Below are 288,358 nucleotides of genomic sequence, written 5' to 3' on the forward strand. Positions count from 1 at the left end.
AGAATAATTTATAAAAAAAGAGCGCCCAATTTAAAAACAAGTCTGGTCAGGAGTTACTATAAGAATGATAGAAAAGGAGGAGAAACTTGGTTGAAAGAAATGAAGTCTGGGTTCTATAGATGCAACAATTGCATAGTATGCAAAAAAACCAAAAGGATTACGATAAAATGTGTGGATAAATATAAATCAAAGAGTACAGGAAAAGAATACACTATAAGAGATAAAATTACATGTAATTCAAAAGGTGTAATCTATCTGGTGACATGTGCCTGTGGGTTACAGTATATAGGGAAGACTTATCGCAATTTATGTACTAGGATAAATGAGCATCTTAACAACATTAGGACCAATAAAGACAACCACAGTATTCCGAAACATTCCACTAAAATGCATAATAGTGACCCTACAGGATTAGAATTCATTGGAATTAAATTAGTACAAAAATCATGGAGAGGAGGGGATTGGGATAATGCACTTTTGAGAGAAGAAGCTAGAACGATTTTTGAGTTGGAAACTCTGATGCCCAAGGGCCTCAATATAGAATGGGACCTTTTCCCCTTCCTAAAAGAATGAACTAGACCCTATGGGACTAATTTTGTGAGAACTAGGGAGATATTAGTTATTATTTTTAGGAGAAAGAGGCACTGTTTTATGTGTTTGTTATATGTTGTCCCTTTGTCTGTATTTTATTATTATTTTTTTATTCCTGTTTCATAATTATGTGGAATTTCTGGAGGATATCTTTCCAGAATTTCCCCTCTAGTCAGTCATGAGGGGTTATATTAAAATTCCATTCCCTGTAAAACTAAGAGAGAAGGGACACAATGGATATGGAAGAATAAATAGTAATAACAGGATTATTTTAATAGGCATGAGAAAACGCTACATTATAAATGACTAATGAGGATTATATCTGGGGTGGATGAAAAGGGCCATCCTACTATGTAAAAAGTAGGATGAACACATATGGAGGAGAGGAGAAAAAGTACTATGCATCACAAGCGACCTATTGACGGTTACCATGATAACAGAGCCGACACATGGGAGACGTGGACGGAGGTCCGGTTACCATGGAGACCAATGGGACAGAGCGGCATACGTCATTACGTCCAGTCACCAGGACTACCTATACGACAGACTGAAGATGTGGACGGAGGTTTGGTCGTCATGGTAACGAACGCATATAAAGCGCGGAAGGAGATCTGGTTACCATGACGACTGTCACGTCAGTCAGGTATAAAGAACGGGGCATCGATTCAGCTCGGCCATCCTGAGGAAGCCTGCGGTGCCAGGCGAAACTAGTTGATTGCGGAGCTATCACACATTGTCTGCCGGCAGACACCCGTTCTACAACTTCCTGTGACTTTGAAGTAAGTGCCTTCAGCATTATGGACATATAGATTTAGGATCTGACTATCCCTGCTTAAGTGATTTGCAGATTCCTACCTTGGAAGGACTACATGCTTCTTGGCTGGTATTAACCAGAATATTTGTTGGGCTAATTCCCTGCATGATAGGTGACTACGTTATAGTACCTATTCCCACATGCTTAAATCCACCTATACTTACCTGAGGATTACAAGTACTCACCAAGTGAATAATTCGCGACTTAGCGTATCACTGGCCTTATATGTTTATTGTTGTATGTGATTGTTTTGTTTGTATTTAGTATACCGGTATTAGGATCACCAAAGTATTTTATATTTGATCTTTTGATATCAGTGAGGATCTCTCTACTAGGGTCCACTATATAAAAAAATTTTATTCTGTGCCAGATTAATAAAATATTTTTATTTTGAAATTACATTGGTGTTAGAGTGATTTTAATTTTCACGAGTAGATACTGCCATTTACCATTAAGTATACACCTGATAACGTTAGCGCTGGGAGACATCCTTTTTCTCTTTGCACTTTTGTGAGGATAGTGGAAATCCTCATCCCTACTCCATAGCAGCTTAAGTTGATCAGGTGAGGTATAACAGCGCAGTCCTCCACTCCTTGCTTTGACAAAGGACTTTGTACCCGTACGTTGCGCATGCGCATTGCGGTGTATACTTATGCGCAGAAATGCCAATTTTTTTCTGCCTGATCGCTGCGCTGCGAACGGCAGCTAGTGATCAACTCAGAATGACCCCATATGTTGTATTGTGTTCTCTGTTTTATTGTTTGTGCCCATTTTATATGGACTCTATTTCTCTGTGAAGTTCTCCAATAAAATAGGTTTAAAAAAAAAATATGACGACTTAAAACAGGAAGGAAAACAAGTCATTTTAAACATCATATAAAATTTAATAGCGTAGACAGGCATGACCACAAAGTGCATCAAACCTCTTTCATACAACTTGCAATAAACATTATTTTTCAGTATCACAATTTAACAGTTGGACAAATGCACATAATTGATTTATTAAAACACAAGAAAGCACATAACACAATCATCCAACGTTAGAGACTGACTAGCAAGTGTATACAGAATATATATATATATATATATATTTATTTCAACAAATGCATCAATTGACACACTTCCATCAGGCTATGTACAAGTTGTCCACTGCATATGGAAACTGCAAACAAATGAGGACTTCCTGAATTGATGGCTCTATAACAAGAGATAAAATACAGCCTTACAGCTGAAGGAAAACAATGGGCGTTTGCAGTTGGAATGCCAAAGAACTGGCCACAATTAACGCCAGCAGTAACCCTGTGAGCAACTCTTGAGCCACAAAATTTTGTTTCGGTATAAAAAGGTATGTTCATTTTCAGGCACAATATTAATTAATTAGTGGTCATTACATAATAAGTCCTTGAGTACAGTATACACATACTTATGTCTACTAAATAATTCAAACACTGAACATCTTTATAGGACCAAAGAGAGACTCATCCATTACAATTTTTATGCAGCAGTATGTGCACACGGATCAAGGCAGCGCGTTACATAATCCAGACTTCTGCATGTGGACAAAAACATATATTGCAGGAACTGATGGGTTATAACAGGATAGAAGCAACTAAGGGGTCAAGCCACTGCTATAAGCAAATATTTTTCTGTAGAATGGTTTAGAAGAACAATGTGCTTTAGGTAACCTAATGTACTAAAGCGATGGCGCGTTTTACAGTTTATAATTCAGATTTTTATATGGGAAATCTCAATGTTCACACAATTTTGTGATATAACGTAGCCACAATGTTTCAATTATTGGTCAAGGATAAATGTACTAATGGACTTTTCAAAAGCAGGAGAATGGTGTGTTATAAGGTACAGATGTAGCGACGGCCATCGTGGCTACATCTAGGTTCATTCGAGCCTGGTTTGCAGCGACTGGGTGCCCATCTATGAATGGGGGCAGCAATAGACGCAGATGGAGTTCCCGTAAATGGCAGATGTAGCCACAATGAGTGTGGCTACATCTGTATACTTAAAAAGGTTACAAGAAATAATATATATATACCAATGTCCTACAAAATATTTGGAATTAACCCTTCAATTCAAATTAATAAAAAAAAAATAAAAAAAAAATTGGACTTTAACATACCATTGATTAATGCAAGCACATATGGTTTCTTTTAACTGGTTCAATAGCATTTAAACATAGGGCCTAAATCAGACCTGGTCACACGCAGGCTATTTTTTGCACTGCTGCGACCAGGTAATCGCCGCCCACAGGGGAGGGGGGAATCGCTATGCAGGGCTGCAAACGCTTGTGCAGAGAGCTGCACAAACAAACTGTTTGTGGAGTCTCTGCACAGCTCAGGACTTACTCACCCGCTCCGATGATCCTTGCTGGAGCCGACGTCAGGATCCCTTACTGGAATTGGCCGGGCACTCCTGCGTTTTCCTCGACACTCCCAGAAAACGGCGAGTTGACATCCCCGGACGGCCTCTTCCTGTCAATCTTGTGTTCGCCGCTGCAAATGCTTTCTTTGTTGTCTTCGTCACTACCCGGCGCCGGCCAGCGATGCGCCTGCGCATTGCGGCCCTCACGCATGAGCTGTTCAGACCTGATCGCACGGCTGCAAAAAACTGCAGCGTGCGATCAGGTCTGGATGACCCCCATAGTTCCTACCCCAGATATAGTTAATAGCAAATTAAGACTGAATAGACCGTAATGGGCCCAGATACACTGTGTGCCCCTAACTCCCTCCTACTCCAACAAATGTGAACTGAGCACATGGGCATGCAGCAGCTAGTATGGAGGCCTACTCGAAGATACAAAATGGGCAAAAGTGCATATAAATCACAGTACTCTATAAAACAAATCTGGTTCCAAATTAATGTGCAGGGAGAATGCTTCTGCAACTTTATTGCTGTATAACTAGATGTTGCAGATCTGAGACCAGTCTACAGCCCATCCATCCTTACTACAACCCACCACTGCAGATAAAATAAGAATTTACTTACCGATAATTCTATTTCTCGTAGTCCGTAGTGGATGCTGGGGACTCCGTCAGGACCATGGGGAATAGCGGGCTCCGCAGGAGACAGGGCACATCTAAAAAGCTTTTTAGGTCACATGGTGTGTACTGGCTCCTCCCCCTATGACCCTCCTCCAAGCCTCAGTTAGGTACTGTGCCCGGACGAGCGTACACAATAAGGAAGGATCTTGAATCCCGGGTAAGACTCATACCAGCCACACCAATCACACCGTACAACTTGTGATCTGAACCCAGTTAACAGTATGATAACAAAACGAAGTAGCCTCCGAAAAGATGGCTCACAACAATAGTAATAACCCGATTTTTTGTAACAATAACTATGTACAAGCATTGCAGACAATCCGCACTTGGGATGGGCGCCCAGCATCCACTACGGACTACGAGAAATAGAATTATCGGTAAGTAAATTCTTATTTTCTCTAACGTCCTAGTGGATGCTGGGGACTCCGTCAGGACCATGGGGATTATACCAAAGCTCCCAAACGGGCGGGAGAGTGCGGATGACTCTGCAGCACCGAATGAGAGAACTCCAGGTCCTCCTTAGCCAGAGTATCAAAATTTGTAAAATTTTACAAACGTGTTCTCCCCTGACCACGTAGCTGCTCGGCAAAGTTGTAATGCCGAGACTCCTCGGGCAGCCGCCCAGGATGAGCCCACCTTCCTTGTGGAATGGGCATCTACATATTTCGTCTGTGGCAGGCCTGCCACAGAATGTGCAAGCTGAATTGTACTACAAATCCAGCGTGCAATAGACTGCTTAGAAGCATGAGCACCCAGCTTGTTGGGTGTATACAGTATAAACAGCAAGTCAGACTTTCTGACTCCAGCCGTCCTAACTATATATATATATATATATATATATATATATTTTTAGGGCCCTGACCACGTCTAGTAACTTGGAGTCCTCCAAGTCCCTAGTAGCCGCAGGCACCACAAGAGGTTGTTTCAGGTGAAAACGCTGACACCCCTTTATGAAGAAACTGGAGACGAGTCCCAGTTCTGTCCTGTTCAAATGGAAAATTTTAATATGGGCTTTTGTAAGACAAAGCCGCCCATTCTGACAATCGCCTGGCCGAGGCCAGGGCTAACAACATGGTCACTTCCCATGTGAGATATTTGTCAACAGCATGGTCACTTTCCATGTGAGATATTTCAAATGCACAGATTTGAGCGGTTCAAACCAATATGATTTTAAGAAATCCCAACACTATGTTGAGAACTCACGGTGCCCCTAGGGGCACAAAAAAGCTGTATATGCAATACATCCTTTACAATCTGGACTTCAGGAACTGAAGTCAATTCTTTCTGGAAGAAAATCTACAGGGCCGAAATTTAAATGTTAATGAACCCCAATTTGAGGTCCAAAACACTCCTGTTTTCAGGAAGTGTAGAAATCGACCTAGTTGAATTTCCGTCGTGGAGCCTTCCTGGCCTCACCCACGCAACATATTTTCACCACATGTGGTGATGACGTTGTGCGGTCACCTCCTTCCTGGCTTTGACCAGGGTAGGTATGACCTCTTATGGAATGCCTTTTCCCCTCAGGATCCGGCATTCAACCGCCATGCCGTCAAACGCAGCCGCGGTAAGTCTTGGAATAGACATGGTACCTGCTGAATCAAGTCCCTTCTTAGCTCCCCAGGCCCTTAGTCCTCTGTGAGCATTTCTTGAAGTTCCGGGTACCAAGTCCCTCTTGGCCAATCCGGAGCCACTAGTATAGTTCATACTCCTCTATGTCTTATAATTCTCAATACCCTGGTTATGAGAAACAGAGGAGGGAACACATACACAAACTGGTACACCCACGGTGTTACCAGAACATCCACAGCTATCGCCTGAAGGTCTCATGACCTGGCGGAATACCTGTCCCGTTTTTTGTTCGGGCGGGACGCCATCATGTCCACCTTTGGTCTTTGCCAACGGTCCACAATCATGTTGAAAAACTTCCCTATGAAGTTTCCACTCTCCCGGGTGGAGGTCATGCCTGCTGAGGAAGTCTGCTTCCCAGTCGTCCACTCCCGGAAAGAACACTGCTGACAGTGCTATCACATGATTTTCCGCCTAGCGAAAAATCCTTGCAGTTTTCACTGCCCTCCTGCTTCTTGTGCCGCCCTTCTGTTTACGTGGGCGACTGCCGTGATGTTATCCCACTGGATCAATACCGGCCGACCTTGAAGCAGAGGTCTAGCTAAGTTTAGAGCATTATAAATTTGCTCTAAGCTTATTTATGCGGAGAGAATTCTCCAGACTTAATCACACTTCCCTGGAAATTTTTTTTTTTTTTTTTTTTTTTTCCTGTGTGACTGTTCCCCAGCCTCTCAGGCTAGCCTCCGTGGTCACCGGCATCCAATCCTGAATGCCGAATCTGCGGCCCTCTAGAAGATGAGCACTCTGTAATCACCACAGGAGAGACACCCTTTTCCTTGGATATAGGGTTATCCGCTGATGCATCTGAGGATGCGATCCGGACCATTTGTCCAGCAGATCCCACTGAAGAGTTCTTGCGGGAAATCTGCCGAATGGAATTGCTTCGTAATAAGCCACCATTTTTACCAGGACTCTTGTGCAATGATGCACTGACACTTTTCCTGGTTTTAGGAGGATCCCGATTAGCTCGGATAACTCCCTGGTTTTCTCCACTGGGAGAAACACGTTTTTCTGGACTGTGTCCAGAATCTTCCCTAGGAACAGTAGACGTGTCGTCGGAAAAAGCTGCGATTTTGGAATATTTAGAATCCACTCGTGCTGTCGTAGAACTACTTAAGATAGTGCTACTCCGACCTCCAACTGTTCTCTGGACCTTGCCCTTATCAGGAAAGCGTCCATGTTTCTTTTAAGAAAAATCATCATTCCGGCCATTACCTTGGTAAAGACCCGGGGCGCCGTGGACAATCCAAACGGCAGCGTCTGAACTGATAGTGACAGTTCTGTACCAGGAACCTGAAGTACCCTTGGTGAGAAGGGCAAATTTGGACCTGTAGGTAAACGTCCCTGATATCCAGTGACATCATATCGTCCCCTTCTTCCTGGTTCGCTATCACTGCTCCGAGTGACTCCATCTTGATTTGAACGCTTGTATGTAAGTGTTCAAATATTTCAGATCTCACCGAGCCGGTTGGCTTCAGTACCACAATATAGTGTGGAATACTACCCCCTTCCTTGTTGTAAGAAGGGTACTTTGATTATCACCTGCTGGGAATACAGCCTGTGAATTGTGTGAGGGGGAGACGTCTCGAATTTCCAATGTACACCTGGGATATTACATGTAGGATCCCAGAGTTCCCTTGCGAGTGTTGCTGAAACTCTTGAGATGACCCCCTACCGCACCTGAGTCCGCTTGTACGGCCCCAGCGTTATGCTGCGGACTTGGCAGAAGCCGTGAGGAGCTTCTGTTCCTGGGAATGAGCTGCTTGCTGCAGTCTTCTTCCCTTTCCTCTCCCCCTGGGCAGATATGACTGGCCTTCGCCCGCCTGCCCGTATGGGGACGAAAGGACTGAGACTGAAAAGACTGTCCTTTTCTGCCAATATGTGACTCGGGGTAACAAAAGGTGGATTTTTCAGCTGTTGCCATGGCCACCAGGTCCAATGGACCGCCCCTTTATACGGCAATACTTCCATATGCCGTCTGGAATCTGCCTCACCTGACCACTGTCGTGTCTTCGTCTGGCAGATATGTACATCACATTTACTCTTGATGCCAGAATGCAAATATGCCTCTGCGCATCACACATATATAGAAATGCATCCTTAAAATGCTCTATAGACAATAAAATCCTGTCCCTGTCAAGGGTATCAAAATTTTCAGTCAGGAAATCCGACCAAGCCCCCTCAGCGCTGCACATCCAGGCTGAGGCGATTGCTGGTCGTAGTATAACACCAGTATGTGTGTATATACTGTTATGATATTTTCCAGCTTCCTATCAGCTGGCTCCTTGAGGGCGGCCGTATCTGGAAACGGTAACGCCATGTTTTTTATAAGCGTGTGAGCGCCTTGTCCACCCTAAGGTGTGTTTTCCAACTCGCCCTTACTACTGGCGGGAAAAAAGGGTATACCGCCCATAACTTTCTGTCGGAGGAACCCCACGTATCATCACACACTTCATTTAATTTATCTGATTCAGGCAAAACTACAAGTAGTTTATTCCCACCCTACAAAATACCCTTATTTGTGGTACTTGTGGTATCAGAAATACGTAACACCTCCTTCATTGCCCTTAACATGTAACTTGTGGCCCTAAAGGAAAAATACGTTTGTTTCTTCACCGTCGACACTGGGGTCAGTGTCCGTGTCAGTGTCTGTCGACCGACTGAGGTAATTGGGCGTTTTTACAAGCCCCTGACGGTGTCTGAGACGCCTGGACCGATACTAATTTGTCCGCCGGCTGTCTCATGTCGTCAACCGGCTTGCAGCGTGTTGACATTATCACGTAATTCCATAAGTAAGCCATCCATTCTGGTGTCGACTCCCTAGAGAGTGACATCACCATTACAGGCAATTTTCTCCGTCTCCTCACCAACATTTTCCTCATACATGTCGACACACACGTACCGACCTACAGCACACACATACAGGGAATGCTCTGATAGAGGACAGGACCCACTAGCCCTTTGGGGAGACAGAGGGAGAGTTTGCCAGCACACACCAAAAGCGCCATAATGTATATAACAACCCTAGAAGGTGTTGTTTCTATATATGGGCTCTTAATATATAATTATATCGCCAATTTATGCCCCCCTTCTCTTTAACCCTGTTTCTGTAGTGCAGGGGAGAGTGGGAGCCTTCCTCACCAGCGGAGCTGGTCAGGAAAATGGCGCTGAGTGCTGAGGAGAATAAGCTCCGCCCCTTTCACGGCGGGCTTTTCTCCCGGTTATTAGGAAAACTGGCCTGGGTTAAATACATACATATAGCCTTAATGGCTATATGTGATGTATTTATTTGCCAAATAGGTATTTATATTGCTGCCCAGGGCGCCCCCAGCAGCGCCCTGCACCCTCCGTGACCGTGTCAGTGAGCCGTGTAGCAACAATGGCGCACAGCTGCAGTGCTGTGCGCTACCTCTCTGAAGACTGTGAAGTCTTCTGCCGCCTGTTTCCGGACCTCCGTTCCGCCGTCTTTCTTCAGCGTCTGTAAGGGGGATCGGCGGCGCGGCTCCGGGACGAACCCCAGGCTGACCTGTGTTCCGACTCCCTCTGGAGCTCAGTGTCCAGTAGCCTAAAACTTCAATCCTCCTGCACGCAGGTGAGTTGCAAGTCTCTCCCCTAAGTCCCTCGTTGCAGTGATCCTGTCGCCAGCAGGAATCACTGATTAGAAACCTAAAAAAAACTTTACTAAACAGCTCCTTAAGAGAGCCATCCAGTTTGCACCCTTCTCGGACGGGCACAAAAACCTAACTGAGGCTTGGAGGAGGGTCATAGGGGGAGGAGCCAGTACACACCATGTGACCTAAAAAGCTTTTTAGATGTGCCCTGTCTCCTGCGGAGCCCGCTATTCCCCATGGTCCTGACGGAGTCCCCAGCATCCACTAGGACGTTAGAGAAAGCAGAATTGTGGTAAAAAAAAAAAAAAAAAGGTTCCCAAACAGCAGGCTCATCCCACAGATGAAAATCATTTGAATTTTACAGTGGCTCACTCAACCTCTCCAACCATGCAGCACATGGGGGTGATTCAGTAGAAGTTGCTAACTGTTAAAACAATAAAAAAAATGCCTATTTTTTTAAAAAACAAATAGATTTTTAAAAACGTTTAATCAGAATCAGCTACTTGAAAGTGAAAACAATAGTAAAATAATCTTCAAATGAAAATTGTATAGGAAAATAAAAATAAGAATTTACTTACCGATAATTCTATTTCTCGGAGTCCGTAGTGGATGCTGGGGTTCCTGAAAGGACCATGGGGAATAGCGGCTCCGCAGGAGACAGGGCACAAAAAGTAAAGCTTTAGGATCAGGTGGTGTGCACTGGCTCCTCCCCCTATGACCCTCCTCCAAGCCAGTTAGGTACTGTGCCCGGACGAGCGTACACAATAAGGGAGGAATTTTGAATCCCGGGTAAGACTCATACCAGCCACACCAATCACACCGTACAACTTGTGATCTAAACCCAGTTAACAGTATGATAACAGCGGAGCCTCTGAAAAGATGGCTCACAACAATAATAACCCGATTTTTGTAACTATGTACAAGTATTGCAGATAATCCGCACTTGGGATGGGCGCCCAGCATCCACTACGGACTCCGAGAAATAGAATTATCGGTAAGTAAATTCTTATTTTCTCTATCGTCCTAGTGGATGCTGGGGTTCCTGAAAGGGCCATGGGGATTATACCAAAGCTCCCAAACGGGCGGGAGAGTGCGGATGACTCTGCAGCACCGAATGAGAGAACTCCAGGTCCTCTTTTGCCAGGATATCAAATTTGTAGAATTTTACAAACGTGTTCTCCCCTGACCACGTAGCTGCTCGGCAGAGTTGTAATGCCGAGACCTCTCGGGCAGCCGCCCAAGATGAGCCCACCTTCCTTGTGGAATGGGCCTTAACCGATTTAGACTATGGCAGGCCTGCCTCAGAATGTGCAAGTTGAATTGTGTTACAAATCCAACGAGCAATCGACTGCTTAGAAGCAGGCGCACCCAACTTGTTGGGTGCATACAGTATAAACAGCGAGTCAGATTTTCTGACTCCAGCTGTCCTGGAACATATTTTCAGGGCCCTGACAACTTCTAGCAACTTGGAGTCCTCCAAGTCCCTAGTAGGTGCAAGGCACCACAATAAGCTGGTTCAGGTGAAACACTGACACCACCTTAGGGAGAGAACTGGGGATGAGTCCGCAGCTCTGCCCTGTCCGAATGGACAAACAGATATGGGCTTTTTTGAGAAAAAACCACCAATTTGACACTCGCCTGGTCCAGGCCAGGGCCAAGAGCATGGTCACTTTTTATGTGAGATGCTTCAAATCCACATATTTGACTGGTTTTAAACCAATGTGATTTGAGGAATCCCAGAACTACGTTGAGATCCCACAGTGCCACTGGAGGCACAAAAAAGGGGTTTGTATATGCAATACTCCCTTGACAAACTTCTGGACTTCAGGAACTGAAGCCAATTCTTTCTGGAAGAAAATTTACAGGGCCGAATTTGAACCTTAATGGACCCCAATTTGAGGCCCATAGACACTCCTGTTTGCAGGAAATGCAGGAAACGACCGAGTTGAAATTTCTTTGTGGGGCCTTCCTGGCCTCACACCACGCAACATATTTTCGCCACACGTGGTGATAATGTTGTGCGGTCACCTCCTTTCTGGCTTTGACCAGGGTAGGAATGACCTCTTCCGGAATGCCTTTTTTCCCTTAGGATCCGGCTTTCCATCGCCATGCCGACAAACGCAGCTGCGGTAAGTCTTGGAACAGACATGGTACTTGCTGAAGCAAGTCCCTTCTTAGCGGCAGAGGCCATAAGACCTCTGTAAGCATCTCTTGAAGTTCCGGGTACCAAGTCCTTCTTGGCCAATCCGGAGCCATGAGTATAGTTCTTACTCCTCTACGTCTTATAATTCTCAGCACCTTAGGTATGAGAAGCAGAGGAGGGAACACATACACCGACTGGTACACCCACGGTGTTACCAGAACGTCCACATCTATTGCCTGAGGGTCTCTTGACCTGGCGCAATACCTGTCCCGTTTTTTGTTCAGACGGGACGCCATCATGTCCACCTTTGGTATTTCCCAACGGTTTACAATCATGTGGAAAAAACTTCTCAATGAAGTTTCCACTCTCCCGGGTGGAGGTCGTGCTGAGGAAGTCTGCTTCCCAGTTTCCATTCCCGGGATGAAAAACTGCTGACAGTGTTATCACATGATTTTCCGCCCAGCGAAAAATCCTTGCAGTTTCTGCCATTGCCCTCCTGCTTCTTGTGTCGCCCTGTCTGTTTACTTGGGCGACTGCCGTGATGTTTTTCCCACTGGATCAATACCGGCTGACCTTGAAGCAGAGGTCTTGCTAAGCTTAGAGCATTTAAATTTACCCTTAGCTCCAGTATATTTATGTGGAGAAAAGTCTCCATACTTGATCACACTCCCTGGAAATTTTTCCCTTGTGTGACTGCTCCCCAGCCTCTCAGGCTGGGCTCCGTGGTTACCAGCATCCAATCCTGAATGCCGAATCTGCGGCCCTCTAGAAGATGAGCACTCTATAACCACCACAGGAGAGACACCCTTGTCCTTGGATATTGGGTTATCCGCTGATGCATCTGAAGATGCGATCCGGACCATTTGTCCAGCAGATCCCACTGAAAAGTTCTTACGTGAAATCTGCCGAATGGAATTGCTTCGTAGGAAGCCACCATTTTTACCAGGACCCTTGTGCAATGATGCACTGTTTTTAGGAGGTTCCTGACTTGCTCGGATAACTCCCTGGCTTTCTCTTCCGGGAGAAACACCTTTTTCTGGACTGTGTCCAGAATCATCCCTAGGCCAGCAGACGTGTCGTCGGGATCAGCTGCGATTTTGGAATATTTAGAATCCACCCGTGCTGATTGTAGCAGTATCCGAGATAGTGCTACTCCGACCTCCAACTGTTCCCTGGACTATGCCCCTATCAGGAGATCGTCCAAGTAAGGGATAATTAAGACGCCTTTTCTTCGAAGAAGAATCATCAATTCGGCCATTACCTTGGTAAAGACCCCGGGGTGCCGTGGACAATCCAAACGGCAGCGTCTGAAACTGATAGTGACAGTTCTGCACCACGAACCTGAGGTACCCTTAGTGAGAAGGGCAAATTTGGGACATAGAGGTAAGCATCCCTGATGTCCCGGGACACTATATAGTCCCCTTCTTCCTGGTTCGTTATCACTGCTCTGAGTGACTTCATCTTAATTTGAACCTTTGTAAGTGTTCAAAAAATTTTTTTTAGAATAAGTCTCACTTAGCCTTCTGGCTTCAGTACCACAATATAGTGTGGAATAATACCCCTTTTCTGTAGTAGGAGGGGTAATTTAATTATCACCTGCTGGGAATACAGCTTGTGAATTTTTTCCCATACTACCTCCTTGTCGGAGGGAGACTTGGTAAAGCAGACTTCAGGAGCCTGCGAAGGGGAAACGTCTCGACATTCCCATCTGTACCCCCGGGATACTACTTGTAGGATCCAGGGGTCCTGTACGGTCTCAGCGCCATGCTGAGAACTTGTCAGACGCGGTGGAACGCTTCTGTTCCTGGGAATGGGCTGCCTGCTGCAGTCTTCTTCCCTTTCCTCTATCCCTGGGCAGATATGATCTTATAGGGACGAGAGGACTGAGGCTGAAAAGACGGTGTCTTTTTCTGCAGAGATGTGACTTAGGGTAAAAAACGGTGGATTTTCCAGCAGTTGCCGTGACCACCAGGTCCGATGGACCGACCCCAAACAAGTCCTCTTCCTTTATACGGCCATACTGTGCCGTTTGGAATCTGCATCACCTGACCACTGTCGTGTCCATAACATCTTCTGGCAGTTATGGACATCGCGTTTATTCATGATGCCAGAGTGCAAATATCCCTCTGTGCATCTCGCATATATAGAAATGCTCTATAGTCAATAAAATACTGTCCCTGTCAAGGGTATCAATATTTTTAGTCAGGGAATCCGACCAAGTCACCCTAGCTCTGCACATCCAGGCTGAGGCGATCGCTGGCCGCAGTATAACACCAGTATGTGTGTATATACTTTTTATTATATTTTCCAGCCTTGTCAGCTGGTCCTTGAGGACGGCCCTATCTATAGACGGTACCGCCACTTGTTTTGATAAGCGTGTGAGCGCCTTATCCACCTTAAGGGGTGTTTCCCAACGCGCCCTAACTTCTGGCGGGAAAGGGTATACCGCCCATAATTTTCTATCTGGGGGAACCCACGCATCATCACACACTTTATTTAATTTATCTGATTCAGGAAAAACTATGGTAGTTTTTTCACATCCCACATAATACCCTCTTTTGTGGTACTTGTAGTATCAGAAATACGTAACACCTCCTTCATTGCCTTTAACGTGTGGCCCTAATAAGGAATACGTTTGTTTATTCACCGTCGACACTGGATTCAGTGTCCCTGTCTGTGTCTGTGTCGACCGACTAAAGTAAACGGGCGTTTTAAAACCCTTGACGGTGTTTTTGAGACGTCTGGACCGTACTAATTGTTTGTCGGCCGTCTCATGTCGTCAACCGACTTTGCAGCGTGTTGACATTATCACGTAATTTCCTAAATAAGCCATCCATTCCGGTGTCGACTCCCTAGAGAGTGACATCACCATTACAGGCAATTGCTCCGCCTCCTCACCAACATCGTCCTCCTACCTGTCGACACACACGTACCGACACACAGCACACACACAGGGAATGCTCTGATAGAGGACAGGACCCACTAGCCCTTTGGAGAGACAGAGGGAGAGTTTGCCAGCACACACCAAAAACGCTATAATTATATAGGGACAACCTTATATAAGTGTTTTCCCTTATAGCATCTTAATATATATATATAAGCATATCGCCAAATTAGTGCCCCCCCTCTCTGTTTTAACCCTGTTTCTGTAGTGCAGTGCAGGGGAGAGCCTGGGAGCCTTCCCTCCAGCCTTTCTGTGAGGGAAAATGGCGCTGTGTGCTGAGGAGATAGGCCCCGCCCCTTTTTCGGCGGCCTCGTCTCCCGCTCTTAACGGATTCTGGCAGGGGTTAAATATCTCCATATAGCCTCCGGAGGCTATATGTGAGGTATTTTTAGCCAAAATAGGTATTCATTTGCCTCCCAGGGCGCCCCCCTCCCAGCGCCCTGCACCCTCAGTGACTGCCGTGTGAAGTGTGCTGAGAGGAAAATGGCGCACAGCTGCAGTGCTGTGCGCTACCTTTAGAAGACTGAGGAGTCTTCTGCCGCCGATTCTGGACCTCTTCTTACTTCAGCATCTGCAAGGGGGCCGGCGGCAAGGCTCCGGTGACCATCCAGGCTGTACCTGTGATCGTCCCTCTGGAGCTGATGTCCAGTAGCCAAGAAGCCAATCCATCCTGCACGCAGGTGAGTTCACTTCTTCTCCCCTAAGTCCCTCGTTGCAGTGATCCTGTTGCCAGCAGGACTCACTGTAAAATAAAAAACCTAAGCTAAACTTTCCTAAGCAGCTCTTTAGGAGAGCCACCTAGATTGCACCCTTCTCGGCCGGGCACAAAAATCTAACTGGCTTGGAGGAGGGTCATAGGGGGAGGAGCCAGTGCACACCACCTGATCCTAAAGCTTTACTTTTTGTGCCCTGTCTCCTGCGGAGCCGCTATTCCCCATGGTCCTTTCAGGAACCCCAGCATCCACTAGGACGATAGAGAAAGTAGATTTTCCAGGGCCAAATTTTTGCTGCCACGTAAGATTATCCTGGTATTTAGTACATATTGGCCAAAGCTTCGTTCCGATAAAATTACCCATTTTTTCCTCTGTACAAGTTGCAATTTTAATGACTATATTACAAAGCAATGTAAATAAATACTGGGCTAGTACAAAAGTCTCTTATTTACAGTTTTACAAATAAACTGTATTCAGTGTAAATGTTGTGTCTCAAAATACACATTTTAGTAATGCTGTTTTTTTTTTCTTTTTTACACAGGAATTTAGCTGGATGTTCTAATTTTATTAAAAACAAAAGAAAAAAAGAAACATAACAAGATTTAAATTTCAAGTTAACGCAATACATTTCTTTGTGTATAATTAAATATTGACAAACCCATTTAGTATCAAGAATGGCGTCTGTTAAAGTGCTGATAAACAATATTTTGTGAATGTTCAGGAAGTATACTAAACATTTCTTTAAAGCTTTAGTCTCTGGAAACGTTACAATGTATTCACATTGCTTCGTAAAAGTCTGTCTCTCCTGCGGCCACCACAGAGATGTGTTTTGCACATGAAAGGTTGTGTCATCCAGTTCTTGATTATCCATCTGTTGCGGAGTCAGGCCTCACTATTTGATAGGTTATTAAATATTCTGGGTAGGCCTACAAGAAAGATTATTAAGCACAATTGAAAATGTAACAGCTTATTCAAAGTATTATAAACGTTCACATCTCCAGAGTTTAAAATATTTAACTTTTTTTGAGTTTGCACTTCCTAGCATCAAATATCAGAGATAAGAGATCATGATACGGCAGTGTTTAAAAAAGGTGTTTTACATTGTAAAAACATAAAACAATCACATAGCCCTGATACATGTTGCTAACCACAGCCTGCCGGGTAAATGATAAAAATAACTGACTATATTATGCAAGATAAACTCTATGCAAATACACGTATCATATTTTGCACCTGTATGGAGATTTTTTTCCTAATCCCAGCACTATCACATTACATCTCTTAAGGGTCACGCTTGATGGCAATAAATTACCTGCTCCCCGCGGTATATCACGTACTCCGCCAGGGCAAGCCCATTTACACTTGGCCGTCCTGTGACTGAATGATGACCAGGAGGAGAATGCGCCATCTTCATTGCACTAAACTGCAGGAAAGATTTTCCCAGTGTCACTCGACAAAACAGAAGCTGTCTGTATATAGGGAAATACAGATGGCTGATTATTTCTGGTACAATCAAGAACATTTCATTCAATGTTTCAAGTCTTATTTTTATATTATCAGTTAATAAAGTTGTGAGTATACAAACAGATGCCAAAAGCATAAACACAGTATGAATGTGTAGGCTTTACATTCTCTCACTGACACAGAGCGGCTTCATATACTTCTAACAAACAATAACAGGTAAAACTAACTCTCCTGTCGCAGTATTTAGCTTCTACAAAAGTGTTGCCATGCCTACTAATGCACCTGCTTACAATGACTAATTACAATTTATAAATCTCACTGAAACGATCATACTAAACCAAAATGAAGGGGAAAAAAATGAATCCATTAATTTGATGGCACAAAGTTACACATACAGAGAACAAAACAAACTGCATAATAATAACGCAAATGCTTCTCTCCGATTGTCTAATATGTGAAGATAAGTGATGGGGAGAGGAAAAAAACGACTGCTGCAGCAGATGTTATTGCCAACAGCAGTTTATTTGCTGATTACAGTCAGTTACAAAGATTACGTGAAAGACTTTCACAGAAATACTGCAGCGAACAATAAGAAATTTCTGGAAGTTTAGTGTTATTTCCACTCCTCTACAAAATGGAAGACAATGTTCTTCTTCCTTCACAACCAAATATATTTTGGGGATTTCATTTCAAATTAATGCAGCATTCTTTAAAAAGTATAGTATTTTGTTGCTGCATTTTAGAGTTTGAATTGAAGCAAAAGTCAAACACATAATTTGTAAACAGCGCCATCTGGTGGTGAGAGTCATTGTTTAGATCTATGCAGTCTTACTGATTGCTTGCTTTCTTTTCCTTTCCTCTTTCACTATTTGGGACGGGCATTAAAGAGCAAGGTAAACACAGTATTTGACATTAATATACAATCATTTTTGTAGGGTTTCTGTAGTATATCCAAATAACGTTTTTTCAGCACGCTGAAATGGCTTCCAAAATGCCTGAAAGGCAGAGGAACGATAAGAAGCTATAAACTGGGGAAGAGGGGATAAAATTAAACAAAACTTTCAAGTGAAGCAGCAGGAACCCACAAGGCAACACTGGCGTACTGTTAAATAACCCGAGTATGAAACAAAGCTATTAATGGTCTTTCTATTAAATGAAAAGTTGAATAAAATGCAGTCTTGGGGAAAAAAACATGTTAAGTAAAAATTATTTCTCCTAATCAGAGCAGGCATATCCAAATGTAAGTATTATAATGTAGCAAACACTTCGGTAATACACAAGTACACACTAATGGATAGTTTTTGGATTCCTGGATTTTACACGTTATCATTTCAATAGTCCTATTTCCCTCATTCTGCACCACATTATAGCAACTTTCCAAGACAGTGTATGCAGGGGTACACTCAACATGTGACAATTCAGCTGCTGTGGAACTACACATCCCGGCATGCCCTGCCACAATTTTAGCATTCCCTAATAGCAAAACTGGAGCAAGGAATGCTGGGATATGTAGTTCCACAGCAGCTGGAGGGATATCGGACTGTTAAAATGATAAAGTGTAAAATCCATGAATCCAAAAACTGTGCATATTGCAGAGCTGAATGTTACATCTGATATAACCCGTAATGACACATACCTATGGCAAACATAACAAGAACGGTCTTTGTGAACCGGGCACCCAGTGCCTCCTCCAATGCCATAAACATACTGGTTGCTTTTTGAAGAGTTTTCGGCAAAATATATGCCAGCGCCAAACATACCCCCGATGTAAGCATGCCTTTCATCAAAGCCCTTGTGGATAATTGCATTTACAAATGGAGAACCTGTGAATGAATCCAAGGAAAAAAAATGCAATGACTGTATAAGGACATGGCACAATCTTGGAGAAACATGGTTATTCAAAGTGTGGAACTGGTTTAGCAATCACCTTTGTTCAGAACATAACACAGAGTAATAGGAGTCACTCCAAGATTCAGGTTTAGGCCCTCATTCCGAGTTGTTCGCTCGCTAGCTGCTTTTAGCAGCATTGCACACGTTAAGCCGCCGCCTACTGGGAGTGAATCTTAGCTTTACAGAATTGCGAATAGAAATTTCTTTGCAGTTTCTGAGTAGCTCGGGACTTACTCTGCCACTGCGATCAGTTCAGTCAGTTTCGTTCCTGGATTGACGTCACAAACGCACCCAGCGTTTGCCCAACCACTCCCCCGTTTCTCCAGCCACTCTCGCGTTTTTCCCAGAAACGGCAGCATTTTTCCGCACACTCCCATAAAACGGCCAGTTTCCGCCCAGAAACTCCCACTTCCTGTCAATCACACTCCGATCACCAGAACGAAGAAAAAATAAGATTTTACTCACCGGTAAATCTATTTCTCGTAGTCCGTAGTGGATGCTGGGGACTCCGTAAGGACCATGGGGAATAGACGGCTCCGCAGGAGACTGGGCACATCTAAAGAAAGCTTTAGGACTATCTGGTGTGCACTGGCTCTTCCCCCTATGACCCTCCTCCAAGCCTCAGTTAGGACACTGTGCCCGGAAGAGCTGACACAATAAGGAAGGATTTTGAATCCCGGGTAAGACTCATACCAGCCACACCAATCACACCGTATAACTCGTGATAGGAACCCCGGTTAACAGTATGATAATGGAACCTCTGAATAGATGGTTCGCAATAACAACCCGATTTGTGTAACAATAACTATTTACAAGTATTGCAGACAATCCGCACTTGGGATGGGCGCCCAGCATCCACTACGGACTACGAGAAATAGATTTACCGGTGAGTAAAATCTTTTCTCTATCGTCCTAAGTGGATGCTGGGGTTCCTGAAAGGACCATGGGGAATAGCGGCTCCGCAGGAGACAGGGCACAAAAAAGTAAAGCTTTACTAGGTCAGGTGGTGTGCACTGGCTCCTCCCCCTATGACCCTCCTCCAGACTCCAGTTAGATTTTGTGCCCGAACGAGAAGGGTGCAATCTAGGTGGCTCTCCTAAAGAGCTGCTTAGAGAAAGTTTAGTTTAGGTTTTTTTCTTTACAGTGAGTCCTGCTGGCAACAGGATCACTGCAACGTGGGACTTAGGGGGAAAGTAGTAAACTCACCTGCATGCAGAGTGGATTTGCTGCTTGGCTACTGGACACCATTAGCTCCAGAGGGATCGAACACAGGCCCAGCCGTGGAGTCCGGTCCCGGAGCCGCGCCGCCGACCCCCTTGCAGATGCTGAAGCGTGAAGAGGTCCGGAAACCGGCGGCTGAAGACTCCTCAGTCTTCATAAGGTAGCGCACAGCACTGCAGCTGTGCGCCATTTTCCTCTCAGCACACTTCACTGGGCAGTCACTGAGGGTGCAGAGCGCTGGGGGGGGGCGCTCTGAGAGGCAAATATAAACCTTATACAAGGCTAAAAATACCTCACATATAGCCCATAGGGGCTATATGGAGATATTTAACCCCTGCCTGACTGGAAAAATAGCGGGAGAAGAACCCGCCGAAAAAGGGGCGGGGCCTATCTCCTCAGCACACGGCGCCATTTTCTGTCACAGCTCCGCTGGTCAGAACGGCTCCCAGGTCTCTCCCCTGCACTGCACTACAGAAACAGGGTAAAACAGAGAGGGGGGGCACATTAATGGCTATATATATATATATTAAAGCAGCTATAAGGGAGCACTTAATATAAGGATATCCCTTGTATATATAGCGCTTTGTGGTGTGTGCTGGCAGACTCTCCCTCTGTCTCCCCAAAAGGGCTAGTGGGTCCTGTCTTCATTAGAGCATTCCCTGTGAGTTTGCGGTGTGTGTCGGTACGTGGTGTCGACATGTATGAGGACGATATTGGTGTGGAGGCGGAGCAATTGCCAAATATGCAGATGTCACCCCCCAGGGGGTCGACACCAGAATGGATGCCTTTATTTGTGGAATTACGTGATGGTTTATCTTCCCTTAAACAGTCAGTTGAGGACATGAGGCGGCCGGACAATCAATTAATGCCTGTCCAGGCGCCTCAAACACCGTCAGGGGCTGTAAAACGCCCTTTGCCTCAGTCGGTCGACACAGACCCAGACACGGGCACTGATTCCAGTGACGACGGTAGAAATTCAAACGTATTTTCCAGTAGGGCCACACGTTATATGATTTTGGCAATGAAGGAGACGTTACATTTAGCTGATACTACAGATACCGTAAAACAGGGTATTATGTATGGTGTGAAAAAACTACAAACAGTTTTTCCTGAATCAGAAGAATTAAATGACGTGTGTGATGAAGCGTGGGTTGCTCCTGATAAAAAGTTGATAATTTCAAAAAAGTTATTGGCATTATACCCTTTCCCGCCAGAGGTTAGGGCGCGCTGGGAAACACCCCCTAAGGTGGACAAGGCGCTCACACGCTTATCCAAACAAGTGGCGTTACCCTCTCCTGAGACGGCCGCACTTAAGGATCCATCAGATAGAAAGATGGAAGTTATTCAAAAGAATATATACACACATGCAGGTGTTATACTACGACCAGCTATAGCAACTGCCTGGATGTGCAGTGCTGGAGTAGTTTGGTCAGAATCCCTGATTGAAAATATTGATACCCTAGATAGGGACAATGTTTTACTGTCGTTAGAACAAATAAAGGATGCATTTATCTATATGCGTGATGCACAGAGGGATATTTGCACACTGGCATCTCGGGTGAGTGCTATGTCCATTTCAGCCAGAAGAGCCTTATGGACACGACAGTGGACAGGCGATGCGGATTCAAAACGTCACATGGAGGTTTTGCCGTATAAAGGGGAGGAGTTATTTGGAGTTGGTCTATCAGACTTGGTGGCCACGGCTACTGCCGGGAAATCCACTTTTTTACCTCAAGTCACTCCCCAACAGAGAAAGGCACCGACCTTTCAACCGCAGCCTTTTCGCTCCTACAAAAATAAGAGAGCAAAGGGCTTGTCGTACCTGCCACGAGGCAGAGGAAGAGGGAAGAGACACCAACAGGCAGCTCCTTCCCAGGAACAGAAGCCCTCCCCGGCTCCTGCAAAAACCTCAGCATGACGCTGGGGCCTCTCAAGCGGACTCGGGGACAGTGGGGGGCCGTCTCAAAAATTACAGCGCGCAGTGGGCTCACTCGCAGGTAGACCCCTGGATCCTGCAGATAATATCTCAGGGGTACAGGTTGGAATTAGAGACGGATCCTCCTCATCGTTTCCTGAAGTCTGCCTTACCAACCGTCTCTTCCGAAAGGGAGAGGGTGTTGGAAGCCATTCACAAGCTGTACGCTCAGCAGGTGATAGTCAAAGTACCCCTATTACAACAAGGAAAGGGGTATTATTCCACTCTATTTGTGGTACCGAAGCCGGATGGCTCGGTAAGGCCTATTCTAAATCTGAAGTCCTTGAACCTCTACATAAAAAAGTTCAAGTTCAAGATGGAGTCACTCAGAGCAGTGATAGCGAACCTGGAAGAAGGGGACTTTATGGTATCCTTGGACATCAAGGATGCGTATCTACACGTTCCGATTTACCCCGCACACCAGGGGTACCTCAGGTTCATTGTTCAAAACTGTCACTATCAGTTTCAGACGCTGCCGTTCGGATTGTCCACGGCGCCTCGGGTCTTTACCAAGGTAATGGCCGAGATGATGATTCTTCTTCGAAGAAAAGGCGTATTAGTTATCCCATACTTGGACGATCTCCTAATAAGGGCAAGGTCCAGAGAACAGCTGGAGACAGCTTTAGCACTATCTCAAGAGGTGCTAAGACAACACGGGTGGATTCTGAATATTCCAAAATCCCATTTAATCCCGACAACTCGTCTGCTGTTCCTAGGAATGATTCTGGACACGGTTCAGAAAAAGGTTTTCCTTCCAGAGGAAAAAGCCAAGGAGTTATCCGATCTGGTCAGGAACCTCCTAAAACCAGGGAAAGTGTCAGTACATCAATGCACAAGAGTCCTGGGAAAAATGGTGGCTTCTTACGAAGCAATTCCATTCGGCAGATTCCATGCAAGAATATTCCAAAGGGATCTGTTGGACAAATGGTCAGGGTCGCATCTGCAGATGCACCTGCGAATAACCCTGTCACCAAAGACAAGGGTGTCACTTCTGTGGTGGTTGCAGAAGGCTCACCTATTAGAAGGCCGCAGATTCGGCATTCAGGATTGGATCCTGGTGACCACGGACGCCAGCCTGAGAGGCTGGGGAGCAGTCACACAAGGAAGAAACTTCCAGGGAGTATGGACGAGTCTGGAAAAGTCTCTTCACATAAACATTCTGGAACTAAGAGCAATCTACAATGCTCTAAGCCAGGCGGAACTTCTCCTGCAAGGAAAGCCGGTGTTGATTCAGTCGGACAACATCACGGCGGTCGCCCATGTAAACAGGCAGGGCGGCACAAGAAGCAGGAGTGCAATGGCAGAAGCTGCCAAGATTCTTCGCTGGGCGGAGAATCACGTGATAGCACTGTCAGCAGTGTTCATCCCGGGCGTGGACAACTGGGAAGCAGACTTCCTCAGCAGACACGATCTTCATCCGGGAGAGTGGGGTCTACATCCAGAAGTCTTCAACATGTTAATAGACCGTTGGGAAAGACCAATTGTAGACATGATGGCGTCTCGCCTCAACAAGAAACTGGACAAATATTGCGCCAGGTCAAGAGATCCACAGGCAATAGCTGTGGACGCACTGGTAACTCCTTGGGTGTACCAGTCAGTGTATGTGTTTCCTCCTCTGCCGCTCATACCAAAGGTATTGAAGATCATACGGCAAAGAAGAGTAAGAACAATACTAGTGGTTCCGGATTGGCCGAGAAGGACTTGGTATCCGGAACTTCAAGAGATGCTCACGGACGAACCGTGGCCTCTACCTCTGAGAAGGGACCTGCTACAGCAGGGTCCCTGTCTTTTTCAAGACTTACCGCGGCTGCGTTTGACGGCATGGCGGTTGAACGCCAGATCCTAAAAGGGAAAGGCATTCCAGAAGAAGTCATTCCTACCTTGATTAAGGCACGGAAGGAAGTCACCGTGAAACATTATCACCGCATTTGGCGAAAATATGTAGCGTGGTGCGAGGATCGGAGGGTTCCGACGGAGGAATTCCAACTGGGTCGTTTCCTACATTTCCTGCAATCAGGATTATCTATGGGTCTCAAATTGGGATCCATTAAGGTTCAAATTTCGGCCCTGTCAATATTCTTCCAAAAAGAATTGGCCTCTGTCCCTGAGGTCCAGACTTTTGTCAAGGGAGTACTGCATATACAGCCTCCTGTGGTGCCTCCGGTGGCACCGTGGGATCTAAATGTAGTTTTAGATTTCCTCAAATCCCATTGGTTTGAACCATTGAAAAAGGTGGATTTGAAATATCTCACATTGAAAGTGACTATGTTACTAGCCCTGGCCTCTGCCAGGAGAGTATCTGAATTGGCGGCTTTATCTTATAAAAGTCCTTATCTAATCTTCCATTCGGATAGGGCAGAACTGCGGACTCGTCCGCATTTTCTCCCTAAAGTGGTATCAGCATTTCATCTGAACCAACCTATTGTGGTGCCTGCGGCCACTAGCGACTTGGAGGACTCCAAGTTGTTGGACGTTGTCAGAGCCTTAAAAATATACATTGCAAGGACGGCTGGAGTCAGAAAATCTGACTCGCTGTTTATATTGTATGCACCCAACAAGTTGGGCGCACCTGCTTCTAAGCAGTCGATTGCTCGTTGGATTTGTAACACAATTCAACTTGCACATTCTGTGGCAGGCCTGCCACAGCCTAAAACTGTAAAAGCCCACTCCACAAGGAAGGTGGGCTCATCTTGGGCGGCTGCCCGAGGGGTCTCGGCATTACAACTCTGCCGAGCAGCTACGTGGTCGGGGGAGAACACGTTTGTAAAATTTTACAAATTTGATACCCTGGCAAAGGAGGACCTGGAGTTCTCTCATTCGGTGCTGCAGAGTCATCCGCACTCTCCCGCCCGTTTGGGAGCTTTGGTATAATCCCCATGGTCCTTTCAGGAACCCCAGCATCCACTTAGGACGATAGAGAAAATAAGAATTTACTTACCGATAATTCTATTTCTCGGAGTCCGTAGTGGATGCTGGGCGCCCATCCCAAGTGCGGATTATCTGCAATACTTGTACATAGTTATTGTTAACTAATTCGGGTTATTGTTAAGGAGCCATCTTTAAGAGGCCCTTTCTGTTGTCATACTGTTAACTGGGTTTAGATCACAAGTTGTACGGTGTGATTGGTGTGGCTGGTATGAGTCTTACCCGGGATTCAAAATGCCTCCCTTATTGTGTATGCTCGTCCGGGCACAGTACCTAACTGGAGTCTGGAGGAGGGTCATAGGGGGAGGAGCCAGTGCACACCACCTGACCTAGTAAAGCTTTACTTTTTTGTGCCCTGTCTCCTGCGGAGCCGCTATTCCCCATGGTCCTTTCAGGAACCCCAGCATCCACTACGGACTCCGAGAAATAGAATTATCGGTAAGTAAATTCTTATTATTTTCTCTGACCTAGTGGATGCTGGGGACTCCGTAAGGACCATGGGGATTATACCAAAGCTCCCAAACGGGCGGGAGAGTGCGGATGACTCTGCAGCACCGAATGAGAGAACTCCAGGTCCTCCTCAGCCAGGGTATAAAATTTATAAAATTTTGCAAACGTGTTTGCCCCTGACCAAGTAGCAGCTCGGCCAAGTTGTAAAGCCGAGACCCCTCGGGCAGCCGCCCAAGATGAGCCCACCTTCCTTGTGGAATGGGCTTTTAGAGATTTAGGCTGCGGTAGTCCCACCGCAGAATGCGCAAGCTGAATAGTGCTACAAATCCAGCGTGCTATAGTCTGCTTAGAAGCAGGAGCACCTAGCTTGTTGGGTGCATCTAGGATAAACAGCTAGTCAGTTTTCCTGACTCCAGCCGTCCTGGAAATATAATTTTTCAGGGCCCTGACTACGTCCAGTAACTTGGAATCCTCCAGGTCCCTAGTAGCCGCAGGCACCACAATAGGTTGGTACAAGTGAAAACCTGATACCACCTTCGGGAGAAAGTGAGGACGAGTCCTCAACTCTGCCCTATCCATATGGAAAGTCAGGTAAGGGCTTTTTTATGACAAAGCCGCCAATTCTGACACATGCCTGGCCGAAGCCAGAGCCAACACATGACCACTTTTCATGTGAGATATTTCAAATCCACGGTTTTAAGTGGCTCAAACCAATGTGATTCCAGGAACTCCAAAACCACATTGAGATCCCAAGGTGCCACTGGGGCACAAAGAAGGGGCTGAATATGCAGCACTCCCTTACAACGTCTGAACTTCAGGCTGACATCCTTCCTGGCTTTGATCAGGATAAGAATGACTTCCTCCGGAATGCCTTTTTCACTCAGGATCCGGTGTTCAACCGCCATGCCGTCAATGCAGCCGCGGTAAGTCTTTGAACAGACAGGGCCCCTGCTGCAGCAGATCCTGTCTGAGTGACAGAGGCCATGGGTCCTCTGAGATCATCTCCTGAAGTTCCAGGTACCAAGCCCTTCTTGGCCAATCTGGAACAATGAGTATAGTTCTTACTCCTCTTTTTCTTATTATCCTCAGTACCTTGGGTATGAGAGGGAGAGGAGGGAACACATAAACCGACTGGTACACCCGCGGTGTCACTAGAGCGTCCACAGCGATCGCCTGAGGTTCCCTTGACCTGGCGCAATATATTGAGGCGGGACGCCATCATGTCCACCTGTGGTCTTTCCCAACGGTTTACCAGCATTTGGAAGACTTCTGGATGAAGTCCCTATTCTCCCGGGTGGAGTCTGCTGCGGAAGTCTGCTTCCCAGTTGTCCACTCCCGGAATGAACACTGCTGCCAGTGCTACCACATGATTTTCCGCCCAACGGGGAATCCCTGTGGCTTCTGCCATCGCCCTCCTGCTTCTTGTGCCGCCCTGCCTGTTTACATGGGCGAGCGCCGTGATGTTGTCTGATTGGATCAGTACGGCTGGTGAAGCAGGGGCCTTGTTTTGCTTAGGGCCTTGTAAATGGCTCTTATCTCCAGAAAATTTATGTTAAGTGAAAAACTCCTGTTTGGACATAGTCCTTGGAATTTTATTCCCTGTGTGACTGCACCCCAGCCCCGAAGGCTGGCATCCGTGGTCACCAGGACCCAGTCCTGTATTCCGAATCTGCGGCCCTCTAGTAGATGAGCCCTCTGCAGCCACCACCGCAGCGACACCCTGGTTCTTGCCGACCGGGTTATCCGCTGCTGTATCTGGAGATGGGACCCGGACCATTTGTCCAACAGGTTCCACTGGAAAATCCTTGCGTGGAACTTTCCGAATGGAATTTCTTCGTACGAAGCTACCATTTTTCCCAGAACTCGTGTGCATTGATGTACGGACACCTGTCCCGGTCTTAGGAGGTTTCTGACTAGAGATGACAACTCCTCGGCTTTTTCCATTGGAAGAAACACTTTCTTCTGGTCTGTTTCCAGAATCATTCCCAGGAACAGAAGACGTGTCGTCGGCACCAGCTGTGACTTTGGAATTGAGAATCCAGTCCTGCTGTTGCAGCACTTCCCGAGAAAGTGCTACCCCCTTACCAACTGTTCCTTGGACCTCGCCTTTATCAGGAGATCGTCCAAGTACGGGATAATTAAAACTCCCTTCTTGCGAAGGAGTATCATCATTTCGGTCATTACCCATGGTAAAGACCCTCGGTGCCGTGGATAATCCAAACGGCAGCGTCTGGAACTGATAGTGACAGTCCTGTACCACAATCTTGAGGTACTCCTGGTGAGGAGGGTAAATGGGGACTTGCAGGTAAGTATCCTTGATGTCCAGAGAGACCCTGTAATCCCCCTCGTCCAGGATCGCAATAATCGCCCTGAGCGATTCCATCTTGAACTTGAATCTTTTGTTATATGTGTTCAAGGATTTTAAATTTAAGATGGGTCTCACCGAACCGTTCGGTTTCGGTACCACAAACATTGTGGAAAAGTAACCCTTTTCCTGTTGAAGGAGGGGTACCTTGATAATCACTTGCTGTGAATACAGTTTTTTGGATAGCCACCAACACTGCCTCCCTGGCAGAGGGAGTTGCCGGTAAGGCAGATTTTAGGAAACGGCGGGGGGGAGACGTCTCAAATTCCAGCCTGTACCTCTGAGATACTGTTTGAAGAACCCAGGGATCCACCTGTGAGAGAGCCCACTGTGCGCTGAAATTTCTGAGACGGGCCCCCACCGTACCCGGGTCCGCCTGAGCAGCCCCAGCGTCATGCTGTGGACTTAGCGGACGCAGGGGAGGACTTCTGCTCCTGGGAACTAGCTGTGTGCTGCAGCTTTTTCCCTCTACCTTTTCCTCTTGGCAGAAAAGATGAGCCTCTAGCCCTCTACTTTTCTGGGGCCGAAGGGACTGTACCTGATAATACAGTGCTTACTTTTGCTGTGGGGTAGCTTGTGGCAAAAGTTTTGATTTCCCAGCCGTAGCTGTGGAAACGAGGTCTGAAAGACCATCCCCAAACAGTTCCACCCCCTTCTAGGGCAAACTTCCATGTGCTGTTTTGAACCGGCATCGCCCGACCATTGCAGAGTCCATAACCCCCGTCTGGCGGCAATGGTTTTACATAGCGCTTATTAGTGATGCCAGTCGGCAAATATCCCTCTGTGCATCACGCATGTATAAGACAGCGTCTTTTATATGCTCTATTTTCAGCAAAATATTGTCCCTATCTATAGTATAAATATTATCCGACAGGGAATCTGACCACGCAGCTGCCGCACTGCACATCCATGCCGAGGCAACAGCAGGTCTCAATATAATGCCCGTGTGTGTGTATATAGCTTTAAGGGTAGTTTTCTGCTTTCTATCAGCAGGTCCTTCAGGGCGGCCATATCCGTGACGGTAGTGCCACCTTTTTTAATAAGCGTGTAACCGCTTTATCTACCCTAGGGGTTATTTCCCAACGTGACCTATCCTCTGGCGGAAAAGGGTACGCTGCTTAGAAATGATCAATTTCTTAATCGGGGGAAGTCCACACTTCCTCACACACCTCGTATCAATTTCTCAGATGCAGGAAAACTACTGGTAGTTTTCTGTCACCAAACATAATACCCTTTTTTGTGGTATCTGGGGTATTATCAGAAATGTGTAATACATTTTTCATTGCCTCAATCATGTAACGGGTGGCCCTATTGGAAGGTACACTAGTCTCATCGTCGTCGACACAGGAGTCGGTATCCGTGTCAACATCTGTGTCTGCCATCTGAGGTAGCGGGCGTTTTAGAGCCCCTGATGACATGTGAGACGCTTGGACAGGCACAAGCTGAGCAGCCGGCTGTCCTATGTCGTCAAACCTTTTATGTAAGGAGTTGACACTGTCACGTAATTCCTTCCATAAGTCTATCCACACCGGTGTCGACCCCGCAGGGGGTGACATCCCATTCACAGGCATTTGCTCCGCCTCCACATCATTATCCTCATCATACATGTCGACACAGCAGTACCGACACACAGCACACACACAGGGAATGCTCTGACAGAGGACAGGACCCCACAAAGCCCTTTGGGGAGACAGAGGGAGAGTATGCCAGCACACACCAGAGTGCTATATATCACAGGGATATCACCTATAGAGTGTTTTCCCTTATAGCTGCATAATATATAAATATTGCGCATAATTTGTGCCCCCCCTCTCTTTTTAACCCTTTTCTGTAGTGCAGGACTGCAGGGGAGAGCCAGGGAGCGATCCCTCCAGCAGAGCTGTGAGGGAAAATGGCGCCAGTGTGCTGAGGGAGATGGCTCCGCCCCTTTTTCGGCGGGCTTTCTCCCGCTATTGTAAAAGTTCTGGCAGGGGTTAATAAGCACCTATATAGCCCCTGGGGCTATATATGGTGCCAGTTCGCCAGCCAAGGTGTTAATATTGCTGCTCAGGGCGCCCCCCCCCAGCGCCCTGCACCCATCAGTGACCGCAGTGTGTGGTGTGCATGAGGAGCAATGGCGCACAGCTGCAGTGCTGTGCGCTACCTTGGAGAAGACAGAAGTCTTCAGCCGACGATTTTCCGGACCACCTTCTTGCTTCTGGCTCTGTAAGGGGGACGGCGGCGCGGCTCCGGGAACGGACGACGAGGTCGGGTCCTGTGTTCGATCCCTCTGGAGCTAATGGTGTCCAGTAGCCTAAGAAGCCCAAGCTACCACCACTTAGGTAGGTTCGCTTCTTCTCCCCTTAGTCCCTCGGTGCAGTGAGCCTGTTGCCAGCAGGTCTCACTGAAAATAAAAAACCTAACATATACTTTCTTCCTAGGAGCTCAGGAGAGCCCCTAGTGTGCATCCAGCTCAGCCGGGCACAGAAATCTAACTGAGGCTTGGAGGAGGGTCATAGGGGGAGGAGCCAGTGCACACCAGATAGTCCTAAAGCTTTCTTTAGATGTGCCCAGTCTCCTGCGGAGCCGTCTATTCCCCATGGTCCTTACGGAGTCCCCAGCATCCACTAGGACGTCAGAGAAATCCTCGTTATGCCGTGAGTAAAATACCTAACTTTTGAGTAAAATTACTAACCGCATGCGCAGTAAGCGACTAATCGCAATAAGCTTCACCCTAAGCATAAAACTTGGAACTTCGGTCAATGAGGAAAGTCACCTATTCAGAAAACCGTCATGTGCTTTAAGTATTTAACGATGGCCTTAGGAGGCCTGTAATACAGCAATAACACTAAGGATAAGATTGATACACTGCATGCCAGTGCACTATAGCCAATGGGGATAATGCTCAATTATCACCGGGCAAATAGATCAATGTTTAATGCTGTATGAAAGGAAGAGATCACAGTAACTTTCATGTGAAAGTGAAAAGATTTACAAAGCTACAAGCCACATGTAATGTAAGCATAGTTCTAGAAAACAAATGGATATGTGCCTTTTGTTAGTTGTTACACAGCACTCAAAGCGTGGCATAATTTCCATGTGCATTGTGGATCCTGGTGAGCACTTTGTATCTTTGTTGTGACTTTCATTTTCTACATAGGACAGATGATGCTTACCGTGAAAGAGCATCCTTTCATTAGCGTGATTATGATTTTCCTCTGTAACCTCTTTTCTTTGGTGAGTATATCTCTCCCAGAGCTTTTTATTGCATACCTTCTGAATCTAGAACATTACAGGAATGACATTAATATTGCACTGACGCATAAAGCACATTCAAATTTCTCATAGCTGATCAATGTACCTTTAATATGTTATATCTGTTGAAGACTCCACCTGCGTGTCCCCCATCTCTATGTTCTCGGACGGTGCTCTGCATCTAAAATGATAGGGAAAGGGAAAAGAGCACTCATTGAACTTTTCACAACAGGGATTGTTCAATACTGCTGGGACATAAAAGAGAATTGGGGGACCCTCTTCAACATAACTGCTTTTTTACCTCCTCATCCACTGATATAAATTCTTTGTCATCTGTAGCAAGGTCAATTAAAATAGTCCCACTGTTGGAGTTATTCAGTGTTAAGTATGGATTCAAACCTAGAAGACAAGAACACAGATATAGCTCCATACAATAAATACGTCCACCCATAAATAGTACGGAGAAAATAAGAATTTACTTACCGATAATTCTATTTCTCGGAGTCCGTAGTGGATGCTGGGGTTCCTGAAAGGACCATGGGGAATAGCGGCTCCGCAGGAGACAGGGCACAAAAAAGTAAAGCTTTACTAGGTCAGGTGGTGTGCACTGGCTCCTCCCCCTATGACCCTCCTCCAGACTCCAGTTAGGTACTGTGCCCGGACGAGCATACACAATAAGGGAGGCATTTTGAATCCCGGGTAAGACTCATACCAGCCACACCAATCACACCGTACAACTTGTGATCTAAACCCAGTTAACAGTATGACAACAGAAAGGGCCTCTTAAAGATGGCTCCTTAACAATAACCCGAATTAGTTAACAATAACTATGTACAAGTATTGCAGATAATCCGCACTTGGGATGGGCGCCCAGCATCCACTACGGACTCCGAGAAATAGAATTATCGGTAAGTAAATTCTTATTTTCTCTATCGTCCTAAGTGGATGCTGGGGTTCCTGAAAGGACCATGGGGATTATACCAAAGCTCCCAAACGGGCGGGAGAGTGCGGATGACTCTGCAGCACCGAATGAGAGAACTCCAGGTCCTCCTTTGCCAGGGTATCAAATTTGTAAAATTTTACAAACGTGTTCTCCCCCGACCACGTAGCTGCTCGGCAGAGTTGTAATGCCGAGACCCCTCGGGCAGCCGCCCAAGATGAGCCCACCTTCCTTGTGGAGTGGGCTTTTACAGTTTTAGGCTGTGGCAGGCCTGCCACAGAATGTGCAAGTTGAATTGTGTTACAAATCCAACGAGCAATCGACTGCTTAGAAGCAGGTGCGCCCAACTTGTTGGGTGCATACAATATAAACAGCGAGTCAGATTTTCTGACTCCAGCCGTCCTTGCAATGTATATTTTTAAGGCTCTGACAACGTCCAACAACTTGGAGTCCTCCAAGTCGCTAGTGGCCGCAGGCACCACAATAGGTTGGTTCAGATGAAATGCTGATACCACTTTAGGGAGAAAATGCGGACGAGTCCGCAGTTCTGCCCTATCCGAATGGAAGATTAGATAAGGACTTTTATAAGATAAAGCCGCCAATTCAGATACTCTCCTGGCAGAGGCCAGGGCTAGTAACATAGTCACTTTCAATGTGAGATATTTCAAATCCACCTTTTTCAATGGTTCAAACCAATGGGATTTGAGGAAATCTAAAACTACATTTAGATCCCACGGTGCCACCGGAGGCACCACAGGAGGCTGTATATGCAGTACTCCCTTGACAAAAGTCTGGACCTCAGGGACAGAGGCCAATTCTTTTTGGAAGAATATTGACAGGGCCGAAATTTGAACCTTAATGGATCCCAATTTGAGACCCATAGATAATCCTGATTGCAGGAAATGTAGGAAACGACCCAGTTGGAATTCCTCCGTCGGAACCCTCCGATCCTCGCACCACGCTACATATTTTCGCCAAATGCGGTGATAATGTTTCACGGTGACTTCCTTCCGTGCCTTAATCAAGGTAGGAATGACTTCTTCTGGAATGCCTTTCCCTTTTAGGATCTGGCGTTCAACCGCCATGCCGTCAAACGCAGCCGCGGTAAGTCTTGAAAAAGACAGGGACCCTGCTGTAGCAGGTCCCTTCTCAGAGGTAGAGGCCACGGTTCGTCCGTGAGCATCTCTTGAAGTTCCGGATACCAAGTCCTTCTCGGCCAATCCGGAACCACTAGTATTGTTCTTACTCTTCTTTGCCGTATGATCTTCAATACCTTTGGTATGAGCGGCAGAGGAGGAAACACATACACTGACTGGTACACCCAAGGAGTTACCAGTGCGTCCACAGCTATTGCCTGTGGATCTCTTGACCTGGCGCAATATTTGTCCAGTTTCTTGTTGAGGCGAGACGCCATCATGTCTACAATTGGTCTTTCCCAACGGTCTATTAACATGTTGAAGACTTCTGGATGTAGACCCCACTCTCCCGGATGAAGATCGTGTCTGCTGAGGAAGTCTGCTTCCCAGTTGTCCACGCCCGGGATGAACACTGCTGACAGTGCTATCACGTGATTCTCCGCCCAGCGAAGAATCTTGGCAGCTTCTGCCATTGCACTCCTGCTTCTTGTGCCGCCCTGCCTGTTTACATGGGCGACCGCCGTGATGTTGTCCGACTGAATCAACACCGGCTTTCCTTGCAGGAGAAGTTCCGCCTGGCTTAGAGCATTGTAGATTGCTCTTAGTTCCAGAATGTTTATGTGAAGAGACTTTTCCAGACTCGTCCATACTCCCTGGAAGTTTCTTCCTTGTGTGACTGCTCCCCAGCCTCTCAGGCTGGCGTCCGTGGTCACCAGGATCCAATCCTGAATGCCGAATCTGCGGCCTACTAATAGGTGAGCCTTCTGCAACCACCACAGAAGTGACACCCTTGTCTTTGGTGACAGGGTTATTCGCAGGTGCATCTGCAGATGCGACCCTGACCATTTGTCCAACAGATCCCTTTGGAATATTCTTGCATGGAATCTGCCGAATGGAATTGCTTCGTAAGAAGCCACCATTTTTCCCAGGACTCTTGTGCATTGATGTACTGACACTTTTCCTGGTTTTAGGAGGTTCCTGACCAGATCGGATAACTCCTTGGCTTTTTCCTCTGGAAGGAAAACCTTTTTCTGAACCGTGTCCAGAATCATTCCTAGGAACAGCAGACGAGTTGTCGGGATTAAATGGGATTTTGGAATATTCAGAATCCACCCGTGTTGTCTTAGCACCTCTTGAGATAGTGCTAAAGCTGTCTCCAGCTGTTCTCTGGACCTTGCCCTTATTAGGAGATCGTCCAAGTATGGGATAACTAATACGCCTTTTCTTCGAAGAAGAATCATCATCTCGGCCATTACCTTGGTAAAGACCCGAGGCGCCGTGGACAATCCGAACGGCAGCGTCTGAAACTGATAGTGACAGTTTTGAACAATGAACCTGAGGTACCCCTGGTGTGCGGGGTAAATCGGAACGTGTAGATACGCATCCTTGATGTCCAAGGATACCATAAAGTCCCCTTCTTCCAGGTTCGCTATCACTGCTCTGAGTGACTCCATCTTGAACTTGAACTTTTTTATGTAGAGGTTCAAGGACTTCAGATTTAGAATAGGCCTTACCGAGCCATCCGGCTTCGGTACCACAAATAGAGTGGAATAATACCCCTTTCCTTGTTGTAATAGGGGTACTTTGACTATCACCTGCTGAGCGTACAGCTTGTGAATGGCTTCCAACACCCTCTCCCTTTCGGAAGAGACGGTTGGTAAGGCAGACTTCAGGAAACGATGAGGAGGATCCGTCTCTAATTCCAACCTGTACCCCTGAGATATTATCTGCAGGATCCAGGGGTCTACCTGCGAGTGAGCCCACTGCGCGCTGTAATTTTTGAGACGGCCCCCCACTGTCCCCGAGTCCGCTTGAGAGGCCCCAGCGTCATGCTGAGGTTTTTGCAGGAGCCGGGGAGGGCTTCTGTTCCTGGGAAGGAGCTGCCTGTTGGTGTCTCTTCCCTCTTCCTCTGCCTCGTGGCAGGTACGACAAGCCCTTTGCTCTCTTATTTTTGTAGGAGCGAAAAGGCTGCGGTTGAAAGGTCGGTGCCTTTCTCTGTTGGGGAGTGACTTGAGGTAAAAAAGTGGATTTCCCGGCAGTAGCCGTGGCCACCAAGTCTGATAGACCAACTCCAAATAACTCCTCCCCTTTATACGGCAAAACCTCCATGTGACGTTTTGAATCCGCATCGCCTGTCCACTGTCGTGTCCATAAGGCTCTTCTGGCTGAAATGGACATAGCACTCACCCGAGATGCCAGTGTGCAAATATCCCTCTGTGCATCACGCATATAGATAAATGCATCCTTTATTTGTTCTAACGACAGTAAAACATTGTCCCTATCTAGGGTATCAATATTTTCAATCAGGGATTCTGACCAAACTACTCCAGCACTGCACATCCAGGCAGTTGCTATAGCTGGTCGTAGTATAACACCTGCATGTGTGTATATATTCTTTTGAATAACTTCCATCTTTCTATCTGATGGATCCTTAAGTGCGGCCGTCTCAGGAGAGGGTAACGCCACTTGTTTGGATAAGCGTGTGAGCGCCTTGTCCACCTTAGGGGGTGTTTCCCAGCGCGCCCTAACCTCTGGCGGGAAAGGGTATAATGCCAATAACTTTTTTGAAATTATCAACTTTTTATCAGGAGCAACCCACGCTTCATCACACACGTCATTTAATTCTTCTGATTCAGGAAAAACTGTTTGTAGTTTTTTCACACCATACATAATACCCTGTTTTACGGTATCTGTAGTATCAGCTAAATGTAACGTCTCCTTCATTGCCAAAATCATATAACGTGTGGCCCTACTGGAAAATACGTTTGAATTTCTACCGTCGTCACTGGAATCAGTGCCCGTGTCTGGGTCTGTGTCGACCGACTGAGGCAAAGGGCGTTTTACAGCCCCTGACGGTGTTTGAGGCGCCTGGACAGGCATTAATTGATTGTCCGGCCGCCTCATGTCCTCAACTGACTGTTTAAGGGAAGATAAACCATCACGTAATTCCACAAATAAAGGCATCCATTCTGGTGTCGACCCCCTGGGGGGTGACATCTGCATATTTGGCAATTGCTCCGCCTCCACACCAATATCGTCCTCATACATGTCGACACCACGTACCGACACACACCGCAAACTCACAGGGAATGCTCTAATGAAGACAGGACCCACTAGCCCTTTTGGGGAGACAGAGGGAGAGTCTGCCAGCACACACCACAAAGCGCTATATATACAAGGGATATCCTTATATTAAGTGCTCCCTTATAGCTGCTTTAATATATATATATATATAGCCATTAATGTGCCCCCCCTCTCTGTTTTACCCTGTTTCTGTAGTGCAGTGCAGGGGAGAGACCTGGGAGCCGTTCTGACCAGCGGAGCTGTGACAGAAAATGGCGCCGTGTGCTGAGGAGATAGGCCCCGCCCCTTTTTCGGCGGGTTCTTCTCCCGCTATTTTTCCAGTCAGGCAGGGGTTAAATATCTCCATATAGCCCCTATGGGCTATATGTGAGGTATTTTTAGCCTTGTATAAGGTTTATATTTGCCTCTCAGAGCGCCCCCCCCCAGCGCTCTGCACCCTCAGTGACTGCCCAGTGAAGTGTGCTGAGAGGAAAATGGCGCACAGCTGCAGTGCTGTGCGCTACCTTATGAAGACTGAGGAGTCTTCAGCCGCCGGTTTCCGGACCTCTTCACGCTTCAGCATCTGCAAGGGGGTCGGCGGCGCGGCTCCGGGACCGGACTCCACGGCTGGGCCTGTGTTCGATCCCTCTGGAGCTAATGGTGTCCAGTAGCCAAGCAGCAAATCCACTCTGCATGCAGGTGAGTTTACTACTTTCCCCCTAAGTCCCACGTTGCAGTGATCCTGTTGCCAGCAGGACTCACTGTAAAGAAAAAAACCTAAACTAAACTTTCTCTAAGCAGCTCTTTAGGAGAGCCACCTAGATTGCACCCTTCTCGTTCGGGCACAAAATCTAACTGGAGTCTGGAGGAGGGTCATAGGGGGAGGAGCCAGTGCACACCACCTGACCTAGTAAAGCTTTACTTTTTTGTGCCCTGTCTCCTGCGGAGCCGCTATTCCCCATGGTCCTTTCAGGAACCCCAGCATCCACTTAGGACGATAGAGAAAAGAAAATCTTACAATTTTATAGTAAAAAAATAATAGGACCAATACATGCTGTGATTTTTATGGCCTTTTAAGCATTTTTAGACTAAACTGTCTCAAGATCACTGCATCTCGTGATTGAGATTAAATGTGACAAAAATAGGATTTTGGTACTTACCGGGTAAATCCTTTTCTTTGAATCCATAGGGGGCACTGGAGTACTCTTGGGATATGGATGGTGCGTAGCAGGGAAGGCACATTTAAATATTTAAATGTGTAACCCTTCTCTTCCCTCCTCCATACTCCCAGGATCCTCAGTGTTTTTTACTGAGCCAAATAGGAGCGACAGAGAGGTGAACAATGGAGAATTACATATAACATTATAAACGGACAACAATAAAGTTGACACCTAACATAACGGACAACTAGAAAGTTGTCACTATCATAGATAATCACTATAACATCAGAATTAGTTGGTGATAACGTGTCACCATAAGGTTTCTTGACCTTACTACAAGCTAGTGAAAAACTGCTCTGGGTGGGCGTCCAGTGCCCCCTATGGATTCAAAGAAAAGGATTTACCTGGTAAGTACCAAAATCCTATTTTCTTTTTCATCCACTAGGGGTCACTGGAGTTCTCTTGGGACGTACCAAAGTTTCCCCCCGTGGGCGGGAGAGCTGTTTGGCACTTGTAACACTAGACGGCCAAAGCTAGATGCTGATGCCGTAAACATATCAACTTGTAAAAGCGCACAATCGTGTGCACTGATGACCATGTAGCCTCACTGCAAAGTTGTGTCGTAGAAACTCCACGACCTGCTGCCCATGACGTTCCCACAGAACGTGTGGAATGAGCCGTAACGGACGTAGGAGGTTGTAGCTTAGCACAAAAGGAAAACCTGACGTATGGTCGGTGTAATCCACCTGGCTAAAAATAAGATTTTACTCACCGGTAAATCTATTTCTCGTAGTCCGTAAGGACCATGGGGACTAGCGGCTCCGCAGGAGACTGGGCACAACTAAAGAAAGCTTTAGGACTACCTGGTGTGCACTGGCTCCTCCCACTAAGACCCTCCTCCAGACCTCAGTTAGGATACTGTGCCCGGAAGAGCTGACACAATAAGGAAGGATTTTGAATCCCGGGTAAGACTCATACCAGCCACACCAATCACACCGTATAACTCGTGATACTATACCCAGTTAACAGTATGATAACAACTGAGCCTCTCAACAGATGGCTCAACAATAACCCTTTAGTTAGGCAATAACTATATACAAGTATTGCAGACAATCCGCACTTGGGATGGGCGCCCAGCATCCACTACGGACTACGAGAAATAGATTTACCGGTGAGTAAAATCTTATTTTCTCTAACGTCCTAAGTGGATGCTGGGGACTCCGTAAGGACCATGGGGATTATACCAAAGCTCCCAAACGGGCGGGAGAGTGCGGGTGACTCTGCAGCACCGAATGAGCAAACTCAAGGTCCTCCTCAGCCAGGGTATCAAACTTGTAGACTCTTGCAAGAGTGTTTTAACCCGACCAAGTAACAGCTCGGCAAATTTGTAAAGCCGAGACCCCTCGGGCAGCCGCCCAAGAAAAGCCTACTTTCCTCGTGGAATGGGCTTTCACAGATTTAGGGTGCGGCAGTCCAGCCGCAGAATGTGCAAGTTGAATCGTGCTACAGATCCAGCGAGCCATAGTCTGCTTAGAAGCAGGAGCACCCAGCTTGTTGGGTGCATACAGGATAAATAGCGAGTCAGTTTTCCTGACTCCAGCCGTCCTGGAAACATATACTTTTCAGGGCCCTGACTACGTCCAGAAACTTGGAGTCCTCCAAGTCCCAAGTAGCCGCAGGCACCACAATAGGTTGGTTCACATGAAAAACTGCTACCACCTTAGGAAGGAATTGGGAACGAGTCCTCAATTCCGCCTTATCCATATAAAATACAGATAAGGGCTTTTGACAAAGCCGCCAATTCTGATACACGCCTGGCCGACGCAAAGGCCCACAGCATGACCACTTTCCACGTGAGGTATTGTAGCTCCACGGATTTAAGTGGCTCAACTCAATGCGACTTCAGGAAATCCAACACTACGTTGAGATCCCATGGTGCCACTGGAGGCACAAACGGGGGCTGACTATGCAGCACTCCCTTAACAAAAGTCTGAACTTCAGGCAGTGAAGCCAGTTCTATTTTGGAAGAAAATCGATAGAGCCGAAATCTGGGCCTTAATGGAACCCAATTTTAGGCCCATAGTCACCTCTGACTTGTAGGAAGTGCAGAAAGCGACCTAGCTGAAATTCCTCCTTTGGGGCCTTACTGGCCTCACAGCACGCAACCGATTTCCGCCATATGCGGTGATAATGGTTTGCGTTCACTTCTTTCCTAGCTTTAAATAGCGTAGGGATAACTTCCTCCGGACTGCCCTTTTCCTTCAGGATCCGGCGTTCAACCGCCATGCCGTCAAACGCAGCCGCGGTACGTCTTGGAACAGACAGGCCCCCTGCTGCAGCAGGTCCCGTCTGAGCGGCAGAGGCCATGGGTCCTCTGAGATAATTTCTTGGAGTTCTGGGTACCAAGCTCTTCTTGGCCACCCGGAACTTCTTACTCCTCTCCTTCTTATTATTCTCATTACCCTGGGTATGAGAGGCAGAGAAGGGAACGCATACACCGACTGGTACACCAACGGTGTTACCAGAGCGTCCACAGCTATCGCCTGAGGGTCCCTTGACCTGGCGCAATATCTTTGTAGCTTTTTGTTGAGGCGGGACGCCATCCTGTCCACCTGTGGCCTTTCCCCACGGTGTACAATCATTTGGAAGACTTCTGGATGAAGTCCCCACACTCTCGGGTGGAGGTCGTGTCTGCTGAGAAAGTCTGCTTCTCAGTTGTCCACTCCGGGAATGAACACTGCTGACAGTGCTAACACATGATTTTCCACCCATCGGAGAATCCTTGTGGCTTCTGCCATCACCATCCTGCTTCTTGTGCCGCCCTGTCGGTTTACATGAGCGACCGCCGTGATGTTGTCTGACTGGATCAGCACCGGCCGGTGTTGAAGCAGGGGTCTAGCCTGACTTAGGGCATTGTAAATGGCCCATAGTTCCAGAACATTTATGTGTAGGGAAGTCTCCTGACTTTTCCATAGGCCTTGGAAGTTTCTTCCCTGTGTGACTGCCCCCCAGCCTTGAAGGCTGGCATCTGTGGTCACCAGGACCCAGTCCAGTATACCGAATCTGCGGCCCCCTAGAAGATGAGCACTCTGCAGTCACCACCACAGCGACACCCTGGCCCTTGGAGACAGGGTTATCCGCCGATGCATCTGAGGATGCGACCCGGACCACTTGTCCAACAGATCCCACTGGAAGATCCTTGCATGGGACTTGGCGAATGGAAATTTCTTCGTAAGAAGCTACCATCTTTCCCAAGGCTCGCGTGCATAGATGCACCGATACACCGGTATTTGTATTAGGAGGTCTCAGTCTAGAGACGCCAACTCCTTGGACTTCTCCTCCGGGAGAAACCCTTTTTATCCTGTTCTGTGTCCAGAACCATACCCAGGAACAGTAGACGCGTCGTAGGAACCAGCCGCGACTTTGGAATATTCAGAATCCAGCCGTGCTGTTGTATCACTTCTCGAGACTCCGACGAACAACTGCTCCCTGGACCTCGCCTTTATAAGGAGATCGTCCAAGTACGGGATAAGTACTTCGGCCATTACCTTGGTAAATACCCTCGGTGCCGGGGACAGACTCACGGCAACGTCTGGAATTGGTAATGACAATCCTGTACCACAATTTTGAGGTACACCTGGTGACGAGGGTAAATAGGGACATGCAGGTAAGTATCCTTGATACCCTGAAATTTTCCAGGCTTGCAATAATCGCCCTGAGCGATTCCATTTTGAACTTGAACCTTCGTATGTAAGTGTTCAAGGATTTCAATTTTAGAATGGGTCTCACCGAACCGTCTGGTTTCAGTACCACAACATTTTGGAATAGTAACCCCGGCCTTGTTGAAGGAGGGGTACCTTGATTTCACCTGCTGGAAGTACAGCTTGTGAATTTCCGCCAGTACTACCTTTCTCCGAGGGCAGCAGGCAAGGCTGATGTGAGGCAACGGCGAGGGGGAGTCGTCTCGAACTCCAGCCTGTATCCCTGTGATACTACTTGCAGAACCTAGGGATCCACCTGTGGGCAAGCCCACTGATCCCTGCAGTTCCGGAGACGCGCCCCCACCGCACCTGTCTCCACCTGTGGAGCCCCAGCGTCATGCGGTGGACTCAGAGGAAGCGAGGGAAGATATTTGATCCTGGAACTGGCTGACTGGTGCAGCTTTTTCCTTCTTCCCTTGTCTCTGTGCAGAAAGAAAGCGCCTTTGACCCGCTTGCTTTTCTGAAGCCGAAAGGACTGTACCTGAAAATACGGTGCTTTCTTTAGGCTTTTGTGAGGAAACCTGAGGTAAAAAATTTTCTTCCCAGCTGTTGCTGTGGATACGAGGTCCCAGAGACCATCCCCAAACAATTCCTTACACTTATAAGGCAGAATCTCCATGTGCCTTTTAAATGCAGTATCACCTGTCCACTGCCGGGTTTCTACTACCCTCCTGGCAGAATGGACATTGCATTAATTCTGGATGCCAGCCGGCAAATATCCCTCTGTGCATCCTTTATATATAAGACAACGTCTTAAATATGCTCAATGTTAGCAAAATATTATCCCTGTCTTAGCGTATTAATATTATCTGACAGGGTGTCAGACCACGCTGCAGCAGCACTATTTATGCTGAGGCAATTGCAGGTTTCAGTATATAACCTGAGTGTGTAAATACAGACTTCAGGATCACCTCCTGCTTTTTATCAGCAGGTTCCTTCAAGGTGGCCGTATCCTAAGACGGCAGTGCCACCTTTTGACAAACGTGTGAGCGCCTTATCCACCCTAAGGGATATCTCCCAACGTGACCTATCCTCTGGCGGGAAAGGGCACGCCATCAGTCACTTTTTAGAAATTACCAGTTTCTTATCGGGGGAAACCACGCTTCTTTACACACTTCATTCATTCATCTGATGGGGTAACAAAACACTGGCTGTTTTTTCTCCCCAAAAATAAAACCCCTTTTATGTGGTACTTGGGTTCATGTCAGAAAATGCGTAACACATTTTTTCATTGCCGAGATCATGTAACGGAGGTTCCTAGTGGATTGTGTATATGTCTCAACCTCGTCGACACTGGAGTCAGACTCTGTGTCGACATCTGTGTCTGCCATCTGAGGTAACGGGCGTTGTTTGAGCCCCTGATGGCCTTTGAGACGCCTGGGCAGACGCGGGCTGAGAAGCCGGCTGTCCCACAGCTGTTACGTCATCCAGCCTTTTATGTAAGGAGTTGACACTGTCGGTTAATACCTTCCACCTATCCATCCACTCTGGTGTCGGCCCCACAGGGGGCGACATCCCATTTATCGGCCTCTGCTCCGCCTCCACGTAACCTTCCTCATCCAACATGTCGACACAGCCGTACCGACACACCGCACACACAGGGAATGCTCTGACTGAGGACAGGACCCCACAAAGTCCTTTGGGGAGACCGAGAGAGAGTATGCCAGCACACACCAGAGCGCTATATAATGCAGGGATTAACACTATAACTGAGTGATTTTTCCCCAAATAGCTGCTTGCATACATATATTGCGCCTAAATTTAGTGCCCCCCCCTCTCTTTTTAACCCTTTGAGCCTGAAAACTACAGGGGAGAGTCTGGGGAGCTGTCTTCCAGCTGCACTGTGAAGAGAAAATGGCGCCAGTGTGCTGAGGGAGAAGCCCCGCCCCCTTTTCGGCGGACTTTCTCCCGCTTTTTCTGTGATACTGGCAGGGGTAATTTTACATCTATATAGCCTCTGGGACTATATATGATGTATATTTTGCCATCCAAGGTGTTATTTATTGCCCTCAGGGCGGCCCCCCCCAGCGCCCTGCACCCATCAGTGACCGAAGTGTGAGGTGTACATGAGGAGCAATGGCGCACAGCTGCAGTGCTGTGCGCTACCTTGGTGAAGACCGAAGTCTTCTTCCGCCGATTTTCCGGACCTTCTTCGTGCTTCTGGCTCTGTAAGAGGGACGGCGGCGCGGCTCCGGGAACGAACACCAAGGTCGGGTCCTGCGGTCGATCCCTCTGGAGCTAATGGTGTCCAGTAGCCTAAGAAGCCCAAACTACCACCTGTTAGGTAGGTTCGCTTCTTCTCCCCTTAGTCCCTCGCTGCAGTGAGTCTGTTGCCAGCAGATCTCACTGAAAATAAAAAACCTAAATATACTTTCTTTCTAGGTGCTCAGGAGAGCCCCTAGTGTGCATCCAGCTCGGCCGGGCACAAGAATCTAACTGAGGTCTGGAGGAGGGTCTTAGTGGGAGGAGCCAGTGCACACCAGGTAGTCCTAAAGCTTTCTTTAGTTGTGCCCAGTCTCCTACGGAGCCGCTAGTCCCCATGGTCCTTACGGAGTCCCCAGCATCCACTTAGGACGTTAGAGAAATGTGTTTGGAAGCTGGGGAACCCAACCTGACTAGATTTTAGCGAACAATAATGTATCCGTTTTACGTACTGCTGATGTTCGGGCTACCTAAGCGCGTAGTACAGGCCAAGTAGCTGTTCCTGCAGTTCCTTATAATACTGGAACTATGATTGGTTGATTCAAGTGAAAAGGTGATACTACCCTTGATAGAAAAAACGGAATTCGTCAGAAATTCCGCACTCACTCATGAAACATTAAAACGATGGCAGGCACCCAATTGCGAAATACGCCTTGCTAAGGCTAGGAAAAACCTTGTTTCCCAAGTTAGAACTTAACCTCCACTTGTTACCAGGATTCAATGAAATCGAAAACATATTGAAGTTTCATGGCGCCATAGGCGGTATAAAAGGCGGAAGGACCTTGCAGGAAAGAGTAACCTGTTGGGCAAAAGCCAAACGCCTTGAAGGTAAATAGACAAGGCAGCAACCTGCACTTTTAGAGTCGATAAACGTAGTCCTCCATCAAACAGAGTCTATAATCATAGCAAAAAACGAGAACCCTGAAAGAAAACAGCCACTTGTGAACTTCACACCACACTATATAAGCTCGCCAATTACTAATAATGAGCTGCTGTAACTGGCTTCCTAGCAGGTAATCTGGTTGGTATAACAGATATTGGAAAGCCCTATTGTCTTAAGAGTGCGGTGTCAACCACGACCCTGTCAACTCTGCCGCGCTAAATTTGGCAAAGGGAACGGTGTTGCATTAGGTGTATATGCAGCAGCCGCGTCCACAGATATGGTCTGTTGTTTGATCAGCCTCAGCCACCCAAAATCGCTATTGTGAGCCCTCACTGCCACTGCCTTTGTTGTTTTGAACACATATTGGGTACTTAACGATGATGGCGAGAAGCCATTAGATTCAGCTGTGGGTAACTGCACCTCTGGACTAACATTTGTAACACCTGTTAATTATTTTTTTTTCGCATTACGGTGAATGAAAATGCTGAAGGTTGAGATAAACCGCTTTTGAGTAGTCGGGTTTCGGAACGAACACTGCCGACAATATTACTTGGTGATGCTCGGCACCATTTGGGATTACAGCAACTTGTCGCTTAGCCCTGCGACGTCAAGTCCCTCTTTGTTTGGTGATTTTCTTAGATATAAGCGCATTATCTGATGAATGTCTGACCACTGTGCGATTCAGTTAAAGAGAACATGAGTGCAACTTCCGAAAAAAAATGCTTATAAAACTCACATATGTTTTCTTACAGTCGCAAGCACAAGTGCACCGAGACTTTCTGTGGATCAAGCACAAATTGTATTACCGAACGAATACCTTGTGCATTCTGTGTCTTAGGCATGAAATTCCTTGACACGAAACCTGGCTTGATTTGCAGAAGTTGACCATCCAATCGTGCTGAAATAGCACATTGTACGTTAGTAAAGTAGTTTGAAGGAGTATTTGTTGAGACGGAGCTTTGATGAGAAGGTTGTCTAAGCACAGCATTATCACTACCCGGAATCTGAGAGTAGCTATTATCACAGAGAGCACCCTTGTGACTACCCGAGGCACTGACGAGAGGCCAAATAGTAGTGTCTGAAATGATAATGGTTTTGTTGTACTGCAAACCTTGAAGTATGCCTGATATGACAAAAATTGAAAACGTAACTACGCGTCCCTGAGCTTTAGTGACAGGACGATTTCTATAGTAACACGCAATCCCTGACCACAGGAATTTTATTTAAAAAATATGTAGTTAGTCACGTACTGATTGAGCCTTTTTAGGATCGATATGGTTATCATGGAGCAGTCCACTGTGGTACTACAGAAAAGAAATTGTAGTAATAACACTGAATGTACAAGAGACTGAATTGCGGTCTACAGGACTGCCTCTGTGCGTTCTGACACAGGCAAGCTTGGTTTGGATGTTGCCTTGGGAAAAGAACCCAGCGTGGTAAACATAGAACTTTATTGTAAATACTAAATTGTGGATCCATAGATCTGTAGATTTCCGCCATCACAACCAATGGAACATCTGAAGATATGTTCCACAAAGGTTAATTAAAAGCACACCAAGCCACTGGCTTGGCAGACCGAACGACGTCAGCGGTTCAGTTGAAGACCAGCTCCTGTAGAAGAGCCTCGGAAAGGCTGATGTCTAAAATATTTGAACGCTGGTGTAGCGTGATTCCATTAGGAACTTGTAAATGGTCGTAAACAGACTTTCACGCCGTAGGCAGAGATTAATTTCCCTAATTTTGGTGTCAACCCTGATGCTGAAATCATACTAACCTGGCTGAGATCCATAGCAGCCAAGCTTAAATACTCCACCGTGATTAGCAAGAAGTAGAAAACCCTTTCCAGACAACACTCGGCTACCAACTATGTTGCCAATGCAACTATAATGCCGTCAATCCAAACCCCAACTGCATCAGGTATATGGCCTTTGCCATAGCGTGAAAATAGGATTTTGGTACTTACCAGGTAAATCCTTTTCTTTGAATCCATAGGGGGCACTGGAGTACTCTTGGGATATGGACGGCTTCCGTAGGAAACAGCACTGAATATTTAAATTTAGAACACTCCACCCCTCCATATCCCCGAGTACCTCAGTGTTTTTTACTGAGCCGAACAGGAACTATAGAGAGGTTGACAATGGAGTATTAAATATAACATAAGACAATAACGAAGTTGACAAATAACGTTACTGACAACTAAACAGTTGACACCATAACCAGCACTTCATAATTTGAACCAGTCGGTGAGAGTGTGTTACCATAAGATCCTCAGAACTCACCACAAACTAGGTAAAACTGCTCTGGGTGGGCGTCCAGTGCCCCCTATGGATTCAAAGAAAAGGATTTACCTGTTAAGTACCAAAATCCTATTTTCTTTTTCATCCACTAGGGGTCACTGGAGTACTCTTGGGACGTACCAAAGCTTCCCCCGTGGGCGGGAGAGCTGTTTGGCACCTGTAACACTAGGCGGCCAAAGCTAGATGCTGATGCCGCAAACGTATCAAACTTGTAAAAGCGCACACACGTGTGCACTGAAGACCATGTAGCCGCACGGCAAAGCTGCGTTGTAGAAGCTCCCCGACCAGCTGCCCATGAAGTTCCCACAGAACGTGTGGAATGAGCGGTTACTGATGTAGGCGGCTGTAACCTAGCATGAAGGTAAGCCTGACGTATGGTCAGTTTTATCCATCTGGATAAGGTTTGTTTAGACGCTGGCCAACCCATCTTAGCAGCATCATAGAGAACAAACAACGTATCCGTCTTACGAACTGAAGACGTTCGGGATACATAAATGCGTAATGCGCGTACCACATCCAGAGTTCCAGAATGTGCTGTCAACACAGGAACTACTATTGGTTGATTGATGTCAAAAGATGACACTACCTTTGGTAAGAAAGCGGGATTCGTCCGAAGTTCCGCTCTGTCATCATGAAACACCAAATACGGTGGCTTGCATGACAAGGCACCCAAATCTGAAACACGCCTTGCCGAAGCTAAGGCTAGAAGAAAAATTGTTTTCCAAGTGAGAAACTTTATATCCACTTGCTGTAAGGGTTCAAAATATGAAGACTGTAAGAAATCTAAAACCAGATTCAAGTCCCATGGCGCTGTAGGTGGAATGAATGGAGGCTGAACTCTGAGGACACCTTGGAAAAAAGTGTGTATAGACGGCAATAGAGCCAATCGTCTTTGAAAGTAAATTGACAAAGCAGATACCCTGCACCACCTGCACCTTTAGTGTAGATAAACACAGTCCTCCATCTAACCCCGTCTGTAGAAATATCAAAAGGCGGGATAACTTGAAAGATGATGTCGGAAACTTCCGAGCTTCACACCAACCTATATAGGCACGCCATATTCTGTAATAATGAGCTGCCGTAACCGGCTTCCTAGCTCGTAACATGGTTGGTATAACCGATTCTGGAATGCCCTCTCTTCTTAAGAGAGCGGTCACAACAGCCACCCCGTCAAACGCAGCCGCGCTAAATTGGGGTAAAGGAACGGACCCTGTTGTAACAGGTCTGGACGTAGTGGGAGCGGCCAAGGATCGTCTGCGAGTAGTCCTCGGAGATCCGAGAACCAAGCTCTCCGAGGCCAATGAGGCGCCACTAGTATGACTGTGACAGACTCTCTTTTGATCCGTTTTAGCACCAGAGGGAGCAACGGAAACGGTGGAAACAGATACACAAGACTGTACGGCCACGCGACGGTGAGAGCATCCACCGCCACTGCCTTTGGATCTCTTGTTCTGGACACATACTGGAGCGTTTGGTGATTGTGTCGAGACGCCATCAGGTCCACCTGAGGATAACCCCATCGCTGAACCAACATGTGAAACACTTCTGGATTTAATGCCCATTCTCCTGGATGAAAATCCCGACGACTGAGATAATCCGCTTCCCAGTTGTCCACTCCCGGAATGAACACGGCCGACAATATCACCTGGTGGTATTCCGCCCAATTGAGGATTCGAGCTACCTCCCGCATTGCCATGCGGCTTCTCGTTCCTCCTTGTTTGTTGATGTATGCGACCGCCGTCGCATTGTCTGACTGCACTTGGACAGTCTGAGAGCGAAGCATGTGCACCGCTTGTCGTAGCGCATTGTAAATTGCGCGGAGTTCCAGGACATTTATAGACAGCAATCTTTCGTGATCCGCCCGGAGACCCTGGAGCTGACAATTTTGAACTACCGCTCACCAACCTCGGAGACTGGCGTCTGTCGTTAGAATTATCCAATTCCAGCCTCCGAACAGTCTCCCTGCGGTTAAATTGTGTTCCTTGAGCCACCAGAGCAGAGACACTCTTGTCCTTGGCGACAACCTCACCCTGTGGTGAATCTGCAGTTGCGAGCCCGACCACTGGGCGAGCACATTCAGTTGAAATGGACGTGAGTGAAATCTTCCGAACTGAAGCGCTTCGAAAGCTGCCACCATTGTGCCTAAGAGGCGAATGCACAAGTGTACAGACACTGTGCGTGGCTTGAGCACTAATTGTACTAGATGGCGTAGAATCTGTACTTTCTGTTGTGGTAGGTAAATTCTTTGATTGACCGTATCGAGAATCATACCTAGGAATTGAAGGCGTTGAGACGGAATTAGATGTGATTTCTTGAAGTTGACAATCCAACCGTGGTGAACCAGTACAATGTACGTTAGCAGCGCATGTTGGAGAAGCATCTGTTGAGACGGGGCTTTGATGAGCAGATCGTCTAAATACGGAACTATTGTCACTCCCAGGGATCTGAGATGAGCTATCATCACCGACATCACTTTGGTGAATACCCGAGGCGCTGATGATAGGCCAAACGGTAGAGCCTGAAACTGGTAATGGTTCTGGCGTATTGCAAACTGCAAGAATTTCTGATGAGGCTGCCAAATCGGAATGTGTAAGTACGCATCCTTGAGATCTAGCGCAATAATAAATTCCTTTGGCTCTAAACCCGCAATCACGGAACGCAGAGACTCCATCTTGAATCTGTAGTAAGTTACGTACTGATTGAGACCCTTTAAGTTCAATATTGGTCTGACTGAGCCATCCGGCTTCGGTACCACAAACAGACTGGAATAATAACTCTGACCCTGTTGATGTACAGGGACCGGAATCAAAACTGCTGAATCCAGTAGGGACTGAATGGCAATTTACAGAACCGCCCTCTTGTCGTCCGACAGAGGCAATCCTGTCTTGAAAAACCGCAGAGGCGGAAAACAGTCGAACTCTATTTTGTAACCTTTTAACACTAAATTGCAGATCCACCCATCCGCGGATGTGTGGAACCACGCCAAATGGAACGTCTGAAGGCGTGCTCCCACAATCGGAGAACCGAGATGGGCTGGTAGCCCGTCTTAAAAAATAAATAAATAAATAATAATTCAAAGTAATTGTGGACTCAGCCACAGAGCTGTTACTACTTCGAGCACGAAAAAACACAGAGGTACTCTGGGATATGGAGGGGTGGAGTGTTCTAAATTTAAATATTCAGTGCTGTTTCCTACGGAAGCCGTCCATATCCCAAGAGTACTCCAGTGACCCCTAGTGGATGAAAAAGAAAGTACGCTTTGAGGGTTCATTAAGCGGAACTGCCGCTGTGATCGAATAGTTAACGTATTGGAAGGTTTTGACAATGATGAATTACTGTTGGCTACCCAACTTGTATCCACCCCCTGAATTGTCATATACTGTGGTATAGAGAATGTGACTCGCTTGTGTGAGTGAGATATATAAGGTCTGGTATTGAATCATCAGGTTGCAGCCTAGTTGAAACTGGGAACCTGCGCCCAAAGATGTAAACTGTTAAGAATAGAGCCAGGCTTGGACTTTGGTAAACTTCAAAATCTTTGACATAACATGTGCTCACTGTAGCAGCCCAGACGGTGATATATAGATTAAGGGTGTGTACACACGGTGAGATATTTTCTTTCGACTTTTACTATATAGTCAAAATCGCAAGAAAAGTTAGTGCAGAGTGTAAGGTGAAAGTCACCTTGCGATCCTGATTCGATCCCGATGCGCGGTCACGCCAGGTCGGCATCGCAAGAAAAGATAGACTGTGCAGACAAATCGATCCTTGCTAGATCGGTGTACTATCTAGTTCATCTCACATGTCAATGACATGTCTTAGATATAGCCGCCTTACTACTTCTGAACTAAATCCGGGTAGATATCCGTATGCGGAGTTGTATTAACACTGTGCTCGTTGATGTCACTAGGTAACACTCGCACAGTGACAAAAGTGTGTATAAACTAGAATCTAACACCCAGTAAGAAATTGAGAACACCACCCCGGCACCCTCCAGTGGCAGAGTGTTGTAGGCTACATGAAATTCCTGGAAGAAGAACCAGGAAGTAGCTGCAAAAATGGCCCCCAGCCATGTGCTAATTATATAGAAGTTCAGTGTTGGCTTTCTGCCATAAATAAAATTGTATATATACATACATACACACACAATTACCTACAAACTTGTATATATACCTATAGATAAAGATATACATATATATCCACATATAAATACCCCCACATATACACACACAGATTACTGTATGGAATTGTAGGGAGCTTAAACAGTTATAAAAATGTACCAGAAGTACCACGCTCCATGCACCTTGCTGGGAGCGGGGAGCGCTTACGGAAACTGTTATTTCCTATTGAACATGCTCCCTGCACCTGCAGTGTGCTGAGAGCGGCATGTGGGTGCGGGGAACGCTTACCTAGAGTAGGCTTCCCGCACTGTGTGTAGGTGCCCTGGGAGCGGTGCTGTTATCTTACAGCTCACGCACCTGCTGTATCGGCCACGCTCCCTGCACCTGCTACGTGCTGGGAGCGGCGTGTGGGAGCGGGAGACGCGTACCGAGAGCAGTCTCCCCGCACTTGTATAGCACACGCTCCCTGCACCTGCTGTGTGCTGGGAGCGGCATGTGCAAGCGGCCGGCTGTGTCCTCTGAGTAGCGGGACCCGGGAGCGGCGGCGTGCATGGACGGCATGAGCGGGCGGGCGGCGGGTGTAACAGCGGCCTGCATACCTGTACGAGCGGCCGGGCTGCTTGCAGCGCGGGCGCTCTGAAATAGCAGCGCAGCCTCCTATACACGGCGGGCGGCAGTGAGAGCTGGCCGCCCCTGTACTAACCTTGCGGCAGCTGTCGGAAGCTACCGTACGCGGCTTCGGCCACTGTACTCCTGTGGGCAGCTGCGCTGTAAGCGCACTTAGATATATCACTCCTGTTAGAAATCTCCTCCACCCAGCGTTCTCTGGCCTGTTCATGTGGAGGAGATGGCCACACAATCCCGGACCCTCACTTCTCTGTAAGTGGGGAAGGGACCGTATGCTGCCTGGCTGACACGTCCGTGCTTTTCCTACAAGCGCCCACGTGTCAGCAGCGGCTGGAGGCAGTACAATCCCGGACCCACACTTCTTAGTAAGTGGGGAAGGTATTGTCTGGAAACTCAAAATCAAAAATGAAAATTGAGCTTTCAGCTCATGATGTGCTTCCCTGAGGCACATAAAAAACACTGAGGATCCTGGGAGTATGGAGGAGGGAAGAGGAGGGTTACACATTTAAATATTTAAATGTGCCTTCCCTGCTACGCACCGTCCATATCCCAAGAGTACTCCAGTGACCCCTAGTGGATGAAAAAGAAATATTGATTGAATCAGTAAAGTTCTATCATTCAATGGCCAAATCAGCCATTGAATGAGGTCAATGGAATGCTGGGAAACGTGGAGACCACAGCATCCGTTGACATCGTGATCATTTGAATTTTCCTAGCTGGTCTCAAAGTCACTGTTTGCATGGTGTATTCTTTGATCAATACCTGCTGGGAAATGCAAAAATTCTTCTGGATTTCAACTGTTCCCACCTAATGATTGCATTACTGTAGGTATGCAGTCAGTCAAGGGTACAGACAGGACATCACCAGTAATGGCCTAACTACAAATCGGTCTATGGGTGGAATTCAAATGTTTGAAAAGTCAGTTGGGTGTCTGTTCTTTCCTATCTGACTTTTCAAACATTTGAATCTCCCCCTATATGTCCAATTGCACAACTAGGCATGTTCATAACTAGATAAAGTACCAGCCAAAGCTGGCAGATCTTAAAACCTTCAATATGGCATGCCCACCAACCACCAATCTGTCACTAAATTACTGAAAACTCAAAACTCCCCCCAAAAAATAAGAATTTACTTACCGATAATTCTATTTCTCGTAGTCCGTAGTGGATGCTGGGAACTCCGTAAGGACCATGGGGAATAGCGGCTCCGCAGGAGACTGGGCACAAAAGTAAAAGCTTTCTGACTAGCTGGTGTGCACTGGCTCCTCCCCCTATGACCCTCCTCCAAGCCTCAGTTAGGATACTGTGCCCGGACGAGCGTACATAATAAGGAAGGATCTTGAATCCCGGGTAAGACTCATACCAGCCACACCAATCACACCGTACAACTTGTGATCTGAACCCAGTTAACAGTATGATAAACGTAGGAGCCTCTGAAAAGATGGCTCACAACAATAAACAACCCGATTTTTGTAACAATAACTATATACAAGTATTGCAGACAATCCGCACTTGGGATGGGCGCCCAGCATCCACTACGGACTACGAGAAATAGAATTATCGGTAAGTAAATTCTTATTTTCTCTGACGTCCTAGTGGATGCTGGGAACTCCGTAAGGACCATGGGGATTATACCAAAGCTCCCAAACGGGCGGGAGAGTGCGGATGACTCTGCAGCACCGAATGAGAGAACTCCAGGTCCTCCTCAGCCAGGGTATCAAATTTGTAGAATTTAGCAAACGTGTTTGCCCCTGACCAAGTAGCTGCTCGGCAAAGTTGTAAAGCCGAGACCCCTCGGGCAGCCGCCCAAGATGAGCCCACTTTCCTTGTGGAATGGGCTTTTACAGATTTTGGCTGTGGCAGGCCTGCCACAGAATGTGCAAGCTGAATTGTACTACAAATCCAACGAGCAATCGTCTGCTTAGAAGCAGGAGCACCCAGCTTGTTGGGTGCATACAGGATAAACAGCGAGTCAGATTTTCTGACTCCAGCCGTCCTGGAAACATACATTTTCAGGGCCCTGACTACGTCCAGCAACTTGGAGTCCTCCAAGTCCCTAGTAGCCGCAGGCACCACAATAGGCTGGTTCATGTGAAACGCTGAAACCACCTTAGGGAGAAATTGAGGGCGAGTCCTCAGTTCTGCCCTGTCTGAATTAAAAATTAGGTAAGGGCTTTTATATGACAAAGCCGCCAATTCTGAGACACGCCTGGCTGAAGCCAGGGCTAACAGCATGACCACTTTCCATGTGAGATATTTCAATTCCACAGTGGTGAGTGGTTCAAACCAATGTGATTTTAGGAGACTCAACACTACATTGAGATCCCAAGGTGCCACTTGAGGCACAAAAGGAGGCTGTATATGCAGTACCCCTTTTACAAACGTCTGAACTTCAGGCACTGAAGCCAGTTCTTTTTGGAAGAAGATCGACAGGGCCGAAATTTGAACCTTAATGGACCCTAATTTTAGGCCCATAGATAGTCCTGTTTGCAGGAAATGCAGGAAACGACCCAGTTGAAATTCCTCTGTAGGGGCCTTCTTGGCCTCACACCACGCAACATATTTTCGCCAAATGCGGTGATAATGTTTTGCGGTTACATCCTTTCTGGCCTTGACCAGGGTAGGGATGACTTCATCTGGAATGCCTTTTTCCTTCAGGATCCGGCGTTCAACCTCCATGCCGTCAAACGCAGCCGCGGTAAGTCTTGGAACAGACAAGGTCCCTGCTGGAGCAGGTCCTTCCTTAGAGGCAGAGGCCACGGGTCCTCTGTGAGCATCTCTTGAAGTTCCGGGTACCAAGTCCTTCTTGGCCAATCCGGAGCCACGAGTATAGTTCTTACTCCTCTCCGTCTTATAATTCTCAATACCTTGGGTATGAGAGGCAGAGGAGGGAACACATACACTGACTGGTACACCCACGGTGATACCAGAGCGTCCACAGCTATTGCCTGAGGGTCCCTTGACCTGGCGCAATATCTGTCTAGTTTTTTGTTGAGGCGGGACGCCATCATGTCCACCTTTGGTTTTTCCCAACGGTTTACAATCATGTGGAAGACTTCTGGATGAAGTCCCCACTCTCCCGGGTGGAGGTCGTGTCTGCTGAGGAAGTCTGCTTCCCAGTTGTCCACTCCCGGAATGAACACTGCTGACAGTGCTATCACATGATTTTCCGCCCAGCGAAGAATCCTTGCAGCTTCTGCCATTGCCCTCCTGCTTCTTGTGCCGCCCTGTCTGTTTACGTGGGCGACTGCCGTGATGTTGTCCGATTGGATCAATACCGACTGACCCTGAAGCAGAGGCCTTGCTTGGCTTAGGGCATTGTAAATTGCCCTTAGTTCCAGGATATTTATGTGAAGAGACGTTTCCATGCTTGACCACAAGCCCTGGAAATTTCTTCCCTGTGTGACTGCTCCCCAGCCTCTCAGGCTGGCATCCGTGGTCACCAGAATCCAGTCCTGAATGCCGAATCTGCGGCCCTCTAGAAGATGAGCACTCTGCAACCACCACAGGAGAGACACCCTTGTCCTTGGAGATAGGGTTATCCGCTGATGCATCTGAAGATGCGATCCGGACCATTTGTCCAGCAGATCCCACTGAAAAGTTCTTGCATGGAATCTTCCGAATGGAATCGCTTCGTAAGAAGCCACCATCTTTCCCAGGACCCTTGTGCATTGATGCACTGACACTTGTCCTGGTTTCAGGAGGTTCCTGACTAGCTCGGATAACTCCCTGGCCTTCTCCTCCGGGAGAAACACCTTTTTCTGGACTGTGTCCAGAATCATCCCTAGGAACAGTAGACGTGTTGTTGGAATCAGCTGCGATTTTGGAAAATTTAGAATCCACCCGTGCTGACGTAGTACCACCTGAGATAGTGCTACTCCGACCTCTAACTGTTCCCTGGATCTTGCCCTTATCAGGAGATCGTCCAAGTAAGGGATAATTAAGACGCCTTTTCTTCGGAGAAGAATCATCATTTCGGCCATTACCTTGGTAAAGACCCGTGGTGTCGTGGACAATCCAAACGGCAGCGTCTGAAACTGATAATGACAGTTCTGTACCACAAACCTGAGGTACCCTTGGTGAGAAGGGTAGATTGGGACATGGAGATAAGCATCTTTGATGTCCAGAGACACCATATAGTCCCCTTCTTCCAGGTTCGCTATCACTGCTCTGAGTGATTCCATCTTGAATTTGAACCTTTTTATGTAAGTGTTCAATGATTTCAGATTTAAAATCGGTCTCACCGAGCCGTCCGGCTTCGGTACCACAAACAGCGTGGAATAATACCCCTTTCCCTGTTGTAGGAGGGGTACCTTGATTATCACCTGCTGGGAATACAGCTTGTGAATAGCTTCCAATACTGCCTCCCTGTCCGAGGGAGACGTTGGTAGAGCAGACTTCAGGAACCGGCGAGGGGGAGACGTCTCGAATTCCAATTTGTACTCCTGTGATACTACCTGCAGGATCCAGGGGTCCACTTGCGAGTGAGCCCACTGCGCGTTGAAATTTATGAGACGGGCCCCCACCGTGCCTGAGTCCGCTTGTAAAGCCCCAGCGTCATGCTGAAGACTTGGCAGAAGCGGGGGAGGGCTTCTGATCCTGGGAAGAGGCTGCCTGCTGCAGTCTTTTTCCCCTTCCTCTGCCCCGGGGCAGAAATGAGTGGCCTTTTGCCCGCTTGCCCAGGTGACCTGGGGTAAAAAGGTGGATTTCCCAGCCGTCGCCACCAGGTCTGACAGACCGACCCCAAATAACTCCTCCCCTTTATACGGCAAAACTTCCATATGCCGTTTGGAATCCGCATCACCTGACCACTGTCGTGTCCATAAACTTCTTCTGGCAGAAATGGACAACGCACTTACTCTTGATGCCAGGGTGCAAATATCCCTCTGTGCATCTCGCATATATAGTAATGCATCCTTTAAATGCTCTATAGTCAATAATATACTGTCCCTATCCAGGGTATCAATATTTTCAGTCAGGGAATCCGACCAAGCCACTCCAGCGCTGCACATCCAGGCTGAGGCGATTGCTGGTCGTAGTATAACACCAGTATGTGTGTATATACCTTTTAGGATATTTTCCAGCTTTCTATCAGCTGGTTCCTTGAGGGCGGCCGTATCAGGAGACGGTAACGCCACTTGTTTTGATAAGCGTGTGAGCGCCTTATCTACCCTAGGGGGTGTTTCCCAACGCGCCCTAACCTCTGGCGGGAAAGGGTATAATGCCAATAATTTATTAGAAATCAGCAGTTTTTTATCGGGGGAAACCCACGCCTTGTCACACACCTCATTTAATTCATCTGATTCAGGAAAAACTATGGGTAGTTTTTTCACACCCCACATAATACCCCTTTTTGTGGTACTTGTAGTATCAGAAATGTTCAAAGCCTCCTTCATTGCCGTGATCATGTAACGCGTGGCCCTACTGGACATTACGTTTGTCTCGTGACCGTCGACACTGGAGTCAGTATCCGTGTCTGGGTCTGTGTCGACCATCTGAGGTAACGGGCGCTTTAGAGCCCCTGACGGTGTTTGAGACGCCTGGACAGGCACTAACTGATTTGCCGGCTGTCTCATGTCGTCAACAGTTTTTTGCAAAGTGCTGACACTGTCACGTAATTCCTTCCATACGACCATCCAGTCAGGTGTCGACTCCCTAGGGGGTGACATCACTATTACAGGCAATTGCTCCGCCTCCACATCATTTTCCTCCTCATACATGTCGACACAATCGTACCGACACACAGCACACACACAGGGAATGCTCTGATAGAGGACAGGACCCCACGAGCCCTTTGGGGAGACAGAGGGAGAGTTTGCCAGCACACACCAGAGCGCTATATATATGCAGGGATAACCTTATATAAGTGTTTCTCCCTTCTATAGCTGCTGTATAAGTATTTTCTGCCAATTAGTGCCCCCCCTCTCTTGTTTTACCCTGATTCTGTAGCAGGACTGCAGGGGAGAGTCAGGGAGCCGTCCTTCCAGCGGAGCTGTGAGGGAAAATGGCGCTTGTGTGCTGAGGAGATAGGCTCCGCCCCCTTTTCGGCGGCCTTTTCTCCCGCTTTTTTTAGGAAAACTGGCAGGGGTTAAATGCATCCATATAGCCCAGGAGCTATATGTGATGCATTTCTTTAGCCATATAAGGTTTAAAACATGTTTTATTGCGTCTCAGGGCGCTCCCCCCCAGCGCCCTGCACCCTCAGTGACCGGAGTGTGAAGTGTGCTGAGAGCAATGGCGCACAGCTGCAGTGCTGTGCGCTACCTTATTGAAGACAGGAACGTCTTCTGCCGCCGATTTTTCCGGACCTCTTCGCTCTTCTGGCTCTGTAAGGGGGCCGGCGGCGCGGCTCCGGGACCCATCCAGGCTGAACCTGTGATCGTCCCTCTGGAGCTAATGTCCAGTAGCCAAGAAGCCCAATTCACTCTGCATGCAGGTGAGTTCGCTTCTTCTCCCCTTAGTCCCACGATGCAGTGAGCCTGTTGCCAGCAGGTCTCACTGAAAATAAAAAAAACCTATTTAAAACTTTTACTCTAAGCAGCTCTGGAGAGCTACCTAGCATGCACCCTTCTCGGCCGGGCACAAAAATCTAACTGAGGCTTGGAGGAGGGTCATAGGGGGAGGAGCCAGTGCACACCAGCTAGTCAGAAAGCTTTTACTTTTGTGCCCAGTCTCCTGCGGAGCCGCTATTCCCCATGGTCCTTACGGAGTTCCCAGCATCCACTAGGACGTCAGAGAAATAGGATTTTAAATACCTACCGGTAAATCCTTTTCTCGTAGTCCATAAGGGATATTGGGGACAGATTAGTACGATGGGGTATAGACTGGTCCAAAGGAGCCAGTGCACTTTAAATTTCTTCAACTGGGTGTGCTGGCTCCTCCACTCTACGCCTCCTCTTACAGGTCAGTTATAGGTAAAACAGTGCCCGAAGGAGAATTTACATACTTGAGAGTAGGAACATAACAATAAGTGTGGTGAGATTTACACACCAGCACACCATAACATAACCGGGCCAGCAACAGCTGGCAACAGGAACAGCAACAGCTTAACAGGTAACACATAACAGAAAACCTGCAGAAAGTCATCGCACAGAGGCGGGCACCCAATATCCCTTATGGACTACGAGAAAAGGATTTACCGGTAGGTATTTAAAATCCTATTTTCTCTAGCATCCATAAGGGATATTGGGGACAGATTAGTACGATGGGGATGTCCCAAAGCTTCCAGAACGGGCGGGAATGTGCGAAGACATCTGCAGCACCGCCTGCCCAAACTGGGTATCCTCTTTGGCCAGGGTATCAAACTTGTAGAACTTCACAAGAGTGTTCTTCCCCGACCAGATAGCAGCTCGGCATAGTTGCAAGGCAGAGACTCCACGGGCAGCCGCCCAGGAAGACCCCACTGATCTCGTAGAGTGGGCCTTCAGAGACTGTGGAACAGGTAAGGATGCCAACACATAGGCCTGTTGGATAGTAAGCCGAATCCAACGAGCAGTAGACTGCTTTGAGGCAGGGTAACCCTTTTTCTGCGCATCATACAGCACGAACAAGGAATCAGTCTTTCTGATCCGAGCCATCCTCTTAGACGTAGATTTTCAAGGCTCGCACTGCATCCAATGCCTCCGGAGGAGCAGAGTGCCAGAACTGGACTGAATTACAATAGGTTGATTCAAGTGAAACGCGGAGACCACCTTCGGCAGGAACTGCTGCCTATTCCTGAGCTCCACTCTGTTCTCGTAAAAGACCAAGTAGGGACTTTTACACGATAAGGCCCCCAATTCTGAGACATGTTGAGCAGAAGCCAGAACCAGTAACATCACAGTCTTCCATGTGAGGTACTTGTCTTCTACCGTCATCAGAGGTTCAAACCAGGAGGACTGTAGAAAGCACAACACCACATCCAAATCCCAAGGTGCCGTAGGCGGCACAAACGGAGGCTGTATGTGAAGCACCCCTTGCAAGAAGGTCTGACCGTCTGGCAGGATAGCCAACTTCTTCTGGAAGAAAAAGGAAAAAGCTGAAATGTGGACCTTAAGGGATCCAAGACGTAAGCCTTTATCCACTCCAGTCTGCAGGAAACGAAGGAATCTTCCCAAGTGGAATTCTGCAGACTGATATGTGCATTCATCGCACCAAGAGACATATCTCCGCCAGATATGATGATAGTGTTTTGACGTCACAGGTTTTCTGGCTTGCACCATAGTGGCAATGACCTTTTTGGAAAGCCCTTTGTGAGCTAGGATGTTCCGCTCAACTTCCATGCCGTCAAACGAAGCCGCGCGTAAGTCCGGGTAGACAAACGGTCCTTGCTAAAGAAGATCTCTTCTTAGCGGTAGGGGCCAAGGGTCCTCTACGGACATGTCCAGAAGAGCTGTGTACCACGCTCTTCGGAGCCAATCCGGGGCAATCAAGATTGCTTGCACTCCTTGATGCCTGATCCGCTTGAGCACCCATGGGATCAACGGAATCTGAGGAAATAGGTAGACCAGCTGGTAAGGCCAAGGCGATGTCAGCGCATCCACTGCGTTCGCCTGAGGGTCCCTCGATTGCGAGCAACAGCAGCGAAGCCTCTTGTCGAGGCGAGAGGCCATCATGTCGATCTGTGGGCAGCCCCACCTGTCGGTCACCTGTTGAAACACCTGAGGGTGTAGTCCTCACTCCCCTGGATGGAGATCGTGGCGAGTCAGGAAGTACGCTTCCCAGCTGTCCACTCCCAGAATGAAGATTGCGGACAGTGCTCTTGCATGTCTTTCTGCCCAGCCGAGTATTCTTGACACTTCTTGCATGCAGGCTCTGCTTTTTGTCCCTTCTTGTCGATTGATATATGCCACAGCCGTGGCGTTGTCAGACTGAACCTGGATCGCCCGATCCTGGAGCACAGGGGAGGCCTGAATCAGAGCATTGTAGATGGCTCGAAGTTCCAGGATGTTGATTGGAAGTAGGGCCTCCTGGGCAGACCACCTGCCCTGGGACTGCGCCCCTGGGTGACAGCTCCCCATCCTCTCTAACTCGAGTCCGTCGTGAGGAGGATCCAATCCTGAATCCCAAAGCGTTGACCTTCCAGAAGGTTGGAAGACTGTAGCCACCACAGGAGTGAAATCCTGGCCTGGGGTGACAGCCGAATCATCCGGTGCATCTGAAGATGGGAACCGGACCACTTGTTCAGGATGTCCAATTGGAAAGATTTGGCATGAAACCTTCCAAACTGTATCGCCTCGTACGAGGCCACCATCTTTCCCAACAGTTTTATGCAAAGATGAATGGATACTCGAGCAGGTCGGAGAACCATGCGAACCATTTCTTGAAGTGTTCTCACTTTGCCCTCTGGGAGGAACACTTTCTGTGCTACCGTATCCAGTAGCATCCCCAGAAACAGGATCCGCTGAGACGGTTCCAGTTGGGACTTCTGCAGATTGAGGATCCATCCGTGGGGAGTCAGAAGTTGGATAGTGCGATCTATATAGAGCAATAGAAGCTCCCTGGAACTCGCTTTTATCAGGAGGTCGTCCAGGTATGGAATTACGTTGACCCCCTGGACCCTGAGCTGAAACATTTCCGCCATCACCTTCGTGAACACCCTCGGAGCTGTAGACAGGCCGAAGGGCAACGTCCGGAACTGGTAGTGATCGTTCAGTAGGGCGAACCGCAGATAGGCCTAATGAGGAGGCCAAATGGGGCTATGGAGGTAAGCGTCCTTGATATCCAGGGACACTAGGAACTCCTGTTGCTCCAGGCCCACGATCACTGCTTTCAAAGATTCCATCTTGAATTTGAAAACCTTCAGGTAAGGATGCAAGGACTTCAGATTCAGAATGGGTCTCACAGACCCGTCTGGTTTTGGTACCACGAACAGACTGGAGTAGTAACCTTGTCCTCGTTGTTGCCGGTGTACAGGAACAATGACCTGGGACTGGACCAACATGTTAATGGCCAGTAATAGCTTACCACGAAAATTTTCCACAGCTGGTAAGCCGGATTAGAAAAAATGTTGGGGAAGAGCACAGTCGAACTCCAGCTTGTAACCCTGAGAGATAAGGTCCCTTACCCAAGCATCTTGGCAGGAACAGTGACTGCAGTGACGTAGCCGAGCTCCCACCACGAGATTCCCTCGGGGTGAATGGGCACCGTCATGCTGAAGTCTTTGTGGAAGCAGAACTGGTGCTCTGTTCCGGAGAGCCGGTAACGGCTGGTTTCTTAGGCTTACCTCTGGTGCCTCTAGCTGCGTTGGAGGCAATCCTGGCCCTAGATCGAAATATGGAGGACCGAAAGGACTGAGTAGACGGGCCCGGGTAGGTACGTCTAGCAGGTGGAGCCCCTGAAGGGAGAAACGTGGATTTCCCAGCAGTAGCTTTGGAAATCCATGGGTCCAATTCACCTCCAAAAAGCCAGTCACCTGTGAAGGGAAGAGATTCCACATTACGTTTGGAGTCAGCGTCAGCAATCCACTGACGCAACCATATGGCTCTGCGAACAGCTATAGCCGTGGTCCTAGCATTAATATTGCCAATCTCTTTAAGGGAGTCACAGAGGACCCTACCCGTGTCCTGAATGTGTTTTAGGAAAGTTACAGTAGTAACTAAGGTCATATCACCAGAAAGACCTTCCTGAATTTGAGTAGCTCAGGAATGAATGGCATGTGTCAACCAGCAACCTGCAATGACCGGTCTTTGAGCTACACCTGCAGCAGTGTATATAGATTTCAGAGTGGTCTCAATTTTCCTATCTGCCTGGTCCTTTACCGTAAAGGAGCCCGGAGTGGGAAGTACTGCCTTATTAGAAAGGCGAGAGACTGAGACGTCTACTGCTGGAGATTCTTCACAGAATTTCCTGCCTTCGGGGGCAAAGGGGAATGTATGCAAAAACTGTTTGGACACCTGATATTTTTTATCTGGATTTTTCCAGGTTATTTTAAATAAATCATCCAAATTCTTATGTGACTGTCAGTTTGTCTTGTGGGAGGAAAAGTGACTGCTGATTATTAGCATTCTCCAGGGGGAGCTTTAACACATCCCGAATAGCCAATATGAGGGGTTCAATACCCTGTGTAGGAGTGGAGTCCCGTTTATGGGGTCCACATCATCCTGTATATAATCATCAGTATCTGACAGAAGTCAGGTAAAGCACATTTTTGTGCACCTGTAGTGGACAGGGGGGATGTTTAGCAGCCAGATTCTCCACTGCTTGTTGCAGTTCCTGAGTTTTATTGGCATTTGTAGTGAGTTGAGATGACATATCAGACATCATAGTTTTGATAGCCCCCAGCCAGGAGGGCTCTGGACTCTCCCCCACATTGTTATTAGCATTTTGCGATGACTGACTACACTGCTCACATGATATTGAGCCAGATGAGCTAGGGGAAAATCTAGCATTACACACACTGCATAACTTCTGTTTTACCATTGTGAAGAAGAAAAACGGGTATAATACACATACAACACAGCCTGAAATACAATACAAGCCTACCCTCTAGCATGTGAGAGGAGACACAGGAGAGAGGACACCAGCGCACCCAACGCTGCACAGCCCCAGTGAGGCTGTCAGTGTTTCATATATACATATAAACAGTGAGACTGTCTAATGAAAAATCCCTCAGAGGGATGATATTTGTGCACAATATAGCGGCTCTACCCCTCTACATCCGGTACCAGTGATCCAGCGTGTGACCGTTATGGAGGAGCTGTGTAAGGCTGCTGCTGCTTATGCAGAGGAAGGTGCGAAAAAGCCGCTGAGCCCGCTCTGATGTAGCTCCGCCCCCCGCTATGGCGCTGGAGCTACTGTGTAATCTTTATATTGGGCATGTCTCCTAAGTGTTTGTAGCCTCACACAAATGATTGGTACAAGGTATTTAGCCAGTCTCACGCAGGGGCCACAGCGGGTCCCCCCCCAGGAGGGACCCGTATGCCTCACCCGCACTTCTGCCGCACCGTGAACCGGGGAACCCCCCTAGCGGGGTCCCCGGTGTGTACTTACCACCGATGATCACCTTCAGGCAGCATTAAGGGTGTGCGGCATGTTGCGGCTGCGACAGTCAAGGCGCCATGCCCCGCTGAACAAACAGCCCCCCCCCCTTAACTCCCACGATGCAGGTATGTTGTTGCCCAAACAGCATACTGAAAGGAATAAAAGTTTAAAAGAAACTGAAGGGAAAAAAAATCTGGAGCTTGCAGAGTGTGCATCCTCTCCTGAGGGCACTTTTTTCTAAAATGACCTATATGAGGGGGCATAGAGGGCCAGCACACTCAGTTGAAGAAATTTAAAGTGCACTGGCTCCTTTGGACCCATCTATACCCCGTCGTACTAATCTGTCCCCAATATCCCTAATGGATGCTAGAGAAATAGAAGTTCTGCTGCTTTGTATTTATTTTACTATATGTCCCCTACTTTTACTTAGAACATAAGGCACAATAGCATTAGTTTAAGCTACAATTTCATCCAATTGAATAACAAAAGTTTATTGCACTTTTTAAAGATGCGATTTACAATATATTACTTGACTCATAAGCAGAGATATATTTTAGTTACCTTGTTGACCGGATATAAGCCTTTCCACACCTTTGATAATTTTATGTCTGTTTCCATAAGCATTAATTCCAATCTCCTTAAACTCCTTGTGTCCCATTTCAATTAATACATCTAGTGTGATCTAAAAATAGACCGGACAATGTAGCCAGAATAAATCTGATAAATTGAACTATAGCTTATTTCTTTATGAAGTCACCAGGTTGTCAATATAGGGCAATACATTCAAACAACATATCGCAGCATGTTTGTTATGCCTGTTATCTCAATCACACTATCATGAGGGTGGTGCAAAAAGCAAGATGCAGAGATTTAGTTAAGTACAGTATATACACTACAACATATTTAGGCTTAATGTTTCCTCAGTAACACGAAATGAAAACCCCCAAAATAAAACTAAAATATATATATATATATATATATATACATACACACACACACACACACACAGTATATCTAGTTTATTGTCAAGTACAATGGAATATGCTGGCGCTGCATCAGTAACATGTAACGGTTAATAAATCATTAACTTCAGCTCACCTGCTCTCTCTCAAAGATGTCAATTAGGTGTTCAAGTCCAAGGTTCCTCAAAAACTGATTGATGCTTAAATCAACCCCCGGTACTTTAAAAAAACAAAACAAAACATGAATCAGTCCCTGTGCGACCACATCAAGCAAAGATAAGACCCCTACCAGTCATCACTAGCAATTCAAAAGTTTCAGGCCTTATGCTAGCAGGTCAAAATGCAACAGAATAACTTGTACAGTTTGCATCCTATTTATAAACAATTTATCGCACTAAGGGGCCCTACACACTCGGCGATGCGCCGCCGAGGTGCCCGACGGCCGATACGGCCGACGAGCAACCCGGCGGCGGGGGGGCAGTGACGGGGGGAGTGAAGTTTCTTCACTCCCCCCGTCACCCGGCTGCATTGAAGTGCAGGCAAATATGGACGAGATCGTCCATATTGGCCTGCATGCACAGCCGACGGGAGATCAGCGATGAACGAGCGCGGGGCCGCGCATCGTTCATCGCTGGAGTCTCCACACTGAAAGATATGAACGAGTTCTCGTTCATTTATGAACGAGATCGTTCATATCTTTCAGAATATCGGCCAGTGTGTAGGGCCTATAAGTGGTTACATTTTGCAGAAACATTAAATATTTACCTTCTTCCTTTCTCTCCAGCCCAGCAGCTCCCTCAGCTCCTCCACTATTTGCTGATGGTGCTTCTGAGAAGCTGGTAGCCAGGTTGTCCAGGCTGCTGGCAGCAGATAGAGTGGGAGGACTGGAGGGCACAGAAGAGAGAACTCCCACTACTGTGGTTGTAGGCTGGCAAACACTGATAAGCTGAGGTTTATAAAAAGCTGGCAGTGCGGCTGGGGGCATAGCTGCTGTAAGGAGGGCACGTACATCATCGGCCTGTTTAAAGAACAAAACCAAAAGGCTCATGGATGAACATGTTTGAATGGTTCATGAATGTATATTATGTCAGCTATACATTGTTAGAAAAAAAGGCATTGGTTTCCCCCAGCACCCTGAATGATAACCGTAACCAGATATAAATTCCACATAATAATAGAACTCAGAGATCTTCGTTACACATATTTGCGCAAATGTGTGAATAAGCCCCAAAGCCGCATCAAGGTGTCTCTGTATATTTGGGGTCCCTAGCGCTATATCTAGGTGCAGGGTGTGGCACCCCAAAACACCAGCATAAGCCAGAAAGCCCAGTGTAGCATACCAGTGAAAAAACTATAGTATTAATAAATTATACCCCTTTTCCACTAGCTCAAAAAACACGGGTAAATGCACGGGGGCGCGCATTTACCCGTGTTTTTGGCAAGTGGAAAAGGGTAAACCCGGATCAAGTGACCCGTGAATCCTACCCGGCTATTTACCTGGGTAGGACACGGGAATGATCCGGGTAGGGTGTAGTGTAAACGGGAGCCGTGTCGATGCGACACGGCTCCCGTTTACACTGTATGGATGGGCGGCGCTGGGAGATCATGTGATCTCCCTGCGCCGCCCCTGCCGTGTAGCTAGAAGCGTCACCAACCCGGCATATGCCGGGTTGTGACTGCTAATGGGAAAGGGACCGAGCACGGGTCGCAGCAGGGGGCGGCTCCCGTGTCAGGCTCCCGGCTGTGACCCGTGCTCGTAGGTGTAAAAGGGGTATTAGTATTTAGGAAGCCGAAGCTATAGAGAAAGTGAAAAAATTAAATGCAATTAAAATAGAGAAAAAGTGTTAAAAAATGAATAAGTGAAAAGTGTTAATAGAATGTAAAGGTATGCCACACTAAGGCCATATATTGTTGCCAATGAATGGTAATGGCCAATTAGAACATACTTTAACAGAACTGACTTGGTGGTTGCTTCTTAGAGGTGGTTTTGGTCAACATAAAAAAACATATGGATAATGTATTACATGAGGACATTTTAGTGCTCGGCCAAACCGCTAAGAATTATGGGGTACAACCATGTTCTCCATAGCCATGATCAACATCAGATAGAGCCTAAAGAGATATTGCATGCTGCCATTTAGAGGTTATGTAACAATTTATGGAACATTTAGTTAAAGGTGAGAAAAGATAAACTATATTACAGCTGACTTGGTTGGTTTATACAATGACGCTTTTCCAAACACTGGTGTTGTTACAGCCACAAACTGCTCTCCAGGTGTATTTCATATCAGAAAACAAACAAGTATGTTCTAGGGTGACCCACGATGGTAAAAGGGCCTATTCGGACAGAACTAAAAAGCAGCACAAGAGGTTTCAGTCAGGCTAATTCCATGCATGTAACGCCAACATGTGTAATATAAAAACAAACAGCATACTGAAACTAAATACTTACTGTAACCAAGTCTAATGAGGTCTGTCCCTCTTGATTTTTCAGAGTGGGATCCGCACCATGTGCCAGTAGCAGGGCACAAAGCTGAGTCCTTCCTTTCTGAGCAGCCTCATGCAGAGGTGTAAAAGCCCACTTGTCAGTGGCATTAACACATGCATTGTATTTGATAAGTAAAGCAGCCACTTCCACATGCTGCAAAATAAGAACATGACTAGTTATTTACATATGGATTTATAGATCACATGCAGTACACATTATATAGAAAGGATTTAAAGGAAAAAAAAATAAGATTTTACTTACCGATAAATCTATTTCTCGTAGTCCGTAGTGGATGCTGGGGACTCCGTCAGGACCATGGGGAATAGCGGCTCCGCAGGAGACAGGGCACAAAAGCAAGCTTTTAGGATCACATGGTGTGTACTGGCTCCTCCCCCTATGACCCTCCTCCAAGCCTCAGTTAGGTACTGTGCCCGGACGAGCGTACACAATAAGGAAGGATCTTGAATCCCGGGTAAGACCCAAACCAGCCACACCAATCACACCGTACAACTTGTGATCTGAACCCAGTTAACAGTATGATAACAATGAAGTAGCCTCTAAAAAAGATGGCTCACAACAATAATAACCCGATTTTTGTAACAATAACTATGTACAAATAATGCAGACAATCCAATCCGCACTTGGGATGGGCGCCCAGCATCCACTACGGACTACGAGAAATAGATTTATCGGTAAGTAAAATCTTATTTTCTCTAACGTCCTAGTGGATGCTGGGGACTCCGTCAGGACCATGGGGATTATACCAAAGCTCCCAAACGGGCGGGAGAGTGCGGGTGACTCTGCAGCACCGAATGAGAGAACTCCAGGTCCTCCTCAGCCAGGGTATCAAATTTGTAGAATTTTACAAACGTGTTCCCCCCTGACCACGTAGCTGCTCGGCAAAATTTTAAAGCCGAGACCCCCTCGGGCATCCGCCCAAGATGAGCCCACCTTCCTTGTGGAATGGGCATTGACAGATTTTGGCTGTGGCAGGCCTGCCACAGACTGTGCAAGCTGAATTGTACTACAAATCCAACGAGCAATAGTCTGCTTAGAAGCAGGAGCACCTATCTTTTGGGGTGCATACAATATAAACAGCAAGTCAGACTTTCTGACTCCAGCCGTCCTGGAAATATATATATATACATATATATCTATTTTTAGGGCCCCGACAACGTCTAGCAACTTGGAGTCCTCCAAGTCCCTAGTAGCCGCAGGCACCACAATATGTTGTTTCAGGCGAAACGCTGACACCACCTTAGGAAGAAACTGGGGACGAGTCCGCAGTTCTGCCCTGTCCGAATGGAAAAACAAATATGAGCTTTTTTTAAGACAAAGCCCCCAATTCTGACAATCGCCTGGCCGAGGCCAGGGCCACAACATGGTCCTTTCCATGTGAGATATTTCAAATCCACAGATTTGATCGGTTCAAACCAATATGATTTGAGGAATCCCAACACTACGTTGAGATCCCACGGTGCCACTGGAGGCACACAAGGGGCTGTATATGCAATACTCCCTTGACAAACGTCTGGACTTCAGGAATTGAAGCCAATTTTTTCTGGAAGAAAATCTACAGGGCCGAAACTTGAACCTTAATGGACCCCAATTTGAGGCTCATAGACACTCCTGTTTTCAGGAAGTGCAGAAATCGACCTAGTTGAAATTTTTTTTTTTTTTTTTTTTTCGTGGGGCCTTCCTGGCCTCACCCACGCAACATATTTTCAGCACATGTGGTGATAACGTTGTGCGGTCACCTCCTTCCTGGCTTTGACCAGGGTAGGTATGACCTCTTCCGGAATGCCTTTTCCCTTAGGATCTGGCGTTCAACCGCCATGCCGTCAAACGCAGTCGCGGTAAGTCTTGGAACAGACAAGGTCCCTGCTGGAGCAGGTCCTTTCTTAGAGGCAGATGCCACGGTTCCTCTTGGAACAGACATGGTTCTTGCTGAAAGCAAATCCCATCTTAGCTCCCGAGGCTATTAGTCCTCTGTGAGCATCTCTTGAAGTTCCGGGTACCAAGTCCCTCTTGGCCAATCCGGAGCCACGAGTATAGTTCTTACTCCTCTACGTCTTATAATTCTCAATACCTTGGTTATGAGAAGCAGAAGAGGGAACACATACACCGACTGTTACACCCACGGTGTTACCAGGACGTCCACAGCTATCGCCTGAAGGTCTCGTGACCTGGCGCAATACCTGTCCCGTTTTTTGTTCGGGCGGGACGCCATCATTTCCACCTTTGGTCTTTCCCAACGGTTCACAATCATGCGGAAAACTTCCCGATGAAGTTCCCACTCTCCCGGGTGGAGGTCGTGCCTGCTGAGGAAGTCTGCTTCCCAGTCGTCCACTCCCGGAATGAACACTGCTGACAGTGCTATCACATGATTTTCCGTCTAGCGAAAAATCCTTGCAGTTTTGACCACTGCCCTCCTGCTTCTTGTGCCGCCCTATCTGTTTACGTGGGCGACTGCCGTGATGTTATCCCACTGGATCAATACCGGCTGACCTTGAAGCAGAGGCCTTGCTAAGCTTATAGCATTACAAATTTGCTCTTAGCTCCAGTATATTTATGTGGAGAGAATTCTCCAGACTTGATCACACTCCCTGGAAATTTTTTCCCTGTGTGACTGCTCCCCAGCCTCTCAGGCTGGCCTCCGTGGATACCAGCATCCAATCCTGAATGCCGAATCTGCGGCCCTCTAGAAGATGAGCACTCTAATCACCACAGGAGAGACACCCTTGTCCTTGGATATAGGGTTATCCGCTGATGCATCTGAAGATGCGATCCGGACCATTTTTCCAGCAGATCCCACTGAAGAGTTCTTGTGTGAAATCTGCCGAATGGAAGCGCTTCGTAATAAGCCACCATTTTTTACCAGGACTCTTGTGCAATGATGCACTGACACTTTTCCTGGTTTTAGGAGGATCCCGATTAGCTCGGATAACTCCCTGGCTTTCTCCTCTGGGAGAAACACCCTTTTCCTGGACTGTGTCCAGAATCATCCCTAGGACCAGCAGACGTGTCGTCGGAACAACTGCGGTTTTGGAATATTTAGAATCCACCCGTGCTGTCGTAGAACTACTTGAGATAGTGCTACTCCGACCTCCAACTGTTCTCTGGACCTTGTTCTTATCAGGAGGTCGTCCATTTTCTTTGAAGACGAATCCTCATTTCGGTCATTACCTTGGTAAAGACCCGGGGTGCCTTGGACACTCCAACGGCATCGTCTGAAACTGATAGTGACAGTTCTGTACCACGAACCTGAGGTACCCTTGGTGAGAAAAGCAAATTTTGGGACATGGAGGTAAGCATCCCTGATGTCCCGGGACACCATATAGTCCCCTTGTTCCCAGTTCGCTATCACTGCTCTGAGTGACTCCATCTGGATTTGAACCCTTGTAAGTGTTCAAATTTTTCAGATTTAGAATCGGTCTCACCTAGCCTTCTGGCTTCAGTACCACCCTATAGTGTGGAACAATACCCCTTTCCTTGTTGTAGGAGGGGTAATTTTATTATCACCTGCTGGGAATACAGCTTGTGAATTGTTTTCAATACTGCCTCCCTGTCGGAGGGGGACATTGGTACAGCAGACTACAGGAACCTGCGAGGGGGGAAACGCCTCGACATTCCAATCTGTGCCCCTTTGATACTACTTGTAGGATCCAGGGGTCCTGTACGGTCCCAGCGTCATGCTGAGAACTTAGTAGAAGCGGTGGAGGGCTTCTGTTACTGGGAATGGGCTGCCTGCTGCAGTCTTCTTCCCTTTCCTCTATCCCTGGGCAGATATCTTATAGGGACGAAAAGACTGAGGCTGAAAAGACGGTGTCTTTTTCTGCAGAGATGTGACTTAGGGTAAAAAACGGTGGATCTTCCAGCAGTTGCCGTGGCCACCAGGTCCCATGGACCGACCCCAAATAACTCCTCCCCTTTTATACGGCAATACATCTTTGTGCCGTTTGGAATCTGCATCCCCTGACCACTGTCGTGTCCATAAACATCTTCTTGCAGATATGGACATCGCATTTACTCTTGATGCCAGAGTGCAAATATCCCTCTGCGCATCTCGTATATATAGAAATGCATCCTTTAAATGCTCTATAGTCAATAAAATACTGTCCCTGTCAAGGGTATCAATATTTTTAGTCAGGGAATCCGACCAAGCCACCTCAGCTCTGCACATCCAGGCTGAGGCGATCGCTGGTCACAGTATAACACCAGCATGTGTGTGTATACTTTTTAGGATATTTTTCTGATAAGCATGTGAGCGCCTTATCCACCCTGAGGGGTGTTTCCCAATGCGCCTTAACTTCTGGCGGGAAAAGGTATACCGCCAATAATTTTCTATCGGGGGAAACCCACGCATCATCACACACTTCATTTAATTTATCTGATTCAGGAAAAACTACAGGTAGTTTTTTCACCTCACACATAATACCCTTCTTTGTGGTACTTGGAGTATCAGAAATATGTAACACCTCCTTCATTGCCCTTAACGTGTGGCCCTAAAGGAAAATACGCTTGTTTCTTCACCGTCGACACTGAAATCAGTGTCCGTGTCTGGGTCTATGTCGACCGACTGAGGTAAATGGGCGTTTTTACAAGCCCCTGACGGTGTCTGAGACGCCTGGACCGGTACTAATTTGTTCGCTGGCCGTCTCATGTCGTCAACCCACTTGCAGCGTGTTGACATTATCACGTAATTCCATAAGTAAGCCATCCATTCCGGTGTCGACTCCCTAGAGAGTGACATCACCATTACAGGCAATTTGCTCCGCCTCCTCACCAACATTTTCCTCATACATGTCGACACACACGTACCGACATACAGCACACACATAGGGAATGCTCTGATAGAGGACAGGACCCACTAGCCCTTTGGGGAGACAGAGGGAGAGTTTGCCAGCACACACCAAAATGCTATAATTAAACAGGGACAACCCTTATATAAGTGTTCCTCCCATATAGCATTTAATATATATGTATATCGCCAAATCAGTGCCCCCCCTCTCTGTTTTAACCCTGTTTCTGTAGTGCAGTGCAGGGGAGAGCCTGGGAGCCTTCCCCTCAGCCTTTCTGTGAGGGAAAATGGCGCTGTGTGCTGAGGAGAATAGGCCCCGCCCCCTTTTCGGCGGGCTTCTTCTCCGGAGATTGTGAAGTCTGGCAGGGGTTAAATACATCCATATAGCCTCAAGGGCTATATGTGATGTATTTTTCGCCATACAGGTATTCTACATTGCTGCCAGGGCGCCCCCCCCGCGCCCTGCACCCTCCGTGATCGCTGTGGGAAGTGTGCTGACAGACAATGGCGCACAGCTGCAGTGCTGTGCGCTACCTGAGGAAGACTGAAAAGTCTTCTGCCGCCTGGTTCCGGACCTCTTCAATCTTCAGCATCTGCAAGGGGGTCGGCGGCGCGGCTCCGGGACGAACCCCAGGGCGAGACCTGTGTTCCGACTCCCTCTGAAGCTAATGGTGTCCAGTAGCCTAAGAATCCAATCCATCCTGCACGCAGGTGAGTTGAAATTCTCTCCCCTAAGTCCCTCGATGCAGTGAGCCTGTTGCCAGCAGGACTCACTGAAAATAAAGAACCTAAAAACTTTTTCTAAGCAACTCTTTAAGAGAGCCACCTAGATTGCACCCTTCTCGGACGGGCACAAAAACCTAACTGAGGCTTGGAGGAGGGTCATAGGGGGAGGAGCCAGTACACACCATGTGATCCTAAAAGCTTGCTTTTGTGCCCTGTCTCCTGCGGAGCCGCTATTCCCCATGGTCCTGACGGAGTCCCCAGCATCCACTAGGACGTTAGAGAAAAAAAAGGATAAAAAGAACAGCTATTCATCTTAATAATAAACCCTGGAAAGTGGTAAAACACACAGCACTGAACTGAGAAACACATAAAAGGCTGTGCTGACATGCATAATCCTAAACTCGCACTATGAGAAATCACACACAGACACACAAGACGTATAAGGGGTGTATTCAATAGCTGTCTGGTCCTTTCCGACGGAAAGGACAAGACAGCTCTCTATTTATTGCCGGGCCAAACCCGACAGGTTTGGCTCGTTCACGACAGTGTCAATCCGACTTTTTTTTTCGGGGCTAAAACCTGTCGGGTTTGGCCCTGCTTCTGACAATAAACGTGGATCGGCGTTTCCAACAGTCTTCTAACAAGTCGGATTTCCCGACTCGTCCGAAGAAACGGCCCGACATTGAATAGGTCAGAACCCCTTCCGACCTCAGTAGGAAACTGCTGTCTTTCCGACAAGACGGCAGTTTCCAACTCTTACTGAATATACCCCTAAACCCATCTAAACGATGAACATTCAGCATTTAGGTTTTGAAAACTGAAGGAACACAAATAACTATTATTACCATACCTTATTCAGAGACCATGTCCAATGATTACGAGTCTGTCAATATTTAATTCATGCGTTTGATACAGTTTATGTAAACAGAGATTAGTTTACAATAAAGGCTGTCAAATTTGATGGGGGAGGATAAAAAGTATTTCACAGGGTAGGCAAGGTCAGTTATACAGTGTAAAAGGTGGCCGATATATTGAACGTCTGATATATTGCGGGCCCGTCGGCCAGTGTGTCCGGGCGATAGGTCTGTGAACTCCGCTGTTGACAGACATATCGCGTCGGCCCCGCAGCACAGCCGACGGACAATATATCCACCTATATATTGGCGCATCGCTGTGTGTGTACCTGCGACCAGCCAGCCGCCCGTACACATGCTGCGGCGGCCGGGTGTACACGCCCACCCAGTTCATGACGTCAGTCCCCGATGGATCGGGCAGTGTGTATGCACAGCACACTGCCCACAGATATATCTGCAGATCAATTGATCTGCAGATATATCTATTAGTGTGTACCCACCTTCAGACAGAGCTCATAGGTTTATTTGCATTCATGAATTAGTGAAATTTTTAACCTGTATTACCATCCACAGAAAAACATTGTAATTAATAAATTGGTACTATGGTTGCTTGGTGTTAAGTGAAAAATGCAGAATTTAAGTGAACTTTTTTTTTTATTAGTATTATTATTTTTAAGTTTTTCCCTTTTTGTTAAACCCAAAACATTTGCAATTTTTTTCTAGAAAAATTAGACTATATTACTACTTACTCCATATGATGCTGCATTGTGCAGTGGGATTAATCCCCCTTTATCTTGAGCATTTACATCGGCACCATTCTGCAGCAGGTACTCAGCAACTTCTAGGTTATTATAGCCAGCTGTTTAAAAAAAAAAAAAAACTTAATAATTACATACAAGTGGGAGATGCTCCTATAAGCAGCCTTTAGCTAATAGAGGTCACAGATATTTACGAGCATACTCCCAAGCATTTTACGTAAAACACAGATGCCTATATAAACAGAAGATGTATTTCTGATGATATGCCCACAGACTGCTCATTAGGTGCCTTTCGACAAGTTACTTAAAGATCAATGGCACGGAGGCAACTTCATACTGACCTGCTAAATGTAATGGTGTAGAGTGTCTGCCCTGCGTATCCCTGCAATTGACTTTGTCAGATGTGTACAACTTCTTTACGCGGGCCACACAGCCTCTTTTAGCAGCGTCTAATAAGGCGGCATCCCCACGCAGAAGATCTTGAATGTCTGTATCTCCATCTTTCACCAGATCTAGTGGTGTGTTGCCATCTCTATTCTTCTTTGTTGAATCAGCTCCATGCTGTTCAGAATAGAGCAATTGAAACATTATAGGAATCACAAGGCACAATGGGAAGAGAAAGTTCTGGAAAAAGTGGGCAATAGTCCATTTACTTCTACAACGTGCAAACTCAAAGGGGACAAGTTTTGCTTTGGGCAAAACTTTTTTCTTAAAGTTCTGCTTACTAGATTAAGTGCATGCAGCTGTTGCAATATATATATATATATATATATATATATATATTGCATCTATGATTGCAATTTTGCTTGACTGAAGGGCTGAGATTGAATGTCGAAAGAATAAAATACTAAAATATTCAAAGGAGATTTGAAATAAAAAAAAAGTCAAACATATCATATATAGGCTATACATTTGACATAAGCGAAAATGTATAGACAATCAAAAAAAGGAAAAATATAGAATTTTTTTTTTTTATGGGAAATCCAACATGTTCAATAAACATAGGGGCAGATGTATTAACCTGGAGAAGGCATAAGGAAGTGATATAATAGGATTTTAATAAATCTTTTTCTAGCAGTCCATGAGGGATATTGGGGAAACTAGTATGATGGGGTATAGACGGGGTCCAAAAGAGCCAGTGCACTTTAAATTTTCTTCACTGGGTGCGCTGGCTCCTCCCCTCTATGCCCCTCCCACAGGCAGTTATAGGTAAAAAAACATGCCCAAAGGAGAAAGGACATATATGAGAGAAGGAACATGATAATAGAAAGGGTGGTGAGATTTACACACCAGCATACCACTAACATACAACAACCAGCAACGGCTGGTAACAACAACAGCAACAGCTAAACATGTAACCATAGAAAAAGTTCTAGAAAAAGTGGGCAATAGTCCATTTACTTCTACAACGTGCAAACTCAAAGGGGACAAGTTTTGCTTTGGGCAAAACTACATAGAAAAAGAACCTGCAGAAAAGTCCACGCACTGAGGCAGGTGCCCAATATCCCTTATAGACTACGAGAAAAGGATTTACCGGTAGGTATTAAAATCCTATTTTCCCTAGCATCCATAAGGGATATTGGGGGAACCTAGTATGATGGAGACGTCCCAAAGCTTCCAGAACGGGCAGGAACGTGCAGAGACTGCTGCAGCACCGCCTGCCCAAACTGGGTATCAAATTTGCAGAACTTTACAAAAGTGTTCTTACCCGACCAGGTAGCAGCTCGGCACAGTTGCAAGGCCGAGACTCCACGGGCAGCCGCCCAGGAAGAACCCACTGATCTTGTAGAGTGGGCCTTCAGAGACTTAGGAACAGGTAAGGCTGCTGACACATAGGCCTGTTGGATAGTGAGCCTAATCCAACGAGCAATGGACTGCTTTGAAGCAGGGCAACCCTTCTTCTGTGCATCATAGAGAACAAACAAGGAATCCCTCTTTTCTGACCCGAGCTGTACGCTTGACATATATCTTCAAGGCCCGCACAGCATCAAAATGCCTCCGGAGGAGAAGAAGCGTCAGAACTGGACGGAATCACAATAGGTTGATTCAGATGAAACACAGAGACAACCTTCGGCAGGAACTGCCGTCTAGTCCGGAGCTCCGCGCTGCCCTCGTAAAAGACCAAGTAGGGACTTTTACACGATAAGGCCCCCAATTCTGAGACACGTTGAGCAGAAGCCAGGGCCAGTAACATCACTGTCTTCCACTTGAGATACTTGTCTTCTACAGTCATCAGAGGTTCAAACCAGGAGGACTGTAGAAATGTCAACACTACATCCAAATCCCAGGGTGCCATAGGTGGCACAAAGGGAGGTTGTATGTGGAGTACCCCTTGCAAGAAGGTCTGAACGTCTGGCAACACTGCCAAATTCTTCTGAAAGAAAATGGAGAGAGCTGAAATCTGGATATTAATGGAACCCAGCCCTTATCCACACCAGCCTGCAGCAAACGTCCCAAGTGAAACTCTGCAGGCGGAAACGTGCGTTCCTCGCACCAAGAGACATATCTCGTCCAGATATGATGATAGTGTTTTGCCGTCACAGGTTTCCTGGCCTGGACCATGGTTGCAATAACCTTTTATGGAAAGGCCCTTGTGAGCTAGGATGTTCCGCTATACCTCCATGCTGTCAAAGTCGCCATAAGTCCGGGTAGACGAACGGTCCTTGTTGAAGAAGATCGCTTCTTAATGGTAGAAGCCAAGGGTCTTCGACGGACATGTCCAGAAAGATCTTCGTACCACACCCTCTGAGGTCAATCCGGGGCAATCAGAATTGCCTGGACACCTTGATTCCTGATTCACTTTAGCACTCTTGGGAGCAATGGGATCAGAGGAAACAGGTAGACTAGCCGGTACAGGCAAGGCGACGCCAGTGCATCCACTGCCCTCGCCTGAGGGTCCCTGGTCCGCGAGCAATACCAGGGAAGTTTCTTGTTGAGACGAGAAGCCATAATGTCTATTTGTGGGCAACCCCACCGGTCGATGATCTCAACGAACACCAGATGGTGGAGACCCCACTCCCCCGGGTGGAGATCGTGACGACTCATGAAGCCCGCCTCCCAGTTGTCCACACCCGGAATGAAGATTGCAGACATGGCTCTTGCATTTCTTTCTGCCCAGAGAAGTATCCTTGACACCTACCGCATGCAGGCTTTGCTTTTTGTCCCTCCTTGTCGATTGTACACACCACAGCCGCAGCGTTGTCCGACTGTACCTGGATCGCGTGATCCTTGAGCAGAGGAGACGCTTGAAGTAGAGCACTGTAAATCGCCCGAAGTTCCAGAATGTTGATTGGAAGGAGGCTTTCGTGGGAAGACCACCTGCCCTGGAACTGCGCCCCTTGGGTGACAGCTCCCCATCCTCGCAGACTCACATCCGCCGTGAGGGAATTACTGTTGAACTCCAGCTTGAAGCCCAGAGAAACAAGCTCCCTAACCCAGGCATCCTGGCTGGAGGATTCCCAGACGTGACTGAAGTGACGCAGTCGAGCTCCCCCCACGAGATCCCCTCGGGGGGTGGGTTGGCACAGTCATGCTGAGGCTTTAGTGGAAGCAGAACTGGTGGACTGTTCCTGAGGACTGGTACTTGCAGGTTTCCTGGACTTACTTCTGGTACCTCTAGCCGCATTGGAGGAACCTCTGGCCTTTGACCGAAATGTACGAGACCGAAAGGACTGGACAAACGGTCCCGGACAGGAACGTCTCGCCGGCGGGGCCCCAGAGGGGAGAAACGTGTATTTCCCGGCAGTAACCTTGGAAATCCAGGCATCCAGCTCAACCCCGAAAAGCCATTCCCCAGAAAAGGGGAGGGACTCCACATTACATTTGGATTTTACGTCTGCAATCCACGGACGCAACCACAAGGCCCTGCGCGCCGACACCACCATGGCCGACGTCCGAGCATTGATGTTCCCCATCTCCTTGAGGGAATCACAGAGGACACGAGTAGTGACCTGTGTGTTTCAGGAGAGTAAGCATGGTAACTAAGGGCATATCCCCTGAGAGACCCCCCTGAATATGCATGGCCCAAGAATGAATGGCATGGGTCATCCAGCAACCCGCAATGACCGGTCTTTGGGAAAGGCCAGCTGCAATGTATATAGATTTTAGGGTAGTTTCTATTCTTCTATCCCCAGGATCCTTCATGATGAAAGAGCCTGGGGCAGGCAGCACCTTCTTTTTAGACAGGCGAGAGACAGAGACATCCACCCCAGGGGGTTCCTCCCAAATTTTCTACCCTGAGGAGCAAATGGGAAAGTACGCAAAAACTTTTTGGACACTTTTGTCTGGATTCTTCCAGGCCTGTTTGAATAAGTCATCTAACTCTGGAGAGTCAGGGAAAGTGACACTGGGCTTGTTTTGTACAAAGAAAAATGACTGCTGTGAAGACGCATCCTCTAGAAGGAGCTACAACACATCCCTTACAGCCAAAATGAGGGGTTCAATCCCCTGAGTAGAATCGGTATCCCCACTAACGGGATCTGGGTCATTCCCATCATCCTGGACATCATCTGTATGAGAAAGCAGAGCAGGTAAACCATACTTCTGGGGACCTGTACGAGAGAGGGGAAGCTGTGCATCAGCCCTAGCAGCTAAATTTGCAAGACTGTTGCAGCAGCTGAGTTTTCTGCACATTAGCAGTGAGCTGGGATGACATATCTGACATCATAGTCTTAAGAGACCCTAATTAGTGGGTCTCTGTACCCTCTCCCCCAACCTCTTCACTAATTTGTGAAGATTGACTACATTGCTCACAGGAAACAGTCATTAGACAATGGAGAAAATCTGGTGTGACAAATACTGCACAGCTTGTGCTTACCCATATTCACATTAAGTACAAACACATACACTTACACACACAGTTATAATGCAAGCCTGCTTTTCCTACTGTATGTGAGAGGAGATACACAGAGAGGGTGAAAAACCAACACACCCGGAGCTGCACAGCCCCAGTGAGACTGTCAGCTCAGTATCACAATAACACTAATAAATGCAGTCCTGCATAGGCTCAGAATAGTGTACAACAGCGGCGCTCCCCCTTTAGCTACACCCTGTACCAGTTTCCAGCGTGTCTGTGAGGCAGGAAGCTCTGAATGTGTGCTGCTGATGGCTTCTGTAAGCAGAGGAAGGCTCCAAACGCCGCTGGTCCCGCTCTGAGGAAGCTCCACCCCCTCCAATGGCGCCAGAGCTATACACAATATTTATACTGGCAAAGTCTCCCCTAAGCTTAAAACCTCACAAAAGTGCTTGGTTAAGCATGTTTGAGCCAGTGTAGTCACGGGGTATACTAGCGGGACCCCCAGGGTTCCGTACATCGCGCCAGTGATCAGCCGCACTTTGAATCGGGGATCCCCCCTAGCGGGTCCCCAGGTGTGTACTCACCACCAATGTCACCTTCAGGCAGCGTTAGGGGTATGCGGCGTGCTACAGCTGCGACAGCCAAGACGCAGTGCCCCGCTGAAAAAACAGCCCCTCAGGACAGTGGTCCTGCAGGGGGGAAGCGGCTCTGCACCTCGCAAGGCCAGTGACTGAAATGACATTGAAGAAAACTCTCTGGAGCTCAGAGATGTGCATCCTCTCCTGAGGGCACTTTTTTCTAAACGGCCTGTGGGAGGGAGCATAGAGGGGAGGAGCCAGCACACCCAGTGAAGAAAATTTAAAGAGCACTGGCTCCTTTGGACCCCGTCTATATCCCATCGTACTAGTTTCGCCCCATATCCCTTATGGATGCTAGAGAAAATAGGATTTTGGTACTTACCAGGTAAATCCTTTTCTTTGAATCCATAGGGGGCACTGGAGTACTCTTGGGATATGGACGGGCTTCCGTAGGAACAGCACTGAATATTTAAATTTAGAACACTCCACCCCTCCATATCCCCGAGTACCTCTCAGTGTTTTTTACTGAGCCGAACAGGAACTATAGAGAGGTTGACAATGGAGTATTACATATAACATAACTGACAATAACGAAGTTAACACATAACGTTACTGACAACTAAACAGTTGACACCCTAACCAGCACTTGTAATTTGAACCAGTCGGTGAAAGTGTGTTACCATAAGATCCTCAGAACTAACCACAACTAGGTAAAACTGCTCTGGGTGGGCGTCCAGTGCCCCCTATGGATTCAAAGAAAAGGATTTACCTGGTAAGTACCAAAATCCTATTTTCTTTATCATCCACTAGGGGTCACTGGAGTACTCTTGGGACGTACCAAAGCTTCCCCCGTGGGCGGGAGAGCTGTTTGGCACTTGTAACACTAGGCGGCCAAAGCTAGATGCTGATGCCGCAAACGTATCAAATTTGTAAAAGCGCACAAACGTGTGCACTGAAGACCATGTAGCCGCACGGCAAAGCTGCCCATGAAGTTCCCACAGAACGTGTGGAATGAGCGGTTACTGACGTAGGCGGTTGTAACCTAGCATGAAGGTAAGCCTGACGTATGGTCAGTTTTATCCATCTGGACAAAGTTTGTTTAGACGCTGGCCAACCCATCTTGGCAGCATCATAGAGAACAAACAACGTATCCGTTTTACGAACTGAAGACGTTCGGGATACATAAACGCGTAATGCGCGTACCACATCCAGAGTTCCAGAATGTGCCGTCAACACAGGAACTACTATTGGTTGATTGATGTGAAAAGATGACACTACCTTTGGTAAGAAGGCGGGATTCGTACGAAGTTCCGCTCTGTCATCATGAAACACCAAATACGGTGCCTTGCATGACAATGCACCCAAATCCGAAACGCGCCTTGCCGAAGCTAAGGCTAGAAGAAAAATTGTTTTCCAAGTGAGAAACTTTATATCCACTTGCTGTAAGGGTTCAAAATATGAAGACTGTAAGAACTCTAAAACCAGATTCAAGTCCCATGGCGCTGTAGGTGGAATGAATGGAGGCTGTACTCTAAGGACACCTTGGAGAAAAGTGCGTATAGACGGCAATAGAGCCAATCGTCTTTGAAAGTAAATTGACAACGCAGACACCTGCACCTTTAGTGTAGATAAACGCAGTCCTCCATCTAACCCTGTTTGTAGAAACAACAAGAGGCGGCATAACTTGAAAGCTGATGTCGGAAATTTCCGAGCTTCACACCAACCTATATAGGCACGCCATATTCTGTAATAATGAGCTGCCGTAACTGGCTTCCTAGCTCGTAACATGGTTGGTATAACTGAATCTGGAATGCCCTCTCTTCTTAAGAGGGCGGTCTCAACAGCCACCCCGTCAAACGCAGCCGCGCTAAATCGGGGTAAAGGAATGGACCCTGTTGTAACAGGTCTGGACGTAGCGGGAGCGGCCAAGGATCGTCTGCGAGTAATCCTCGGAGATCTGAGTACCAAGCTCTCCGAGGCCAATGAGGCGCCACTAGTATGACTGTGACCGTCTCTCTTTTGATTCGTTTTAGCACCAGAGGGAGCAACGGAAACGGTGGAAACAGATACACAAGACTGTACGGCCACTCGACCGTGAGAGCATCCACCGCCACTGCCTGTGGATCTCTTGTTCTGGACACATACTGGAATGTCTGGTGATTGTGTCGAGACACCATCAGGTCCACCTGAGGATAACCCCATCGCTGAACCAACATGCGAAACACTTCTGGATTTAATGCCCATTCGCCTGCATGAAAATCCCGACGACTGAGATAATCCGCTTCCCAGTTGTCCACTCCCGGAATGAACACTGCCGACAATATCACCTGGTGGCATTCCGCCCAATTGAGGATTCGAGCTACTTCCCGCATTGCCATGCGGCTTCTCGTTCCTCCTCGTTTGTTGATGTATGCGACCGCCGTCGCATTGTCCGACTGCACTTGGACAGGCTGAGAGCGAAGCACGTGCACTGCTTGTCGTAGCGCATTGTAAATTGCGCGGAGTTCTAGAACATTTATAGACAGCAATTTCTCGTGATCCGCCCAGAGACCCTGGAGCTGACAATTTTGAATTACCGCTCCCCAACCTCTGAGACTGGCGTCCGTAGTTAGAATTATCCAATTCCAACCTCCGAACCGTCTTCCTGCGGTTAAATTGTGTTCCTTGAGCCACCAGAGCAGAGATACTCTTGCTGTTGGTGACAACCTCACCCTGTGGTGAATCTGCAGATGCGAGCCCGACCACTGGGCAAGCACATTCAGCTGAAATGGACGAGAGTGAAATCTTCCGAACTGAAGCGCCTCGAAAGCTGCCACCATTGTGCCTAAGAGGCGAATGCACAAGTGTACCGACACTGTGCGTGGCTTGAGCACTAATTGTACTAGATGGCGTAGCATTTGTACTTTCTGCTGTGGTAGGTAAATTCTTTGATTGACCGTATCGAGAATCATACCTAGGAACTGAAGGCGTTGAGACGGAATTAGATGTGATTTCTTGAAGTTGACAATCCAACCGTGGTGAACCAGTACATTGTATGTTAGCAGCGCATGTTGGAGAAGTATCTGTTGAGACGGAGCTTTGATGAGCAGATCGTCTAAATACGGAACTATTGTCACTCCCAGGGATCTGAGGTGAGCTATTATCACAGACATCACTTTGGTGAATACCCGTGGCGCTGATGACAGACCAAACGGTAGAGCCTGAAACTGGTAATGGTTCTGGCGTATTGCAAACCGTAAGAATTTCTGATGAGGCTGCCAAATTGGAATGTGTAAGTACGCATCCTTGAGGTCTAGCGCAATCATAAATTCCTTTGCCTCTAAACCCGCAATCACCAAACGTAGAGACTCCATCTTGAATCTGTAGTAAGTTACGTACTGATTGAGCCCCTTAAGTTCAATATTGGTCTGACTGAGCCATCCGGCTTCGGGACCACAAACAGACTTGAATAATAACCCTGACCCTGTTGGTGTACAGGGACCGGAATCAACACTGCCGAATCCAGTAGGGACTGAATGGCAATTTGCAAAACCCTCCTCTTGTCCGACAGAGGCAATCCTGTCTTGAAAAACCGCAGAGGCGGAAGACAGTCGAACTCTATTTTGTAACCTTTTAACACTAAATTGCGGATCCAGCCATCCGCGGATGTGTGGAACCACGCCACATGGAACGTCTGAAGGCGTGCTCCCACAATTGGAGAATCGAGATGGGCTGGTAGGCCGTCATGCCACTGGCTTGTCGGTAACCTTAGCGTCTTGGCGAGTTGTGTTGGTTTGATGGAAACCACGTCCGCGACCACGTCTAGCAGGCGTGGCTGATCCTCTGCCACGTCCTCGAAAGGGCTGAGGTCTAAAGGATTTGAACGAAGGTCCAGCGTACCTTCTTCTTGGAACCGGTGGAGGCAATGGTAAGAAAACAGACTTACCTCCCGTAGCCTCCGCAATCCATGCGTCCAATTCTGGACCAAACAACTTCTTTCCATCGTAAGGCAACGCCTCTATACTTCGTTTGACCTCTGCCTCCGCCTGATAAGTACGCAGGTAGAGTGCTCTTCGTGCCGTAATTAGCGACGATGAAATACGAGAAGTGAGCTGACAGACGTCAGTAGATGCTGTACAGAGATACTCTACAGCCTCAATCATTTGATTTACAAGAATTATCAGGTTTTCGTCATGTAAAGCAGATTTGAGTTCTGTAAGCCATATTATGAGCGCCTTAGTGACCCAAATGCCAACCAATCCAGGTCTTAGCATCACACCTGCTGCTACATACATGGATTTTAGCATAGTTTCTATCTTGCGATCTGAAGGATCTTTAAGCGTAGTAGCTGATGGCACTGGTATGGTTAATTTCTTGGTAAGCTTGGACACTGACGAATCAACTATTGGTGGATTCTCCCATGTACACGTTACCGAGTCTGGAAACGGGTAACTAGACTTAAATCTGCGAGGTATAGAAAACCGTTTATCTGGATTCTGTCGTGTTTCTACTAACATCTGATTTAGAGAATCCGACACAGGAAAACTTATTGGCGTCTTCCGTCGTTTAGTAAATACGACCTGATCATTTGTGAGAGGCTGCTCAGCTTCAGGAAACCTCAGAGACTGACGTACCGCTCTGATGAGATCATCAATGCCGGAACGGTTAACATCCTCGCCATCTGACTCCACTTCGCCCTCCTCACCCTCATCTTGTTCCGTGAGGTCTGGCATGGAATCGTCAGAATGCAACATAGCAGACACTGGAAAATCATAAGACATATGAAAGTTATACCGTTTACCCAAAATGGATTTGGACCTTGCGCAAGACTGAGACGCCTCCGGTAGTTCTGGCGGTCTCACCCTAGACTCAGATCTTACCGTTTCCCGCTCCTGACGAGCGGCGGTCAATTCTGATTGTAACCTATCCAGTACATTTACTAACATACCCCACGGAGGGTCCGGTGAGGAAATTGGTTGTAAAACAGGAGCAGAAATGGTATTCTGAACCGAATTCACAAAACATACTGTACATGTGGTAGATCCATCCGGTAACACACTGCTACAGACTTTGCAATTATGCTTTTTAGTTTTTGCTGGTGCCTTACTCATTATGGCGACAGACAATACACAAAAAACAGACACCTGCACGACTCAGTAAAATAGCAGTAAGGTGTCTCTGTATATAAATCTGGCCAAGTGCAGTACACGTGGCCAGTACTATGAAATGTGATCCCAAATTCCCACTAACACCCCTGCGCCTCCGGTGGAGTAGAGATGTAGTACTGGAACGTTCTGGAATCACAGCAGGAAGACACAGGAAGCATGATTAATGGCTGTCACAGGAAGCATGGTTAATGGCTGCCATGCTTATACACATAATCACAGTGCATTACATACTGATGTTATACACAGTCTCCCTGCCAGCAAAAGCCTCATTATATATTATATATATATAAATGTGTGGCATTCAACAGCCTGCTGCTGTCCCTTCTCCCCCCCCCCCCCCCTCGCAGCTGCTCCGTAGCGTGCAGTGCGGGCCGGGCATCGGGCACCTGATAAACTGGGAGCTTAGCGCTATGACTACGGCCCCCAGCGGATACAAGCGGCGGCCGGAGCATTGGGAGAAGCGGCGGAACAGACGCGGGGAGCAGATGGCCTGTAGCGGCGGCCGGAGCATGTAAGAAGCGCTGGAGCGGAGACCCGGCGGCCAGCATTACCCGGCGGCCAGCAGCTGAGCGTTACCCGGCGGCCAGCAGCTGAGCGTTACCCGGCGGCCGGCGCTGCTGCAGCCGCAGTCAGAAAGAACACTAGCGCCTTCTCCCCTCGTCGGGACGGCAGCGGAAGCTGACCGCCCCGTTCTCATTCCTCACATACCTGCAATAGTTGTCTGTAATGAGGCTCCGACGGGGCTTCTTAGTAAGCGCCGGCCAGCCTGCAGGAAGTGTGTGTGTGTGGCTGTGAGGGAGCTCTTTCAGAGAGGCCCGACACGCCCCTGCTGCTATCAGCAGCTGCACTATCCCTGACCCTGCCTTTTGGAAGGGGGAAAGGGATACATAAAATAGAAAAAATAAAAATAAAATTCAAAGTAAGTGTGGACTCAGCCACATTAGCGGTTACTACTTCGAGCACAGAAAAAACACTGAGAGGTACTCGGGGATATGGAGGGGTGGAGTGTTCTAAATTTAAATATTCAGTGCTGTTCCTACGGAAGCCCGTCCATATCCCAAGAGTACTCCAGTGACCCCTAGTGGATGCTAAAGAAACCAGTGAGAAGTGCAAGGTGATAAACGCACCAGCCAATCAGCTCCAATATGTAAATTAACAGCTGACTGACTGGTGCGTGTATCACATTGCACTTATCACTGGTTTATCACTTCCTTATGCTGTCTCCAGGTTAATACATCTGCCCCATAATAGTTTGAAAAGTAGGCTATCGTGGTTTGTCACTGGGAGGAACCAGAGACTGTAACTGTGAAATTGGCCAGACTCCTGACGGGAGGTAGTTGGCACCCTGACCCTGCGGACGGCCGGTTGTTGGGATTATAGCAGTTGGGATATCGGGGTCAGTATTCTGACCACCGGCATCCCATACCCCACCCCTCCTGACACCATCATCCTTACCCCAGTGTTCCTTAAGGATGACAGAGAAATATAAATATAGTAATAATTATTTTACATAGCGACAATGTTATAATACAATTCAGTACATGGGAACAAGATAAACCAAAACAAATACAACCACTTCCACCTGCAAAAAACATCCTTTATCACTGTTCAATACACTCTGTTTAAAAGCACCTAAGCAACAGAGCCTGCAGGCTAAGAATGTCTGCCAGTTCCCTGCATATGTGTGGCCCCAATACCAACCATCTGCCTGATGTCATCCATGCTGAATGGCAAGAATAGCTTTTTGTACTAGAAGTTTGAAAACTGCTAATACCCAGTAGAATACACAGCAGGGGGCTGACCTTGCATCGTAAGTTAGACAATATGTCAGTCTCTTCACCTGTAGATACCATTAACTTTTCTATTAGATTATTTAACCATACAGAAACCTTATGTTCTATTTATAAAAATAAATTTTTAATACACTCCATTAAGTGAAATTTACAAGATGGAAAAAAAAAAAAAAAGTCCACGAATGTGTATGCAGGTCAGTTAGTTCAAGCATATTGTTTTGTTCAGTAATACGGAGGCTCTGAAATCTATGTTGATTATGTAACTGACAATTTTTACCAAATGTTCCTCGAAAATTATCGATTTTTAAACTTTTAACTTAACGTATTTTTTAAAATGAATTCAAATATTTTCTTGAAAAATATATATACATAGGGGGTACATATAATTTCAAGATGTCCATAGTAGGCCCCCACTGTAAATAGAGATTTTTGTTTACTTACCGTAAAATCTCTCTCTGATTCCATCTGGGGGATGATGCGCCGTTACTTGTGGGTTAGAGGTGTGTGGTTGTGGAGTTTGGCACAGAACTATCAAAACCTGACTCCTCCCCCCTATTACCCCTCCCATCTCCTTCCTGCCTAGCTAGCACTTCAGTTAACGTTTAGCCAAGCCAAAGGAGACAGACCGAAAAAAACTGGATAAACCAGACAAACATCCTGGAGGGATCGCAGCGTCCCCCAGATGGAATCAGAGAAAGAGATTTTACGGTAAGTAAACAAAAATCCCTATTTCTCTTTCATCCATCTGGGGGACGTTGTGCCGTTACTTGTGGGATTTCCCAAGGCAAGCTAATGAGAGGAGGGAGATATAGACTGCATAGCCGCCCGTAAAATTTGACGCCCAACAGAGGCAGTCTCCAAACCGAAAGTATGAAAACGGTAAACCTTTGTAAACGTATGCACAGCTGCTCAATAGGTGCACCACCGCTAACAGCCCAAGAAGCTCCAACAGCTCGAGTCAAATGAGCTCTAATTGAGCCAGAAACCGAAACATCTTAAGACATGTATGCCTGTCTGATGGCCGAAGTTACCCAACGAGCCACTGTGTTTTTGGAAGCTGGCCAACCTCGTTTGGGCGCATCAATTAAAACCAACAACGCATCCGTACGACGGATGGATTCCATACGAGATAAATAAATCCGCAAGGCCCTAATTCAGAGAAAAAAATCTGTGTCTGTACTCCACAGGCACAAAACTAAAACTGAAATGCTAGCTAGGCAGGAAGGAGATGGGAGGGGTTAGAGGGGGGAGGAGTCTAGTTTTGATAGTTCTGTGCCAAACTCCACAACCACACACCTCTAACCCACAAGTAAAGGCGCAGCATCCCCCAGATGGATGAAAGAGATATTATCTACTACTGCCATTGGCAATAGCGCGCCCCCATCCCTTACATGGTATAAAAGTTTAATTAGATAAACAAAACAGGTTCTCATGAGATTTCATGATGCAGACAGATTCAAGTCTCAAAGTGCATGATCATACCTGTAGCAGCAGCTTGCAAATCTCGTATTTCCCTTTTGCAGCTGCCTCGTGTAACGGTGTGAATTTCCACAAATCGGCAACATTGATAACTGCGCCATGCTTGACAAGCAACTCTGCTACCTCGTAATGTCCATAGGAACATGCATTGTGTAATGGAACCAGTCCGCTGAAGAAAGTAATGAAAGAAAACATAAAAATGTTATTCCCTGGTTTTTCCCTGTATAATGACAAGTTATGACAAAATAAACAAAAGCTACACATGTAATGGTCTATAATGGCACCGCGAACCAGCCCAAGTGAAGCTCGCCACCGGCCCGCAGTGTGGCGAGCCCGCAAGGGGACTTGCTTCCGGTACTCTAGCAGATAGGATGCCGCTGTCAGGACACTGACAGCCAGCATATCATAACATACACACACACATTTTATATTATATATATATACACATATATACATATATATACACACACACACACACACACACAAATATACATGTCTTCACTTAATTTGAAGAGATTAAAATGAAACGTTGACCAGCTTTGGTGTGAACAAAATGCTGCTATATAGAGATATGTATCTATGTCTCGACAAAAGAGAGTTGTCTTTAAAATGTTGATAGAAGTCTCTGTGAGTGCCGTCCAGCTGCATGCAGGATACCCTGTACAAATCTCAATGATCCCGCCGGTATTCATTGCATCATAGTCGGCAGTGTTTTACAAAACTCCCCCATAAAACACTGCTGGATTACAAATGACATCGACATCGTGAAACTCGAATTGAACAAACACAGTAGTTTAGTAAATTAAAAAGTTTGTTTTCAAACAATTGCAATTTTAAACGCCTAATGTCAGCCGAGATTGATCTTAGCTGAAATCATCTCAAACGCGAATCTTCGTAAATTCACCCCTTAGTGTGTGTTATTTTATGTATCCTGAACAAACAAGATGAATTAACCTGATAAATATGAATTAAAAAAAAAAATCATGACAGATATAGAAAGACTGATGTTTGATCAACATGACTTGTTACATTTCTAAAGGATTTGCAGCAAATTGCCTAAAGAGATCAGATGAGGCTGCTGTGGTCCTGAAGCAATACAACCTTTTATTATTTTTACCAGCTTTAAAACTGCTTACCCTTTATCTTTTGCATGGACATCAGCTCCGTGCTGTAATAGATATTCCACTACAGCCACTCGATTGTATCCTGCAGCAAAATGGAGGGGAGTAGACTGACGACCTTCTACATCTCTACAATTAACCATTTGCGCATTGCAGAGTTTCTAGGAAAGAGACCAGGCTTAGTTTTTTTAAAACAGTAACTCCCAATTAATTAATCACTGAGCAGCATTTTCTGAGAACGTACAATTAGTTTTATTAACATTTTAATTTAGCAGCTATGCAGATGGATGGCAGGCATTCTGCGAACCGAATCAACATTCAGCCTATTGATTCACTAGGTACTAGTGACATCACTCCCCGCTTCAGGGATGTCGCTAGCTCCTGCAACCTTTGCAGATTCTCTTCTTATGAATATTGGGTTCAGCCCACAAAATAGCCGTTTCTGTATATGTAGGTGATACACACAATGATACCGGTTATTAACGTTTTTTCTTTCACCTAACACAATGCTTGAGAAATTGCATGCGAAATGACATTACCACATCACAGAAAAATACTCACTTTAACTATATCTAGATCTCCAGCTTTAGCAGCTTCCAGCAGCTGACGATCTGCATCAGTGTTACTGAATGTTAAGCCTTCTGCTGATAAACGAAGTTGAAATTTATTTAAATCATTTGACCAAGATCAATAAACCTCACTTGACGCAAAATGCAACTTAGCAACTAATACAAAGGGTAACATTTGAAAACAAATTTGATGACTCCAATAATATACAGGAACACTTTAATATGTACCTTGGAGGAGTTGCTGTACACTTTCATTTCCCATTTGAAGAGCAGTGAAGCCTTGTAAGGATACAATTGCTGGATCACAGCCAGAGTTCAACAGAAGTCGGCAGGTTTGCAAATGGCCACAATGTGCAGCACGGTGGAGGCAGGTCTGTCCCAAGTTATCCAAAGCATTAACCTAGATAGAAGAAACCCAAAGTAAATTACACCTCAATCCACAGCAATAACAGCAAGGTATTACAATGATACCAAGGGATGGGGTAGACACAAATATGTAAAAATAGAATTTTAATACCTTCCGGTAAATCCTTTTCTCATGGTCCGTAGGGGATACTGAGATGGTCTTAGTACCATGGGGTCCATTGGAGCCTTGGCACTTTAAATTTATTCCGAGTGTGCTGGCTCCTTCCCTCTATGCCACTCCTGCAGACTCAGTCTAGGAAAACTGTGTCTAAGGAGGAGGACATAATTTGAGAGGAGGAAAAGACAAGAAAGTTGTGAGAGAACGAACCAGCACACGACAAAACAAGAGAATAGCAACGCTAACCACAACTTGAAAATAGGGACAGTAACAGCACACCCAACTACCAACACACACAAAAAAAAAAAAAACTCTTGCAGGAAAACAACGAAGCACAGAGGCGGGCGCACAGTATCCCCTACGGACTACGAGAAAAGGATTTACCGGTAGATATTAAAATCTTATTTTCTCTAATGTCCTAGGAGATACTGGCATGGTCTTAGTACCATGGGGAAGACCCAAATCCCCCAGACCGGGTGGGTGAGTGCTGAGACCCCTGCAAAACCGATTGACCAAACTGAAGGTCCTCAGTAGCCATGGGGTCGATCCTGTAAGACTTAACAAACGTGTTCGAACCCAACCAAGAAGCTGTCCGGCATAACGGCAAAGTCGAGACACCCCAGGCAGCCACCGACCGTGTGGAGTGGGCCTCAACAGACCTCGGCAGAGACAAACAATAGACTGCTTCGAAGCAGGACAACCAATCTGTGAAACATCATAAAGAACAAAAAATAAGTGATTTACTGAGACGAGATGTCCACTGGACATAAACCTCCAAATCCCGAACCACGTCCAATGACTTTGGGGTAACAGACGCGCCAGTGACAACCGGAACCACTATCGGCGAATTGATACGAAATGCCGAATCCACCTCAGGCAAGAATGTCTAGCGAGTTCTGAGCTCAGCTTTCTCCTCATGAAACACCAGAGGAGGACTCTAACAGGATAAGGCCAATAATTCCAAAACATGCCTTGTAGAGGCCAAGGCCAACCACATGATATCCTTCCACGTCAAATACTCCATGTCCACCCTGTGGAAAGGTTCAAATCAATCCAATTGGAGAAATGTCAGAACCAAAATGAGAACCCACGGCGCCGTGGGAGGCACAAAGGGTGGTCGAATATGAAGGACACCCTTCATGAACGTCTGGACTACTGAGAGAACAGCCATTTTTTTTTTTCGATGAAGAAAAGGACAAGGCTGAGATCTGAACTGTTATGGAGCCTAAACATAGGCCCAACACAACAGCCTGCAGGAAGTGCAAGAAACGTCCCAGACAAAAATCCACCGCAGAATACTGTCGACCCTTACACCGAGAGACACATATCTCCCATATGCGATGGTAATGTTTCGACGCAACCATCTGCCCAGCCTGGATCATAGTCTGGATAACCTTGCCCAGAATCTCTTTCCTGGCAAAAAACTCCCAATCAACTTCCATTCCATTAAACGTAGCCATGGTAAGTCTGGATAGACTAACGACCCTCGTGTAAGAAGATCACCCTGAACTGGCAGAGGCCAGGAGCCTTCAAATGACAATGCCAGGAGGTCTACATACCGGGCTCTGCGGGGCCAGTCTGGAGCAATCAGAATTGCCTGAACTCTTTTCTATTGAGTCCTTCGAGAACTCTGGGAAGTAGAGGAATTGGAGGGAACAAATACAGCAACTGGTAAATCCACGGCGTCATCAGAGCGTCCACTGCTGCGGCCTGTGGATCCCTCATCCTGGATCAGGAATGCAGAAGCTTTTTGGTGAGCTGAGTAGTCCCACAGATTAAATATCTGCTGAAAACTTGCGGGCGGAGGCCCCATTCTCCCGGGTGCAGACCGTGTCTGCTGAGGAAGTCTGCTTCCGAATTGTCTACTCCTGGAATGGGTATGACGGAAATTGCCTTGGCATTCCGCCCAGCCCAGAGGAGTATCTTGGACATCTGTCTCATTGCAGCTCTGCTGTTAGGACCTTCTTGTCGGGTCAAGTACGTCACAGTCAGTGGATTTCCGACCGTACATATATGGCCGATACTAACTGATAGAAGAGGCCTGCAGAAGGGCATTGTAAATCGCCCTGAGTTCCAGAACATGTATTGGTAGGGAGGCCTCTTGATCCAACCACCTACCGTGGAACCGAGCCCCTTGGGTCCCTGCACCCTAACCTCAGAGGCTCGTAACAGTTGTCAACAGAATCCAAACATGAATTTTGAAGTGTGGCACCCCCTACCAGGTGGGAGATCTGCAACCACCATAAGAGGGAAATCTTGGTTTTTGATGAAAGGCATATTATCTTGCGCATGTGCAGATGTGGCCCTGACCATTTGGCCAGCAGATCCAGCTGAAATGGTCGTGCATCGCTCGTAGGAGGCCACTATCTTTTCCAGTAGGCGTACGCAAAGATGTACTGATTTTGTTCGGCTTCAGAATGGAACAAACCATCGTCTGAATTGCCTGTGACTTGTCCATAGGAAGGAACACTTTTTGAGACACCGTGTCCAGAATCATTACCAGAAGCCTCTGCGTAGGTTCTAGGCGGGATTTCTGCAGATTGAGAATCCACCCATGATCCGTGAGAAGTCGTATTGTATGGCTGATGCTTTCCATTAACTGTACTCTGGACAGAGCAGTTATGATGAGTTCGTCCAAGTATGGAACGATATTCTCTCCCTGCTTGCTGAATTGTAGCGACAGCTCTGCCATCACCCCTGTGAACACCCTCGGTGTCGATGAGAGACCGAAAGGCAAGGCCTAGACCTGGTAATGACTGTCCTGCAGCCAACCTGAGGTAATCCTGATGAGGTGGCCATTTTGGGATATGAAGATATGCATCCTTGATATCCAGAAATACCAGGAATTCCCCTTCTTCCAGACCTGAGACCACCACTCTCAGAGACTACATCTGAAGTGGGAACACTCGGAAGAACGGGTTCAGTGATTTGAGGTTGAAGATCGGCCGTATCGAACAGTCTGGTTTCGGTACCACAAACAGGCTGGAATAACCCGTTTTGAAGTTGAGGCGGAACTGGAACAATGACCTGCGTCCGTAACAGTGTTTGTATGTCTTCTGCAAGGTTACTCTTGTTTCGTGTGAAACTGGTAAGCCTGACCTGAAGAATCTGTGAGGTGGGAACGTTTGTAACTCTAACCTGTAGCACCTGGAAGAGTAGGTCTTTCACCCAGGAGTCCTGGCCAAAATGTGAAAGAAATATTTGAGGCGAGCTACCACCTGTAAGGCCCCTAGAATCTGGGGCCAACCGTCATGCTGATGGCATGGCAGAGGCTGAGTCTGAGCATTGCTCATGTGAACCAGTGGCCGCTAGTTTGTGAGGTATACATCTGGGTCCTCTAGCGACGTTGGAGGTACCTCTGGCCTTGCCCTTAAATCTGGCAACCTGGATGGACTGTAGAGTGGGGCCTGGGTAAGCACGTCCAGCCGGTGGAGCTGCAGACGGGACATAGGTGGACTTACCAGCCGTAGCATGCGGAATTCACTTGTTCAGTTAATCACCGAACAAAGCCTCCCCCGTAAAGGGAAGGCTCTCTACACCTCTCTTGGAATCAGCGCCTGCTGTCCACCGAGGCAGCCATAACACTCTGCGCGCTGACACCGCCAAAGCCGCTGAGCGTGCATTGATCAGGCCTATATACTAGAACGCTACACACATAAAATATGCAGAATACTGTACATGTTGCAGGAGTGTGATAATCTCATGTCAAAACCTTCAGTATATTACCCGTCCATTTAACAATGATCCTTTTAATCATACACACGCAATTACGGGTCTCTGAGCAACTCCCACTGCTGTGCAAATGGATTTGAGAGTAGTCTCAATTTTATGATCAGCAGGGTCTTTTAACCACTTAACTGACGCTCCGAAATTGTCGGGGGGGTTTTATGAGTGAATTAGGTGAAGAACATGAATTTAACCCTATCCCAAATGATTTTAGTTAAAAAAAATATATATATATATTTTTTTTTGGGGGGGGGGGGGATTTTTAAAAAATATTTTTCCCTCAAACATCGATCAAGAACATCGCAACCATCGGAACATTGCGGCTTTCATTTTGAAAGCCGGGACAGCCTGCAGGTATACAGGGGTGTTTTGGGGGTGGCTTGGAAGGGTTCAGTTACACTCCCCAGCGGCTGCCATTGTCTGCAGCCGCTGGAGGGGGGGGGGGGGGATCCTCCAGTGATCGGCAGCACGGCAGACACACGGAGAGAGTGCAGGGAGGCAGAGGGGCCTTTCCGGTCCCTCTGACAGCAGCAGAGGAGGAAAGTTTATCTTCCCTGCCGCTAACACTCTCTATCTGACTGGTCGCATCCCGTGCGACCAGGTCAGATAGAGCACTTGCTGGTGTGGTCGCATCTGATGCGACCATGCCAGGCAAGTGGTTAAAGGAGATAGCTCCAGGTACAGGCAGCAACATCTAAAGTGACAGCCAGGGCATTAAAGTATCCACTGCAGGTGGATTTTTCCACACCTTTCTATCCTCAGGGGGAAAAGGAAAGGACGTCAGCAAACTCATAGGGATCTGAAATTTCATGTCAGGATTAACCCACATTACTTTAAAGAGTGTTTAATTCTTTTGAGATAGGAAAGTAGCAGGAGATTTTGTTTTTACATTAAAAAAAACAATACTTTTTCTGTGTGTCTCCTGATCAGGGATATTCAGGGCATCTCCAATAGTGTATATAAGAGCTTCCACTACCTGAGACAGTACCGACCCCCATATCTACATCCACCTCCCCCTCTTCCAGATCTGGCATCTCGTCATCCGAAACAGACTAGAACCTGGGGTAATGTACTTTTTGTGAAAAAAAGTATAGGGGGCCGAGAGGCTGGTGTGTGGTCTGAATTCTTAAATATAAAATCAGTCATAGACTTCTTTTAACTCTTGCCTCTCCTGCCTGGCAGTAGCCAGTTTAGATATCCATCAATCAAAAAAGATTTTGCACCTATTTAACACACAGTGCGCTAAAGAAATAGTGATATTAATACATCCCTTTTAGAGGAAATACAGAGGATTTCACATTCCGGATCCTTCTTCTGATGGTGAATGTCCGGTGAGGTGGCCAAATCGGAATGTGGAGGTAAGCATCCTTGATATCCAGGGATACCACAAAACTCTCACTCCTCCAGACATGAAATCACTGCTCTGAGAGACTCTATTCTGAATTTGAACACCCTCAGGTAAGAGTTCAACGATTTCAAGTTCAAAAGTGGTCTGACCGAACATCCGGTTTCGGTACCACGAAAAGATTTTAATAATAACCCTTGTTTTGCATATGAGGTGGAACTGGGACAATGACCTGTGATTTTTCCAATTTTAGGATGGCTTCCTGTAGGATAGCTCTGTCTATCAGCAAAGCTGGCAAGCCTGAGTTGAAGAATCGGTGAGGCGGGAGTTTTGAAACTCCAGTCTGTACCCCTAGGACAATATCCTGTACCCAGGGATCCAGGCAGGATGACACCCAGACGTGGCTGAAACGTCTGAGTCTCGCACCCACCAGCCCGTCCTCCAGGCTTTGAGGTCCACCATCATGCAGAGGATCTTGAGGAACCAGAAGCAGTTCTCTGGTCCTGGGAGCCTGCGGGTGCAGGCTTTTTTGGATTTTGCCTGACTTACCACTTTCTTTAGAGTTGAAGGCTTGGGATTTTTTAGTCTTAGCGGTCCGAAAGGACTGCTGCACAGCTGAAGTAAACGGTTTCTTCATAGAAGGAGTAGCAGAGGGAAGGAAAGGTGACTTACCCATGGTTGCCGTGGAAATCCACGCGTCCCCAAATAGAGCCTGACCTGTGTAGGGTAGGTACTCCACACTTCTCCTGGATTCCGCGTCTGCAGACCATTGGCGTTGCCAGAGTTCCATGCGAGCTTATACCGACATGGAGGATATACGTGCACTCAGCGTACCCATGTAAGTCGTGGAGTCCACCATGAACCCCGCAGAATCCTTTAAAAACAATTCAGTGTCACTTCTATCCATTGCATCCAAATCCTCTAGTAATGTGCCTGACCACCTTACTATGGCTTTAGAAATCCATGCACAGGCAATAGTGGGCCTTAAGGCCACTCCTGAAGCAGTGTATATGGATTTGAGCGTAGTGTCAATCTGACGATCAGCTGGTTCTTTCAAAGCGGTAGAACCAGGGACAGGTAAAACCACCTTTTTAGACAGTCTGGAGACAGATGCGTCAACAATTGGTGGGTTTTCCCATTTTTTCCTATCTTTCTCACGGAAGGGAAAAGCAGCCAGAACTCTTTTTGGGATCTGGAATTTTTTCTCCGGGTTCCCAGGATTTTTCAAATATAGCGTTTAATTCTTTAGATGCAGGAAAGGTTAGCGGGACTTTCTTATTATCAGTGAAGTAGGCCTCCTCAACCTGCTCAGGTTAGTGTCATTAATGTTTAACACATCTCTAATGGCCTCAATCATGAGCTGCACCCCCTTTGCAAGGGATGCCGCCCCCCTCAGCACGTCCCCATCACCGTCTGTAGTAACAGAATCGGTATCCGTGTCAACTTGCATAATTTGGGCAAGTGCACGTTTCTGTGGGAACATGCTAGGGGATTTTGCAGGAATAGGGACAGAGCCTGACCAAACTGCCATAGACTTCAACACCTGAGTTTCAGTCTCAGTATTAGCTACCCTAGTAGAGATCTGAGAGATCATTCTTTTGATAGAAGTTAACCACTCAGTTTCAACAATAGGGATCGGAGACAAAGCATTACAATCCTGTGTACATGGAATGGATCCCTCCTGAGAGGAAACATCTTCTGCAGCATATGACACAGAGTCCCTCGACATGGCTATGTGAGATAGTAAACACACACACAGGGAAATGTCAGACACAGTTTTCCCCCCCAAGTATGCCCACACAGAGACACAGAGCCAACCCACACACAGCGCTTTTTAAAGGTAGAACTAATTAAACTACCAGCGCTGTCTGTGTACCTTAGTAGACTACACATACTTTACACAGCCTCCCCCTCCCTTCCACAACCACCTGGTACCGTACAAGATAGCTGGAGTTGACCTGGAGGGACAGCTCTCCCTGTCAGCGCCTCTGCAGGCAGGAAAATGTCGCTGAACGCTGTTGGGTCCGCTCTGAGGAGAAGCTCCGCCCCCTTTCATGGCGCTGCTTCCCGCTCTCCTGTAGTTTACACTAGCCTGAGGCATTGTGCTGGCAGCGATCCTGGGAGCCTGACAGGCTTGCTAGACAGTGTAGGTGCTGGCTCAGGGCGCCCCACCATGTACCGCTGAGCCCCGGAGCACAGGTAGTACTGCGCTCCCTACCCTGTTGCTGCCATCTTCACACAGGCTCCCCGCTTGCCAAGGGGGGCGGTGACTAACTCGCCACTGAAGTCTTCTGGCTCTGTAAGGGGGTGGCGGCATGCTGCTGGGGTGAGCGATCCCCTGTGGCGGCAAACGTTCGATCCCCTCAGGAGCTCAGTCAGCGGAGATAGTGGCTCATACCCCTCAGGGTGGACAATACTCCACCCCCTTAGTCCCTCGACTAAGCCTCCCTGTGCCTAAACTCTTAAAAAAAAAACCTAAAAGAACTCCTATGGAGCTCCCCTAGCTGTGACCGGCTCCTCCAGGCACATTTTCTAAACTGAGTCTGGTAGGAGGGGCATAGAGGGAGGAGCCAGCCCACATTCTTAAACTCTTAAAGTGCCAGTGGCTCCTAGTGGACCCGTCTATACCCCATGGTACTAATGTGGACCCCAGCAGCCTCTAGAACGTAAGAGAAATTAAAGTTTTTAACGAAAACACACTGGAGCTCCAGAGAATGCACACGGCTGCTTGGGCACATTTCTCTAAACTGAGTCTGCAGGAGGGGCATAGAGGGAGGAGCCAGCACACTCTGAAGAAATTTAAAGTGCCAAGGCTCCAATGGACCCCATCTATACCCCATGATATCGAGACCATCACAGTATCCCCTAAGACGTTAGAGAAATAACAGATATTAGTGTATCCTTTTAGGCTTCTGGTGAGCAGGTATGCCTGTAATAGATGCTAGCTTAAGGTGGGTACACACTAATAGATATATCTGCAGATCAATTGATCTGCAGATATATCTATAGGCGGATCCGTCAGTGTGTTGTGCGTACACACTGCCCAATCCGTCGTGACTGATGTCACGAACTGGGCGGGCATTAATATGCGCCCTCCCAGTTGAGCAGTCAATCACCACCGGCTGGTGCAGGGAGTGTACGGGCGGGTGGCTGACCGACAATACTCAGAACGATACACCAATATATCTATAGATACATTGGTCATAGTGAGTGCTGCAGGGCTGACGTGATATGTCTGTGAATGGCGGCGTTCACAGACATATCGTTGGGACACACTGGCCGATGGACCAGCGATATATTGGCTATTCAATAGTGTTCTAGTGTGTACGCACATTTACTGCTTACATAAGACCCGAGTAACAGTACAGAGTTTTAATATCTAGCCTAATTAATTTATCAAAGAGTCAACTCTTATTTTGTTAACTGTAAAATTTGGAGATAATTTCCAACACCAACTGTAAAATAAAAATAAATTAAAAAAAGGCATTTCACATTAAGTCAAATGTATGCTAACATCTTTATTGCAACTGGGACCTCGAGGATACACAGAAGAATGGAGCACTGAAAGACTCTCAAATAATTGAAGCTTCAGACAGAAAATAGGAGCGCCAAAGAAAAAGTGGCTGTGCAGTCAGGTCCTGCCCCGAGGCCAAACTTTTGGTAAGCGAATAAATACTTTGGTGCCTCCCCTAAGTACTGAAAAAATTAAGGGAGCATGGTTTCATGAGAAAAGCCCAGTTGTAGTGCCCTATACACATTATGCCCACCATTGTAGTGCCCCATACACATTATGTCCACCATTGTAGTGCCCATACACATTCATTTATGGCCATTTATTACCCGATACGTCCCCTGTGTTGATATGCCTCCTGTGTAGCGCCTGCCTGGAGAATCGCAGAACAGGCAGTGGTGTTGGTGCTGCTGCGCCCGGCACTACAGTACTGTGAAGAATCTCAAAATAAACTACAGCTCCCAGCAGCCCTTGCTGTCTATGCATAAAACCGGCCCTATGTGCAGCATACGGGAGGAGGAGCCTGTGCTGATACAGGCATTAACGCTTTGGTGTCCAGGCTCCTTCAGCTCCACCTATACCCACTGTTCCAATATCCTCCATGGATGAATGAGAAAAGAGAGAGTGCAAACTCTTAATCATCTTTTCTTCAAATACAATGGGCACTCTGGCTTCTTCAGTTTCAGAGACTTGGGTTCCCCTCTTATAATCGTAACATTGTACCCCTAAACCTGGCAGCTTCCAGACTAGATTACCCCCACTGTATCCCTCAGCCTGGCAGTCTACAGACTGAATGGTATCGAAATCCTGGCAAGCACCATCCCAATGGTCAGTTTGCAAACAGCAGCATCCCGACGTATGCCAGTGAGAATTTTAACAACAACAACCCCCCGCAGACTAATCCTACGTGACCCCACCACACAGCCTAACCCTCCCCCTAGTGCCTAACCCCAGTATTTACCGTTATTCTGACTGTTGGGATCCTGACCGGATCCCCTCAAGACTAAATTACCTACACTGCATCTCTCAGCGTAGTCGTCTCCAGACTAGATTCATCATTAAGCTAGTGGTACTAATTTTGAGCAATCCACCATAAAGACACATGCTGGCATCCAAAATAACAACATTAACCTCCATCTGAGAAACTGCTGATAAATGAAATAGCACAGCTTATGTAAAAAAGCATGATGAGTTGGTACTGCAAACAGCAAAAGCAAATTATTAATTGCGCCTATACATCAGAGTAAAGGAACAGAACATTCCCCTAATAACAGCAGTGTAATATTATGTTCAAGCAGAAATCCTACCTTGGCCTCATGCTTCACCAAAACCTCCACAACATCATTATGTCCTTTCCCTGATGCGATATGGAGTGGTGTCAAAAAGCTTTTGAGTAAAAAATTAAAATAAACATCAGTTAAACATACAGCTTTCAGCCCCTTGCCTGGTATAATCGTATGGCTTGGTGCTGGGGTGCAAGATATATTCCACAGTTTGTTTGGCTGGGTAGTGGTGGTGTAGAGAGAGAGAGAGAGAGATAGAGAATAAGAATTTACTTACCGATAATTCTATTTCTCGGAGTCCGTAGTGGATGCTGGGGTTCCTGAAAGGACCATGGGGAATAGCGGCTCCGCAGGAGACAGGGCACAAAAAGTAAAGCTTTAGGATCAGGTGGTGTGCACTGGCTCCTCCCCCTATGACCCTCCTCCAAGCCTCAGTTAGGATACTGTGCCCGGACGAGCGTACACAATAAGGAAGGATTTTGAATCCCGGGTAAGACTCATACCAGCCACACCAATCACACTGTACAACCTGTGATCTGAACCCAGTTAACAGTATGATAACAGCGGAGCCTCTGAAAAGATGGCTCACAACAATAATAACCCGATTTTTGTAACTATGTACAAGTAATGCAGATAATCCGCACTTGGGATGGGCGCCCAGCATCCACTACGGACTCCGAGAAATAGAATTATCGGTAAGTAAATTCTTATTTTCTCTATCGTCCTAGTGGATGCTGGGGTTCCTGAAAGGACCATGGGGATTATACCAAAGCTCCCAAACGGGCGGGAGAGTGCGGATGACTCTGCAGCACCGAATGAGAGAACTCCAGGTCCTCCTTAGCCAGGGTATCAAATTTGTAGGATTTTACAAACGTGTTTGCCCCTGACTAAATAGCCGCTCGGCAAAGTTGTAAAGCCGAGACCACTCGGGCAGCCGCCCAAGATGAGCCCACCTTCCTTGTGGAATGGGCATTTACATATTTTGGCTGTGGCAGGCCTGCCACAGAATGTGCAAGCTGAATTGTATTACACATCCAACTAGCAATAGTCTGCTTAGAAGCAAGAGCACCCAGTTTGTTGGGTGCATACAGGATAACAGCAAGTCAGTTTTCCTGACTCCAGCCGTCCTGGAACCTATACTTTCAGGGCCCTGACAACATCCAGCAACTTGGAGTCCTCCAAGTCCCTAGTAGGCGCAAGGCACCACAATAAGCTGGTTCAGGTGAAACACTGACACCACCTTAGGGAGAGAACTGGGGACGAGTCCGCAGCTCTGCCCTGTCCGAATGGACAAACAGATATGGGCTTTTTTGAGAAAACCCCCACCAATTTGACACTCGCCTGGCCCAGGCCAGGGCCAAGAGCATGGTCACTTTTCATGTGAGATGCTTCAAATCCACAGATTTGACTGGTTTTAAACCAATGTGATTTGAGGAATCCCAGAACTACGTTGAGATCCCACAGTGCCACTGGAGGCACAAAAGGGGGTTGTATATGCAGTACTCCCTTGACAAACTTCTGGACTTCAGGAACTGAAGCCAATTCTTTCTGGAAGAAAATCGACAGGGCCGAAATTTGAACCTTAATGGGCCCCAATTTGAGGCCCATAGACACTCCTGTTTGCAGGAAATGCAGGAATCGACCGAGTTGAAATTTCTTCGTGGGGCCTTCCTGGCCTCACACCACGCAACATATTTTCGCCACATGTGGTGATAATGTTGTGCGGTCACCTCCTTCCTGGCTTTGACCAGGGTAGGAATGACCTCTTCCGGAATGCCTTTTTCCCTTAGGATCCGGCGTTCCACCGCCATGCCGTCAAACGCAGCTGCGGTAAGTCTTGGAACAGACATGGTACTTGCTGAAGCAAGTCCCTTCTTAGCGGCAGAGGCCATAAGTCCTCTGTGAGCATCTCTTGAAGTTCCGGGTACCAAGTCCTTCTTGGCCAATCCGGAGCCATGAGTATAGTTCTTACTCCTCTACGTCTTATAATTCTCAGTACCTTAGGTATGAGAAGCAGAGGAGGGAACACATACACCGACTGGTACACCCACGGTGTTACCGGTACACCCACGGTGTTACCAGAACGTCCACAGCTATTGCCTGAGGGTCTCTTGACCTGGCGCAATACCTGTCCCGTTTTTTGTTCAGACGGGACGCCATCATGTCCACCTTTGGTATTTCCCAACGGTTCACCATCATGTGGAAAAACTTCCCGATGAAGTTTCCACTCTCCCGGGTGGAGGTCGTGCCTGCTGAGGAAGTCTGCTTCCCAGTTTCCACTCCCGGAATGAAACACTGCTGACAGTGCTATCACATGATTTTCCGCCCAGCGAAAAGTCCTTGCAGTTTTTGCCATTGCCCTCCTGCTTCTTGTGCCGCCCTGTCTGTTTACGTGGGCGACTGCCGTGATGTTTTTCCCACTGGATCAATACCGGCTGACCTTGAAGCAGAGGTCTTGCTAAGCTTAGAGCATTATAAATTTACCCTTAGCTCCAGTATATTTATGTGGAGAAAAGTCTCCAGACTTGATCACACTCCCTGGAAATTTTTTCCTTGTGTGACTGCTCCCCAGCCTCTCGGGCTGGCCTCCGTGGTCACCAGCATCCAATCCTGAATGCCGAATCTGCGGCCCTCTAGAAGATGAGCACTCTGTAACCACCACAGGAGAGACACCCTTGTCCTTGGATATAGGGTTATCCGCTGATGCATCTGAAGATGCGATCCGGACCATTTGTCCAGCAGATCCCACTGAAAAGTTCTTGCGTGAAATCTGCCGAATGGAATTGCTTCGTAGGAAGCCACCATTTTTACCAGGACCCTTGTGCAATGATGCACTGACACTTTTCCTGGTTTTAGAAGGTTCTTGACTAGCTCGGATAACTCCCTGGCTTTCTCATCCGGGAGAAACACCTTTTTCTGGACTGTGTCCAGAATCATCCCTAGGCACAGCAGACGTGTCGTCAGGATCAGCTGCGATTTTGGAATATTTAGAATCCATCCGTGCTGTTGTAGCAGTATCCGAGATAGTGCTACTCCGACCTCCAACTGTTCCCTGGACTTTGCCCTTATCAGGAGATCGTCCAAGTAAGGGGTAATTAAGACGCCTTTTCTTCGAAGAAGAATCATCATTTCGGCCATTACCTTGGTAAAGACCCGGGGTGCCGTGGACAATCCAAACGGCAGCGTCTGAAACTGACAGTGACAGTTCTATACCACGAACCTGAGGTACCCTTAGTGAGAAGGGCAAATTTGGGACATGGAGGTAAGCATCCCTGATGTCCCGGGACACTATATAGTCCCCTTCTTCCTGTTCGTTATCACTGCTCTGAGTGACTCCATCTTGATTTGAACCTTTGTAAGGGTTCAAATTTTTTTAGATTTAGAATAGGTCTCACCTAGCCTTCTGGCTTCAGTACCACAATATAGTGTGGAATAATACCCCTTTCCTTGTTGTAGGAGGGGTAATTTGATTATCACCTGCTGGGAATACAGCTTGTGAATTTTTTCCCATACTGCCTCCTTGTCGGAGGGATACCTTGGTAAAGCAGACTTCAGGAGCCTGCGAGGGGGAAACGTTTCGACATTCCAATCTGTACCCCTGGGATACTACTTGTAGGATCCAGGGGTCCTGTACGGTCCCAGCGTCATGCTGAGAGCTTGGCAGAAGCGGTGGAAGGCTTCTGTTCCTGGGAATGGGCTGCCTGCTGCAGTCTTCTTCCCTTTCCTCTATCCCTGGGCAAATATGACTCTTATAGGGACGAAAGGACTGAGGCTGAAAAGACGGTGTCTTTTTCTGCAGAGATGTGACTTAGGGTAAAAACGGTGGATTTTCCAGCAGTTGCCGTGGCCACCAGGTCCGATGGACCGACCCCAAATAACTCCTCTTCCTTTATACGGCAATACACCTTTGTGCCGTTTGGAATCTGCATCACCTGACCACTGTCGTGTCCATAACATCTTCTGGCAGATATGGACATCGCACTTACTCTTGATGCCAGAGTGCAAATATCCCTCTGTGCATCTCGCATATATAGAAATGCATTATTTAAATGCTCTATAGTCAATAAAATACTGTCCCTGTCAAGGGTATCAATATTTTTAGTCAGGGAATCCGACCAAGCCACCCCAGCTCTGCACATCCAGGCTGAGGCGATCGCTGGTCGCAGTATAACACCAGTATGTGTGTATATACTTTTATATGATATTTTCCAGCCTCCTGTCAGCTGGCTCCTTGAGGACGGCCCTATCTATAGACGGTACCGCCACTTGTTTTGATAAGCGTGTGAGCGCCTTATCCACCCTAAGGGGTGTTTCCCAACGCGCCCTAACTTCTGGCGGGAAAGGGTATACCGCCAATAATTTTCTATCGGGGGGAACCCACGCATCATCACACACTTCATTTAATTTATCTGATTCAGGAAAAACTACAGGTAGTTTTTTCACATCCCACATAATACCCTCTTTTGTGGTACTTGTAGTATCAGAAATATGTAACACCTCCTTCATTGCCCTTAACGTGTGGCCCTAATAAGGAATACGTTTGTTTATTCACCGTCGACACTGGATTCAGTGTCCGTGTCTGTGTCGACCGACTAAGGTAAACGGGCGTTTTAAAACCCCTGACGGTGTTTTTGAGACGTCTGGACCGGTACTAATTGTTTGTCGGCCGTCTCATGTCGTCAACCGACCTTGCAGCGTGTTGATATTATCACGTAATTCCCTAAATAAGCCATCCATTCCGGTGTCGACTCCCTAGAGAGTGACATCACCATTACAGGCAATTGCTCCGCCTCCTCACCAACATCGTCCTCATACATGTCGACACACACGTACCGACACACAGCACACACACAGGGAATGCTCTGATAGAGGACAGGACCCACTAGCCCTTTGGAGAGACAGAGGGAGAGTTTGCCAGCACACACCAAAAAACGCTATAATTATATAGGGACAACCTTATATAAGTGTTTTCCCTTATAGCATCTTTTTATATATTTCTAACGCCAAATTAGTGCCCCCCCTCTCTGTTTTAACCCTGTTTCTGTAGTGCAGTGCAGGGGAGAGCCTGGGAGCCTTCCCTCCAGCCTTTCTGTGAGGGAAAATGGCGCTGTGTGCTGAGGAGATAGGCCCCGCCCCTTTTTCGGCGGGCTCGTCTCCCGCTCTTCAACGGATTCTGGCAGGGGTTAAATATCTCCATATAGCCCCCGGAGGCTATATGTGAGGTATTTTTTGCCAAAAAATAGGTTTACATTGCCTCCCAGGGCGCCCCCCTCCCAGCGCCCTGCACCCTCAGTGACTGCCGTGTGAAGTGTGCTGAGAGCAATGGCGCACAGCTGCAGTGCTGTGCGCTATCTTAAGAAGACTGAGGAGTCTTCTGCCGCCGATTCTGGACCTTCTTCTCTTTTCAGCATCTGCAAGGGGGCCGGCGGCGAGGCTCCGGTGACCATCCAGGCTGTACCTGTGATCGTCCCTCTGGAGCTAATGTCCAGTAGCCAAAGAAGCCAATCCATCCTGCACGCAGGTGAGTTCACTTCTTCTCCCCTAAGTCCCTCGTTGCAGTGATCCTGTTGCCAGCAGGACTCACTGTAAAATAAAAAACCTAAGCTAAACTTTTCTAAGCAGCTCTTTAGGAGAGCCACCTAGATTGCACCCTTCTCGGCCGGGCACAAAAATCTAACTGAGGCTTGGAGGAGGGTCATAGGGGGAGGAGCCAGTGCACACCACCTGATCCTAAAGCTTTACTTTTTGTGCCCTGTCTCCTGCGGAGCCGCTATTCCCCATGGTCCTTTCAGGAACCCCAGCATCCACTAGGACGATAGAGAAAGAGAGATATATATAGATATATATATATATATATATATGTGTGAAGAAAGGATAGTATAGCGCCACTTGTGAGGTTAAATCTCAGTAAAAGAATGTATGAATATATTAGAAATTTCTGTTATCAAAGCTTTAAGCCCACGTAACCTTTCAAAATGGTGTCTGCCTACCCCTAAAAATACAAAACTGGTATGGTAATGTTAAAAGGTATAAAACTGGGGGGATAGGGGTACTGGCGACGAGTGTGGCTAAAAACTATGTTTTAAAAGCTTAAAATTAGAAGCCAAAAAAATTCTAAAATTTATAAAAATATTTTTAATATATATGAGAGTAAAAACAGTTTCCAAGAATGGTTTTAAAAAACAAGAATAAAAAACTTTTGTCCATAAATGAAAAATATAAATACACTTAAAAGGATAGGAATTCAAAACTTAGTTTGTAAATAGTGGGTGGTCAGTATAAGCCCAACGCGTTTCGTCTCAACAGACTTCTTCAAGGGGTAAGGATAGAATGAAGCTGCATGTCTATTTATACCCATATCACTAAGTCAGAGGGTTGTGACATCATAATTGATCATGTGATATGATTACACATTATGCATTTTAAAAACTTGACAGAGCTTATTTTATAACAAAGTTGGATTGATTACCAGGTCAGGCAGACTCCTTAGTGCTAAAAACGAGTGATCTTAGGTAACAAACATGTTTAAAAACATTCACAGTATAATCGATTATACTGTGAACGTTTTTAAACGTTTTTAAACATGTTTGTTACCTAAGATCACTCGTTTTTAACACTAAGGAGTCTGCCTGACCTGGTAATCAATCCAACTTTGTTATAAAATAAGCTCCGTCAAGTTTTTAAAATGCATAATGTGTAATCATATCACATGATCAATTATGATGTCAACCCTCTGACTTAGTGATATGGGTATAAATAGACATGCAGCTTCATTCTATCCTTACCCCTTGAAGAAGTCTGTTGAGACTAAACGCGTTGGGCTTATACTGACCACCCACTATTTACAAGCTAAGTTTTGAATTCCTATCCTTTTAAGTGTATTTATATTTTTCATTTATGGACAAAAGTTTTTTATTCTTGTTTTTTAAAACCATTCTTGGAAACTGTTTTTACTCTCATATATATTAAAAATATTTTTATAAATTTTAGAATTTTTTTGGCTTCTAATTTTAAGCTTTTAAAACATAGTTTTTAGCCACACTCGTCGCCAGTACCCCTATCCCCCCAGTTTTATATATATATATATATATATATATATATATATATATATATATATATATATATATATATATATATACACACACACACACACACACACACACACACACACTGTCAACCGGCACTCTCACTTCAGAAATATCATGCCGCGGTGCACATTGAACAGTTCAATGTGCACCGCGGCATGATATTTCTGAAGTGAGAGTGCCGGTTGACAGTTTGTTATACAGGGTTTGTTCAGACTTTCTGATAGATAACCCTTAAAACCTGCAGCACCCACAATCTATGCACTTTATTCTTTTCACATGCCATGTAGAAGAGAGATTTATCAGCATTACATTCATACTGCTCATCTGATTGCATTGTTTGGGATTCTGCTATAGTTTGTTCTAAACCACAACAATATGGATCAAGCCAGTGGTTTTACTTGGACTCATGTTCCTATAGGTGAAGTTCTATCATTTTCTAAAAGTGAGACTGAAGCAGCACTTTTTAAAGAAAGATTTGCTGACACTGAGGGAATTACCCCTAATGATGAGGTTTATAATTTGCTACTGAGACAGAAAAAGAAGGAAACTGACTTTCTACTACATGGGATCAAATTGTCAGAATATATCCGAGAGAAGAAGATCCCTCGTGGCTTCAGGGTGCGCAACACTCCCACTATTGGTCGTTACAATAAGGAGTTCGTGCGCCGCTGGATAGCCATATTAAACAAATGCTCGCTGGACCTGATGACATTAGTAGTGGAGGAGTCTGCAAGGGAACTGCAGCTAATAAGAAACAAAACTGAAACAACAGAGAAAGAATTCAAAGAACAACTAGTGTAGGATAACACCTGCAACTGGAAGGAGAAACTCAACTCACAAGTTATGATCTACAAAAAGGAGCTGGTAGCTTTTAAGAAACGCAAATTTGAGAGAGTCAATTTGGATTATGAAGAGATGAATGTGTACCGTTGGTTATCAGGACGCCAGGAGGGGAACTATGCTGGACGAAGATGACAGAAGAGGACGTGGCTTTAAAGAACAAAATATCCATGCTGAATTGGGTTCACAGATATACTACAGCCCATAAAAAAATCAGAGAAAGTAGTACTAATTTATGGCCCATGGTACAGAACGATATCAAAAGTTTGAAACACACCAAAATCAGGCATAGTTACCAGAGAGGAAAAATTATTCGAGATTGGACCGTACATACTGACATCACCAAACAATTACAATCTAGGGATGGCATAACCAGACGAAGTAATGGTTGCCACAAATATACAGGTTGCACCACTTGCAGTCATAGGATAGCTGGAAAATATTTTATCCATCCACATACTGGCCGCAGGTATGAAACTAAACATTCTGTAACGTGCACTAGCTCTTACATTGTTCATCTAACTAAATGTCCATGTGGACTCTGTTATGTAGGGAAAACCATCCGTACCTGTCGGGAACGGATGGCCCTATACAGATCCGCAATTAGAGCGGCATTGGGTGGCAAAGGGTCTGATCAACCTATTGCCAGACATTTCAAAGAGGCCAGACACAATATGGCCAATCTGCGACATATGATTATAGATCACATCCCTGATGACGGTAGATTGGGTGATCGACACAAGAAGCTTCTACAGTGTGAAGCTAAGTGGATTCACCTTTTAGAAACAGTAAAACCCAAAGGGTTAAATGATCAATTGAATTTAAGTGTATTTTTGTAATTGGTCATATTCTATACCTGATATTATGTTGCTTTATGTTCTCTCCCAGGATTATACATCATCTATTATCTGTTTTATGTTTATGATTTATTGTAGGCTGAGTACTCATTTGCTTTTAATGTTTACATTTGGTTTTAAATGTTTTGTTTATTTACACATAGTGTTTGATATCCACACTAGGTGTCTGAGTGATCCTGACCCCGCTGTCAACAGGCTGTCAAATGCACTGGCCCCGGGGAAGCACTGGAGTTCTTATGTGCGATCACTGATGAAGGAACATAGCGGCCTGAGCTGCTATAGACAGCGGCGGGTTGCCATGACAACACACAGTGACCTGTGTGCGGGAGGAGAACGCCGGTGCACCCGGAAGTGACGCGTGCGGGACGTGGGAGGGAGCTTGAGACACGAGATGTGGAGGTAAGGGTATTTAATCATTATATGTATCACAATTTTGATATGTTGATGTTGCTTGAAAAAGGCTAATTAAAGCCGAAATGTTGCAAGTTGCTGCTGGAATGATTAGATATATAGATACATATATAGAGTTAGTGACACATGGGTTGGGGGGTAGGGTCACCAAATGGTGGGGCCCATTGACATTGGGGGTAAGACTGGGGGCTGTGCCCCGGGGATCAATCACCAGTAGGGGGTGGTGGTGATGATAATGCTGGGGATTATTTTGCCACTGGGGGAGGGGAGGCTATTTCTACTTGTGGGAGGGAAGGATTTTTACAATGGGGGCCTACAGACTTGGGTATGGGGGAGGAGTGCAACACCCCCCCTAAGTATGTATTTTATAAATAAAAGATATACATATTTGAAAAAAAAATTTTTTTTACATTTATTAAATAAAAAAAAAATTCTGACTAGTTTGGGAGGGAAAATTGTCAGTTAAGTGGTTAAATAAGCAATGGAAATACATACAGTAAATGGAAAGAAATACTTACTCTTTGGTCTTTTCACTGACATTTGCCCCTTTCCTAAGAAGTAGTTCACATACTTGTTTCCTCTTGGGATACGGAGATGATGCAGCAAAATGCTATGCAATATGCAAAGAGCAAAAATTATAAATAGTAAAACATATATATATATATATATATATATATATATACACATATACACACACACACACACACACATATACATACACATATTGGGGGGAATTCAAATGTTTGGAAAGTCAGTCGGGTGTCTGTTTTTTCCTGTCTATTAGACACGACAAAGCAGAAACCCAACTGACTTTTCAAACGTCGCAGTACACCCTTTTGTTTCAAAAACTGTGCAGGAAATGGTAAACTGATTACGGATTACTCCAGTAAGGTATGGGTGAGGTGGGCTATGTCCCGTAGTCAGGGACATAGCGTTTACGTCCCTGACGACGAGGTTATACCCCGAAACACCGTAGGATGTATTAAAGAGACTTCTTTCTTCAGTCTACATTTGTGATAGTCTGCTTGAGTGCCGCTGAACTTTTAAATATATATAAATATATATATATATATATATATATATATATATATATATATATATTTTGAAACAAGTATATACAGGTGCGCTGGTGACTCTATGTTAGGTAGTCCACAGACCAACAATCCGGGCTTCAGGCACAGGTAAGTTTAATTACCGCAGCACTTTACTCCTATATTCACTCCGAACTCCAGGAGATAAGTTTTCTAAAGATACAAATGAGGAGAAAGTGCGCTCATAGTGCAGATAAGTATTTTAATGGATAAAACAACACTGTGTACAATCCAGGACAGGTAATTTAAAGACTCGTACCCTGATTACCCACTCTGTGGGCTGATTACCACATGATATAAATGTTTCCACAAGGCTGTCTCAATGATCGCCTACCACAGTCCGGGACACAGCACCGTCTCCAGCCGTAAACACGTCAGGATCCGTCCAGCCACCGTGCCGTGCAATCTCCTCATTTGTATCTTTAGAAAATAAATATATATATATATATATATATATATATATATATATATATATACATACATACATACATACATACACATACACACATATACACTGCTCAAAAGAATAAAGGGAACACTAAAATAACACATCCTAGATCTGAATGAATGAAATATTCTTATTAAATACTTTGTTCTTTACATAGTTGAATGTGCAGACAACAAAATCACACAAATTATCAATGGAAATCAAATTTATTAACCCATGGAGGTCTGGATTTGGAGTCACCCTCAAAATTAAAGTGGAAAAACACAGTACAGGCTGATCCAACTTTGATGTAATGTCCTTAAAACAAGTCAAAATGAGGCTCAGTAGTGTGTGTGGCCTCCACGTGCCTGTATGACCTCCCTACAATGCCTGGGCATGCTCCTGGTGAGGTGGCGGATGGTCTCCTGAGGGATCTCCTCCCAGACCTGGACTAAAGCAACTGCCAACTCCTGGACAGTCTGTGGTGCAACGTAGCGTTGGTGGATGGAGCGAGACATGATGTCCCAGATGTGCTCAATTGGATTCAGGTCTGGGGAATGGGCGGGCCAGTCCATAGCATCAATGGCTTCATCTTGCAGGAACTGCTGACACACTCCAGCCACATGAGGTCTAGCATTGTCTTGCATTAGGAGGAACCCAGGGCCAACCGCACCAGCATATGGTCTCACAAGGGGTCTGAGGATCTCATCTCGGTACCTAATGGCAGTCAGGCTACCTCTGGCGAGCACATGGAGGGCTGTGCGGCCCCTCAAAGAAATGCCACCCCACACCATTACTGACCCACTGCCAAATGGTCATGCTGGAGGATGTTACAGGCAGCAGAACATTCTCCTTGGCATCTCCAGACTCTATCATGTCTGTCTGTCACATGTGCTCAGTGAGAACCTGCTTTCATCTGTGAAGAGCACAGGGCGCCAGTGGTGAATTTGCCAATCTTGGTGGTCTCTGGAAAATGCCAAACGTCCTGCACGGTGTTGGGCTGTAAGCACAACCCTCACCTGTGGACGTCGGGCCCTCATACCACCCTCATGGAGTCTGTTTCTGATCATTTGAGTAGACACATGTACATTTGTGGCTTGCTGGAGGTCATTTTGCAGGGCTCTGGCAGTGCTCCTCCTGTTCCTCCTGGCACAAAGGCGGAGGTATCGGTCCTGCTGCTGGGTTGTTGCCCTCCTATGGCCTCCTCCACGTCTCCTGATGTACTGGCCTGTCTCCTGGTAGCGCCTCCATGCTCTGGATGCTACGCTAACAGACACAGCAAACCTTCTCGCCACAGCTCGCATTGATGTGCCATCCTGGATGAGCTGCACTACCTAAACCACTTGTGTGGGTTGTAGGGAGGTCATACAGGCACGTGGAGGCCACACACACTACTGAGCCTCATTTTGACTTGTTTTAAGGACATTACATCAAAGTTGGATCAGCACGTAGTTTGTTTTTCCACTTTAATTTTGAGGGTGACTCCAAATCCAGAACTCCATGGGTTAATAAATTTGATTTCCATTGATAATTTTTGTGTGATTTTGTTGTCAGGACATTCAACTATGTAAAGAACAAAGTATTTAATAAGAATAATTCATTCATTCAGATCTAGGATGTGTTATTTTAGTGTTCCCTTTATTTTTTTGAGCAGTGTATATATATATATATATATATATATATATATATATATATATATATATATATATATATATTCACACACATACATATACACACATACATATACACACACATATATATGTATAAAACCAAAACCAGTGGCTCATTAATTTAGTGGATGATTCACATAAAAAAAGGAACTGTGCGTTACAAGTAGGGGGGAGCACAAATACTTGTAAACGGCTATACTTAGTGGGGTGGGAGGGTTTCGTAAGAGCAAGTACAGTGGAGATAAGCATGTTTTCCCTGGAGCACTGTGTTACTGGGAAGTAGGGCGAGACAGATGACCTATAAATAGTTTTCATGCATAAGAAAAGGTCAAGTCTGTGTTTTTTCACTCTACAGTCTATGACATACATCTATTTTCCAGACTAACAAGAGGCTGTGTGGAATACTCTCACGAGAAAGTAAAAGGAGTCAGCTTGCATTTGAGGTGCTTTAAGGGTACACAAAACAGAACAGAAAACAAGAGTCTGTGTAGTATGACTATTTAACTAAAACTTTATTTTTAATCCCAGTAAAAGTACATCACTACTTATCTGGGTGTGGGGAGGCCGGAAATGCCCTGTTCTCAGCACTATCTCTTCCATAATCAATTTGACCTCAGCTTATTTCAGACTAACAGCTGGCAGTAAAACAACAAATTGCAGCTACTGCTGCTACAGCCGAGAAGAATTTTCAAATGTATTTATATGGAGAGGACATTCGTCTTAGGAAGGGGAAAATGTATAAAGTCTTTCATGTCTCTGCATCATCTGTCCTTCCAACACTATTTCATTTAAACAAAAATGAAATACAAATAACTGGAGGACAGGGGTTGGAAAGAGGAGGAGCTGCATTCTTCAAAAACCCTTTAAGTGCCAACATCCTGCATTCTAAATTTAAATCTATGGTAGCAGTGTTCTCCAGACATGATGAAGGAGAAATATGTACAAATGTGTCTCCCTGATTGTACCTGTTACTTCATTGTACAATTTACAATTAGCTGTGACCGCATGCAGCCCGTTCGTGGGCACCTGCATGGACGCGGGTATATCAGTCACGCTATTCGTGAGTGGACTGCCACGGCAAAGATGAGGGCTGTACCATCTGTATGTTCAAGTCATCAGTTTGTGAAGTTAACACAAGGTAGTAAAGTAGGACTGGTAATGAAAGTAACTACAACTGTTTGCGAAATTTACCAAAGCGGTCTCATGAGTCTGTGGGTGTTTGAAATTGACTATTTCCATAGAGAGGTGCTTCTTAATACGAGCTGCATCTGCTTCTCTGGCTGCCAGTAGCAAAGAATGGCCTTTGAATTCATCTACAATTGTAAAATAGTATATTATAATTCACAATTATTCAATCACAGAACAAAACAAAATATGTTTCAGTTATGTACTTATTCTCATTAAAGAAAAAGAAAAATGTTCTAGCCTGCCAGTTGCAGTAACCGGCGTGACGTCAGTGATTTAGCCTGTAGAGTTAAAGCAGTAATAATTTAAAAGGCAAACCCATATTAATTCTGCCTTTTAAATTATTCCCCCATTAAATCTACATTCGACATCTCTAGAATTACAACAATTCCTTAAACACACTGACTATTACATATGCTGAAAATAGGATTTTAATTACCTACCGGTAAATCATTTTCTCGTAGTCCATAAGGGATATTGGGGAATCTAGTACGATGGGGGTATAGACAGGGTTCAAAAGAGTATGATGGGGTATAGACAGGGTTCAAAAGAGCCAGTGCACTTTTAATTTCTTTAACTGGGTGTGCTGGCTCCTCCCCTCTATGCCCCTCCCACAGACAGTTATCGGTAAAAATGTGCCGGAAGGAGAAAGGACATATATGAGAGAAGGCAATATAATGACAAAGAGTGGTGAGATTTACATACCAGCACACCACTAACATATAACAACCAGCAACGGCTGGTAACAGCAGCAGCAACAGCTGAACAAGTAACCAAATAACAAGAACCTGCAGAAAAGTCAACGCACTGAGGCGGGCGCCCAATATTGCTTATGGGCTACGAGAAAAGGATTTACCGGTAGGTAATTAAAATCCTATTTCCTCTAGCATCCATAAGGGATATTGGGGAATCTAGTATGGTGGGGACGTCCCAAAGCTTCCAGAACTGGCGGGAACATGCGGAGACTGCTGTAGCACTGCCTGCCCAAACTGGGTATCCTCTTTGGCCAGGGTATCAAACTTGTAGAACTTCACAAAAGTGTTGTTCCCCCGACCAGGTAGCAGCTCGGCAAAGTAGTAAGGCCGAGACCCCACAGGCAGCCGCCCAGGAACAATCCACTGGTCTCGTAGCGTGTGCCTTCAGAAACTTAGGAACAGGTAAGGCTGCCGACACATAGGCCTGTTGGACAGTAAGCCTAATCCAATGAGCAATGGACTGCTTTGAAGCAGGACAACCCTTTTTCTGTGCATCATAGAGCACGAACAAAGAATCCATATCTTTCTCATCCGAACCGTTCTCTTGACATAGATCTTCAAGGCTCGCTCAACATCCAATGCCTCCGGAGGAGCAGAAGAGCCGGAACTGCACGAAAGCACAATAAACTGATTCAAGTGAAACGCAGAGACCACCTTCGGCAGGAACTGCTGCCTAATCCGGAGCGCTGCTCTGTCCACATAAAAGACCAAGTAGGGACTTTTACACGACAAGGCCCCTAATTCTGAAACACGTCGAGCAGAAGCCAGGGCCAGTAACATCACCGTTTACCACGTGAGGTACTTGTCTTCCACAGTCATCAGAGGTTTAAACCAGGAGAACTGTAGAAAATCCAACACTACATTTAGATCCCAGGGTGCTGTAGGCGGCACAAAAGGAGGTTGGATGTGGAGTACCCCTTGCAAAAATGTCTGAACTTCTGGCAACACTGCCAATTTCTTCTGGAAGAAAATGGAGGGGGCTGAAACCTGGACCTTAATTGAACCCAGACGTAAGCCCTTATCCACACCAGCCTGCAGGAAACGTAAGAAACGTTCCAAGTGAAACTCTGCAGATGGATACGTGCGCTCCTCACACCAAGAGACATATCTCCTCCAGATATTATGATAGCATTTTGAAGTCACCGGTTTTCTTACCTGAACCATGGTAGCAATAACCTTTTTGGAAAGGCCCTTGTGAGCTAGGATGTGCCGCTCAACCTCCATGCCATCAAACGAAGTCGCCGTAAGACCGGGTAGATGAACGGTCCTTGTTGAAGAAGATCGTTTCTTAGTGGTAGAGGCCAAAGGTCTTCGACGGACATGTCCAGAAGATCCGCGTACCATGCCCTCCGAAGCCAATCCAGGGCAATCAGAAAAGCCTGAACTCTTTTATTCCTGAGTCGCTTTAGCACCCTTGGGAGCAACGGAATCGGAGGAAACAGGTAGACCAGCTGGTAAGGCCAAGGCGACGCCAGTGCATCCACTTCTCTCGCCCGAGGGTCCCTGGTTCGCGAGCAATACCAGGGAAGTTTCTTGTTGAGACGAGAAGCCATCATGTCTATCTGCAGGTAGCCCCACCGGTTGATAACCTGCTGGAACACCTGCTTGTGGAGACCCCACTCCCCCGGGTGGAGATCGTGACGACTCAGGAAGTCCGCTTCCCAGTTGTCCACACCGGAATGAAGATTGCCAACATGGCTCTTGCATTTCTTTCCGCCCAGAGGAGTATCTTTGACACCTCTCGCATGCAGGCTCTGCATTTTGTCCCTCCTTGTCAACTGATGTATGCCACCGCTGTGGCGTTGCCCAACTGTACTTGGATTGCGTGATCCCTGAGCAGAGGAGAGGCCTGAAGCAGAGCATTGTAGATCGCCCGAAGTTCCAGAATGTTGATCGGAAGGAGGCTTTCCTGGGTTGACTACCTGCCTTGGAACTGCGCCCCTTGGGTGACAGCTCCCCATTCCCAGAGACTCGCATTCATCGTGAGGAGGGTCCAATCCTGAATCTCCGGCCTTTCAGGAGATTGGAGCCACCACAGGAGGCAAATCCTGGCCTGATGTGACAGCCGAATCATCCGATGCATCTGTAGTTGCGATCCGGACCACTTGCTCAGGAGATCCAACTGAAATGTTCTGGCATGGAACCTACCATACTGGATTGCCTCGTATGAGGCAACCATCTTTCCCAACAATCTTATGCAAAGATGGAAGGACACTCGAGTAGGTCGGAGCACCATACGGACCATCTCCTGAAGTGTTCTCGCCTTGTCCTCTAGTAGGAACACCTTCTGGGCCACAGTATGAAACAACATCCCCAGGAACAGGAGCCTCTGAGTTGGCTCCAGGTGGGACTTCCATAGGTTGAGAATCCACCCATGGTGTGACAGAAGTTGGACAGTGCGGTCTACATGAAGCAATCAAAGCTCCCTGGATCTTGCTTTTATCAGAAGATGGTCCAGGTAAGAGAGAACATTGACCCCCTGGACCCGGAGTTGGAACATCCTCTACGCCATCACCTTCGTGAATACCCTTGGGGCTCTAGACAGGCCGAAGGGCAGTGCCTGGAAATGGAAGCGATTGTCCAGCAGGGCAAACCGCAGGTACGCCTGATGAGGCGGCCAAATTGGAATATGGGAGGTAGGCGTTCTTGATATCCAAGGAGACCATGAATTCCCATTCTTCCAGGCCCGCAATCACTGCTCGCAGGGATTCCATTTGAACTTGAACACTTTCAAATAAGGATTCAAGGATTTGATTCAAAATGGGTTTTACCGAACTGTCCGGTTTCGGCACCACAAACAGGTTGGAGTAAAAACCCTTGCCGCATTGCGGTATTGGTACTGGAACAATGACGTGGGATTGGACCAACTTTTGGATGGCCTGTTGCAACACGACTTGCAGTTCCTCCAAAGCTGGTAAGCTTGATTTGAAAAATCATTTGGGAGGAGTACTGTCGAACTCCAGCTTGTAGCTTTGAAAAACGAGATTTCTGACCCAAGCATCCTGGCAGGAAGTCTCCCAGATGCGGCTGAAGTGTCGCAGTCGAGCTCCCACCTCGAGAACCCCTCTCGGGGTGGGTGGGCAGAGTCATGCGGAAGCAGAGGCGGTGGACTGGTCCTGAGAGCTGGTGCCTGCAGGCTTTGTGGACTTGCATCTGGTGCCTCTAGTCGCATTGGAGGCACCTCTGGCCTTAGATAGAAATCTGTGAGACCGAAAGGACTGAACAGTCGGCCCCGGGTAGGATTGTCTCGCCAGCGGGCCCCCAGAGGGGAGAAACATGGTTTTCCCAGTCGTAACTTTGGAAATCCAGGTATCCAATTCAACACCAAAAAGACATTCCCCAGAAAAGGGGAGGGATTCCACACTACGTTTGGATTATGCGTCCGCAATCCACTGACGCAACCACAAGGCCCTGCGCGCCGACACTGCCATGGCAGAAGTCCTAGCATTAATGTTCCCCATTTCCTTGAGCGAATCACAGAGGACACGTGTAGTGTCCTGAATGCGTTTTAGGAGGGTCACCATAGTGACCAAGGGCATATCAACCGAGAGGCCCTCCTGAATTTGAGTGGCCCAGGAATGAATGGCATGGGTCATCTAGCAACCCGCAATGAACGCCCTTTGTGATACATCTGCTACCATGTAAATCAATTTGAGTGTATTCTTTATCTTCCTATCCCCAGGATTCTTCATGGTAGAGGAGCCCAGGGCAGGCAGCACCGCGTTTTTGGACATGCGAGAGACTAATAAATCAACCACAGGGGGTTCCTCCCAAAATGTTCTACCTTCAGGAGCAAATGGGAAAGTGCGCAAAATTTTTTTGGACACTTGGAATTTTTAGTCTGGATTTTTCCAGGCCAGCTTGAATAGGTCAGCTAACTCTGTAGAATCAGGGAAAGTGACACTAGGCTTGTTTTATATAAAGAAATTGACTGCTGTGACGCAGCGTCCTCTAGAGGGAGCTTTAACACGTTCCGTATAGAAGGAATTAGGGGTTCGATACCCTGAGCAGAATCGGGATCCAAGTCATCCCCATCCTCCTGTAGATCATCATCTGTATCAGATAATAGAGCAGGTAACCCACGCTTCTGTGGACCTGCATGAGAGAGGGGGGCTGTGCTGCATCTGCCCTAGCAGCTAAATCTGCAACAGCTTGTTGTAGTAGCTGAGTCTTCTGTACATTAGCAGTGATCTGGGATGACATATCTGACATCATAGGTTTAAGAGACCCTAACCAGTGGGGCTCTGGACCCTCTCCCCCAGCCCCTTCACTGAGTTGTGAAGATTGACTGCATTGTTCACAGGAAACAGAATCAGTATATAATGGAGAGAATCTGGTGTGGCATACACAGCACAGCTTGTGTTTACCCATGTTTCACAGTAAGCACAATAACATACACACAGACCGTTATATTGCAAGCCTGCCGTACTGTATGTGAGAGGAGACAGAGAGAAGGACACCAGCATACCCGTAGCTGTACAGCACCAGTGAGACTGTCAGCTCACTATATTACAGAAAACACTAACAAATCCTGTTTTAAAGAGGACCCAGATAGTGTACACAAGCGTCTCTCCCCCTTTGCTACACCCTGTACCAGATAGCCAGCGTGGCTGAGGAGTCAGGAAGCGATGCGTGTGCTGAGAATTGCTAAAGTAAGCAGAGGAAGGCGCCAAAACGCCTCAGGTCCCACTCTGATGTAGCTCCGCCCCCTCCAATGGCGATGGAGTTACATACTGACAAAGTCTCCACATAGCCTAAAAACATCACAAGTAGTGCTAGTCAAAACCTTTATGTGCCAGTCTACAAGGGGAATCTTAGCAATTAGTCAAGGACCCAACTAGGGGTAAAACTACCCTGGATCTAGTAATTACTAATAATGTGGACATTATAGCAAACATTAAAGTTGGGGAAACTTTGGGTAACAGTGATCACTATATGATCACATTCGACATCAGTTTCAGGAAACATAGCTACAGGGGTTCCACCAAAACGTTTAACTTTAGGAAGGCTAATTGCAGTATGCTTAGATGTGCACTTAACGACAGAGTGAGAGGTTCTGTTTAATAACATGAACACTTCAGAAATGTGGGATTTTTCAAAATGGTTGCTGGATAGCAATATTCATAACTTTATTCCCAATGGGCAGTAAACGCAGGAGTATTAAACTCAAACCGATGTGGCTTAACAAGTAGGTTAAGGCAGAAATGGATAAAAAAAAGTAGGCTTTCAAAGCATTTAAATCTAATGGAAAGGAGTCTCTCAAGTATTACAAGAAGTGTAATAAGAAATACAAAAAAGCAATAAGAGCAGCTAAAATGGAAAATGAAAAGCAAATCGCTATAGAGAGTAAAACCAATCCTAAAAAGTTTTTTAAATACATAAACGGTAAAAGGTTAAAAAAGGAGAATATAGGTCCATTAAAAGATGAATTAGGAGAATTGATAAATGACGACGAAATAAAAGCGGAAATACTAAACAAATTCTTTTCATCAGTATTCACCAGTGAAGAACTGATGGTGGGAGTAGAGCATAACAATTGTGACAGTAATGATTCATGGTTAGATACTTGTTTAAGCGAAGAAGTAGTCCAGGAGAGACTAAGCAAAATTAAGATTTATTAATCACCTGGTCCTGATGGACTTAACCCGAGGGTTCTTATGGAGCTTAGTTCACAACTAGCACGACCCCTATACTTGATTTTCAATAGTTCAATTAGATCAGGCATGGTACCGAAGGATTGGCGTATAGCTGAGGTAGTGCCTTTAAAAAGGGATCCAAAAATCTTCCGGGAAACTACAGACCAGTTAATTTAACATCTATATTGGGGAAAATATTGGAAGGAATTCTAAGGGACGTCATACAGGAGTATCTAAAGTCCGCTAGGATTATTAGCAAGAACCAGCATGGGTTTGTGAGGGACAGGTCATGTCAGACTAACTTAATTAGCTTCTACGAGGAAGTGAGCAATAATCTTGATCAAGGAAAAGCAGTGGATGTGGTCTTCCTAGATTTTGCAAAGGCCTTCGATACAGTTCCTCACAGGAGACTGATGATCAAATTAAAGGAGATTGGCCTAGGAAAAACTATTTGCACATGGATAAGCAGCTGGTTGGATAGCATGGTACAGCGAGTAGTGGTCAACGGGAAGTCCTCAACCTGGTCCCCAGTAGTCAGCGGAATACCACAAGGGTCCGTACTCGGAACACTACTGTTCAATATATTTATCAAGGACCTAGAAATAGGGCTGGAAAGCACAGTGTCAATCTTTGCAGATGATACTAAACTGTGTAAGGTAATTAGTTCAGAATTGGATGTGGAGTCCTTACAGAATGATCTATCTAAACTTGAACTCTGGGTGTCTAAATGGAAAATGAGGTTCAATACAGACAAATGCAAGGTTATGCATTTTGGGACTTAAAACAAACTTGCATCCTACATATTAAATGGGTAACGCCTAGGGGAAACAGAGTTGGAAAAAGATTTGGGGGTATTCATTGATAATAGGCTTAATAACCATACACAATGTCAAAACACAGTAAAGAAGGCAAGTAAGGTGCTAGCGTGCATAAAAAGGGGAATTGAGACAAGGGACTCGGATGTAATCATGCCGCTGTATAAGGCATTGGTACGTCCGCACCTGGAATATTGTGTTCAGTTTTGGGCACCATTGTATAAAAAAGACATCAGTGAACTCGAAAGTGTTAAAAGGCGAGCTACTAAATTGATTAAAGGCTTAGAAGGACTGGACTATAAGGAAAAACTTACTAGGCTGAAAATGTATACACTAGAAAAGAGGCGCCTAATTATTATTAATATCTTCAAATATGTAAAGGGACATCACAAAGAGTTATCAGAGGAATTATTTATTAAAAGAACACAGTTTAGGACACGTGGGCACTCGCTGCGACTGGAGGAGAGAAAGTTCCGAACGCAACGGAGGAAAGGGTTCTTCACTGTTAAGGCAATCAGGATGTGGAATTCCCTGCCAGGGAAGGTGGTAATGGCGGACTCTGTAATTGGATTTAAAAAAGGAATGGATACATTTCTGAATGAAAAAGCTATCCAAGGTTATAATACTTAAAATATCAACGTGGTTAATCTGGGGGTAACAGGAGTTATAGTAGCTAACTAGTCATAAAACATTATTCAGCAAGTATGTAGAATCACCACAACTTAAAACAGGTTGAACACGATGGGCAATTTGCCTCTATTCAACCTCAAATACTATGTTACTATGTAAATTGAAGAAAACTCTCTGGAGCTCAGAGATGTGCATCCTCTCCTGAGGGCACTTTTTTCTAAACTGACTGTGAGAGGGGGCACAGAGGGGAGGAGCCAGCACACCCAGTTGAAGAAATTTAAAGTGCATTGGCTCCTTTGGAACCCATCTATACCCCATCGCACTAGATTCCCCAATATCCCCTATGGATGCTAGAGAAATTGTGTATGTTTGGGCCAGTGCGGTCACAAGCATATATGTCATGAATGTGACAGAGAGAAAAAAGTCTATGTCACATCCAGTAATAAATGCCTGCCCTCTAATCAGAGAGGAAGAACGAAACTCAAAACTATATTCTAGGGATGTTGGTAGTATGACACGGAGGAGAGCTGGGCTATGGGGAGGGGGGGGGGGTATTCAAACTAGAAAATTTACCAGATGTGAAAAAAGGCGGTAGCTTTGGGCTTAAATGCCTGAGGATACTCAATTAGAACCCTTTCTGTTCACCAGGTAAATTAACACTTATCGGGCGTTAACACAGAGTCCAGGATAAGTTCCGTTAACTGCAGCCTGCAGGGATAATTGAACAGTCCCGGGGGTCAATTAGTCCACTGTAAATTACCACGGCTAACTGAATCCCCCATGCCCCCTTTGTCTAATTAATGTCTGGGGAAAGTGTGTAACAAAGATGATTAGGCAAGTTTACCACTGTAAATTTAGCAAAAATAAATACATAGGTCACAATTTTAAATTTACAATAATGACAGCAACATATCGGAATAATACTTGGTGAAAGCTGGACAACTGTGTTAAATAAGTGAAAATATTTTTTTTTTTTTTTTAAGTGGTCCTTTACACATACCGGAGATGTACAGTATGTTTTATTACACTGCTGAAAACAATTCATACACTCAAATAAACCAGAACATCACTACTTACATGATAATTGTTCCTTTAGCTGTGGCGTTGGCGCCAAATCAATGGCACTTTTATTGTGGCAGTTGAGCATGTTAGGATCGGCTCCATAACTAAGCAATAGAGAACACACCTCCACGCGGTTTTTGGAGGCTGCTTCATGGAGAGGAGTGAATTGCCAGAGATCCATTGCATTCACACAGGCACCATGCTGAGAAGAAACATGTTACGTAACTTAGAGTAATGGTACAGGGAAAGGTTAGAAAATGTGACTAATTATTTTAAAATATAAGTTAAATGCCTCATGATATTATGTAGCATTTTGCAAATGACATCAAATACTAAAAACTGGAAAAATAAATACCTTTACAAGAAGCTCTGTTACTTCATAGTGGCCATACGAGCAAGCATTGTGAAGAGGCACCAAATCTCTACAATTACAGAAACACAAAACATCACAAATGAAAACTACTGATGATAAATCCCATAAAATTATTCAAGGAATACATACATACATATATATACATATATATATATATATTATTTCTCCTGAGGAAGCCGCTGAGTCTTTAGGCGGAGAAACGCGTTGAGAGAGGTCCAAAGCACACGGACCTGGACGTATCTTTATCTGGGACACTTCTATCTAAACGGGTCTGAGGTGAGGCATGATACAAGGGATGAGTCGGCAGCAGAGACTTTGGTGCAGCAGACAATCAGCTGGTCGGTGAGAACCCCTTACAAATAAAGCCCACTCAGTAACCAGTACCCAGGACAGATTACGAGAGCCATATTCAGAGGGCTGTTTATCAATATGGTGGTATGCCCATGTTAATTTTGGTGGACTGCAGTGACTTACTAACCATCATCTGACCTAATCTAAGTTATGGACATTGCTGGTTCTACTAACCAATTAACCTGATATTTGGATATTAATACGTATTCCATTTGCTTATATGGACACAATTGTGACTGAACACTGGATATCATATGCTGCTAATTAGTTGAGGGTTGAATTCTAGTCATCAGGGGCCCCTCAGCTTAATTACATACATGTTATCAATTGATAACATACCAGTGATGCATCATTGATAGGTCAGAATTGAATTAGAGGGTATGATGTGAGATCTGCATCTTATGGGTTGTTAAGTTTTATCATTAAGGTAATTTTAATACCGGCCGGGTCTATGTGTGTGTGTTATATGGTTGTTAAATTGTTTGAATAATGTGTTATTAAAAAGCACAAAATGTATCCTGGTATGCAGCGCTTTATTTGGTAATTATTCTGTAGTTTTTTTTTTACTTTTTTGGGAGAATCAGTGATCTCCTTAATAGAGCTGCAGCATATCCGGAAATTTAGTGGTTTAATTATAGGAGATTCCTTGCTAAGTCAGCGCCGAGTATATTTTTTTCTTTTTATTTAATCTGGTTCCCCAGATTGCTAGGTTCTTAATGGGTTGTATGATATGATCACCCAGCAATGTTGGAAGACAAAATGTGAGGTTATGTGGACTGTACAGAGGGGATGTAACTGGATAGGGAAGCATTGAAGGCTGTGTGTGTGGGTCTGAAATTTGGTATGCTTGTCTGAAGAGATGAGTTTTCAAGGAACGTTTAAAGGTTTGGAGACTAGAGGAGAGTCTTATTGTGCGTGGGAGTGCATTCCAGAGTGGATGAAGCCCGGGTAAAGTCCTGTAATTTTGAGTGGGAACAGGTAATACATGTGGATGAGAGACGCAGATCTTGTGCAGAGCGGAGAGGTCTGGTAGGGAGATATTTTGAGATGAGTGAGGAGATGTATGATGATGCAGTTTGGTTAATAGCCTTGTATGTAAGTAAAAATATTTTATATTTGACACGGTAGGATATGATGAAGCGACAGCAGATTTGCACCAATTGGTCAAAGCTTTTCGGCCTCCCAGCATATAACGGGCCTGTCCATATATACCCGCCTCCTGGATCAGACAAATCCGTTGTTTTCCCTAAGCTTAAGGCAGGAGCATCATAGATAACCATAATCAGGCGAGAAGAACAAACATGCACACCCTTCCGTACAAAAAGGAAGAGGTTAGTGAGTAAAAGGATCCTCAAATCAGGTGCTTCAGGGTGGGATCCCTGTGGATCCTGTGAACTTAGGAGAAATACAGTTATCAACGGTAAGTTCTTACCATAACGTATATTTCTCCGGCAAGGTCCACAGGTTATCCACAAGATAACATTAGGATTTCCCAAAGCAATTTAGTGGTGGGGACGCTCCTGATTGGGCAAGAGAATCCTTCGCCCAAATTCAGCGTCCTGAGAGGCTAAGGTATTGACGGAATAATGACTAATGATTGTGTTAATGGAAGACCATGTGGCTGCCTTACATATCTGTTCTGCTGAAGTACCACATTGTGCTGCCCATGATGGACATACCTTACAATTTGAGTGAGCAGAGACATTAGCCGGAACAGGGAGATCAGAGTGAGAATATGCTTCTGAAATAGTCATCCAAAGCCACCTTGCCAGCGTCTGCTTATCAGCAGGTCATCCTCTCTTGTGAAATCCGTAGAGAATGAAGAGAGAATCTGTCTTTCTGATGTCATTGGTACAATCCACGTAGATCCTTAAGGCACGGACCACGTCCAGCGATGCATCTCCCGCAGAAAGACCCGGTTCCTGGAAAGCCAGGACTACAATTTCTTTGTTAAGGTGAAATTTATACACCACCTTGGGAAGATACCCAGATTTAGTTCTGAGAACCGCTCTATCTGGAAAAAAGATCAGAAATAGAGGACGCCATAACAGTGCCCCTAAATCTGACACTCTTCTAGTTGACGCCATGGCCAGTAGAAAGAGAACTTTAGCTGTCAACCATTTAAGATCCACTTTATTAAGTGGTTCAAATGGGGCAACCTGAAGGGCCTTTAGGACTAAACTTAAGTCCCAAGGCACTGTAAAAGGAACAAAAGGAGGTTGAATGCGCAGCATTCCCTGGAAAAAAGTACGCACATCCTGTAAATTGGCAATTTTCTTTTAGAAACCATACAGTCAATGCTGACACTTGCACTCTCAAGGAAGCCACCTTCAAATCTTTATCCATTACTGCCTGAAGGAATGCCAAGACCCTGGAAACTCAAAGACCTAGGGTCCATTTTCCGTTCACTGCACCAACGAATATAGGTTTGCCATATTCTGTGATAAATTCGAGCTGAGAAAGGTTTCCTTGATCTGAGCATTGTATGAATTACCTGTCGTGAGAATCCTCTTGACTTCAGGATAGGGGTCTCAAGAGCCACGCCGTTAAAGACAGTCGATCCAGATGTCTGTGATAACAAGGACCCTGCATCAGTAGATATGGACGTTTGAGGGAGCAGGAATGGAGCATCCATCGACATTCTCTGCAGATCTGTGTACCAATGTCTTCTGGGCCAAGCTGGAGCCATTAGTATCACGGCAGCCTTTCCTTGATTTATATTTCTCACCACCCTGGGTAATAAGGTGATTGGAGGAAACACATATGCCAGATGAAAGTCCCATCTCACCGACAGGGCATCCACAAAGATCGCTCTGAGATCCTTTGTTCTTGACCCATATGCAAGAACTTTGTTGTTCTGATGGGACGCCATGAGATCTCTCTCTGGCAACCCCCACTTGTTGACTAGAGTCTGGAAGACCTCCGGGTGTACAGCCCATTCGCTTGCCTGAATGGAGTGTCAACTGAGAAAATCCACTTCCCAGTTTAGGACTCCCGTAACGAACACTGCGGACAATGCTGGATGAAGTTCTGCCCACTTTAGTGTGCGACTTACCTCCTTCATAACTTTTTGGCTGCGAGTTTCTCCCTGATGGTTGAGGTACGCTACTGCCGTCGGATCTGAACTGGCTTTCCCCGAAGAATGTCCTTTGCCTGAATCAGTGCCATGTATATGGCTCAAAATTCCAATATATTTATTGGCAGGCAACCTTCTTCCTTGGTCCATAGCCCCTGGAAACAAAACCTTCCTGACACTGCTCCCCAGCCTTGGAGACTGGCATCTGTTGTCAGAATTTCCCAATCTGATATCCAAAACGGTCTCCCTTTTTGTCCAGATGCAATGTCTGTAGCCACCAGGCTAATGACCTCCTTACTTCCATCTGATGAAACCCATTCCATTTGGCAAGGATCAGATACTGCAGAGGCCTAGAGTGGAACTGAGCATACTCCAGTTGACACCATCAATCCCATCACACGCATTGCTGCGTGAATGGATACCCTTTGACTGTGTAGCAGCTCCTGAATCCTTGACTGAACTTCGGATATCTTGTTCAGAGCTAAAAATACTCTTTGAAGGCTTGAATCCAGTACAGCCCCCAAGTGAGTCATTCGCTGTGACGGAACCAGACGATTTCACCCAATTTACGAGCCACCCCTGCTTCTGCAGACACGTTATTGTCTGTTGCAGATAACACAGGAGTAATTCCTGAAACGGTGCCAGGATTAAAAGATCGCAGAGGTATGGAAAAATTCTTATGCCCTGCTGGCGGAGATAAGCTGCCATTACCACCATAATTTTGTTAAATAATCTGGGGGATGTGGCTAACCCAAAAGGTAGGGCCTGGAACTGAAAATGCTGTTGGAGGATAGCGAACCTGAGATAGCACTGATGGGACAGTGCTATAGGAACATGTACGTAAGCATCCTGCATATCCAGGGATACCATATAATCCCCTGGCTCCGTGGCCAAAATGATGGAACGTAAAGTCTCCATATGAAACCGAGGTACCCATTTGTACTTGTTCAGCACTTTGAGATTGAGTATGGGCCGGAATGACCCATTTGGCTTCTAAACTAGAAACAGGTTGGAGTAAAAACCCTGTCCTTGTTGTGCAGGAGGAACTGGAATGATTACCCCTGACTGCAAGAGGCACTTCAGAAATTGCTTCAAAGCCCTGGCCTTTGTCTCTACCCGAGACGGGCTGGTACAAAAAAACCTTCGAGGAGGGTGTTTCTTGAAGGCAAATGCATAACCAAGAGATACAGTTTCCTGCACCCAGGCATCTGTTGTAGACTGCTGCCAGATCTGAGCAAACTGAAGAAGTCGGCCCCCCACCCTGGAATCCCCCAGGTGGAGGCCCGCACGATCAGGCTGATGGCTTATTTTCTGTTTTACCAACCAGTCTTACCAGACTTGTTGTATATGGATTTGCCATCACGTTTCCCTTTAGCCTTTCCTTGATACCGAAAAGCTGGAAACTTTAGGTTTGAATTTGTATGTGGAAGGAAATGTTACTGCTTGTGACTGCAAAATATCTGTCAATTCTTTACCAAAAATAATATCTCCAGAGAAAGATAGACTCCAAAACCTTTTTAGATTCTGAATCAGCTTTCCATGCACATAGCCAAACTGCTTTGCGAGTGGCTACTGTTGAAGCTGATGCCCTGGAGGCAATTGTACCCATATCCAAAGCGGGTTCAGTATGGTATGCCGGCGGTCGGGCTCCCGGCAGCCAGCATACCGGCGCCGGGAGCCCGACAGCCGGCTTACCGACAGTGTGGCGAGCGCAAATGAGCCCCTTGCAGGCTCGCTGCGCTCGCCACGCTGCTGTTTTATTCTCCCTCCAGGGGGGTCGTGGACCCCCACGAGGGAGAATAAGTGTCGGGATGCCAGCTGTCGGGATTCTGGCGCCGGTATACTGTGCGCCGGGATCCCGTCTGTCGGCATACTAAAGACCACCCTCCAAAGCTGCTTCTTTCAACCTATTTTATATGTGCCATATAGGATTTTTGCTCTCTAGACGCCATTGAAAGATCTCATTCCAATGCATCAGTCCAGGCAGCCACTGCTATTGCCATCCAAGCTGAAGCCATGGCTGGTCTTATGACTGCGCTAGACAGGGAAAAAATGTTGTTTTTTTAAAATCATCTACTCTCCTTTCCGTGACATCATTTATTGATGTTAAAGGCAGAGGTCATGTAGATTTTCGCACTAATCGAATAACATGCGTATCTACTTTGGGGGCCACCTCCCTCTTTAAACAATCCCCAGCTGGATGAGGATAAGTGGAATTCCATTTCCTAGGAATTCTAAACTTCTTACTGGGCGTAGCCCAAGCCTCTTCCATGATTTCCGTCAGTTGATCTGACCCAGGAAACTCAGTCTTAACTGTTTTGGGACATTTAAACACAGGTGCCTTAGATTTTAACACAGGCTCTGCTGATTCTTCTAAGGATAGAATGGCTTTCATCGCCTTAATTAACTCAGCTATGACCACTGAGCTGCGGCCTACCTCCTTCTCTTCGTATGCAGAACCAGAGCTTAATGAGCCTTCATCCTCCGATGATTCCTCATCTGAAACATGTGTAGACTATGAAGACGTAGATTTACTTACCACTGGCTTTTCAGCCTGTTTCTTTTGAGAGGCTGCTGCTGGAAGTGATAAACCGCAGGTGGGAAGCTGCATGTAATGGTTAATCATGTAACCTATTTCTGGTACAGAAGTTGGAATTATCCGCTCAGCTATACTGGATAATGTTTGTGCACAGTCCAAGGGGAATCAACTTGCGCCTGTATCTGCCTTGTACTATTCAAGAGACCTTGGTGAAAGCTAAAACAATTTGCACACAAACCATCCTGAACCAGATCCTGAGAGGTTAACCCAGCTTTGCAAGACAAACATGATATGAGTGTTGGTGTTGCTGTGAGTGTATCTTCCTCACCTTTGCCACTCTTAAACATGATAAATAATCACTTACACAGTGTACTACATAATTTGTGACTGTAATTACAGTAAGACTCGTTAAAGTGACGTACAATCCGACCCTACCCTGCTATACCCCAGCATTGAGGATCGGAATAGATAGAAAAAAACTGACAGAATTATAGTAAAGTCAGCAATCACACTAGCAGTCAGTCACATGTTATACATTAGTATAATAAGCAATATGAGCACACAATCAACTACAGATACATTTCAAGTATGTAGAAGAAACATATTACTGCATTCGTTTATAAAAGTTTTAACCGTATTCAGACGCATAGCGAAAGAAACCAGAGTAATATTATCAGACTCCTATGCATTATGCACTTATCCAACTATTCATATTGAAAAGGCAGAGACTTAGTGCTGAATAACCCATACTCAGTAGAGTGGGATACAGGGAGACTTACCGCGCTTCCAGGATCGATCAATACGTCTGCGAACGCTGAGTGGATCCAGGCGCTATTCGTGTACACCGCCGGTCCGTGAACCTATAGTGAATACAGACGCCCAAGTGAACACTGACGCACCAGTCCCACAGCCGCCTATGCTGCGACTGGGTCCCTTAGTACACAGCGACTCAGACGGAAGTGGGAAAACAGTTCATGGCGGGAGACTCGGAGGAAACTGGTCATGAACCGGGAGGAGGGGTGACCAGGAGAGCATCTGCAGGAGAGCATCTGACTCCCCTCTGCTAACATCAACCCCAGGGATCGCGGCCTCATACAACTCCTGGAGCCTCTGATCCCTAAGGGCTAACGCTGGTGCAGCCGAGGTGGCAGCCGCGTAAGCAACTGTTTGGTAGTGTCCTCCCAAAACAGTGCGGCAGTTTCCGTATTCCCCCTCTAAGCGGAACCGATGCCTTACCTTCTCCCTGTGCTCCGGCCACAGCCTGGTAACGTCTGCTAGTATATCTGACACAGATGCCCGCCGAAACAGCACTGCACTCATGGGTAAGCGCTGTCGCGGCCCGGCGGGGAGTCGTTGGAGCGACTCTTTCTAAGGTACGTATATGACGCTTTTTAGAAAGATCACTAAAAAAAATAGTAAGACTATAAAAATAAAATAAGAAAGCTTATGGCTGCTAAAAACCAGCAGCCCATTGACCATGCTCCGGCTCCTGCCGCACCAAACAAAAACTTATTTGTCTGAGCCAGGAGGCGGGGATATATGGACGGGCCCATTGCATGCTGGCAGGCCGAAAAGCTATGACCGATTGGTGCAAATCCGCTGTCGCTTCATCATATCCCCAAATGTTATCCTATGGATAACCTGTGGACCCTGCCGGAGAAACATTCATATACACTTACTGCTAATCTATAGTGGTATACATACTCTTTAGTCCAATATAGAAATGTATAGGTTTACAGTACTTCATACGAACTGTATAAGCGTGTGGCCTGTATGTATGTGAAAGGCTATATTGCTCTATCCTGATTTGTGGTGGTAAAAGTGTGGTTTAATTCCTAACCTGGAAGTAAGAGCGAGCAGATTTTACCACATTGGAAGTTAAGTCTCTGTTTCCCAAATGCAACTGTGCACTCACGTAATGTGTTTGAGGTTTTCCGTTTTTTTTCTGTGACCAAATACATAGTTAAGCTCAATATTGTAGGTATTTAGCCGTGTGTTAACTGTGTATAGTGATCAGTGCAAATTTGTTGCGTGAAATCTGTATGTAAAGTGATGTGTGTATATATACATATACATATATATATATATATATATATATATATATATATGCTGTATGATACCATGTAGAGTGATTTGCATATTGTGGATATATGTTAAATAAATACGCCTTTGTGATAAAATCGATAAAATTGTTCTACCTGCCTCTTTAATAATTACCATCTACTAGTGCACGCAACACTGCTCATTAAACCAGCCTCACACTGGTTTAAATTATACCTCCGCCCCTTTTACTGTACCAGAAGGAAATAAGAATCACTCAGGTAAGTGGGGCAGTGATTCTTCTTTCCTTCTTCCCTCTGGCGGCTGGTCACACCCCTTCTGCTTTGTGTTGGAGCTCTTCAATGGGCTCCTACTATTGCATTCCCTGTGAGCCCACAAACTGACGCCTTAGAGAATGGACAATTTGTGTTCCCTAATGCACACTGAGTGAAAACCCTATATCTGCAGATATACGCAACTAAGATCTCCGTATTATCTGACTATTATGTAGTATTATTATTTTTCACTCAGTGTGCATTAGGGAACACAAATTGTTTTTTCTTCCACAGAATTACCCCTCCCTTTTAGCACCTGAGTGAAATTACAATCTGATTGAGCAGCTCACCATCAAATGTGCCTTAGAGAATGGATAGGGTTTCAAACAATATTTATGAAATGTACCAAATTAATCTGAATAAAGGTAATATCCAAAAAAAACGCTTGCTGCACCACCTCACTGTAAAGAGTATAGGAAGCGAAGACAGATTAGGGAAACAGCATTTGGGACATCGGCACCTCTGAGAAAGGTTATGCATATTATTCTACTCATGTTTTTACAATAATATTTTTTTTAAAACTCGGAGCAGCTAAATAATGCAGCTCAGCAGAGTTCTATGCCAGTTACCTATAATTAAGAATGTCAGAAGATAATGCTGAGGACCTACTATAAAATTCAGTTGCATTAATTCCAAACCCATGTTTGTTAAATGTACTAATGTTATATCCTCACAATACATAACGTTTTTTCCAAATGTACAGATCACACTACAAGAAATCATAACATAAGCAATAACATTCTATGGCGAGGCATAAGTATGTATTAAGAAAACCCAAGAAGATGAAATCTTCATAGCATGCATTTCCAAGCGAACAGAACATGTTTCTAGCAGACATAATTGTGAATTTCTCCTGGGAATAAATGCAGTGTTATTTCTTAATAATAAACAAAGAACTGCAAAACACCAGGGAACTTGTGAATGTAGGATTCATTCCATTTTGCTAAAATGTTTAAATAAATGGAAAATCTGAATATGTAAATTTAGACAAAAATACACGACTGTCACCTTGGAAATGCTACACATTATTAGAGCGCCTAAGGGCTTCATAACGATTTGAAAACGTGTGTATATCAGACCTTTTAAAAGAGACAAGAGATGTGTAACCCTTACTGGCTACACTACAAGACTGATTCCCAGTTGTGCAATTGCAGAAACAGCTTCCTTACTATGGGATGATCCCAGACTGTAATGTACAGCAGTCATTGACTTAGACTGCACTATTGCATTAACTTCTAACAATTAATCATGTAGAATGCAAACTTGTTTTGTTATTCTGGGCAATGCTACCTTAAGATCTGAATGATGAGATTTCAGAGATTAATTGCGCAGTGTTATCTAAGCATTTAATCGCTGGAAGCATAATAGACTAAAAATTGCCTGAAATAAACACTTTTTTTTTTACTTTACTCACTTTATTTTAGTTCTTAAAATTTATAGCTGTTACCCAGTGTTAGCAAACAGCTATTAAAACCATCCTATTACCTGGTAAATAGTGGACAGCTAACATAAGATCAAGTAATTTCTACTAGGACTACTGTTTATCCTATATAATAAAAGGCTAACGCTGCTCCTCACCTCTATAGGGAGGGGAGGGATTTAAGTGTTTTGCGCACCAGTGGCTACTAGATGGAGCACAACAAAGCAATTAAATTGCTGCTCCATACGAAAGCACACAGCCGCCGGTTCTGACATTACTGTAATGTTGTTCCGTCATTTTGACGGACTGGTAGCTAGTTGTTTTACATAGTACACTACAATAAAAAGTGATTTCATCTGCAGAATACTTCTGTGAATTATCCTGCAAACATCAATGGGAAAGGCAAATACAGATTAATCTCCATTCTGTGTATTTACAGTCATGTTTTATCTGGATTTCACACATTCAAAACTCATGAAAAGCAGCTGGTAAAGTGTGTGCATATAAACTCGTAATGGCTGATATACAGCAATAAAAATGTTCAGAAAAAAAAAAAGGGGGTACTTTTCAAGAGATCTCCCTCGTAAACATGGCTGTTCCAGAACACTATTATACGTGCAAAGCACACAAACCGCATGCAAGTATACATTACTGTATATGCTACTACAGAACCTTACCTTGTACTCGGCAGCGCTGGTGCCATTATACAAGCCAGAGTGACAGCTAATATTTGTTATCAGAGCCAGTGAGGGCTGTAAATGCCTAGTTTAGCATATGTCAATGGAAAAGACAAGGCTGGCGTATTGAAATGAGCTTAACATCAATCGTGCAAAGGCATTATAATATCTTACATAAATAAACTTGCAAGACCAATCACAGCAGGGGTAGCAGAACTCATTAACTACAACATTTCAAACTACAAGACTGGCAGCGAGATATATCAAGCCTTGGAGAGTGATTAAGGGGTGTATTCATTAAGAGTCGGAACTACCATCTTGTCGGAAAGACGGCAGTTTCCGACTGGAATGGGTTGGAAGGGGTTCCGACCTATTCAATAGTGGCACATTATTTCCGACAAGTCGGGAAACTCGACTTGTCGGAATGCTGTTGGAAAGCAGGTGGATTGGCGGAATACCAGCCGATCCACCTGCTGCTGTCGGAAACGGGGCGAAATCCGACCGGTTTTGGCCCCCTTTCCGACAAACTCGATCCAACTTGAAAACAAGTCGGATTGAGGTAAGGAGACTGGGAGCGGTGCGGCGGGCTACGGGGATGAGAGGTACCTTGACGGCTGTGCCCCGCTGCCAGCTTCGGCTGCCGATCGCCACACTGCTCCACCCGCCGGCCGCCTCACGCTGCTCCCCCCACCGGCCGCCTCACTCTGCTCCCCCCGCCTGCTCTCTCCACTGGCCGCCTCACGCTGCTCACCCCCGCCTGCTCTCCCCGCTGGCCGCCTCACGCTGCTCTCTGCTCCCCCCACCGCTGACAGCAGCGGCAGGACCGGACACAGGGAACGGCCAAATCCGACAATCGGATTTGGCCGCTTTCTGAATAGGGGTTGTCGGGTCCATTCTGACAACTGCATGTTGGAATGGACCCGACTCTTATTGAATATACCCCTAAGTGGAGAAGTTCCCAAAGCATCCAATGAACTTCTAGCTGTCATTTTAAAGACTGCTAGATAAATGACAGTTACAAGCCGATTGGAGAGTGGTAAAGTGAAGATGTTGCCCAAAGCATACATCTCACCCTGAATCATAAAATAAAGGACACTGATAAACAATATTAAACTGACATTTGTGTTTAAAGTACAACTAGTATTGATTAGTGTGTGTAGCCATACCCTTTATCCTTGGCGTGTACATCTGCTCCATGCTGAAGTAACAGTTGCACGATTTTGACACGGTTATAACCTGCAGCTAAGTGAAGTGGAGTCGACTGTAGATGTAAAAATAAATACACATATAAAAACAATATACATCATTGAGCTCAGTGACTTACTATATTCAAACAATGATCATTTATTGATCTGTACGTGCCCTCCTGCAAGAATAACTACAGAGCTTCATGTCCCCATATACTCTACAGTACCAAACCAGTGTTCCCACATTTCCAATGCATAAGATCTGAGTTTTGTTGTATCAAATGTCATTAAATGAAATAACAATGCATGGAAATGGAAAAGTGTCTGTTGTACAATGCAAACTATACAAAAAGTACCATTAATGTATATTGTACCTAAAATGTTGAGTTTTAGTTAAAAATAACAATATTTTAACACTTTTTTCTGAAAGGTCATCAGTTCTAATCCTATGCTCAGTCATTTTTAGGGAGCTAATCCAGCACAATTGAAATTTTTCTATGAAGCATAAACACAATAGTATGTTCAGTCTTACCCTTACTTTCCACTGCAGCTTTGTTGAAAAAAATTGGATTAAGCATTTGCTCAACAAATCCATTACTGAAAGCTATAGTATACAAAGGGGCACTCTGGTATGAGACACAAACAACAAAAAAATAGGGATTTAAAATTACCTACCGGTAAATTCTTTTCTCGAAGTCCATAACGGATATTGGGGAACTTGGTACAATGGGGTATAGACAGGGTCCAAAGGATGCACTTTAAATTTCTTCACTGGGTGTGTTGGCTCCTCCCCTCTATGCCCCCTTCCACAGGCAGTTATAGGTAAAACAGTGCCCGAAGGAGAAAGGATATATATGACAAAAGGTACATAACAATGAGTGGTGAGATTTATACACCAGCACACCACTAACTTACAACAACCAGCAACAGCTGGTAACAACAGCAGCAACAGCTGAACAGGTAACCATAGAAAAGAGGACCTGCAGAAAAGTCCACGCACTGAGGCAGGCGCCCAATATCTCTTATGGACTATGAGAAAAGGATTTACCGGTAGGAAATTAAAATCCTCTATTTTCTAGCATCAATAAGGGGTTTTGGGCAGACTTAGTACGATGGGGGACGTCCCAAAGCTTCCAGAACGGGCGGGAATGGGCGTAGACTGCTGCAGCACCGCCTGTCCAAACTGGGTATCCTCTTTGGTCAGTGTATCAAACTTGTAGAACTTAACAAAAGTGTTCTTCCCCGACCAGGTAGCAGCTCGGCATAGTTGCAAGGCCGAGACTCCACGGGCAGCCGCCCAAGAACAGCCCACCGATCTTGTAGAATGGGCCATCAGAGATTTAGGAACAGGTAAGGCTGCTGACACACAGGCCTGTTGGATAGTAAGTCTGATCCAATGAGCAATGGACTGTTTTGAAGCAGGGCCACCTTTTTTCTGCGCATCATAGAGCACGAACAAGGAATCCGTCTTTCTGATCCGAGCCGTTCGCTTGACATAGACCTTCAAGGCGCGCACAGCATCCAATGCCTCCGGAGGAGCAGAAGTGCCAGAACTGGATGGAACCACAATAGGTTGATTTAAGTGGAACGCAGAGACAACCTTCGACAGGAACTGTTGCCTAGTCCTGAGCTCCGCTCTGTCCTCGTAAAAGATCAAGTAGGGACTTTTACACGATAAGGCCCCCAATTCTGAAACACGTCTAGCAGAAGCCAGGGCCAGTAACATCACCATTATCCACGTAAGGTACTTGTCTTCTACCGTCATCAGAGGTGTTTTTGACACTTGTTATTTTTTGACTGGATTTTTCCAGGCTAACTTAAATAGGTCATCTAACTCTGCAGAATCAGGGAAAGTGACATTAGGCTTGTTTTGTGTAAAGAAAAACGACTGCTGTGATGCAGCGTCCTCTAGAGGGAGCTTTAACACATCCCGTATAGCAAGAATGAGGGGCAGAGCTGGATTAAGGCTTCGGGGGGCCTGGGGTACATAAGACAGGGGGGCCCTAAAATTTAGTTTCCAGGGAGGATATGGAGCCGTGATATAGTGGAAACTTTCGCACTGGGCGCCGCAAGGTGTAGAACTGGCCCTGAATGCCACTGGTGCCTTCTGTAATTAGTACAACAGGAAGAAAAATAGTGGTACAAAAAAATGAAAACATTAAACTATTTGAACAAAACCATCAGACTGCTGCTGTTTTCTTCCTGTTATATATATAATCGTTTTATTATTATATATATATATATATATATATATATATATATATATATATATATATAGAATTTTTTTATTATATATATATATATATATATATATATATATATATATATATATATATATATATATATATATATATATATATATAAAAAAACCCTGTACATAATAATACAGCCAGCATTACGTTTTTGAGAAATTTGCTCCTGGTAGGCTGCAGATAATATACAGTACAACTGTATAGCAGAGCTGGCTGCCTCCATGCGATGTGTGCTCCTTCACTGCAGCCTGCGCGCCCAGCCAATGACTGAGCCGCAGGCTGCTGCACCTCAGATAATTGGACAGCTGAGCCGTCGCTCAGCTGTCCTTCCCTCTTTCTCCCTGTACCAGCCTTTCGTTGCACTGAAGACTGCAGTGGGGAGCCGCCAGGGACAGCAATCGATTTGCTGCCCTGCGTGTGACGCCGATGCCGCTCCGGCTCCTGGGAGCGGAGACCGGGAGCGCAGTGCAATACCGCTGATCGGACCAGAGATCCGATCAATGGTGGTGGGGGGCCCTTTTAAAAAAGGGGGCCTGGGGTACTTATCCCCGGGAGCCCCCTCTTAATCCGGCACTGATGAGGGGTCCAATACCCTGAGCAGAAGCGGAATCCAAGTCATCCCCATCCTCCTGTATATCCTCATCTGAATCAGAGAGTAGAGCAGGTAAACCACGCTTTTGTGGTCCTGAGTTAGAGAGGGGGGCTGTGTAACATCTGCCCTAACAGCTCAGAGTGCAACAGCCTGTTGTAGTAGCTGAGTTTTCTGAACATTAGCAGTGAGTTGTGATGACATATCAGACATCATATTCTTAAGGGCCCCTAGCCAGGAGGGCTCTGGACCCTCTCCCCCAGCCCCATCACTGAGTTGTGAAGATTGGCTGCACTGTTCACATGAAACAGAATCAGATGATAAGGGAGAGAATCTGGTGTGGCACACACTGCATAGTTTGTGTTTAACCATGTTCACAGTAAATCACAATGACATACACATACACACAGACAATAAAACTTATTAAGCCTGCCCTTACTGTATGTGAGAGGAAGACATACAGAAAGAAAACCAGCACACCCCAACTACACAGCCCCAGTGAGGCTGTCAGCTTATTATATCACAGTGAAACACTAATGATTTCTGTCCTGTATAGGACACAGATTGTGTACGATAGCGTCTCTCCCCATTTGCTACACCCTGTACAGCGTTTTCTGAGTGTCAGGAGGAGCTGTATGTGCCTGCTGTGCTGCAGTAAGCAGAGGAAGGCGCCAAAATGCAGCTGGTCCCGCTCTGGGGTAACTCCTCCCCCCCCCCCCCCCCCCAATGGCACCGGAGCTGCAGAGTTTTTTTATACTGGCAATGTCTCCTAAAATGCTTAAAAACATCACACAAGTGCTAATTTAAGACACCACTAGCCAGTTTACAAAGGGTGCTCTAGCAGGTCCCCCCCATGAGGGTCCCATATGCCGCGCCTGCGTTCAGTCGCACCATGAACCGGGGAACCTTTAGCGGGGCCCCCGGTTTGTACTCACCACTGTCGTCACCTTCAGGCATCTGTTATGGGTGTGCGGCGCGCTGCGATTGCGACAGCTAAGGCGCAGTGCCCCGCTGAACAAACAACCTCTCAGGCCGGTGGACCTGCAGCGGGGAAGCGGCTCTGACACCTCGCAAGGCCGGTGACCATTCCCCCCCCTAACTCCCACGGTGCAAGTATGCTGCTGCCCAAACAGCATACCGAAAATAATAAAAGTTTAAAAGAAACTGAAGAAAACTCTCTGGAGCTGCAGAGATGTGCATCCTCTCCTGAGGGCACTTTTTTCTAAACTGCCTGTGGGAGGGGGCATAGAGGAGAGGAGCCAGCGCACCCAATGAAGAAATTTAAAGTGCATCGGTTCCTTTGGACCCCGTCTATACCCCATCGTACCAAGTCTCCCCAATATCCCTTATGGATGCCAGAGAAATAAATGGCACAATCTCTGACTTTTCTAGAGTGACGCCGTATAGGGAAGCCCCACTTTCCTAAGCAATGTCTACTTACTCTCACATAAATAAAAGATAGCGGGCTGGACACATACGGCAAAGTAAAACACAATGGGCGTCTAAACTAATGGGTGCTTAATGTAGCAATTCACTTGTTGCTATGTTCGGGCACCCATTAGCCGCAGAAGGCATCTTTCTTCTTGCAGCCTCCTGAGGTGCGAGAAGAAATGTGTGCAAAGTCTGTGGTTTAGCTACTATTCACAGCTAAACCTGGTGCTTTTGGGCACTCAAATGGAGTAACAACTGAATTGCTCGTCGGAAAGTCATTAGTTTAGATGCCCAGCGGGTGGCATCCCAAACAATTGAATTGCCTCCAATTACTTTGAGGTACATTACTTAACACATAATAATTATCTGTCTTTTCCACTTTCAACCACTGTAGATGGCACTGCACTTCTTTCTATAAAGTACATGTTAGACTATCTTCCTTAGATCAAAACCTTTATTCTCGATTTACCTCATGTAAAAAAAAGAAAAAAAAAATATGACTAGAAAAAATAAGAACTACAGTCAAAAACAGATACAAGCACAACTGATCTCTTCATAACTTGCCAGTATAATGGGATTAATGGAACAAAGGGGTAGATGCATGATAACCACACCTATGGTGCCGGTATCGCTCTTCCTGCTTTGCCTCTTTAACGAGACAGGGACATCATCAGCAGGGGGCTTCTCCCCCATAACAACCTGTCAGTCATACATCTAGCCCATAGTTCAATTTCAATGTTTTTACAAACGATTAAAAAAAAAAAAAAAGCTAGTGGAATCAAAATAGTTAAGTGACCTAATGACAGAGAAAGTACATAGCATACACAATAACCTTTGTACTGTAAGTACATAGTGACAGAAAACCTGTACATTTACCTTCCTTCCATCACTTGCATGGGAATTAACGTTGAGGGGAGTTAGAAGGCCCATCATTTTCTCTTCATTTCCACTTCTATAAAAAGCAAGAGACCAGAAAACTTTAGGTGACAACAGCACACGCAAGACTATTATTTTATTTATTAGAATTTTCAGATTACATTTATTATAGAAAGCATATGACACTGTTTATGTCTTGTATTTCTTGATATGAATGCAGTTCTCCTTTGATCCCTATCCCTTCATAGTAAATGCTAATACAAAATGAATCCAAAACCAAAACAGTTTTTTCAGCGAGATTAAGATAATTACACCTTTGCTTTCTGATGCTTCAATGTATAAAAACTTTGTTTCATGCACAATATTATAAACAATATTGTATAAAACAACCTTTAGGCTGTGTGTATAACATAAAATAAGAATTTACTCACCGGTAATTCCATTTCTCGTAGTCCGTAGTGAATGCTGGGTACTCCGTAAGGACCATGGGGAATAGACGGGCTCCGCAGGAGACTGGGCACTCTAAAAGAAAGATTAGGTACTATCTGGTGTGCACTGGCTCCTCCCTCTATGCCCCTCCTCCAGACCTCAGTTAGGGAAACTGTGCCCGGAAGAGCTGACACTACAAGGAAAGGATTTGAAATCCAGGGTAAGACTCATACCAGCCACACCGTACAACTCGTGATAACTATACCCAGTTAACAGTATGAATAACAACTGAGCCTCACTGAACAGATGGCTCATAACAATAACCCTTTAGTTAAGCAATAACTATATACAAGTATTGCAGACAATCCGCACTTGGGATGGGCTCCCAGCATCCACTACGGACTACGAGAAATAGAATTACCGGTGAGTAAATTCTTATTTTCTCTGACGTCCTAGCGGATGCTGGGTACTCCGTAAGGACCATGGGGATTATACCAAAGCTCCCAAACGGGCGGGAGAGTGCGGATGACTCTGCAGCACCGAATGAGCAAACTCAAGGTCCTCCTCAGCCAGGGTATCAAACTTGTAGAATTTTGCAAACGTGTTTGACCCCGACTAGGTAGCAGCTCGGCAAAGTTGTAATGCCGAGACCCCTTGGGCAGCCGCCCAAGAAGAGCCCCCTTCCTCGTGGAATGGGCTTTTACTGATTTAGGATGCGGCAGTCCAGCCGCAGAATGTGCAAGGTGAATCGTGCTACAGATCCAGCGAGCAATAGTCTGCTTAGAAGCAGGAGCACCCAGCTTGTTGGGTGCATGCAGGAGAAACAGCGAGTCAGTATTTTCTGACTCTAGCCGTCCTGGAAACATAGATTTTCAGGGCCCGGACTACATCCAGCAACTTGGAAGCCTCCAAGTCCCGAGTAGCCGCAGGCACCACAATAGGTTGGTTCAAATGAAACGCTGATACCACCTTAGGGAGAAATTGGGGACGAGTCCTCAATCCTGCCCTGTCCCTATGGAAGATCAGATAAGGGCTTTCACACGACAAAGCCGCCAATTCTGACACACGCCTAGCCGAAGCCAAGGCCATATTATATATATATATATATATATATATATATATATATATATATATATATATATATATATATATATATATATATATATATGACCACTTTCCACGTGAGATACTTCAACTCCACGTTCTGAAGTGGCTCAAAACAATGTGATTTTAGGAAATCCAACACTACGTTGAGATCCCAAGGTGCCACTGGAGGCACCAAAAATAAGATTTTACTTACCGATAAATCTATTTCTCGGAGTCCGTAGTGGATGCTGGGGTTCCTGAAAGGACCATGGGGAATAGCGGCTCCGCAGGAGACAGGGCACAAAAAGTAAAGCTTTTCCGATCAGGTGGTGTGCACTGGCTCCTCCCCCTATGACCCTCCTCCAGACTCCAGTTAGGTACTGTGCCCGGACGAGCGTACACAATAAGGGAGGATTTTGAATCCCGGGTAAGACTCATACCAGCCACACCAATCACACCGTACAACTTGTGATCTAAACCCAGTTAACAGTATGATAACAGCGGAGCCTCTGAAAGATGGCTTCCTTCAACAATAACCCGAATTAGTTAACAATAACTATGTACAATTTATGCAGATAATCCGCACTTGGGATGGGCGCCCAGCATCCACTACGGACTCCGAGAAATAGATTTATCGGTAAGTAAAATCTTATTTTCTCTATCGTCCTAGTGGATGCTGGGGTTCCTGAAAGGACCATGGGGATTATACCAAAGCTCCCAAACGGGCGGGAGAGTGCGGATGACTCTGCAGCACCGAATGAGAGAACTCCAGGTCCTCCTTAGCCAGAGTATCAAATTTGTAAAATTTTACAAACGTGTTCTCCCCTGACCACGTAGCTGCTCGGCAAAGTTGTAATGCCGAGACCCCTCGGGCAGCCGCCCAAGATGAGCCCACCTTCCTTGTGGAGTGGGCCTTTACAGATTTAGGCTGTGGCAGGCCTGCCACAGAATGTGCAAGTTGGATTGTGCTACAGATCCAACGAGCAATCGTCTGCTTAGACGCAGGAGCACCCATCTTGTTGGGTGCATACAATATAAACAACGAGTCAGATTTTCTGACTCCAGCTGTCCTTGCAATATATATTTTTAATGCTCTGACAACGTCCAGTAACTTGGAGTCCTCCAAGTCACTTGTAGCCGCAGGCACTACAATAGGCTGGTTCAGATGAAATGCTGACACCACCTTAGGGAGAAAATGCGGACGAGTCCGCAGTTCTGCCCTGTCCGAATGGAAAATCAGATATGGGCTTTTGTAAGATAAAGCTGCCAATTCTGACACTCTCCTGGCAGAAGCCAGGGCTAGAAGCATGGTCACTTTCCATGTGAGATATTTCAAATCCACCTTTTTTAGTGGTTCAAACCAATGAGATTTTAGGAAGTCCAAAACCACATTTAGATCCCACGGTGCCACTGGAGGCACCACAGGAGGCTGTATATGCAGCACTCCCTTAACAAAGGTCTGGACTTCAGGGACTGAAGCCAATTCTTTTTGAAAGAAAATCGACAGGGCCGAAATTTGAACCTTAATAGATCCCAATTTGAGACCCATAGACAATCCTGATTGCAGGAAATGTAGGAATCGACCCAGTTGAAATTCCTCCGTCGGAGCACTCCGATCTTCGCACCACGCAACATATTTTCGCCAAATTCGGTGATAATGTTGCACGGTTACTTCCTTCCTTGCTTTAATCAAAGTAGGAATGACTTCTTCCGGCATGCCTTTTTCCTTTAGGATCCGGCGTTCAACCGCCATGCCGTCAAACGCAGCCGCGGTAAGTCTTGAAACAGACAGGGACCCTGCTGAAGCAAGTCCCTCCTTAGAGGTAGAGGCCACGGATCTTCCGTGATCATCTCTTGAAGTTCCGGGTACCAAGTCCTCCTTGGCCAATCCGGAACCACTAGTATCGTTCTTACGCCTCTTTGCCGTATAATTCTCAATACTTTTGGTATGAGAGGCAGAGGAGGAAACACATACACCGACTGGTACACCCAAGGCGTTACCAGCGCGTCCACAGCTATTGCCTGCGGATCTCTTGACCTGGCGCAATACCTGTCCAGTTTTTTGTTGAGGCGAGACGCCATCATGTCCACCATTGGTCTTTCCCAACGGGTTACCAGCATGTGGAAGACTTCTGGATGAAGTCCCCACTCTCCCGGGTGAAGATCGTGTCTGCTGAGGAAGTCTGCTTCCCAGTTGTCCACTCCCGGGATGAACACTGCTGACAGTGCTATCACATGATTCTCTGCCCAGCGAAGAATCCTTGCAGCTTCTGCCATTGCCCTCCTGCTTCTTGTGCCGCCCTGTCTGTTCACATGGGCGACTGCCGTGATGTTGTCCGACTGGATCAATACCGGTTTTCCCTGAAGCAGAGGTTCTGCCTGGTTTAGAGCATTGTATATTGCTCTTAGTTCCAGAATGTTTATGTGAAGAGACGTTTCCAGGCTCGTCCATACTCCCTGGAAGTTTCTTCCTTGTGTGACTGCTCCCCAGCCTCTCAGGCTGGCGTCCGTGGTCACCAGGATCCAATCCTGTATGCCGAATCTGCGGCCCTCCAATAGATGAGCACTCTGCAACCACCACAGAAGAGACACCCTTGTCCTTGGAGACAGGGTTATCCGTAGGTGCATCTGAAGATGCGACCCTGACCATTTGTCCAACAGATCCCTTTGGAAAATTCTTGCGTGGAATCTGCCGAATGGAATCGCTTCGTAAGAAGCCACCATTTTTCCCAGGACTCTTGTGCATTGATGTACAGACACCTTTCCTGGTTTTAGGAGGTTCCTGACAAGCTCGGATAACTCCTTGGCTTTTTCCTCCGGGAGAAAAACCTTTTTCTGAACCGTGTCCAGAATCATCCCTAGGAACAGCAGACGAGTTGTCGGCATTAACTGGGATTTTGGAATATTCAGAATCCACCCGTGCTGTTTTAGCACTTCTTGAGACAGTGCTAATCCCATCTCTAGCTGTTCTCTGGACCTCGCCCTTATTAGGAGATCGTCCAAGTATGGGATAATTAATACGCCTTTTCTTCGAAGAAGAATCATCATCTCGGCCATTACCTTTGTAAAGATCCGAGGTGCCGTGGACAATCCGAACGGCAGCGTCTGAAACTGATAGTGACAGTTTTGTACAACGAACCTGAGGTACCCCTGGTGTGAGGGGTAAATTGGAACGTGGAGATACGCATCCTTGATGTCCAAGGATACCATAAAGTCCCCCTCTTCCAGGTTCGCTATCACTGCTCTGAGTGACTCCATTTTGAACTTGAACTTCTTTATGTACAGGTTCAAGGACTTCAGATTTAGAATAGGCCTTACCGAGCCATCCGGCTTCGGTACCACAAAAAGAGTGGAATAATACCCCTTCCCTTGTTGCAGAAGAGGTACCTTGACTATCACCTGCTGAGAGTACAGCTTGTGAATGGCTTCCAACACCGTCTCCCTTTCGGAGGGGGACGTTGGTAAAGCAGACTTCAGGAAACGGCGAGGTGGATCTGTCTCTAATTCCAACCTGTATCCCTGAGATATTATCTGCAGGATCCAGGGATCTACTTGCGAGTGAGCCCACTGCGCGCTGTAATTTTTGAGACGACCGCCCACCGTCCCCGAGTCCGCTTGAGAAGCCCCAGCGTCATGCTGAGGCTTTTGTAGAAGCCGGGGAGGGCTTCTGATCCTGGGAAGGAGCTGCGTGTTGCTGTCTCTTCCCTCGACCTTTGCCTCGTGGCAAATATGAATAGCCCTTTGCTCTCTTATTTTTAAAGGAACGAAAGGGCTGCGGTTGAAAAGTCGGTGCCTTTTTCTGTTGGGGAGTGACTTGAGGTAGAAAGGTGGATTTCCCGGCTGTAGCCGTGGCCACCAAATCTGATAGACCGACTCCAAATAACTCCTCCCCCTTATACGGCAAAACTTCCATATGCCGTTTTGAATCCGCATCGCCTGTCCACTGTCGCGTCCATAAAGCTCTTCTGGCCGAAATGGACATAGCACTTACCCGTGATGCCAGTGTGCATATATCCCTCTGTGCATCACGCATATAAAGAAATGCATCCTTTATTTGTTCTAACGACAGTAAAATATTGTCCCTGTCCAGGGTATCAATATTTTCAATCAGGGACTCTGACCAAACTACCCCCGCACTGCCCATCCAGGCAGTTGCTACAGCTGGTCGTAGTATAACACCTGCATGTGTGTATATACTTTTTTGGATATTTTCCATCCTCCTATCTGATGGATCTTTAAGTGCGGCCGTCTCAGGAGAGGGTAACGCCACTTGTTTAGATAAGCGTGTTAGCGCCTTGTCCACCCTAGGAGGTGTTTCCCAGCGCTCCCTAACCTCTGGCGGGAAAGGGTATAATGCCAATAATTTCTTTGAAATTATCAGCTTTTTATCAGGGGCAACCCACGCTTCATTACACACGTCATTTAGTTCTTCTGATTCAGGAAAAACTATAGGTAGTTTTTTCATACCCCACATAATACCCTGTTTAGTGGTACCTGTAGTATCAGCTAAATGTAACGCCTCCTTCATTGCCAAAATCATATAACGTGTGGCCCTACTGGAAAATACGGTTGATTCGTCACCGTCACCACTGGAGTCATCGCCTGTGTCTGGGTCTGTGTCGACCGACTGAGGCAAAGGGCGTTTCACAGCCCCTGACGGTGTTTGAGTCGCCTGGACAGGCACTAATTGATTGTCCGGCCGTCTCATGTCGTCAAACGACTGCTTTAGCGTGTTGACACTATCCCGTAGTTCCATAAATAAAGGCATCCATTCTGGTGTCGACCCCCTAGGAGGTGACATCCCCATATTTGGCAATTGCTCCGCCTCCACACCAATATCGTCCTCATACATGTCGACACACACGTACCGACACACAGCAGACACACAGGGAATGCTCCTAATGAAGACAGGACCCACTAGCCCTTTGGGGAGACAGAGGGAGAGTTTGCCAGCACACACCAAAAGCGCTATATATATATCAGGGATAGCCTTATAATAAGTGCTCCCCTATAGCTGCTTTGTTATATAAAAATATCGCCATAAATTTGCCCCCCCTCTCTGTTTTACCCTGTTTCTGTAGTGCAGTGCAGGGGAGAGACCTGGGAGCCGTCCTGACCAGCGGAGCTGTGAGAGGAAATGGCGCCGTGTGCTGAGGAGATAGGCCCCGCCCCTTTTCCGGCGGGCTCGTCTCCCGCTATTTTGAGAAATCAGGCAGGGGTTAAATATCTCCATATAGCCTCTAGGGCTATATGTGAGGTATTTTTAGCCTTTATAGGTACTCATTTGCCTCCCAGGGCGCCCCCCTCCCAGCGCCCTGCACCCTCAGTGACTGCCGTGTGAAGTGTGCTGAGAGGAAAATGGCGCACAGCTGCAGTGCTGTGCGCTACCTTTAGAAGACTGCAGGAGTCTTCAGCCGCCGATTTTGGACCTCTTCTGCCTTCAGCATCTGCAAGGGGGCCGGCGGCGCGGCTCCGGTGACCATCCAGGCTGTACCTGTGATCGTCCCTCTGGAGCTTGATGTCCAGTAGCCAAGAAGCCAATCCATCCTGCACGCAGGTGAGTTGACTCCTTCTCCCCTCAGTCCCTCGCTGCAGTGATCCTGTTGCCAGCAGGAATCACTGTAACATAAAAAACCTAGCTAAACTTTCTCTAAGCAGCTCTTTAGGAGAGCCACCTAGATTGCACCCTTCTCGGCCGGGCACAAAAATCTAACTGGAGTCTGGAGGAGGGTCATAGGGGGAGGAGCCAGTGCACACCACCTGATCGGAAAAGCTTTACTTTTTGTGCCCTGTCTCCTGCGGAGCCGCTATTCCCCATGGTCCTTTCAGGAACCCCAGCATCCACTAGGACGATAGAGAAAAAGGGGCTGAATATGCAGCACTCCCTTAACAACGTCTGAACTTCAGGCAGCGTCTTTCCTAGCCTTTAACAGCGTAGGAATCACTTCATCTGGAACGCCCTTTTCCGTTAGGATCCGGCGTTCAACCGCCAAGCCTTCAAACGCAGCCGGGTAAGTCTTGGAACAGACAGGGCCCCTGCAGTAACAGGTCCTGTCTGAGAGACAGAGGCCATGGGTCCTCCGAGATCATTTCTTGTAGTTCCGGGTACCAAGTTCTTCTTGGCCAATCCGGAACTACGAGTATAGTTCTTACTCCTCTCTTACTTACTATCCTCAGTACCTTGGGTATGAGAGGAAGAGGAGGGAACACACAAACCGACTGGCACACCCACGGTGTCACTAGTGCGTCCACAGCTATCGCCTGAGGGTCTCTTGACCTGGCGCAATACTATTTTAGCTTTTGTTGAGGCGGGACGCCATCATGTCCACCTGTGGCCGTTCCCAATGGTTCACAATCTGCGTGAAGACTTCTGGATGAAGTCCCCACTCTCCCGGGTGGAGGTCGTGCCTGCTGAGGAAGTCTGCTTCCTAGTTTTCCACACCCGGAATGAACACTGCTGACAGTGTTAGCACGTGATACTCCGCCCATCGGAGAATCCTTGTGGCTTCTGCCAACGCCATCCTGCTTCTTGTGCCTCCTTGTCGGTTTACATGGGCGACAGCCGTGATGTTGTCTGACTGAATCAGCCCCGGCTGGTTTTGAAGCAGGGGTTCTGCTTGACTTAGGGCATTGTAAATGGCCCTTAGGACCAGAATATTTATGTGTAGGGAAGTCTCCTGACTCGACCATTGTCCTTGGAAGTTTCTTCCCTGAGTGACTGCTCCCTAACCTCGGAGGCTTGCATCCGTGGTCACCAGGACCCAGTCCTGAATGCCGAATCTGCGGCCCTCGAAAAGATGAGCACTGTGCAGCCACCACAGCAGAGACACCCTGGCCCTCGGGGACAGGGTGATCAGCCGATGCATCTGAAGATGCGATCCTCACTTGTCTAACAGGTCCCACTGAAAGTTCCTTGCAAGGAACCTGCCGAAGGGAATTGCTTCGAAAGAAGCTAACATCTTTTCCAGGATTCGCGTGCAATGATGCACCGACACCTGTTTTGGTTGCAGGAGGTCTCTGACCAGAGATGACAACTCCTTGGCCTTCTCCTCCGGGAGAAACACCTTCTACTGTCCTGTGTCCAGAAACATGCCCAATATCAGCAGACGCATCTTAGGAACCAGCTGCGACTTTGGGATATTCAGAATCCAGCCGTGCTGTTGTAGCACTTCCTGAGATAGTGCTACTCCGATCAAAGACTGCTCCTTGGACCTCGCCTTTATAAGGAGATCGTCCAAGTACGGGATAATTATAACTCCCTTCTTTCGAAGGAGTATTATCATTCTGGCCATTACCTTGGAACACACCCTCGGTGCCGTGGACAGACCAAACGGCAACGTCTGGAATTGGTAATGGCAGTTCTGTACCACAACCTTGAGGTACTCCTGGTGAGGTGAGTAAATGGGGACATGTAGGTAAGCATCCATGATGTCCAGTGACACCATAATATCCCCCTCTTCCAGGCTTGCAATAACCGCCCTGAGCGATTCTATTTTGAACTTGAACTTCCTTATATAAAAGTGTGCAAGGATTTCAAATTTAGAATGGGTCTCACCGAACCGTCTGGTTTCGGTATCACAAACATTGTGGAATAGTAACCTCGTCCCTGTTGAAGGAGAGTTACTTTGATTATCACCTGCTGGAGGTACAGCTTGTGAATTGCCGCCAGTACTACATCCCTTTCCTTGGGAGTAGCAGGCAAGGCTGATTTGAGGTAACGGCGTGGGGGAGACGTCTCGAACTCCAGCTTGTATCCCTGAGATACCTGTAGAACCCAGAGACCCACCTGTGATCGAACCCACTGGTCGCTGAAGTTCCGGAGACGGGCCCCCACCGCACCTGGCTCCACCTGTGGAGCCCCAGCGTCATGCGGTGGACTTAGTGGAAGCAGGGGAGGATATTTGTTCCTGGGAACTGGCTGTCTGGTGCAGCTTTTTCCCTCTACCCCTGCCTCTGGGCAGAAAGGACGCGCCTCTGACCCGCTTGCCTTTCTGAGGCCGAAAGGACTGTACTTGATAATACGGTGCTTTCTTAGGCTGTGAGGGGACCTGAGGTAAAAAGGTCGACTTCCCAGCTGTTGCTGTGGACACGAGGTCCGAGAGACCGTCCCCAAACAATTCCTCACCCTTATAAGGCAAAACTTCAATGTGCCTTTTAGAATCAGCATCACCTGTCCACTGCCGAGTCCATAATACTCTCCTGGCAGAAATGGACATTGCATTAATTCTAGATGCCAGCCGGCAAATGTCCCTCTGTGCATCTCTCATATATAAGACTACGTCTTTAATATGCTCTATAGTTAGCAAAATAGTGTCCCTGTCAAGGGAATCAATGTTATCTGACAGGGAATCAGACCATGCTGCTGCAGCACTACACATCCATGCTGAAGCAATAGCAGGTCTCAGTATAGTACCCGAGTGTGTATACACAGACTTCAGGATAGCCTCCTGCTTTCTATCTGCAGGCTCCTTTAAGGCGGCCGTATCCTGAGACGGCAGTGCCACCTTTTTTTATAAGCGTGTGAGCGCTTTGTCTACCTTAGGGGATGTCTCCCAGCGTAACCTATCCGTTGGCGGGAAAGGGTACGCCATTAGTAACCGCTTAGAAATTACTAGTTTCTTATCTGGGGAACCCCTTGCTTCTTCACACAATTCGTTTAACTCATCAGATGGGGGAAAAGTCACTGGCTGCTTTTTCTCCCCAAACATAATACCCTTTTTTGTGGTAACCGGGTTAATGTCAGAAATGTGCAACACATTTTTCATTGCCGTAATCATACATCGGATGGCCCTAGTGGATTGTATATATTTGTCTCATCCTCGTCGACACTGGAGTCAGACTCCGTGTCGACATCTGTGTCAGCCATCTGAGGTAGCGGGCGTTTTTGAGCCTCTGACGGCCTCTGAGAAGCCTCGGCAGGCGCGGGCTGAGATGCCGGCTGTCCCAAAGCTGCGTCATCTAACCTTTTATGTAAGGAGTTGACACTGTCGGTTAATACCTTCCACATATCCATCCACTCAGGTGTCGACCCCGCAGGGGGTGACATCACACATATCGGCACCTGCTCCGCCTCCTCATCAAACATGTCGACACAGCCGTACCGACACACCGCACACACAGGGAATGCTCTGACTGAGGACAGGACCCCACAAAGTCCTTTGGGGAGACAGAGAGAGAGTATGCCAGCACACACCACAGCGCTATATAATCAGGGATTTTAACACACAGTGATTTTTCCCTATAGCTGCTTTACATATACAGTTTGCGCCTAAATTTAGTGCCCCCCCTCTCTTTTTTACCCTTTGAGCCTGGAAACTGCAGGGGATAGCCTGGGGAACTGTCTTCCAGCGGAGCTGTGAAGAGGAAATGGCGCCAGTGTGCTGAGGGAGATAGCCCCGCCCCCTTCACGGTGGACTTCTCCCGCTCTTATATTAATATTATGGCAGGGGATTTTTGCACATATATAGTTTTTCAGACTATATTATGTGCTGTTTGCCAATGTAAGGTACTCTAATTGCAGCCCAGGGCGCTCCCCTCCAGCGCCCTGCACCCATCAGTGACCGGAGTATGTGGTGTGCATAGGGAGCAATGGCGCACAGCTGCAGTGCTGTGCGCTACCTTAATGAAGACCGGAGTCTTCAGCCGCCGATTTCCAGGATGTTCTTCTTGCTTCTGGCTCTGCAAGGGGGACGGCGGCGCGGCTCCGGGACCGGACAACCGAGGCTGGGCCTGTGTTCGATCCCTCTGGAGCTAATGGTGTCCAGTAGCCTAGAAGCCCAAGCTAGCTGCAAGCAGGTAGGTTCGCTTCTCTTCCCTAAATCCCTCGTAGCAGTGAGTCTGTTGCCAGCAGATCTCACTGAAAATAAAAAACCTAACAAATACTTTCTTTACTAGAAGCTCAGGAGAGCCCCTAGTGTGCAACCAGCTCGAGCCGGGCACAGATTCTAACTGAGGTCTGGAGGAGGGGCATAGAGGGAGGAGCAAGTGCACAACAGATAGTACCTAATATTTCTTTTAGAGTGCCCAGTCTCCTGCGGAGCCCGTCTATTCCCCATGGTCCTTACGGAGTACCCAGCATCCACTAGGACGTCAGAGAAATGCATTTGGTGTTCAGACTTGGGTCCCATCCCCGAGATATCTCATTATGGTATGCAAATATTCCAAACTATGGAAAAATCCTAAATACTTCTGTCTCAAGCATTTTGGATATTGGAGACTCAACCTGTACTTTTTGAAATTATATATACAGTAGCTTGCAAAAGTTTTCAACCCCATTAAAAGTCAAAAGAATTAGCAATATTACAAATAACACTGACCCCGGAGAGTATTTTTATTGCAATTTTCATTATACTCTTACGGTGTGTACACACGGTGAGATAAATCTAAGATTTTTGACTATATAGTCAAAATCCTAAGGAAAGTTAGTTGCATATCTCAAGGTATTAATCCCGATGCGCGCTCCTGTGGGGTCGGTATCGTAAGGCTAGATAGACTGTGCAGGCAAGTCAATCTTGACTATCTAGTGTACCATCTAGTATAAAAGTATAGTCAAAATTGGCACTTACTCAAAATCGTACACACACAAAACCTTAAGCACAGATGGTCAAAATCTGTGCTTCTGGGCTCTGGGGGAGTTGAAGGGAAATTGCATACTCAATATCGGGCATAGCAAACATCTCATCATGTGTACACACCTTTAAAGCAAATTCAGTAGGTTTTTTTTTTTTAATAATAATTTAAAACCAAATGCTGCTTGCATAAGTATTCAAAGCCCCTGCAGTCTAGTACTTGTAGAAGCACCTACTGATGCAATAACAGGTGTAACATCATCACTGTTGAGGGTTCTCTCACCCTTGTGCTGAGAAAATTTTGTTACATTTGCACTTGTCACACTCCAACATCGATATCAATTTATTTTTTAATTATTATTATTATTATTCGATACCCACACAAATTATACCTTTTTTTTTTTTCCAAAAGACTTTGGGGTATATGCAATTGCGGTCGAATTCCCGAAATTGTCGAATTTCGGGTCATTTTCGACCAAAAAAAAAATTTGCCTATGCAATTCAGTGCTTTCCGACCAAAAAACGGACTTTCAAAATTCGACTTTTTGAAATTCGAATTTTTGCAAATTCGACTTTTCTGCAATGATATAAGTGCTGCAATTCGACCAAAGCATATTCAATTCAAGTTTGGAAATTCGACAGCAGTGCTTTTAGACAGCAAATTCGTCATTTTCAATCCGCCACACTTTGGAGGGTGAAAACAAATAAAAAAAATTTAAACATGGTTTTTTTTGTGTTTTTTTTTTTGGGAATAGCAGATCTATTTATATTAGAAGGGATTAGGTACTTTTTTTTTTTTTTTTTGGAGGCACAAATATTATTTATAATTTTTTTAAAATATTATTTTTTTTTTATTTTTTTTTATTGCTGGAACAGTACAATCCGAAAAAAAAAATTGCGTGGGGTCCCCCCTCCAAAGCATAACCAGCCTCGGGCTCTTCGAGCTGGTCCTGGTTCTAAAAATGCGGGGGGGAAATTGACAGGGGATCCCCCGTATTTTTAAAACCAGCACCGAGCTCTGCGCCTGGTGCTGGTGCCAAAAATACGGGGGACAAAAAGAGTAGGGGTCCCCCGTATTTTTAACACCAGCATCGGGCTCCACTAGCTGGACAGATAATGCCACAGCCGGGGGTCACTTTTATGCCGTGCCCTGCGGCCGTGGCATTAAATATCCAACTAGTCACCCCTGGCCGGGGTACCCTGGGGGAGTGGGGACCCCTTCAATCAAGGGGTCCCGTCCCCCCCAGCCACCCAAGGGCCAGGGGTGAAGCCCGAGGCTGTCCCCCCCCATCCAATGGGCTGCGGATGGGAGGGCTGATAGCCTTTTGTGATAATTAAAAGATATTGTTTTTTCCAGTAGTACTACAAGTCCCAGCAAGCCTCCCCCGCAAGCTGGTACTTGGAGAACCACAAGTACCAGCATGCGGGAGAAAAACGGGCCCGCTGGTACCTGTAGTACTACTGGAAAAAAAATACCCAAATAAAAACAGGACACACACACCGTGAAAGTAAAACTTTATTTCTTACGTCGACACACACATACTTACCTATGTTCACACGCCGACATCGGTCCTCTTCTCCATGTAGAATCCAGGGGTACCTGAAAAAAAAGATCAATATACTCACCTCAGCCATGGTCCAGAGATACATCCACGTACTTGTAGAAAATAACAAACCGCAAATACCCGACCAAACGGACTGAAAGGGGTCCCATGCTGACACATGGGACCCCTATCCCCGAATGCAGAGAGACCTGTCAGTGACAGCTGTCACAGAAAGGTCTCTATAGCCAATCAGGAAGTGCAACTTCGTTGCGCTCATCTGATTGGCTCTGTGCGTCTGAGCAGACAGCGCATCGCACAGCCCAGTCCATTATATTCAATGGTGGGAACTTAGCGGCTAGCGGTGAGGTCACCCGCCGGTCTGACCCCCCCGCTAGCCGCTAAGTTCCCACCATTGAAAGTAATGGAGCGGCTTTGCGATGCGCTGTCACATCACAGACAGCGCACAGCCAATCAGATGAGCGCCACGGAAGTAGCGCTTCCTGATTGGCTGAAGGGACTTCAGTGACAGGAGTCACGTGATGTCCCGGCATTCGGGAGAAAGGGGTCTGATGTGAAAGCATTGGACCCCTTTCTAGTCCGGTATGGATCGGTGTTCGTTTTTTTGTTTTGCCAAGTACGTGGATTATCTCTGGACCTGGATGTACCTCTGGACGCTGGAAGGTGAGTATAATTTTTTCACAGGTACCTCGGATCGTCGGAGACCGTGGCAGTCGGCGTGTCAACATAGGTAAGTATGTGTGTGTCGGCGTATGAAATAAAGTTTTACTTTCACGGTGTGTGTGTCCTGTTTTTATTTGGGTATTTTTTTTCCAGTAGTACTACAGGTACCAGCGGGCCCGTTTTTCTCCCGCATGCTGGTACTTGTGGTTCTCCAAGTACCAGCTTGCGGGGGAGGCTTGCTGGGACTTGTAGTACTAATGGAAAAAACAATATCTTTTTATTATCACAAAAGGCTATCAGCCCCCCCATCCGCAGCCCATTGGATGGGGGGGGGGGGGGGGACAGCCTCGGGCTTCACCCCTGGCCCTTGGGTGGCTGGGGGGGGGGACCCCTTGATTGTAGGGGTCCCCACTCCCCCAGGGTACCCCGGCCAGGGGTGACTAGTTGGGTAGTTAATGCCACGGCCGCAGGGCGCGGCATAAAAGTGACCCCCGGCTGTGGCATTATCTGTCCAGCTAGTGGAGCCCGATGCTGGTGTTAAAAATACGGGGGACCCCTACTCTTTTTGTCCCCCGTATTTTTGGCACCAGCACCAGGCGCAGAGCCCGGTGCTGGTTTTAAAAATACGGGGGATCCCTGCCCAATTTTTCCCCTGCATTTTTAGAACCAGGACCAGCTCGAAGAGCCCGAGGCTGGTTATGCTTTGGAGGGGGGACCCCACGCCATTTTTTTTTCCGGGTTTTTCCCGTTTTTTAAAATCGCGGCAAAATCCGCCAAATCGGCCGATTTTCGCCCGCGATTCTGGAGAATCCGTTTTTCATTGAATATGGTGAATTCCGGAAGCCACCTTCCGGAATTCACCTGGCGAATTTAGTCGAATTAAAAAACGGCGAAAAATTGCCGCGATTCGCCGTGAATTGCATATACCCCTTTGTCTTTTTAGAAAATACCATTAATCTTTTTACTTATTCTAAAACGCCAAAACAATTTTACCCAAAAGGCAAAAATACATGTTTTTTATTGAAATTTCAAGAAAGGGAACCAAAAGTATACGTGATTTTTTTTTTGCATCAATTAAACGTCACAAATAAATACTTTGTGGTTCTGGTTTCAATAACAATCCATTTTACCAAAAATGTTAAACAGCAGTAATCTATGTGTAGGTTTTCACAAAAAAAGCAAAAACATAAAAACAAAACAAAAACTACACTTGAAATGAAAATTCATCCCCCCCCCCAGATTGATTGGGATTGTTAACTTAGGTTTTTTTAAAATGTTTTTATGTTTAATTTCACAGATAAATTGGAGCTGCTAGTGTATGGGAAACAATATGCAGACTGTTTCTAGTAAACTGATGAGCCTTTCAAGATTGGCAGATCTGTTTAACTGAAAATGACCTGCAAATCATTGAAAAATATCTGTAATGTATGGGCAAAGTCAGATGGAATGTAAAAACAATCCATCTGGGGAAACAAATCTCAGGATCAGTGAAACAATACATTGCGATTGCAGATGTATGGCCCCCTTTACACTGTCTCGATCTAAACGCTTCCCATGTGGCTTCCTACCATTTTATAAACTAAACAATCCAACGCATTAAATAACCAACCCCTTAAATACTAGATGGAGAAGAAAATTACTTATTCCTCCATCTTTGGTAAATTGTATTTTGTTTACGGTCTTAGTTTTTGTCAGTTGATCACCAGACAATGGGGTATATGCAATAGCGGGCGAATCGCGGCATTAGATCCGCCTCTGTATGATTCGCCCGCTATCGCCAGCTGCAGCCCTGTCGCCGGGACCCTGGTTTCACTATATTCAATGTGAAACTGATTCGCCCCTCCCGCAGGCGGATTCCGGCCAATCGGCGAGCAGTGGGCGTACTGAATTCGCCTTCCTGCCCAATAGCTAGGAACGGTAAAATCAGAAAAAAAAATGGCGTGGGGTCCCCCCTCCAAAGCATAACCAGCCTCGGGCTCATTGAGCTGGTCCTGGTTCTAAAAATACAGGGAAAAAATTGACAGGGGATCCCCCGTATTTTTAAAACCAGCACCGGGCTCTGCGCCTGATGCTGGTGCCAAAAATACGGGGGACAAAACGAGTAGGGGTCCCCCGTATTTTTAACACCAGCATCGGGCTCCACTAGCTGGACAGATAATGCCACAGCCGGGGGTCACTTTTATGCCGTGCCCTGCGGCCGTGGCATCAAATATCCAACTAGTCACCCCTGGCCGGGGTACCCTGGGGGAGTGGGGACCCCTTCAATCAAGGGGTCCCCCCCCCCCAGCCACCCAAGGGCCAGGGGTGAAGCCCGAGGCTGTCCCCCCCCCATCCAATGGGCTGCGGATGGGAGGGCTGATAGCCTTTGTGTAAAAAAAAGATATTGTTTTTTCCATTAGTACTACAAGTCCCAGCAAGCCTCCCCCGCAAGCTGGTACTTGGAGAACCACAAGTACCAGCATGCGGGAGAAAAACGGGCCCGCTGGTACCTGTAGTACTACTGGGAAAAAAATACCCAAATAAAAACAGGACACACACACCTTGATAGTACAACTTTATTTCATACGCCGACACACACATACTTACCTGTGTTGACACGCCGACTGCAACGATCTCCGACGATCCGAGGGTACCTGTCAAAAAAATTATACTCACCTTCCAGCGTCCAGAGGTCCAGAGGTAAATCCACGTACTTTGTTAAAAAAACAAACCGAACACGAGCCATACCGGACTGAAAGGGGTCCCATGTTGACACATGAGACCCCTCTCCCGAATGCCGGGACATCACGTGACTCCTGTCACTGATGTCCCTTCAGCCAATCAGGAAGCGCTACTTCCGTGGCGCTCAGCTGATTGGCTGGACGCCGTCTGTACTCTGACAGCGCCTCGCAAAGCCTCTCCATTACTTTCAATGGTGGGAACTTAGCGGCTAGCGGTGGGGTCACCCGCCGGTCAGCCGCTGACCGGCGGGTGACCTCACCGCTAGCCGCTAAGTTCCCACCATTGAATATAATGGAGGGAGCTGTGCGACGCGCTGTCACAGCGATCAGCCAATCAGCTGAGCGCAACGAAGTTGCGCTTCCTGATTGGCTTAGAGACCTGTCAGTGATAGCTGTCACTGACAGATCTTAATCGTGGAAAGGTGTCCCATGTGTCAGCATGGGACACCTTTCAGTCCGTTTTTGGTGCGGGTAAATGCGGTTTGTTTTTTTGCCAAGTACGTGGATTTATCTCTGGAGCCTGTTGAGGTGAGTATATTGAACTTTTATTTTCAGGTACCCCGGGATTCTACATGGAGAAGAGGACCGATGTCGGCGTGTGAACATAGGTAAGTATGTGTGTGTCGGTAGTGTGTAATAAAGTTTTACTGTCGACGGTGTGTGTGTCCTGTTTTTATTTGGGTATTTTTTTTCCAGTAGTACTACAGGTACCAGCGGGCCCGTTTTTCTCCCGCATGCTGGTACTTGTGGTTCTCCAAGTACCAGCTTGCGGGGGAGGCTTGCTGGGACTTGTAGTACTAATGGAAAAAACAATATCTTTTTTTTACAACAAAGGCTATCAGCCCCCCCATCCGCAGCCCATTGGATGGGGGGGGACAGCCTCGGGCTTCACCCCTGGCCCTTGGGTGGCTGGGGGGGGGGGACCCCTTGATTGAAGGGGTCCCCACTTCCCCAGGGTACCCCGGCCAGGGGTGACTAGTTGGATATTTGATGCCACGGCCGCAGGGCACGGCATAAAAGTGACCCCCGGCTGTGGCATTATCTGTCCAGCTAGTGGAGCCCGATGCTGGTGTTAAAAATACGGGGGACCCCTACTCGTTTTATCCCCCGTATTTTTGGCACCAGCATCAGGCGCAGAGCCCGGTGCTGGTTTTAAAAATACGGGGGATCCCCTGTCAATTTTTTCCCTGTATTTTTAGAACCAGGACCAGCTCAATGAGCCCGAGGCTGGTTATGCTTTGGAGGGGGGACCCCACGCCATTTTTTTTCCTGATTTTACCGTTCCAGCAATTAAAAAAAAAAAATAAATAAATAAATATTTTAAAAAATATATAAATAATATTTGTGCCTCCCCAAAAAAAAAAAAAAAAACCTAATCCCTTCTAATATAAATAGATCTACTATTCCAAAAAAAAAAAACACCAAAAAAACCATGTTTAAAATTTTTTTATTTGTTTTCACCCTCCAAAGTGTGGCGGATGGAAAATCGCGAATTTGCTGTCTAAAAGCACTGCAGGCGAATTTCCAAACTTGAATTGAATATGCTGGAGGCGAATTGCAGCATCTGTACCATTGCAGAAAAGGCGAATTCGGAAAAACGCGAATTGAGAAAAGGCGAATTTTGACGGGCCGTTTTTTTGCGAAAAATGACTGCACTGCATAGGCGAATTGATTTTTGGAGGCGAAAACGGCCCGGAATTCGCCTTTTTTGCCGATTCGCCCGCTATTGCATATACCCCAATAACTACTAAGCAGGCACATCGTTTGAAAGAGGAGACTCCCATCTGTGTGCAGGCCAGCATAGGAGAGATTCCCCATCTAGGTAAATCTACTTCTTTTCCCATAGTGCTGGGCGATATTGGGGCAGATGTATTAACCTGGAGAAGGCATAAGAAAGTGATAAACCAGTGATATGTGCAAGGTGATAAAGGCACCAGCCAATCAGATCCTAACTGTTAATTTACATATTGGAGCTGATTGGCTGGTGCCTTTATCACCTTGCACATATCACTGGTTTATCACTTCCTTATGCCTTCTCCAGATTAATACATCTGCCCCATTGTCTGGTGGTCACAGGTGATCCCCAGGCAGTAACTGCTAAGGGGGTCACATAATCTGAAAGAGAGCCCCCCCCCCCCTTTTATATGCAAGCGAGCCCACATTTACAGGTGTTATTATGGGAATGGTGAGGCACGTAGTGCCCTCCAGCCCATACACAAAACGATCTGTTTTCCGAAGTGAAAGGTAATGTCAGTTAATCACCAGAAATAGGACCACGTAATTTGTATGAGGGGACTCTGCTTTCAAATATGATAAGCCACCTAGGGTAAGTTTCTTTCAGGTTTATAAACTGTTTTGGAGTGAGTTTTGCTCAGTCCTCCTTACAGATTTTCTCCACGTTGTTCAGATAGATTGTGTACTGCAATTTTCAAATTATGCCACAGTTTCTCGCCTGGACTAAGATATGGACAACATGATGCTACCATCCCCACATTTCATTATTGAGTTGGTGTTTGCTGAGGAATTGGCAGTGTTAGGGTTAGTATATTTAATTTGGTGTAAAAATGCTCCATTTAGGTCTACTCTGACCAAATTTTAATTGGGTCACCCTGATGTTTTCTGTCAAACTCCAAACATTCTTTGATGTGTTATTTCTTCAGTAATGGCTTCTCTCCAGCCACCCTCCAATACAGGCCAATTGTGTACAAAGCTCTTGAAATGGTTGACTGTTGCACCTGCTCTTCGGACTCAACCACTGAACTATGTAGCTCCTTCACAGTGATATTTGGCATATCTTTGTCTTCCGTCACAACTTTCCATCTTGCTCTGACACAGTGTTTTTTAGGGTGACCTGGTCTAGGCAGTGCCTCAGTAGAATGATGCAACTCTATCTCCTTACAATTGATGCATCAGCACTCACTGAGTTGTTCAACCACCAACATTATTGTCTAAAGGGCCCCCATACACTAGAACGATATGTCTAGAGGCTGAAGTCGGGGGCGATTTCCCTTGAACTACCACGGGAGCTTCCCGGGAGTGTTTTTTTTTCTTCAATAAAGTATTTTTATTGACAAAGCATAGTAACATACAGTCATATAATAACAGGACCGACGTATAGAAGTAACCAGGAGAATGGAGAGACAGTGCAATAGTATATACATAGGGATAGAACAAAATGCATCTGAAAATAGTCCTGAGAAAATTGAGAACTGCACATAATGTCATGTCAAACTAAAGAAAAAACTGCAATGCGGTTTAAACACACACCAAGTGGCATCACTTTTGTAGACTCTATTCATCGTACATATAAATATTCCTTAAATTTTGCTCCGGTGCCTTCCTCAGGGAATAGCTGCCCTTCTATATGCTCCGAAATCAGGGAGTCGTGCCCCCGTCTTCAGTTGTAGTGTGTTTTCCTGAAGACGGGGGCACGACCCCCGAAACGTTGAATAAAGCACTGGTCGTTTTTTTCACCATTTGACTCAGTCTCTGAGTGCCGCCTGATTTTGGAGCATGTATGTATGTGTGTGTATATATATATATATATATATATATATATATATATATATATATATATATATATATATAATTATTTTTTATGAGTGATGTGCACAAAGGAGTATAAACAATCAGAACCAGAGAACTAGTCTCAATCACAAGCCCCATAATGACATACAAATCTATATTCGATTTTCGTGATCAGAGATATCTAAAGTGTATACCGTAGATATAATGCCAGCACCAACTGGACAGTGTAACAAATATAAGAGTTAGGATTTAGACAAGTTAGACCCTGGATATGTAAGAGTCGTCCATCCACCTGGCCCAAATATTTTGAAACTTGACAATAGCTCCACGAAACATAGGTATAGAATCGTTAACCAGGGCTATCCACGCCCTGAAAACAGGGCCTGTCTGCGCAAGCTACAAGCGGGCTATACAAACCTTGGCCAGGGCGTACATAGGGTTGAATAATTATGCTAATTTTTTTTTTTTAAAGTAATCTGTAGAAATGAAATGAATGATTTTATAAATTTACTTTACGCATTTTCTTGTTCACAATAAAAAATAAGAATTTACTTACCGATAATTCTATTTCTCGTAGTCCGTAGTGGATGCTGGGGACTCCGTCAGGACCATGGGGATTAGCGGCTCCGCAGGAGACAGGGCACAAAAGTAAAAGCTTTAGGATCAGGTGGTGTGCACTGGCTCCTCCCCCTATGACCCTCCTCCAAGCCTCAGTTAGGATACTGTGCCCGGACGAGCGTACACAATAAGGAAGGATTTTGAATCCCGGGTAAGACTCATACCAGCCACACCAATCACACTGTACAACCTGTGATCTGAACCCAGTTAACAGCATGATAACAGAGGAGCCTCTGAAAAGATGGCTCACAACAATAATAACCCGATTTTTGTAACAATAACTATGTACAAGTATTGCAGACAATCCGCACTTGGGATGGGCGCCCAGCATCCACTACGGACTACGAGAAATAGAATTATCGGTAAGTAAATTCTTATTTTCTCTGACGTCCTAAGTGGATGCTGGGGACTCCGTCAGGACCATGGGGATTATACCAAAGCTCCCAAACGGGCGGGAGAGTGCGGATGACTCTGCAGCACCGAATGAGAGAACTCCAGGTCCTCCTCAGTCAGGGTGTGCCCCTGACCAAGTATCAGCTCGGCAAAGTTGTAAAGCCGAGACCCCTCGGGCAGCCGCCCAAGATGAGCCCACCTTCCTTGTGGAATGGGCATTTACATATTTTGGCTGTGGCAGGCCTGCCACAGAATGTGCAAGCTGAATTGTACTACACATCCAACTAGCAATCGTCTGCTTAGAAGCAAGAGCACCCAGTTTGTTGGGTGCATACAGGATAACAGCAAGTCAGTTTTCCTGACTCCAGCCGTCCTGGAAACTATATTTTCAGGGCCCTGACAACATCTAGCAACTTGGAGTCCTCCAAGTCCCTAGTGGCCGCAGGTACCACAATAAGCTGGTTCGGGTGAAACACCGACACCACCTTAGGGAGAAACTGGGGATGAGTCCGCAGCTCTGCCCTGTCCGAATGGACAATCAGATATGGGCTTTTTTTGAGACAAACGCCGCCAATTCTGACACTCGCCTGGCCGAGGCCAGGGCCAACAGCATGGTCCCTTACCCTGTGAGATATTTCAAATCCACAGATTTGAGCGGTTTAAACCAATGTGATTTTAGGAATCCCAGAACTACATTGAGATCCCACAGTGCCACTGGAGGCACAAAAGGGGGTTGTATATGCAGTACTCCCTTGACAAACTTCTGGACTTCAGGAACTGAAGCCAATTCTTTCTGGAAGAAAATCGACAGGGCCGAAATTTGAACCTTAATGGACCCCAATTTGAGGCCCATAGACACTCCTGTTTGCAGGAAATGCAGGAAACGACCGAGTTGAAATTTCTTCATGGGGCCTTCCTGGCCTCACACCACGCAACATATTTTCGCCACATGTGGTGATAATGTTGTGCGGTCACCTCCTTCCTGGCTTTGACCAGGGTAGGAATGACATCTTCCGGAATGCCTTTTTCCCTTAGGATCCGGCGTTCAACCGCCATGCCGTCAAACGCAGCCGCGGTAAGTCTTGGAACAGACATGGTACTTGCTGAAGCAAGTCCCTTCTTAGCGGCAGAGGCCATGAGTCCTCTGTGAGCATCTCTTGAAGTTCCGGGTACCAAGTCCTTCTTGGCCAATCTGGAGCCACGAGTATAGTTCTTACTCCTCTACGTCTTATAATTCTCAATACCTTGGGTATGAGAAGCAGAGGAGGGAAGACATACACCGACTGGTACACCCACGGTGTTACCAGAACGTCCACAGCTATTGCCTGAGGGTCTTTTGACCTGGCGCAATACTTGTCCAGTTTTTTGTTCAGGCGGGACGCCATCATGTCCACCTTTGGTCTTTTCCAACGGTTCACAATCATGTGGAAGACTTCCCGATGAAGTCCCCACTCTCCCGGGTGGAGGTTGTGCCTGCTGAGGAAGTCTGCTTCCCAGTTGTCCACTCCCGGAATGAACACTGCTGACAGTGCTATCACATGATTTTCCGCCCAGCGAAAAATCCTTGCAGTTTCTGCCATTGCCCTCCTGCTTCTTGTGCCGCCCTGTCTGTTTACGTGGGCGACTGCCGCGATGTTGTCCCACTGGATCAATACCGGCTGACCTTGAAGCAGAGGTCTTGCTAAGCTTAGAGCATTGTAAATTGCCCTTAGCTCCAGTATATTTATGTGGAGAAAAATCTCCAGACTTGATCACACTCCCTGGAAATTTTTTCCCTGTGTGACTGCTCCCCAGCCTCTCAGGCTGGCCTCCGTGGTCACCAGCATCCAATCCTGAATGCCGAATCTGCGGCCCTCTAGAAGATGAGCACTCTGTAACCACCACAGGAGAGACACCCTTGTCCTTGGAGATAGGGTTATCCGCTGATGCATCTGAAAATGCGATCCGGACTATTTGTCCAGCAGATCCCACTGAAAAGTTCTTGCGTGGAATCTGCCGAATGGAATCGCTTCGTAATAAGCCACCATTTTTCCCAGGACTCTTGTGCAATGATGCACTGACACTTTTCCTGGTTTTAGGAGGTTCCTGACTAGCTCGGATAACTCCCTGGCTTTCTCCTCCGGGAGAAACACCTTTTTCTGGACTGTGTCCAGAACCATCTCTAGGAACAGCAGACGTGTCGTCGGAAACGGCTGCGATTTTGGATATTTAGAATCCACCCGTGCTGTCGTAGAACTACTTGAGATAGTGCTACTCCGACTTCCAACTGTTCTCTGGACCTTGCCCTTATCAGGAGATCGTCCAAGTAAGGGATAATTAAGACGCCTTTTCTTTGAAGAAGAATCATCATTTCGGCCATTACTTTGGTAAAGACCCGGGGTGCCGTGGACAATCCAAACGGCAGCGTCTGAAACTGATAGTGACAGTTCCGTACCACGAACCTGAGGTACCCTTGGTGAGAAGGGCAATTTGGGACATGGAGGTAAGCATCCTTGATGTCCAAGGACACCATATAGTCCCCTTCTTCCTGGTTCGCTATCACTGCTCTGAGTGACTCCATCTTGATTTGAACCTTTGTATGTAAGTGTTCAAAGATTTCCCATTTAGAATAGGTCTCACCGAGCCGTCTGGCTTCAGTACCACAATATAGTGTGGAATAATACCCCTTTCCTTGTTGTAGGAGGGGTACTTTGATTATCACCTGCTGGGAATACAGCTTGTGAATTGTTTCCAATACTGCCTCCCTGTCGGAGGAAGACGTTGGTAAAGCAGACATCAGGAGCCTGTGAGGGGGAGACGTCTCGAATTTCCAGTCTGTACCCCTGGGATACTACTTGTAGGATCCAGGGGTCCACTTGCGAGTGAGCCCACTACACGCTGAAACTCTTGAGACGACCCCCCACCGCACTTGAGTCCGCTTGTACGGCCCCAGCGTCATGCTGAGGACTTGGCAGAAGCTGTGGAGGGCTTCTGTTCCTGGGAATGGGCTGCCTGCTGCAGTCTTCTTCCCTTTCCTCTATCCCTGGGCAGATATGACTGGCCTTTTGCCCGCTTGCCCTTATGGGGACGAAAGGACTGAGGCTGAAAAGACGGTGTCTTTTTCTGCTGAGATGTGATTTGGGGTAAAAAAGGTGGATTTTCCAGCTGTTGCCGAGGCCACCAGGTCCGATGGACCAACCCCAAATAACTCCTCCCCTTTATACGGCAATACTTCCATGTGCCGTTTGGAATCTGCATCACCTGACCACTGTCGTGTCCATAAACATCTTCTGGCAGATATGGACATCGCACTTACTCTTGATGCCAGAGTGCAAATATCCCTCTGTGCATCTCGCATATATAGAAATGCATCCTTTAAATGCTCTATAGTCAATAAAATACTGTCCCTGTCAAGGGTATCAATATTTTCAGTCAGGGAATCCGACCAAGCCACCCCAGCGCTGCACATCCAGGCTGAGGCGATCGCTGGTCGCAGTATAACACCCGTATGTGTGTATATACCTTTTTAGGATATTTTCCAGCCTCTCAGCTGGCTCCTTGAGGGCGGCCCTATCTGGAGACGGTACCGCCACTTGTTTTGATAAGCGTGTGAGCGCCTTATCCACCCTAAAGGGTGTTTCCCAACGCGCCCTAACTTCTGGCGGGAAAGGGTATACCGCCAATAATTTTCTATCGGGGGAAACCCACGCATCATCACACACTTCATTTAATTTATCTGATTCAGGAAAAACTACAGGTAGTTTTTTCACACCCCACATAATACCCTTCTTGTGGTACTTGTAGTATCAGAAATATGTAACACCTCCTTCATTGCCCTTAACATGTAACGTGTGGCCCTAAAGGAAAATACGTTTGTTTCTTCACCGTCGACACTGGAGTCAGTGTCCGTGTCTGTGTCGACCGACTGAGGTAAATGAGCGTTTTACAGCCCCTGACGGTGTTTGAGACGCCTGGACAGGTACTAATTTGTTTGCCGGCCCTCTCATGTCGTCAACCGACCTTGCAGCGTGTTGACATTATCACGTAATTCCTTAAATAAGCCATCCATTCCGGTGTCGACTCCCTAGAGAGTGACATCACCATTTCAGGCAATTGCTCCGCCTCCTCACCAACATCGTCCTCATACATGTCGACACACACGTACCGACACACAGCACACACACAGGGAATGCTCTGATAGAGGACAGGACCCCACTAGCCCTTTGGGGAGACAGAGGGAGAGTTTTCCAGCACACACCAAAAACGCTATAATTATACAGGGACAACCTTTATATAAGTGTTTTTCCCTTATAGCATTTTAATATATATATATATACATATCGCCAAATAAGTGCCCCCCCTCTCTGTTTTAACCCTGTTTCTGTAGTGCAGTGCAGGGGAGAGCCTGGGAGCCTTCCCACCAGCATTTCTGTGAGGGAAAATGGCACTGTGTGCTGAGGAGAATAGGCCCCGCCCCCTTTTCGGCGGGCTTCTTCTCCCGTTTTTCTGAGACCTGGCAGGGGTTAAATACATCCATATAGCCCCCAGGGGCTATATGTGATGTATTTTTAGCCAGAATAAGGTACTATCATTGCTGCCCAGGGCGCCCCATCCAGCGCCCTGCACCCTCAGTGACCGCTGCTATGAAGTGTGCTGACAACAATGGCGCACAGCTGCAGTGCTGTGCGCTACCTTATGAAGACTGAAGAGTCTTCTGCCGCCGTTTCTGGACCTTCACTTTTCGGCATCTGCAAGGGGGGTCGGCGGCGCGGCTCCGGGACGAACCCCAGGGTGAGACCTGTGTTCCGACTCCCTCTGGAGCTAATGGTGTCCAGTAGCCTAAGAAGCCAATCCATCCTGCACGCAGGTGAGTTCACTTCTCTCCCCTAAGTCCCTCGTAGCAGTGAGCCTGTTGCCAGCAGGACTCACTGAAAATAAAAAAACCTAACAAACTTTTACTCTAAGCAGCTCTTTAGGAGAGCCACCTAGATTGCACCCTTCTCGGCCGGGCACAAAAATCTAACTGAGGCTTGGAGGAGGGTCATAGGGGGAGGAGCCAGTGCACACCACCTGATCCTAAAGCTTTTACTTTTGTGCCCTGTCTCCTGCGGAGCCGCTAATCCCCATGGTCCTGACGGAGTCCCCAGCATCCACTTAGGACGTCAGAGAAACACTGTTTGGAACAATCTGTCTAAGGAGGAAAATTGAACTGTTTTTACCCGCAGCTGCCATAAGATGGCACCCATTGGAGCAATTCAATTGTTGATCCGGTCAGGCGTAAATAGCGGTGGGCACAAACATTTCAGCTCGCAGCCTCCTGTGGTGGCAAGCTGAAATGTTTAAAAAATTAACTATTTGAGCACCCAAAAGAATAATTTTAGTGTAGCGCCCATTAGTTTAGACTTTAGCCACTTTACACAGCTAAACCCTGTCTGTTTGGTCGTATCATGCACGTGAAAAGAATTTTAGAATATCGCACCGCGATCTACCATTACTTCAGAGGTGAGATTGGGTGAGACAAAACAAACAATGCATACCTTGCACTTTCCAACAGTTCATCCTTCTTGTATTCCCCTGCAAAGTTAAAACACATATAATATTAAAAAAACTAAAACAAAATAAATAAAATACTACAATTTCATATTTCAACTCCTTTTACATAGACATCCTTAAGGTGCATGCACACTGGGCGTTTTTGCCCAACGATGGTCTGCATAGCGATGATAGCTGACATCGCTGGGCTGAAAATCGCTTAGTGCATACACACTGAGTGATTTTTCCCCCTGCCGAGCGATGTCAGTGGGGGTGAACGGCTTTCCATAGCAGGACGCTATGGAAAGCTGTCCACCCTGCCGTTCATCTGCTGGTAACACCAGCAGATGAACGGCAACCGCCGGCGATGAAGCAGGGGCATACACACTGGGCGGTTTTAAGCTGAAAGCAGCTCAAAACACTAAAAGTGAGCTGCTTTCAGCTCAAAATCGCCCAGTGTGTATGGGCCTTTACACAGATATACGGCAAAACTTTCAACATATTTGATGAAAATGATATTACAAAACCAGTTACTTTCACCTGAGCCATACAGAAGGAAACCAATAACAAATGCAGTCCTACCTGCCAAGTTTAAATGATAGGTAGAACTAAATGACAGTGCGTATTTTTACTGTGACCTGCAAGACCGATCACCACCAGCCGCAGGGAAAAGGTCAGCCCCATAGTCTGTTTAAGAAGCAGCTCATACCAAGAAGCAGTGCAAAGCAATCCTTACCTGTCAGCACGGCTTTTGCAGATGGGTCAGATAAGTCCAAAGCTGTGCGGCTGTCTGTGTTACGGATTGTTGGATCTGCTCCGTGCTGAAGCAGTACTGAAAACCAAACAGCCACTATTAGTATAGTGATATAATGTACATCTAATAAAGAAAATAATTAGTGGTGCATTCAATCAACAGACACCATTATCATACAATTACAGTGCCAGATTCAGTCTTCCAATTATACTAATTCATAACAGAAAAGATATACATTTATTAACATGTCCACATCAGCTGATCGGGGGCCAATAGGATACACTAGAATCTGGTATGTGCACAATGTAGTGTTCATGATCTGCTCCTAAGCAGAGTCTAGTTCAGCTGTATCAAGCAGTGAAAACAGTGAAGAAGTGCACCAGCGGATAAGAAGCCAATAGCAACCAATCAGCTTCAAGGTAGCATTTATTAGGTACATTCTATAAAATGATAGGTAGAAGCTTGGTTGCAATGGACATCTCCATTGGTGCACTTCACTCTTTTTCATTGCTTGACACATCTGCCCAAGGTATCTTAATTCTTTTGACTATACAGGTTGAGTATCCCATATCCAAATATCCGAAATACGGAATATTCCGAAATACAGACTTTGAGTGAGTGAGATTGTGAAACTTTTGTTTTTTGATGGATCAATGGATCAATTAAAAAACTTTGTTTAATACACACAGTTATTAAAAATATTGTATTAAATTACCTTCAGACTGTGTATATAAGGTGTATATGAAACATAAATGAATCGTGTGAATGTACACACACTTTGTTTAATGCACAAAGTTATAAAAAATATTGGCTAAAATTACCTTCAGGCTGTGTGTATAAGGTATATATTAGAGATGAGCGGATTCGGTTTTACTCGGTTTTACTCGGTTCTCAAAACCGAATCTTATTGGCTCACGGATGTCACGTGTTTTGGATAGCCAATAAGATTCGGTTTTGAGAACCGAGTAAAACCGAATCCGCTCATCACTAGTATATATGATACATAAATGCATTCTGTGCTTAGATTTAGGTCCCATTGCCATGATATCTCATTATGGTATGCAATTATTCCAAAATACGGAAAAATCCCATATCCAAAATACCTCTGGTCCCAAGCATTTTGGATAAGGGATACTCAACCTGTACCTATATACTCACTATTTTCAAGCAAAATAAAAAGAAAAACCAGCACTCACGTTTCAGATGGGAAAAAAAAAAAAAAAAAGGTTTTATTCTTCAAAACAGGTTCATTAGTGTCCATATGAGGGCTGCAGCTGTCACACGGACCTGTTCTGAAGAATAAAACAACCCTTTTTTACTCCCAACTTAAATGTGAAAGCTGGTTTTTCTTCTTTTACTGTAAAAAAAAAAGTGTGTGTATATATCTTCAATTCATGCAGAAAATAATTACACTGTTATATACTGACGGGTTATTAACCATAATCTGCAGCTGAAAGAAGAGAGGATGTTTGGTCACTTACCGTTGAATCCTTTTCTTTGAAGCAGGCTGGGAACACTGGACCATGGGATTGCAGGTTGGGGCTGGAGCTGGAACTTAAACTACAGATGTGTCCTCTTATATCTTTGCTCCATGCGCTATAAAATGTGAGTGCAATGTGACTTTTTTCGCGAAAATGGGTTTTAAGGTGTGTACACACGGTGAGATCCTTGCTATGCCCGATTTTTACTTGCGATTTCCCTTGAACTCCCCGGAGCCCAGATAGCACAGATTTTGACTTACTTTTCTTGAGATATGAACTATGTGTGCTTACGATTTTGGCTTATGTGAGATTTTGGCTTATGTGAGATGTCATTGACATGCGAGATGAACTAGATAGTACACCGATCTAGCAAGGATTGACTTGCCTGCACAGGCTATCTTTTCTTGCGATGCCGACCTGGCGGGACCACGTATCGGGATCGCAAGGTGACTTTCACCTTGCGATCTGCACTAACTTTTCTTGCGATTTTGACTATATAGTCAAAATCGAAAGAAAATATCTCACCGTGTGTACACACCCTAGGACGCAAAGTAATATAATAGGACGCACAAGCGGCTTCGGCTGACTAAAATGATATGTAGCATGCCTAAATTCTGTGTTTGACTGCGACTGTATTTGCATACAAAAGGTTGCATTTCGGATACAGACGAGAGAGCAACTACACAGAATATAGGCATGCTGCATATCATTTTTATCAGCAGAAGCTGTTTGTGCGTCACATTACATTACTTGGCGTCTAGCACACATCGTTGCGGGGGGAAAACACCCCCACCAAAAAAAAAAGAAAAAAGACGCTCAGCGCTACAGTCCTCAAGTGCTGTTTAGAATGACTGCAGCGCGGATGTAAGAGGACACACCTGTACTGTAACTTTAAAAGTAAGCTCCCCTCTCCTGCCACCCCATCATGCCAGTACTTCTATAGTAGTGTTCATTCTAGCACCCTGCACCTTTTAAAATCTGTGCAGTTCCTCTTTCCTGCCTGGGGTGTCGCTCTCTGCTGTGAGGCTTCTCAGCATAGTCTGATCTGTTACTCAGTGCTGTGATACAGACATGTGTGTGCTGAGAAGCACCAGAGCAGAGAGCGACACCCCAGGCAGGAAAGAAGAACTGCACAGGATTTGAAAGGTGCAGGGTGCTAGAATGAACACTATATAAGAGAATCTGGTAAGAAGTAGCAGTAACCCAGTGGAACCGTTAGAATAATCAAACAAATCTGTAGGGAAAACGTCAGTCAATAACCTAACCCTCGCACAAATGAGCATGAGGGAGGGAACTCAGTGCCCTATCTCCTGTGGCATGATGGGGTTGCAAAGAAGAGTAGCTTACTTTTAAAGTTACAATTAGTTTAAGCGCCAGTTCCAGCCAACCTGCAATTCCATGGTCCACTGTCCCATAAGCTTTGCTGAGAAAAAATATCCACATAATAAAAGGAGGTCACGTTGGTTGAATAAAGTAGCTGAGCAGCTATAAACAGAGTTCTAGTAAACCGATACCCTCTCTGTGTGCATGGTACATGCGGCATGTTACCAAGGTTGTGTATTGAAGAATATACAGTTAGAGACAGGCATACCTATGCAGACATCTATTTTGCCTTTGATAGCGGCTTCATGGAGAGGGGTATAATTCCAATTGTCACGGGAATTAGGATCAGCGCCGTGTCTCAGCAAAAGATTGACAACTTCAGCATGACCGAAAGAGCAGGCATTGTGCAAAGGAATAAGGCCACCATCGTCACGGGCGTGGACATTGGCACCACTCTGCAGTAAGTGTTCAACAACATCCTTCCGTCCAAAGCCTTGGAGACAAAAGAGAACCTTTGAAAAAGCTGATAAAAACACACACACATACTAGAGGTGTCACATGTCTAATTACAGCCCTCCCTGATTTCAGGGTATTTAATACTTTAACACTAAACATTTTATTAATCACTAACAATGAAATAAAAACCTATAGGAAGGCAGACTCCAAATTCCGCAAAGGCAATTTATACAAGTTTCAGATTTTCTGGTTAGGCTAAATGGGGCTGCTAAGGTAGCTGACTATTATTTACGGGAAACCACCATAAAAATGGTAGGATACAAATCAGTACACCACATTTACAATCCAGGCTAGACTATACCTTAATTAGGCAGTACTAGATGGACTAAAAGGATCTACCAGAGATTGGCAATGGTATAACTTCCAAATATATTAGAATAAAACCCATAACCACCTAGTTTGTCAGAAGACTAAACTTCAAAATGACCACTCCTTGAAGAGGCTTCGATCCTCCATAATTTAGACAGAGGGCCACCAGAAATGAATGTCTTTCACATTTACATTGCGAAAACGGATAGGCGGCCATAATCAGAAACGAACACTTCCAATGGGATCGATTCAATTCAACGCAAATTGAATGGCACTGGGAGAGAGCACTTGGAGCTATTCAATTCACCGCACGTCTGAGAATGCCGGATCTTGCGCCTTAAACATGGTGTTTATTCGCGAGAACCGTCATTCTCAGACTTACTGCAAAAACTGAAGTTGATTTTAAATGTGGTTTCAAATAAAACAATAGTTACAAAAATTTGGAAATTGCATCATAAGAGTCATTGTACAACATTGAGTCCTCCTATGATACTATAAAATAGATTATCTGCATGCCGTTGCGATCTCAAACAAGCAAAAAACCACCTATCCACGCAATACAATTAACAAAGATAACCGAAAACAAGTTGGCACACTTTTCAGTATTTCACTAAAGAGAGCTAAAAAATAAATATATATTAATTACTAGGTGATTCATCGCACCCTACGGGCGCTCTTCTCACCGTCGCAAGGGGCTACGCCCCCTTAGCCATTGCACGCCCTTGGGGCGTGCATTATTTTTATTATATGGAGTATTACCTCCAATCATAATTGTGTGGTTAAATATTGCATGGACAATGGGCGTGCAATGGTTAAGGGGTCGTAGCCCCTTTCAAACAGGTTGAACAGCGCACGCAGGGCCTGATGAATCACCTAGTAGGTGCTGTGGTTGGGGGAGTGGCGGGTGCGGGTGTGCCTCGGGTGGGGGAGGGGCTGGTGCGGTGGTGCCTCGGGTGGGGGAGGGGCTGGTGCGGTGGTGCCACGGGTGGGGGAGGGGCTGGTGCGGTGGTGCCACGGGTGGGGGAGGGGCAGTTACAGGGGTGCTGCAGGTGTGGGAGGGGGTCCGGAGCCACCGCAGGTGGTGGAGGTGGGAGTGCTGTGGATGGGGCCCGGAGGTACTGCGAGTGGGGGAGGGGCGGGTAATGCTTCTCCTCCTGGAAGCAGCCAAGCTGCTGTCCTCCCTTTGGCAGTGGCTCTCCCAGAGACTCGCACAGCAGGCAGTCCCTATTGTTAGCGCCGGTGTCCCAACGCGCCACATTACAGTGAAGATGCACTCTATAAACTACAGCTCCCAGCAGGCATTAGCGCCGGAATGCTTTGGCGCTAAGGGCTGCTGGGAGGTGTAGTATATTTAGTGCGTCTACTTCCCTGTAATGCGGTGCGTTGTGACACCGGCGCTAACAATAGTGACTGTCTGGCAGAACTGACTGACTCACCTTTTACATTGATTCAGCGAGAGTAACACTGCACAACACTGGTCACCTTTTACACTGATTCAGCGTCCAGACATTACCCTCCGCGATATCACCCACTCTATCCATTACATTAGCCATCTCGGGGCTTCCAGGCCAGCAGCCCAGGTGCTGTGTTGCGGAGTCAGGGTCTCTGGGGATTTGGGCGCTGCGGCAGGGAGGCATTTCTGTGACATCACGCGCAAAGGATTCTCCGGGGCAAGGAGTATGCGGCACAGGGAGGGCTATGAAAGCCTTCTGCTCATACTTGCCTACTCTCCCGGAAGGCTCCCGAAAATTGGGTGGCACTTACGGCCCCCCGGGGAAGTGGGCAAGTCTCCTGCATGGTGCTCACCCCCGCCGCACTCCACCGCTCGCCGCATGACATGGCCACAGCGGCATCCCATCGCAAAGAAGGGGGTAGGGCAATGACGCAATTCGTGTTATATCGCGTCATTGTAGCCCCGCCCCCCAGCTTTGCAATGCCGGTAATGTGGGCATTGTAAAGCGGGGGGTGGGGCTATGATGACGCAATTGCATCACCACGCCCTCTACCGCCTCTCCATACCCCCTCCTATATGATCAGGCTGCTCCCTCTCTTATTTTTCACACACACACACAGTAGTGGCGCACTCATATTTTAGAATTATTCTAAAAAGCATACATCATTACAATGGCAATTTCACTTAGAACATAATACAATGGCCCTCATTCCGAGTTGATCGGTCGCAAGGCGAATTTAGCAGAGTTACACACGCTAAGCCGCCGCCTACTGGGAGTGAATCTTAGCTTCTTAAAATTGCGACCGATGTATTCGCAATAATGCGATTACTAACTACTTAGCAGTTTCAGAGTAGCTCCAGACTTACTCTGCCTGTGCGATCATTTCAGTGCTTGTCGTTCCTGGTTGACGTCACAAACACACCCAGCGTTCGCCCAGGCACTCCCACCGTTTCCCCGGCCACTCCTGCGTTTTTTCCGGAAACGGTAGCGTTTTCAGCCACACGCCCCTGAAACGCCGTGTTTCCGCCCAGTAACACCCATTTCCTGTCAATCACATTACGATCGCCGGAGCAAAGAAAAAGCCGTGAGTAAAAATACTTTCTTCATAGTAAAGTTACTTGGCGCAGTCGCAGTGCGAACATTGCGCATGCGTACTAAGCGGATTTTCACTGCGATGCGATGAAAAATACCGAGCGAACAACTCGGAATGAGGGCCAATGAACTTTATAACACGTAATAATATACGTACTGAACTGTGGAAACTACATTTCTTAGTTTTGCACAATATTCATTAGTACTTTATTGGGAAGCCTTTTGCTGCAATTACATACCTCCCAACATTGGTGGCCAGTGGATCGGGAACTTTGGCATGCCAAAAGCGCACCCAAATCAGAAAAGGGATGGGGCCTAGGGATAAGGGGTGGAGCCTCATGTCACTCCCATTTCCGTACTGTGGGGGCGTGCCCAGCACTCTGAGATGCTGGGCTGCACCTGGCTCTCTCTGCACAGAGTATAGATGCTGTGCGCATAACATCTATTCACCCGCTGCTTACCCACTGTTCTGCATAGTTTGTGCTCCCAATTATTCGACAAGGAAGATTCCGCTCCAGCTATTGATACAAATACTATATAACCAAACAAAATTGACAATTAAAGGTAATTACCTAAATGGTGTCACTTTGGTGGTGCACTCGGAGTCAAACAGTATAACTATTTAAACAATGTGGAAAAGAAGCAAGACTCTTGGTGGGTGCACTCTTGAAAAATGATATACAGTGATCAGGATATTGGGAAAGATTTTAAAACATACATTGACGTAGGCTGTGTGGGTTGGTGCATTCTGACCACTCTAGCCTGAACACCGCCCACATGACCATGTGACTAACATGCGTCACAGCCCGGTTAGGGCTTTTAAACCCACCGGACACAGCGCGCATCTATCCGGATGTGATCAAGCCCCGGTGTGGGCGAAACCGGTCTTCCTCTCTACCACAGCTGCACCTGGTCCCGGACTCACTGCGCTTCAAACCCCGCCTAAAGATTTGACACCGCTGAGTCCATTGTGTACGGCGGCCCTCTGTATCAGTCATTGTACCTTCAGGCTCTAGAACATCTTCGATCCCTGATTACCGGGTTATTGTGGTTGCTATTTCTATAATTTTGCTGGGATCTCTATTTAACCCACGCTATATGGTGCATGCATGCACCCATATTACTTTAATATTTAGCTTCCATTATCATGTTCTAAGGTGACATATTATTTTCTTATATTGTATCATCGGATACCAAGAGGGTACCGTATATTTTGATCTAGCTTTTGTTGTTACTCTCAAACTTTTCCTCTGGTATCACTACGCATATAGGTGGACACTTTCATCAATTGTGCCTTCAGTTTTTACATTGTTGCATTAATGGTCATTACTTATCCTCGTGTGTATTGATACACCGTCTTGCACATTCTTTCTGGATAAACGAATTTCAACCAGAGGCACATGTTTTGCACATATGCAACAAATCAGATTACTGTACTTTTTATTGGCTATACTCATAAGCGTATGTATGTGTATACAGACTTACAACTACTATTGGTGTGCTTAATCTTATCCATTTTTTTAGCTGGCTATAAGCAACGCATGCTTGTGCACACATTTTGTTATCTTTTTGCGGTGTAACCTTACACAACTCACGCAGCACTTTTTTCCTGTTCATGGACACTGACCAGTGATCCGGAGGGACAGCAAGGGCTGAGATATGGCCAGCAGCCATATCACCTCCGCCTAACATTGGCAGCAGATCCACCTACATGTTTCTACCCACTTTCACCTATTGTACTCTCCTCTGAGTGATCACTCATCAGTGATCCAGGGAGCCGTTGCTCTTTCAACCAACTACTATCATACCACACTGAAAACGCCCAATGCCGTCCGATCTTGGAAGCTAAACAGTGTTGGGCTTGGTCAGTACCTGATGGGAGACTACCTGGGAATACCAAGTGTAGTAGAATCACTCGCCTACCCGTAAGACTCCATGCCTAACCCTGACAGCAGAATCGCTATGCTTGACTTCCTTCTGCACTAATTTCTATGGTTCGCCGCAATCTCAGCAATTCTATTTGGTTCTGTGTATTAGCCCATGTGACCTTTCCGGAAGTCTGTTCTATTGGCCATTTGGGCTCGAATTGTTTATCAGTTCACAGGTGCAGCGGCTTTGGTCCCTATGACCTCCAATAGTTCCCAATGAGACATCTATACAAGAAGTTTGTCACTTCATACCTAATCCTTTTATTCTGAATGTGGTTTGTCTTCAATTTTGGATACCTTTACCTTTTAATGATACCTAATAAATGTATGTTTTAAAATCTTTCCCAATATCCTGATCACTCTATAAACTTTTTCAAGAGTGCACCCACCAAGAGTCTTGCTTCTTTTCCACATTGTTTAAATAGTTTGTGCTCCCCTCAACTGCCCCGCCCTCCCCACTGTGGGACACTGATGTATTTGCTGCTATTTAAAGTGCCATTGATCACACAAATTCATCGCACACCTTTTGCTGTCATACATCTCCACATCATAACACTAACTGGATGGTTCACAGTAGGTGTTGTGCTCTCAGGTAGCAAATCTCCAATTCTTCTGTGGACAGTGGGAGTGATTCAGTCCTGATTGCTGCTGTGCGTTTACGCACAGCGGGCGATCAGCAACAGACTGCGCATGCACCGCTCCAAACAGGCATCGCTGGTCAGCGACAGGCTGGTGCGTAAAATCTAATCACACTGCCATTCGCATGCTGATTGACAGGAGGAGGCCGTTCGTGGGTGGTGACGAACCGTTTTCTGGGTGTGTGAGAAAAAACGCAGGTGTGCCCAAGCGTTTTCAGGGAGGGTGTGTGACGTCAGCTCCGGCTCCGATCAGCATGTTCTGATCGCACTGTAGGAATAAGTCCTGGACTGTGCACAGACTGCACACACTGGTAAAAGCCATTCAGTGGTGAGTGAGGTGCAAACAGATTTGCAGCTGTCTGCTGACTGAGGGATTTTTAGCAGCTCGGCGTACACAGGTGATCGCACACATGCACGGTGAACATACACTCCCCTAAGGCGGCGACTATCTGATCACAGGACAACAATTTTAGCAGCCTAGCAATCAGGTCTGAATTAGGTCCATATTCCATTCCTTCAGTACCAAATATGGATATTCTGGTTTCGTCACTCCAGATAACACTGTTCCATTGTTCTTCTGATTAATTAATATGATTTTTAGCCCATTGTAATCTTTTCTGTCTTTGTTTGAGAGATAAAAGTGATTTTTTCCTTGGAATTCTGGCATTTAAAATAAAATATTGAAGTCTGCGTCGAACAGTCCTGGCACTAATGTTTACACCACATTCACATAAATCAGTTTGATTTGCCTCAGACAATTTTTTTCTGTCTCTCAAGCACAGTTTTTCCATTCTTCTATCACAGCAAGGTGTTGTGGATATTTTCTTACCTTTACCAGTTTGGTTTTGAATGGACAGAGTCTGTTGATACTTATTCCACAGTTTCGAAGTTCCTCCTTAATACCCCTTTTCCACTGTAGCACGGGGTCGCAGCCGTGTCGCCTGACACGGCTGCGACCCGTGCTACAGCCCCCTTTCCCTCAGCGCTCACCAACCCGGCATATTGCCGGGTTGGTGATGCTGCTAGTGACGCGGCAGGGACGGCGCTGGTAGATCACATGATCTCCCAGCGCCGCCCTCCCATAACACTGTGAACGGGAGCCGTGTCGCATCGACACGGCTCCCGTTCACACTAGACAGCTTACCGGGTTGAACACGTGTTCAACCCGGCAAGCTACCCGGGTAGGATTCCCGGATCACTTGATCCGGGAATTTTCAGGGGGACCCTTTTCCACTAGGGAAAAACACGGGTAAATGCGCGCCCCCGCGCGTTTACCCCTGTTTTAAGGAGCTAGTGGAAAAATAAGATTTTAAACCTACCGGTAAATCTATTTCTCCTAGTCCGTAGAGGATGCTGGGGACTCCGTAAGGACCATGGGGTATAGACGGGCTCCGCAGGAGATAGGGCACCTAAAAAGAACTTTGACTATGGGTGTGCACTGGCTCCTCCCTCTATGCCCCTCCTCCAGACCTCAGTTAGAGAACTGTGCCCAGAGGAGATGGACAATACAAGGCAGGATTTAGCAATCCAAGGGCAAGATTCATACCAGCCCACACCAATCATACCATGTAACCTGGAACATACATAACCAGTTAACAGTATGAACAAACAACAGTAACGGTCCAAGACCTATTTCAACTGTAACATAACCCTTATGTAAGCAACAACTATATACAAGTCTTACAGATTATCCGCACTGGGACGGGCGCCCAGCATCCTCTACGGACTACGAGAAATAGATTTACCGGTAGGTTTAAAATCTTATTTTCTCTTACGTCCTAGAGGATGCTGGGGACTCCGTAAGGACCATGGGGTTTATACCAAAGCATCCAATCGGGCGGGAGAGTGCGTATGACTCTGCAGCACCGACTGAGCAAACGCTAGGTCCTCATCAGCCAGGGTATCAAACTTGTAGAATTTAGCAAAAGTGTTTGACCCCGACCAAGTCGCCGCTCGGCAAAGTTGTAATGCAGAGACGCCTTGGGCAGCCGCCCAAGAAGAGCCCACCTTCCTAGTGGAATGGGCTTTAACCGAATTTGGTACCGGAAATCCAGCTGTAGAATGAGCCTGCTGAATCGTATTACAGATCCAGCGAGCAATAGTCTGCTTCGAAGCAGGTGCGCCAATCTTATTAGCAGCATACAGGACAAACAGAGCCTCTGTTTTCCTAATTTTAGCCGTTCTGGCTACATAAGTCTTTAAGGCCCTGACTACATCCAGGTATCTGGAATCCTCCAGTTCACTTGTAGCCACAGGCACCACAATAGGTTGATTCATATGGAATGAAGAAACCACTTTAGGCAAAAATTGCGGACGTGTCCTCAATTCAGCTCGATCCACATGAAAAATCAAGTAGGGGCTTTTGTGTGACAAAGCCGCCAATTCAGACACTCGCCTTGCTAATGCCAAGGCCAACAGCATGACCACCTTCCAGGTAAGAAATTTAAACTCAACCTTGGTAAGCAGTTCAAACCAGTGTGATTTTAAGAACTGCAACACCACGTTCAAGTCCCATGGTGCCACTGGAGGCACAAAAGGGGGCTGGATGTGCAGCACTCCCTTTACAAACGTCTGGACTTCTGGAAGAGAAGCCAATTCCTTCTGAAAGAAAATCGAGAGGGCCGAAATCTGTACCTTAACAGAGCCTAATTTCAGGCCCATATCCACTCCTGTCTGTAAGAAGTGGAGAAAACGATCCAGATGAAAATTTTCCGTAGGCGCATTCTTGGACTCACACCAAGACACATACTTTCGCCAGATACAGTGATAATGTTTTACCGTCACCTCCTTCCTAGCCTTTATTAAAGTAGGCATGACCTCTTCCGGAATCACCTTTTTCGCTAGGATTTGGCGTTCAACTGCCATGCCGTCAAACGTAACCGCGGTAAGTCTTGAAATACACAGGGCCCCTGTTGCAACAGGTCTTCCCTGAGAGGAAGAGGCCAGGGATCCCCTGTGAGCATCTCTTGTAGATCCGAGTACCAGGCCCTTCGAGGCCAGTCTGGGACAACGAGTATCGTCTGTACTCTTCTTCGTCTTATGATCCTCAACACTTTTGTGATGAGAGGAAGAGGAGGAAACACGTAGACCGATTTGAACACCCACGGTGTTACCAGAGCGTCTACTGCTACTGCCTGAGGGTCCCAAGACCTGGCACAATACCTCCAAAGCTTTTTGTTGAGGCGTGACGCCATCATGTCTATTTGAGGAGTTCCCCAAAGACGTGTTACGTCTGCAAAGACTTCTTGATGAAGTCCCCACTCTCCTGGATGGAGATTGTGTCTGCAGAGGAAGTCTGCTTCCCAGTTGTCCACTCCCGGAATGAAGACAGCCGACAGAGCGCTTACATGATTTTCCGCCCAGCGAAGGATCCTTGTGGCTTCCGCCATCGCGACTCTGCTTCGTGTCCCGCCTTGGCGGTTCACATTAGCCACTGCTGTGACATTGTCTGATTGAATCAGAACTGGTAGGTTTCGAAGAAGACTCTCCGCTTGTCGAAGGCCGTTGTAAATGGCCTTGAGTACCAACACATTGATGTGTAGGCAGGACTCCTGGTCTGACCAAAGACCCTGAAAATTTTTTACCTATGTGACCGCTCCCCATCCTCGGACGCTCGCGTCCGTGGTAACCAGGATCCAATCCTGAATTCCGAACCTGCGACCCTCCAGGAGGTGAGCACTTTGCAACCACCACAGGAGGGACACTCTGGCCCCTGGGGACAGAGTTATTTTCCGATGTAAGTGCAGATGGGACCCGGACCACTTGTCCAGAAGGTCCCATTGAAAAGTCCTTGCATGGAACCTTCCAAAGGGAATGGCCTTGTAGACCATTTTTCCCAGAACTCGAGTGCATTGGTGAACTGACACCCTTTTCGGTTTTAGCAGGTCTCTGACCATGTTCTGGATGTCCTGGGCTTTCTCTATTGGGAGGAAGACCTTCATTTGTTCCGTATCCAGTATCATACCTAGGAACGGTAGTCGAGTTGTCTGAATCAACTGTGACTTCGGTAGATTTAGAATCCAACCGTGTTGCTGGAGCACTCTCAGAGAGAGCGCCACACTGCTCAGCAATTTCTCCCTTGATCTCGCTTTTATCAGGAGATCGTCCAAGTATGGGATAATTGTGACTCTATGCTTGCGCAGGACCACCATCATTTCCGCCATTATCTTGGTGAAAATCCTCGGGGCCGTGGAGAGTCCAAATGGCAACGTCTGAAATTGGTAATGACAATCCTGTACAGCGAATCTCAGGTATTCCTGATGGGGGGCATATATGGGGACATGAAGGTACGCATCCTTTATGTCCAGAGACACCATAAACTCCCCTTCCTCCATGTTGGCCATTATCGCTCTGAGAGATTCCATTTTGAATTTGAATCTTTTTGTAGGGATTTCAGATTTAAAATAGGTCTGACCGAACCATCCGGTTTCGGGACCACAAATAGGGTTGAGTAGTAACCTCTTCCCTGCTGGTGCAGGGGAACCTTGATTATCACTTGCTGTATACACAGCGTTTGAATTGCAGCTAACACTATATCCCTTTCCGATGTGGAAGCTGGTAGGGCCGATTTGAAAAATCGGCGCGGGGGCACCTCCTCGAATTCCAATTTGTAACCCTGGGAAACTATGTCCAACACCCAGGGATTCAGGTCTGAACTGACCCAGGCCTGACTGAAAAGTCGAAGACGTGCCCCCACCGGTGCGGACTCCCTCAGGGGAGCCCCAGCGTCATGCTGTGGGTTTTGGAGCAGCCGGGGAGGACTTTTGTTCCTGGGCACCTGCCGAAGCAGGTGCTCTTTTGCCTCTGGCGAGGAAAGAGGATCCCGACCTCTTCTGGACTTGTGCGACCGAAAGAACTGCATCTGATAGGGTGTTACTTTCTTTTGCTGTTTAGGAATATATGGTAAAAAAAAATAAGATTTTACTCACCGGTAAATCTATTTCTCGTAGTCCGTAGTGGATGCTGGGAACTCCGTAAGGACCATGGGAGATAGACGGGCTCCGCAGGAGACTGGGCACTCTAAAAGAAAGATTAGGTACTATCTGGTGTGCACTGGCTCCTCCCTCTATGCCCCTCCTCCAGACCTCAGTTAGGATACTGTGCCCGGAAGAGCTGACACAATAAGGAAAGGATTTGGAATCCCGCGTAAGACTCATACCAGCCACACCAATCACACCGTATAACTCGTGATACTATACCCAGTTAACAGTATGAAATATAACTGAGCCTCTCAACAGATGGCTCAACAATAACCCTTTAGTTAGGCAATAACTATATACAAGTATTGCAGACAATCCGCACTTGGGATGGGCGCCCAGCATCCACTACGGACTACGAGAAATAGATTTACCGGTGAGTAAAATCTTATTTTCTCTGACGTCCTAGTGGATGCTGGGAACTCCGTAAGGACCATGGGGATTATACCAAAGCTCCCAAACGGGCGGGAGAGTGCGGATGACTCTGCAGCACCGAATGAGAGAACTCAAGGTCCTCCTCAGCCAGGGTATCAAATTTGTAAAATTTAGCAAGCGTGTTTGCCCCTGACCAAGTTGCAGCTCGGCAAAGTTGTAAAGCCAAGACCCCTCGGGCAGCCGCCCAAGATGAGCCCACTTTCCTTGTGGAATGGGCTTTTACTGATTTAGGATGCGGCAATCCAGCCGCAGAATGCGCCAGCTGAATTGTGCTACAAATCCAGCGAGCAATAGTCTGCTTAGAAGCAGGAGCACCTAGTTTGTTGGGTGCATACAGGATAAAAAGCGAGTCAGTTTTCCTGACTCCAGCCGTCCTGGAAACATATATTTTCAAGGCCCTGACTACGTCCAGTAACTTGGAATCTTCCAAGTCCCTAGTAGCCGCAGGCACTACAATAGGTTGGTTCAAGTGAAAAGCTGATACCACCTTAGGGAGAAACTGGGGACGAGTCCTCAATTCTGCCCTATCAATATGGAAAATCAGATAAGGGCTTTTACATGACAAAGCCGCCAATTCTGACACACGCCTGGCCGTAGCCAAGGTCAATAACATGACCACTTTTCCACGTGAGATATTTTAAAGCCACAGTTTTAAATGGCTCAAACACATGTGATTTCAGGAAACTCAACACCACGTTGAAATCCCAAGGTGCCATAGGAGGCACAAAAGGGGCTGAACATGTAGCACTTCCTTTACAAATGTCTGAACTTCAGGCAGTGAAGCCAGTTCTTTCTGGAAGAAAATTGACAGAGCCGAAATCTGGACCTTAATGGAACCCAATTTTAGGCCCATAGTCACTCCCGACTGTAGGAAGTGCAGGAAACGACCCAGCTGAAATTCCTCAGTAGGGGCCTTCCTGGCCTCACATCACGCAACATATTTTCGCCAAATACGGTGATAATGGTTTGCGGTTACTTCTTTCCTAGCTTTTATCAGCGTAGGAATGACTTCCTCCGGAATGCCCTTTTCCTTTAGGATCCGGAATTCAACCGCCATGCCGTCAACGCAGCCGCGGTAAGTCTTGGAACAGACAGGGCCCCTGCTGTAGCAGATCCTGTCTGAGCGGTAGAGGCCATGGGTCCTCTGATATCATGTCTTGAAGTTCTGGGTACCAAGCTCTTCTTGGCCAATCCGGAACCACGAGTATCGTTCTTACTCCTCGCCTTCTTATTATTCTCAGTACCTTTGGTATGAGAGGCAGAGGAGGGAACACAGAAACCGACTGGTACACCCAAGGTGTCACTAGAGCGTCCACAGCTATCGCCTGAGGGTCCCTTGACCTGGCGCAATATCTCTTTAGCTTTTTGTTGAAGCGGGACGCCATCATGTCCACCTGTGGCCTTTCCCAACGGTTTTCCAACAGTTGGAAGACTTCTGGATGAAGTCCCCACTCTCCCGGGTGTAGGTCGCGTCTGCTGAGGAAGTCTGCTTCCCAGTTGTCCACTCCCGGAATGAACACTGCTGACAGTGCTAAGACGTGATTTTCCGCCCATCGGAGAATCCTTGTGGCTTCTGCCATCGCCATCCTGCTTCTTGTGCCGCCCTGTTGGTTTACATGGGCGACTGGCGTGATGTTGTCTGATTGGATCAGTACCGGCTGGTTTTGAAGCAGGGGCCTTGCCTGATTTAGGGCATTGTAAATGGCCCTCAGTTCCAGAATATTTATGTGTAGGGACGACTCCTGACTTGACCAAAGTCCTTGGAAATTTCTTCACTGTGTGACTGCCCCCCAGCCTCGAAGGCTGGCATCCGGGGTCACCAGGACCCAGTCCTGTATGCCGAATCTGCGGCCCTCTAGAAGAAGAGCACTCTGCAGCCACCATAGCAGAGACACCCTGGTCCTTGGAGACAGGGTTATCAGCCGATGCATCTGAAGATGCGATACCGACCACTTGTCCAAGAGGTCCCACTGAAAGGTTCTTGCATGGAACCTGCCGAATGGAATTGCTTCGTATGAAGCTACCATTTTTCCGAGGATTCGTGTGCAGTGATGCACCGATACCTGTTTTGGTTTTAGGAGGTCTCTGACTAGAGATGACAGCTCCTTGGCTCTCTCCTGCGGGAGAAACACTTTTTTCTGTTCTGTGTCCAGAACCATCCCCAGGAACAGTAGGCGTGTGGAAGGAACCAGCTGTGGAATGTTTAGAATCCATCCGTGCTGTTGTAGCACTTCCCGAGATAGTGCTATTCCGACCAACAACTGCTCCTTGGACATCGCCCTTATAAAGGAGAATGTCCAAGTACGGGATAATTAAAAAATAAGAATTTGCTTACCGATAATTCTATTTCTCGTAGTCCGTAGTGGATGCTGGGAACTCCGTAAGGACCATGGGGAATAGCGGCTCCGCAGGAGACTGGGCACAAAAGTAAAGCTTTAGGACTACCTGGAGTGCACTGGCTCCTCCCCCTATGACCCTCCTCCAAGCCTCAGTTAGGATACTGTGCCCGGACGAGCGTACACAATAAGGAAGGATTTTGAATCCCGGGTAAGACTCATACCAGCCACACCAATCACACCGTACAACCTGTGATCTGAACCCAGTTAACAGCATGATAACAGAGGAGCCTCTGAAAAGATGGCTCACAACAATAATAACCCGATTTTTGTAACAATAACTATGTACAAGTATTGCAGACAATCCGCACTTGGGATGGGCGCCCAGCATCCACTACGGACTACGAGAAATAGAATTATTGGTAAGTAAATTCTTATTTTCTATGATGTCCTAGTGGATGCTGGGAACTCCGTAAGGACCATGGGGATTATACCAAAGCTCCCAAACGGGCGGTAGAGTGCGGATGACTCTGCAGCACCGAATGAGAGAACTCCAGGTCCTCCTCAGCCAGGGTATCAAATTTGTAGAATTTAGCAAACGTGTTTGCCCCTGACCAAGTAGCTGCTCGGCAAAGTTGTAAAGCCGAGACCCCTCGGGCAGCCGCCCAAGATGATCCCACCTTCCTTGTGGAATGGGCTTTTACAGATTTTGGCTGTGGCAGGCCTGCCACAGAATGTGCAAGCTGAATTGTACTACAAATCCAACGAGCAATAGTCTGCTTAGAAGCAGGAGCACCCAGCTTGTTGGGTGCATACAGGATAAACAGCGAGTCAGATTTTCTGACTCCAGCCGTCCTGGAAACATATTTTCAGGGCCCTGACTACGTCCAGCAACTTGGAGTCCTCCAAGTCCCTAGTAGCCGCAGGTACCACAATAGGCTGGTTCAAGTGAAACGCTGAAACCACCTTAGGGAGAAATTGAGGACGAGTCCTCAATTCTGCCCTGTCCGTATGAAAAATTAGGTAAGGGCTTTTATAGGATAAAGCCGCCAATTCTGAGACACGCCTGGCTGAAGCCAGGGCCAACAGCATTACCACTTTCCATGTGAGATATTTTAAGTCCACATGGTGAGTGGTTCAAACCAATGTGATTTTAGGAACCCCAAAACTACATTGAGATCCCAAGGTGCCACTGGAGGCACAAAAGGAGGCTGTATATGCAGTACCCCCTTGACAAACGTCTGAACTTCAGGAACTGAAGCCAGTTCTTTCTGGAAGAAAATCGACAGGGCCGAAATTTGAACCTTAATGGACCCTAATTTTAGGCCCATAGACAGTCCTGTTTGCAGGAAATGCAGGAAACGACCCAGTTGAAATTCCTCTGTAGGGGCCTTCCTGGCCTCGCACCACGCAACATATTTACGCCAAATACGGTGATAATGCTGTACGGTTACATCCTTCCTGGCTTTGATCAGGGTAGGGATGACTTCATCCGGAATGCCTTTTTCCTTCAGGATCCGGCGTTCAACCGCCATGCCGTCAAACGCAGCCGCGGTAAGTCTTGGAACAGACAGGGTCCCTGCTGGAGCAGGTCCCTTCTTAGAGGTAGAGGCCACGGGTCCTCTGTGAACATCTCTTGAAGTTCCGGGTACCAAGTCCTTCTTGGCCAATCCGGAGCCACGAGTATAGTCCTTACTCCTCTCCTTCTTATGATTCTCAGTACCTTGGGTATGAGAGGCAGAGGAGGGAACACATACACTGACTGGTACACCCACAGCTATTGCCTGAGGGTCCCTTGACCTGGCGCAATACCTGTCTAGTTTTTTGTTGAGGCGGGACGCCATCATGTTCACCTTTGGTTTTTCCCAACGGTTCACAATCATGTGGAAGACTTCTGGGTGAAGTCCCCACTCTCCCGGGTGGAGGTCGTGTCTGCTGAGGAAGTCTGCTTCCCAGTTGTCCACTCCCGGGATGAACACTGCTGACAGTGCTATCACATGATTTTCCGCCCAGCGAAGAATCCTTGCAACTTCTGCCATTGCCCTCCTGCTTCTTGTGCCGCCCTGTCTGTTTACGTGGGCGACTGCCGTGATGTTGTCTGACTAGATCAGCACCGGCTAACCTTGAAGCAGAGGTCTTGCTAGGCTTAGAGCATTGTAGATGGCCCTTAGCTCCAGGATATTTATGTGAAGTGATGTCTCCAGGCTTGACCACAAGCCCTGGAAATTTCTTCCCTGTGTGACTGCTCCCCAGCCTCTCAGGCTGGCATCCGTGGTCACCAGGACCCAGTCCTGAATGCCGAATCTGCGGCCCTCTAGAAGATGAGCACTCTGCAACCACCACAGGAGAGACACCCTTGTCCTTGGTGACAATATTATCCGCTGATGCATCTGAAGATGCGACCCGGACCATTTGTCTAGCAGATCCCACTGGAAGGTTCTTGCGTGGAATCTGCCGAATGGTATTGCTTCGTAAGAAGCCACCATCTTTCCCAGGACCCTTGTGCATTGATGCACTGAGACTTGGCCTGGTTTTAGGAGATTTCTGACTAGTTCGGATAACTCCCTGGCTTTCTCCTCCGGGAGAAACACCTTTTTCTGGACTGTGTCCAGGATCATCCCTAGGAATAGAAGTCGAGTCGTCGGGATCAGCTGCGATTTTGGAATATTGAGAATCCAACCGTGCTGGCGCAGCACTATCTGAGATAGTGCTACTCCGACTTCCAACTGTTCCCTGGATCTTGCCCTTATCAGGAGATCGTCCAAGTAAGGGATAACTAAAACTCCCTTCCTTCGAAAGGAGTATCATCATTTCGGCCATTACCTTGGTAAAGACCCGGGGTGCCGTGGACAATCCAAACGGCAGCGTCTGAAACTGATAGTGACAGTTCTGTACCACAAACCCGAGGTACCCTTGGTGAGAAGGGTAAATTGGGACATGTAGGTAAGCATCTTTGATGTCCAGAGACACCATATAGTTCCCTTCTTCCAGGTTTGCAATCACTGCTCTGAGTGACTCCATCTTGAATTTGAACCTTTGTATGTAAGTGTTCAAGGATTTTAGGTTTAAAATTGGTCTCACCGAGCCGTCCGGCTTCGGTACCACAAATAGTGTGGAATAGTACCCCTTTCCCTGTTGTAGGAGGGGTACCTTGATTATCACCTGCTGGGAATATAGCTTGTGAATGGCTTCCAATACTGCCTCCCTGTCTGAGGGAGACGTCGGTAAAGCAGACTTTAGAAAACGGCGAGGGGGAGACGTCTCGAATTCCAATTTGTACCCCTGAGATACCACCTGAAGGATCCAGGGGTCCACTTGCGAGTGGGCCCACTGCGCACTGAACTTCTGGAGACGGGCCCCCACCGTGCCTGAGTCCGCTTGTAAAGCCCCAGCGTCATGCTGAGGACTTTGCGGAGGCGGGAGAGGGCTTTTGTTCCTGGGAACTGGCTGTTTGTTGCAGCCTTTTTCCTCTCCCTCTGCCACGGGGCAGAAATGAGGCGCCTTTTGCCCGCTTGCCCTTATGGGGACGAAAGGACTGCGCCTGATAATACGGCGTCTTCTTAGGTTGAGAAGTTACCTGGGGTAAAAATGTGGATTTTCCAGCAGTTGCCGTGGCTACCAGGTCTGATAGACCTACCCCAAATAACTCCTCCCCCTTATAAGGCAATACTTCCATGTGCCTTTTAGAATCCGCATCACCTGACCACTGCCGCGTCCATAAACCTCTTCTTGCAGAAATGGACAGCGCGCTAACTCTTGATGCCAGTCGGCAAATATCCCTCTGTGCATCACGCATATATAGAAATGCATCCTTCAAATGCTCCATAGTCCGTAATATACTGTCCCTATCTAGGGTATCAATATTTTCAGTCAGGGAATCCGACCACGCCAGGCCCGCACTGCACATCCAGGCTGAGGCGATTGCTGGTCGCAGTATAACACCCGTGTGAGTGTATATACATTTTAGGATATTCTCCAGCTTTCTATCGGCAGGTTCCTTTAGGGCGGCCGTATCAGGAGAGGGTAGTGCTACCTGTTTAGACAAGCGTGTGAGCGCTTTATCCACCCTAGGGGGTGTTTCCCAACGTGTCCTATCCTCTGGCGGGAAAGGGTACGATGCCAATAACCTTTTAGGAATTATCAGTTTTTTATCGGGGGAAACCCACGCCTCATCACACACTTCATTTAATTCCTCGGATACAGGAAAAACTACAGGCAGTTTTTTCTCACCAAACATAATACCATTTTTAGTGGTACTTGTATTATCAGAGATATGCAATACATTTTTCATTGCTTCAATCATGTAACGTGTGGCCCTAGTGGAAGTCACGTTTGTCTCCTCATCATCGACACTGGAGTCAGTATCCGTGTCTGTGTCTGCCATTTGAGGTAACGGGCGTTTTAAAGCCCCTGATGGCGTTTGAGACCCCTGGACAGGCACAAGCTGAGTAGCCGGCTGTCTCATGTCGTCAACTGTCTGTCGTAAAGAGCTGACACTGTCACGCAATTCCTTCCATAAGCTCATCCACTCAGGTGTCGACTCCCTAGGGGGTGACAACTCTATAATAGGCAATTGCTCCGCCTCCATCTCATTTTCCTCCTCAAACATGTCGACACAATCGTACCGACACACCGCACACACACAGGGAATGCTCTGATAGAGGACAGGACCCCACTAGCCCTTTGGGGAGACAGAGGGAGAGTATGCCAGCACACACCAGAGCGCTATATATAGACAGGAATACCACTATAAAATGTGCTTTTCCCTTTATAGCTGCTGTTAGTATTAAAACTGCGCCAAATTAGTGCCCCCCTCTCTTTTTTACCCTTTTCTGTAGTGCAGGACTGCAGGGGAGAGACAGGGAGACGTCCTTCCAGCGGAGCTGTGATGGAAAATGGCGCCCGTGTGCTGAGGAGATAGGCTCCGCCCCCTTCTCGGCGGCCTTTTCTCTCGCTTTTTGGTGAGTTCTGGCAGGGGTTAAAATACATCCATATAGCCCTGGGGGTTATATGTGGTGTATTTATGCCAGCCAAGGTGTTTACATTGCTGCTCAGGGCGCCCCCCCTAGCGCCCTGCACCCTCAGTGACCGAAGTGTGAAGTGTGCCTGAGTAACAATGGCGCACAGCTTCAGTGCTGTGCGCTACCTTGTTGAAGACTGATGTCTTCTGCCGCCGATTTTTCCGGACCTCTTCTTGCTTCTGGCTCTGTAAGGGGGGCGGCGGCGCGGCTCTGGGACCGAGCTCCGAGGCTGGGCCTGTGTTCGGTCCCTCTGGAGCTAATGGTGTCCAGTAGCCTAAGAAGCCCAAGCTGGCTGCAAGCAGGCAGGTTCGCTTCTTCTCCCCTTAGTCCCTCGATGCAGTGAGCCTGTTGCCAGCAGGTCTCACTGAAAATAAAAAACCTAAAACTAAACTTTCACTAAGAAGCTCAGGAGAGCCCCTAGTGTGCACCCTTCTCGGCCGGGCACAAAAATCTAACTGAGGCTTGGAGGAGGAGCCAGTGCACACCAGGTAGTCCTAAAGCTTTACTTTTGTGCCCAGTCTCCTGCGGAGCCGCTATTCCCCATGGTCCTTACGGAGTTCCCAGCATCCACTAGGACGTCAGAGAAACTCCCTTTTTTCGAAGGAGTATCATCATTTCTGCCATTACCTTGGTAAACACCCTCGGTGCCGTGGACAGTCCAAACGGCAGTGTCTGGAATTGGTAATGGCAATCCAGTACCACAAATCTGAGGTACTCCTGGTGAGGATGGTAAATGGGGACATGCAGGTGAGCATCCTTGATGTCCAGGGATACCATGTAATCCCCCTCGTCCAGGCTTGCAATAACCGCCCTGAGCGATTCCATCTTGAACTTGAATTTTTTTATGTATGTGTTCAAGGATTTCAAATTTAAAATGGGTCTCACCGAACCGTCCGGTTTCAGTACCACAAACAGTGTGGAATAGTAACCCCCTCCTTGTTGAAGTAGGGGCACCTTGACTATCACCTGCTGGGAATACAGCTTGTGAATTGCCTCTAGCACAGCCTCCCTGCCCGAGGGAGTTGTCGGCAAGGCAGATTTGAGGAAAACGGCGGGGGGGAGACATCTCGAATTCCAGCTTGTACCCCTGAGATACTACTTGAAGGATCCAGGGATCCTGTGAGCGAGCCCACTGATCGCTTAAATTTTTGAGGCGGCCCCCCACCGTACTTGGCTACGCCTGTGGAGCCCCTGCGTCATGCGGTGGGCTCAGAGGAAGCGGGGGAAGAATTTTGATTCTGGGAACTGGCTGACTGGAGCAGCTTTTTCCCTCTTCCCTTGTCTCTGTGCAGAAAGGAAGTGCCTTTGACCCGCTTGCTTTTCTGAAGCCGAAAGGATTGTACCTGATAATACAGTGCTTTCTTAGGCTGTGAGGAAACCTGAGGTAAAAAAATTTCTTCCCAGCTGTTGCTGTGGATACGAGGTCCCAGAGACCATCCCCAAACAATTCCTCACCCATATAAGGCAGATCTATGTGCCTTTTAAAGTCAGCATCACCTGTCCAGTGTCGGGTCTCTAATACCCTCCTGACAGAATGGACATTACATCAATTCTGGATGCCAGCCGGTAAAATATCCCTCTGTGCATCCTTCATATATAAGACGACGTCTTTAATATGCTCTTATGTAAGCAAACTAGTATCCCTGTTTGACAGGGTCACAGATCACGCTGCAGCAGCAATATCTGCAGGTCTCAGTCTAGTACCTGAGTGTGTAAATACAGACTTCAGGATAGCCTCCTGCTTTTTATCAACAGGTACCTTCAAAGTGGCCGTATCCTAAGACGGCAGTGCCACCTTTTTTGACAAACGTGTGAGCGCCTTATCCACCCTAGGGGATATCTCCCAGCGTAACTTATCCTCTGGCGGGAAAGGGTACGCCAACAGTAACTTTTTAGAAATTACCAGTTTCTTATCGGGGGAACCCACGCTTTTTCACACACTTCATTCACTCATCTGATGGGGGAACAAAACACTGCCTGCTTTTTCTCCCCAAACATAAAACCCTTTTTTAGTGGTACTTGGGTTAATGTCAGAAATGTGTAACACATTATTTATTGCCGGGATCAAGACACGGATGTTCCTAGTGGATTGTGTTTATGTCTCAACCTCGTCGACACTGGAGTCAGACTCCGTGTCGACATCTGTGTCTGCCATCTGAGGGAGCGGGCGTTTTTGAGCCCCTGATGGCCTTGTAAGGAGTTGACACTGTCGGTTAATACCTTCCACCTATCCATCCACTCTGGTGTCGGCCCCCAGTGGGCGACATCACATTTATCGGCATCTGCTCCGTCACCACATAAGCCTCCTCATCAAAACATGTCGACACAGCCGTACCGACACATCGCACACACACAGGGAATGCTCTGACTGAGGACAGGACCCCACAAAGCCCTTTGGGGAGACAGAGAGAGAGTATGCCAGCACACACCAGAGCGCTATATAATGTGGGGATTAACACTATAACTGAGTGAATTTTCCCCAATAGCTGCTTGTATATACAATATTGCGCCTAAATTTTGTGCCCCCCCTCTCTTTTTAACCCTTTGAGCCTGAAAACTACAGGGGAGAGCCTGGGGAGCTGTCTTCCAGCTGCACTGTGAAGAGAAAATGGCGCCAGTGTGCTGAGGGAGATAGCTCCGCCCCTTTTTCGCAGACTTTTCTCCCGCTTCTTTATGGATTCTGGCAGGGTTATTTATCACATATATAGCCTCTGGGACTATATATTGTGATTATTTTGCCAGCCAAGGTGTTTATATTGCCCTCAGGGCGCCCCCCCCCCCCCCAGCGCCCTGCACCCATCAGTGACCGGAGTGTGAGGTGTGCATGAGGAGCAATGGCGCACAGCTGCAGTGCTGTACGCTACCTTGTTGAAGACAGAAGTCTTCTGCCGCCGATTTTCCGGAACACTTCTTGCTTCTGGCTCTGTAAGGGGGCCGGCGGCGCGGCTCCGGGAACGAACACCAAGGTCGGGTCCTGCGGTCGATTCCTCTGGAGCTAATGGTGTCCAGTAGCCTAAGAAGCCCAAGCTACCACCAGTTAGGTAGGTTCGCTTCTTCTCCCCTTAGTCCCTCGCTGCAGTGAGCCTGTTGCCAGCAGGTCTCACTGTAAAATAAAAAACCTAAAATATACTTTCTTTCTAGGAGCTCAGGAGAGCCCCTAGTGTGCATCCAGCTCGGCCGGGCACAGAAATCTAACTGAGGTCTGGAGGAGGGGCATAGAGGGAGGAGCCAGTGCACACCAGATAGTACCTAATCTTTCTTTTAGAGTGCCCAGTCTCCTGCGGAGCCCGTCTATCCCCCATGGTCCTTACGGAGTTCCCAGCATCCACTAGGACGTCAGAGAAATTTGATTTACCTGCTGTAGCTGTGGAAACCAGGTCCGTCAGCCCATCCCCAAACAATACATCACCCTTATAGGGTAGTACTTCCATATGTTTTTTGGAATCCGCATCACCCGTCCATTGGCGAGTCCATAAGGATCTTCTCGCTGAGATAGACATGGCATTGGCCCTAGAAGCTAGCAATCCAATGTCCCTTTGAGCATCCCTCATAAATAAGACTGCGTTTTTTTATATGGGCTAGAGTTTAGAATATAGTATCCTTATCCATATTATCAAATTGATCTGTCAGCTCATCTGTCCAAGCTGCCTTACCTCATGAAGATCTGATGTCTTCTGCCGCCTAAGATGTCTTCTGCCTTCTCATCCGGCTTCTATCTTCGGCATCTGTGAGGAGGACGGCGGCGCGGCTCCGGGATGAACCCCAGGTGAGACCTGTGTTCAGACTCCCTCTGGAGCTAATGGTGTCCAGTAGCCTTAGAAGCAGTCTCCAACTTGACAAGCCAGCTCTGCTTCTCTCTCCTCGGTCTCACGATGCAGGGAGCCTGTTGCCAACAGGACTCCCTGAAAATAAAAAACCTAACAAAATTCTCCTTCAACAGAAAACTCTGGAGAGCTCTCTGCAGTGCACCCATTCTCCTCTGCGCACAAGATCTAACTGAGGTCTGGAGGAGGGGCATAGAGGGAGGAGCCAGTACACACCCATAGTCAAAGTTCTTTTTAGGTGCCCTATCTCCTGCGGAGCCCGTCTATACCCCATGGTCCTTACGGAGTCCCCAGCATCCTCTAGGACGTAAGAGAAAGGGGTATTAGTTATGTTGACATCTACTTTAAAATACCGACAAGGTCAAAGTACCAACATTTAAAATGTCGACAGGTCAAAAAGTCAACATGAGTTTTTCATTGAAACTGACTTGTTCATACTTTACCATCCCAGTGAACATGGAGGGGGAATATAATAATGTGCCGAGCGCAGCGAAACACCGTGCACGAAGCATGGCGAATGCAGCGAGCCATGCGAGGGGACACTGTAAACTTATACGGTGCCTATGTCGACATACAAAAAAAAACAATGAAAAACGTGTGTCGACTTTTTGACCGGTCAACATTTTAAATGTTGGAATGTTGACCTTGTCACCCGGCCGGACCTCACCTCCGTTGCTGCTAACACACACAGCTTCAAAAGGCACACAGCTCAGCCTTTCCCGATCTGTGCATGTAAAGTGCCGCTGCGGTGAGCATCAGCAGCGGCAGTGCAGTATCTCATGGCCCAGCTGCTTAACTTCCCAGCGACGGCTGATAGCTCTGCAGGACAGCAGCACCAATAGTCGTTCCTCCCTCCCAGCTGGCCTGAATGACAGCAGCTGCAGCCAAACAGCCGCCCCAAATACAGCCCTCTCAATTTTGATGGCTGATGGCGGAACCATCCAATCAGCGGCTTGCACCGCTGAGACTGAACAACCACTAGAAGTAAAAAGAACGTCCTCCTGACTCCCGGATGTTAGGACCATGCTGAGTGTCGTTTGGGATCCTGTGCTGTGTTTCAGGTACCACCAGTTTATCTATGCAATTTGGTAGTGTCCTGAATAATGTACAAGCAGCAAAGAGTTGATGTGCCCTGGCCGGGGGCTGCTGGCATGTATGTTAGACCCCTCCATGCCTGGGGCACAGTGGGCGGCAAGTTACTCCTCAAACAGGGCTGCAATTGTACATGTGTATGTAGTGTTGTATCAGATGCTGGAGCCGCCAAATACTGCATACATGCAGTTACATGTGTGTGTGTGCATATTATATGTTTGTGTGTGTACGTGTATATATATATATAAATCTTTTCTTGCGCATCAACATTGCTCGCTGTGCGAATGGATGTGTACGGCTAGATCTGCATTTCCCACCCTAGGCTTATACTCGAGTCAATAAGTTTTCCCAGTTTTTTGTGGTAAAATTAGGTGCCTCGGCTTATATTCGGGTCGACTTATACTCGAGCATATACGGTAGCTCTCTGGCTTTCGTGAGGGACCAATGTAGTTGCATAATTGTAACAGTGGCAAGTAGCAACAAGACCATGGCGGAAAACAGAAATAGGACAAAAGACCCTTTTCTGTGTCTTGTCAGAAAAGCAAACCGCAAGCTCTCACACCACAAAGGAAACATGCAAACAAAATTGAAGCAGACAACGCTTTCCTGTTTCCAACAAGTTCAAAGCACAGGTATGTTTTGCTAGAACCACTTTGCAACAAGGGTGGCCATCACCATAATGTAGAGATGCTTTAGTGAGGGTTTACAGCACTTCTGGCATGGAGAAGACCCTCTGTAACTGCCTCGGTAAAGGACTACTGGCATGTAGTATGGGATTTTCTGGTACAACAGATTTTGGAAACCTTTGTAATATGCTCTGCCTCTCCCTCTTATACTCTCCACTTTTCTACAAACCTTCAAACGGTTTTCAAAACCCACTTCTTCACTAATCCCAGCTGTCTCTCATCCTACACCCTCTGTTCCAAATCACTTTCGATCCCATCTGTGTCACCCCTGTCTGTGTGCCCCTTCCCTTAAGCTTTCACAAGCAGGGTCCTTTTCCCTCATGTGCTTTTCCATTTCTGACTTAACCTATCTTCCTATCAGTCACTTCAAGCACCCTAATATTTAAGTGTCGTCTGCTGACATAGCCATGTTTCTATACCCTGTACTTGTCCTATACCGTCTTGAACTGTAAAGGTGGGTACACACTAGGCGATGTGCTCGGTGAGCAACATCTCCTAGTGTGTCCCCCTCCCGGGCCGCCGTGGTCATACACACTGTGCAATATCACACCGTGACATCATTCTGCGGCCGACCACAGCATGCAGCTTTGGACGATGAATCCAAATTGAGCTGCATGCACGGCCAAGACAGAGGGTCGTTAACGACTGCAGGGCCACGCATCGCTCGTCATTTACAGCATACACACTAGTAGAAATAGTAAACGTCGTTGCTCAGGAAGGGTCAAAATGAGCGACGTCGTTTACTATATCGACTAGCGTTTACAGGCCTTAAGTCACCGTTTTATTGTTTTGCTTATTTATTTACTCTGTAACTGGGCGCTGCAGATCCCATGTGGCGCCATATAAATAAAGAATAATAATAATAATAATAGTAATATTGTTACTACTACATCAGCAAACGGGTCTAAAAACAAACAAAAAAAACATAGGAATGGTCAGCAAGTTTCGTTCATTAACATTTGACAGTAATTCAAAGAGAATAGCTACATGAACATAAGGCACAGCAGTCATACATGGCTTAGAAGCTGATGGAACTAGCAGTTTATTCTTGCTGTAAATGATTTAGATGCCAGCATTGAGAGGTAAATGTGTGAAGCAGTGATAAGAGAGGAGAAGTGAGCCAGTGGAGAAGCTGTCCACGACAACCAATCAGCTGCTCTGTATAATTTTGTAGTATGCAAATTCTAAATGTTACTTCAATGTTGATTGGTTGCCAGGGGCAACTTCTCCACTGGCTCACTTCTTCTCTCTTATCACTGCTTCATACATTTACCCCTGAGTGTATAAACGCTGCAATGCATTCAGCCTGATACACTTTGGTGGTTGAGGCTGCAATGAATATATGTGGTTTTGATGCATCCTGTAATGAATACAGAGCACAATCCCTGGCATTAATATGTGCACATTCCCTAAAGAAAGCTGCAGAAATAGTTGTTGGAGAAACTGTTTTTACCAGGATTTAAACAAACACATACAGTAAAGGGCCCTACACACTTCAAGATTTTACTGAATGATATGAACGTTCTCGTTCATTAATGAACGAGAACTCGATCATATCGTTCAGTGTGTAGGCACCAACGATGAACGATGCATGCCCCTGCGCTCATTCATCGTTGGTGCAGTCTCGTTCATACCTGCAGGCCAATATGGACAATCTCATCCATATTAGCATGCACTGCTATGGAGCCGGGTGATGGAGGGAGTGAAGAAACTTCCCACCCCCACCCCCCCGTCACCCCCACCCCGCCGCCGGGTCGTTTGACGGCCGCATCGGCCGTCAGGTAGCTTGGCGGCGGGTCGCCGAGTGTGTAGGGCCCTTAAGTGCGTAGTCATGTCCTATTACATTTGTGTCTGATGGGATCCCTCTCGCAGAAGGCATTTAGACATTGCAAAACATTCTGAAGAATTCAGAGGAAAGGACAAAAGAGAAGTAGGGAAAAAAAATAAGATTTTACTTACCGATAAATCTATTTCTCGGAGTCCGTAGTGGATGCTGGGGTTCCTGAAAGGACCATGGGGAATAGCGGCTCCGCAGGAGACAGGGCACAAAAAGTAAAGCTTTTCCGATCAGGTGGTGTGCACTGGCTCCTCCCCCTATGACCCTCCTCCAGACTCCAGTTAGGTACTGTGCCCGGACGAGCGTACACAATAAGGGAGGATTTTGAATCCCGGGTAAGACTCATACCAGCCACACCAATCACACCGTACAACTTGTGATCTAAACCCAGTTAACAGTATGATAACAGCGGAGCCTCTGAAAGATGGCTTCCTTTAACAATAACCCGAATTAGTTAACAATAACTATGTACAACTTATGCAGATAATCCGCACTTGGGATGGGCGCCCAGCATCCACTACGGACTCCGAGAAATAGATTTATCGGTAAGTAAAATCTTATTTTCTCTATCGTCCTAGTGGATGCTGGGGTTCCTGAAAGGACCATGGGGATTATACCAAAGCTCCCAAACGGGCGGGAGAGTGCGGATGACTCTGCAGCACCGAATGAGAGAACTCCAGGTCCTCCTTAGCCAGAGTATCAAATTTGTAAAATTTTACAAACGTGTTCTCCCCTGACCACGTAGCTGCTCGGCAAAGTTGTAATGCCGAGACCCCTCGGGCAGCCGCCCAAGATGAGCCCACCTTCCTTGTGGAGTGGGCCTTTACAGATTTAGGCTGTGGCAAGCCTGCCACAGAATGTGCAAGTTGGATTGTGCTACAGATCCAACGAGCAATCGTCTGCTTAGACGCAGGAGCACCCATCTTGTTGGGTGCATACAATATAAACAAACGAGTCAGATTTTCTGACTCCAGCTGTCCTTGCAATATATATTTTTAATGCTCTGACAACGTCCAGTAACTTGGAGTCCTCCAAGTCACTTGTAGCCGCAGGCACTACAATAGGCTGGTTCAGATGAAATGCTGACACCACCTTAGGGAGAAAATGCGGACGAGTCCGCAGTTCTGCCCTGTCCGAATGGAAAATCAGATATGGGCTTTTGTAAGATAAAGCTGCCAATTCTGACACTCTCCTGGCAGAAGCCAGGGCTAGAAGCATGGTCACTTTCCATGTGAGATATTTCAAATCCACCTTTTTTAGTGGTTCAAACCAATGAGATTTTAGGAAGTCCAAAACCACATTTAGATCCCACGGTGCCACTGGAGGCACCACAGGAGGCTGTATATGCAGCACTCCCTTAACAAAGGTCTGGACTTCAGGGACTGAAGCCAATTCTTTTTGAAAGAAAATCGACAGGGCCGAAATTTGAACCTTAATAGATCCCAATTTGAGACCCATTGACAATCCTGATTGCAGGAAATGTAGGAATCGACCCAGTTGAAATTCCTCCGTCGGAGCACTCCGATCTTCGCACCACGCAACATATTTTCGCCAAATTCGGTGATAATGTTGCACGGTTACTTCCTTCCTTGCTTTAATCAAAGTAGGAATGACTTCTTCCGGCATGCCTCTTTCCTTTAGGATCCGGCGTTCAACCGCCATGCCGTCAAACGCAGCCGCGGTAAGTCTTGAAACAGACGGGGACCCTGCTGAAGCAAGTCCCTCCTTAGAGGTAGAGGCCACGGATCTTCCGTGATCATCTCTTGAAGTTCCGGGTACCAAGTCCTCCTTGGCCAATCCGGAACCACTAGTATCGTTCTTACGCCTCTTTGCCGTATAATTCTCAATACTTTTGGTATGAGAGGCAGAGGAGGAAACACATACACCGACTGGTACACCCAAGGCGTTACCAGCGCGTCCACAGCTATTGCCTGCGGATCTCTTGACCTGGCGCAATACCTGTCCAGTTTTTTGTTGAGGCGAGACGCCATCATGTCCACCATTGGTCTTTCCCAACGGGTTACCAGCATGTGGAAGACTTCTGGATGAAGTCCCCACTCTCCCGGGTGAAGATCGTGTCTGCTGAGGAAGTCTGCTTCCCAGTTGTCCACTCCCGGGATGAACACTGCTGACAGTGCTATCACATGATTCTCTGCCCAGCGAAGAATCCTTGCAGCTTCTGCCATTGCCCTCCTGCTTCTTGTGCCGCCCTGTCTGTTCACATGGGCGACTGCCGTGATGTTGTCCGACTGGATCAATACCGGTTTTCCCTGAAGCAGAGGTTCTGCCTGGTTTAGAGCATTGTATATTGCTCTTAGTTCCAGAATGTTTATGTGAAGAGACGTTTCCAGGCTCGTCCATACTCCCTGGAAGTTTCTTCCTTGTGTGACTGCTCCCCAGCCTCTCAGGCTGGCGTCCGTGGTCACCAGGATCCAATCCTGTATGCCGAATCTGCGGCCCTCCAATAGATGAGCACTCTGCAACCACCACAGAAGAGACACCCTTGTCCTTGGAGACAGGGTTATCCGTAGGTGCATCTGAAGATGCGACCCTGACCATTTGTCCAACAGATCCCTTTGGAAAATTCTTGCGTGGAATCTGCCGAATGGAATCGCTTCGTAAGAAGCCACCATTTTTCCCAGGACTCTTGTGCATTGATGTACAGACACCTTTCCTGGTTTTAGGAGGTTCCTGACAAGCTCGGATAACTCCTTGGCTTTTTCCTCCGGGAGAAAAACCTTTTTCTGAACCGTGTCCAGAATCATCCCTAGGAACAGCAGACGAGTTGTCGGCATTAACTGGGATTTTGGAATATTCAGAATCCACCCGTGCTGTTTTAGCACTTCTTGAGACAGTGCTAATCCCATCTCTAGCTGTTCTCTGGACCTCGCCCTTATTAGGAGATCGTCCAAGTATGGGATAATTAATACGCCTTTTCTTCGAAGAAGAATCATCATCTCGGCCATTACCTTTGTAAAGATCCGAGGTGCCGTGGACAATCCGAACGGCAGCGTCTGAAACAGATAGTGACAGTTTTGTACAACGAACCTGAGGTACCCCTGGTGTGAGGGGTAAATTGGAACGTGGAGATACGCATCCTTGATGTCCAAGGATACCATAAAGTCCCCCTCTTCCAGGTTCGCTATCACTGCTCTGAGTGACTCCATTTTGAACTTGAACTTCTTTATGTACAGGTTCAAGGACTTCAGATTTAGAATAGGCCTTACCGAGCCATCCGGCTTCGGTACCACAAAAAGAGTGGAATAATACCCCTTCCCTTGTTGCAGAAGAGGTACCTTGACTATCACCTGCTGAGAGTACAGCTTGTGAATGGCTTCCAACACCGTCTCCCTTTCGGAGGGGGACGTTGGTAAAGCAGACCTCAGGAAACGGCGAGGTGGATCTGTCTCTAATTCCAACCTGTATCCCTGAGATATTATCTGCAGGATCCAGGGATCTACTTGCGAGTGAGCCCACTGCGCGCTGTAATTTTTGAGACGACCGCCCACCGTCCCCGAGTCCGCTTGAGAAGCCCCAGCGTCATGCTGAGGCTTTTGTAGAAGCCGGGGAGGGCTTCTGATCCTGGGAAGGAGCTGCGTGTTGCTGTCTCTTCCCTCGACCTTTGCCTCGTGGCAAATATGAATAGCCCTTTGCTCTCTTATTTTTAAAGGAACGAAAGGGCTGCGGTTGAAAAGTCGGTGCCTTTTTCTGTTGGGGAGTGACTTGAGGTAGAAAGGTGGATTTCCCGGCTGTAGCCGTGGCCACCAAATCTGATAGACCGACTCCAAATAACTCCTCCCCCTTATACGGCAAAACTTCCATATGCCGTTTTGAATCCGCATCGCCTGTCCACTGTCGCGTCCATAAAGCTCTTCTGGCCGAAATGGACATAGCACTTACCCGTGATGCCAGTGTGCATATATCCCTCTGTGCATCACGCATATAAAGAAATGCATCCTTTATTTGTTCTAACGACAGTAAAATATTGTCCCTGTCCAGGGTATCAATATTTTCAATCAGGGATTCTGACCAAACTACCCCCGCACTGCCCATCCAGGCAGTTGCTACAGCTGGTCGTAGTATAACACCTGCATGTGTGTATATACTTTTTTGGATATTTTCCATCCTCCTATCTGATGGATCTTTAAGTGCGGCCGTCTCAGGAGAGGGTAACGCCACTTGTTTAGATAAGCGTGTTAGCGCCTTGTCCACCCTAGGAGGTGTTTCCCAGCGCTCCCTAACCTCTGGCGGGAAAGGGTATAATGCCAATAATTTCTTTGAAATTATCAGCTTTTTATCAGGGGCAACCCACGCTTCATTACACACGTCATTTAGTTCTTCTGATTCAGGAAAAACTATAGGTAGTTTTTTCATACCCCACATAATACCCTGTTTAGTGGTACCTGTAGTATCAGCTAAATGTAACGCCTCCTTCATTGCCAAAATCATATAACGTGTGGCCCTACTGGAAAATACGGTTGATTCGTCACCGTCACCACTGGAGTCATCGCCTGTGTCTGGGTCTGTGTCGACCGACTGAGGCAAAGGGCGTTTCACAGCCCCTGACGGTGTTTGAGTCGCCTGGACAGGCACTAATTGATTGTCCGGCCGTCTCATGTCGTCAAACGACTGCTTTAGCGTGTTGACACTATCCCGTAGTTCCATAAATAAAGGCATCCATTCTGGTGTCGACCCCCTAGGAGGTGACATCCCCATATTTGGCAATTGCTCCGCCTCCACACCAATATCGTCCTCATACATGTCGACACACACGTACCGACACACAGCAGACACACAGGGAATGCTCCTAATGAAGACAGGACCCACTAGCCCTTTGGGGAGACAGAGGGAGAGTTTGCCAGCACACACCAAAAGCGCTATATATATATCAGGGATAGCCTTATAATAAGTGCTCCCCTATAGCTGCTTTGTTATATAAAAATATCGCCATAAATTTGCCCCCCCTCTCTGTTTTACCCTGTTTCTGTAGTGCAGTGCAGGGGAGAGACCTGGGAGCCGTCCTGACCAGCGGAGCTGTGAGAGGAAATGGCGCCGTGTGCTGAGGAGATAGGCCCCGCCCCTTTTCCGGCGGGCTCGTCTCCCGCTATTTTGAGAAATCAGGCAGGGGTTAAATATCTCCATATAGCCTCTAGGGCTATATGTGAGGTATTTTTAGCCTTTATAGGTACTCATTTTGCCTCCCAGGGCGCCCCCCTCCCAGCGCCCTGCACCCTCAGTGACTGCCGTGTGAAGTGTGCTGAGAGGAAAATGGCGCACAGCTGCAGTGCTGTGCGCTACCTTTAGAAGACTGCAGGAGTCTTCAGCCGCCGATTCTGGACCTCTTCTGTCTTCAGCATCTGCAAGGGGGCCGGCGGCGCGGCTCCGGTGACCATCCAGGCTGTACCTGTGATCGTCCCTCTGGAGCTTGATGTCCAGTAGCCAAGAAGCCAATCCATCCTGCACGCAGGTGAGTTGACTCCTTCTCCCCTCAGTCCCTCGCTGCAGTGATCCTGTTGCCAGCAGGAATCACTGTAACATAAAAAACCTAGCTAAACTTTCTCCAAGCAGCTCTTTAGGAGAGCCACCTAGATTGCACCCTTCTCGGCCGGGCACAAAAATCTAACTGGAGTCTGGAGGAGGGTCATAGGGGGAGGAGCCAGTGCACACCACCTGATCGGAAAAGCTTTACTTTTTGTGCCCTGTCTCCTGCGGAGCCGCTATTCCCCATGGTCCTTTCAGGAACCCCAGCATCCACTAGGACGATAGAGAAATAAAAAATTCTGCCAAGTTACCCAAACCATACTTTCCAACAGAAGATGAGAAAAAGTAGCCGCAGAGCTACTCGTGCAGATGTACACAAATAGGTGATCTCCTATTGGCAGAGATTATGTAAGAGACCCTATCAAAGAGACCTAGTAATAACTTGACAAAGTTAAGGGCCATACTAACAGGGTAGATGTGGGGAGAGATGTGTGCCGAGCGAATCTGACTAGATTACTTAGAAGTTAAGCACGGATCTCTCTGTATGTATGCCCCACAGCAATAGCGATGAGCAGCCCTGGTGTCGCTATCGCCAGTGCTAGATTGGCCTGTATGCAGGCACAATCTAGCTTGTCGCTCATTTCACCACTGGCTGAAATAAGCGCTACACCCCTCCCTCCCCCCATCCGCCCCCCTCCCTCAGCACACATCGCGCTGTGCTGAACGGTCTGTGCTAGATCGCTCAGCACACATCTCTGGATAAAATCTCACGTGTATGTTCAATGTTGTATTTAGGGACCAAGTCTTGGTAAACACTAAGATCACATCCTGTAGATTATAAGCTTGCGAGCAGGGCTTTCCTACCTCTATGTTTGTCTGTTATTACCCAGTGTGTCTTATCATTGTTGTTTCCAACTGTAAAGCGCAAACGGAATATGCTGCACTATGTAAGAAATTGTAAATAAATAAAACATCATCCTGCGGGAGGTGTGTAATGGTATGATAAAATTTTAAGCAGAAATATATGTATTTGTCTCCTGCAATTGCAATGACTGCCTGAATAATACTGCGGTTTTGGTCTCTCAGCGGAAATAATCGGCGAGTTTAGTATAGGGTACAGTAGTTACAGGCTACTTACACTTAATCTAAATATCTCCATTGTATTTAAGAGTATAGTATGCCAACAAAATAATATACAGGCGAGGTCTGTCAGCATAAAACACTTCTTGGGTAAGTGAAGCCGACTCTTGTGGGAATTATATGGCCAGCAAAATCGATTAGGAGCAATGAACAAAGATATGCGTTCTACGGAAAACCTCAGTTACTGATTTTGTGGCACTTACATATCTGTCACTGCAGATCTAACCAGAGGTTTACAAACAGCCCAGAAAAAAAGACCATGAGGAAATGTCAGATTCCGAGCCAACTTACCAATATTTTCAAAGTATTACTACATGTAACAAGGTACAGGCCACAGATACAGCAATCACATGGTTATAAATTTAGCACAAATAGGTGCAATGTGCATCTATATAATGCAAATGGGCACTATTGTATCTCTTGGAAATTCTAATGCTAAAATGCACACCATTTATTAATTGCAGTTTAATTGTTCAGTGGACAAAGACCATTATTAGGACATAGTATTCTCTTTACAAATCATAAAGGTTTACAATATTGGCAGTTTACTGACCATGCTAATAATCTCTCAGTCACACACAAATCATTAAGTCCTATAACTATGGCAAGCGAATAGTTAACGGCAGGAGCATTGAAAACGCCTTTTGTAATCAGCAGCAGATAAACCTAAGTGGGATTCAGTTATAAAATGCCATTGTTTTATAGAGAATTATATTAAACACCATAAAAACATTACTTAATGGTGACTCACTCCAGCCATGCTGAGTACAAGCTCTGCTATAAGCCCCCACTGAGAGGGACTATCATTACTCCATTTCCTACTAAATGCCTATCTATCACCATTGACAGGCATTGTAGAAAGCGCAAACCAAAGGGGAAAACCCCACTAGAGAGGCCCTATAGCACTCATCAATAACAGTTATCTAGGTTATATAGCAACTTGTGTACAATGGAACAGCGGCTGAACACGTTTGCTCACGTTGATTGTGAAATTCAACAAATTAAAGTATTGAAGAAGAAAATACATCATTTTCATTTATGGCACTTCATTTCAGGGAAAACCAGCAAAAATCCAGAAGCTAAATACAAAGAAAAATAAAATGAACAAGGATTCACAAAGCAATTATATTATCAGCCCAATCAACAGAATGGTGATATTAGTCTGGCCGGGAAGTTAATGGCATGTTCCAGGGAGGGGGTATTTTAAATAAGGAGGGGCTCACCCAATCACCCACCACAGTTTGCTTCTCCTCCAAAATATGGGACCACTGTAAAACACACTAACACCACTTTGGCCTACTAACCCCTTGCTCCCCTCCGAGACAATTCTAAGTTTGCACCTAGTCAAGCCTCCTATTTATCCCATTGGCTTGCTGAAGGTATCAGAATAGTACTTAACATCCTGGACAATAGTAATTGTACTTTATTGGAACTGACATGGCAGACGGTTGATTTCTGGATGGCGAGAAGTTCTGAAAGTTTACAAATACTTATAATAATAAGATTTTACTTACCGATAAATCTATTTCTCGGAGTCCGTAGTGGATGCTGGGGTTCCTGAAAGGACCATGGGGAATAGCGGCTCCGCAGGAGACAGGGCACAAAAAGTAAAGCTTTTTCAGATCAGGTGGTGTGCACTGGCTCCTCCCCCTATGACCCTCCTCCAGACTCCAGTTAGGTACTGTGCCCGGACGAGCGTACACAATAAGGGAGGATTTTGAATCCCGGGTAAGACTCATACCAGCCACACCAATCACACCGTACAACCTGTGATCTAAACCCAGTTAACAGTATGATAACAGCGGAGCCTCTGAAAGATGGCTTCCTTCAACAATAACCCGAATTAGTTAACAATAACTATGTACAATTTATGCAGATAATCCGCACTTGGGATGGGCGCCCAGCATCCACTACGGACTCCGAGAAATAGATTTATCGGTAAGTAAAATCTTATTTTCTCTATCGTCCTAGTGGATGCTGGGGTTCCTGAAAGGACCATGGGGATTATACCAAAGCTCCCAAACGGGCGGGAGAGTGCGGATGACTCTGCAGCACCGAATGAGAGAACTCCAGGTCCTCCTTAGCCAGAGTATCAAATTTGTAAAATTTTACAAACGTGTTCTCCCCTGACCACGTAGCTGCTCGGCAAAGTTGTAATGCCGAGACCCCTCGGGCAGCCGCCCAAGATGAGCCCACCTTCCTTGTGGAGTGGGCCTTTACAGATTTAGGCTGTGGCAGGCCTGCCACAGAATGTGCAAGTTGGATTGTGCTACAGATCCAACGAGCAATCGTCTGCTTAGACGCAGGAGCACCCATCTTGTTGGGTGCATACAATATAAACAACGAGTCAGATTTTCTGACTCCAGCTGTCCTTGCAATATATATTTTTAATGCTCTGACAACGTCCAGTAACTTGGAGTCCTCCAAGTCACTTGTAGCCGCAGGCACTACAATAGGCTGGTTCAGATGAAATGCTGACACCACCTTAGGGAGAAAATGCGGACGAGTCCGCAGTTCTGCCCTGTCCGAATGGAAAATCAGATATGGGCTTTTGTAAGATAAAGCTGCCAATTCTGACACTCTCCTGGCAGAAGCCAGGGCTAGAAGCATGGTCACTTTCCAAGTGAGATATTTCAAATCCACCTTATTTAGTGGTTCAAACCAATGAGATTTTAGAAAGTCCAAAACCACATTGAGATCCCACGGTGCCACTGGAGGCACCACAGGGGGCTGTATATGCAGCACTCCCTTAACAAAGGTCTGGACTTCAGGGACTGAAGCCAATTCTTTTTGAAAGAAAAATCGACAGGGCCGAAATTTGAACCTTAATAGATCCCAATTTGAGACCCATAGACAATCCTGATTGCAGGAAATGTAGGAATCGACCCAGTTGAAATTCCTCCGTCGGAGCACTCCGATCTTCGCACCACGCAACATATTTTCGCCAAATTCGGTGATAATGTTGCACGGTTACTTCCTTCCTTGCTTTAATCAAAGTAGGAATGACTTCTTCCGGCATGCCTTTTTCCTTTAGGATCCGGCGTTCAACCGCCATGCCGTCAAACGCAGCCGCGGTAAGTCTTGAAACAGACAGGGACCCTGCTGAAGCAAGTCCCTCCTTAGAGGTAGAGGCCACGGATCTTCCGTGATCATCTCTTGAAGTTCCGGGTACCAAGTCCTTCTTGGCCAATCCGGAACCACTAGTATCGTTCTTACGCCTCTTTGCCGTATAATTCTCAATACTTTTGGTATGAGAGGCAGAGGAGGAAACACATACACCGACTGGTACACCCAAGGCGTTACCAGCGCGTCCACAGCTATTGCCTGCGGATCTCTTGACCTGGCGCAATACCTGTCCAGTTTTTTGTTGAGGCGAGACGCCATCATGTCCACCATTGGTCTTTCCCAACGGGTTACCAGCATTTGGAAGACTTCTGGATGAAGTCCCCACTCTCCCGGGTGAAGATCGTGTCTGCTGAGGAAGTCTGCTTCCCAGTTGTCCACTCCCGGGATGAACACTGCTGACAGTGCTATCACATGATTCTCTGCCCAGCGAAGAATCCTTGCAGCTTCTGCCATTGCACTCCTGCTTCTTGTGCCGCCCTGTCTGTTCACATGGGCGACTGCCGTGATGTTGTCCGACTGGATCAACACCGGTTTTCCCTGAAGCAGAGGTTCTGCCTGGCTTAGAGCATTGTATATTGCTCTTAGTTCCAGAATGTTTATGTGAAGAGACGTTTCCAGGCTTGTCCATACTCCCTGGAAGTTTCTTCCTTGTGTGACTGCTCCCCAGCCTCTCAGGCTGGCGTCCGTGGTCACCAGGATCCAATCCTGTATGCCGAATCTGCGGCCCTCCAATAGATGAGGACTCTGCAACCACCACAGAAGAGACACCCTTGTCCTTGGAGACAGGGTTATCCGTAGGTGCATCTGAAGATGCGACCCTGACCATTTGTCCAACAGATCCCTTTGGAAAATTCTTGCGTGGAATCTGCCGAATGGAATTGCTTCGTAAGAAGCCACCATTTTTCCCAGGACTCTTGTGCATTGATGTACAGACACCTTTCCTGGTTTTAGGAGGTTCCTGACAAGCTCGGATAACTCCTTGGCTTTTTCCTCCGGGAGAAAAACCTTTTTCTGAACCGTGTCCAGAATCATCCCTAGGAACAGCAGACGAGTTGTCGGCATTAACTGGGATTTTGGAATATTCAGAATCCACCCGTGCTGTTTTAGCACTTCTTGAGACAGTGCTAATCCCATCTCTAGCTGTTCTCTGGACCTCGCCCTTATTAGGAGATCGTCCAAGTATGGGATAATTAATACGCCTTTTCTTCGAAGAAGAATCATCATCTCGGCCATTACCTTTGTAAAGATCCGAGGTGCCGTGGACAATCCGAACGGCAGCGTCTGAAACTGATAGTGACAGTTTTGTACAACGAACCTGAGGTACCCCTGGTGTGAGGGGTAAATTGGAACGTGGAGATACGCATCCTTGATGTCCAAGGATACCATAAAGTCCCCCTCTTCCAGGTTCGCTATCACTGCTCTGAGTGACTCCATCTTGAACTTGAACTTCTTTATGTACAGGTTCAAGGACTTCAGATTTAGAATAGGCCTTACCGAGCCATCCGGCTTCGGTACCACAAAAAGAGTGGAATAATACCCCTTCCCTTGTTGTAGAAGAGGTACCTTGACTATCACCTGCTGAGAGTACAGCTTGTGAATGGCTTCCAAAACCGTCTCCCTTTCGGAGGGGGACGTTGGTAAAGCAGACTTCAGGAAACGGCGAGGTGGATCTGTCTCTAATTCCAACCTGTACCCTTGAGATATTATCTGCAGGATCCAGGGATCTACCTGCGAGTGAGCCCACTGCGCGCTGTAATTTTTGAGACGACCGCCCACCGTCCCCGAGTCCGCTTGAGAAGCCCCAGCGTCATGCTGAGGCTTTTGTAGAAGCCGGGGAGGGCTTCTGTTCCTGGGAAGGAGCTGTGTGTTGCTGTCTCTTCCCTCGACCTCTGCCTCGTGGCAGATATGAATAGCCCTTTGCTCTCTTATTTTTAAAGGAACGAAAGGGCTGCGGTTGAAAAGTCGGTGCCTTTTTCTGTTGGGGAGTGACTTGAGGTAGAAAGGTGGATTTCCCGGCTGTAGCCGTGGCCACCAAATCTGATAGACCGACTCCAAATAACTCCTCCCCTTTATACGGCAAAACTTCCATATGCCGTTTTGAATCCGCATCGCCTGTCCACTGTCGCGTCCATAAAGCTCTTCTGGCCGAAATGGACATAGCACTTACCCGTGATGCCAGTGTGCAGATATCCCTCTGTGCATCACGCATATAAAGAAATGCATCCTTTATTTGTTCTAACGACAGTAAAATATTGTCCCTGTCCAGGGTATCAATATTTTCAGTCAGAGACTCTGACCAAACTACCCCAGCACTGCCCATCCAGGCAGTCGCTACAGCTGGTCGTAGTATAACACCTGCATGTGTGTATATACTTTTTTGGATATTTTCCATCCTCCTATCTGATGGATCTTTAAGTGCGGCCGTCTCAGGAGAGGGTAACGCCACTTGTTTAGATAAGCGTGTTAGCGCCTTGTCCACCCTAGGAGGTGTTTCCCAGCGCTCCCTAACCTCTGGCGGGAAAGGGTATAATGCCAATAATTTCTTTGAAATTATCAGCTTTTTATCAGGGGCAACCCACGCTTCATTACACACGTCATTTAATTCTTCTGATTCAGGAAAAACTATAGGTAGTTTTTTCATACCCCACATAATACCCTGTTTAGTGGTACCTGTAGTATCAGCTAAATGTAACGCCTCCTTCATTGCCAAAATCATATAACGTGTGGCCCTACTGGAAAATACGGTTGATTCGTCACCGTCACCACTGGAGTCATCGCCTGTGTCTGGGTCTGTGTCGACCGACTGAGGCAAAGGGCGTTTCACAGCCCCTGACGGTGTTTGAGTCGCCTGGACAGGCACTAATTGATTGTCCGGCCGCCTCATGTCGTCAAACGACTGCTTTAGCGTGTTGACACTATCCCGTAGTTCCATAAATAAAGGCATCCATTCTGGTGTCGACTCCCTAGGGGGTGACATCCTCATATTTGGCAATTGCTCCGCCTCCACACCAATATCGTCCTCATACATGTCGACACACACGTACCGACACACAGCAGACACACAGGGAATGCTCCTAACGAAGACAGGACCCACTAGCCCTTTGGGGAGACAGAGGGAGAGTTTGCCAGCACACACCAAAAGCGCTATATATATATATCAGGGATAGCCTTATAATAAGTGCTCCCTTATAGCTGCTTTGTTATATCAAAATATCGCCATAAATTTGCCCCCCCCTCTCTGTTTTACCCTGTTTCTGTAGTGCAGTGCAGGGGAGAGACTTGGGAGCCGTCCTGACCAGCGGAGCTGTGAGAGGAAATGGCGCCGTGTGCTGAGGAGATAGGCCCCGCCCCTTTTCTGGCGGGCTCGTCTCCCGCTATTTAGAAAAATTAGGCAGGGGTTAAATATCTCCATATAGCCTCTAGGGGCTATATGTGAGGTATTTTTAGCCTTTATAGGTAATCATTTGCCTCCCAGGGCGCCCCCCTCCCAGCGCCCTGCACCCTCAGTGACTGCCGTGTGAAGTGTGCTGAGAGGAAAATGGCGCACAGCTGCAGTGCTGTGCGCTACCTTTTGAAGACTGCAGGAGTCTTCAGCCGCCGATTCTGGACCTCTTCTGACTTCAGCATCTGCAAGGGGGCCGGCGGCGCGGCTCCGGTGACCATCCAGGCTGTACCTGTGATCGTCCCTCTGGAGCTTGATGTCCAGTAGCCAAGAAGCCAATCCATCCTGCACGCAGGTGAGTTGACTCCTTCTCCCCTCAGTCCCTCGCTGCAGTGATCCTGTTGCCAGCAGGAATCACTGTAAAATAAAAAACCTAGCTAAACTTTTTCTAAGCAGCTCTTTAGGAGAGCCACCTAGATTGCACCCTTCTCGGCCGGGCACAAAAATCTAACTGGAGTCTGGAGGAGGGTCATAGGGGGAGGAGCCAGTGCACACCACCTGATCTGAAAAAGCTTTACTTTTTGTGCCCTGTCTCCTGCGGAGCCGCTATTCCCCATGGTCCTTTCAGGAACCCCAGCATCCACTAGGACGATAGAGAAAAGTAGATATGTCCAGCCTTATTGCACCTGCAACTAGTCCCGGGTGCAACTGTGTGCCATTATTAGCGTGCCCACGAAAGGGCAAGTGCGCAAATAGTCACATCAAAGATCCATAGGAAATTCATTGTGCGATCGCGACTATTCACACTTGGTCGTGCGTACTTGCAGCCGCACACGTGCGAACACATCGCAGCAACGACGGTGGGGGAACAACGGCATGTCTCTTTCCTAAGACACACATGCTGCCAGATCCATGATGCAATTGGAGTACCTTTCCAAAAATGAATCTCATACTTTCAGAATTTGCTAGTGTACACCATACAGACTTCTACACCTTACACAAGATGGCCTAGAAATTTGATCAGGGCAGACATCCATATGAGGATTCATGATCAGCAATCAGAAAGTGTCCTTGATATCAACCTATGTCAAAGAAAATTCCTATAAATATATTATAGGTGGTACTTCAACACAAGTCTCCAGTGGATGTATACAGATGTGTCCTTATACATCTTGCCTTTAATACATCACGCAGTGGGAGATGCCTGGCGTGAGTGAGCTAACAGGTCCTGTGCAACTCCGTTAGCATCAGGCTTCTTTTTTTTTTGCCAAAAATGCATGTTATTGGCATCACAATCAGACACTGCTGATTAAAATGATATATAGCAAGCCTATAGTCTATGCAACCACACCTGTATCTGCATACGAAATGCTATGTTAGTGTTTTCTATGAACATAGCATTTTGTATGCAAATACAGTCGCACACAGAATATAGGCATGCTACCGAGTCACACCACTAGAAGGGCTGTTTAAAGTACAGGAGGCTAGATGTAAGTGGACACATCTGTACATACACATGTTTTCAACTCTTTGATACACTGGAGAATGTATTGAATGCCACTGTGATCTTGTTAGTTTCTCTTACGTCCTAGAGGATGCTGGGGACTCCGTAAGGACCATGGGGTATAGACAGACTCCGCAGGAAACATGGGCACTCTAAAGACTTTAGATGGGTGTGCACTGGCTCCTCCCTCTATGCCCCTCCTCCAGACCTCAGTTAGATTCTGTGCCCAGAGGAGACTGGATGCACTGCAGGGGAGCTCTACTGAGTTTCTCTGAAAAGACTTTTGTTAGGTTTTTTATTTTCAGGGAGCACTGCTGGCAACAGGCTCCCTGCATCGTGGGACTGAGGGGAGAGAAGCAGACCTACTTAACTGATAGGCTCTGCTTCTTAGGCTACTGGACACCATTAGCTCCAGAGGGTCGGAACACGTCTCACCCTCGCTGTTCGTCCCGGAGCCGCGCCGCCGTCCTCCTCACGGAGCCAGATGATAGAAGCCGGGTGAGTATAAGAAGAAAGAAGACATCTCAGGCGACAGAAGACTTCAGATCTTCACTGAGGTACCGCGCAGCCATTACTCCCACATTCACACACACTGACGGCACTGTAAGGCTGCAGGGCGCAGGGGGGGCGCCCTGGGCAGCAAGAATAACCTCAAGGGACACTGGCTGACATAGTATAAACTGCGGAGGCAGTATATAAAAAAAAAAAGCGCCAGTATAAAGAATTTGAGCGGGACCGAAGCCCGCCGTTGAGGGGGCGGAGCGTGATCCTCCAGCACTAACCAGCGCCATTTTCTCCACAGCACGCTGCAGAGAAGCTGCTCCCCGGACTCTCCCCTGCTGAGCAAGTACAGAGGGCAAAAACGAGGGAGGGGCACATTTAATTGGCGCAGTGAGTGTATTATCGATCTATAAAAGCGCTGTACAGACTGGGATTTTGTTCCAGTGGCGCTGGGTGTGTGCTGGCATACTCTCTCTCTGTCTCTCCAAAGGGCCTTATTGGGGGACTGTCCCCATATTTATTTATCACAGAGTGTGTGGGGGTGTCGGTACGTGTGTGTCGGCATGTCTGAAGCGGAAGGCTCGTCTAGGGAGGAGGTGGAGCAGATGATTGTGGTGTCTCCGTCGGCGCCGCCGACACCTGATTGGTTGGATATGTGGATTTTTTTAAATGCAAATGTGACCTTATTACATAAAATATTGGACAAAGCAGAGTCCAGGGAAAAAGCAGGGAGTCAATCCATGGCTTTGACTGTGTCACAAGGCCCTTCAGGGTCTCAAAAACGTCCCCTTTCCCAGGCAGCAGACACTGATACCAACACGGATTCTGACTCCAGTGTCGACTATGATGATGCACGGTTACACCCACGGGTGGCCAAGAGTATTCATTATACGATTATGGCTATAAAAGATGTTTTGCATATCACAGAGGACCCCTCTGTGCCTGACACGAGGGTATGCATGTTTAAGGAAAAGAAACGTGAGGTAACGTTTCCCCCATCTCATGAGCTGAACACCTTATTTGAAAAAGCTTGGGAAACTCCAGACAAGAAACTGCAGATTCCCAAGAGAATTATTATGGCGTATTCTTCCCCCTCACAGGACAGGTTACGGTGGGAATCCTCGCCCACGGTAGACAAGGCTTTGACGCGCTTGTCCAAAAAGGTGGCGCTACCGTCTCCAGACACGGCAGCCCTCAAGGATCCTGCTGATCACAGATTGGAAACTACCTTGAAATCGATTAATACACATACGGGTGACTTGCTCAGACCGGCTGTAGCGTCGGCATGGGTGGGTAGCGCAATTGCAGCATGGGCATATAACTTGTCATCTGACATTGACACCCTAGATAAGGATAGCATTTTATTGACCTTGGGTCACATTTTAGACGCAGCGTTATATATGAGAGAGGCTGCGAGAGACAATGGGCTGTTGGGTTCAAGAGCCAATGCCATGGCAATTTCTGCTAGACGATCCCTGTGGACCCGCCAATGGACGGGTGATGACGATTCAAAGAGACATATGGAAACTTTACCTTACAAGGGTGAGGTTTTATTTGGGGAGGGCCTCGCGGACCTGGTTTCCACAGCTACCGCGGGTAAGTCTTCTTTTTTACCTTATGTTCCCCCACAGCAAAATAAAACACCTCAATATCAGATGCAGTACTTTCGGTCGCATAAGTCCAGAAGGGGTCGGCGCTCTTCCTTCCTCGCCAGAGGTAAGGGTAGAGGGAAAAGAACGCCTGCTACGGCTAGTTCCCAGGAACAAAAGTCCTCCCCGGCTTCTACAAAATCCACCGCATGACGCTGGGGCTCCACTGAGGGAGTCCGCGCCGGTGGGGGCACGTCTTCGACTCTTCTGCCAGGTCTGGGTTCAGCCGGATGTGGATCCTTGGGCGATCGAAATTGTAATCCATGGCTACAAGCTGGAATTCGAAAAAGTGCCTCCTAACCGATTTTTCAAATCGGTTTTGCCAGCTTCTCCCCCAGAGAGGGAAATAGTTTCAGCTGCCATACAAAAGCTGTGTCAACAACAAGTGATTATCAAGGTTCCCCTGATGCAACAGGGGAAAGGGTACTATTCAACCATATTTGAGGTCCCGAAACCGGATGGCTCGGTCAGACCCATTCTGAATCTAAAATCCCTGAACCTGTATTTAAAAAGGTTAAATTCAAGATGGAATCTCTCCGGGCAGTGATCTCCAGCCTAGAAGGAGGGGATTTTTTGGCATCACTAGACATAAAGGATGCATACCTTCATGTCCCCATTTATCCCCCTGATCAGGCGTACCTGAGATTCGCTGTACAGGACTGTCATTACCAGTTTCAGACGTTGCCGTTTGGGCTTTCCACGGCCCCGAGGATTTTCACCAAGGTAATGGCAGAAATGATGGTGCTCCTGCGCAGGCAAGGAGTCACAATTATCCCATACTTGGACGATCTCCTGATAAAACCGAGATCGAGAGATCAATTGCTGAAAAGCGTGTCGCTCTCCCTGAGAGTGCTGCAGCAACACGGCTGGATTCTAAATCTGCCAAAGTCGCAGTTGATTCCAACGACTCGGCTATAGTTTTTAGGCATGATTCTGGACACGGAAAGGAAGAGGGTTTTTCTCCCAACGGAAAAAGCCCAGAAACTCCAGTACATGGTCAAAGACCTGCTAAAACCAAAAAGAGTGTCAGTTCATCAATGCACTCGTGTACTGGGAAAAATGGTGGCGGCCTACGAGGCCATCCCCTTCGGCAGGTTCCATGTGAGGACGTTTCAGTGGGACCTTCTGGACAAGTGGTCGGGGTCCCATCTACAAATGCATCAGAAAATAAGCCGGTCCCCCAGGGCCAGGGTGTCTCTCCTGTGGTGGCTGCAGAGTGCTCACCTTCTAGAGGGTCGCAGGTTCGACATTCAAGACTGGGTTCTAGTGACCACGGACGCGAGCCTCCGAGGATGGGGAGCAGTCACACAAGGAAGAAATTTTCAGGGACTATGGTCAAGCCAGGAGGCTTGTCTACACATCAATGTGCTGGAATTAAAGGCCATATACAACGGCCTACGACAAGCGGAGAATCTTCTTCGCAACCTACCCGTTCTGATTCAATCAGACAACGTCACAGCCGTGGCTCATGTAAACCGCCAGGGCAGAACAAGGAGCAGAGTGGCAATGGCGGAAGCCACCAGGATTCTACGCTGGGCAGAAAATCACGTAAGCGCTCTGTCAGCAGTCTTCATTCTGAGAGTGGACAACTGAGAAGCAGACTTCCTCAGCAGACACGATCTCCATCCAGGAGAGTGGGGTCTTCATCAAGAAGTTTTTGCAGAGATAAGTCGTTGGGGACTTCCTCAAATAGACATGATGGCATCACGCCTCAACAAGAAGCTTCGGATGTATTGTTCCTGGTCAAGGGATCCTCAGGCAGTAGCGGTGGACGCCCTTGTGACACCATGGGTGTTTCAGTCGGTCTATGTGTTCCCTCATTTGCCACTCATCTCAAAAATATTAAGAATCATAAGACGAAAAATAGTACAGACAATACTCATTGTTCCGGATTGGCCTCGAAGGGCCTGGTATTCAGATCTTCAGGAAATGCTCACAGAAGATCTGTGGCCTCTTCCTTCCAGGGAGGACCTGTTGCAGCAGGGGCCCTGCGTGTTCCAAGACTTACCGCGGTTACGTTTGACGGCATGGCGGTTGAACACCAAATCCTAGCTAGGAAAGGTATTCCGGGGGAAGTCATCCCTACTTTAATCAGAGCTAGGAAGGAGGTAACGGCGAAACATTATCACCGTATCTGGAGGAAATATGTATCTTGGTGTGAAGCCAAGAATGCTCCTACGGAAGATTTCCACCTGGGCCATTTTCTCCACTTTCTACAGACAGGAGTGGATATGGGCCTAAAGTTAGGCTCCATTAAGGTGCAGATTTCGGCCCTATCAATATTCTTTCAGAAGGAATTGGCTTCTCTGCCAGAAGTTCAGACTTTTGTGAAGGGAGTGCTGCACATCCAGCCTCCTTTTGTGCCCCCAGTGGCACCATGGGACCTTAACGTGGTGTTACAGTTCCTTAAATCACACTGGTTTGAACCTCTTCAGACGGTTGAATTAAAGTTTCTCACTTGGAAAGTAGTCATGTTGCTGGCCTCGGCATCTGCAAGGCGGGTGTCCGAATTGGCGGCTTTGTCTCACAGGAGCCCCTATCTGATTTTCCATGTGGATCGAGCGGAGTTGAGAACTCGTCCTCAATTTCTGCCTAAGGTGGTTTCGTCGTTTCATATGAACCAACTTATTGTGGTACCGGTGGCTACGGGGAACTTGGAGGATTCAAGTCTCTTGATGTAGTCAGGGCCTTAAAAATTTATGTAGCCAGGACGGCTCGAGTTCGAAAAACAGAGGCACTGTTTGTCCTGTATGCGGCCAACAAAGTTGGCGCTCCTGCTTCTAAGCAGACCATTGCTCGCTGGATCTGTAACACAATTCAGCAGGCTCATTCTACGGCTGGATTGCCGTTACCAAATTCAGTAAAGGGCCATTCCACTAGGAAGGTGGGCTCTTCTTGGGTGGCTGCCCGAGGCGTCTCGGCTTTACAGCTTTGCCGAGCAGCTACTTGGTCGGGTTCAAACACTTTTGCAAAATTCTACAAGTTTGATACCCTGGCTGATGAGGACCTCATGTTTGCTCAATCGGTGCCGCAGAGTCATCCGCACTCTCCCGCCCGTTTGGGAGCTTTGGTATAATCCCCATGGTCCTTACGGAGTCCCCAGCATCCTCAAGGACGTAAGAGAAAATAAGATTTTAAACCTACCGGTAAATCTTTTTCTCCTAGTCCGTAGAGGATGCTGGGCGCCCGTCCCAGTGCGGACTAAATTTCTGCAAGGCTTGTATATAGTTGTTGATTACATAAGGGTTATGTTACAGCTTAGATCATTCTTTGGCTGCTGCTGTTTTGTTCATACTGTTAACTGGTTCGTATATTCCATGTTGTTAGGTGTGGATGGTGTGGGCTGGTATGTATCTCGCCCTTAGATTAACAAAAATCCTTTCCTCCTACTGTCCGTCTCCTCTGGGCACAGTTCTTTAACGGAGGTCTGGAGGAGGGGCATAGAGGGAGGAGCTAGTGCACACCCATCTAAAGTCTTTAGAGTGCCCATGTCTCCTGTGGAGCCCGTCTATACCCCATGGTCCTTACGGAGTCCCCAGCATCCTCTACGGACTAGGAGAAAAAGATTTACCGGTAGGTTTAAAATCTTATTTTTTGTCGTAAGGACCGTGGGAACTACTGCCTTTGTGTACACAACCAATGTTTCTTACTGTTATATCGATAATCCACACTAAAGTTGTTACAATAAATAAATAAAAAAGTATTGAACTAGTTAGTCAGAATCACTTGAACAATTGCTGCTTCTTGGTACTTATGATCACCAAGCACAGTTACTTGTGGGGGTAACACTGCTTAACCATTTACTCTAATGGGTAAATTTACTAAGGTGGGATTTTTTTTTTAGAACTGATGTTTCTGCCCATAGCAACTAACCAGATTCTACTTAACATGTATCTAGCTGCTTCTAGAAGATAATAGATTGTATCTGATTGGGAGCTATGGGCAACATCACCAGTTCTAAAAACTCCCACCTTAGTAAATTTGCCCCTCAGAGTGCAGGGGAAAAAAATGGCAATGTAATTTAGTCTATTGTTAACTTTAAGTATTGCTTCTGAAATTGCACATTCCAAGGAAGGGAGGGGAATTCAATTGTTTTATGCGGCGCGATAATTAACCCCTTCAGTGGTGACTTTTTGGAATTTGGTCACACCTCCCAGGATTGGTTTTTCATTATTTTTTTACATGCGCGGTGCCAGGGGTTTCATTTGCTGTGTCATGCTTTTTGCCAAGGGTTTTATGCTCTGGGATCCATGCTCATTGCCTAGGGGTAGTTAGGGATGGCCATCACCCTTCGATGATTCAAAAGCATCGATGGTCTTTGGCCGATGTTGAAAACTTTTACCATCGATGGGGGAGAACCAGATGGTTTCCCACCATCAATGGTTCAGAATTTTTTTTTTCTCCAAGTGTCAGGGCACGGAGCTTAGCCCCACCCCTGGGCTCTGACTGGCCCGCATTTGTACAGTTATGTAGGGATGACCATCGATTGATCCATTCCAGATGGTTTTACACAATCGCAGTTGTCCATCAATGGTACCATCGATGGATAACCCACCGATGGCCATCCCTAGGGGTAATCCTCCACCCCCCCCTCCCCTCTCCTCCCTTGTACTCCATTCGGCTAGCCGAGTTTTGCGGAATGACGCGATGACATCACGATGCGATCGCGTCTTTCTGCAAAAGTCCACCAGACGAGCGGAGTGCAAGGAGGAGGGAGGGGGCGCAGTGGCATGCCCTGGCAAAAAAATTACGGGTAGCCAGTGTGCACAGCGCAGCTGACCCCGGAAATTTTCCGGGCATACCACTGAAGGGGTTCATAGGCACCTGGAAGGACAATTAAATTGTTTCGAGCACCCATTAATTATAGGGGTTGTCATGCCCAAACAGACTGGATTTAGCCCTCCCTTGGATGTGCATGCAGCTCAATTTGGACTATCATCCCTGAGCTGCATGCACGGACCAGCTGCGGCTGACGTCACTGTGCTATATCGCACAGTGTGTATGCCCACCGTCGGGCAGCCCAGCCCGGGAAGGGGACACACTAGGCGATGTCGCTCACCGGGCACATGGCCTAGTGTGTACCCACCTGCTCATGCATCTCATTAGTGGCTTCAAAACAAATGTTAACTTTCAAGTACAAATGTTTTTTCTTACATGTAACATTATTACAAATGCCTTACTTTCACTAACACTGGGAGGGGGGATCCTATCAGCTGTGAGTCAGTTTGCGGCGCAAGTAATGGCCCATACATATGCGAGGGATTGTCGCAATTCCCCGTTCCCTTGACGCCTGGGTCAGGGAATCGGTGATATATTTAAAACCACAGATTTGACGATCGCAACCCAAAAAAGATTGTGAACGCAGAGATTTTTAACATGCAAAATTTCACAGATTCCACAATGGATCGCTGATCATCAATGGCTGCCAATTAGCGTTTCCAAATGGCGGATCAGATCGGGGAATCAGAGAACCAGATGTATGGCTATGTATTGCACTGACAGTACCTCCGAACCCCATAGGATTGCATATAATACTCTGAGGGTCACTTAATAGAACAGACCCTTAGGAGTACACCTAAAAACAGTTTGGAACTGCTTTTTTTTTTGTTCAAACTGATGTTTATGGCTGACGACATTTTTTTATTGTGCAATATGAAAATTAACAAACACTTCTCGCACCTGATAACGCCTGTGTGTTCTACTTGTCTGTAGAACATTTGGCAAAAGACCAAAAGCAATAATGCACAATTTGAATTACATGCAGTAATTATTCCATAGCAAATAATCTACAGTTGCAGCTTTTCACTGTCAGGTCATTATAAACTCAGTCTAGAAAACTTGTCACAAGAGTATTCATCTATAAAGTACATAACCATCTAGGTTTCCCACTCATGATTTTCAGGTAGCAGAATGTTTTTCAAACAACATAGACCACTGGAGAAACACCTCCCACAGCACATTAAGCTAATGTACAAGGATGCAGCATATTTTTTTTCCTGGTTAAACACATGGAAAGTACATTGACTACTGAGACAGGACTGGAGAAATCCTATTCACCAGATCACAGTGGCATATTAAAAAGAAACCCTAGAACTGAAGACAACTTTCTTCTGTACTGGGGACGGGCTGGAGATGACAGTCCTAATGTGCAGTTTTTACATTAATAACACGGTACTATTATTTCCTCTGGAAACTCCAGTGACATTAAAATTGGGGATCCCAATAGAAGCATGCGTGGCTCTGCCCACAGCCATAGTATAACTATGGCCAGCACTAAACCTTATATCTGCATAACACCTAGAATAGGGACACTGGGCAGGGAGCGGACAAGCTGTAGTTCTTTTTGTGGGGCTGTTCTTATAGGGATACCTGAACATTACAGGCACTAGAGGCGGGAAGCAGTCAGGATCCCGGCTGTCAGAATACTGACCCTATTCTGAATTCCGACACCGGCATCCAAAATGGGTGCACCATCCCAACACCGGAATCCCAACAGCCGGGCGACACACCGTGGCGCTGGAGAGGTAAGCACCCCCCTTGGAGGGTTGGGTTTAGGCCCTGGGGACGGGGGTTAAGTTTAGGCACCTCCGGGGAGTGGTTAGGGTTAGGCTGCGAGTAGGGAGAGAACCCCTTACTCGGCCCTATCGGCTTTTTCACCAGCGGGATCCCGATGTCTGTATTTCAAACGTCGCATTTCATGCGCAGGATTTCATACTGATCCCCTAGAGACAACAATATGGACAGAGGCCATTGGGGGGCAGGCTATGCAGCCACTGACATATTCTCACCCCAAAGGACTGACCTATGCTGGCCAAGCCTCAGCCTGGAGCAGAGCTGGAGCTATCAGACATGGAGGACATGTTTCATGCCGTCTACAGCATAGAAAAGAGGACAAGTTACCCATAGCAACCAGCCAGGTTCTACCTGGAATTTATCAAATACATGCTATAAAAGGTAGAAGATAACTGGTTTCTATGTGCAACTTTCTCCACTTTTTAGGAAGATGCTACTCTCCCCCATGGGGTGAACCCCCAGGCAATACACAGCGCCCCCGGCCGGTTACCTGCAGCGAAGTGCAGCGGGGTGGATTTCCTGCCGGCAATGTCTCTGCTGTTCACGTTCTCGGCAGTCACCAGCTTCCTCACCCGGTCCACGTCACCATTCCTACAAGCTTCAAACAGCTCCCGGGCCGGCTCCCCGGCCGCCGCCGCGTCGCCGTGGGCAGCAGCAGAACCCGAGGCCCCGGCGCAGCGGCGGCCTGACATCCTCCACCAGCAGTCCCGGCCTGGCTGGACGGGGGAGGAGGAGGAGGGCGGAGCCGTCGCACCCGGGGTACGGTGCAGGGCCTGAGCTCCCAGGCCGGAGCTCCCCTTGCCGCCGCCCTGGCGGGTCACCCGGAGGCCATCCCCGGGGCAGTCCGTGCGCGACGCCGTCTTGTTCTGCAGATCAGGCCCTCGCGCCGCTGTCACTCCTCTCACGACACTCCATTCCGGGCGGCGTCTCAGTTGTAAGTCTGCGGCCCAGTTCGGTTCTGTGGGAGGATATCGGTACAGGGTTCCGGGGATCAGCAGTACAGCGCAGGCGGCATGAAGCTGACGCCGTCACGTGACTCGTCGCAGCAGGCAGCCCAGTGCGCGCTCCCGGTGACACATACCGACACACTGCGCGCGTCCCCGGCACCGCCTCCTCCCCCACCACAACAAGGCCTGGGTTCCTGTGAGCAGAGGCAGCAGCAGTCCTTCCTTCCCATAGCAACAGCAGCCGCCGTGTTATGCCCTGTCCCAGGCTGTACATATTTTGTACAATTTACATTGTACAATTCCTTTTTTTGTACATATCAATCTTATTTTTCACTACCCTCGTTCTCACTTAATGTTGGTTGTAAAGAGCTATATAAGGGCAAATGTTCCAAGTACTGGGCACTGGTTGGTATTATGGTATAGTAGGGGGTTGGGCTTGTGTGACCGCCTGTCACCATATCGATATCCTGGCTTTTAGATGTCCGGCGTGGTGGGCGAGCATAACGAAGACCCTTGCGGGCTAGCTACGCTCACCATGCAGCAGGCTCGGTGGCTCGCTTCGCTCGCCACAGGTTCTATTCCCGCATACCCTCAAACATTTTACACATAAAATCGGTATAAATTGGGAAAAGGGGCGTGGCCACACCCCCTTTCCTATACTTTCAATGGAAGTTTGGAGAGTCAAAAATCGGTACAGACCATAAAATAACGTACTGTACCTGCCAAAAAGGTACAGTTGGAGGGTATGTTCCCACTCTGGATGTCGTCGACACCCACGAGTGGGAATAGTCCTTGTTGGTTGGCATGCCAACCAATGGGTTATTAAGTGTTCGGGATTCCCACTTCGGTATTGTGTCCGGCGGACTCCCAACGGCCGGTCACATAACACATCCCGTTTATTATTATTATTATCCTTTATTTCTCTGACGTCCTAAGTGGATGCTGGGACTCCGTAAGGACCATGGGGAATAGCGGCTCCGCAGGAGACTGGGCACAACTCAAAGAAAGCTTTTGGTCTTACTGGTGTGCACTGGCTCCTCCCACTATGACCCTCCTCCAGACTTCAGTTAGAATCTTGTGCCCGGCTGAGCTGGATGCAAACTAGGGGCTCTCCTGAGCTCCTAGAAAAGAAAGTATATGTTAGGTTTTTTATTTTCAGTGAGATCTGCTGGCAACAGACTCACTGCTACGAGGGACTAAGGGGAGAAGAAGCGAACCTACCTGACTGCAGATAGTTTGGGCTTCTCAGGCTACTGGACACCATTAGCTCCAGAGGGATCGAACACAGGACCCGACCTCAATCGTTTGGTCCCGGAGCCGCGCCGCCGTCCCCCTTACAGAGCCAGAAGCATGAAGATGATCCTGGAAATCGGCGGCAGAAGACTTCGGTCTTCAACAAGGTAGCGCACAGCACTGCAGCTGTGCGCCATTGCTCCTCATGCACACCTCACACTCCGGTCACTGATGGGTGCAGGGCGCTGGGGGGGGGCGCCCTGAGCAGCAATATTAACACCTTGGCTGGCAAAAAATCACAATATATAGTCCCAGAGGCTATATATGTGATAAATACCCCTGCCAGAATCCATAAAAAAAGCAGGGAGAAAAGTCAGCCGAAAAAGGGGCGGGGCTATCTCCCTCAGCACACTGGCGCCATTTTTCCCTCACAGCTCCGCTGGAAGGATCGCTCCCTGGCTCTCCCCTGCAGTTTCAAGCACAAAAGGGTAAAAAAGAGAGGGGGGGCACTAGATTTAGGCGCAGCAATATATGATATAAGCAGCTATAAGGGAAAACACTCAGTTATAGTGTTAATCCCTGTGTTATATAGCGCTCTGGTGTGTGCTGGCATACTCTCTCTCTGTCTCCCCAAAGGGCTTTGTGGGGTCCTGTCCTCTGTCAGAGCATTCCCTGTGTGTGTGTGTGCGGTGTGTCGGTACGGTTGTGTCGACATGTTTGATGAGGAGGCCTACGTGGAGGCGGAGCAGATGCCGATAATTGTGATGTCACCCCCTGCGGGGTCGACACCTGAGTGGATGGTTTTGTGGAAGGAATTACGCGACAGTGTCGACTCCTTGCATAAAAGGTTTGACGACATACCAAATATGGGACAGCCGGCTTCTCAGCCTGTGCCTGCCCAGGCGTCTCAAAAGCCATCAGGAACTCTAAAACGCCCGCTACCTCAGATGGCAGACACAGATGTCGACACGGATACTGACTCCAGTGTCGACGACGATGAGACTAATGTAACTTCCAATAGGGCCACACGTTACATGATTGAGGCAATGAAAAATGTGTTGCATATTTCTGATGTTACCCCAGGTACCACAAAAAAGGGTATTATGTTTGGAGAGAAAAAACTACCAGTAGTTTCTCTGGCTGGGTCCACAGGATTATCCACAGGATAACATTGGATATTGTCGAGCGACAGCGAAAATGGCACCAACACGGTCACAAGCTTTCTGGCCTCCCAGGATGCATTGGGGCCTCCACTATATAGTCCCGCCCACTGACTCAGTCAGATCAGTTTTTTGCTTGGTGCGGTAGGAAGTCGCATGGTCACAGGGCTGCTGTGAAAGCAGCCTCAAGTTTTCATTACTTTATTTTTATAGACTTACTGTTTTGGTTTGAGCGACTTCTCTTAACAGCGTCTTAAACGTGTATTAGAAAGAGTCGCTCCAACAACTCCCCACCGGGTCGCAACAACGCTTACCTTCGCGGTACAGTGCTGTCTCGACGGGCGTCTGTGTCGGATGTTCTAGCAGGTCCAGCAGACGTTACCAGGCTGTGGCCGGAGCATGGGGAGACAGTGAGTATATGGACTTCCTCTACTAGAGGGGTCAGGACACAGCTACGCTGATTTGGTGGAGACTACAAACAGCGTGTTGATGCGCCGAACATCTCGAGTGTGACAGCGCTACGCTCCGGGGATCATAGGCGCCAGGACTAGGTGAGGCCGCGATCCTGGGCGTTTAAGTCAACAGGGGGTTTCAGAAGCTCTCCTGGCCATCCCTCCTCCGAGTTCATGGCCAGTTCCCGCGGGTCTCTCGTTTCATGAACTGAATGACCTCACTTCCGGCTCAGACGCTACCACGAGGGTACTCGGTCGCAGCATAGACGCTGCGGTTGTGTACACTGGATATAAACCCGCCCAGACCGAGTCGCAGGCCTTTAGTGTCTGCATGCACGTGGAGTCGCTCAGCGTCCGTGTCCGTTGGTGAGCGTCCTTGTCCGTTATCAGTTACCAAGAGCGGCAGTGTACACCAGTAGCGTCTGAATCCACTCAGCGTCTTTCGAGCGTCTTTGCTTGGATATGGAAGTGTGGTGAGTCTCCCTGTATCCCGCTCCCTGGAGGCAGGGTATACAGTACTAAAAATTCCTTCTACTTCTTAGTGTGCACTGTTAATTTTTAGTACCTATTGCATATGAGACCTGTATATTACTGTGTTTTCTGCATGTTATGTTGAAAAAGAACCAGTTAAACAGAAGTACAATTTTCCTACTTATGTATAAGTTATTATGGAGGTTGTATTCTCATATGACAATGTCTAATGCTTTAACATGTGACTGACTGCTAGTATGTGTGCTGACTTTTCTGTGTAATGTCAGTCCTGTTCTGACCCTCAAATCAGGTGCACTGTGGTCAGATTGATTTCACCTCTATATACTGATTATAGGGTGTGGTTCAGTCACAAAATTGTGTAGTCAATATCAGAAAAGATGTCTGTGAGCGGCAAAAGTGATGAGGAGAATTTGTCAAGCACTCCTACAGCCCTAACATGCTTATCTTGTAAGTCAGGGGTAATTGATATGATTCAATTGGTCACTTATGAGGGTTTGTGTGCAAACTGTTTCGCTTTTCAGCGAAGTAAAAAACAGGAGTTAGTTCAACCTCCAGTAGAGCCACCATGGAATATGTTCGCAAAGACTCTGTCTTCAATAGCGGACAGGTTCGCTCCAGTAGCACCACCTCAAGGGTTAGGTTACACTATGAACCCATACATGCAGCTCCCTTCCTATGGTTTGGTTCCAGTAGCCTCTACAAGCAACCAAGGGGTAGGTAAGACTAAGACAGATACGTCTGTATGGCAGACTACACAAGAGGATACATCGGATGATGATGCGGAAACAATAGATTCAACTCCGTATGATGATCAGTCGCAGAGCTTTAGTTCAGATGATGTAGCTGAACTCATTAATGCAGTAAAGGCTGTGCTTTCTCTGGAAGAACCAGCCAAGACAGCGTTAAAAGCAAAAGCACCTGTATTCAAACGAACAAAGTCAGTGAAAGCTGAATTTCCAGCGTCAGAGGAGTTGACGGAAATGATGGATGAGTCTTGGGCAGCGCCCGGTAAAAAGTATAAGATTCCTAGCAGATGGGATTCTTATTATCCATTTCCTGCTGGAGATTGTTCGAAGAGAGAAGTTCCTCCAAAAGTAGATGCACATGTTCTGCGACTAGTGCACAAATCTGCTTTGCCACTGTCATCTACCTCTTTGAATGATGTCACAGACAGGAGGGTAGAGAGCCTATTGAAAAATATTTTTTCTCTTGTGGGTGCAGTGGTAAGACCTTCTATGGCTTCGGCCTGGGTAGCAAAGGCAATGGGCGAATGGATAGAGGAACTAGAGAATGACATCCCCTCTCCTACTAGGGAGCAAGAGGATCGTCTTTGCCGTTTAAGACAATCTGCCCAGTATTTAGAAGAAGCAGCCATTGATGTAGGCACTGTTGCTTCTAAAGCTTCAGCCCTGGCAGTAGTCGCTCGCAGAGCAGTCTGGCTACGGACCTGGAAGGCAGATGCGGAGTCCAAGAAGGAATTGGAAGCATTGCCTTTCGTGGGTAATATATTATTTGGAAAACCTTTATCGGATATCCTAGAGTCAGAGGCTGAATCGAAGAAGGTCAGATTTCCGGCTACCTACAACCCTAAGTCCAAGGGTTTAAAATTTCGCTCATTTCGCTGGCAAAGCAAAGCGAAAGGTAAAGAGGAGCCTAAACAACCCCAGTTTAAATCCAGGGGTAGGAAGCAGTGGGCTAGCAAAAAGCCAGCTTCCAAACCTGAACAAAAGCCCTCAGCCTGAAGAGACGGGCCTCCGCCTGGAGGATTCCAGGGTTGGGGGCCAACTCCTGCAATTTGCACACACATGGCAACAGTCAACAACAGATGCCTGGGTGCAGAAGGTAGTATCTCAGGGGTATGGGTTCCCATTCAGGAGGCAGCCTCCTCAAAGATTTTTTTGCACCAGCCCGTCTCGTATAGAGTCGAAGGCCAATGCCCTGCAAGAAGCAGTCCAAAAATTACTGCAGTCAGGTGTGATTGTCCCAGTACCTCCATCACAAAAGGGACAGGGGTATTACTCCAATCTGTTTCTAATCCAGAAACCAAGTGGGTCATATCGACCAATTCTAAATCTGAAGATGTTGAACAATTACATATGGATCCCGAAGTTCCACATGGAGACGTTACGCTCCATAATGTTGGCTATGGAACCGGGAGACTATATGGTATCTCTGGATGTGCGGGATGCTTACCTACATGTGCCTATAGCACTATCACATCAGTGTTACCTCAGGTTTGCCATCCTCAAGGAACACTTCCAGTTCCAAGCTCTGCCCTTCGGGCTAGCTACAGCACCCAGGGTGTTTACCAAGATCATGGTGGTTATGGCAGCTTGTCTGCGCAAACAAGGGATAAGGATATTCCCATACCTAGACGACCTATTAATCTTAGCACAGTCGCAAGATTTACTGTTGAGCCATCTCCAACAGACGATAGTTTGTTTACAGAGACACTGGTGGCTCATAAATTGGGAGAAGTCGTCCCTGAATCCATCACAGCGGATGGTTCATTTGGGAGCCATATTGGATTCAGACCTACAGAGAGTTCTCTTACCAGAGAAGAAAATAGTCAAGGTGCAGGTCATGGCTTAGGAAGCGTTGCAAGCCCAGACAATGTCAGTCCATGCAGCAATGCGACTGTTGGGTCTGATGGTATCAACGTTCGACATGATGGAATATGCGCAATTCCACTCCAGACCATTGCAGCATCTCATTTTGACAAAATGGAACGGAAATCATCAAACAATAAAGAAGTAGATGATAAAGATTCCAGTAAATGTAAAAAGGTCTCTAGCATGGTGGCTACAGACAGACCATTTAAACAAGGGGAGACCCTTTTGGATAAAAGAGTGGCAAGTCCTGACGACAGATGCCAGCCTGCAAGGTTGGGGGGTGGTACTCGGAAGCCTATGGTTCCAGGGAAAATGGACCGCAAGGGAAAGTCGCCTGCCGATAAATCTGTTAGAAATAAGAGCCATTTACTGGGCCCTAGTTCAGGCAAAGGACAATCTACAAGGAAGACCAGCCCAGATCCGCTCAGACAATGCGACGGCAGTAGCATACCTAAATCATCAAGGAGGGACTCACAGCAAGAGTCTGATGGAGGAAGTAACTCCCATTCTAAAGTGGGCAGAACTCCATCTCCCAGCATTGTCAGCAGTATTTGTCCCAGGTGTACTAAATTGGGAAGCGGATTTTCTCAGTCGGCACACCATTCAGGAAACCGAATGGGCACTACACCCAGAAGTGTAGAAAGATGTATTGGTTTTTTATCTAGTGCGCAAAGAGGTGCAGCCTATATCAAATTTTCACTATATGGGTGTCTCCCAAACCCCCCAAAAATGATACAATGCAAACAAAATCTTTGAAAACGATATATGGCGCTCCTCTAGCTTAAAATATCATAGGTTCTAATCAGTGAAATACAGCTCAACTGTATACATTCCTGTAAATCACTTGTATTGTCAGCATGTAAGGAATCCTCCACACTTCCTCAGGTCTCCTCCTCCACACTTCCTCAGGTATTCTCCCCCAGAATTATATTCATGAAATAGAGGAAATACGGATAGGATAGTGTAATGACGTTTTAATAGAACAGCATAATATACATAAAATCCAAGATAAAATCCAATTACATTAAAATTTGACACACAGGTGACAGAGGAAAACCCAATGGGCAAATGGGGAATGCAATTACCGAATCCTCTGAGAACAGAAAGCACTCAGAGATCCTTAGGTGTACAGGAATGCCAGGTGACCTCCCGGGTTTCACAGTCTCCTGGTTCCGGTAAGTGTCTCAGCCAAGTGTCAATAGGGGAATCCTCCGCACCGCACCAACGCGTTTCAGATCCGTACTGGACCCTTTTTCAAGGTAGTGTGTCTTCCCTTATCCCAATCCCACTATTTATTGTGGAATCAGCCAATAAAAATGTCCCATTGTTAATGATTGCACCTGTGTGCAAACGGCCGTCTCCATATTGTATCTGGTTACCGTAACCAGATACAATATGGAGACGGCCGTTTGCACACAGGTGCAATCATTAACAATGGGACATTTTTATTGGCTGATTCCACAATAAATAGTGGGATTGGGATAAGGGAAGACACACTACCTTGAAAAAGGGTCCAGTACGGATCTGAAACGCGTTGGTGCGGTGCGGAGGATTCCCCTATTGACACTTGGCTGAGACACTTACCGGAACCAGGAGACTGTGAAACCCGGGAGGTCACCTGGCATTCCTGTACACCTAAGGATCTCTGAGTGCTTTCTGTTCTCAGAGGATTCGGTAATTGCATTCCCCATTTGCCCATTGGGTTTTCCTCTGTCACCTGTGTGTCAAATTTTAATGTAATTGGATTTTATCTTGGATTTTATGTATATTATGCTGTTCTATTAAAACGTCATTACACTATCCTATCCGTATTTCCTCTATTTCATGAATATAATTCTGGGGGAGAATACCTGAGGAAGTGTGGAGGAGGAGACCTGAGGAAGTGTGGAGGATTCCTTACATGCTGACAATACAAGTGATTTACAGGAATGTATACAGTTGAGCTGTATTTCACTGATTAGAACCTATGATATTTTAAGCTAGAGGAGCGCCATATATCGTTTTCAAAGATTTTGTTTGCACTACACCCAGAAGTGTTTCAGACACTGGTGAACAGATGGGGTCTACCGGAGATAGACCTTATGGCGTCTCGTCTAAACAACAAAGTTCCGAGGTACGGATCAAGAACAAGGGACCCAGGAGCAGTCCTGGTAGACGCACTGTCAGTAGAATGGAGGTTTCAGCTGGCATATCTGTTCCCTCCAATATCTCTGTTACCCAGAGTAGTGAGAAAGATAAAACAGGCAAAAGGAGCAATCATTCTAATAGCTCCAGCTTGGCCAAGAAGGCATTGGTACACAGATCTGTGGAGAATGTCCGTGGAAGCACCGATACTGCTCCCTCAACGTCCAGATCTGTTAATGCAGGGTCCTTGTTGTCACAGTCATCTGGATCGCCTGTCTTTGACGGCGTGGCTGTTGAAACCTCTATCTTAGAGGCTAAAGGATTTTCAAAGCAAGTAATCCAAACCATGCTTAGAGCAAGAAAGCCTTCTTCGGCCCGTGTATATCATAGAATATGGCAAGCCTATATTCATTGGTGTTCTGGAAAAAATTACAATCCAAGAGCCTTTAAAGTAGCTAGAATTTTGGATTTTCTGCAGGCAGGATTGGATAAGGGGTTGAAGGTTGCTTCCTTGAGGGTGCAAGTCTCAGCGTTGACTGTATGGTTTCAGCAGAAGATTGCTGACCTACAGGATGTACGTATGTTTTTCCAAGGAGTAGTACATATTCAACCTCCATTTGTTCCTCCTGCAGCTCCCTGGGATTTGAATTTAGTTCTTAAATTTCTCCAGGGTCCTTTGTTTGAACCACTTGAGAGAGCGGATCTTAAGTGGTTAACGATTAAAGTTCTTTTTTTACTGGCAATGGCGTCAGCCAGAAGAGTGTCAGATTTAGGAGCATTATCATGTAAGTCTCCTTTCCTAAGTTTTTTTCCAGACAGAGCAGTTCTCAGAACGAGATCTAGTTATCTTCCAAAGGTGGTGTCAAAGTTTCACCTGAATGAAGAGATTGTAGTCCCAGCTTTTCAGGTATCGGGACTATCTGCGGGAGAAGCGTCACTGGACGTGGTCCGGTCTTTAAAAATCTATATAGATCGTACTAGTGCCATCAGGAAAACAGATTCCCTCTTCATCCTCTACGGATTCCATAGGAGAGGTTGGCCTGCTAGTAAACAGACGCTGGCGAGATGGCTCCGAGTGGTAATATCTGAAGCTTATTCTCATGCAGATCTCCCTATTCCGGCTAATGTCTCTGCACACTCTACACGTAAGGTAGGTCCTTCTTGGGCAGCACAACAGGGTGCATCAGCAGAACAGATATGTAAGGCAGCCACATGGTCTTCCATAAACACATTCATCAGACATTATGCCTTGGATACTTTTGCCTCTCATAACGCAGACTTCGGGCGAAAGGTCCTCCTGTGCAATCAGGAGCGTCCCCACCACTAAAATGGCTTTGGGAATCCCAATGTTATCCTGTGGATAATCCTGTGGACCCAGCCAGAGAAATAAACGTTATGGTAAGAACTTACCGTTGATAACGTGATTTCTCTTATGTCCACAGGTATCCACAGGGATCCCACCCGGACGCATCTGATTTGAGGATCTAGACAAACACTAAAAACCTCTTCCTTCTTGTATGGAAGGGTGTGCATGTGTGTTCTTATCGCCTGTACAGGTCTCTACCTAATGTTCCTGCCGATAATCGCTGTGGAAAGAACTGATCTGACTGAGTCAGTGGGCGGGACTATATAGTGGAGGCCCCAATGCATCCTGGGAGGCCAGAAAGCTCGTGACCGTGTTGGTGCCATTTTCGCTGTCGCTCGACAATATCCCAATGTTATCCTGTGGATACCTGTGGACATAAGAGAAATCACGTTATCAACGGTAAGTTCTTACCATAACGTTTATTTTTCCTCCATCTGAGGAATTAAATGAAGTGTGTGAAGAAGCGTGGGCTTCCCCCGATAAGAAACTGGTAATTTCTAAAAGGTTACTAATGGCGTACCCTTTCCCGCCAGAGGATAGGTCACGTTGGGAAACATCCTCTAGGGTGGATAAAGCGCTCACACGCTTGTCAAAGAAGGTGGCACTACCGTCTCCGGATACGGCCGCCCTAAAGGAACCTGCTGATAGAAAGCAGGAGGCTATCCTGAAGTCTGTATATACACACACTGGTATTATACTGAGACCAGCTATTGCTTCAGCATGGATGTGCAGTGCTGCAGCTGCGTGGTCAGATTCCCTGTCGGAAAATATTGATACCCTAGACAGGGACACTATATTGCTAATCGTAGAGCATATTAAAGACGCAGTCTTATACATGAGAGATGCACAGAGGGATATTTGCCGGCTGGCATCTAAAATAAGTGCAATGTCCATTTCTGCCAGGAGAGGGTTATGGACTCGGCAGTGGACAGGTGATGCAGATTCTAAAAGGCACATGGAAGTTTTGCCTTATAAGGGTTAGGAGTTGTTTGGGGATGGTCTCTCGGACCTCGTTTTCACAGCAACAGCTGGGAAGTCTACATTTCTCTGACGTCTTAGTGGATGCTGGGTACTCCGTAAGGACCATGGGGTATAGACGGGCTCCGCAGGAGACTGGGCACTCTTAAAAGAAAGATTAGGTACTATATCTGGTGTGCACTGGCTCCTCCCTCTATGCCCCTCCTCCAGACCTCAGTTAGTATCTGTGCCCGGCCAGAGCTGGATGCACCCTAGGGGCTCTCCTGAGCTTCCTAGAAAAGAAAGTATTTGTAAGGTTTTTTATTTTCAGTGAGATCTGCTGGCAACAGACTCACTGCTACGTGGGACTGAGGGGAGAGAAGCGAACCTACCTGCTTGCAGCTAGCTTGGGCTTCTAAGGCTACTGGACACCATTAGCTCCAGAGGGATCGAACACAGGCCCAGTCCTCGGTCGTCCGGTCCCGGAGCCGCGCCGGCGTCCCCCTTGCAGAGCCAGAAGAACGAAGAGAAGTTGAAAATCGGCGGCTGAAGACTCCGGTCTTCATTAAGGTAGCGCACAGCACTGCAGCTGTGCGCCATTGCTCCCTTAGCACACCACACACTCCGGTCACTGATGGGTGCAGGGCGCTGGGGGGGCGCCCTGGGCAGCAATTAGATTACCTTACTTGGCGAAAAGCACATAATACAGTCTGATAAACTGTATATGTGCATTAACCCCCGCCATTAAAGTACATAAAAGGACAGAAGCCCGCCGCTGAGGGGGCCGGGCCTTCTTTCTCAGCACACCGGCGCCATTTTCTCTTCACAGCTCAGCTGGAAGGAAGCTCCCCAGGCTCTCCCCTGCAGTATCCTGGTACACAAAGGGTAAAAAAGAGAGGGAGGGGGGGCACATAAATTTAGGCGCAAAACTGTGTATATAAGCTGCTATAGGGGAAAAATCACTCAGTATAGTGTACATCCCTGTATTATATAGCGCTGTGGTGTGTGCTGGCATACTCTCTCTCTGTCTCTCCAAAGGGCCTTGTGGGGGAACTGTCTTCAAATAGAGCATCCCCTGTGTGTGTGGTGTGTCGGTACGCGTGTGTCGACATGTCTGAGGTAAAAGGCTCCTCTAGGGAGGTGATAGAGCGGATATGTGTGTGGGAGGGTGTCTCCGTCGACAACGCCGACACCTGTTTGGATATGTGTAAGTGCTGAGGTAAAATTATTGCACAAAAGGTTAGGGAACAGAAAGGAAATCTACCCTGGTCTGTCCCTATGTCACAGAGTCCTTCAGAGTCTCTCTATGTTCACTATCCAAAATAACAAAGTATCGACACGGAGTTTAACTCCACTGTCGACTACGATAATGCAAAGTTACAGCCAAGAGGGCTAAAAGATATTCAATATATGATTATTGGAATAAAAGATAATTTGCATATCACTGATGACTCATCTGTCCCTGACACGAGAGTACACATGTTAAGGGGAAGAATGCTGAGGTAAATTTCCCTCCTCTCATGAGGAAAAAGAGCGGGAATCTCCAGACAAGAGACGGCAGCTTCCCACAAGAGAATTCTCAGGCTGTATCCTTTCCCCACTAGGGCCAGGATGTGTTGAGAATCTTCCCCTTGGGTGTCCTGTTTGCACTAGCTATTCTCAGGGATCCTGCAGATAGTGTGCACATTCTAATATACTACCCAGACCGGCGATTGTGTCGGCATGGGTTTATAGCGATGTGGCAGCATGGACAGGTACCTTATCAGCAGAGATTGAGACCCTAGTATGCATATAAATATTTTAAGATGCTGTCTTAAGTGATAGATATATAATTATAAAGCATGCCCAAAGGGACATGAGTATACTGGGTCCTAGAGACAAAAGCTATGTCGATTTCTGCTTGACGTGTCCTGAAGAATATACATTGGACAGATGATGCCGACTTAAGAGGCATATGGAAGGCTGAGGATTGTGTGGAGAAAGGTTCTCGGGCCTGGTCTCCACAGCTATAGCTGGTAATTCTGATATTTTGCCTTATATTCCTGCACAGCCTATGAAAGCAGGACATTATTAAATGCAGCTTTTCGAATAAAGAAACAAGAAAGTCTGAGGTGCGTCCTTTCTTGTCAGAGCCGGGGGCAGAGGAAAGAAGCTGTACAACACAGCTAGTCCCCAGGAACAGAAGTCCTCCCCGGCCTCTACAAAAATCCACCGCATGTCGCTGGGGCTCCACAGGCGGAGCTAGGCCCGGTGGGGACACGCCTTCGTAAGTTCAGCCACAAGTGGGTTCACTCCCTGTTAGATCCCTGGGCAATAGAAATTGTATCGCAGGGATACAGGCTGGACTGTGAGAAGATGCCCCCTCACAGAGGACCCGGCGGGCTTCCCCCCAAGAGAGGGAGCCAGTGTTAACTGCAATTCGTAAATTGTATCTTCAACAGGTGGTGGTCAAGGGTCCCCTCCTTCAACAAGAGGGTGTTATTATTCGACCATGTTATAATCCCGAAACCAGACGGTTCGGTTAGACCCATATTGTATTAAAATCCCTGAACATATACCTGAAAAGGTTCAGGTTCAAGATGGAATCGCTAAGAGCGGTCATTGCAAGCCTGAAATGAATCGGGACATAAGGGATGCATACCTTCGTGTCCCCATTTATCCACCTCATCAGGCGTACCTCAGAATTGCGGTACGGGATTGTCATTACCAATTTCACCAAGGTAATGGCGGATATGATTGTGCTCCTGCGGAAGCAAGGTGTCACTATTATCACATACTTGGATGATCTCCTCATAAAAGCGAGATCAAGAGAGCAGTTGCTGGACAGCGTATCACCTTCTCTGGAAGTGAAACGGCAACATGACTGGATTCTATATATTCCGAAGTCGCAGTTGGTTCCTACAGCTCATCTGCCTCGACTAGGCATGATCCTAGACACAGACCAGAAGAGGGTTTATCTCCCGATAGAGAGAGCTCAGGAGCTCATGACACTGGTCAGGAATCCATTGAAAACCAAAACAGGTGTCAGTGCATCACTGCACTCGAGTCCTGGGAAGGATGATGGCATCATACGAGGCCATCCCCTTCGGCTGGTTCCATGCAAGGACAATGGAACTTACTGGACAAGTGGTCCGGATCACATCTTCAGATGCATCGGTTAATCACCCTATCCCCCAGGGCCAGGGTGTCTCTCCTGTGGTGGCTGCGGAGTGCTCACCTTCTCGAGGGCCGCAGATGCGGCATTCAGGACTGGGTCCTGATGACCACGGATGCAAGCCTCCGAGGGTGGGGGGCAGTTACACAGGGAAGAAAATTCCAAGGTTTGTGGTCAAGCCAACAGACTTGCCTTCACATCAATATCCTGGAACTAAGGGCCATCTACAACGCCCTAAGTCAAGCGGAGTTCCTGCTTCGCGACCAACCGGTTCTGATCCAGTCAGACCGCAGGGGCTCATGTAAACCGCCAGGGCGGCACAAGGAGCAGGGTGGCGAGGGTAGAAGCCACCAGAATTCTTCGCTGGGCGGAGAATCAAGTAAGCGCACTGTCAGCAGTGTTCATTCCGGGAGTGGACACGACCTCCTCCCGGGAAAGTGGTGACTTCATCAGGAAGTCTTCACGCAGTTTTGCAAATTGATGGAAACTGCCTCAGGTGGACTACATGGCGTCCCACCTCAATAAAAAGATAAAAAAGGTTTTACGCTGGGTCAAGGGACTCTCAGGCGATAGCTGTGGTCGCACTAGTAACACCGTGGGTGTTCCAGTCGGTCTATATATTCCCTCCTCTTCCTCTCAGACCCAAGGGCTGAGAATTGTAATAAACGGAGGAGTGTGAACAATATTCTTTGCTCCGGATTGGCCAAGAAGGACTCGGTACCCGGAACTGCAAGAAATGCTCTCAGAGGACCCATGGCCTCTGCCTCTCAGTCAGGACATGTTGCAACAGGGACCCTGTCTGATCCAAGACTTACCGCGGCTGCGTTGGACGGCATGGCGGTTGAACGCCGGATCCTAGCGAAAAAGGGCATTCCGGATGCAGTTATTCCTACGCTGATAAAGGCTAGGAAAGACGTGAAAGCAAGACTTTTTCACTGTATATGGCGAAAATAGGTTGCTTGGTGTGTGGCCGGGAAGGCCCTACAGAGGAATTCCAGGGGGGTCGATTCCTGCACTTCCTACAGTCAGGAGTGATTATGGGCCTAAAATTAGGATCCATAAAGGCCAAGATTTCGGCCCTATCCCTTTTTCTCTCAAAAAGAACTGGCTTCACTGCCTGAAGTTCGGACGTTGTTACAGGGGTGCTGCATATTCAGCCCCTTTTGTGCCTCCAGTGGCACCTTGGGATCTTAACGTGTGTTGGATTCCTAAAATCCCACTGGTTTGAGCCACTTAAGACCGTGGAGCTAAAATATCTCACGTGGAAAGTGGTCATGCTTTTGGCCTTAGCTTGGACTAGGCGTGTGTCAGAATTGGCGGCTTTGTCATGTAAAAGCCCATATCTGATCTTCCATATGGAAAGGGCAGAATGGAGGACTCGTCCCCAATTTCTCCCTAAGGTGGTATCATCGTTTCATTTGAACCAACCTATTGTGGTGCCTGCGGCTACTAGGGACTTGGAGGATTCCAAGTTGCTGGACGTAGTCCGGGCCCTGAAACTTTATGTTTCCAGGACGGCTAGAGTCAGAAAAACTGACTCGCTATTTATCCTGCATGCACCCAACAAGCTGGGTGCTCCTGCTTCAAAGCAGACTATGGCTCGCTGGATCTGTAGCACGATTCAGCTTGCACATTCTGCGGCTGGACTGCCGCATCCTTAATTAGTAAAAGCCCATTCCACGAGGAAGGTGGGCTCTTCTTGGGCGGCTGCCCGAGGGGTCTCGGCTTTACAACTTTGCCGAGCTGCTACTTGGTCGGGTTCAAACACTTTTGCAAAATTCTACAAGTTTGATACCCTGGCTGAGGAGGACCTTGAGTTTGCTCATTCGGTGCTGCAGAGTCATCCGCACTCTCCCGCCCGTTTGGGAGCTTTGGTATAATCCCCATGGTCCTTACGGAGTACCCAGCATCCACTAGGACGTCAGAGAAAATAAGAATTTACTCACCGGTAATTCTATTTCTCGTAGTCCGTAGTGGATGCTGGGAGCCCGTCCCAAGTGCGGACTCTCTGCAATACATGTATATAGTTATTGCTTAACTAAAGGGTTATTGTATGAGCCATCTGTTGAGAGAGGCTCAGTTATTGTTCATACTGTAAACTGGATATAGTTATCACGGGTTGTACGGTGTGATTGGTGTGGCTGGTATGAGTCTTACCCTGGATTCCAAATCCTTTCCTAGTAATGTCAGCTCTTCCGGGCACAGTTTCCCTAACTGAGGTCTGGAGGAGGGGCATAGAGGGAGGAGCCAGTGCACACCAGATATAGTACCTAATCTTTCTTTTAAGAGTGCCCAGTCTCCTGCGGAGCCCGTCTATACCCCATGGTCCTTACGGAGTACCCAGCATCCACTACGGACTACGAGAAATAGAATTACCGGTGAGTAAATTCTTATTTTTTACCCCATGTTCCCTCACAGCCAAAGAAAGCACCATATTATCAGGTACAGTCCTTTCGGCCCAATAAGGGCAAGCGGGTTAAAGGCGCGTCCTTTCTGCCCAGAGGCAGAGGTAGAGGGAAAAAGCTGCAGCATACAGCCAGTTCCCAGGAGCAAAAGTCCTCCCCCGCTTCCTCCAAGTCCACCGCATGACGCTGGGGCTCCACAGGCGGAGCCAAGTACGGTGGGGGCCCGTCTCAAAAACTTCAGCAATCAGTGGGCTCGCTCACGGGTGGATCCCTGGATCCTTCAAGTAGTATCTCAGGGGTACAAGCTGGAATTCGAGACATCTCCCCCCCGCCGTTTCCTCAAATCTGCCTTACCAACAACTCCCTCAGGCAGGGAGGCAGTGTTAGAGGCAATTTACAAGCTGTATTCCCAGCAGGTGATAGTCAAAGTGCCCCTACTTCAACAAGGACGGGGTTACTATTCCACAATGTTTGTGGTACCGAAACCGGACGGTTCGGTGAGACCCATTTTAAATTTGAAATCCTTGAACACATATATAAAAAAATTCAAGTTCAAGATGGAATCGCTCAGGGCGGTTATTGCAAGCCTGGACGAGGGGGATTACATGGTATCACTGGACATCAAGGATGCTTACCTGCATGTCCCCATTTACCATCCTCACCAGGAGTACCTCAGATTTGTGGTACAGGATTGTCATTACCAATTCCAGACGTTGCCGTTTGGTCTATCCACGGCTCCGAGGGTATTTACCAAGGTAATGGCCGAAATGATGATATTCCTTCGAAAGAAGGGAGTTTTAATTATCCCGTACTTGGACGATCTCCTGATAAAGGCGAGGTCCAGGGAGCAGTTGATGGTCGGGGTAGCACTATCTCGGGAGGTGCTACAACAGCACGGCTGGATTCTAAATATTCCAAAGTCGCAGCTGGTCCCTACGACACGTCTACTGTTCCTGGGGATGGTTCTGGACACAGAACAGAAAAAAGTGTTTCTCCCGGAGGAGAAGGCCAAGGAGCTGTCATCTCTAGTCAGAGGCCTCCTAAAACCAAAACAGGTGTCGGTGCATCACTGTACGCGGATCCTGGGAAAGATGGTAGCTTCCTACGAAGCAATTCCATTCGGCAGGTTCCATGCAAGAACCTTTCAGTGGGACCTGTTGGACAATTGTACCGGATCGCATCTTCAGATGCATCGGCTGATAACCCTGTCTCCAAGGACCAGGGTGTCTCTGCTGTGGTGGCTGCAAAGTGCTCATCTTCAAGAGGGCCGCAGATTCGGCATAAAGGACTGGGTCCTGGTGACCACGGATGCCAGCCTTCGGGGCTTGGGGGCAGTCACACAGGGAAGAAACTTCCAAGGACTATGGTCAAGTCAGGAGACTTCCCTACACATAAATATTCTGGAACGGAGGGCCATTTTCAATGCCCTAAGTCAGGCAAAACCCCTGCTTCAAAACCAGCCGGTACTGATCCAGTCAGACAACATCACGGCAGTCGCCCATGTAAACCGACAGGGCGGCACAAGAAGCAGGACGGCGATGGCAGAAGCCACAAGGATTCTCCGATGGGCGGAAAATCACGTGTTAGCACTGTCAGCAGTGTTCATTCCGGAAGTGGACAACTGGGAAGCAGACTTCCTCAGCAGACACGACCTCCACCCGGGAGTGTGGGGACTTCATCCGGAAGTCTTCCAACTGATTGTAAACCATTGGGAAAAGCCACAGGTGGACATGATGGCGTCCCGCCTAAACAAAAAGCTAGAAAGATATTGCGCCAGGTCAAGAGACCCTCAGGCGATAGCTGTGGACGCTCTAGTGACACCGTGGGTGTACCGGTCGGTTTATGTGTTCCCTCCTCTTCCTCTCATACCAAAGGTACTGAGGATAATAAGGAGAAGAGGAGTAAGAACTATACTCATTGTTCCGGATTGGCCAAGAAGAGCTTGGTACCCGGAACTTCAAGAAATGATCTCAGAGGACCCATGGCCTCTGCCGCTCAGACAGGACCTGCTGCAGCAGGGGCCCTGTCTGTTCCAAGACTTACCGCGGCTGCGTTTGACGGCATGGCGGTTGAACACCGGATCCTGAAGGAAAAGGGCATTCCGGAGGAAGTCATTCCTACGCTGATTAAAGCTAGGAAAAAAGTGACCGCAAACCATTATCACCGCATTCGGCGAAAATATGTTGCGTGGTGTGAGGCCAGGAAGGCCCCAACGGAGGAATTTCAGCTGGGCCGTTTTCTGCACTTCCTACAGTCAGGGGTGACTGTGGGCCTCAAATTGGGTTCCATTAAGGTCCAGATTTCGGCTCTATCGATTTTCTTCCAGAGAGAACTGGCTTCACTACCTGAAGTTCAGACTTTTGTTAAGGGAGTGCTGCATATTCAGCCCCCTTTTGTGCCTCCAGTGGCACCTTGGGATCTCAACGTGGTGTTGGATTTCCTAAAGTCACATTGGTTTGAGCCACTTAAAACCGTGGAATTGAAATATCTCACGTGGAAAGTGGTCATGTTGTTGGCCTTGGCTTCGGCCAGGCGTGTATCAGAATTGGCGGCTTTGTCATGTAAAAGCCCTTATCTGATTTTCCATATGGATAGGGCAGAATTGAGGACTCGTCCCCAGTTTCTCCCTAAGGTGGTATCAGCTTTTCATCTGAACCAACCTATCGTGGTGCCTGCGGCTACAAAAGACTTGGAGGCTTCCAAGTTGTTGGCTGTAGTCAGGGCCCTGAAAATTTATGTTTCCAGGACAGCTGGAGTCAGAAAGACTGACTCGCTATTTATCCTGTATGCGCCCAACAAGTTGGGTGCACCTGCTTCAAAGCAGACTATTGCTCGCTGGATCTGTAGTACGATTCAGCTTGCACATTCTGCGGCTGGACTGCCGCATCCTAAATCGGTGAAAGCCCATTCCACGAAGAAGGTGGGCTCTTCTTGGGCGGCTGCCCGAGGGGTCTCGGCTCTACAACTTTGCCGAGCAGCTACTTGGTCGGGGTCAAACACATTTGCTAAATTCTACAAGTTTGACACCCTGGCTGAGGAGGACCTAGAGTTTGCCCATTCGGTGCTGCAGAGTCATCCGCACTCTCCCGCCCGTTTGGGAGCTTTGGTATAATCCCCATGGTCCTAACTGAAGTCTGGAGGAGGGTCATAGTGGGAGGAGCCAGTGCACACCAGTTAGACCAAAAGCTTTCTTTTAGTTGTGCCCAGTCTCCTGCGGAGCCGCTATTCCCCATGGTCCTTACGGAGTCCCAGCATCCACTACGGACTACGAGAAATAGAATTACCGGTGAGTAAATTCTTATTTTCTCTAACGTCCTAGTGGATGCTGGGGACTCCGTAAGGACCATGGGGAATAGCGGGCTCCGCAGGAGACTGGGCACTCTAAAGAAAGATTTAGTACTATCTGGTGTGCACTGGCTCCTCCCTCTATGCCCCTCCTCCAGACCCCAGTTAGAATCTGTGCCCGGCCAGAGCTGGGTGCTCCTAGTGGGCTCTCCTGAGCTTGCTAGAAAAGAAAGTGTTTTGTTAGGTTTTTTATTTTCAGAGTGCTTCTGCTGGCAACAGATTCTCTGCTACGAGGGACTGAGGGGAGAGAAGCAAACCTACTCACGGCAGCTAGGTAGCGCTTCTTAGGCTACTGGACACCATTAGCTCCAGAGGGATCGAACACAGGTACCTAACCTTGATCGTCCGTTCCCGGAGCCGCGCCGCCGTCCCCCTCGCAGAGCCAGAAGAACAGAAGCAGCAGAAGCATGAAGACATCGAAATCGGCGGCTGAAGACTCCTGTCTTCACTTAAGGTAGCGCACAGCACTGCAGCTGTGTGCCATTGCTCCCACAGCACACCGCACACTCCGGTCACTGTAGGGTGCAGGGCGCAGGGGGGGCGCCCTGGGCAGCAATTAAGATACCGTTTGGCAAAATTATACATATATACAGTCAGGCACTGTATATATGTACGAGCCCCCGCCATTATTTTTACACAGAAACGGGACAGAAGCCCGCCGCTGAGGGGGCGGGGCCTTCTTCCTCAGCACTCACCAGCGCCATTTTCTCTCCACATCCGCTGAGAGAAGCTCCCCAGGCTCTCCCCTGCAATAGAAGAGGGTAAAAAGAGAGGGGGGGCATATCAATTTGGTGCAAAAACAATATATACAGCAGCTACTGGGTTAAAACTAAGTTACTGTGTGATTCCTGGGTCATATAGCGCTGGGGTGTGTGCTGGCATACTCTCTCTCTGTCTCTCCAAAGGGCCTTGTGGGGGAACTGTCTTCAAATAGAGCATCCCCTGTGTGTGTGGTATGTTGGTACGTGTGTGTCGACATGTCTGAGGTAAAAGGCTCCCCTAAGGAGGAGATAGGGCAAATATGTGTGTGAGAGGGTGTCTTCATCGACAACGTCGACACCTGTTTGGATATGTGTAAGTGCTGAGGTAAATTTATTGCACAAAAGATTAGAGAACAGACAGGAAATCTACCCATGTCTGTCCCTATGTCACAGAGACCTTCAGAGTCTCACAATGCTCACTATCCAAAATAATGAACACTGATATCGACACGGAGTTTGGCTCCAGTGTCGACTACGATAATGCAAAGTTACAGCCAAAATGGCTGAAAGGTATTCAATATATGATTATTGTAATAAAAGAGGATTTGCATATCACTGATGACTCATTTATCCCTGACACAAGGGTACACATGTTAAGGGGAAGAAAGCTGAGGTAAATTTCCCTCCTCTCATGAGGAAAAAGAGCGGGAAACTCCAGACAAGAGACTGCAGCTTCCCACAAAAAATTCTCAAGCAGTATCCTTTCCCCACTAGGGCCAGGATGTGATGGGAATCTTCCCCTAGGGTGTCCCGTTTGCCCAGAAGGTAGCACTAGCTATTCTCAGGGATCCTGCAGATAGCGTGCACATTCTAGTATACTACTCAGACCGGCGATTGTGTCGGCATGGGTTTATAGCGCTGTGGCAGCGTGGACAGGTACCTTATCAGCAGAGATTGAGACCCTAGTATGCATATTTTTATATATATATATATATATATATATGTATATATAGAAATATATATATATATTAAAGATGCTGTCTTAAGTGATAGGTATATATATATATATATTTATTAAACATGCCCAAAGAGACATGAGTATACTGGGTCCTAGAGTCAAAGCTATGTCGATTTCTGCTTGACGTGTCCTGTAGAATATGCAATGGACAGATGATGCCGACTTAAGAGGCATGTGGAAGGCTGAGGATTGTGTGGAGAAGGGTTCTCGGACCTGGTCTCCACAGCTATAGCTGGTAATTCTGATATTTTGCCTTATATTCCTGCACAGCCTAGGAAAGCACGACATTATCAAAGGCAGCCTTTCGAATAAAGAAACAAGAAAGTCCGAGGTGCGTCCTTTCTTGCCAGAGGCGGGGGCAGAGGAAAGAGGCTGCACAACACAGCTAGTTCCCAGGAACAGAAGTCCTCCCCGGCCTCTACAAAAATCCACCGCATGTCGCTGGGGCTCCACAGGCGGAGCTAGGCCCAGTGGGGGCACGCCTTCGTAAGTTCAGTCACAAGTGGGTTCACTCCCTGTTAGATCCCTGGGAAATAGATATTGTGTCTCAGGGATACAAGCTGGACTTTGAGAAGATGCCCCCTCACCGACGGCCCTGCCGGCTTCCCCCCACGAGAGGGAAACAGTGTTAACTGCAATTCATAAATTGTATCTTCAACAGGTGTTGGTCAAGGTTCCCCTCCTTCAACAAGGAGGGGGTTATTATTCGACCATGTTGTAGTCCCGAAACCAGACGGTTCGGTCGGACCCATATTGAATTTAAAATCCCTGAACATATACCTGAAAGGGTTCAAGTTCAAGTTGGAATCGCTAAGAGCGGTGATTGCATGCCTGAAAGGGGGAGATTTTATGGTGACTCGGGACATAAAGGATGCATTCCTTCATGTCCCCATTTATCCACCTCATCAGGCGTACCTCAGAATTGGGGTACGGGATGGTCATTACCAATTTCAAACGTTGCCGTTTGGTCTCTCCACGGCCTTGAGAATATTCACCAAGGTAATGGCGGAAATGATGGTGCTCCTGCGGAAGCAAGGTGTCACTATTATCACGTACTTGGACGATCTCCTCATAAAAGCGAGATCAAGAGAGCAGTTGCTGAACAACGTATCGCTTTCTCCGGAAGTGAAACGGCAACACGGCTGGATTCTATATATTCCAAAGTCGCAGTTGGTTCTTACAGCTCATCTGCCTCTTCTTGGCATGATCCTAGACACAGACCAGAAAAAGGTTTATCTCCCGACAGAGAGAGCTCAGGAGCTCGTGACACTGGTCAGGAATCTATTAAAACTAAAACAGGTGTCAGTGCATCACTGCACTCGAGTCCTGGGAAGGAGGGTGGCATCATTCGAGGCCATTCCCTTCGGCAGGTTCCATACCTTCCAATGGGACTTACTGGACAAGTGGTCCGGATCACATCTTCGGATGCATCGGTTAATCACCCTATCCCCCAGAGCAAGGGTGTCTCTCCTGTGGTGACTGCAGAGTGCTCACCTTCTCGAAGGTCGCAGATTCGGCATTCAGGACTGGGTCCTGATGACCACGAATGCAAGCCTCCGAGGGTGGGGGGCAGTCACACAGGGAAGAAATTTCCAAGGGCTGTGGTCAAGGCAGGAGACTTGCCTTCACATCAATATTCTGGAACTAAGGGCCATATACAACGCCCTAAGTCAAGCGGAGACCCTGCTTCGCGACCAACCGGTTCTGATCCAGTCAGACAATATCACCGCAGTGGCTCATGTAAACCGCCAAGGCGGCACAAGGAGCAGGGTGGCGATGGTAGAAGCCACCAGAATTCTTCGCTGGGCGGAGAATCACGTAAGCACACTGTCAGCAGTGTTCATTCTGGGAGTGGACAACTGGGAAGCAGACTTCCTCAGCAGGCACGACCTCCACCCGGGAGAGTGGGGACTTCACTAAGAAGTCTTCACGCAGATTGCAAATTGACGGGAACTGCCACAGGTGGACATGATGGCGTCCCGCCTCGACAAAAAGCTAAAATGGTATTGCGCCAAGTCAAGGGACCCTCAGGCGATAGCTGTGGACGCACTAGTAACACCGTGGGTGTTCCAGTCGGTCTATGTGTTTCCTCCTCTTCCTCTCATACCAAAGGTGCTGAGAATTGTAAGAAAAAGAGGAGTGAGAACAATACTCATTGTTCCGGATTGGCCATGAAGGACTTGGTACCCGGAACTGCAAGAAATGCTCACAGAGGATCCATGGCCTCTGCCTCTCAGACAGGACCTGTTGCAACAAGGGCCCTGTCTGTTCCAAGACTTACCGCGGCTGCGTTTGACGGCATGGCGGTTGAACGCCGGATCCTAGCGGAAAAAGGCATTCCGGATGAAGTTATTCCTACGCTGATAAAGGCTAGGAAGGACGTGACAGCGAAGCATTATCACCATATATGGCGAAAATATGTGCTTGGTGTGAGGCCAGGAAGGCCCTACAGAAGAATTCCAGCTGGGTCGATTCCTGCACTTCCTACAGTCAGGAGTGACTATGGGCCTAAAATTAGGGTCCATACAGGTCCAGATTTCGGCCCTATCCATTTTCTTTCAAAAAGAACTGGCTTCACTGCCTGAGGTTCAGGCATTTGTTAAGGGAGTGCTGCATATTCAGCCCCCTTTTGTGCCACCAGTGGCACTTTGGGATCTTAACGTGGTGTTGGGTTTCCTGAAATCCCACTGGTTTGAGCCACTTAAGACTGTGGAGCTAAAGTATCTCACGTGGAAAGTGGTCATGCTGTTGGCCTTTGCTTCGGCTTGGCGTGTGTCAGAATTGGCGGCTTTGTCATGTAAAAGCCCTTATCTGGTTTTCCAGATGGACAGGGCAGAATTGCGGACTCGTCTGCAATTTCTGCAAAAGGTTGTGTCATCTTTTCATTTGAACCAACCTATTGTGGTGCCTGCGGCTACTTGTGACTTGGAAGATTCCAAGTTGCTTGACGTAGTCCGGGCTTTGAAGAATTATGTAACCAGAACGGATGGGGTCAGGAAGACTGACTTGCTATTTATCCTGTATGCACCAAACAAGATGGGTGCTCCTGCTTCAAAGCAGACTATTGCTCGCTGGATTTGTAGCACAATTCAGCTTGCGCATTCTGTGGCTGGCCTGCCGCAGCCTAAATCTGTAAAAGCCCATTCCACGAGGAAAGTGGGCTCTTCTTGGGCGGCTGCCCGAGGGGTCTCGGCTTTACAACTTTGCCGAGCTGCTACTTGGTCAGGGGCAAACACGTTTGCAAAATTCTACAAATTTGATACCCTGGCTGAGGAGGACCTTGAGTTCTCTCATTCGGTGCTGCAGAGTCATCCGCACTCTCCCGCCCGTTTGGGAGCTTTGGTATAATCCCCATGGTCCTTACGGAGTCCCCAGCATCCACTAGGACGTTAGAGAAAATAAGATTTTACTCACCGGTAAATCTATTTCTCGTAGTCCGTAGTGGATGCTGGGCGCCCGTCCCAAGTGCGGACTTCTTCTGCAGTACTTGTATATAGTTTTCTCTATCGTCCTAAGTGGATGCTGGGGTTCCTGAAAGGACCATGGGGAATAGCGGCTCCGCAGGAGACAGGGCACAAAAAAGTAAAGCTTTACTAGGTCAGGTGGTGTGCACTGGCTCCTCCCCCCATGACCCTCCTCCAGACTCCAGTTAGATTTTGTGCCCGAACGAGAAGGGTGCAATCTAGGTGGCTCTCCTAAAGAGCTGCTTAGAGAAAGTTTAGTTTAGGTTTTTTTCTTTACAGTGAGTCCTGCTGGCAACAGGATCACTGCAACGTGGGACTTAGGGGGAAAGTAGTAAACTCACCTGCATGCAGAGTGGATTTGCTGCTTGGCTACTGGACACCATTAGCTCCAGAGGGATCGAACACAGGCCCAGCCGTGGAGTCCGGTCCCGGAGCCGCGCCGCCGACCCCCTTGCAGATGCTGAAGCGTGAAGAGGTCCGGAAACCGGCGGCTGAAGACTCCTCAGTCTTCATAAGGTAGCGCACAGCACTGCAGCTGTGCGCCATTTTCCTCTCAGCACACTTCACTGGGCAGTCACTGAGGGTGCAGAGCGCTGGGGGGGGGCGCTCTGAGAGGCAAATATAAACCTTATACAAGGCTAAAAATACCTCACATATAGCCCATAGGGGCTATATGGAGATATTTAACCCCTGCCTGACTGGAAAAATAGCGGGAGAAGAACCCGCCGAAAAAGGGGCGGGGCCTATCTCCTCAGCACACGGCGCCATTTTCTGTCACAGCTCCGCTGGTCAGAACGGCTCCCAGGTCTCTCCCCTGCACTGCACTACAGAAACAGGGTAAAACAGAGAGGGGGGGCACATTAATGGCTATATATATATATATTAAAGCAGCTATAAGGGAGCACTTAATATAAGGATATCCCTTGTATATATAGCGCTTTGTGGTGTGTGCTGGCAGACTCTCCCTCTGTCTCCCCAAAAGGGCTAGTGGGTCCTGTCTTCATTAGAGCATTCCCTGTGAGTTTGCGGTGTGTGTCGGTACGTGGTGTCGACATGTATGAGGACGATATTGGTGTGGAGGCGGAGCAATTGCCAAATATGCAGATGTCACCCCCCAGGGGGTCGACACCAGAATGGATGCCTTTATTTGTGGAATTACGTGATGGTTTATCTTCCCTTAAACAGTCAGTTGAGGACATGAGGCGGCCGGACAATCAATTAATGCCTGTCCAGGCGCCTCAAACACCGTCAGGGGCTGTAAAACGCCCTTTGCCTCAGTCGGTCGACACAGACCCAGACACGGGCACTGATTCCAGTGACGACGGTAGAAATTCAAACGTATTTTCCAGTAGGGCCACACGTTATATGATTTTGGCAATGAAGGAGACGTTACATTTACCTGATACTACAGATACCGTAAAACAGGGTATTATGTATGGTGTGAAAAAACTACAAACAGTTTTTCCTGAATCAGAAGAATTAAATGACGTGTGTGATGAAGCGTGGGTTGCTCCTGATAAAAAGTTGATAATTTCAAAAAAGTTATTGGCATTATACCCTTTCCCGCCAGAGGTTAGGGCGCGCTGGGAAACACCCCCTAAGGTGGACAAGGCGCTCACACGCTTATCCAAACAAGTGGCGTTACCCTCTCCTGAGACGGCCGCACTTAAGGATCCATCAGATAGAAAGATGGAAGTTATTCAAAAGAATATATACACACATGCAGGTGTTATACTACGACCAGCTATAGCAACTGCCTGGATGTGCAGTGCTGGAGTAGTTTGGTCAGAATCCCTGATTGAAAATATTGATACCCTAGATAGGGACAATGTTTTACTGTCGTTAGAACAAATAAAGGATGCATTTATCTATATGCGTGATGCACAGAGGGATATTTGCACACTGGCATCTCGGGTGAGTGCTATGTCCATTTCAGCCAGAAGAGCCTTATGGACACGACAGTGGACAGGCGATGCGGATTCAAAACGTCACATGGAGGTTTTGCCGTATAAAGGGGAGGAGTTATTTGGAGTTGGTCTATCAGACTTGGTGGCCACGGCTACTGCCGGGAAATCCACTTTTTTACCTCAAGTCACTCCCCAACAGAGAAAGGCACCGACCTTTCAACCGCAGCCTTTTCGCTCCTACAAAAATAAGAGAGCAAAGGGCTTGTCGTACCTGCCACGAGGCAGAGGAAGAGGGAAGAGACACCAACAGGCAGCTCCTTCCCAGGAACAGAAGCCCTCCCCGGCTCCTGCAAAAACCTCAGCATGACGCTGGGGCCTCTCAAGCGGACTCGGGGACAGTGGGGGGCCGTCTCAAAAATTACAGCGCGCAGTGGGCTCACTCGCAGGTAGACCCCTGGATCCTGCAGATAATATCTCAGGGGTACAGGTTGGAATTAGAGACGGATCCTCCTCATCGTTTCCTGAAGTCTGCCTTACCAACCGTCTCTTCCGAAAGGGAGAGGGTGTTGGAAGCCATTCACAAGCTGTACGCTCAGCAGGTGATAGTCAAAGTACCCCTATTACAACAAGGAAAGGGGTATTATTCCACTCTATTTGTGGTACCGAAGCCGGATGGCTCGGTAAGGCCTATTCTAAATCTGAAGTCCTTGAACCTCTACATAAAAAAGTTCAAGTTCAAGATGGAGTCACTCAGAGCAGTGATAGCGAACCTGGAAGAAGGGGACTTTATGGTATCCTTGGACATCAAGGATGCGTATCTACACGTTCCGATTTACCCCGCACACCAGGGGTACCTCAGGTTCATTGTTCAAAACTGTCACTATCAGTTTCAGACGCTGCCGTTCGGATTGTCCACGGCGCCTCGGGTCTTTACCAAGGTAATGGCCGAGATGATGATTCTTCTTCGAAGAAAAGGCGTATTAGTTATCCCATACTTGGACGATCTCCTAATAAGGGCAAGGTCCAGAGAACAGCTGGAGACAGCTTTAGCACTATCTCAAGAGGTGCTAAGACAACACGGGTGGATTCTGAATATTCCAAAATCCCATTTAATCCCGACAACTCGTCTGCTGTTCCTAGGAATGATTCTGGACACGGTTCAGAAAAAGGTTTTCCTTCCAGAGGAAAAAGCCAAGGAGTTATCCGATCTGGTCAGGAACCTCCTAAAACCAGGAAAAGTGTCAGTACATCAATGCACAAGAGTCCTGGGAAAAATGGTGGCTTCTTACGAAGCAATTCCATTCGGCAGATTCCATGCAAGAATATTCCAAAGGGATCTGTTGGACAAATGGTCAGGGTCGCATCTGCAGATGCACCTGCGAATAACCCTGTCACCAAAGACAAGGGTGTCACTTCTGTGGTGGTTGCAGAAGGCTCACCTATTAGAAGGCCGCAGATTCGGCATTCAGGATTGGATCCTGGTGACCACGGACGCCAGCCTGAGAGGCTGGGGAGCAGTCACACAAGGAAGAAACTTCCAGGGAGTGTGGTCGAGCCTGGAAAAGTCTCTTCACATAAACATTCTGGAACTAAGAGCAATCTACAATGCTCTAAGCCAGGCGGAACTTCTCCTGCAAGGAAAGCCGGTGTTGATTCAGTCGGACAACATCACGGCGGTCGCCCATGTAAACAGGCAGGGCGGCACAAGAAGCAGGAGTGCAATGGCAGAAGCTGCCAAGATTCTTCGCTGGGCGGAGAATCACGTGATAGCACTGTCAGCAGTGTTCATCCCGGGCGTGGACAACTGGGAAGCAGACTTCCTCAGCAGACACGATCTTCATCCGGGAGAGTGGGGTCTACATCCAGAAGTCTTCAACATGTTAATAGACCGTTGGGAAAGACCAATTGTAGACATGATGGCGTCTCGCCTCAACAAGAAACTGGACAAATATTGCGCCAGGTCAAGAGATCCACAGGCAATAGCTGTGGACGCACTGGTAACTCCTTGGGTGTACCAGTCAGTGTATGTGTTTCCTCCTCTGCCGCTCATACCAAAGGTATTGAAGATCATACGGCAAAGAAGAGTAAGAACAATACTAGTGGTTCCGGATTGGCCGAGAAGGACTTGGTATCCGGAACTTCAAGAGATGCTCACGGACGAACCGTGGCCTCTACCTCTGAGAAGGGACCTGCTACAGCAGGGTCCCTGTCTTTTTCAAGACTTACCGCGGCTGCGTTTGACGGCATGGCGGTTGAACGCCAGATCCTAAAAGGGAAAGGCATTCCAGAAGAAGTCATTCCTACCTTGATTAAGGCACGGAAGGAAGTCACCGTGAAACATTATCACCGCATTTGGCGAAAATATGTAGCGTGGTGCGAGGATCGGAGGGTTCCGACGGAGGAATTCCAACTGGGTCGTTTCCTACATTTCCTGCAATCAGGATTATCTATGGGTCTCAAATTGGGATCCATTAAGGTTCAAATTTCGGCCCTGTCAATATTCTTCCAAAAAGAATTGGCCTCTGTCCCTGTGGTCCAGACTTTTGTCAAGGGAGTACTGCATATACAGCCTCCTGTGGTGCCTCCGGTGGCACCGTGGGATCTAAATGTAGTTTTAGATTTCCTCAAATCCCATTGGTTTGAACCATTGAAAAAGGTGGATTTGAAATATCTCACATTGAAAGTGACTATGTTACTAGCCCTGGCCTCTGCCAGGAGAGTATCTGAATTGGCGGCTTTATCTTATAAAAGTCCTTATCTAATCTTCCATTCGGATAGGGCAGAACTGCGGACTCGTCCGCATTTTCTCCCTAAAGTGGTATCAGCATTTCATCTGAACCAACCTATTGTGGTGCCTGCGGCCACTAGCGACTTGGAGGACTCCAAGTTGTTGGACGTTGTCAGAGCCTTAAAAATATACATTGCAAGGACGGCTGGAGTCAGAAAATCTGACTCGCTGTTTATATTGTATGCACCCAACAAGTTGGGCGCACCTGCTTCTAAGCAGTCGATTGCTCGTTGGATTTGTAACACAATTCAACTTGCACATTCTGTGGCAGGCCTGCCACAGCCTAAAACTGTAAAAGCCCACTCCACAAGGAAGGTGGGCTCATCTTGGGCGGCTGCCCGAGGGGTCTCGGCATTACAACTCTGCCGAGCAGCTACGTGGTCGGGGGAGAACACGTTTGTAAAATTTTACAAATTTGATACCCTGGCAAAGGAGGACCTGGAGTTCTCTCATTCGGTGCTGCAGAGTCATCCGCACTCTCCCGCCCGTTTGGGAGCTTTGGTATAATCCCCATGGTCCTTTCAGGAACCCCAGCATCCACTTAGGACGATAGAGAAAATAAGAATTTACTTACCGATAATTCTATTTCTCGGAGTCCGTAGTGGATGCTGGGCGCCCATCCCAAGTGCGGATTATCTGCAATACTTGTACATAGTTATTGTTAACTAATTCGGGTTATTGTTAAGGAGCCATCTTTAAGAGGCCCTTTCTGTTGTCATACTGTTAACTGGGTTTAGATCACAAGTTGTACGGTGTGATTGGTGTGGCTGGTATGAGTCTTACCCGGGATTCAAAATGCCTCCCTTATTGTGTATGCTCGTCCGGGCACAGTACCTAACTGGAGTCTGGAGGAGGGTCATGGGGGGAGGAGCCAGTGCACACCACCTGACCTAGTAAAGCTTTACTTTTTTGTGCCCTGTCTCCTGCGGAGCCGCTATTCCCCATGGTCCTTTCAGGAACCCCAGCATCCACTACGGACTCCGAGAAATAGAATTATCGGTAAGTAAATTCTTATTATTGCTTAACTAAGGGTTATTTTATGGTTGCATCAGGTTTATCTGATGCTCTGTTTATGGTTATGTAGCATCGGTTGAGTGATGCTCAGTTGTTGTTCATACTGTTAACTGGGTAAGTTTATCACAAGTTGTACAGTGTGATTGGTGTGGCTGGTATGAGTCTTACCCTGGATTCCAAAATCCTTTCCTTGTAATGTCAGCTCTTCCGGGCACAGTTTCCTTAACTGGGGGCTGGAGGAGGGGCATAGAGGGAGGAGCCAGTGCACACCAGATAGTACTAAATCTTTCTTTAGAGTGCCCAGTCTCCTGCGGAGCCCGTTATTCCCCATGGTCCTTACGGAGTCCCCAGCATCCACTACGGACTACGAGAAATAGATTTACCGGTGAGTAAAATCTTATTTTATATGGCGCCACAAGGATTCCGCAGCGCCCAATTACAGAGTACATATATACATAATCAAAACAGGAAAACAGTGACTTACAGTTGAAGATAATATAGGACAAGTACATGGTAGCTAAGCATAACTACATCAGTAGACAACACTGAGATAAGTATTAAGGTGGCCGAGAAGTGCAGGATTTGGGCACTTGAGGATTATTGAAATAAGAAAAGTATAATCACATGAGGGAAGAGGGCCCTACTCGTGAGAGCTTACATTCTAAAAGGGAGGGGTAGACAGACAGTAGTATAATAGTATTCTATATAATAAAACTAAGTATTGAAAACAAATAAAAGAGGTACCGTCTGCACATTGGACCTAAATCAGCATGTTGTAGTTTTGCGCAAATTTGCCTGCGTTGTCCGGACTGCACCCCTGCCTGTCCCGCAATGCCTCTGCCTGTCAATCAGGCAGAGGTGTTCGCATAAGTGGGATGCCGTCGTACCTCACCGTGGGGCAGATTTAATAAGCCTGATGAAGTGATAAAGTGAAAGGTGATAACGCACCAGCCAGTCAGCTCATAACTGTCATTTCTGCAGCGGGGTACACTGGGGTTCCACAGGGTATAACATCGGGGGTGTAGAGTTGGATCTTGATCCGAGGCACCAACAGGCTAAAAGCTTTGACTGTTCCCAAGATGCACAGCGCCGCCTCCTCTATAACCCTGCCTCCGTTCACAGGAGCTCAATTTGTAAGTTGATGCCTGCAGTGCAGGCAGCTAACAGGGAGGGCTGCGCTAGGCAGCTCTGAAAAGAGCTTTTAAAGAAGACAGAAGACTTCAAGGGCCGCAGCACAGGCACTTAAAAGTGCTATATGTCATTGTGACATATCGTGCTGCGGCTCCCTCACTTCCGCCAGCGGCGCTGTATACTCCTGTGCCCTGGTTGCTGGGTATTTACAGCGGAGGGCTCCGGTTTCTCTTCAGGAACACACACTTGCCGCTGCTCTCCAGGATCGCGTGGCCGCTTTACACGATCCGCCGCGGTCTCTAGGAGACGGGCCACGCGCAATGGCGTGGACACTGTGGTCGTACAGGGACCCCACTAAACCACCAGAGCAAGAGGCACAGCTCGGATTGCCTCATAATCTGCTTTAGTAGGCCCCGCAGTACCCGGCGGTGAAGTTCAGTAAGGGGATAAAGCTCTGTCCTGTAGCCCCTCCCCTAGCCCCAGGCACCATTTACTGCAAATGTTCCCACCCTGGAGCTGCATCTCTCTGTCTCCCTCACTCCCTGTCAGCGTTTGGGCGCCATTACACACATGCTGACCTAATTCTGGGACTGCAGGGCAATGTCTCCTCTGTAAAGCCGCCTGCATCATCGGCACTGTGCATTTACAGGACACTTAAGTATTCTGCATGTCATTCAGGTAGTTAAGAACAAGTACATTACTACAGGAATAGTTAGTACAAGTACCCTGTGATATACATCCAGTATTTACTGTGCATTGTTATATCTACAGTATATACCTATATAGCTTTACTTTAGTGGTACAGTTTGTACTTAGTATTGCTAGTCCAGTGCAGTTTTATTGTTTGTAATAATTTCTGCATTTTATATGTGACTTAGTGTGTGCCAATAGCTGCTGTGTGATTTCTATTTCTCTGGCTGGGTCCACAGGTTATCCACAGGATAACATTGGGATATGCCGGAGCGACAGCGGAAATGGCACCAAACGGTCACGAGCTTTCTGGCCTCTCAGGATGCATCGGGGCTTCACCATATAATCCCGCCCACTGACTCAGTCAAATCAGTTTTTTGTTTTGTGCGGCAGGAGCCGGACCATGGTCACAGGGCTGCGATTAAATAGCAGCCTGAAGCTTTTATTATTTTATTTTTATAGTCTTACTATGTTTTTTCTCTTGAGTGACTTTTCTTAACAGCGTCTTAAACGCATACTAGAAAAAGTCGCTCCAACAACTCCCCACCGGGTCGCAACAACGCTTACCTTTGCGGTATAGTGCTGTCTCGACGGGCGTCTGTGTCGGATGATTCCAGCAGACGTAACCAGGCTGTGGCCGGAGCATGGGGAGCAGGTAACTAGGGGTTCCGGACACAGCTACACTGTATTGGAGGAGACTACAAACAGTGTGTTGATGCGCCGCCACTCTTAAGTGCAATAGCGCTATGCTTTAGGGATCATAGGCGCCAGGACTAGGTTAAGGCCGCGATCCTTAGAGTTTAAGTCAACAGGGGGAATTAGACGCTCTCCTGGCCACCCCTACCCCAAGTTCATGACCAGTTTCCGTGCGTCTCCCGTCCATGAACTAATGACCTCACTTCCGGCTCAGACGCTACCACGAGGGTACTCGGTCGCAGCTTAGACGCTGCGGTTGTGTGCACTAGAGTTGCCGCCTAGACCGAGTCGCAGGCCATAGCGTCTGCATACACATAGCATTCACTGAGCGTCTGTGTACGTGAGCGTCCATATCTCTCATCAGTTATCGGAGCGGCATGGTACACCAGTAGCGTCTGAGTCCACTCAGCATCTTACGAGCGTATTGATGGATATGCAAGTGTTGGGAGTCTCCCTGTATCCCACTCTATGGAGAAATGGGTTATACAGTACTAAAAATTCTCTCTACTTGTTAGTATGAATTGTTAATTTTTGGTACATATTGCATATGAGGCCGGTATATTACTGTTGTTTTCAGCATGATATGTCTGAAAAACTGGTTATAAACAGAAATACAATTTTCCTACTTACTTGTAAGTCATTATGATGGTGATTGTATTCTTATATGACAATGTTTGATGTTTTAACATGTGACTGACTGCTAGTATGTGTGCTGACTTTTATATGTTGTCAGTTCTGTTCTGAATCTCAATTCAGGTGCACGGTTGTGGTCAGATTGATCTTCAGTCACAATTTGTGTAGTCATAAAAACAGATTATTACCATGTCTGTGAGCGACAAAAGAAACGAGGAAAACTTATCAGGCACTCCTACATCCTTAACATGTTTATCTTGTAAAACAGGGTTAATTGGAATAGGCCAGTTGGTCACTTATGAGGGGTTATGTGCAAACTGTTTTGCTTTTCAGCAAAGTAAAAAGCAGGAATTGGTGCAACAACCAATAGAGCCACCATGGAGTATGTTTGCGCAGACTTTGTCTTCAATAGCAGACAGATTAACTCCTGCAGCTCCACCCAAGGGAATAGGTTATACTATTAACCCATACATGCAGCTCCCTTCCTATGGTTTGGTTCCAGTAGCTTCTACAAGTAACCAGGCTATTAACCAAGGTACAGGTAAGACTAAAATAGATACGCCTATGTTACAGACTACACAAGATGATACAACAGATGATGATACAGTATATTCAAATACTCCGTATGATGATCAGTCGCAGAGTTTCAGCTCAGAGGAGGTAGCTGAACTTATTGATGCAATGAAGGCTATTGTCTTTTTGGAGGAATCAGCCAAAACAGTGTCAAAATCTAAAGCACCTGTGTTTAAACGAACAAAAACAGTTAAGACAGAATTCCCAGCGTCAGAGAATCTGACGGAAATGATGGAAGAATCCTGGGCGACGCCCAGTAAAAAATATAAGATTCTGAAAAAATGGGATTCTTATTATCTATTTCCAGCTGTGGATTGTTCAAAAAGAGAAGTTACTCCTAGAGTAGATGCACATGTACTGCGACTCGTGCATAAATCTGCTTTACCATTGTCATCTACCTCACTAAATAATGTCACAGACAGAAGGGCAGATAGCTTCTTGAAAAATATATTTTCTCTCTCAGGAGCAGTGGTAAGGCCTGCTATGGCTTCAGCCTGGATGGCAAGGGCAATGGTAAAATGGATGGAGGAACTAGAGAAAGGCCTCTCCCCTCCTAATAGGGAGCAGGAGTGTTATTTGGGCCATTTAAGACAGGCTGCTCAATATTTGGAAGAATCAGCAGTTGATATGGGAGCAATTGCTTCTAAAGCATCAGCCTTGACAGTAGCCGCACGTAGAGCAGTTTGGCTACGTACTTGGAAAGCAGATGCAGAATCCAAGAAAGAGTTGGAAGCATTGCCCTTCATTGGTAATACATTGTTTGGGAAACAATTGACAGATATTCTAGACTCGGAAGCTGAATCTAAAAAAGTCAGATTTCCGGCTAGTTATAACCCTTAGACTAGGGGGTTAAAAATTTCGGCCATTTTGATGGCAAGGCAAAGCAAAAGCGAAAGAGGAGTCTAAGCAACCCCAGTTCAATAGATCAGCCAGGGGTAGGAAGCAATGCGCTTGTAGAAAGCCAGCTTCCAAGCCTGAACAGAATCCATCAGCCTGAAGAGACGGACCTCCGCCTGGAGGATTCCAGGGTTGGGGGCCGACTCCTTCATTTTGCACACATATGGCAACAGTCAACAACAGATGCTTGGGTGCGGAAAGTGGTATCTCTCGGTTATGGGATCCCGTACAGGAGGCAGCCTCCTCAAAGGTTTTTTTGCACCAGCCCATCTCGTATAGAGTCGAAGGTCAATGCCCTGCAAGAAGCAGTTCAAAAATTGCTTCAATCGGGTGTGATTGTCCCGGTACCCCCATCACAAAGGGGACAGGGTTTTTACTCCAATCTATTTTTGATTCAGAAGCCAAATGGGTCATTCCGACCAATTCTCAATCTCAAAATGTTAAACAAATACATTTGGATTCCAAGGTTCCACATGGAGACGTTACGCTCCATAGTGTTGGCTATGGAACCGGGAGATTACATGGTATCTCTGGATATACAGGATGCTTACCTACATGTGCCTATAGCATGGTCTCATCAATGTTACCTCAGGTTTGCCATCCTCCAGCAACATTTTCAGTTCCAAGCCTTGCCCTTCGGGCTAGCAACAGCACCCAGGGTGTTTACCAAAATTATGGTGGTTATGGCAGCTTATCTCCACAAGCAGGGGATAAGAATATTTCCATATGTCAACGATGTATTAATCCTAGCACATTCGCAGGAATTACTTTTGAGCCATCTTCAACAGACAGTAGTTTGTCTACAAAGACACGGGTGGCTCATAAACTGGGAAAAGTCGTCTTTGAATCCGTCACAGCGGATGGTTCATTTGGGTGCCATATTGGATTCAGGTCTACAGAGAATTTTCTTACCAGAGAAAAAGATAGCCAAGGTGCAGGTCGTGACTCAAGAGGCGTTGCATACTCAGACAATGTCAGTCCATGCAGCAATGCGACTGTTGGGTCTGATGGTGTCAACCTTCGACATGGTGGAATATGCACAATTCCACTCCAGACCATTACAGCACCTTATTCTGACCAAATGGAATGGAAATCATCAGACAATAAAAAAACAGATGATAAGGTTTCCGGTAAACGTAAGAAGGTCTCTAGCTTGGTGGCTACAGAGGGACCATTTAAACAAGGGGAGACCCTTTTGGATAAAAGAATGGCAAGTCCTGACAACAGATGCCAGTCTTCAAGGCTGGGGAATGGTACTCGAAAGCCTTTGGTTCCAGAGAAAATGGACCATAAGGGAAAGTCGCCTGCCAATAAATCTGTTGGAAATAAGGGCCATTTATATGGCTCTAGTTCAGGCAAAGGACAGTCTGCAAGGAAGACCAGTCCAGATTCGCTCAGACAATGTGACAGCAGTAGCGTACCTCAATCATCAGGGAGGAACTCACAGCAAAAGATTATTGGAGGAAGTAATTCCCATACTAAGGTGGGCAGAACTACATCTTCCAGCATTGTCAGCAGTGTTTGTTCCAGGTTTACTGAACTGGGAAGCGGATTTTCTCAATCGACACACCATTCAGGAAACCGAATGGACATTACTCCCAGAAGTGTTTCAGACTATAGTGAACAGATGGGGTCTGCCAGAGATAGATCTCATGGCGTCTCGTTTAAACAACAAAGTTCCGAGGTACGGATCAAGAACAAAGGATCCCCGAGCGATCTTTGTAGACGCACTGTCAGTAAAATGGAAATTTCATCTGGCATATCTGTTCCCTCCAATCTCTCTGTTACCCAGAGTAGTGAGGAAAATAAAGCAAGCAAAAGGAGCCACAATTCTAATAGCTCCAGCTTGGCCAAGAAGGCATTGGTACACAGATCTACTAAGGATGTCGGTGGAAGCACCAATACTGCTCCCTCAACGTCCAGATCTGCCAATGCAGGGTCCTTGTTGTCACAGCCATCTGGATCATCTATCTTTGACGGCGTGGCTGTTGAAACCTCTATCTTAGAAGCTAGAGTATTTTCAAAACAAGTAATTCAAACTATGTGTCACTGACCTGGATTGGGAGTGTTTTGAACTCGGGGGCTCCTCCGATGGTCGGGAAGAGGAACCACAGCTGGGTCGGAGCAGAGAAGGCCGGATATAGGTTTTCCTCATACAGGACTCATGTTTGATGAAAAAATGCTGAAGAACTTTATTTAGGGAAGGGAGCAATACAGCAACACATGGAAGAAAGAGGACTTGTGGGCAATGTCAAAGGCTACTGAAGAATTTGTGAGCGATGTTTAAAGTCACTGTTAAAAAGACACTGATGATTGAAGAACTTGTGAACGATGTTTAAGAAGACACTGATGATTGAAGAACTTGTGAGCGATGTTTAAAGACACTGATGATTGAAGAACTTGTGAGCGATGTTTAAAGACACTGAAGATTTTGTGAGCGATGTTTAAAGACACTGATGAATGAAGAACTTGTGAGCGATGATAAAGACACTGATGAATGAAGAACTTGTGAGCGATGTTTAAAGACACTGATGAATGAAGAACTTCTGAGAAATGATAAAGACACTGATGAATGAAGAACTTGTGAGCAATGTTTAAAGACACTGATGAATGAAGAACTTGTGAGCGATGATAAAGACACTGATGAATGAAGAACTTGTGAGCGATGATAAAGACACTGATGAATGAAGAACTTGTGAGCGATGATAAAAGGCACTGAAGATTTTGTGAGCAATGTTCAAAGACGCTGATGATTGAAGAACTTGGGAGCGCTGTTTAAAGACACTGGAGACTTGGTGAGCGAGCAGAACGATATGCTGGGAAAGTTGACTGGATGCTGGAAACTCTAGGAGATAGCACAGCGGTCACAGGAGCACTGGAGATCGCCTCTGGAAAAGCGACGATACTCAGGCGCCGGAGCTCTGCCCGGCGTCTGGTTTTGAATCTCCCGCCCTAACAGGATTGGTGGAGCGGTTCTGTGACGGCACCCGCTCCCCGCCCACGTGACACCGGGTGCAATGGCGGCGCCCACACTCCGGGGAACCGCCGGGAGGCGGGGGCCGCCAGACGGACCAGCAGACACGCAGGGGTAAGCGCGGCCGCTGCCTCTGGTGTGTGACAGTACCCCCTCCTCCAGGAGTGGCCCCCGGACACTTCCCGGGCTTTGTTGGATGTCTGGAATGGAAGATCCGCACTAGTCAGGGAGCCGTGACTTCAGCAGCTTTGACCCAGCTCCTCTCAGGACCATAACCTTTCCATTCTACCAGATACTGTAGATTCTTGTGAAGATAACGAGAGTCAAGAATAGCTTTAATTTCAAATTCCGTTCCAGCTTCAGTCTCTACAGAGGTTGGCCTAGGAGATTCTGAATGGAACCGATTCAAAACAAGAGGACGAAGGAGAGAGAGACATGGAAAGAATTTGGTACCCGAAAGTGTGAAGGCAATCCCAATTTGCAGACAACCGGGTTCAGGACTTGCAACACGGGGTAAGGACCAATGAACCTAGGAGCAAACTTCATAGCAGGCACTCTTAAACGGAGATTGCGGGTAGAGAGCCATACCCTGTCACTCACTTTGTATTGGGGAGCTGCCCGTCGCTTCCTATCTGCAAAGAATTTGTAGCGGCCGGAGATTTTCTTGAGGTTAGCATGAACCCTACTCCAGATTGGACTGAAGTGCCGGAGAGTAGAGGCTGCAGCAGGGACATCTTCCGGAGGATAGATGGGTAATTCTGGAACTTGAGGATGGAATCCATAATTAATGAAGAATGGAGACTCACCAGTGGAGGAGTGGTACAGATGATTATGGGCAAACTTGGCCCAGGGTAACAGTTCCACCCAATTGTCTTTCGAAGGAGAGAGATAAACGCGGAGAAAAGTCTCTAAATCTTGATTGACGCGTTCAGTTTGCCCATTGGTTTGAGAATGGTAAGCAGATGAGAACTTGAGCTTTATTTGTAAGGCAGAACAGAGGGCCCTCCAGAACCTTGCCGTGAACTGCACCCCCCGATCAGAGACTATCTCCTGAGGTAACCCGTGCAGGCGGAAGTGTTCACGAATGAATAATGAAGCCAACTTGGGAGCTGACGGTAACCCGGTCAATGGAATAAAATGTGCCATTTTAGAAAAGCGGTCAATAATCACCCAGATGGTATTATGACCCTTGGAGAAGGGTAATTCGGTAACAAAGTCCATCGAAATATGGGTCCAAGGTCTCTTAGGAATGGACAGTGGATGAAGCAACCCCGCAGGAGGCAGACGAAGAGTTTTGTGCTGAGCACATTGAGGACATGAGTTGACATAATCCTGTATATCCTTCTTCATAGTGTCCCACCAGTATGACCTTCGTAGAAATTCCCACATTTTTTGAACTCCAGGATGACCGGAAAACTTGGAGATATGAGCCCACTGCAACAACTTCGGTTGAAATTTAGCTGGTACAGACATTCTCCCAGGAGGAGGACCCAGAGTGGTAGGAGCTGCCGAAATAGAGACTGGACTGAGAATCAAAGCCTTTTCAACTGAATTTTCTTTATCCGAGGCCATTAAGGAAAGAGATAGAGCATCAGCCTTAGTGTTAAAAGTCCCGGCCCGGTACTTAATGATGAACGAGAAACGAGTAAAGAAGAGCGCCCATCTAGCTTGACGGGGATTCAAGCACTGGGCCGTCTTGAGATACAGCAAGTTCTTGTGATCGGTGTCAATCGTAATTAGATGTTTAGCACCTTCCAATAAGTACCTCCATTCTTCTAGGGCAGATTTTATCACCAAAAGTTCCTGGTCTCCAATGGTGTAGTTTCGTTCAGCGGGAGAGAACTTGCGAGAATGGAAACCACATGGATGTAACTTCCCATCAGAGGAGTACTGGGAAAGTACGGCACCGATGCCTACCGAGGAAGCATCGACCTCCAAGAAGAATGGTTTTGAAAAATTCGGTTGTTGGATTACTGGAGCGGACATAAAGGCTGCTTTCAACCGGGCGAACGCTGCTACCGCTTCAGAAGACCAGTGACTTGGGTCAGACCCCTTTTTGGTTAGGGCAGTAATAGGTGCCACAATGGTAGAGAATCCCTTTATGAATTTCCGGTAGTAATTTGCAAAACCCAGAAATCTTTGTACCGCTTTCAAGGAGAGAAGTTGAGTCCAGTCCCGAATGGCAGTGAGTTTTTCCGGATCCATGCGGAGCTCCGTACCTGAGATGACATAGCCAAGAAATGGAATTGAAGGGACCTCAAAGGTACATTTGGAAATCTTGCCGTAGAGATGATTCCTTCGTAGGTGAAGAAGTACTTCCTTGACCTGTACTCTGTGCTCTGTGAGATTCTTAGAAAATATCAGAATGTCATCCAAATATACCACTACGCTTAGGTATAACATATCTCGGAATATCTCATTCACAAATCCCTGGAAAACGGCAGGGGCATTGCTGAGGCCAAATGGCATTACCAAATATTCATAATGCCCGTCCCTGGTATTGAAGGCCGTCTTCCATTCGTCCCCCTGTCGGATGCGTATCAAATTATAGGCTCCCCTTAAATCGAGCTTAGTGAAGACGTGGGCTCCGCGAACCCTATCAAATAGCTCCGTGATGAGCGGCAAAGGGTATTTGTTCTTAACGGTGATATCGTTTAAGCCCCGATAGTCAATACATGGTCTTAACCCTCCGTCCTTCTTCTTCACAAAAAAGAAACCTGCTCCCGCCGGGGAGGTAGAGGGGCGAATGAATCCTTTCAGCAAATTAGACTTGATGCAGTCCGACATAGCTTGGGTCTCGAAAAATGACAAGGGGTAAGTACGTCCCCGGGGTGGCATTTTCCCTGGGATGAGCTCAATGGGATAGTCCCAGGGTCTATGGGGTGGTAACTGATCGGCCGCCTGTTCCGAGAAGACGTCTGTAAACTCCCGATAGACCTCCGGAATGAGCTCTTCATCCGACTTGGAAGATACCCGGAGCGGGTAGACAGGAGTGAGACAATTAGAATGACAAAAAGAACTCCAGGACAGTATTTATGACGACTTCCAGTCGACGTAAGGGTTGTAAATTTTAAGCCAAGGAAGACCTAGAACCAGATCGTGGGGCATCTCCCGAATCACTGGGAACTCCAGATGTTCTTGATGCAGAGCTCCCACCTGCAGCTTGATTGGCACTGTGCGACTGGTAATAAGACCATTAGAAATTTGGGTACCATTGATGACGGTCAACGTAATAGGCCGTTTGACAGACTGTAACTGTAAACCTAAGTTCTGGACACAAGAAAGGGAAACAAAATTCCCTGCAGCCCCAGAGTCCAGCAAAGCTTTAACAGGTTTGGCTATTGACTCAGGAAACAGAGACATGGGGAGTAAACAGTCCACTGTCGGAGAAGGTTTAGATGTAATTCCTAACTCGACTCCTCCGGAACAAGCAAGAACTGCCCGTTTCCCGGACGGGACTTGCAGAACTTGAGTAAATGATCCTCGGCTCCACAGTAGAGGCAGAGTCTACCCTCACGACGTCGCTGTCGTTCTTTCGGGGACAGCCGAGATCGATTGATTTGCATGGGTTCGTCTGGACCTGGAGTAACCGTTTGCTTAGATGGGAGAGACCGGAATCTGGATCGATCTGACCGACTACGTTCGCCACCTCAGTCCTGCATGCGAAGATCCACCTTTACACAGAGTGAGATCAACTGTTCTAAGGAATCTGGCAGATCCCTAGTGATCAGTTCGTCCTTTAGGCGGTCGGAGAGCCCGTTCCAAAAAGCAGCCCGGAGAGCATCATTATTCCAGCGTAGTTCTGAAGCTATGGTCTGGAAATGAATCACATACTGCCCCACTGAACGGGAGCCTTGTCGGACTCGGAGCAAGTCTGAAGAAGCAGCGGTCGTTCTGCCGGGCTCATCAAAGATCCTTCAAAATGACGCAATGAAATTGGTGTAACTAGAAACCAAAGGTAATCACATTTATATACATAAATTATGCATGTACAGTATGGCACTTTAAAAAAGCTGAAAGACACCTCGATTGATACTGATAAACTGTATGTCATTAGATCCAATTTGTATCCATTTAAATGTCTGGACTCTCAATTATAGCAAACTTGCTATAGTCAGTGTATATATCCGTATACACAAAGAATTCCTAGGATATAAAAATAACTGGATATCAAGTAATTCTGGCCAAAATAGCCTATTAAGATACATAATATATGGCTATGGACTGCCTATACATTTATGAACTTTAAGAATAATTTGGAGCCATACAGTTTATCAGTATCAATCGAGGTGTCTTTCAGCTTTTTTAAAGTGCCATACATGCATAATTTATGTATATAAATGTGATTATTTTTATCTATATTTACTTTTTAATATATCTAATAAATGTGATCGGAATTTAAGCGCTCTCTATTAAGTACCTTATGTTTGTATATTGACTATAGTTTAACCCTAGGCTATTAAGTGGGAGCAGCTTGTATAATTGCCTGGTGATTAGTATAATTCTTAGCCATTTATTGATGAATTGGTGATCTAACCACTAACTGTTGCCCCTGGATTTTTGTTCACTCACTGGTACACGTGGGAACATCAGAAAAACTCTGGTGTTTCCCCTGGTACCTGTGAGCACACAAAATATATATTTTTGTAGAAACCAAAGGGTCAGATCGCTCCCACAATGGTGACACCCAATCCAACGCTGAACCTTCCAGCAAGGAAATAATGTACACCACCTTGGACCGATCCGTGGGGAAGTTGTGCGAAAGAAGTTCAAAATGCACCTCGCATTGTTCCCATTATAGCGAGAGGGAGTGGGAAGCTGAAGGCGTGACCTAGTTCCAGACAAGGATTGAACATTAGAACTAAAGGGGGGGTGTGGGTGAAGGGAGTTGGCGCTGGAAAGGGGGTGGGGGAGTGGAACTGATGATTCAGTTGGGAAATTATGGTTTGAGGTGATGGAAAAATGGATACTTATCTGGGGGATTTTTGATAAAATCCTGGTTCTTAAAGAAGAGACGTTTTTCCTCCAGAAAGCAGTGGGATCATACGACGTGATGGTATGAAAAACACAAATTAAAGGGTTTTTTTAAGGTGGGAAATCTTCAGATGAATACAATGGACGTTTGGTAATAATGAATGTATAAATGGGTTTCAGGAAAGGTAATCATACCTCACTTACAATAAGTGAGCGAGGTTTGAAACATATAAAGGTTTCTTTAGCATGCATGTGCTGAATTGGTTGGCGTACCTAACTTACAATATAAGATAGAGATAAAAACACATCAAGGTATCTTTGTAGGCTAAGCTGCGTACCGGTACTCACTGGTAGAAGCGTATTCCGTCTGCACATCAAGGTATCTTTATCCAAAAAGCATTCATATATGGCCACCCGTATAAAAGAGGGAATTTATTGGATAAAAACAAGTAAAAAATTTACAAACAGAGGGAGTGTTGGCCACGAGGAAGGTGAGCTGCCAGGCAGGGGAACCTGCGGGACCATCAAAATGGAGTCCAAAAGGTCCGGTACCAATGGGACTTATAAAGTAAATTAAGAGGGTCGTACCTTTCCCCCGCCGTGCAGGTGACAGTCCAAGTGAGCAAGAATCCTCCTCCCATCCAACGCGTTTCGAGATAACTTTCTTTATCAAGGCTGGTGCTACATTTCTAATGATGCATATTTATAATAAATCTAAAAAGGCCTCCACGTGCGTCACTTCCGGTCCCAGAGCTGACCGGAAGTGGAAGTCCGTTGTGTAAAACTATCTTTCCACTATATTGTGGTAACCTAAAAGTAAATGCCAAGGTCTCCTGATCTCAGTGGTCTTCATTCTCTATAAATAATAACAGTAGGAGAGTTGGAAAGCCCAAATATAAAATATTCACGATCGCGACCGGAAGTGGCCGCCGGGCGTTGTGGGTAATGTAGTCCGGAGATATGCACGGAAGTCTCGTCGCCGGCTTGGAGTGTACCGCGGCCGGAAGTTTTCATCCAACTAGGTGGATGTGGCTGTGAATAGCAGGAAGGCTCTTGACCGGAAGAGGCCCCGGAGACTTGTGGGAGATGTAGTCTTATAACGGATGCTTTAGTTTAGTGCTGTGAATGAATTCCTTATGAGTTTGACCGGAAGAGGCCCCGGAGACTTGTGGGAAATGTAGTCTCATGGCGGATTTTTTAGTTGAATGCTGTGAATGAATGGAAAAAGGGCTTCTATGTGTCCTTTGTTCAAGATCTTCAAAACAGCAATAAAAGGAGCTATAGACAAAAGAGAGAAGCATGGGTCATAGGGGAACATAAACATGGAAAACTGACACAAAGATGACAAATTGTGCTGAAATAAAGATGTTTTAAAGAGTTGATCAATGGGTTGAAAAGTGAATTTAAAGAAACCATTTTAGTTCAAAATCATGGTTTAGTCCCTGTGGACTTAGTGTCATTAATTCAAAGATGGTTCGCATTTCTGTTTGTGCCAGTTTTTTTTCTATATTTCTGTCTTTCCATGTTGTTTTCACATGTTTCAAACCTACAAATCTCTTTATGTAATTGGTGGAGCAGTTATGAACATTTTTAAAGTGATTGGAGAGCTGGTGGGTGGTCAGTCCTTTTTTTATGTTCCTTAAATGTTCCGATATTCGCGTTTTTAACGGTCTTGAAGTTCTTCCCACATAGGCGAGACCACAGGAACATTCCACTAAGTAGATTACATTGGATGTGTTGCAAGTGATAAAGTCTCTGATCTTAATTTTATTGTTATTGATCTGTGTTTCTGTGTGTTTGCTGGTAGTGTCACTGATGTTTCTGCAACCCATGCACATACCGCATCTGTAGAACCCCTTACTACGTACTAAATTCTTGGTGGGTATGGGTAGTGCGCTTCTGACCAGTGGATTTTTGAGGTTTTTGGATTTGCGGTATATGAAGGTGGGTTTTTCCGGGATGATCTCCTTCAGTATTGGATCGCGTTGTAATAGATGCCAGTTTTTCCGAATGATGCGTTCTACCTGTGAGTGTTGGGCATCAAATTGGGTGATAAATGACCATTGGAGCCCATCTTTGGTGTCGGTGGAGGGGGTCTTCAAAGTTAATAGAGTGTCTCTATCTCTATTGTAGGTTTCTTCCATGATGTGGTCGAGAACTTCTTCTTTATACCCTTTGTTCAAAAAGTCTGATTTCATCTGTTCCATTTGTTCTTTGCAAATATCTTTCTGGCTGCAATTTCGTCGAATTCTCAGGAATTGGCTTTTGGGGACTCCCCTCAGCCAAAGATGGTGATGTTGGCTATCAGTGGGTATATAGGTGTTACAGTCCGTGGGTTTCTTGAAGGTTTTGGTTTGGATGGTGTCACTTTCAATATAAATGGTCAGGTCAAGGAAATTGATCTGTTTCTGACTATAAATTAATGAAAAGTGTAGATTGAAATCATTGATATTCAATTCTTGAAAGAAGGTATTAAGATCTTCTTCCCCTCCCGTCCACAGCAATAAAACATCATCGATATATCGATGCCACTCCATCAGGTTGGTTCCCCAAGCTACGCTATTAAAAATGTGGGATCTCTCCCAATAGCTCATATATAAATTAGCGTAGCTTGGGGCAAACTTGGTTCCCATAGCGGTCCCTTTGCATTGTAAAAAGAATTCTCCATTGAAAAAGAAAAAATTATTTTCAAGAATGAACTTAATTCCATCAATGATGAAGTTCTTCCTTTCCTGTGGGTATTCTGATTGATCTAGAAACCATGTAATGGCTTCCAAACCTTTAATATGGTCTATACAAGTGTAAAGGGAGGTTACATCTGCAGATGCTAGAAACATGTTAGGTCCCCACTTAAAATTCCTTAGTTTTCTGAGGGTGTCTCCGGTGTCTTTGAGGTAGGATTGGGTCTGGATAACGAAAGGCTGGAGGAGGGAGTCTATGAATGCTGAGAGGTTGGAAGTTAAACAATTGGTCCTGGCAATAATTGGTCGACCGGGAGGATGGGTTAAGCTCTTATGTACTTTAGGAAGTATATATATGGTGGGAGTAAGAGCATCTGAGATATTAACATAATCAAATTCATTTTGCGTAATTCCCCCACTTTCCAGATGTTTCTGCAGGAGTTGTTGAAAATGTTCTGTAATACATTTGGATGGATCGTTCTTCAGTTTCTTATATGTCTTCACGTCTTCTAACTGTCTATAGACTTCTTTGACATAATTTTCCTTATTGAAGATAGCAATCCCGCCGCCCTTGTCACACGGTTTTATGATGATTTGATCATCCTCTGCAAGATTCTGCAATATTTCTTTTTCTTTTTTGGTCAAGTTGGATCTAATTTTGGGATTTTTAAGGTGTTCTATTTCATCCAGGACAACCTTGGAGAAGGTTTCCAAGAAGTTGCCTTTAATATAGGTGGGATAGAAGATGGATTTTTTTCTTATTTTCTTTATCTCTTCATTGTCTCCCTGGTTGGTGTGTTCTTCGCTGGTGGTTTGATGGCCAGTTTCTTTCATAGCAAAGAATTTTCGCAATGTTATTTTTCTAATAAACTTCTGGATGTCAATGAACTTGTCGAACTCTTTGGTGTATGAAGTGGGGGCAAACTTGAGGCCCTTAATTAATATACGTTCCTCATCCTTAGTCAGAATCCTACTGCTCAGATTGAAAATCTGGCTTTTCACTTCCTCTGTGGTATCATTGTTCGTTGGTACGGAGTCTCCATTTGGAGTCGACTTTTTATTGTTCTTTTTTTTCCTCATAGGTATTTTCTTTTCCTTCTTTTTAATTCCTGCTCTACATCCTCTCTTTTTATAAGTAGCTTTATTGGAATTGGAAACTGAAGAACGATCCATCCAAAGGTATTACAGAACATTTTCAACAACTCCTGCAGAAACATCTGGAAAGTGGGGGAATTACGCAAAATGAATTTGATTATGTTAATATCTCAGATGCTCTTACTCCCACCATATATATACTTCCTAAAGTACATAAGAGCTTAACCCATCCTCCCGGTCGACCAATTATTGCCGTGACCAATTGTTTAACTTCCAACCTCTAGCATTCATAGACTCCCTCCTCCAGCCTTTCGTTATCCAGACCCAATCCTACCTCAAAGACACCGGAGACACCCTCAGAAAACTAAGGAATTTTAAGTGGGGACCTAACATGTTTCTAGCATCTGCAGATGTAACCTCCCTTTACACTTGTATAGACCATATTAAAGGTTTGGAAGCCATTACATGGTTTCTAGATCAATCAGAATACCCACAGGAAAGGAAGAACTTCATCATTGATGGAATTAAGTTCATTCTTGAAAATATTTTTTCTTTTTCAATGGAGAATTCTTTTTACAATGCAAAGGGACCGCTATGGGAACCAAGTTTGCCCCAAGCTACGCTAATTTATATATGAGCTATTGGGAGAGATCCCACATTTTTAATAGCGTAGCTTGGGGAACCAACCTGATGGAGTGGCATCGATATATCGATGATGTTTTATTGCTGTGGACGGGATCGGAAGAAGATCTTAATACCTTCTTTCAAGAATTGAATATCAATGATTTCAATCTACACTTTTCATTAATTTATAGTCAGAAACAGATCAATTTCCTTGACCTGACCATTTATATTGAAAGTGACACCATCCAAACCAAAACCTTCAAGAAACCCACGGACTGTAACACCTATAAACCCACTGATAGCCAACATCACCATCTTTGGCTGAGGGGAGTCCCCAAAAGCCAATTCCTGAGAATTCGACGAAATTGCAGCCAGAAAGATATTTGCAAAGAACAAATGGAACAGATGAAATCAGACTTTTTGAACAAAGGGTATAAAGAAGAAGTTCTCGACCACATCATGGAAGAAACCTACAATAGAGATAGAGACACTCTATTAACTTTGAAGACCCCCTCCACCGACACCAAAGATGGGCTCCAATGGTCATTTATCACCCAATTTGATGCCCAACACTCACAGGTAGAACGCATCATTCGGAAAAACTGGCATCTATTGCAACGCGATCCAATACTGAAGGAGATCATCCCGGAAAAACCCACCTTCATATACCGCAAATCCAAAAACCTCAAAAATGAACTGGTCAGAAGCGCACTACCCATACCCACCAAGAATTTAGTACGTAGTAAGGGGTTCTACAGATGCGGGATGTGCATGGGTTGCAGAAACATCAGTGACACTACCAGCAAACACACAGAAACACAGATCAATAACAATAAAATTAAGATCAGAGACTTTATCACTTGCAACACATCCAATGTAATCTACTTAGTGGAATGTTCCTGTGGTCTCGCCTATGTGGGAAGAACTTCAAGACCGTTAAAAACGCGAATATCGGAACATTTAAGGAACATAAAAAAAGGACTGACCACCCACCAGCTCTCCAATCACTTTAAAAATGTTCATAACTGCTCCACCAATTACATAAAGAGATTTGTAGGTTTGAAACATGTGAAAACAACATGGAAAGACAGAAATATAGAAAAAAAACTAGCACAAACAGAAATGCGAACCATCTTTGAATTAAAGACGCTAAGTCCACAGGGACTCAACCATGATTTTGAACTAAAATGGTTTCTTTAAATTCACTTTTCAACCCATTGATCAACTCTTTAAAACATCTTTATTTCAGCACAATTTGTCATCTTTTTGTCAGTTTTTCATGTTTATGTTCCCCTATGACCCATGCTTCTCTCTTTTGTCTATAGCTCCTTTTATTGCTATGTTTTGAAGATCTTGAACAAAGGACACATAGAAGCCCTTTTTCCATTCATTCACAGCATTCAACTAAAAAATCCGCCATGAGACTACATTTCCCACAAGTCTCCGGGGCCTCTTCCGGTCAAACTCATAAGGAATTCATTCACAGCACTAAACTAAAGCATCCGTTATAAGACTACATTTCCCACAAGTCTCCGGGGCCTCTTCCGGTCAAGAGCCTTCCTGCTATTCACAGCCACATCCACCTAGTTGGATGACAACTTCCGGCCGCGGTACACTCCAAGCCGGCGACGAGACTTCCGTGCATATCTCCGGACTACATTACCCACAACGCCCGGCGGCCACTTCCGGTCGCGATCGTGAATATTTTATATTTGGGCTTTCCAACTCTCCTACTGTTATTATTTATAGAGAATGAAGACCACTGAGATCAGGAGACCTTGGCATTTACTTTTAGGTTACCACAAAATAGTGGAAAGTTAGTTTTACACAACGGACTTCCACTTCCGGTCAGCTCCGGGACTGGAAGTGACGCACGTGGAGGCCTTTTTAGATTTATTATAAATATGCATCGTTAGAAATGTAGCACCAGCCTTGATAAAGAAAGTTATCTCGAAACGCGTTGGATGGGAGGAGGATTCTTGCTCACTTGGACTGTCACCTGCACGGCGGGGGAAAGGTACGACCCTCTTAATTCACTTTATAAGTCCCATTGGTACCGGACCTTTTGTACTCCATTTTGATGGTCCCGCAGGTTCCCCTGCCTGGCAGCTCACCTTCCTCGTGGCCAACACTCCCCCTGTTTGTAAATTTTTTACTTGTTTTTATCCAATAAATTCCCTCTTTTATACGGGTGGCCATATATGAATGCTTTTTGGATAAAGATACCTTGATGTGCAGACGAAATACGCTTCTACCAGTGAGTACCGGTACGCAGCTTAGCCCACAAAGATACCTTGATGTGTTTTTATCTCTATCTTATATTGTAAGTTAGGTACGCCAACCAATTCAGCACATGCATGCTAAAGAAACCTTTATATGTTTCAAACCTCGCTCACTTATTGTAAGTGAGGTATGATTACCTTTCCTGAAACCCATTTATACATTCATTATTACCAAACGTCCATTGTATTCATCTGAAGATTTCCCACCTTAAAAAAACCCTTTAATTTGTGTTTTTCATACCATCACATCGTATGATCCCACTGCTTTCTGGAGGAAAAACGTCTCTTCTTTAAGAACCAGGATTTTATCAAAAATCCCCCAGATAAGTATCCATTTTTCCATCACCTCAAACCATAATTTCCCAACTGAATCATCAGTTCCACTCCCCCACCCCCTTTCCAGCGCCAACTCCCTTCACCCACACACCCCCTTTAGTTCTTTCTTCCTTGGATTATTCTTGGGATTAATCCAGTGGTGTAAAGGGGAGGCAGCAGGACTTTTTCATTCATCAGGAGCGCCTTTTTCATTCTACCAAACCCCTTTTTAAAAAGGATTGAACATTACTAGGGACAACCACTGGAGCGGGCACTGGAGCTGGAGCCGGAACTACTGAAGCCAGAGAAGCCTGAATTTGATCCAGCCGGCCGGATAATTCCTGGAGATACTGCATCACCTGGCTGTGTGCAGCCTCCTGACTCTGAACTCGGGAAACCAAGTCCTGGATGGCGCTTGCCTCTGGGTTCCGATCCCCCGTGTCCATGGGGCCTGAGTATACTGTCACTGACCTGGATTGGGAGTGTTTTGAACTCGGGGGCTCCTCCGATGGTCGGGAAGAGGAACCACAGCTGGGTCGGAGCAGAGAAAGCCGGATATAGGTTTTCCTCATACAGGACTCTGACAATTATGTTTGATGAAAAAATGCTGAAGAACTTTATTTAGGGAAGGGAGCAATACAGCAACACATGGAAGAAAGAGGACTTGTGGGCAATGTCAAAGGCTACTGAAGAATTTGTGACAGAGTCCAGATTCGCTCAGACAATGCGACAGCAGTAGCGTACCTCAATCATCAGGGAGGAACTCACAGCATTAGATTGATGGAGGAAGTAATTCCCATACTAAGGTGGGCAGAACTACATCTTCCAGCATTGTCAGCAGTGTTTGTTGCAGGTTTACTGAACTGGGAAGCGGATTTTCTCAATCGACACACCATTCAGGAAACTGAATGGACATTACACCCAGAAGTGTTTCAGACTATAGTGAACAGATGGGGTCTGCCAGAGATAGATCTCATGGCGTCTCGTCTAAACAACAAAGTTCCGAGGTACGGATCAAGAACAAAGGATCCCGGAGCGATCTTTGTAGACGCACTGTCAGTAAAATGGAAATTTCATCTGGCATATCTGTTCCCTCCATTCTCTCTGTTACCCAGAGTAGTGAGGAAAATAAAGCAAGCAAAAGGAGCCATAATTCTAATAGCTCCAGCTTGGGCAAAAAGGCATTGGTACACAGATCTACTAAGGATGTCGGTGGAAGCACCAATACTGCTCCCTCAACGTCCAGATCTGCTAATGCAGGGTCCTTGTTGTCACAGCCATCTGGATCGTCTGTCTTTGACGGCGTGGCTGTTGAAACCTCTATCTTAGAAGCTAGAGGATTTTCAAAACAAGTAATTCAAGCTATGTGTCACTGACCTGGATTGGGAGTGTTTTGAACTCGGGGGCTCCTCCGATGGTCGGGAAGAGGAACCACAGCTGGGTCGGAGCAGAGAAAGCCGGATATAGGTTTTCCTCATACAGGACTCTGACATATGTTTGATGAAAAAATGCTGAAGAACTTTATTTAGGGAAGGGAGCAATACAGCAACACATGGAAGAAAGAGGACTTGTGGGCAATGTCAAAGGCTACTGAAGAATTTGTGTGCGATGTTTAGAGATACATGAATAAAGAACTTGTGAGCGATGGTGAAAGACACTAAAGAATTTGTGAGCGATGTTTAAAGTCACTGGTGAATGAAGAGCTAGTGAGCGATGTTAAAAAGACACTGATGATTGAAGAACTTGTGAACGATGTTTAAAAAGACACCGATGATTGAAGAACTTGTGATCGATGTTTAAAGATACTGATGATTGAAGAACGTGTGAGCGATGTTTAAAGACACTGATGATTGAAGAACTTATGAGCGATGTTTAAAGACACTGAAGATTTTGTGAGCGATGTTTAAAGACACTGATGACTGAAGAACTTGTGAGCGATGTTTAAAGATACTGATGAATGAAGAACTTGTGAGCGATGATAAAGACACTGATGAATGAAGAACTTGTGAGCGATGTTTAAAGGCACTGATGAATGAAGAACTTGTGAGCGATGATAAAGACACTGATGAATGAAGAACTTGTGAGCGATGTTTAAAGACACTGATGAATGAAGAACTTGTGAGCGATGATAAAGACACTGATGAATGAAGAACTTGTGAGCGATGATAAAGACACTGATGAATGAAGAACTTGTGAGCGATGATAAAAGGCACTGAAGATTTTGTGAGCAATGATCAAAGACGCTGATGATTGAAGAACTTGGGAGCGCTGTTTAAAGACACTGGAGACTTGGTGAGCGAGCAGAACGATATGCTGGGAAAGTTGACTGGATGCTGGAAACTCTAGGAGATAGTACAGCGGTCACAGGAGCACTGGAGATCACCTCTGGAAAAGCGACGATACTCAGGCGTTGGAGCTCTGCCCGACGTCAGGTTTTGAATCTCCCACCCTAACAGGATTGGTGGAGCGGTTCTGTGACGCCACCCGCTCCCCACCCACGTGACACCGGGTGCAATGGCGGCGCCCACACTCCGGGGAACCGCCGGGAGCAGCGCCAGCCAGACGCCGGGACCCGACGACCGCCGGAGGCGGGGGCCGCCAGACGGACCAGCAGACACGCAGGGGTAAGCGCGGCGGCCGCTGCCTCTGGTGTGTGACACTATGCTTAGAGCAAGAAAACCTTCAGCTCGCATTTATCATCGAATATGGCAAGCCTATATTCATTGGTGTAGTGAAAAAAGTTTGAATCCAAGATCTTTTAAAGTATCCAGGATTTTGGATTTTCTTCAAGCAGGATTGGATAAGGGTTTGAAGGTAGCTTCCTTGAGGGTTCAAGTATCAGCATTAACTGTATGGTTTCAGAGAAAGATTGCTGACTTACAGGATGTGCGTACTTTCTTTCAGGGAGTTGTACATATTCAACCTCCATTTGTTCCTCCTGTAGCTCCCTGGGATTTGAATCTAGTTCTTAAATTCCTTCAGGGACCTCCATTTGAACCACTTAAGAGAGCAGATCTTAAATGGTTAACGGTTAAAGTACTCTTTCTACTGGCAATGGCGTCAGCTAGAAGAGTGTCAGATTTAGGAGCACTGTCGTGTAAGGCTCCTTTCCTAAGTTTTTTTCCATATAAGGCAGTTCTCAGAACTAGATCTGGTTATCTTCCGAAAGTGGTTTAAAAGTTTCACCTTAACGAAGAGATTGTAGTACCAGCTTTTCAGGTATCGGGACTTTCTGCGGGAGAAGCGTCAATGGACGTAGTCTGAGCATTAAGAATTTACATAGATCGTACTAGTGCCATCAGAAAAACAGATTCTCTCTTCATCCTCTACGGATTTCATAGAAGAGGATGGCCTGCTAGTAAACAGACACTGGCAAGATGGCTCCGAATGGTAATTTTAGAAGCTTATTCTCGTGCTGATCTCCCTACTCTGGCTAATGTCTCTGCTCACTCTACACGTAAGGTAGGTCCTTCATGGGCAGCACAACAGGGTGCTTCAGCAGAACAGATTTGTAAGGCAGCCACATGGTCTTCCATTAACACATTCATCAGACATTATGCCTCGGATACTATTTTTTCCTCTCATGACGCTGAAATTGGGCGGAAGGTTCTCCTGTCTAATCAGGAGCGTCCCCACCACTAAAACTGGCTTTGGGAATCCCAGTGTTATACTGGGGATAACCTGTGGACCCAGCCAGAGAAATATACGTTATGGTAAGAACTTACCGTTGATAACGTGATTTCTCTTATGTCCACAGGTATCCACAGGGGTCCCACCCTGACGCACCTGATTTGAGAATCTTTACAATCACTAAACCTCTTCCCTCTTGTATGGAAGAGTGTGCATGTGTGTTCTTATCGCCTGAATAGGTTTCTACCTGATGCTCCTGCCTAAATTGCTGTGAAAAGAACTGATTTGACTGAGTCAGTGGGCGGGATTATATGGTGAAGCCCCAATGCATCCTGGGAGGCCAGAAAGCTCGTGAGCGTTTGGTGCCATTTCCGCTGTCGCTCCGACATATCCCAATGTTATCCTGTGGATACCTGTGGACATAAGAGAAATCACGTTATCAACAGTAAGTTCTTACCATAACGTATATTTCGTGTATCTCACACATATTGCTATCCCTATATTCTGTACCCTGAGGGCGGCTAAGTGCGTCAGGGTTATCATATAATATAGTGTTTCACAGGATATACTACCTTTGTATTTTTCTCTGTGTTTTTACAGTCACCACATACCTCTTAAATCCTATGTTTGTGTTTTGCTTTGCGGTCACACTATACAGGGTTTTTTTTGTCAGGTAATTTGTCTGCTTATTTTGTACTATTTCACCCTTACATTACACTTACATATAATGTCTGCTAAACAGGGTGATAGATCCATGGCTGATCCTGCACCATGCAGTGCTGACACCACAGATTATTCGGAGGAAAACATAGCAGCTGAGGGTTCAGGTACTGGAGGTTCTATACCCCATGGTCAGTCTGCAGCAACGGGGGCAAATCAAGACCCACCTTGGGCTGCTTTCTCTAATTTACTGACTATGCTAGTCACTAGACTTGCGCCCCCCTATGGGACCTCCTGTGCCATTACAGCCACATATTGTCCCTGCAGTTAATCCGCCATGGGCAGATACACTGTCCTCTCAATTACAGCAATTAAATTAGTCTCTGGCTAAGCAAAATCCACACAATCCACACATATTTTGGATACCTCGGGGGTCATTCCGAGTTGATCGCTGGCTGCCGTTGTTCGCACCGCAGCCATCGGGCTATATGCCCCGCAATGTGCACGTGTGATGTACGGGTACAAAGCCCACTGTGGTTGTGCTCAGGACGAAGTAAGATGCTTCCTCTCTCGCCCACGTGTGTCAGTACACTCGGCGATGCAAGTACAAGGCCACATTGTGTTGGCTTTCGACATGGTAGAGTACGCTCAATTTCATTCCCGCCCTCTGCAGAGGTTGATACTCTCCGAGTGGGACGGCCTGCCTCACCGGATCAGGACTCACATGATCTCCTTGACTCCGAAGGTCAGCTTGTCACTGAGCTGGTGGCTACAGGACCAGCAACTGAGCAGGGGTCGTCCCTTCTGGATCTCCAACTGGGTCCTTCTGATGACGGATGCCAGTCTGCGGGGCTGGGGAGCGGTGTTGGAGCAACACTCTCTTCACGGTTGGTGGACCAGGGAGGAATCTCTCCTCCCGATAAACATTCTGGAACTGCGTGCAGTGTTCAATGCACTGACACTAGCTGTCAGGAATCCGCAGTCTCCATTGCATCACTTCCAGTGAACAGGGGTCTCCTGGCTTCAGTCCTCTGTTTTCAGAGTATTCCCTGTGAATTGGACCTGTGGAACTACAGGTCCCAGCAGTTCCAGTCTTCAGTCTCCTGCAGCCCACAGCTCACTGTGCTCCACCTAACCAGTTCTATCTTTTGGTAACCACTGGTTTCAGCCAGCAGCCTGGAGTACACAGTGCTTCTAGTTAAACAGCATTAACTCCCGGTGCACTACTGATCCCAGCCAGCAACCAGCAGTGCATGGCATTAACTGTCTACAGTGTTATTCTCCCGGTTAATCACCAGCTCCAGTTAACTCACAGCTGATCTGAACACCCAATCCAGCAGGGTGTGTTCTCACAGAGATCATCCAATCATCACAGACCAAGGTGTTTAAACTCCAGTTCCTGGCTCAGTCTCATCGCCTTGGACAACACGTCACATTCTGTGAACAGGCGGCTCCTGTTTGCAATCCTCTGTCTACAGAGATATCCTTGTGTATTGCACCTGTGGAACTACAGGTCCCAGCTGTTCCAGTTCCGTTACAGTTTCCAGCTGTTCCAGTTCTGTTCCAGTTTCCAGCTGTTCCAGTGTTCCTGTGGAACTACAAGTTCCAGCAACCTCTCCAGCTCTCCTGCAACATTCAGTGTGCAAGTTCCTGTGTTCCAGTCTCCAGTTCCCCTGTGTTCCTAGTTACCTTCCTGTTCCTCCGTGTTCCTGGTTACCTTCCTGGATCCTCCGTGTTCCTGGTTACCCTCCTGTTCCTCCGTGTTCCTGGTTACCTTCCTGTTCCTTCGTGTTCCTGGTTACCTTGCTACATCTCCGTGGAACTACAAGCATCAGCAACCCCTGCATCTGTATTTGGCTCCAAACCTATCTACAACCTCAGTGTGCTTCAGCCTCAGCAGTAGAGACTCTCCAGGTGCATTCTATCACCTCACCTGTGAAGCGGCTTGCTAGCTGCCTGTGCTTAACGAACTGCACTGTGAACATTCACCAGAGTCTCCTGCATCTGCTACCTGGTTTGCTACCAATATCATCATCTCTGCTGGCTCCACGTTTTAATAATCTCTGGTTCCCATACCAGCATATTGTTTCCTTGTTCAACTATACAGTCATACTGTTATTGTCATAGACTCTCAGCTTCCAAGCTGCACCATATTCATTTGCATTTATTGTTTGTTATTACAAGTATTCCTGCTGCCATATTGTTTTATCTTTCTGCTTAATAAACAACATCGCGCACATGCGCAGGATTCCAATCCAGTTTCCTCACTTCTTCCATCCTACCTCCACTGACCCACTAGCGCCCCCTCCGGGGACACAAATCAGACCGAACCTGACAGTTTGTCCAAGGCAAATGGACCCGGATGGTGGTCAGAGTGTGGGGTCAGTGTCACTCCAGAGTTTGGTGTCACGACTCAATGATTATGAGGCTGCACAACAACAACTGATCCTGTTTCTACAGGGAATGTCTATCCGTTTGGATACCTTGCAGCAATCCCTTCCAAGTTCTGTTGTTTCTCCAGTTCCTGTTCAAGTCACTCCTGCTCCAGTCATTTCAACTTTCCCTGCACAATCCGTTCCTGTGGATGGATGTTGCTCAAGTCAGTCCTATGGCAGTCCCTTCACAGCTAACTCTCCTAAGAGAGCGACTTCCTCCTTTGAAAGTTTCAAGACTCCTTTGTTGTCTGCTGTGAACTCTGAACCAATAAGCACTCTTTATCATCTATTGGAACAACTTCATAGTCTCCTAACAAAAATCATTCCAATAATGCCAGAAATCCTGGGTGGTGCTTTAAACGCAGTGAAGAGTACTGCTCAAAGTATTGAGACTAGTGCGACCTCCGTGTCAACTTTTTTTCAAACTAAAGTCTCTTCTCCTATGCAGAGAGAGGGCAGATTCCAGAGCTACCCGTGCTCCAAACTCACGGAAGCTGAACACCGGCATCGCAAGCAGCTTCACCTCTGCTTTTACTGTGGGAGTTCTAGTCATCTTATTAAGGACTGTTCCTTCCACAACTCAAAAGTTGGTGACAGGTCCCAACATCACAGTGTTTTCACCTGCAAACCTTCCAACGTATCCTCTACAGTTTCAAGTTCCTTTACCCCGGACAGGAGTGTCCAAAAAGTCTACGATTGGGGTCCTGTGACAAATAGACCCAAGCCCAAGTTCCGTAATCAACAGAGACTATCTATGTTACCCATAACTAAAGTAGTATCTGTGTCTACAGCCCGAGAAGGGGCATCTGTGCCTACAGCCCGAGAAGGGGCATCTGTGCCTACAGCCCGAGAAGGGGCATCTGCGCCTACAGCCCGAGAGGGGTCATCTGCGCCTACAGCCCGAGAGGGGTCATCTGCGCCTACAGCCCGAGAGGGGTCATCTGCGCCTACAGCCCGAGAAGGGGCGTCTGTGTCTACAGCCCGAGAAGGGGCGTCTGTGTCTACAGCCCCAGGTGGGGCATCTGATGTTGTGACCCCAGAAGGGGTATCTGATGTTCAGGTTCCAGAAGTGGCATCCGGGCATGCAACTCAAAGAAGTGTGTCTGATCTATTAACCCCAGGAGGGGTCTTTGGAGTTTCAGCCTCAAGTGAGGAATCCAGGGCCAAGATCCCAGGAGGAATTCTTAAAGCCACAGATACAGACATGAACTTTTGTTTGCCAACTTCAGAGAGTGCTACCAGCTCAGTACCACTCCAAGAGGGATCATCAGAACATCCGAATTCTGTCTATACAGAGTCAAGTGTCAATGGACCTAGCCCGGTTCCAGCCGTCGGTCCAAAGTCTCCACTGGTTCCAGCCAGCCTGAGTGGCTCCAATGATGGGCTACCTCCTTCGGTTCCAGCCGATTCCAGTAAGCCTCCTTCGGTTCCAGCCGATTCCAGTCTCTTCGGATCAAATCCGGTCCTATCTGTCAGTACGAAGACTCCTCCGGTTCCAGCCGGTTCAAGCTTTTCTGGACCCAATCCGGTCCCATCCGTCTGTCCAGATCAGCCTCCTTCAGTTCAAGTCAATTCAAGTAGTCCTGTACAAATCCTGGATCCATCCATTTGTCCAAAGTTGCCATCTGTTCCTGCCGATTCCAGTTCCTCTGAACCCGGTGTGGTTCTCTCCAGTGTTTCAAGTAAGCAACTCCTGTCGCTATGTCCAGAGTCTACAGTTCTTGCAGATATTGCAGTTGCCTCAACCCAGATGGAGGCTCTAAGCATTTCACCCCAAGATGAAGCTTCTAGCGTTCTGTCAACCTCAGCTGAGAAGTCCCGTCTGTCAATCCAGGAGATGACGTCCTCTCTCCACCCTCGAGCATTTCAAGTTGATTCTACTCCTGCTTCTGAATGCTTATTCCAGTCCTCTACTCTCAAGTGTCCTACATGGTCTTCCGAGACTTCAACTGACATTCAGCCTTCCAAGTGTCCACTAGATACACAAGCTCTAGTCTACTTTGATGGTGACTATGCTCAGTTCCGTGCAGTGGCGAGCCAATACCTCGCTTTTACTGAGTCAGAATCTTCAGTGAGTATTACTCCAGCCAATGCAATCAGATACTTCCTCCTGTTCTTCAAAGGTAGAGCACTGGACTGGGCGAATCCGCTCATTGAATCTAAAGATCCGCTACTGAGTGATCTTCCCGCTTTCTGCGAAGCCGTAAAACAGGAGTTTGCTCCAAAGTTTATGCATTCAAAGTCATCTGGGCATTCTGGCCAATTTGTCAACAGTTTGTCTACTGCTATATCCTCTCCAACATCTCTGTCTGTGCAAGATCAGGATACATTAGACCAAGCTATTAAAGATTTCCAAGCTGCAAAGTCAAGACAAGGTTATCAGACTTCAGATTTGAAAGTTGCATATACTTCCGTGTCTCCATCCTACAGCAACACTTCTGAAAGTATTGACTCCCCGGATTCAACATCTGCTCAGTCTTCTGATCAGTCTTCCAGTTCTCAGTTTTTCGACTCAACTCTTTCCAAACACGATCATGTTCTGTTGAATCAATGTATCAGAGATTTCAAGAATTACAAGAATTGGAGAGCTCAAAAACCAGTTCAAAGTCTACCATCTGTTGATGTAAGTGTTGGCTATGCTGCCGTTACCCCTAGTCCTGGTGTCTCGTATAGCTTCAAATTCACTGGTCCACAGGTTGTCTCAGATAATGTTGTTCCTAAACAAAAGGCTTCCATGACCACACTAGACCTGGACTTTGACTCTGAAAGTGAGTTTGTTGATGAAGACTCAAGTTACATTATGGGAGGTTCTATCCTTCCTAGCTATGCCTTTTCCCAGGAAGTAAATTCTGTCTCAAATGACCATGAATGGTCTACTTGTTCTGACGAGGAAAATCTGTCTTCTGAAGATGAAAGTTGGGAAGACTTTTGAGGACCTCTGCTTTTGTGTATTCCTAAGTTCTTTTTCAAGGATCCTCCAAGTTCCAGCGTGGGTGTTCGGTGCCCACCCATAAAAGGGGGGGGTACTGTCAGGAATCCGCAATCTCCATTGCATCACTTCCAGTGAACAGGGGTCTCCTGGCTTCATTCCTCTGTTTTCAGAGTATTCCCTGTGAATTGGACCTGTGGAACTACAGGTCCCAGCAGTTCCAGTCTTCAGTCTCCTGCAGCCCACAGCTCACTGTGCTCCACCTAACCAGTTCTATCTTTTGGTAACCACTGGTTTCAGCCAGCAGCCTGGAGTACACAGTGCTTCTAGTTAAACAGCATTAACTCCCGGTGCACTACTGATCCCAGCCAGCAACCAGCAGTGCATGGCATTAACTGTCTACAGTGTTATTCTCCCGGTTAATCACCAGCTCCAGTTAACTCACAGCTGATCTGAACACCCAATCCAGCAGGGTGTGTTCTCACAGAGATCATCCAATCATCACAGACCAAGGTGTTTAAACTCCAGTTCCTGGCTCAGTCTCATCGCCTTGGACAACACGTCACATTCTGTGAACAGGCGGCTCCTGTTTGCAATCCTCTGTCTACAGAGATATCCTTGTGTATTGCACCTGTGGAACTACAGGTCCCAGCTGTTCCAGTTCCGTTACAGTTTCCAGCTGTTCCAGTTCTGTTCCAGTTTCCAGCTGTTCCAGTGTTCCTGTGGAACTACAAGTTCCAGCAACCTCTCCAGCTCTCCTGCAACATTCAGTGTGCAAGTTCCTGTGTTCCAGTCTCCAGTTCCCCTGTGTTCCTAGTTACCTTCCTGTTCTTCCGTGTTCCTGGTTACCTTCCTGGATCCTCCGTGTTCCTGGTTACCCTCCTGTTCCTCCGTGTTCCTGGTTACCTTCCTGTTCCTTCGTGTTCCTGGTTACCTTGCTACATCTCCGTGGAACTACAAGCATCAGCAACCCCTGCATCTGTATTTGGCTCCAAACCTATCTACAACCACAGTGTGCTTCAGCCTCAGCAGTAGAGACTCTCCAGGTGCATTCCATCACCTCACCTGTGAAGCGGCTTGCTAGCTGCCTGTGCTTAACGAACTGCACTGTGAACATTCACCAGAGTCTCCTGCATCTGCTACCAGGTTTGCTACCAATATCATCATCTCTGCTGGCTCCACGTTTTAATAATCTCTGGTTCCCATACCAGCATATTGTTTCCTTGTTCAACTATACAGTCATACTGTTATTGTCATAGACTCTCAGCTTCCAAGCTGCACCATATTCATTTGCATTTATTGTTTGTTATTACAAGTATTCCTGCTGCCATATTGTTTTATCTTTCTGCTTAATAAACAACATCGCGCACATGCGCAAGAATCCAATCCAGTTTCCTCACTTCTTCCATCCTACCTCCACTGACCCACTAGCGCCCCCTCCGGGGACACAAATCAGACCGAACCTGACACTAGCCCTGCCTTGGATACAGAACAGGCCTGTTCAAGTACAGTCGGACAACGCCACAACGGTGGTGTACATAAATCATCAATGCAGCACTCGAAGCCGCATGGCAATGATGAAAGTGTCAAAAATCCTTAGTTGGGCGGAACGCCATCTGCCAGCCCTATCGGCCGTGTTCATTCTGGGAGTCCTCAACTGGGAAGCGGACTTCCTCAGTCATCAGGACGTACACGCCGGAGAGTGGAGCCTTCATCCAGAGGTTTTTCAACTCCTAGTGGACAAGTGGATCCTACCAGATGTAGACCTGATGGCATCTCGACACAAGGTTCTGGTCTTCGGAGCAAGGACAAGGGATCCTCAAGCAGCGTTCGTGGACGCACTGGCAATTCCATGGAACTTTCTGCTGCCGTACGTGTTCCCTCCGGTGTCACTTCTGCCAAGGGTGATAAGGAAGTTCAAGCAAGAAGGAGGAATACTACTTCTAATCGCTCCAGCGTGGGCCAGACGGCATTGGTTCTCAGACCTGCAGGGTCTCTCAATAGAGCGTCCTCTTCTATTTCCACAGCACCCAGACCTCCTCATTCAGGGCCCTTGTGTCTACCAGGATTTGGCCCGGCTGGCTTTGCTGGCGTGGCTCTTGAAGGGCCAAAGGATTTTCTGAGGCGGTCATTCAAACTATGTTGAAGGCCCGTAAACCAGCGTCTGCTCAGATTTATTATAGGGTCTGAAATTCTTACTTCACCTGGTGTGCGACTAACCATTAAGACGCATATTAGTTCAGTACTTCAAAGCTTTGGCTTTCCTGCAACAGAGCCTGGACAGGCCTTCGTCTGGCCTCCCTCAATGTTCATATTTCTGCCTTGTCGATATGGTTTTAGAGAAAAATTGCGACTCTGCCTGATGTTCATATATTCACTCAGGGTGTTTTACATCTTCAACCTCCCTATGTCCCGCCTGTGGCTCCTTGGGATTTGTCGGTTGTTCTGGATGCCTTACAAGAGTCTCCGTTTGAACCTCTTGAGTCTGTGGGCCTTAAGTGGCTTGCTCTTAAAGTCTTGTTCTTGCTGGCTATTGCCTCTGCTAGACGGGTTTCGGACTTAGGTGCCTTGTCCTGTCGGTCACCTTTTCTGATTTTTCACAGTGACCGGGCGGTTCTTAGAACTCGCCCTGGTTATCTGCCTAAGGTGGTGTCATCTTTCCACCTTAACCAAGAGATTGTGGTTCTGGCCTTTACCTCTTCTGGTTTATCTTCCAAAGAGCGGACTTTGGATGTGGTACGTGCTCTCCGTATTTATGTGAAGAGAAGCTAAGTGCGTTAGGGTGGGCGCCCTGTGGAACCCAGTGTACCTCGCAGAAAGAGATTTAACAAAGGTAAGTTCTTACCATAAATCTCCTTTTTTCCAACCCAGCCTGTAACATGGAAGTTAGGAGCTGACTGCCTGGTGCCTTATCACCTTCCACTTTATCACTTCACCAGGCTTAAGAAATCTGCCACTTTGGGGGTAATTCCAAGTTGATCGCAGCATGAAATTTTTAAGCAGTTGGGCTAAAAAATTTCCTGCTGCGATCAACTTGGAATTACCCCCTGTCTGTCCATGCGCAGTACGGCTCCTGCGCGTGCGTACAGTGCACAAGGGCTTCAGTATGTGAACGCATTGCTGATGTGTTCCATAGTGAATTAGGCCCATTGACCCTAACAGTGCACAGCCCTGCTTCCTATCTGCAATCCTCTGGGACCCCTAGCTTTACATGTTTTACAGCTCTCGTAGATGCATGGGTGTAGTCATTACTGGCTGATGACACAATTTAAAAGATCTACAGGTAACGCTACTTTTTTCAGTTGTTATACTGGGGAGATTTATAAAACGTGCACTGTTAGGGAGACTGGCAGTGGCATAACTGCAAATTTTGAGCCACCATGTCAAAAAAGTTTTTGGTGCCTTCCCCCCTCCCATGGTACCTGCTCGTTGTCAGGGGTTCTGCTCAATGTCAGGAGATCCCACTGGCTGCTGCAGGTCTGTAGTCCCAGCAGGGGCCGCTGTTTGTGCCTGCCCCCTTCATACTATTGAAAATATCCCTCCCAAAATGGCGCCGACTCATAGCATCCTTAATAACCGTCTCCTCTGAGGCGATGGCCATTTTGGGAGGGACATCTCTCCTAAGGTGAGGCTCCTCTCTGCTGCACTGACAGAGGAATGGCGATCCAGGACAGTTGTACCCTCTCCGCCTGCAAGTTACTGCGGGGACTGTCACTACGCCACTAGGGACTGGAGTTGGGAAACACTGGTGTTCACTGTGTGGCTGCCAATGTAACTGCCGTGATAAAAGAAAGGGGGTCAATCCAGTTGCTTGCGAAGGGTGCAATGTGTGCTCTCACACCTTCACGGAGCTCGGAGCCTTATGCGCTGACAAGCAGTTTTGGGCGAGTTCGGGCCGCCATAAAGTGTGCTGCACCTGGCCATTTCAAATTTGCTATTGGCTGTCAGCCAATCAGAGCTGCAGGCTAGCAGCAGTGGCTCCTGATTGGCTGCCGGACTGCAAGCTTTGATTGGCTCATGAGCCGGTGCCATGTTTCAAATGGCCGCCACTACTAGAGGACTTCAGTGAGGAGCAGGACTCAGGAGAGACGTGTGCTGTGCTCTCCTCACCTCATACAGGACCAGCAGTGATGGCAGTAGCCAGAAGCCCGGCAGCAGTGGGGGCTTTACGTGTAACTGGCACCTCTGGGGGTATTATTTATATGTATCTGCAACTACTGGGGGTATTACGTGTATCTGACACCTATGGGTGCATTACATGTATCTGGCACTGCTTGGGACATTATGTGTTTCTGGCACTGCTAGGGGCGTTACGTGTATCTGCCACAGCTGGGGATGTTACGTGTATCTGGCATCACTAGGGGTGTTACATGTAACTGGCAACACTGGGGATATTTTGTGTATCTGGCACCACTGGGGGTATTATGTGTATCTGGCACTTCTGGGGGCATTATGTGTATCTGGCACCTCATGGGGCATTACGTGTATCTGTCTCCTCTGAGGCGGTGGCCATTTTAAGAGGGACATTTCTCCCACGGTGAGGCTCCTCTCTGCTGCACTGACAGAGGAATGGCGATCCAGGACAGTTGTACCCCCACTGCCTGCAAGCCACTGCGGGGACTGTTACTACGCCACTGGGGACTGGAGTTGGGAAACACTGGTGTTCACTGTGCGGCTGTCAATGTAACTGCCGAGATAAAAGAAAGGGGGTCAATCCAGTTGCTTGCGAAGGGTGCAATGTGTGATCTCACACCTTCACGGAGCTCGGAGCCCTATGCGCTGACGAGCACTTTTGGGCGAGTTCGGGCTGCCATAAAGTGTGGTCGCTGCTGAGATAACTCGCACCTGTGAGATCATTGTGGCTAATTGGATTGACACCCCCCCCCCCAAGTCTGAAGAATGCCAAAACAGGTACTCAATGACTTCCCCCGTTCCCCTGTAGTATACTCCCAGTTGTGCTAAAAAAAAAAAACTACTTCCAGCCCTGTAAATCAGCAGTCGGGTTCAAAATCTAGTTGTTATTATTGCACTTTATTTATATGCACCACAAGTGGTCCACAGCACCGTACATACAGCAACAGTGAGACAGTACAGGGTAAATACAGAACATTACAATACATTAACAAAAATATAAACAGATCACAAGTAATAATTAGCACCACAATTCTCAGTACACAATACAGCTCTCTCTGCCCCACCTGCAGTTATATCTGCCCCACCTGCAGTGCACATGGACCCTCATTCCGAGTTGATCGCTCGCTAGCTACTTTTTGCAGCCTCGCAAACGCATAGTCGCCGCCCACAGGGGAGTTTATTATTGCTTTGAAAGTGTGCGAACGCTTGTGCAGCCGAGCTGGACGAAAAAGTTTTTTGCAGTTTCTGAGTAGCTCTGGACTTACTCAACCCTTGCGATCACTTCAGTCTTTTTGGTCCCGGACTTTACGTCAGACACCCGTCCTGCAAACGCCTGGACACGCCTGCGTTTTCCAAACACACCCAAAAAACGGTCAGTTGCCACCCAGAAACGCCCTTATCCTGTCAATCTCCTTGCGATCGGCTGTGCGAATGGATTCTTCGTTAAATCCACCGCCCAGCTACGATCCGCTCTGTACCCGTATGACGCGCGTGCGCATTGCGGTACATACGCATGCGCAGCAATAACCTGATCACTGTGCTGCTAAAAATGGCAGCGAGCGATCAACTCGGAATGACCCCCCTGGTTTTGCCCATTAGCTAACAAATTTGCTGCTGCGATCAGATCTGAATTAGGCCCATAGACAACTCCAAAGGTTGAAAGGTGCCACTACTATGTTGTAAACTATATACCTTGGCATAATAACTGGCAAAAGTGTTGGGTATTCTGACTGGGTTAAACAGCTTTTTACCCTCTGGAGACAAAACACATTTAATTCTATTCTTAGCAGGGACTGTGTGGCAACTTTTAGCCTCAAGGGCAAATGCAATGCAGCTTATCTACCAGCGCACAGCAATGGCAAAATGGATATGGTTTATCTAATATGAATGCAGTTTAATTGAGTAGTGAAAGATCTAAAAAATCATTATGTCTAAGAACAATAATTAAATCCATTGCTGACCAGCACTGTCTGACAAACAGAAACTATTCTAATGACTTATATAAAACATAGGAAACAATGGGCCTAATTCAGATGTGGATGGAACGCTATCACTGCTGGAAGCAGCAGTGATAGCGCTTTATGGTGATGCAGCAGAAGGCATCTACAGTATTACAAGTAGACGCCTCCTGCTGCAGTAGTGACCCGACCTGCGTCCTAGGATGCAAGCATCGGATCACTGACTCCCATTGGGCAGCTTGCGGAGAGATCCCTGGCCTCTTCTCTCTCCTTAAACAGTGGCAACATGCCTCCGTTATGTGAAACAGAGGGCATTGCCATCCCTCCCCACCCCAAAATGCTAGCGGACATCCTACTTCCTACATAGCTGCACCCATTTGTGCATGCACCGGGTCCTTCGCATGAGCAAAGTACTGATAATAAGTAGCAACATCAACTGGACAAGAATGAGGTCCAATATACTGTGCAATAACCACTTTACATCACCTCTCTCAGCTCCTTCAATGTCCAAATTACATAAAATGTATATCTAGACAAAAAAAAACTAAGAAGGTACAGAACAAAACAAACACATTCACAACACTGAGGCGTTTGAGTAAGCAATTCATAAATCACAATAAACCATTAACATTACATCACTGTTCCAGGAGCATACAGATGACACAGTACTGTAACTCATTTCAGCAGCTATAGGTATACAGAATAAGCATCAGTTTATAGTTTATGGAGGTAATGCATGTACACAAATGTGTTTTTTGCCAAAAACTATAGCAGCTATCAAGTTGATGATTAGGTGGTGCCAGGGGCGGATTGGGATCAAACACCAGCCCGGGAAATTTATGGAAGCAGCCCAAATGGGGGCAGAGTCTGAGAGGGAGGGGTCTGTCAAGAGGGCGGGGTAACTCCTTAGAGGTCTTGTTTCTGAAACAGACACAGTTGGGGCCTCCTTTGCTTTATGACTTTATGCATATGCTGCTACAATGCCCTTTCCTGATGTACACCCGTATGTCTGAATATACAAGGACTGATTAATCTACTTCTGATTTTATTGATTTTTCACTCTACAACCCCCTTTTTTTAACCTTATATGTTTCAAAGTACAGGGAGGAGGAGCACACACTACATACAGCACAGTACAGGGAGGGAGCACACACTACATACAGCACAGTACAGGGAGGGGGAGCACACACTACATACAGAATAGTACAGGGAGGGGGAGCACACACTACATACAGCACAGTACAGGAAGGGAGCACACACTACATACAGCACAGTACAGGGAGGGAGCACACACTACATACAGCATACCCTCCAACATTTCACAGCTAAAAAAAGGTACACTTGAAACACAGAAGAGGCGTGTCTTTAACACCCAGGGGCGTGTCAATTAGAGGGGGCGTGGCTTGCCCCATCCATGGGTTGCATTTCCTTACTCTCATTTTTCACATGATTATAAAGTCATTACCTTTAATAATTAAGAAGTTCAACAGGCTTAAATAAATTAACATTTATTGTACGTGAAACAGAACTCAGTGTAATTATAAAATAGCACACAATATATAACCTAATCATAAAGCATTTTCTGCTAATTATTACAGTATACAGATATGAAGAAAACAATGAATTTATTACACTAACATAAACTGACAACTCTGTGCATAGTCTTAAAAACAGATAATGCAGAAACATAGAAGACACTTTCTTGAATCCTAATTACGGGCTTCTTTTCTTGAAATTAAACTCGTGTAAGTTGCTGACTTTGCCTTTTGCAGCAGATCATCTGATGGTGACCACATTGTGCATGGTGTGTTTTTAAATACATTAATTTTGGAGGCCAGTACAGCACAGAGGTTGTTCCTGATGCCTGTAGAGTCTGCATAGGCTCCTTTTGAGGAGTGACCTTCCACCGATTTTCCAAGGGAGCTCCGTACCTCAGTTGTGTTCTTTCTAACCATACTAAATATACCTTCACAGAAAGCATTGCTATGTGGAATGAGCAGGATGTATTTAGCTAACTGTGAAAGCAATTTAAATTGGGGTTGCCCAGTTGCTGGTTCTGTAAGCTCTGCTACGTTATGCCAAAATTGATCAATTCTCTCCTCTTCAGAGAATATGGGTAGATCCAGGGAAGTCTGATAGGATGTAAACTCCATGAGAAGTTGGTCAACCTTGTTTGAGGGAATAATATCCGGGAAATGTTGTATTAATGTTTCAATCATTGAAGAAGTGGATGTCAGTCTTACTTTGGGATCAAAAACAGCAGCAGCCTTCAAGACAGGATCATTGAGAGGGAACGTTTGTTTCAAGTAGTTCAGTGACTTTTCCAAAAATCCTCTCACCTCAGAATAAAATTTGATGACTTCTGAAGATCCAGCAAGATTTTCCTTCCTTATCAGTTGAGTTGCAGAGAAACCAATAAACAAATCTTCATCAGGCTTTTGTAAATGTTCAGTGACAATAATATCTAGTAGGTTTCTGCTGTTTTCCGCAATAACAGAAGGATGCATCAAGCATCCCAGCAAATCTAG

The 288,358-nt window shown here is 46.8% G+C and overlaps 1 protein-coding gene and 1 pseudogene across 4 annotated transcripts; one reads left to right on the forward strand and one right to left on the reverse strand.

Moving 5' to 3' along the window:
• Positions 1 to 15,717: 15,717 nt before the first annotated feature.
• On the reverse strand, positions 15,718 to 220,405 carry TNKS2 (tankyrase 2). 4 transcript variants are annotated; one of them, XM_063961657.1, is made up of 28 exons: positions 219,871 to 220,405; positions 170,149 to 170,373; positions 167,059 to 167,154; positions 166,328 to 166,364; positions 139,245 to 139,320; positions 134,629 to 134,646; positions 134,076 to 134,170; positions 122,454 to 122,520; positions 122,114 to 122,300; positions 113,207 to 113,328; positions 109,346 to 109,437; positions 99,656 to 99,734; positions 89,472 to 89,643; positions 89,236 to 89,318; positions 88,690 to 88,835; positions 87,557 to 87,722; positions 74,103 to 74,322; positions 73,753 to 73,862; positions 66,587 to 66,775; positions 64,900 to 65,152; positions 64,271 to 64,353; positions 63,734 to 63,854; positions 31,324 to 31,421; positions 31,129 to 31,203; positions 30,944 to 31,049; positions 18,599 to 18,785; positions 16,811 to 16,967; positions 15,718 to 16,424 (listed from the first exon to the last, which is right to left on the reverse strand). In XM_063961657.1, the coding sequence occupies exons 1-28, from the start codon at positions 220,070 to 220,072 to the stop codon at positions 16,362 to 16,364; spliced, it is 3,525 nt and encodes a 1,174-aa protein (XP_063817727.1). In that variant the 5' UTR covers positions 220,073 to 220,405; the 3' UTR covers positions 15,718 to 16,361. The 4 variants fall into 4 exon arrangements, with proteins under 4 accessions (XP_063817727.1, XP_063817725.1, XP_063817728.1 ...); XM_063961655.1 differs by having other exon boundaries at positions 89,236 to 89,315; positions 219,871 to 220,173; XM_063961658.1 differs by lacking the exon at positions 134,629 to 134,646 and having other exon boundaries at positions 15,719 to 16,424; positions 89,236 to 89,315.
• LOC134894985 (5S ribosomal RNA) lies at positions 175,046 to 175,163 on the forward strand (annotated as a pseudogene).
• Positions 220,406 to 288,358: the final 67,953 nt, after the last annotated feature.

Source organism: Pseudophryne corroboree, chromosome 3 (genome assembly GCF_028390025.1).
Source record: "Pseudophryne corroboree isolate aPseCor3 chromosome 3, aPseCor3.hap2, whole genome shotgun sequence".
Classification (NCBI taxonomy): domain Eukaryota; kingdom Metazoa; phylum Chordata; class Amphibia; order Anura; family Myobatrachidae; genus Pseudophryne; species Pseudophryne corroboree.

Excerpts from the sequence above, each read along its gene's own strand:
- TNKS2 (XM_063961657.1), bottom strand. The coding sequence starts at position 220,072 with ATGTCAGGCCGCCGCTGCGCCGGGGCCTCGGGTTCTGCTGCTGCCCAC. Across the intron at positions 167,155-170,148 it reads CAAAATAGATGTCTGCATAG|TACTGCTTCAGCACGGAGCA; the intron begins GTATGCCTGTCT and ends TTTGGTTTTCAG. Across the intron at positions 64,354-64,899 it reads GCTGGAGAGAAAGGAAGAAG|TACCGGGGGTTGATTTAAGC; the intron begins GTAAATATTTAA and ends GTTTTTTTAAAG.